The 258,398-nt window shown below is 44.4% G+C and overlaps 3 protein-coding genes and 1 non-coding gene across 9 annotated transcripts; 3 read left to right on the top strand and 1 right to left on the bottom strand.

The window, feature by feature from the left end:
- The first annotated feature begins 26,207 nt into the window (after nt 1-26,207).
- DDR2 (discoidin domain receptor tyrosine kinase 2) lies at nt 26,208-119,241 on the top strand. Of its 2 annotated transcripts, none has more exons than XM_004751417.3 (17): nt 26,208-26,300; nt 58,096-58,204; nt 84,374-84,476; nt 85,920-86,151; nt 86,460-86,607; nt 86,990-87,095; nt 90,924-91,107; nt 94,668-94,911; nt 97,998-98,060; nt 98,833-98,963; nt 101,470-101,680; nt 103,310-103,533; nt 104,762-104,889; nt 107,131-107,322; nt 107,595-107,829; nt 110,552-110,701; nt 112,665-119,241. In XM_004751417.3, the coding sequence occupies exons 2-17, from the start codon at nt 58,141-58,143 to the stop codon at nt 112,797-112,799; spliced, it is 2,550 nt and encodes an 849-aa protein (XP_004751474.1). In that variant the 5' UTR covers nt 26,208-26,300; nt 58,096-58,140; the 3' UTR covers nt 112,800-119,241. The 2 variants fall into 2 exon arrangements, with proteins under 2 accessions (XP_004751474.1, XP_004751473.1); XM_004751416.3 differs by lacking the exon at nt 26,208-26,300 and adding an exon at nt 48,123-48,435.
- A 3,717-nt stretch (nt 119,242-122,958) lies between these two features.
- HSD17B7 (hydroxysteroid 17-beta dehydrogenase 7) lies at nt 122,959-146,465 on the top strand. 4 transcript variants are annotated; one of them, XM_004751419.3, is made up of 10 exons: nt 122,959-123,089; nt 125,015-125,218; nt 128,447-128,539; nt 129,582-129,696; nt 134,044-134,253; nt 137,599-137,703; nt 138,892-138,948; nt 142,504-142,602; nt 145,250-145,385; nt 146,300-146,465. In XM_004751419.3, exons 1-9 carry the CDS (start codon nt 123,055-123,057, stop codon nt 145,340-145,342), a joined length of 1,011 nt encoding a protein of 336 aa, XP_004751476.1. In that variant the 5' UTR covers nt 122,959-123,054; the 3' UTR covers nt 145,343-145,385; nt 146,300-146,465. The 4 variants fall into 4 exon arrangements, 3 of the variants coding, with proteins under 3 accessions (XP_004751476.1, XP_004751477.1, XP_044937131.1); XM_004751420.3 differs by having other exon boundaries at nt 134,044-134,238; nt 145,250-146,465; XM_045081196.1 differs by having other exon boundaries at nt 145,250-146,465.
- LOC123392357 lies at nt 129,861-129,967 on the top strand. Its single transcript, XR_006607089.1, has one exon. It is a non-coding gene; the product is annotated as a U6 spliceosomal RNA (small nuclear RNA).
- Nucleotides 146,466-176,357: 29,892 nt separating the features above from the next.
- CCDC190 (coiled-coil domain containing 190) lies at nt 176,358-183,874 on the bottom strand. Of its 2 annotated transcripts, none has more exons than XM_045081195.1 (4): nt 183,656-183,874; nt 182,374-182,572; nt 177,878-178,001; nt 176,358-177,609 (listed from the first exon to the last, which is right to left on the bottom strand). In XM_045081195.1, the coding sequence occupies exons 2-4, from the start codon at nt 182,567-182,569 to the stop codon at nt 177,021-177,023; spliced, it is 909 nt and encodes a 302-aa protein (XP_044937130.1). In that variant the 5' UTR covers nt 182,570-182,572; nt 183,656-183,874; the 3' UTR covers nt 176,358-177,020. The 2 variants fall into 2 exon arrangements, with proteins under 2 accessions (XP_044937130.1, XP_004751479.2); XM_004751422.3 differs by having other exon boundaries at nt 182,374-182,615; nt 183,656-183,873.
- Between the last annotated feature and the right edge of the window lie 74,524 nt (nt 183,875-258,398).

Here is a 258,398-nt window from a genome sequence, read left to right as displayed (position 1 = left end):
CATGTCAAGTGTGAGCCCTTCCTGTCGCACAGGCAAGACTGGAGAACTGGAGGGAGATGGGGACCAGAGCCCTGTGACTTCTCATGTGTCTGTGTTAGCTCCCTGAGCTAGACACAGAGCTCATGGTAGAGCCCCTGTGGTGCTTAATGGCCCCGTGAAAGGGCCCATGGTACATGTTTATTGATCCATTCCAAAATAGCGGACTTCCCATGTAAGTAACAGAGATCTGCTGTGGAGCCTCGAGCAGGGCTGTAAGACGATACGAAGTTTGCTCCAGGAAGGCCTGGTTTTGCTGTGGTCTACGAGGAGGACTGTAAGGGGAAGGAGGCGGGCGTGAGGGAGCTCGTTCGGGGGCCAGCACAGGGGCAGCTGGGGCGTGAAGGCGTCTGAGCAGAGCCGTGCCGAGCGGAAGACAGAAGAGGGGGTTTTGACTGCACGAGAGCCTGGTGGCTTTGCTCGCCCCACGGCATTAGCTCTAGAGAAGTCTTCCTTGCTCTGGGAGGAGCAGGGACCGGCCTTGTGTGGCTTTGGAACAAAAGCGGACGACTGCATCCAAGGGAAGATAATGAGAAACACACAGGCCGGGAAGATCAGGAAAGCACCATCAATCTTTTCATTGCAAACTGTACTTTCCAAAGCGCTGGGCAAGGGTGCCGACGCCTCTGTGTGTGGACTTGGGCCCTTTACTAGGAAATTCAAGACGGAATCATCCCCCTTAATCAACCCAGAACAGACAACATCCCAGAATCTGAGAGGCTGGGAGGAGAGGGTGGGGTAGGTAGTGAGGAAGTCTTCTTCCTGGAGAAGACAGGAGAAAGCCCATGTGGTCCAGGGTGCGTGGACATTAAATTCCGGGGAAGCTGTATCCTCCCCCACCCCACCACAGTCTAATTTTATGGGTATTTTTTTCTTCTTCAAATATGAAATACTTTTGTAATTAAAGACAAGCCATCCAAACAAAGAAACTGCTTTCATTCAATAAAAACTCTAGTTTTTTGAGTTATTTGTTGTATGTATTAAGAACCCCTCCACCCCCGAATTATAAATCAATATGACGAGGTGTGTGAATGACCTTAAAAACCGTCCATACTATTGACTGTAGGAATTTCACTTTTGTGAGTTTACTCCAAGGAAGTACTCTGAAGGGGACAAACACTACCCACAACAACTTAGCGTTTAGGGAGGAGAAAGGAAAGACCTGAATGGCTCCTGGAGGGTGTGGTTAAGGACACAGATCATATGCCTGTAAAATGATGGTTTTGAGACTCTTTGATGACATAAAAAGGTATTTATGGTTTTATATTAAGTGAAATTCGAAATTATAAAGTTATGGGGCTTCTGGGTGGCTCAGTCGCTGAAACATCTGCCTTCGGCTCAGATCATGGTCTTGGGGTCCTGGGATCGAGCCCACCATCGGGCTCCTTGCTCAATGGGGAGTCAGCTTCTCCCTCTCCCTCTGCCCCTCCCCTGGCTCGTGCCGTCTCTCGCTCTCTCTCTCTGTCAAATAAATAAATAAAATCTTAAAAAAATAAGTTCTAAAGTTATATAGTTATATAGTGGTATTTAATATAAATATTAATTATTAAATTTAAAAAATTAAATTTAAAAAATATTAAATATTTTTTAGTTCCTTGGATATTATTTTTTATATTATATTTTGTTCCTTGGATTTTACATACTAAAAAATATTAAATATTTTTTAGTATGCAAAATCCAAAGAACAAAATCTCTGATGAAAAGTCATGAAATCAGAACATTGACGGGGTTTGATTTTTGGTGAGGAGACTGTGGGAGCCATTTTGGTTCTTCATCACGTTGGAAGTTCACAAATGGGCATGCGTGGCTTTTATATTAGAAAAGAAAAGACATTGTGTAATTTTTTTGTAAAAAAGAGAATACTGTTATAAAGGAGTATTTGTAGCTTTCAGAGAGAAAATATGAGAAATCTCAGTGAGCTTTTTCCTTCCTGGAACTCTGAAGGTCTCGCGTCTCCCCCAGTCAGATGTCCTCACACGTTGCTGGGGACGAAAAGCAGTGTGCCGTCTGAGCTCTGCTCCAGCGCACATGTAGTTCCCTGTCTTCTACATGGACAAAGGACCCAAACCCGTGGGTCTCGTATTGAACGCCTTTCAGAAGCAAATCCCAACCAATCTCTCCTCCTTCTCTTCCCCTCAGTTCCCTACGTGTATTTTCTCCTCAAGTCAGAGTCCTGTTCCCTGCCTCAGACTTGCTATTTCTTGTACGTGTCGCAGCTTCCTGTTTCAGAATGCCTGCTCTTCCTGGGGACAGCACGTTCAGGGAGCGAGGCCAGGGGATGGGTCGTGCTACGTGGTCTTGGCAGCCATGTCCCTCTCTGGTTCTCAAACGGCTCACCTCTGACATGCAGAAGGTGACAGATGGTGGCCAAGTGTCCTTGCAGCTTCAAAGCTGGGGGAGCCGTGTTCCTTCAGAGTCTTAGCTGGGCTTACTCCTCTGTCCCTTGCCCCACATGCACCTGCTGCCTTAAGTGTCCCTCCCTCCCCTCCTGTCCACCTGTCCGAGTCGGTGCTTCCTAGCTCCCGTTCCTTTTCCTTCATGATGTGTCCCTCAAGGTTCCAGTGACAATGACTGCATGTGTCCGTCCTTTGGCTACTCATGCATACCGCCTCTTGCCAAATTCATGGCTCATGCTGAGGATACAACAGATACTCCCATCTGAATAAGAATTCAACTCCACGGGGGAAAAAAAAAACCAAATTGCGTGAACTTTTGAGAGGAAGGTGCACACTTCCCTACACCCTTTGTTTCTGGTCCGGACAGAGCCCAGCCTGTGATCCCCACAGAATTCAGGGGAGAGGGGCAGTTAGACTTTTAACAGTATTCCCCCAAATCCTAAGAACAATCACACAAGGGCCCACAGCAAGTCTGTGTTTATTTTGAGTCAGAAGAATTATTTTCTTCTTTGGCCAGCATACAAATGTGAACTTCACAGCTCCGTTCTGCCAACCACGGGTTTGACCTCCTGTCCCCGTGTGGCCCCCACCATGACCACGGGCCCTCCCTTCCTTCGGATTTCTGTAAATGCCTTACTCCTCTCCTTTCTCTCCATACCCATACCCACTCACGCCGGGTAAAATGAAGAGGGGGGGCTGGGCAGACTGAGGTGTACCAAAACGCACAGGGCATCTTTGCCACGTTCCACTCACGAAGAAGGGGCTCAGAGTCATCCTCTGACTCAGCCTCATTAAGAGTAGCCAGAGCGGCTGGGCCGTCCCCAGCTCTTACTGTCTCTGCCCATAGAGCATTCTGTTTCCTTCTGTTTCTTATTAACAGCACAAGAGACTGTGAGCTGCTTAAGGGCAGAAATCTTGCCTTATTCATCTTTGCAGCTCTTTCTAGAGCCAAGTATGGTGCTAAACATAGGACAGGCCTTAGTATTAGTGGACTGAACGAATGAGCATAGGAAGGACAGACATACTCTAATGGCACAGGCCAGTGTGAACTATGGACAGCTGAATGGACCATGGGTCCTTGCTCTGACTTAGTGGTTCTGGAACCCTGGGCACGTCTTTTTAGTACCGTGGGATTAGCTCCCCACCGCTGTTGAAAAAGTAAGTGTGTGTGTGTGTGTGTGTGTGTGTGTGTGTGTGTGAAGCGGCAAATGATTAAAAAGTTTACCTTAAGGAGAGTGCACATAAAATCACCCAGCACAGGGTTGCAGTTGAAGAGGGGATTTATATAACACTGCTTTCCCTAAATATTCATAAAATTAAAAAAACCTGAAAATCACTGCATGAAAATCACCCATAATCCCAACATTTAAGAATGATATAAAATGAGAAGTAAAATTACCCTCCTGGCCATCTCTTTTAACTCTCCAGAGACAACTGCTTTCTTTAAGACCTAAGGGCTTGATGTTTATTCCTCCTGATGTGTTTCCAAAGTTGCACAGGCCTACGTATGTGCACACACACCCACATTTTCCAAAGGGAGCCAGTCACGTCTATCTGTCCATCAATTATCTACCTATCTACACACCTATCTACCATCTCTGAGTCGATTATTTTTTGAATGTTTACAGTATTATCCATCATGGCATATCCTGTAATGCACCCTAGTCCCACAGTTCCAGGGTTTTCTGATTACAGACAGCACCGCCTCTCACATACGCATTGGTAAGCTTTCGCACAGCTCTTACTTCAGCCACACCAAACGCCTCACCATCTACCATTGTCCCGACTCATAACCACCATGACAAGGAAGGACGGATATTGTTAGCCCATTTTACAGCTGGAGAAACAGAGGGTGTGAGGGAACAAGTGCTTTGCTGGAGACCCACAGCAGGACCGCGGCGGAGCTGGGGTTTGCCAGTGCTTGCATTCTGGTGCCCAGCCCGCTTAGCGCGGTAGCCAAGTGCGATACGGAGCTTAAATAAGACACTGGACTGAGGGGCGCCCGCGGAGTGCATTCGGTTAAGCGTCTACCTCTTGGTTTTGGCTCAGTTTGTGATCTTGGGGTCATGGCATGGAGCCCCCCCACTGAGCCCTGTGTGGAGCCCCATGATGGGGTCTGTGCTCCGCAGGGCATCTGCTGGAGAGATTCTCTCTCTCTCCCTCTCCCACTTGTGCTTGCGTGCTCTCTCTCTCAAAAAAAAAAAAAAAAAGAGTGGATCATGAGCAGGCAGCTGTATTATTGTATTTAGAAAAACCCCAGAAGGATACAAAAAAGAAAAACAATTCTACAAAAAACTCAAGGCCAAACACATTTAAAAGCCGTTGTGTGGAAGATATGCACCAGGAACTAGGGAAGGGCAGCCCAAAGGTGAGTCATTTTGATCTAGCTGCCACCTCTTTCAAAGGCGGAGGCTGGCTCAGGCGGCGTGAGTGTGGCAGGAGAATTACCAAGGCCACCGCAACCGTCCCAACCGTGACACGGACTCCCCCAGGCCATCACAGGGCAGCGTCTGGTAGGGGCCTGTCGGCATCGGGTTAAGAGTGGCCTTAACTGACATCTTCCTCAATTATCTGCAGGAAATCATCAACTTTTGGTAAAATATGAAAAGAAATAAAAATAACAACAGGTGCCACTTGGGGCAGAGTCCCTGGAGACCAGGAGTTACTGCACAGGCATCGGAGAGGGCCTGGCCGGAAGGAGAGCAATTCGGCCTGGAAAGATGCGGACTAATGAAGAGAGCGCAGAAAGTCTGAGAGAAACAGGGCCAGGCCTGCGCTGAGACAGGGAGGCGCTTGCCTCCAGTGGAAACTGTACAGGGACACCCAAAGACCCAGTAATCAAGATCAATAAAACTCTTTCTGGGTGGCTCAGTCGGTTAAGTGACTGCCTTCAGCTCAGGTCATGATCCCAGGGTCCTGGGATCGAGCCCCATGTCGGGCTCTCTGCTCAGCAGGGAATCTGCTTTCCCCTTTCCCCCACCCTACCCCCTGCTTGAGAACTCTCTCTCAAATGCATAAATACAATCTTTTTTTAAAAGATGAATAAAACTCTAATGTAATATTAAAATAGTCAACTTGGCAAACTATACCCCATGGGCTGGTGGCCCATTTATAAAAAACAGTTTTGTTGGAAAGCCACTGGAAGTGAACCCAGGACAGCAAGGGGACTCCAGGCTGTTTCTGACCTGTGGAAACCCAGGTTGAACATGAGACTGTTAGTGACACATCAGACCTTACTTCGTCTGTGATTTATGGGGCAGATCCTTCCAATGAAGAAGAGTGAATGGATTTTAGTATTTTTATTACTTACCTAGGGTCACCTTCACAAATTCTCACAAACTGGCTGGCTCAAGACAAGAGAAACGCACTGTCTCACCGTTCTGGAGACTGGGAGGCCCAAATCACTATGTTGGCAGGGTCAGACTCCCTTGCAAGTTTCCAGGAAGCATCCTTCCTCACCTGTTCTCCCTCCAGGGGCTCCTGTGGTCATTCCAACCCCTGCTTCTCTTGTCCCGGAGCTTTCTTCCCTGTGTGTGTGTCTCTGGGTCTCTGTGTCCCTGAAGGCAGGGAGTCAGATGCTGTGGGAATATCTCCTGACAAAGCTAGAGGTCTGGCACTGGCGTCACGAGGCGGCAGCTCCCCACCTGTCTTTGTTTTACTCTCTTTCATCTCCGCCATCTAGAACAGCAAACACTCCAGTAGTTACTGACTGGATGCATGCTTCCAGGGGCCGTCCTGTGTTGTCTCATTCAGGGTCCAACCAGAGAAGCAGAACCGGCAGGAGATATAGGTCAAGAGGGTGATCGCGAGGACTTGGCATAGGCGACCACGGGGGCTGTGTCGGCAAGTCCCCAGCCCTCAGGGTCACTGGAGATGGCAACCTGGGGGTCTTGGGGATGGGCCAAAGCTGTTGTCCCCAGTGGAACTTCTGCAGGGGAGTCTCAGCTCGCTTTTGTGGCCTTCAATGGATGGAGTTGGTTCCGTCCAGATTATCCAGGATAGTCTCTTCTGTAGAGTCAACGGAGTATGGGTTGTAGTCCCACCTACAAAACCCGTTCCCAGGAACACCCGGATTAGGGTTTGAATGGCTGGGGACTAGCGCCTTGCCAAGCTGACAGATCAAAGACTACGGCCCCCATGATTAAAGAAACTGCCGCCCCGCTAGTGTCCTCCTGGGCATTGACCATGACGCTAATATCAGCCCCAACTCTTTTGATGATACTGACTGAACTCAGCTCTGCAGCCAACCCCGAGCTGCATCTGTCGGCTGATGATACTTGAGGGCTCAGGCCGTGTGGAAGGGCAAGTGTCTCCTCTTGGATTTGCCAGAAGCAAGTGGTTATGTTAGCTGAGGAGCTGGAACATTCATTTCATAGATTTGACTCTGGTACAAGTTCTGTGGGACCAGAGGCTGGGGTGATGCTTTTCCCCTTTGGCCCTGGTAAACATCCTATGCTTGTTACGCTGGTTGGTATGCTGGATTTGATGTTTTCTTCTCGAGCCAGGAGGTTCACAGTAAATTAGGGGTGTGGTCTGCTGGGGGAGAGTGGCTGTGGCCTGGCCTCTGCTTGCTGTCAGCACACACAAGCTCCAGGACATGTGAAGGCATCTTGTGGGGGCGGCCCCGAGAGACTGCGGCCGGTGGTCTGGCGGAAGGGGAGGTGCTGGGGCGCTGGACAGACAGCGCTGGACCGGGAATGAGTTTCTTCTACTGACTTCTCACCAGGGGAGTCCCGCCAGACCCCTGTCCCGCTCCTCCTTACTCAGGACGTAGTTTAGTCAGTGCCAGGCTAAGCAGGAGGCTTTTAGGACTGAGCGGCGTGCAGGACTGACGCTCTCCCTGACCCTTCAGGCTTCCTGTTGAGTCATTTCAAAGAGCAATAATGATCAGATCTTGGTTTGTTTTTTTTAACTCAAAAATAGCCCACATGCAACGCAATGTGAGTTTCGGGTGTGTAACACAGGGATTCGACGATTCTGCGTGTTCCGTCCTGCTCACGGCACGTGGGCCGCCATCGGTCGCATGCAGCAGTCTCCAGTGTCAGTGTGTTCCGAGGGCTGCGCCTTTCCTCCCTGTGGCTTACCCCGTCCCCAGCTGGAAGAACGGCCGTGTCTTTAGCGCTTCCTGAAGGTTGTCGTTTCCCAAGGAGGTGGGGGTCGCAGATGCAGAAGTAGGGGTTGTTGTAGGTCAGGGCCGGGGAGCCTCTGGTAGCCGAGGATTGATTATTAACGCCTTTCCTGCTGGGAGTCAAGCCTTTTTTTCTGACCCTCTTTTCCTCTCCTGTGAATCCCCTCTCTTGGATCTCAGGAGGTCCCCTGGTCTGGGTCTCCCCTCCTCAGAGACCTCTCTCCAGTGAGCCTCTCCAGCCTGACCTTTTCTCCAAGCTCTTGTCTTGACTCTCCAACTGCCTGATGGACACCTCCTCCTGGAGAGCCTCCAGGCTTTTCAAAAGCATAGCGTCTGGTAAGAATTTAATGTTTCCATTATATTCTTCCTTCCCTTTCTTATCTCTGGTAATTTTATCACAATCTTTCCTTCCTTCCTTCCTTCCTTTACTGCATTTAGGTTAAAAACTTAGTCATTTTTAGTCATCTTTGATCTACCTTTCTTTTTTTATTTTATTTTATTTTTTTTTAAGATTTTTTTTTATTCATTTATTTGACAGACAGAAATCACAAGTAGGCAGAGAGGCAGGCAGAGAGAGAGAGAGGAGGAAGCAGGCTCCCTGCTGAGCAGAGAGCCCTATGTGGGGCTTGATCCCAGAACCCTGGGATCATGACCTGAGCCGAAGGCAGAGGCTTCAGCCCACTGAGCCCCCCAGGCGCCCCTGATCTACCTTTCTGATCATACCTGTTGGTCCCATGGCCCCGCCCTCTGTGTTCCCTTATATCTCTTCCCTCTGTTTATTTGCCACCCCCAATGCCCAGTCAGACTGTCTGGACCACTTTCCCCTACAGCCTCTCTACTGCAGCTTTCCCCCTGTGTTGGTCTATCCTTTCCGGAGTAACCAGAGCACATGATCTTGATAGTCCTTGTGAGGTCGCTTTGCTGCTTGGAAGCCTTCAGCGGATCCCTGCTGGGCTCTGCATCCAGATGCCGGGGTTCTACCCCGATTCTGCAAGTTAGGGGAAGGACTACCCACCCTGTGCTGTAGCTACGTCATCTGCAGAAGAGTCGGGCCCATCTCACTCGATTGTGATGCAGCTTCTGTGAGCACGCCGGTGCGTGCTTGTGGAAGTCCCTGACACTGTATTGGCATTCCATGCCGGTAGACCCTCTGGCCTCTTGTTTCGCCATGTTTCCTCTCTTGTACCTTGACTTTGCTTTTCTAACTCATTGTCTGTTATGTTCCTGAATCTTTGTTTGCCAAGTAGTCCACATAACTGGCCGGACCTCTATGGAATGTGCGATAGAGGATGTATTTGTCTCTCTTCAGTTCCCCTAAAAACTGTATGTGTGTGGGCGCGTGTGTGTGTGTGTGTCTGCACTAAACTATACACATGTATAGATACACACATATGCATAATATACTAAACTGTGTAAACACACACATAAACATATAGATTCACATACACTCTCTTATTGTTTCTTAACTGACTCAATGTTCCCATGATGCTTCCAAATTGAAAACACTTAGGCAAATCCCTACCTTTCACGTGATGGTGAAAGAGTAATTTTTCAGAACTATCCAGAGGACAGCTTCCCATCACCCTAATCATGAGTGAGATCTATTTTCCAGTGTACCAGTCTTTCTGATAAGGGTGCACTGTGCTGGCTGGTCTCCGGGAAGGGTACCCAGAAACACACTCAGGGACCCTCCATCCCTGTGGAAGAGATCCACGTAGAGACACTGAAAACCTCTGAGATGAGCTCATGTAGATGGTTTCTGTGATGAAAATAGCAGTGTGAGGCAGTGCCAGGGATGTCAGGTTCCCAGAGTATAATTAGGATTTTTCCCGACTCATTGCACACTGTAATTTCATCGTTATGTGCATCCTTTAATTATGGGCTCTAATTGTCCATTTTAGTTCTGTAATTAGATATAAAGATGTTAATTTTGTAGATATTATAATCAACTCTGATATACTTCCAGATTCTTTCCCTTACCCTACCTTTCAAAGAAAATTAATACATCATTAAAAAGTTTGTGCACGGAAGGAGCCTCTCAGAGGGCGCTTTTTGGGAACCGGTAGTCCCCGGTTCAGGAAGGCTATGGGAGCGCTATCCTTCCTACACTCCCCACAGACTGCATGACTTCATGTCCTAGAGATAGTACTGGGTCCGGAACACTGAAGACCTCCTTTGACTCATCTCGAAAAAATGTCTCTTGACTAGAAAATTTAAAGGAGACGCCAATGCTTTGTGAATCTTCAGAGAAGAAAGAACTAATGTTAGGGCAACTCTGACTTTTTGTCTCTCTCGTGACGTATTAAAGATGAAAATATGAGTCATTTTAGATTCATGGAGTTTGTATTTTTATTTATGTATGGGCAGCAGATTATCTATCTGTCTGTCTGTCTGTCTCTCATCTACCATTGTCAGGGAGAGAGAGAGGGAGAAGGGGGTTGCTTTACTTAAAAAAAAAAAAAAAAAAAAACCCACAAGCCTTAATTAAATTAGAATTCGTTTTACAGGTATTCTCAATAATTCAGATCTCTCTTCATTTTTTCCTCTATAACACTCAAAGGAAAAAAAAAAAGACAAACTCTGAGGTTTTAACCAAGGGACTATGCCGTGCCCATTTCATCTTATGTATTCTATATATGTCATAGAAATTCTGCAGATTTACCTTCTTTCTGCCCCCATTGATAAATCCAAGCAAAAGAGACAGTATAGTAGAAGGGGCCTCACTCAGTCTTCCTCTTCTGCATTATGCAAATACACTGTGTGATTCTGCTCATCTCAGACTTCACGGGCTGCCTTTATGCTTCTGTCTCTCAAATTTGTCTCCAGTTCCACCTCTCCCCTGAGCTCCAGATGCAGATAACAATCAGAACTCTTGATATTTCCTCTTGAGTGACTCATAGGTATTTTAAGCTTGGTGTGTCCCAGACTGAACTGACTTTTCCTCCAAAGCCTTTGCTCTTTTCTTCCCAAACTTGATCAATGGTGACATGTCCACTCGGCCAGCCAAGCCAGAATGCTCAGCCATCCTTGATGGTTCCTCTTTCCACCTGTGAGCCATCGGCAAGGCATGTTTTGCACTTCAGGGCACACCCCAGATCTGCCCAGCAACTACCCTCGCCAGGGCCATTGTCCTAGCTCAGGCTGCCATCATGAACTGCCTTGTGACTGCAACCCATATAGCTTCTTGCTGCCCTCCACCCCCCACCTTGGTTGTCCTTCCCCACCTTTCTCCCCAATGCCAACAAACACAAAGGCCATAAAAAAAGTATATTAGTTGATGTCACTCCCTTGTTTAAACTTTTTCACTGATTTCCATTATATAAAACTCAAACCTCTTACCATGGTGTATGTGTCAGCTTGGGCTGCTATAACAAATATGCCATAGACTACATGGCTTACACGACTGAATTTTACTTCCTCATACTTCTGAAAGCTAGAGGGTCCAAGATTGAGGTCCTGCAGGGTCTGGCTTCTGGAGAAAGCTGGCTTCCTGGCTGGTCTCCTTCTTGCAATGTCCCCATGTGGCACACGGGGAGAGCAAGTGAGCTCTCTGGTTTCTCTTCTTTTAAGAACACTAATCTTATAGGATCTGGCCCCCACCCTATGACCTCATTTAACCTTAATTACCTCTTTATAAACCCTGTCTCCGGATACAGTCACGATAGAGGTTAAGGCTTTAACCTATGAATTTTGTGGGGGGGGGGCAGGGGGCAGTGGAGCCCAATTCAGTCCATAGCACATAGTTGTGAAGCTCTGTGGGGTGTGGGGCTCTTCCCACTGGCTCTGGTCGTCTCCAGTCTGGCCATTTGGAGTTCTTTTTGGTTTGAACCAGTCAAACTCTTTCCTGCTTAGGACTTTCTCTCAGACTATTTTATTTGCTGGGAGCACCCAACAACTTTTCTCCTGGTGACTCATCCTTCTGGTCTGGGCTGTCACCTTCTCCCTGATTCTGCAGGCCCCCACCTGCAGAGACCATTCTCATTCTCAGTCGCTGTGTTCTGGCTGTTTCTGTCATGGGACTCAGCGTGCTCCAATAATTCAGAGACCCTTGATTCACCAATAGGGTATCCAGCATTTAACAGGGAACTTGGAACATGTTAGATGTTCAGTAATAGACCCTGAAGAATGAATGAAGGAGAAATAGGGATGTGTCTGATAGGAATTAACAATTCAGAGCAGGACTGACACACTTTCATATGAAATCGATGAATAAGATAAAGGGCGACGTTTATCTTTCGGTGAAAATGGACTCTCCCTTTGCTGTACTGTTTCATCAACAAATCTCCCCTTTCTCCTCCATTTTTTTTTTAATCATGGTAAAATCCATGTAAAATTTTGTGTAACCATTTTTAAGGATATCGTTTAGTTATATTAAATATAGAGTTGACCCTTGAGCAATACAAGGGCTAGGGACATTGACCCCTTGTGCAGTCAAAAATCTGTGTATAGCTTTTGATGCCCCAAAATCTTAACTACTAATAGCCTTCTGTTGACCAGAAGCCCTAACATATGGGTCAGTTAACGTATTTTGTACGTTATATGTATCACATACTATATGTTTACAATAAAGTCAGCTAGAGAAGAGGATTTGTTATTATTCTTAATAACAAATAATGAAGAGAAAATACATTTACAGTATTATGCCATCTTTATGGAAAACCATCCATATAAAAGTGGACCCATGCAGTTCAAACCCATGTTGTTCAAGGGTTAACTGTATTCATGATAGGCAGCTATTACCACCATCTTTCTCCATAGTTCTTTTCATCTTGGAAAGCTGAAACTCTACACCCATCAAGCAGGAGCTCTCCATTTCCCCCCTGCCCAGCCCTTGGCTGCCAACTTTGTACTTTCTGTCTCTGTCAGGAATGCTTTCTATGAATACTCATCTACTTGGCCTAAAGGCTCATGAAGCACTCCTTATCCCTTCTGTCTTGAACACAGAGTTCAGTCGGAAGTCTGAGTCTGAGTGGTGCAGTACACTGTATAAAACTTATTTTACCATTTGCTAATTACATTGTAATTGTTGATAAAGCTAATACCAACATTGGAGACCCTCGTAGAGCTTCCTTTCTAGAACTGCTTGCTCGGGGAAGAATAAAGGATGCAAACCATTTTCACAATTGGGAACCACGCGGCAACATGGCTTCACTCTGCATGCCTCTCCTGAGAGCTTCTCATGGTCCAGGGACATGGAAGTGCCTGGTACAGAGCTCACCGGATAGTGGGTGTGGGGCAGGTGGACAAGGACTAGAAGGAAGAGGCACTGTCGCTGGTACAGCTCCCACCACAGTTTGGGTGGGACCCCAGAGGCTTGCAGTCAGTTCTGTAGGGCAATGAATATGGGAAGGGGAAAGCTGGTAATCGTGTCACTTTCATGGTTCGCTGACTTGTTAGAATGTACTGACCAATGGGCAAAGGCCTGGAGAATAGGGAAAGTCTGGGGGCATTTAGGGAGCAGAAAGTCTGGGGGCATTTCTGATGCAGAAATTTCAAAGAGAATGTGCTTGGCCCAAAGGCTTGCACACAGTAGGCACTATGTGGGTAACAGGGGCATGGGTGGTGGGACTAGAGAATTCAAGAAAGAGGCAAGATGACAGAGGGCCTTGTGTTCTGTGCTGGGACCACGATGGGGTGGAAAGGTAGCCCTTGGGGTTTTATCTAAGCAGTACAGAGGGAGAAATAGGCAGGGGAAAGGCCACCATTTGGGCACTGATTGGAATGTGTGAGTATGATTAAGTGGAAAGTATGTGTTGGATAAAGTTGGGAAGTGTGTGTGGGGGGCACATGAGTTGGAATATGTATGTGTATGTTTGTGTGATTGAGTTGGAATGTAGGTGTGTGAGTGTGTATGTGTGGTATGTTGGAATGCTATATATTCTAGTGCATTGGAATGTGTGTGTGTGTGTGTGTGTGTGTGTGTGTGTACAAACTTCCCTAAGTGCAAGTGAGCAGAGTCAGGAATGCTTTCAAATACTCATTTATTCAGCCTGAAGGCATGTGAAGTACTCCCTATGCCTTACTCCTGATCACATGGTCCAACTCACAAGCAGAAATGGGCAGAAGAGCTCAGACCAGTACTTCCGTCCTGACTCATCCGAAGCTGCTTTCAGCCAAGTTCATTAATTGCTCCTTCCTCATTGCTCACACAGCATTTTCCTCTATAACAGTTATCACACCACTATTCTTAAGAGTTTATATAATAGTTTCCTTGCTAGCCTGTGAAATCCTTAAGGCTGGGAAAGTGTATCATTTATCTCTCTTGTCCCCAGAGCCTAACTTACTCAGAAATATAGTAGGTTCTCAGCTAATGTTTGTTGAATAAACTAACGGACAACTTATTTAGCCAAAATTGGCTGGTTACATAGAAAATCTCATTGTTGCCTCCTGTGTTTTGGAAACAACAGTAATAATGGTTACTAATTTTTAAGAACCTACTATGTGCTAAGTACAATACCAAGTATATTATGTGCAATGTTTTTTTAAAGTCCCTGGAGTTTCAAAAATACTAGGCGGTCAGTATCATCAACTGCCTTCTACAGATGACAGGGGGAGGCCCAGTAGGATTAAGTCACTTGCAAGGTCACAGCTGGAAAGCAGAGAGCTATGACTGGAACCAAAGCCTATGCCCTTGACTCATGTGTTCTCAATCCCGCCATTCCCCGTGGTGCCCTATCCCCAGCTCTCTCTTTCCTGCACAGTGGGAAAAGTCACTGCTTTCCTGTGAGAAATAAAAGGGTTTAATTTGGTCAAAAGGAAGCAGTGTTTCCTCTGTGCTTAAGGGGGCTTGGCCAATCACAGAAAGGGAACCAAAAACAATATTATCCCAGAGACACGGCCAGTTTGGGTGAGATCCAGTTCTGGATGCTATGAGCTGGTTCCCAGGAGTACAGGAAGAATGATAATCATTCAGTTGAGAGCCAAGCTCATGGTGGGTTGGGGATAGAGATTCCCCTTCCCTCAAATGTTTGCCTTTTTCTTTTCTTTCCCAAGGATCCAGGCAGGACGCTGTCTACCCGCTGGGGAGCCACTTCCCAATTCTACTGTTACTGGGGTGAAAACTTCTAATTTATTGTGGGTTTTCTTTGTCCAACTCTTTGTTGGTTACTGTGGTAGATTTAAACAAAATGACAAGGACTTTCTATCTCCAGATTTCCTTGCATATATAGTTGGTATTCTATTAATATTCTATTTGTTGATGGCTTCTCATTGTCTGGTAACTCTTTGCAAGGCTCCATTCATGGAAAAATTCCGGTTGCTCTTTGCAGGCTCTTCAGCTCTTTTCCCAGTGGGTTTCCTCATTGTCATGGGCAACCCAGTGAAATGGAGTGAGCACAGAGGAGCTTCCTACAGGGACAGGTGGGAATATCCCAGGGACGTCTTATAGCTCTTTCTTCCTTCCTGACTTTTCCATACTCTCCAGCTTGGATGATTCATCCACACAGTTCTTTCTATTTAACATCTTTGGGCTGAACAGCACCTCCCAGGCAGCCTTCCACCATGAGAACCAGGCAGAAGTGAACATGGGGGTTATGAATTTTGGGGAAGTCAATGATTTCAGCACTCCAAGAAGGTGTCCTTCTTCTGAAAACCACTTCGTGGATATTATCTTTATTCTCTCAGCTTTAGGCTTACATCTGTAGATATGCTGTTCCTCACCTCTCTCATTTCACATTATTTATACTTGTGTTCTGGGGCATGGGCAAAGGTTTTTTTTTTTTTTTTATCTTTTAAAAATATTTAGAAGGGAGATGATGAAGAGTTTGGTCAACCTGCAGGGATGGGGGAATGAATTTGGTTTGACCTGAAGTTAGTAAAGTCCACTCACTGGGGAAACACTCAGTTCTGTAGACAGATCTTTCCATGCAGAATAGCCCTTAAACACATGGTTCTGACGCCAAACCAACTGAGTTCATGAATCAACTCTGCTACCTACTAGTTGTTGACCTTGGCAGGTTAACTAGTTTCTCTGAGCCTTAGTTTACTCGGGCACAAATTGGTGATAAGAATCATTCATACCTCATGGAGTTGTTGTGGGCATTAAATGGAGCAGTATACATAGAACCCTAAAAATAGTACATGACACATAGTAAACACTCATTAAAAAGCTATTATTAATGTTTAGTGGCTAAAGGCCTGTCCTACTTGGTGTGTCAACCTCTCTCAAATAAACAAACCCTCTGTGATTTAGTATTAGGAACCTAGGCTTAGAGAACGTTAGGATGGGGAGGAACCTTAGAGATTGTCCAACCTGAACACCAAACAGGAATGGAGGGCCTGGGGTCACAGACTGAGTGACTGAGGCATGAGAAAAGAGTGTCCAGACTGCTGCCCAGAACACGTTCCCCACAAAGCTGTCTGCTTTCCCGGTGTGACCTCTCATCTCCTTGTAAATCCATCTCCCATCAAGCACTGGTACAATTTCTGCGAGAGTCTCTCAGATAACCATTGGTTATGTTCAAAGACCAGTGAAGTGAAGAAACTGTTGGTCTCCAACTTGGCTTTGGTGAGGGGAGCTCTGTGGAGTCTGAGAATCCTGCAGACCCTTGAGTAAAGGAGAGGTCCTGGGGTAATTTGACTTGGAATGAGAAATATACAAATTCTCAAAGACACAGATGAACATCCTATTTTTAATTCAAAGACTTGGGTAAACTGTTGTCATGATGCTCAGGTGTGCTCTTAACAAAAGCAACACTTCCTAGCTAGTTTCTTTCTTGCCAAAGGCTTCAGTTCATTGGCCTCAGACATCATTACAATGACATTGGGGAAAATGGACTCCTTTGGGAAAAAGTGTAAAAATAATACAACCCAGCCTTAAAGAAGGTTCCCTTTCTGGGGGAGAGAACTTGACTCATCCTATCAGCTTGAATACACCCCAATCTTCTTCTGTCAACACAAAATTTTATTAAAATTATAGAGTTAGACATTTCTGAGAAAACTCTAGTCCTGTCCTTGGTTCAGTCAGGGAGTTGCTGACTATTCTCTGAGAAGTCAGTCTGGCTTCTTTTGTGGGAGGAGTGTTGCATCCCTACAAATGTGAGCATTGGAATCTACTTCTGTAGATGAAGAAGATTGGGATTCTGTAGATTGGAATTCTACTTCTGTGATGGAGTATGGTAGAATGGAGAGAACATCACGCTGAAGCCAACAGGTCTGGCTAGAAACCAGACTTTAAGACTGAACTCTGCTTACCCATGTACTGGATGACCTTGAAGAAGTGTCTTAACCTTTCTGGATCAATTTTCTAGCTTTTTTAAAATAGATTACTGCCACACAGCAGTAGCATAGGCTGTTTATTGTGCACTGTGCTCAGCCTTGATGAAGGCAGAAGATTTCTAGGGGCCCAAGCTAAAATCACATCTATATGGTCTTTAATAACTGCAGTTTGGTTGATTGATTTATATAGTTTACAGTTGTTGATTGATTGAGAGTCTTTGTTGTTTCTCTTTATGCTGGTTCCTCAGGTCTTCTCCTCTCTGTGGTGACAGGGGTCACTTACCAGATCACTTTATCCTACTTTTATTTATCAAGTCATTGGAGCCCACCCAGATCCCAGGAGACCGTGTGTAGATGATGGGGGTGGTAGGAGTGTGAATGTTCCTGGCCCAGGGATGTTCACAGCTGAAGGAAGCCATGACTTGTGTGCAGAGCTCTGCTTCTCTGCGCTGAGTCATCCCATTAGCTGCTTCTTTTCAAGGGAGAAAAGTTAATTTTGGGTCCTCTCTGGAACATTCAGGGAACTCTTGCCATATTCAGAATAGCCTCGAGCTATAACCTCATGAGGTCCCTGATGTGTCTTTGTGTCTTCTTTGGATCAAACCCAAGGTGCTGCCCTGTATTTTATCCACAGTGAGGGTGGAGGGTGGGGAAGGTCAATGTTTATCTTGTGGGCCTCACTTAAGCTGGACACTGCTGCTTTGTTGGCTCAGGCTGAAGTATGCTTCTTCTCTTTTAATTGCTTAGGGACTCTCCCCAGGCAATTGGTCTGCCAATGATTTTGGCCCCTGCATCTCAGGCCCTCTGGGATCATAAGGAGAGCACTATTTACCCCTGCCTGCCCCAACGCTGCAGCACTCAGTTATGAGGGGCATGCGCGGTTGCAAGAACTATCAGACCAAACATCTAGCCCATGAACTGGAGTTATACATCTCACCTTAATGAGCAGGTGGACCTGTTAGAACATTTACAGCCCATGCCAAACAACTCCAGGGGCAAGAATCAGGCAGCGTGCTTGCTGGCTAGCCCAGGGTGGTGAAGCATAGTGGGTTTAAGCAAGTGCACTGGAGCCAGATTGTGTTTAAATTCCAACTTCGCTGTTGCTTGGATGTGTTAATTGGGGAAAATGTATCTCAGCTTTCTAATTTGTAAAATAGGTATATATTGAAGGTTTTGAGGATATTATGTTAAAGATTAGACAAACTAATACTTTAGATTGAAACACATATTTCAAAAAACATATTTCACACATTGCTGATATTTTAACTGTTTGGAATCTAGGACATAACAAAGAACACAGAATGCTCTAAAAATATGACTCAACTATATGCTGTCTGTAAGAAATTCACATCAAATGTAATGATATAGTCATGCTGAAAGGAAAAAAAAAATTATGTCATGCAAATACTGACCAAAAGGAAGCAGGAGTGGCTGCATTAATAGATATGAAAATCCTCAATAAAATTAGAAAATATAATTCAACAATGTTTAAAAACAATCATATGCTATGACCAAGTGGGATTTACTCCAGGTAGGCAAGTGTGGTTCAATGTGAAAAATCATATGGTCATATTAATTGATATAGAAATAGCAAAAACCCCTCATGATAAGACCTCTTAACAGTTTAGGAGTAGAAGGGACTAATGTCAACTTGATTCAAAGCATTTATAAAAAGTCTACAGCTAACAGTACACTCAACAGTGAAAGACCAAATAGTGAAAGATAATGCCATTTCTAATAACTCAAAAACACTAAAGTGTAAATTGAATAAAGCTTGCACAGAACTTGTATGCTAAAATTTATAAAGCATGAGGAAAGAAATCAAAAGAAGAGTTAAATAAATGGAGAGACATACTATGTTCATGAATTAAAAACTCAATATAGCCAAGATTCCAATTCTTCCCAAAGGACATACAGGTTTAACACAACTTCTATCAAAATTTTAACAGTTTTTAAAAGTCAAGGTAGACTAGATTATCCTAAAATTTAGATGAAAAGAGCAAGAAACAATAATAACTAGAATAATTTTGAAAAAGAAAAATGAAGTGGGAGAAATCAGTCTGTCTTATTTGAAGAGATATATATAACTATAGTAATCAAGACTGACTGGTACTGGCAGAAGAGTGGGCACATAATTCAAAGGAACACAACAGAGAATATAGAAATAAACCACAAAATAGGCCTCTGTGTAGCTTTATTTTGCAAAAAAGCTCTAGGCTCAGAGTCAGGAGGCCCATGTTTGGGTACCAGGACTAGTATTCACCCACAGCATGGCCTTTGGTGAATGACTTCTTCCAGTGGTAAGTCTTTGATTCTGAGTCTACATCACTTTACTTTTTTTGTTTCAGTTTCCTGTTCTATTTAATAGGGAGAATCTGCCCTCTCTTGCTTCCAGCTTTCTGTTTGACAAGAGATGACAAAATACTTCCCAATTTTTACTTGTATAAAGAACTCTATAAGCAAAAGAACTGCTACACTGACTGTTGTAAACAGTACATCTCAATGAGATCTCTACTATATGAAGCCAAATACCAAGCCATTTAATGTGTAATATGTCGATGTGATTTTTTTCCTTCCCACCTAACACCATCTGCTCTTCATTTGGACTTATTAAGGAGCACAAGGAACAGGGCTCACACTCGAGGAAGTGTGATTAGAGTTCTCTAAGGCCCAAAGTTCTGATTTGGTAATGTGAACCTCTGAGAGTGTCTGTGAATAAGAGATTTTATAGCAGTTATGAGAGCTTCAGAGGGGCACCTAGCTGACTCAGTCAGTTAAGCCTCTGACTCTTAATCTCAGCTCAGGCCTTGATCTCAGGGTCATGAGTTCAAGCCCTGCACTGGGCTCCATGATGGGTGTGGAGCCTACTTAAAAAAAAAGAAGAAGGAGAAGACAAGGAGGGGGAAGGAGAGAAAGAAAGGTGTTCAGGGATAGATGATATGTTTCCCAGTAAACTGCTTTTGCTTATGGGGACAGAACAGTCTTGAAATGATTCACCAAACCAACAATCAACCACCCAAAGAGGATTATATGTAAATTCGTGTTGTGTGGGTACTGGGAGGTTTGCAAGCCACGTATGTGGAATAAAGACACACAGATACACACACATACTCTCAAACACACAGACTAATAGCATCCATAGTACCAATGCTACCTTATGTGATTATTGCCATAAATATTCATGGTTAAAAGCAAGCAATAAAATTTAAGACACATATGATGTTAATAACAACCAAACTGAACTGGGCCACAGAACTTTTCCCTCTCAAACTAAATACATTGAGAATAGAATGAAGCAGAAATAGTTGGGTTCTTTCACATAATATATAATAACAGTGGGACAATGGGGGTCCACTGCCTTAAAATAATTTCTCCATGTATCTTGTCATGGTGTGGTCACTATGATACTCTTATCAACAATACATTTCTTTGTTTGAGTCACTAAAAAACAAATATGTTCTGAGGAGGGTCAACAGAATTATGTATAAACCACCTTCTTAGACTGGGAGGCAGTTTGCAGACCTGGGGGAAGGGTCTGACTCAAGGCTTATTCTTACTTGTATGACTTGTATGCTGAGGAAGCCGAAATGTGTGTATGATTTCTGCAGTCCTTTCCAGATTTTATATCTGAAGAGACAGGATGGTCTGTGGAGGAAGAGACCGTCTTCTCAAAATCAATACTGTGGAATTCTACAGGGGTCATTTTTCTTAGCCTTCAACCCTTGCAGCCATCCTATAAAAGAAGGCTTTAGTAATGCCCCCATTTAGGGAGGAAGATTTTGTTTCTATTTATTTGAGAGAAAGAGCAGTGAAAGGGAGAGAGTATGAGCTGGAGTGGAGGGAAAGGGGCAGAGGGAGAATCAGACTCTCTGGTGAGCAGGGAGCCTGATGTGGGACTTGATCCCAGGACTCTGGGATTATGACCTGAGCTGAAGGCAGACACTCAACTGACTGAGCCACCCAGGTGCCCCTATAACCCTTGTTTTTCAGATAAAGAAACTGAAGCAGAGAGATGCTATGACTTGCCCAGGGTCACATGGCTATAAAGTAGCACAGCTGGGTTTCATGTCCCTATAGTGTAGGGCACACATCACAGACATTCATTTCAGTCCCAGGAATTCTGGACAAGCAAAAAAGAAAGAGAGGCCAGGTATTCCTCATCCTCTTCGCCCCACAGAGCCGTAAGAGCGCCTAGAGCTTTGTACAGGTCCTCAGTAAACATCCATCACTCTTGTTGTTGATGATGACATGTTTGTGGGGTTGTGTTCATTTCAGCCTCCTGGGTTGCTGCGAGTGTAGCAAAGCTGACCATGTTCAGCTTCATTTTTTGTTGTTGTTGAAATTATCCACACAAAGTGAAGGTTCTGGTTAAGGGTACAGGGAGGCTCCTGGCAGGGTAGAAAGTGGGAATACCCAGAGCAAGAGGAAGACAATGAGATTGCCAGGCCTTGAGCTAGTCTGTCCTCTCTTCTGCCTGCCATTGTCTTCATTCCCTGACTGGTAAAGTGGTCCTGCTGGGTTCCTGTGAGACCGAGTTGTACCTCTCTCATGTCCCTCCAAGGCGCTCGCTGTGAATGTGGTAGAAGGAAGAGGAGACAAGTCATTACCTAGACCAGGAATACTGACAATGGTTTGCTTGATTCCTGTTTGACTAGTACACTTGTCTCAAGCCTAAGAACGAGTGTGGCCACCAAGGCCATAAAATGGCACCGCTGTTTGACTCGCTTTCCTTCCCGTCGGTACGTTGGCAGCTAATGACTCCCTAGCAATGTTGGCAGCTCATTTATTATTTCCCAATGTGACCATGATAGAATAGCATTGTTGCTTTGCTTTGAACTTCTACTTGAGTTTTGTTTTATTCATTTTATTTTAGTTTTTTAGTTACGCATATTGTTGAAAGGATATAATCTTTAGAGGTGTTTTCCCAGCTGTCTTAGGAAAAGAGCTCTGATGTTGGAGCCAGTAGACCTGGGTGTTCTAGTCTCAGTTTTAGTTTTAACTGACTGTCATCCTCTAATCATACTCTGACCTGTGTTCTCTTGTGACCCAGATTTCTGGTGTGGATAGAGGAAATGCCAGATGCACTGAGGCAGAGGACATGCTATCTGCGCCATTGGAAGGGTTGGGGAGAGGTTGAATTCTAAGACCTCGACCTTGTTAATTCTGGCCAAATTGCAGTTACACACCTTATCCCACAATAAATAATGAGTATTCGAGATACACATGCCAAGTATTTGTGGGATAGGAAGGTGGATCATTTTTGTGGGTACCCTTTAATATTTTGGTACAATCAGAGAAGCAAAACATGATGTAGGTAAGCATCTGGTGTTTTCACTCACAGCTTTTTGAAACTGCAACCCAATCTAGTAAAAGTTTCCAGGCTGACTCAGTGCAAAGGTGATTGTTTTGGAAAATTTGAATGAGATTGGTTTGGGCAACTTCAGTGTTACACAAGTAAAGGGATGGGGGCACTTGAAAGGATCTTTGCTTTGGACTCAAGCAATGGGAATATTTGAGCATGGGTCAAGAGGGAGCTAAGGGAGATGAACATATTTCTCCAGTGCAAGCACCAGCGCATGCAAATGGGCACAGTCTTTTGTTCTGTTCAGTGTGAGACTTCTTTTTAAGTCCTTCCCCCACTTTGCACAGATACCTTTACTGCCTAGCGTAAGTGGTGTGTTAATCATAGCTAACTGTGTATGTTGCTTCCTAGTCATCAGATAAATTACCCATGTTCTCTCGTTTAGTCTCACAGAAGCCATGTGCGGGAGATATCATTGTTATATTGTACTGATAAGGCAACTGAGGCACAGAGAGGTCAAGTGTCTCACTCAGGGTAAATGAGTGGGTCAGCTGAGATTTGAACTCAGGTAGGGCCAGTCTGTAGAGACTAAACTCATAAATACAGCGCTACACTAGCTCTATAAAATATACATGTTTATTGATTTTCAGCCCTGTTCGTTGAAAAGTGTTTATACACCACCCCTATTAAAAATCTGAGCTGTGTGTTATGAATCTGTCCGTAAGAAAGACTCTGCCATGACTCACAAAGGAGGGGCGTCTGGGGGGTGCGTCAGGAGACACGATCATCCGAAAGCTGTCCTGGGTTGAACTGAGCCATTGGGGCTGCCAGAACACTGGCTGGAGAAGGTCCAGGGAAGTGCAAAGCGGTGGAAGGTAACCCGAGAGTGCTCAGCTCCCAGCGTGTTCCTGGCACCCAGCACCTGTGGCTCTGCCGATTCTGGCTGAGAACCAGCCTGGTGGTGTGGGCTCTCCTCAGACTTTTGCCGGTGGATGGGTACCTTGGTGGCTTTGTGTCCACCCATGATGGAGACCCACACCCTCGGGTCCATTCACAGTGTTCTGCCAGAAAATTGCCTCCATTCTTGTTGAGTGACCCAAGTCTTTAAAATCAGTCCAGTTGACTGGGCTTTGTTCCAGTCATCAGTGCTGAATTTATGTGCTGTTCTGTGCATCTCTTTAGGCTGGTGTCAGGGCCGGACCGTGGGCTGGGACCATGGCTCTGGGGCCACTTGCAATGCAGTTAAGTGCTGCAAGGATAGTCAATGGAAAGATAACAGTACGTGGTCATTTCGCCAAGTCCATGACTTTGCGCATCTATTCACGTGGGCACCCACCACACATGGTGATGGCCAACATTTGCAGTGCCGTCCAAGTGCCCTGTTGGGGGGTGCAGTCACTAAACTCATTGTTGGGCACCTGGGAGGTTCAGTCAGTTATGCAACTGCCTTCTGCTCAGATCATGATCTCAGGGTCCTGGGACTGAGTCCCGCGTCGGGCTCCCTGCTCAGCCTGCTTCTCCCTCTGCCTCTGCTCCTCCCCTCAGCTCAGGGTGTCTCTCTCTTTCACAAAAATAAATAAATAAAATCTTTAAAAAAAAACAAAAAAACAAAATTCATTGTAAATTGAAGAAGTGTAGGCACAGAGAGTAAATAAATTATCCCAGGTCATCCAGTAAACAAGCGGAGGAAGGAGGATTGAAATCTCAGCCGCTAAGGCCCAGCATCTGTGCTCTCTGGCCACCAGGCTATCCCACCTCACTTCCACTTGGCTTTCTATGGGATAAAGTGATAAATAACAGAGGACCTTCCCTCAAAGACTGTCTCACTGACCTGGGTTTTTGGTGGTCTTTGAGTAGACTTTAAGTTGATGGACTTCTGGAAAAGATGTGAAGTGTCATTTATAAGTAAAGCTTCAGGTATGGCCTCAGGTTCATTTTCCAAAGAGTTTACTGACCATGAACACAGATGACGATGCTGAGCCATTAGGCAGTAAGGTCATTTAGACCCATCTCATCATTTGTGGTGTAATAATAGCGGCCCCTGCAGAGCGGACACGTCCTGTGAGCCGGGCACTTGTGAAAACCTTCACATGTTCTTCCTTGCTTGCTCCTGATTGCCCCTGGGGAGTGGACCCTGATTATCCCCACTTTGTGGAGGAGGAAACTGAGTTCCAGGAATGGTATATAACCTACCCAAGGTCCCACCATTAGTAACTGGTAAGGCTGGCTCAGGCTCCCTAGCAGTCTGATTCCAAAGCCCCATGTTCTTAATTAGCCACTGCTCCAGGGTAGAAAGATTTGCTGGGTTTGGGGTTAGGACACTCACAGTGGCCCTGCCAAAATGTCGACGTGCCCAATGCTGACCAAGTCACATCTTTTCTTTGGTTCTCATTCATTCATTCATTCATTCAACAACTACTTCCAGCTTACCTACTGGTATGTACCAGTGAGTAAGACAGACTTGGTCCACGCTGATGTAGAGCTTAGGGTGAAATGTTCAGTTTTCTTATCTGTAAAAGGTGAGAATTAAAATGTGTTAAAATAGTTCTCATCCCTTTGAAATCCCATGCCTCTTTTTATAAAACATTATTCCTTCCTTCGTGTTCTTTGAAATTTCTGAGTAAGTGAATTACCATGACTAAAAATAAGTTAAATCAATTATAATATTGAGTAATTTTTGTTTGAATCGCGCTGGTCCTCATCCCTACCCCGAGGGTGATTCTGATACACTGCCTACCCTCTACCCCTCGCCACCCCCCAAGCCTGGGCAGTCTTTCAGGGAAGAATCATGGGGATGGTATTTTCACTTTAACAACAAAGGGATCTACAGTTAATTTTTTAATTGCTTGGAAATGCCGAGGGTTGTGTCTTTTTTATTTGTTTTCATTCTTTTGCTAGGTTTTGGCCCTTGGGTGTGCGCAGCAAATGAAACTTCACTCATTCCTTTTACTGAAAACCCCCTTACCCCCACCAGGCATTGTTGTGAGTCATGAGTTGTCTCACCAACGGACATTTCCTCATCCTGTTTGTAGGAGGAACACGAAGGGACGTGCCCGTGCGTCTGACACGGGGACCCACAAGCTCCTCCTCATTTGGGGGCCTTGTGAGGGAGATGAACTTTTGGCTCTGCAAAGTGTCTGGGCAGTTTTTACTGAGATTTGCGTAGGAGGCCATACTTCACAGACCTCTTAGGAGCTCCATCTGGCTCAGAATGCCTCCCGAGGCTGGGCTTCTCCAGCACCCCTCCTCGCCCTTGACTATACACAAACCATGTGTTGTTCTCTTGTCATTTCATGGACGCGTAAGCTCCTGGGGACAGTGTCACCACACAGAGTAAATGAGCACCACATACTTGCTAGATGGACTGAGGAGTGGAGAGCAGGATTCTTTAAAAAGCTTTTTTATTTTGGTAAGAACACGTAACATGAGAACCACCCTCTTAAAAATTTTTAGTGTACAGTACGTTATTATGTACAGTACACAGTGCTGGACAGCAGATCATTAAAGAGTGTTCATCCTACTTAACTGAAGCATTATGCCTGTTGATTAGTAACTCCCCCTTCCCCTCCTTGCCTGGCTTCCAGCAACCACCATTCCAGGCTCTGATTTTACGGATTTGACTGTTTTAGATTCCTCCTGCAAATGGATTCATGCCGTACTTGTGTTTCTGCTTTGGGCTTATTTCATGTAGCATGATGTTATTTATAACGGGAAGAGTTCATTTACTTATGTTCTCAAAGGAGTGATAGGTATGAAAAAAATGCAGTTTAATTCAACAGCCATTGGTGTGGGCATGAGATTCAGCGCTGTCGTCTAGAGACGGAGACCCGTGTCTAGCAATGTGCAGGCAGGTGTTTAATGGGGGGGGGGGGCTCTGTGGGGCTCTGTAGCCTTGCTGATTTCCATAGCATGAAAAGCATCTCACCGTGGTTAATTTCCCACCGCCCACATGATGTCAGACTGGCTCGCAGAGTTCTCCAATGTGTAAGAGCTCTCCTGAGGCCCTACAGTCTCGTCCTGCCCCTACCACCACTGTTTTCAAAAAGTTGTCAGTTTAGACTCTGACATAGGTAAGAGGCAGGTGCAGCGTGATAAGGCAGAGGAGGGGCAGAATGTACCAGGTAGGTAGGAAAGCATCAGGAGGACAGAGATTCCATTTTGTGGTGGAGACATCCACGCGGAGAGCTGCAGGGGCAGGAAGGATGTGTGGAAAGGCCCACAGGTAGGTGGGGCTGGGGACCTTCAGGGCCCCTCCACTGGGATCAGGTCAAGGGGAAGTGCCTTGGAGGTCCCTCATGACCTAGGTTCACCTCACCGGGCTCACTTTTCTCCCATGTTGAGCGGCACAAACTTGTTCCTCCAGCCGGTCCAGCCCAGGCTTGGGAACACAGCCGTGCCTTGGCTCACACTGGTCTTCCCATCTGGAAAGCAGTTTCCCATCATCCCCATCTCCTGACTTTCCTCCTGCTCCTTTACCACTCTTCCAGATTACAGAAAACTCCAACCAGCAGGGAAAAGGCGTAGAAAGTGGCTTCCACCAAACTTAGGAATTTATGTTCTCCAACAGTCACCGGGAGAAGGTGAAAGGCAGACAACAGAGGCAGAAAAAAATATTTGCAGCCTTTGTAAGCACTGACGGGCTTTTACTAGAACGGGGAGGCAATGCAGGAAGAGAAAGACAGAAAGCAGGGGCGAGGAGGGAGCTCACAAGAGTGGGTGTCCCAGTGGCACGGATGAGAAGGTGCTCGTCTGTATGAGTTAGTCCCTAGCAGGTGAGACACCACAACACACCCACCCAAATGGCCAAAACGAATTAAGCCTGCACTGCCTAATGTCGTGGAGGATTTGGACACGTGGAAAGTAACGTATATTGCAGCTGAGAGTTGAATTTGCTACAATCATTTCAAAAACTTTTGGGCTGTGTTTACTAACATTGAACATATGCGTACCCTGTGACCCAGCAATGAGTGTTCTAGATATATAGCCAAAATCCACACACATAGCTCACCCGCAGGCAGGTACTGGAAGGTTGATAGAGAATATCAGTAGCAACGGCTCCCAGTGGGGAATACCCAGATGCTATCAAGAGTAGAAAGTAATGGGGCACCTAGGTGGCTCAGTGGGTTAAAGCCTCTGCCTTCGGCTCGGGTCATGATCTCAGGGTCCTGGGATCAAGCCTCGCATCAGGCTCTCTGCTCCGCGGGGAGCCTGCTTCCTCCTCTCTCTCTCTGCCTGCCTCTCTGCCTACTTGTGATCTCTGTCTGTCAAATAAATAAATAAAATCTTTAAAAACAAAAACAAAAACAGTAGAAAGTAAGTTATGATTCCACTCCCACGGCGGAATCCTATACAGCCACAAAAAAGAATGAAGTGTTGTTTGAACAACAGTGGAGATGAAACTCACAAACCTAATCTGAATGAAAGGGGCCAGACACGAGAGGATACAAATGGAATTATTCTGTTTTATAGAAAGTTCAAAACCAGGCAAAACTCTTTATGGAGTTAGAAGTCAGTCTCCTGGGAACTCGGGGGAAGAGTAAGGTGGGTGGTGTCTGGGAGGGTCAAGTTGGAAGACTTTGATGCTGTTTTATTTCTGGCCCTTTGCTACCTGCATAGGGTTTGTGTACCTCTCTGTATATCTTACATTTTCATTAACTGAAAAAAAAAGGAGCTGCTGAATGGAAGTGTTAGAAATAGAGGGCAAGTGTGTGTTTTTCTAGACTGCTTCTGTGTTTTCTCTTTTAGCATTTTCTATTTTTACAAATTTAATCTTTAGACAAAATATATTGAGAATGACTCTGTGCCAGGAACTATGTGAGATACCGAGGATAAAAAAGGGAACAAAATAGAAGAAAAAAAACCCAAACTGCTGCTCTCAGGGAGCTCCCATTCCCATGGGGCCAGGAAGGCAATTGAATAAACAAATCATAAAATGTGAGGTGGTGATGAGTGCTACGAACTAATATGGGGGATAAGGGGAGAGGGAGTCATGAGCTGCGGTGAGGATTTGGGCACCAATTAGGTATCGTTTCATATCCAGTAGATGAAGACACTGTGATAGGGCAGCATTTGAGCAGGGACCTGAATGTGGTGACAGAAGGAGCCCAACAGGAATGTGGGGAAAGAGCACTGTGGGCAGAGAGAACAGCAAGTGCAAAGGCCCTGTGGTGGGATCCCTGGCTTCCCCCATCAGAAAACTGGGTCCCAATTTTGTCTTCTCTCTTTCCTCTGGCCCCATATTCAAACCAGAACACTAATCCATTTGCTTCCCTACCTAAATATCTCTTAATTTTTCCACTTTTTCTCCATCTTCACTGTTGTTGCCTGTTTGGGGAATAGTTTCTTAACTCTGTCTTCCATTCTCCCACTTTTTTTTTTTTTTTTTTTGGTTTGAAAGTAGAAAGGGCTCCCCTTTATACTTATACTTACTCCCCTATATACTTGTACTTACTGCCCTTTATACTTAGATTAAATGCCCTACTTTCCTCTCTGGTGTCCTTTCTTGCTGCTCATGCCTTCCTGCCCACGCTCAAGTCATGCCAAAACGATAACCTTCCTCAGCTTCCCGTTGAGCCCTCTGGACTCTGAGCCTTTCCCTCTTGAGAATGCCTCTGCTTATAGCAATCCTTCCCCTCCTCACCTGCTCATTCCGAGTTTTGCCCATCAGACACATCTTAACTTAGATGTTATTGATGCTGGGACTTTTTCCTGCCCCTTAACCCTGGCCACGTGTCCATCCCACTGGTGTCTCCCCATCATGGCTGGCTTAGATCATTCTGTACCTGCCTTTATTTTCCTGAACTTCCCACTAAACTCCATGACACAGGAGGGAGGGAACTCTACTTTGTATCTCACTGCTTAGCATAGGTCCTGACCTTTAGACATTGTTCAATAAATGTTAAATGAATGAATGCATGTTGACGTAGATCCCTATGATACTAAACAAGTCTTGTAGTACTTTTATGGTAATCGATGAAACGGTTTTACAGTTAACACAATCTTTGTCAAGACACAAAAGCCAGACCTGCTGGGTTTAGATTCTTATTCCTGGTAATTCTGTGTTCCATAATTTCCCAAACACAGAAATATTATCCATCAACTTTTAACGTTACCTTATTTCACTCAGTCATACGTAAAACATCAATTCAGAGAACTTTGAATCTGTGAAAACATTCAAATGCAGAGACCCAAATGTGTTTCTCCGGCAGCAAAGCAATATGATTATTGTGACTTATTTCTAGAGCTGAAACTTAATTTCTAGAAAACAAAATCAGGGTTAGACTTTATTAGTCTTGTCGGGTTTGGGGCATTCTAGGTGGAGTTCTTTCCAATATATCACAGCTCCTTCATATGGAAATGAAAGCTTTTAACATGAAGAGAGAGTGGGAGGCACAAGAAGGATTGAGTAGCCCTTTTTATACCCACATCTCACCCACGTGAGAGGGGATGCTCTTGATTGCTCTTGGCATGAGGGTCAGAAGAGAGCTGAGCAAGGACTTCAGCTGGGCTTGGGGCACTGAGCCAGAGTCTCTCAAACTGACTTTTAAAAATTGTATCAACAGGATGATTTAGAGAATTATAAATGTTTAAGCATCAGATACATCTGTAGCTCCTGTCTGTTAAGCACTTGCTGTGTTCCAGGCCCTGTAATTGTTTCAAAAAGACCATCTTATTTAATTTTAATCCAGTCATATGGGATCAATACCATTTATTCCCATCCTGCAGATGAGGAAAGTAGGTCTAGAGAGACTGAGTGATTTGCCCTAGGTCACACAACAGATCGGTGGTAGTACTGAACTATGAACCCATTCCTTATTTTATTTTATTTTATTATTTATTTTAAATTCAGTATAGCTAACATACAGTGTCATATAAGTTTCAGTTGTGCAATGTAGTGATACGACCATTCTGTACATCACCCAGCTGCTCATCACAAGTGCCCACCTTCAACCCCATCACCTGTTTTCACCCATTCCCCCACCACCTCCCTTCTGGTGACCTTCAGTTTGTTCTCAATAGTTAAGAATCTGCTTCCTGGGGCACCTGCCATCTGGGTGGCTCAGTGGATTAAGCATCTGCCTTTGGCACAGGTCATGATCTCAGGGTCCTAGGATTGAGACCTGCGTTGGGCTCCCTGCTCAGCAAGGAGCCTGCTTCCCTCTCTCTTTCTGCCCGCTTCTCTGCCTAGTTGTGATCTCTCTCTCTCTCTCTCTCTGTCAGATAAATAAATAAAATCTTAAAAAAAAAAAAAAAAGAATCTGCTTCTTGGCTTGTTCCTCTTTCTCTTTTTCCCTTTGGTTGTTTTTTTCATTTGTTGCTTTGTTTCTTAAATTCCACATATGAGTGAAATCATGTGGTGTTTGTCTTTTTCTGACTGACTTATTGTACTTAGCATTACACACTCTAGCTCCATTCACGTCATTGCAAATGGCAGTATTTTATTCTTTTTATGGTTCAATAATATTCCGTTGTGTACACATCTCATCTTCATCCGTTCATCAGTGGATGGACACTTGTGCTGCTTCTCTATCTTGGCTGTTATAAAAAAAATGAAGTTATAAACATGAATTCATGTTTTTGTATTTTTGGGGTAAAAAATACAGTAGTATGATTACTAGATCATAGAGTTGTTCAAGTTTTAACTTTGTGAGGAGACTCCATACTGTTTTCCAGAGTGGCTGCATCAGTTTGCGTTCCCACCAGCAGTGTAAGAGGGTTCCCCTTTCCCCACATCCTCACCAACACCTGTTGTTTCTTGTGTTGTTGATTTTAGGCAACAGGGGTGAGATGGTATCTCATTATAGTTTTGATCTGCACTTCCTTGATGCTGAATGATGTTGAGTATCTTTTCATGTGTCCATTGGCCATCTAGGCATTTTCTTTAGAGAAATATCTGTTTATTTCTTCTGCCCATTTTCATTTATTTATTTATTTTAAATATTTTTATTTATTTATTTGAGAGAGAGAGAGAATGAGAGAACATGAGAGGGGAGAGGTCAGAAGAAGAAGCAAGCAGACTCCCCTCTGAGCAGGAACCCCCCCCCCCCTATGTGGGACTCTATCCCAGGACTCCAGGATCATGACTTGATCCAAAGGCAGTTGCTTAACCAACTGAGCCACCCAGGTGCCCACTTCTGCCCATTTTTAAATTGGACCATTTGGTTTTTGTTGTTGAGTTGTATTAGCTCTTTATATATTTTGGATACCAACCCTTTATCAGATATGTCATTTGCAGATATCTCCTCTAATGCCATAGGTCGCCTTTTAGTTTTGTTGATTGTTTCCTTTGCTGTGCAGAGGCTTTTTATCTTGTTGAAGTCCCAGTAGTCTATTTTTGCTTTTGTTTCCCTTTCCTCTGGAGACATATCTAGAAAAATATTGCTGTGGCCAATGTCAGAGACCTGACTGCCTGTGTCCTTTTCTAGGATTTTTATGATTTCAGGTCTCATGTTTAGGTCATCGACTTTGAGGGAGCTGTTTTTCTTTTGCATGGAGCTGCCTGGTTCCCCCAACACTATTTCTTAAAGAGACCCTTCCCCGTTTCCTGCTTTGTTGTAGATGAACGGACTGCATAATTGCCGGTTTATTTCTCTATTTTCTATTCCATTCCATTGATCTATGTGTCTATTTTTATGCCAGTGCCATACTCTTTTGATTACCACAGCTTTATAGTATAACTTGAAATCTGGAATTGTGATGCCTACAGTTTTACTTTTCTTTTTGAAGATTCCTTTGGCTATTTGGGGATCTTTTGTGGTTCCATACAAATTTTAGAATTGTTTGTTCTAGTTCTGTGAAAAATGCTGTTGGTATTTTGATAAGGATTGCATTAAATGTGTAGATTCCTTTTGGTGCTATAGACTTTTTTTTTTTCAAGATTTTATTTATTTATTTGATAGATAGAGCAACTGTGAGAGAGAGAACACAAGCAGGGGGAATGAGAGAGGAAGAAGCAGACTTTCCACCAAGCAGGGAGCCCCATGCAGGGCTCGATCCCGGGACGCTGGGATCTTGACCTGAGATGAAGGCAGATGCTTAACCACTGAGCCACCCAGGTGCCCTGGTGCTATAGACATTTTAACAATATTTGTTCTTCTGATCCATGAACATGGAATGACTTTCCATTTCTTTGTGTGGTCTTCAATTTCTTTCACCATTTCCTCTTTCTAATCATTAGGTTGCATGGCCTCCCATATTGAAAAATAAACCAACTAATTCTAGAGATAAATACATCTGATTTTAGGGTGTCTGTTGCTGTGGATTATTCATGGCCTAATCCACATGTTATGCTCCAGTACTGGTTAAAAGATAAGAGAGTTGTGATAGCAAATTCCCTGCAAATGTGGGCATCTGACCTACAGAAGACACTTTTTCACCACGTAGCTCCAAAATAAGCTTCACTAAGCAAGGGTTCATAACAGAAGATCCTTCAATTGTGGGCAGGGTGGGTAAGTGTAATCTTTGAACAAAAAGAGTCTCCGCTCTGGAGAAATTGTGATCCTGGAGAGAAGGAGGGAGCGAGTAGCTGGCCCTCCTTCCCTCTCTGGCCCCTGGGCTCCGCTCTGGCCAAGGGTGTGTTTGTTTGGCTGTGATTCTTTTCCTTCAGTTTCCCTCTCTAGGTGTCATGTTTCATGAGCTCCAGGCTCCCGCCTGTGTCAGCCTCAGCCTCTGGCTTTAATCGCTGCTCCTTGGCCAAAGCTGAGTGAGGGTTTGCAAACCGACACTGATTGGTTGCATATTTGCTGGGGGCGATTGCTGGACACGCACCTCACCCATCCCTGGCCCCCAGTAACACTGACAGCGACACCCTCCTGGTTGGAGCCCAAACCACTGCCTTATTAAGAGAGGCCCCTTTCCTCTCTGCTCCCCCCCACACCCTTGCTGCTGGTCCACGCTTCCTGTGGCAATCAGAGGTAGCCCTTGCACTTCACAGCTTTCTTCCCGGCCCTGCTCTCCACCCGCAGCCAGTTTCCTTGCACAGAAAGTACCAGAGGTTCCAGAATTCACCTATTCACTTCCCTACCTCTGGACCTTGAGTTCCCGTCCTCAGCAGGTCAGAATCTCCACTGCCTGCTGAGGTTTCCCTCGAACCAGTGCCCCCTTCCTTCTTTGGAGTCTCCTGTCCCCAGTCTGGCTGTGGGGTGGGGTGGGAGGACAGGTACATCTGATTCTGGTTATCATGTCAGGGGGAGAACATAAGGGAGAAGTAATGACCTGTTTATAAGCGACTCTCTTGGTTCCCTTGTTTGTTGAGTTCATAGGATTCGTGGATCAGGAATTTGGTGAGAGTGTATGTCTCTTACAAGAGATGGAATTACAGACAGGTTTTTTTAAAAAGGATTTTATTTATTTATTTATTTATCTGTTTAGTTAGAGGGTGAGAGCAGGGGGAGGGGAAAGGGAAGAGGGAGAATCCCAAGCAGACCCCGTGCCCTGCATGGAGCCCAACACGAGGCTTGATCTCAGGAATCTTGAGCCAAGATCAAGGGTTGTACGTTTAACCAGCTAAGCTACCCAGGTACTCCTTAAAGATGGTTTTTAAGAAGAATCAAGGACTGCCTCCCGGAGGGGCACAAAACAGCTCCCCGACTGGACCGAAAGTAGCGTCCTAGGTAGGGAAAGGGAAGAGGGAGAATCCCAAGCAGACCCCGTGCCCTGCATGGAGCCCAACACGAGGCTTGATCTCAGGAATCTTGAGCCAAGATCAAGGGTTGTACGTTTAACCAGCTAAGCTACCCAGGTACTCCTTAAAGATGGTTTTTAAGAAGAATCAAGGACTGCCTCCCGGAGGGGCACAAAACAGCTCCCCGACTGGACCAAAAGTAGCGTCCTAGGTAGGTCGTCAAATCCAGATCCGAAGAACCTCCTGGCAAGGAGAAATTGAGACTGCAGAATCTCACAAATGTGCTGAATGCAAAGAATCCCCCCAAAGTTTACGACTCAGACAGCATCAGGATGTATGCAGAGGAACGTGTTCTGGGGAGAGATGGGCTCTGACAATGTTGCATGCTAACCCAGACTGCCTCTTGTTGGAGTGAGGGAGAGGGGCTCTTTGTTTTGGGGATGTTTGTTTTTGCTGCCAAGGTCTTGTCATGTCATGAGTGTTTAATTTATATGAGCCCAAGCCAGGTACTATGGGGAGTCAAATATCTTTACTGCGAAATGAGACAAACTCCAATTCTTTAAACAGCGCCAGTTGTAATAGTAAGACTTGAGGCTAGACACTGTTCTACATATTAACTTGTTTCTCTTTCCTGATGCTCCTCTGGGACGGTATTGTGGTTAGCGTCCAGTTCTTAGATAAGGAAACTGAGGCACGAGTGCTCTGTGACTCACTTAAACTCACCCAGCTAGTAAAGGTCCGCGTTGAGATTTGAAGCCGTGCTGGGCTGCCTGCTCAGGATGTTGAAGGGGGAGATGGTAGCATCGATCAGGCTTGGGTTATCTGTTCCCAATCCCAAGAATCTCCACTTCCTAATAATAAAGACAACAACAGCCAGCTACAGAGACCCTCTCTGAGATTGAGAATAGAACCTACTAATTTGTTGGTGACCGATGTTTACAGTTTATCTTGTCTATGTGCACGAGAACTGTCACAGGGCACTATTCTGAATGAAAATTGGCCACTGTGGGTGTGGGGGGGTACTGAGAAGCAGGGGGGACAGCTGGGAGTCAGGGAGATGGGACAAATGGCAAAGCTCTGTGGGGTACTGTGGCCAGGGATCTGGTTCTCAGAAGCTGTCCAGCTAGACACTCTGCTTATCAGAAGGGATCAACCCCTGGCCATGAACATGCTTGTTCAAAACGTTGGGAGAGGCACGGTCTGAGACTCATACAAGATGCCTAACCCCCTGCTCCCTTAGGCCTGCCTGGTACAGAGAATATATTTAATCCACCCTTCCTTGTCCTTCACTCTAGTTGTGCCATGGGGTTTGTTTTCTGGGGGAGAGGGAGGAATAGCGCCTCCCAAGGTGGGTTGAGATCCAGCCCTATGATAGGGTCAAGCTGTCCTCTGCCTGCTTCTCTCCTGCCTCCTGCCGTGTGGACATGGCTCCTTCACAGCTGGGAGAAGGTCATGGCTATGAACGTTCTCACCTGCCGAAGCTGGGATCTGGGAAGCTCGTAGGTACTCTGACACTCACAACGCCTTTCCAGACTGTAAAGGAGCTCTGAGGGGTCGGTGAGAGGTTCCTCCCTGATTGTCCCTTTGCTAGTTTTGGAGGGCTTCTCTTACCATTTGAGGCCTTGAAGAACATGCTTCATCTCTAAAGGCCATCCTGAGGGTTTTCAGAGGAGAAGGAGGAGAGATTAGATTTCCCCAAGCCTGGAATTGCTCTGTTTGATTTATAGGGTGAGGAGTTTTCAATCTGTAATGCTTTTGGGGTTTTCTGTGCTGCAAGAATATCCCCTGGGGCTTTCCAGACCCTTATTTAACCCAGATTAACTGCCATAGGATGCGCTCAGGGCAGGCCGTGCTGCAGGAGGCCAGCATGGCCTGCTGACTTACATCACTGCGCCGTGACGCAGTGACACAAACATGGCGGGTGGGAAGGAGATTTCAAGAACCCATTAGAGGCATTTGGAGTTTTCAGTGCCTCCTCAAAAACTGTGCGCAGAACTGAATTGAAACCTGTCATGTTAGCATTATAATTCTAAACGCTGGCCTAGCTGGGCCAGAATGATTTAATAGTTGCCTTCATGAGATCTGTACTGGTTCCACTCACATTCTTTTATATCCCATTGTTCTGTTTCTGCGTTCGCTCTGGATGCTTCTCCCCCTTCCCCACTATTCCTCATTGGCTTTATCTCGCGCTGCACATTCAGATTTTTGTAAAAAAATGGACTGTAGTGGTTGCTGTAATTTGGGGTCGCTCCCTTCTATGAACATTGGCTTTAGAGCATGGAGAATGGTTTGCGGCTAGATGTGGTTATGTCGTCTGGTCCCTCCAGGCCGCCCAGCTGGTGGCTGGACCCTGTGGTGCCATTCTCTGTTCCTTGTTTGGTTTGTTCAGAGCATGAGCAAATAAAAGCAAAATGTAGAATTTTTCAATGTATTCAACGTAAGTTTGTTTTCATTTCCTTTCTGTAGGAATCGCTCATTATTTCTACAAATGCCCTCAGTTTTATCCAAGTGAAAACTCAGTGTTAGCTCCATAACACTATGGATAGAAGCTCAATTGCTGAGGCTCCCTGGGAACATTCTTAGGCATAAAATGCCAAGATTTTTGGATGTGCAAACAAATAGTTTAGATAATGCTCAGAAAGATCTCTGCATCTTTATTAGCTTCTTTTCTCACCTGCCCTGTTTTATGAGCTGGGATGTGGCTGAATTAGTTAGGGAAGCGATAGCCCACACATGCCCTGACTATAACCATAAGCATCTTTGAACAAATGTTGTTACTTCTGAGAGAGCTTCTTTAAACTACTGCGGACCATATAGAGGTGTGTGTCCCGCACTTTCACAGTGACTATGACTTTACCCAGAGACTCTTCACCATGTTTCTTGTTTCCAGGATTGCAGGATTCTGGCCTTGGGATTTGCTTTCCTGTTTTCAACCTTAGCTCACCCCATACTTGATGTTCAGCAGCAATATCCTGGCTTCCCCTGGCAACACTATATTCTGCCACTTCGGGTAAATGTGCTCCTGTCTTTTCAGCCCTGGACTTTATACGCAGGCTTGGGACCCTGTGAATGCTATGCCTCGGGCTTTGGTGGACTCCACGGCCATGACCTAGGTACTTTTGTATGTCATGACCCTTCTCAGGGAGCTCAGCCAAGGATCTCATGTAACATATTTGAACACCATATTGTAGATTCACACCCAGGGGACTGTTTTGTCCCTGGGAAGCCTGAGACTTCGGGACTCCAGGATTGCAGGAGTGGTGCTGATCTTTCGGGATTTTTATCACATGCTGTCAGCTTTGGGATCCTGGTGTCCGTGCAGACTGCTACACAACAGGAAGTACTTGAGTAGAGGGATGAGCATGCTTAGGTTGGGTCATTCTTTTACTAAATGGACAATAAATATATGTCTGTTAAAACGTACATTCAAACCAAAATTTTGGAAACCCTGGGGCTGTAGGACTCTGATATTGAGATTTGAGGCTATGACAAGCTGTTAGAGGAGATGGTTCTGAAGGGCTGTGGGCTATGAGATGTTGATCAGTCATTAGTCATCTGCAGGGCATTGGGGGGACATGCAGAGTCCAGACCCCCAAACAGCTTAGAGCTACTGAGACAGAAAAGGAAACCGTATACACTGTGTGATCCTAACCCGTGTTTTCTTTCCTATAGTCTCTCTTCTATGTGTGTTGTGGTGAAACCAAGTAAGACAAACACTGAGAGTATTGGCTTTCACTTCTGTGGTATTCAAGACCCTGATAAATAATTTAGGGTTTGGGGAGATCAGGACACAAGAAGTGGAACTGAAAAACAGAGGTAATTTACTAACGTATGTTTATAGATTCAAACACTTCAATAACTGGGATTTTATGACTGAGCCCAGTAGATCTAATTATTCTTTCTAACTGTTAAGTGGCCTTAAATAAGTTTACCACATTTTCTTGGAAAAGTGACCAATACTACTCTCCAGATCTCACTTCTGACTGAAGCTCAAGTTTACTTTAAACGATTTAGCTGTAGCAGAGCAAGGTCCTGATATGTCACTTTTGCCACAGAATCTGGGCCAGGTAGCCGATGATGGAAGGTGACAAGGACCAGCTGCGGTGTCTGCTTGTAGAGGCGGTGTGAGCATGCGAGGGTTCACATGTCTACAAATCAGATATTTCTTGGGCCATAAGTTATCATTATGTGTGAAGCTTCACATCTCCATTGGCGTGAAGAAGGAGTTCTTTCATGGTCCTCTGTGTTGGACTGGTGTCCGCTTACCCAGTTGTGGTCTCTAACGAACGGACACATTGATTATTAAAAATAGGAAGGGTTTTAGAAGTTAGCTGGCCCAGTCTTTTGCACAGAGAAGGACTCTTCCCTACAGTCTTCTAAATCAGATGATTATCCAGCCTCTACTTGAACACTTCCTGTAACAGGGGGCTCGTACCCCCACACAGAAACATACCCCAGTTTTGGATGCCTCTAATTCTTAGGATGTTCCCCACCCCCCTTATGTTCAGTTGAGATCTGCCCCTCTGGAACTTCCTTAAGTTAGGACTCTGAAGCTCTGTTGTGTGATCTGAATGTCTCTACTTCAGGAGAGTGTGTCAATCACGTATTTGAAGAACATCAACTTCTAGTGGAATCTTTTTTTTTTTTTCTTCGGACAGGTGAAACATTCCAAGGTCCTTCAATGAATTCTCTTGTTTTCTTTATAGGGAAGCCACGCCTCCCCTTTTCCCACTTGAACCTGTGGACTCTGGAGACTCAGCTCCCTTGTCACAGGGTTCACTACCCCCTGCCTGAGGAAAGTCTCATTCTTCTTATGGCTCTGGGGGTATAGTTTGGAGTTCTTCTTTCTCCTCTTTTCTGAGTTTCTTCCCAGCATGCTTGCCCCAGGCATCATTGGGCACAAAGTACTGAATCACATTCCTTGCTTTTGCTTTTTTGCCAACATGGTCACCCTTCCTTCCTTCCTTGTTGGATGACTTCTGCCATTTTCCTTTGAAAATTTTTAATGTCTCCCATCGGCCGGGACAAAGAGATACACTCTATTACGTTCTTTTCTTTCTCCTCCAACTAGAATACCAGATTGTATTTATAGCTCACGGAACCGGTGAGTTCAAAAAGGCCAAGAACAATATAAAGCCTTATATTCACTCTTGTTTTGTGTAGAAGTTGGGTGCCCAGCTGGACTCACAGGTGTCACTTTAAGTATAGCCCAGTCACTGAAAGTCCATTGCTACTGAAGTCTCTGGGTATGGGCTTTGTTGATGTGGTCTTAAAAGTGGCTGCTTCTGGTTACAGAATCATTTTTTTCTAGGTCTGTCTCCTCGGGCAGTAGGTGAAGGGGATCGACAAGTACAAACTTCAGTTCTAAGACAAGTCACAGGGATGAAAAGTGCAGCCCAGGGAATAGAATCAATGATGCTGTATTAACGTTGCTCAGTGACAGATGGTGACTGCGTTTATTGTGGTGAACACTGAGTAATGTACAGAATTGTCGAGTCATACATAACCTTGTACACCTAAAACTGATACACACTGTGTGTTAATTATAATTTAAAAAGTAGCTGCTTAGATTTTATCTCCAAACTATTTCAATCTTGTGCCTCTCACTCTCCTCTCAATAGCTACAGCTTTTTAAAAATGATTTATTTACTTGAGAGGGAGAACAAGTTGGGGGAGGGACAGAGGGAGCGAGAAAGGGGAAGCGGACTCCTTGCTGAGCAGGGAGCCCAACGCGGGACTCGATCCCAGGACCCTGAGATCATGACCTGAGCAAAACCAAGAGTCAGACGCTCAGTCAACTGAGCCATCCAGGTGCCCCAGCTTTGGCTCTTTTATTTTCCACTATAGACTGTGGTCACATGCACTTTGCAACCACTCACCACCCACCAGGAACAGAGTAGGAGAGAGGGAACGTCCTTTGTTTTACAGACTGAGAGACGGAATCTCAGGGAGAATACTGGTCTCTCCAAGGCTACACCGTTAGTTGAGGAGCCAGTTCGGGCACCATTTCTGTTGAACCACTCAGCTGGCTCACTCTCTTGGCTTTTGTAGAAAAAGAGGCTTAACCAGAGGCATTTCTGGTCTATGCTCTGTGTGTGTGTGTGTGTGTATGTGTGTGTGTGTGTGTGTGTGTGTGTGTGTACACACAGGCACACCTCACTTCATTGTTCTTTGCTTTTATCGCTCTTGGTAGATACATACTGTTTTTTAACAGATGGAAGGCTTGTGACACCCCTGCATCGAGCAAGTGTATTGATGCCATTTTCCCAACAGGTTTTGCTCACTTCATGTCTCTGGGCCACATTTTAGTAATTCTCACAGTATTTCAAACTTTCTCATTGTTACCATATTTGTCGTGGAGATCCGGGCTCAGTGATCGTGACCCCTGAAAGCTCAGATAGTGGTTAGCATTTCTTAGCAATAAGTTATTTCTAGTTAAGATCTGTACTTTTTTAGGGCACAGTGCAATCGCACACTTAACAGACTACAATACAATGTAAACAACTTCTATGCCCTTGGAAACCAGTGAATTCATTTGACTCACCTTATTGTGATGTTAGCTTTATTGTGGTGATCTCTAAGACCTACAATATCTCTAAGATATGCCTCTGTATAGCTTTCCCTCTTTCCCACACAGCACACTGTGTGGTATGTGATAAGCATCCATAAATGCTGGTTAAGGAAAGTTTGGAGCCTTTTATCCTTTTAAAAGTTGGGATTACATTTAAGGGAAAAGGCTCAGGGGGAACCATGAGGAATACAGTATACCTGAGGAAGTCTGGGCTTTGGAGACAGTCGGCAAAGTTTGGAAATTTAAAGCATGGTGCAGAGTGCCATGGTGTGTACCACAGATCTATAACTTAGTCCCTGATCTCAGTGAGTTTACAATCAGGTAATATAGCCAGCCCTATACAAATGGGATAAAAACTGTGACAAGACTGAATCATATGAAAAAAATGAACTTCCAGTCCAAGACAGAAGGTCATCAGCGTCAGCGAGGAGTTCAGGGAGGGGAAGGTAATGGAGAGCTCGCTGTCGTGTTCCTGCTCTTGGTGGAAGGGAGATGGTGGGGGAGGGCCAGGGGAGGCCAGAGGGAAAGGAGGAACAGGGAGGTGTGCTCTAGGACGGTCTTGTCCACTTAGTACCAGCCACAAGTGGCAAAAGGGCCACAGATCCGTAGTCCACTTAAGTTCCTGAGAGTAACTGAGAAGGAAAGGCAAGAAATGCTTATGGACACCGACTGTGCGTTTGGTCAACAAGTATGTCCTGAGAGCCTGCTCCATGACAGGAACTGTGTTTGGTGTTGGGGTTTCAACAGTGGCCAACAGAGAAAGGCTTCCCCTCATGGAGCCTAAATTCACATGCAGGCTGGGCCATGTGGTCCAAACCAGACACTCCAGTTCCTGGAGTGTCTGGTTTTCATAGTTCAATGGATTTTTTTTTAGCAGTTTCCACAAGCCCAGCCCCCAACCCCAGCCTTTTCTGAAGACTAACTTCCACTGGCCTGACTCTGTCCTCTGTGAGCACGTGGGGATCCCCATCAGATTGGTGATGCCCTTTCTGGCAGGAGCTGCGGGGCAGGCTCCAGGCGAAAGGACCTCCACCCTTCGCTGGACTTCAGACCTTCCACTTGCCTTTAAAGATGTCTGACTGACATGACTTGCCCATGGGTGTCTGCTTTCAAACACAAATTACTGGCAAATCTCCTTTCAACTTCCTTTTCTGGTGGAGGCACCACCTGTTGGGGTCAGGTGGTCTGGACTGGCATGGTGACGAAAGAGCATCTGTCTGCCCCTAGCCCCTACCTGTCCTGACAATATGTGTCCACTACTTTCCCTAATCACTAGGGGGCGCCTTGGAGCAGCAGAGTCAGCCAGCCAGAGAGAGGACAGGGAGAAGGAGCCAGGTTTGTGGGCTGAGGGTCTGCGTATGGCCCTGCTCGTTGCCTATGTGCAGGATTGCTCAGTGTGCAAGCCCTTCATCCTGACTTGGTCCATTCCAACACCAAATAACTATATGATAAGGCCTCTGAACCACCACAGGGCATTTTACAGAATATGAGCTTAGTAGGGCCCCTGTGTGGTGAGCTGAACAGCAGAGCTCTTGCTTCTAGATCCTCTAGGGTCTGCCAGATCCCCTTGTGGCTTTGGGGAAGTCCAGAGGGACAAAGAATCCGGCTCCAGGCCTCTCCACATTGCCCACCGGCTCCTTCCCAACTGATGAATGCTTGTTGTTCTGCTTTGTGGGCGCCTCCTGGGACCTGGGGGAGGCTCGCCTCATTTCTGTGGAGACCTTTGGCTGGACTTCTCTGCCTCTCCCAGAGGTGAGAGACCGCGGTTCCGACAGCCTCAGGCTTGGCACCAACTCCTCTCTGGTGGATCCAGGACCCAGGCTCCGATCTCACTACGGCTAGGGCCTCTTTGTCCCAGAGTGACCTCGCGGGCTCTCCCTCTGACTGGCCCTTCACAGCCCCTGCTATTGGTGATTTTCATTCCAGATACGAGCCAATGGATTCCTGAAAGGGATTCTGCGGGCTTCTCTCGCCATCTCTGCTCTGGCCTCGGTCTGGCGGCGCTCTCCTCTGTGGTCTGGACAGGGGATGATGATGGACGCAGGCTGCCCGTTGTTTTTGTTTTGTGATATTTAAAGCAACCAAAGCTCTCATTACTGTAATACAGTATGTGCCCGGGCTGGAGGGAGGAGCAGAATCCCTCCTGGACCAGGGGCCGGTTGTGTTAGGTTGTGCTGAGCCTGGGGATGTGTCTGGCATCATGCCTGAGAGAATTCAGTGTGTCAGGGCTGAGCGGGGCCTCCGAGCAGCTCCACTCTTCCTCAGGAACTCGGATCCTGAGGCGCATTTGCCGTCAGATAGTGACATTTCTCTGCGCCTGCCCCTCCTCACTTGTTCTGAGGCCTCCTTCCGAGGCCCTGCACCTAATTTCGTATTGGTAGTTTGAGTGTGAGGGGAATAGGCAGGTGTGAACCCTGAACTGTCCTGGTGTTGGGATGCCAGACCCAGCTCGGAGGTGCAGTACCTGAGAGGCTCCTGCTGGTCAGTGGGAAACAGCGAGCACCATGGCGGAGTCAGGTGGGAATTCCCTCAAGCCAGAGTCACACACTGGCAGTTTGATGGAAACCTTGCAGATAGAGCAGAGGTGGCCACACCTTTGTGCCTGATGAGAACGTCCTGTCGGACTGGTGGTAGGGCTGGTGGGGGAAAACATGGCGGGCACCGCTGCAGAACCATGGAACCATCCCGTAAGTGATGGGAGATCAAAGGCCATTGCGTTTGCTACCTGGGTGATCTCGGGCACATTATCTCTTCTCAGTCTTTCCATCAGTACCTTGAGGATAATAATAGTAATAACCTCAGAGAGCTACTACGGGGGCCGAGTGGGGAAGTTCAGGTAAAACGTAGCATGTTGCCTGGTATAGAATCTGTGCTCCATAAATGTCATCATGCTCTCAAAAGCCCTGACACTTTGCAAAATATATTTTCCCTGTAGGAGCTCATAGTCTTATTGAGGAGACAAGATGTTCACGCCATGTTTAAGCACAATTAGGGAGCGGTAGAAACCCCTCTATGGCATCTGCTAAGTTATGGGGTCTTGATATCATGGAGGTGAGTCAAGGGAAGAGACTCCTTTAGGCTTGGAAGGAGTGCTGAACAGGAGTAGGGACTAGAGGAGAAAGCCTGTGTACTCATCTTCTCAGCCATGAGCAGGCCAACAGGCACTCCTAGACATTCCGGGATACTGCGGACCCCGCCGGTCCCCCATTCATCCTGCCAGCACCTTCCCTGCCCATCTCCAGACTCTGCTCTGCACTGAGGATTGAAAGAAGCCCTTGACAAGGTCCCTCCCTTGGGGGAGGAACTCACTGCCTCACTTGTATAGACCTACTTGGTGAAAACGGACAGCTCAAAAGCCATGAGCTTTTGTCCAAGGGAGCTGGTGGGTGTGAGCCTTCTGCCGAAGGAGTGGGGTTGCTTGCTTTGAAGAAGAGCGTTATCTGACTACATGGAGAAGGCTCCAAGGCCAGGATGGGGGCAGGCCCTTGGTTCCACACTCAGCCCTGGTGATGTGGCGTCTTTGAGCCAGGCTGGGAAGTGCGGGGAGTGGACCTGCTGGACTGGGGAGGGGCTTTTTAGATGTCAGGGGTAAATGCAAGGCATTGGTGACTCAATAGGGAAGTACTGAAGGCAGATGGAGTCTGCAGATGTCTTGTACTCTTAAATCAACTTGTATTTTCTGCACCTTTTGCTTCAGAGGCTGCCAGCTAAAGTAGCAGAGGAGGGAGGGTCTAGTGAACCACGTGAAGGAAGCCTGAAATGGAAAGTGTGAGAAGCGGAACTCTTCTTGGTGTGCGCCAGGAGGGTTTTGGCAAGTACTGCAGAAGCTGCAGGCACCGAGGGCGTGACTTGTTGAAGGAAGGCCTGGGGACCAGCAAAGGAGCCCCAGACACTTGGTTCAAACCCAGCTGCTGAATGAGGCCTTCGGGCTCTGTGATTTGGGCCAAACTCCTGGCCCATGTTTGGCCAAGGTGGCGGGCCCATGAGCTTTGGTGTCTTTGTGTCCCTGGGCCCCCGGTTGTGTAACACCCCGGGTTTCACGTTGCCCCACCAGCCCGAGAGTCAGGGCAAGATGGGGGCTCACTCCCCCGCTATCTGTTTGTTTTTCCACACATTTCTGGGCCCCAGGGGTGTGCACCATTCTCCTAATCCCACCACAAAATAATAACTAAATGTTAAAAAGCACCTACCATCTCCCAGGCACTGTGCTGGGACCCCATTACAGGCCTCAGCCCGTCTCATGGTCACAGTGACATCATTTTCAACTCGTACCCATATCTCGTACTTCCTGATCTCCAGGAGATGCCTTTCAACCGAGAGCTGAATTGGCATTTGGTTGTTTAAACAGTCTGACCTGGGGGACCTAGCTGGCTCAGTTGGGAGAGCATGTGACTCTTGAGGTTAGGGTCATGAGTTCAAACCTCACCCTGGGTGTGGAGCCTACTTAAAAAAATAAAATAAATACATGGTCTGACCTGTATTATGGCTGAAGTTTTCACCACGAAATATGGTTGCGAGGGCCTAGTATGTGAAATCCTCCCTGCCCGGGTCCTTCGGAGGACGGTCTCAGGAAAGGAGAGGAGGCCCTGAGGGTGTGAAGGGAAAGACACTTGGATTACTTTGCTGAAAGGGGAGGTACCGGCTGGTGTCTGGGAGAGAGGATCCACGTCTCTCTATGGAGAGACTCTGGCTGAACAGAAAACAGGGTTCACTAGTGTCACACGAATCTCCTCCAGGGTTCCGCAGAGTCCCCTCTGGCTGGATGAGATGGGAGCTCCTCACGGCCCGGAGATGCTGCAGGGGCCAAGCGGCCCGAGAGCTCTGCCTTATTCAGGGGCCAGCACGACCAAGGACCCCAAGAGTGGGGCACAACCAGCACAAGTTCTCGGCCTTGAGGCTTTGCGTGGCCTGTTGGAAGCTGTTGAGACATGGGTGCGATCCCACACAGGGACAGACCAGCCTTCCCCCGAGCAGCGTCCACGTCACTGTCCCCATAGAGGTGGCCACCGCTCAGCCCTCCTCAGCCCCAGGCTGGTTCACGTTAAGCACGTGGGTCTGTTGTGACTTTCAAATGACTGCAGAGAAATGCCCAAGTCATTGCTCCAGAAGCAGCATCCCCCCGCCCCCCCCAGGCAAGGCACGGAGTCTGTGGTGTGGTGGTCGCCTGTTTTATTACCCTGAGATGACCCGTCAGTCACGCCGCAGTGTTCTCCGAGCACCCACCATGGAGCTGTCAGCCGATTCCAAAAATAAAGGCATGGAAGAGGGAAATGTGCTTCTTGCCTCTAACTTGCAAGTTTACTGAGGAGACAGCGCAGAGGCACAGTTAAAGTAAAACAAAACACAAATACACATGAGCGTTTTGGATCTGGGCGGTGTTCTCAGCACTTCCCCGCTGCTCCCAGATGCACCGTCGTGCCCTCCCCGGGAAAGGCATCTCATAGGTAGACCCTGTCTTTAAGGCCGCTCCTGGGATTCGGGAGGGATTGGCCTCTCCTCCTCCCCATCATTCATCACGTTACCCCTTTACTATGTGGCCTACATCTTCCTTCGGGGCATTTGAGGTGATGGGAAGATTGGCCATAAGGAAAAACGAGGCGACATTTAAAAACCAAAACTTACGTGTGTGGGAGGCCAGGCCTCACTCAAGGAGGTTTTTCCCTGTTCCTTCGTGCTGTGTAGTCACCTCACAACGTAAAGTAAGCCCTGCACCACTGTCACCATCCCTCGTGCTCCTGAGGGCACTGGGCTCAGCGAGGTCGTGCTTGCAGCAGAGGGTCCGGGGGCCTCCAAGTCACCAGTGAGCCCTCCTCGCTCACGGCGGGAGAGCAGTCTGCGCTCTTGGGGACCTCAGCAAGGACCGTGGGCCCCAACACCTGCAGGCTGTGGCTTCCCATGGGGCCTGGGTCCCCTCACGGCCTCGCAGCTGGGTTCCCCTGGCTATTCGGAGAGAGAGAGAGAGAGCCAAGTGGAGGTCTATCTCCTTCCGGGACCCAGCTCTGAAGTTCCATGACCATCAGGTTTCCTGCAATTCTTTCGTTAGGGGCAAGTCACTCCCTCGAGCCTGTTGGAGAGGAGGGAAGTGAGGTACCAGCCCTCGCTGGGAGAGGGAGACAAAAATCTGTGGATGCACTGGCAAACCACCGCAGAGATTTTCCAACTAACTTCACTCTGGTTCAAAGAAATCGGTTATCCCAGACAGGGCCCAAGGAAGGCGTGCATGCTCTGAGTCTGGGAAGGAAAAAGAAGAGGTAAGGCTGGGACAGGCAGGGCTGACTGGAGAGCAAAGCTGGAGAGAGAGTCTGGACGATCAGGGGCCGGGGCCCTGCCTCTGACCTGTGGTTGTCTGTGACCAGGCCTCCCTCCCTGCTTCTGGAGCAGCCCTACTTTCCTCACCTTTAACCAGGGGGGATCGAGACAGGTGAGTTCTCGGGTCTCCTGAGCTCCCACTGCTGTGGGTCCATCATTCGGGGACTAGTGTCTTTTTTTTTGTAACCTCCAACCCCCTTGGACCCTAGTCCCTCATGCCGACCTTCCTGTGCCCAGCGACACAGGCAGACAGCCCTCTGCTCCCCAGCGCGCGCACTGGGGGTGTGCAGAGCCCGGGACAGAGCGGGAGATGGGGGAAGGCATGGGGGCTGGGTGGGGAAATGCTCGGGGTCAGGCTGGTGGAAGTCAGGGTGGCAGGGACCTATCTAAACGAAGAACCAGGGATTGCCGGAGCTCAGTGAGGCCAGGTGAGCTGCCCAAGGGTACTGGGTCACAGGTCTTTCTGCGTCTGGAAAAGGCTTTGCCTTCACTATGTATTTCTTCTCCTTCTTCCTCCTGCTAATCGCGTGAAGGCATTAGATCGGATGTCCTGAGCGCTTCTGATCTAGACCGTGACACAGATGATGCCGCACAGTCAGGGTTCTTTGCTCTATTCTGTCCCTGGGGAGGGGGGAGTGTCTTCGATGGCAGGGACATCATTCAGCATCGTCTCCCCTCCAGAGAGCGACAGCTACCTGGCTTTCTCCTCACTTCAGGGACAGAGGTTGTCCTGTTGTTTCCAATTTATAAACCCGGGGAGTGAGGAGTAGGTGGGGAGCGACGTGTGCTTCTAACCAAGGCAGGGGGACCCGGGCTCGCTGTCTCGCCGCCTCTGGGCTGGGAGGGTCACCTCGGGTCCTGCATGTGACTGCTCACAGACGTGGCCATTCGGGGCCTCTGGCTGAGCACTGCTGGCTGCACTTTGAGAAGCACGAGCCTGGGCTTCCCAGGGGCAGGACGCGAGTGAGGAAGACTTCAGTAAATCTTTGGGACCCAGACAACCAGGGCTGGCTGGTGTGTCAGTGGACACGGGCGCACGCGTGTGTGTGTGTGTGTGTGTGTGTGTGTGTGTGTGTTTGGGGGCCCATCTCTTGCCAAAACCAGGCTCATTTCTGCATATTTGTTTGCTGAGTATTAAACACTCCGAAGATAACTCTTGCGATTTGTTGAATCTGAAATGAAAATGAGTCAGCACAGAGGAAAAACAAGCCCGAAGACCCCGAATGGCCCCTGAATGAAAATACACAGCCCTGAAGCGAGTGGGCTTCTCCCCCCTGCCCCCCTCCCCGCCCCCAGGTCGGAATCTTACACACACAGATGCCAGTACCAGGCACAGCTGTGTGCACCAGGCCCCCTGCGTCTGCTCTGGCCTGACCTGGGGACTTGATCTCTGTGCCCTTCCCACCCCTGCCTGTCCGAGCCCCTCCCTTTCCTGCGGGAAAGGCCTGTCCTTAGGTGGAGGGGCGCAGGCTGGAGGCTCTAGATAATTTTCTGGGAGGGCAGGCACTTCCTCTCAGACCTTATCACAGGCTCAGCAGGAAGATGTCCGCAGGAAATCTGTGACTTTTTATTCCTCCCGCCGGCCGCCGCTCCAAGGGGTGGTCATCTCACATTGCCTCTAGCTTTTGGATCTGGGAAGACACTGTCTGGGGAGAGGCCCGTCTGCCAAAGCACATGCTCCTCGCTTCCCACCCAGGCCCTGTTCCCGCAAACTCTGTTATGAACTGGATTGAAGTTGTACGGAATCATGTTTTGAATGTACCAGAGGGATTTGCCGTTCAAGGGAACCCAGCCTTGTGGAAAGTGGAGAGCTATTCTGTAACATGGAGCCTCAGCCAGCGATTTATGAGCTCAGTAAGTAGTCGGAACATTGCTGTGCGCTGAATGTTAGCTTCATCCTACGCGGTGGAAACTTGTTATTCAAAGGTATAACAGTGTGGTGCAAAGAATTATTCTGTAATGTGGATAACATTTCATGACTGATGAGCTTGGCAAGTTTAGGCACTTCTTAAAGTGGGGTGTACCTCTAGTGCTGCTTCAGAGAAAAAGATGGTTTGTGCTAATATTCAGACTTGGGGGAAGAAGGTAGCTTGACTGTCTGAAAGTTAGGGTCCCTCCAAAGGCGCTTGGAAGGAACAGAGGCACTCAAAGTTTCCATCCAGTTCAGGCAAGAGGTCCCAAGGGTTGCCTGCTCTCACTACCTTGCCACAGAGTGGAAATGATGGTGCTTCCCCCTCCCCCCAATATATGAAGTTACCTATGCTAGCTACATTTCTAAAATTATTTCTCTTTATGTCTCAATATGTGTCATATCTATCTATCACCTATCTATCATCTATCATGTGTATTGAATTCCATAGTAAAAGAAGGGACAAGCCATAGGGCTCATGTTTCAGAGCCCTGAAAGGCTGTTGCTTGATCTGTATGGAGTAAGAGACTTGACCTTACCACTCACCCTTCCTCACTCAGCAGCCCAAAGGCATTTCAGACCCCTCTCCTCTGTGCTCTCTCCTCGCATACCACCATGTTTGGACCCTAGAATAGAGCCTGTTACTAGGGATACAGTCTGACCTTTCAAGGTGGCTGGAGAAGAGGACTGTGTTTGTCCCTAGGTGTGTCTGACCCGGAGCTGTGGGTGAGCTGGGACTGACCAGCGGCAAGCCCTCCCTGGGAGCACAAACTCTCTGTGGGACAGGATCGTGTCAGGCAGAATGTGCTGAAGACTTGCTTTTTCACCACGATGTGACCCTGACTATGTTTCAGGAAGAGACTTTTGGAAATTCATGCAATTAGTGAGATAGCTTTTAAGAAGTTTGACCTTCTAGATTCTTGTGTGTTTTATTCTTGCTGATTTCTAGTCATGGCTGCTATACTTCCATTCACCTTCCACTTACTTCCGGGTTGTCCTGATGGCTTTTGCCCACAGCCTGTGCAGATTCAGGTGTGGGCAGACCTGACACGGAGAGCCAACGGTCTCCCATCAGGCCTGGGGAGTCCTGAGCCATGGCTCCCTCTGGAGGCAGTCTGGAGTGTTCATCCCGCTTGGCTAGGGGAGGGGGTTTTGACTGGGAGGAGGAAGTGGGTTCTTCATTAGAAGGGACACATTCTCTCTGAGCTACATATCCATTGATATCTTTTGGAAAATACTGGGCCATGAGCGGGTCAAGTGACTCAGGTCCTTACTTTCCTACTTTATAAAGGGAGATGGTAATCTTTCTCCACAGGGTTATTGTAAGGCTCAGTAATAATGATGCATTTATTAGCACCTACTGAAGTGCAAGAGTTCTAAAAACACCAAGTAAGGTATAAGCAGCAATTCTCAACAGGTTTTTTTTTTGCTTCTACTTTATTCATGTGCAAGATATACTGATCAAGAATTCTGCTCCTTGCTACAAATGATTGGTCAGACACAAGATGATTTCCCCACCTACCTCGGACCTCCAGGATATACATGGTTTGGTTGGAAAGCACCCTCCAAATTCTGATAGACTGCCCCCGGGAAATTGCTTTTTGTCAGAAAAAACAATATATAAGACATTAAAAAGGAGCATATTTTCCATGTTAAGAATCAAAACATGACCAAAAAGGCTAGAGTTTCCTTTTGATCACCATTCCCAGTCTCCTCTGCCAAGATATCCAGTCATTGAGAGACTTACTGTTATCAGTACTGTCTCCTGAGGGGCCTCACTCTGTCTCTAGTTACCTCTTATTTGAGCACTGGAGTGAGCACAAGAGTGAAGCTTGTTATTAGCATGGGGTTTATCCTTCTAGAGCTTCTGTGTATATATAAATGTGTATGAGTGTGTATGTGTGCGCTTACCCATAAAGATACACAGTGTGCTTTATGTAAATCTTGTAACCTGTTGGTTCATCCAAAAACATGTCGTGAACACGTAACCATGTAATTACTGCCTATATTCTTTAGGATTTTGATAGAATTCTGTCTCACGTTGAGGTCTTTAATCCATTTCGAGTTTATCTTTGTGTATGGTATAAGAGAATGGTTGAGTTTCATTCTTCTACACATAGCTGTCCAATTTTCCCAGCACCATTTATTAAAGAGACTGTCTTTTTTCCAGTGTACGTTCTTTCCTGCTTTGTCGAAGATGAGTTGACCATAGAGTTGAGGGTCCATATCTGGGCTCTCTACTGTGTTCCAATGGTCTATGTGTCTGTTTCTGTGCCAGTACCATGCTGTCTTGGTGATCAAAGCTTTGTAGTAAAGCTTGAAATCAGGCAATGTGATGCCCCCAGTTTTGTTTTTCTTTTCAACATTTCCTTAGCAATCTGGGGTCTCTTCTGGTTCCATACAAATGTTAGGATTGTTTGTTCCAGCTCTTTGAAAAATGCTGGTGAAATTTTGATTGGGATGACATTGAAAGTATAGATGGTATAGGCAGTATAGACATTTTAACAATGTTTATTCTTCCAATCCATGAGCATGGAATGGTCTTTCATCTTTTTGTGTCTTCTTCAATTTCTTTCAGAGTGTTCTGTAGTTCCTCGAGTACAGATCCTTTACCTCTTTGGTTAGGTTTATTCCCAGGTATCTTATGGTTCTTGATGCTATAGCAAATGAAATCAATTCTCTAATTTCCCTTTCTGTATTTTCATTGTTAGTGTGTTAAGAAGCAACTGATTTCTGTACATTGATTTTGTATCCTGCCACATTACTGAATTGCTATATGAGTTCTAGTAGTTTGGGGGTGGAGTCTTTTGGATTTTCCATATAAAGTATCATGTCATCTGATTTCTAGTCATGGCTGCTATACTTCCATTCACCTTCCACTTACTTCCGGGTTGTCCTGATGGCTTTTGCCCACAGCCTGTGCAGATTCAGGTGTGGGCAGACCTGACACGGAGAGCCAACGGTCTCCCATCAGGCCTGGGGAGTCCTGAGCCATGGCTCCCTCTGGAGGCAGTCTGGAGTGTTCATCCCGCTTGGCTAGGGGAGGGGGTTTTGACTGGGAGGAGGAAGTGGGTTTGTATAACTATGCCAAGATTCTCAACAAGATCCTAGCTAATAGGATCCAACAGTACATTAAAAAGAGTATCCACCATGACCAGGTTATTCATGGGATGCAAGGGTGGTTCAACATTCACTAACCATGAAATTATACAGATCATGCTTTTAGAGTCTCAGATAGTATTTCACAGTAGAAATATATCATAGTCTCTAGTATTCTCCTATTCATAGAAATTTCCCCAAGTTTTTGTTATTTAAAAAAAAATTGTGTCAACGTTGTCTTCACATCCTTGAGAACACATTTCTCTCTCTCTCTCTCTCTCTCTCTTTGATACTAGCCCTCCTGACAGGTGTGGAATGATACCTCATTGTGGTTTTTTATTTGTATTTCCCTGGTGATTAGTGATGTTATACTTTTTTTTCCTTTTGGTCATATAGCTGTTGGCCATTTGTCTTCTTTGCAGAGATGTCTACTCAAGTCCTTAACCCATTTTAAAATTTGGTTATTAATCCCTTACCAGATGTATGGTTTAAAAATATTTTCTTCCATTGTAAAGGTTGCCTTTCACTCCATTGAAGGTTTCCTTTGCTGCGCAGAAGCTTCTTAGTTTGGTGTACTCTTGCTTGCTTATTTTTGTTGTTGTTGCCTGTGCTTTTGGTGTCATATCTGTGAATCATTGCCAAGACCAATGTCATGAAGCTTTTCTTCCCATGTTTTCTCCCATGTTCAGAGCTTACCTTCAACTCTTCAATCCATTTTGAGTTGATCTTTGTGTGTGGTGTAAGATAATGGCCCAATTCCAGTCCTTTACATGTGGGTATCTGCTTTTCTTAATACCATTTTTTGAAGACACTATCCTTTCCCCAGTGTGTATTCATGGCACCCTTCTTGAAGATAAGTTGTCTACAGCCATTATGGAAACCAGTATGGAATTTCCTTTAAAAATTTAAAAATAGAACTACCGTATAATTCAGCAATCCTACTTCTGGCTATTTTTTCAGAAGAATTGAAATCATGATCTTGAAGAGGCATTAGCAATCCCACACTCATTGTGGTACTGTTCACAATAGCTAAGATGTGGAGACAATCTAGGTATCTACCCATACATGAGTGAATAAAAAATGTGGCATAAACACACAATGGAATATCATTCAACCTTTAAAAAGGACATTCTTTATTATGCAACAACACTGATAAACCTTTAGGACATTAGGCTAAATGAAATAAACCAGTCACAGAAGGACAAATACTGCATAATTCTACTATAGTAAGGATCTAAAATAGTCAAATTTGGGACACCTGGGTGGCTCAGTTGGTTGGGCGGCTGCCTTCGGCTTGGGTCATGATCCCGGTGTCCTGGGATTGGGTCCCGCATCGGGCTCCTTGCTCGACGGGGAGACTGCTTCTCTCTCTGTCTCTGCTTGCCACTCTGCATGTGCTTGCTATCACTCTCTCTCTCTCTGACAAATAAATAAATTAAAAAATATATTAAAAAATAAAATAGAATAGTCACATTTATCTAATGGAAGAGTGGAATGGTGGCTACCAGGGAAATGGGGAGCTACTAATCAATAGGCATAAAATTAAGATTAAACAAGATGAATAAATTCTAGAAATCTGATGTACAACTTCGTACCTACACTCAAAATAATATATTGAATACTAAAAGCTTTTAAGAATAGATCTCATGTTTAGTATTCTTACCACAATGAAATAAAGTAAAATTTAAAAAATATTGCAAAGCACTTCTTTGTGCATACCTCATTGTGCAGATACATAAGTCTTTCTCTAGGGTAACTAATAATAAGTGGAATATATGGATCATAGGATATTACTTTGTTACAAAATGTCAAATATCTATGTTAGCCTGTTGCTTGTCTCTTAAGCATATGATGCTTTTGGTCTCAAAGACCTGTAGCATTTTGATGGAGATTTTTGTCTTTCTTTTTTTGTTTTTGGATTTTGTTTTCTGTCTCATTTGTGCAGGCCTTCCTTACAAATGTTTCTAACAAATGTTCCTATACTTTCTTGAACTACTTTAAGAGTTCTACTTCTACATTATGGGCTTTCTCTTTTCTATATGAGTTATGGATATATTTTTACTTGTTTCTGAGTTAAAATGAACTGTTCCACTGATTTTAAATACCCCTTGTATAGTAGGTTCCCATTTACATGTGAGTCTTTTCTGGGTCCCTATTCTCTTTGTTGTTCTCTTTATGTATTTCTGTGCCAACCCCATACTCGGGGCTTTCCCAGCCACCTTATCTGAAGTAGCCCTCATTCACTCTCTACCACCTAACCCCACTGTATTTTCTTCATGGCACACACATCTCTTTAGAATTCTTATTTATTTACTTGTTTGCTTGTAGATTACATGCTCCATGAGGACAGCTCCAAACTGCCTTTTTTAGCATGTGGAGTAGCACCCATAGACATTTAGAGAATAGTTACTGGAGGAGGAATGAAAGAACACCTTCGACTAGGGATATTTGCAGTTTGAGCTTTATTTTCAAAACTTCAATAAATTGTCAAAGGAATTTGTACTATTGACCAAAAAAATGGATACAGAAGGGCCTTTCTACCTCCCTGAAGTTCTTCCATGTATGTTTGTGGGTTTTGTTCACATGTCATATGGTTTAAATATGGAACCCTTGGAAAAACTCACTCAAGGGGGCAGAAAAGGGTGATGTATGCTTATCGTAAACCTTGGGTGCACTTCTTTTTAGAGAATGGAATTTAGTATGGCTGGATGTAGTCACTGAATAACATGGTTCAAGGCAATCATTAATTCACGCTGCAAATATTTATCCAGCACCCTGGTGGGTGTTGAAAAAGCAATGGCGAGTAGAATAAACATGGAACTTATGGCAGGAGGGGGTGGAGAAGACCCTAATGAGACATGACAGCAATGAACACATAATTAGAGGCTAGGATCATTTCTATGCAGAAAAATAATAAGATTTTAGTGCATGTAACAAGAGGGCCAGAGAGGCCATGGAGGAAGTGACTATTGAACAGAGGTTTGATCCAGATGAAGAGAGCGTGAAGCGTTTTGGCAGAGGTCCTGCGGCATGTAGCTCTGGTGATGTTGGCAGAGGCCAGATCAAAGGAGAGTGCAGTATGATGACAAAGACAAAACAAACAACAGAACCTGTGTGGATATGGGAGTAATACAAACCCTGGGTTCACATGAGTTTTGGCACCTGTCAACTGTGTAACCAGTTTTAACCTCGTCCTCCTCAGTTACCTTGCTGATGAAAACTAACCTCATTGGGTCACCTGCATATTACATGAGAGTCTTCGGCACAGGTTAGAGATCTGTGGTGTGGTTAGAGCACTTTGTTCTTCTGTGTTTGTTAGCTGCCAACACCTCACTTTACAGCAAGCAAAGCAGAAATGATCACTTGCTTTGTAGATTCACAGCCTGAAACCAAGGAACAGTTTCCAAAAGGAAATTCAGTCTAATTTTTTTGAGCATCCCATGAGTTCTGCTTCATTCAGTTAAAAACCATTTTTGAGTCCCTGCTTTGTACAAAATAGAAAGTACTCTTTTGGAGATAGAAGAATGAGCTGTTTTGAAGGTAATGACTCCATGGATCACTTTGTAACTGTGTTATAGAGGACGTAATAGAGGCAAAATTGGTGTGTATTTTAGTGAAGGGAGTGAGGTGTAAGAGACAGTCCTCGTAGAAGGAAATCCTGGGGAAGGTTCTAAAGGGGAGGAAACTTATGGCCCACAACTCCTGAGAAAGGTGCCATAAGAGAGAATTATAGGACTCCTCTACAAAGGGAGAAGGTGGTTAGCTAAGGCAGGGTTTGCACGGCCAAATGGTTGCATGTAAGGAGCTTGGGTCCTTGTGGAAGGACATCATGGATCATGGCATGGGCAGTGCTGGTTTACAGCCATGACCAATGTCTCCAAGATCTGCCCATGTGTTTCTTTCTTTGGGCATATTAGTCTGGGGACTCATTTATGGAAACACAGTGTTCCTGCTGCTGACAGTGATGCAGCACAACAAGACACATATTTTAGCCCATCCAAATCATGCCATGAAACCATGCTTATCATCCTTCTGAGGTCTGTGGATCACCCACCCCTTATCTTCACCATTAGCCGACTTTGATCTTGTGTGTTTGATTAGTTTTTGTTCAATCCTTTTTGGGCATCTGAACATCTGCCTTTTTTTTTTTTTTACCACTTTTTTTGAGGAGAGCAGGTCTGAGTTCTGCCTAGAAAACATCATAGAAAGCTTCTGTTTCACCGAAAGGCGTCTTGGCTCCATTAGCAGATTATTTACTCTATTCCCATTACAGCCCATTATAATCCTACTCAGCCTTCAAGACCCTGATCAGATCAGATTTCTCCATGAAATCAACCCAGTTGAATGGAATTTTGTCTCCCTTTATAATTATGCATTATTTATAATAGTAGATCCAATGTTTGGTTGATGATTAGTGTTACCTGGTGGAAACTTTTGAATAAAATTTTTATTCTAGAACAGTTTTATACTTACAGAATCAATACAAAGATAGTGCCGAGAATTCCTGTCTACCCAATACCAAGTTTCTCCTATTATTAACATCTTACATTAGTACAGTACCTTTGCTACAGTGAAAGAGCCAATGTTGATATACTATTATTAACTTTTTTTTTTAAAGATTTTATTCATTCACTTGACAGACAGAAATCACAAGTAGGCAGAGAGAGCGAGGAGGAAGCAGGCTCCCCGCTGAGCAGAGAGCCCGACGCGGGGCTCGATCCCAGGACCCTGGGACCATGACCCGAGCTGAAGGCAGAGGCTTTAACCCACTGAGCCACCCAGGCGCCCCTTAACTTTTTTTTTTTTTTGTCAGAGAGAGTGAGCACAGGCAGACAGAGGGGCAGGCAGTGGGAGAGGGAGAAGCAGGCTTCTTGCTGAGCAAGGAGCCCAATGTGGGACTCGATCCCAGGATGCTGGGATCATGACCTGAGCCAAAGGCAGCCACTTAACCACTGAGCCACTCAGGTGTCCCTATTATTAACTATTATTAACTAAAATCTATACTTCATTCACATGTCCTTAGTTTTCCCCTGATGTCCTTTATCTGTTCAATGATCATCACCCAAGATGCCCTTACATGTGGTTGTTATGTCTCCTTAGGCTCCCTTAGCTGGGGCAGTTTCTTGGGACTTTCTTGTCTCTTGTGATCTTGACAGGTTGGGGGATGACTCAATAGGAATTCTGTAGAGTGTCCCTAAATTGGGATGGGTCTGATGTTTTTCTCATGATTATACAGAGGTAATGAGTTTTTAGCAGGAAGACCATGGAGGCTAAGTGCCATTCTCATCATATCATATCATATCATATCATATCAAGGAGATGTAGTATCAATATGACTTATCAAAGGTGAGATTAACCTCAATCACCTGGCTTGAGGTAGTGTTCATCAAGTTTCTCTACTGAAAAATTCACTGAAAAGGCCACTGTGTGCCATTCACCCTAAGGGGTGAGGTTATTTGCCGCCTCTTTAAGAGCAGAGTGTCTGCATAAATCATTTAGAATTCTTTTGAATGGGAAATTTTTCTTTTCTCCCCCATTTGTTTATTCAATCACTTATTTATATCAACATGGACTTGCAGATATTTATCTTATTATACCTTGAGTTATAGTCCAATGGTACTTGGTTTATTTTGTCACATTATTTCAGCTTTGGCCACTGGGAACTCTTTCAAGTGTTTCCTGTGTCCCTTTGGTACATCCCAATCATTTTTGGGGTATATACTTTCTCAATTTCTGTCACTAAAAGATTCTGTATGTGTTATGACCCAGGGGTCAGATCAGCCACTTCTCCAGGGAGCTTTGATTCCATTTACTGGAAAATAGTATTCAAAACCAAGGTGGCGGCACCAGACTTATTTGTTGCTATTGTGGTATCTGGCTTCTAGCCCCTCTAGAGACACATGTGTATATACTAACCTGTAATTATGCTATATCTTTAAATGCTCCATATGTAACTGTATGTATCTCTATTAAGCCGAACTTGAGTTCAAACTAATGTCTCAACTCTAAGCCCTTACCACATAGGTCATTTGGGGAAATTTAAAGATAGAGAATCCCAGGCACCTCCCACTCCAGAGCCAGTATATCAGGATAAATACTTACCTTAGATCTTTTGAAAGGCAAACACATTAACATCACTGACTATTTTTCTTGGTTTAATATTGGAATGAGTATCAAAGTTATGAAAACTTCATGAATTTAAGTTTTAGTTTATCACCATTCACAATTTGGATAAGTATGTATCTTAGCAAAACTTTGTTACCTGCCTATAATTTTTATAATTTTAATTCCATGATCTAATAAGAGTTTGGAAATTCTTACATTATGTGATCATTGAATGTCCCACCTGATTCTCAGGCTATGATTTGAAGTCCCAGATACAGAAATAAAGACTCTAAGAACAACAAATATAATCATGCAAATTGTATTCATCAATGTTGATAGTATTTATCTCACTCATTTCCTCTCCTTTCTCTTGTTTTCTCACCTTTTTTGGTGGGCTCCAGGCTCCAGTTCCAGCACCATCTTCTGAGCTGACCCCCGTTCCCAGGATGCCCTTGGTGCTGCTCCTGCTGCTGCCCCTCTTGAGTTCTGTGAAAGCTCAGGTTAATCCAGGTAAGACAGCCATTGCTCAGCCACATGCTAGAAGACCAGCTGGATATTCAAGTCAATCAGTGTTCATCTTGGGAAAGGCCCTGCCAAGGGTATCCACAGGGATTTTTTTTCCCCTCCCCTTTCTTTCATCTCTTTTCTTTTCTTTTCTTTTCTTTTCTTTCTTTCTTTATTTCTTTCTTTCTTTCTTCTTCTCTCTCTCTTTCCTTCCTTTCTTTCTTTCTTTCTTTCTCTCTTTCCTCCCCCTTTCCTTTCCTTCTTTTTCCTTCCTTCCTTCCTCTCTCTCCCTCCCTTCCTTCCCTTTCCTTCCTTCCCTCGTGTCTTTCTTTTCTTTTCCTTCCTTCCTTCCCTTTTTTCCTTCCTTCCTCCGTCCCTCCCTTCCTCCTTTACTCCCTTCCTTCCTTTTACTTTCAAGATGAAACATGTCCAAAGCAGAATCAGAAACCAAAGTCCTGTATCTGTATAACATCTTAACTATTGTGAAAGGGCTCCTGATATCAAGTAGAGTGGAGTGAATGGGAATTAAAAAAAAAAAAAAAAAAAAAGGAAATGGAAGAAGTAGCCATTTGCTTCTGCATCTTCTAGGAAATAGAAGGAGAGAACTTCATAGGTGCCTTCTAGAACCTCTGTAGGTTGGGTTTCCAGTTATTTTTCGCTGGTTCAGGCCTGTGTTTTATTGGATGTCATGTTGTGCTTTTGGGACCCTGGTCTTGCAGGATCTTGGCAGTCTCTCCTAGCCAGTGTGGCCATACTCAAAAATAGATGTGTGAAGAGAAATCTTTTTGTTTTCCCCAATTTTTAAAAATTAGATGTCTATTTTAACTTTACATTGATGTAAGTGATTTTATCACTTGTCTATTACACAACAGTGCCTCTTAACAACCTGTGTAGTGCTGGTGATTTAGTCTGGGCTTGGTTGAACTATTGTTCTGATCTCTGGGTTCATGCACATATCTGGGAATCGGCTGGTTATTGGTTCATCTAGGATGCCCTTGGCTCCGACGACTGGGCACATTGGCAGTGCTCTTCTCCAGCAGACTAGCGTGGGTATGTTTTCATGGAAATTGCACAGGAACAAGAGCGGAAGCAGAAACATGTGGCATTTTTCAGGATTTCATTGGCGTGGCCACGCCCAGAGTCAGAGTGGGCAGGCGTAAAGAGTTACCTGGGGAAGATCTGGGTATAGGGAAGGGGGACGGACTGCTGTCCATTTTTCATGTACACACAAATGTAAATATAGGAAAATACCCATAGTGTAAGTGCTCAGTGGGATGAATTTTACAAATGGAATACATCCATCAGCAGGATCCAGGTTAAGAAACAGAATTTCACCAGACTTCAGAGGCTCTGCTCCTTTCTAGCCACTTCTCCCCACCCTCACCCCAAGCTAATTGTTATCCTGCTTTCTAACAATATAGGTTAATTTTGTCTGTTTTTTTACTTTGTGTAAGTGGAAGCAGATGATGCCTAAATGTGCTTTTGTGTCTGTCGTCTTTCATTCAGTGTGGTGTTGGTGATGGTCTTCTGTAGGGTTGCTTAGAATTGGCAGCTGTGGTGTTGGTGATGGTCTTCTGTAGGGTTGCATGGAGTCGGCAGCTGTTTGTTTTCATTATATAACATTACTTTGTGTGACTATTTTATTTATCCAGTCTTCTGTGGTTGGGAATTGGGATCGTTTCCAGTTTGCATTCATTATGAGTAAATCTGCCATAATCATTCTCGTAAAGGTCTTTGGTTGAAGTATGTGCGCAGCCTTTTGGGGGTAGACCCCTAGAAGTGGAATTGCTGGGTTATATGTCACATGCAATATGCTTTTCTACATACTGCCAAAGAGTTTTCCATAGGGCTTTCACCCATTTGCCCCTCCACAGTCGTGTTGGAGAGTTCCACTCACTGCGTGCTATATTTGGATTTTTTAGAACGTTTTATTTTGTCCTTTTCCTATAACATGAGGGTACATTGTGAACATTCTCATCCTCTTCCCCTCACAAGAATTCCCTCTTCATGGGATATTCTTCATACCTGAAAAGGAAGATCAAAGATTTATTGGTTTAATAAACGTACTCTCTTACTACTTTCTTGTAATGATCTTTCTTGGTACATCTGAACTCAGATCTGAACTCGGCCTTACCATTCTTTCATTTTTCACCTCTGTGTTCCTTTGTGCCCTGTTGAAGTGTGGTTGCCTACTGCTCCATGTAACAAGCCCAATGTCACCTGCCTGATTGGCTCTCCAAGGAAGAGTCGCTATATGTGCGCATAATGGTAGAAAGTTTTGGTGCCAGACACATTCACAGAGACTGGAATGACATGAGGGCATTTCCATGGATACACCTAAACAGATAGCCATCTGTTTGGAGAACACTGCTGTAGCCCTCTGACAGGAAATGAGCTGTTTGAAGACAGCAAACAGTTATCTTTAGAGCATTTTCTTCCTATGCCTGCTTTCAACTATTTCTGTTGCTCTTTCTACCACAGAAAAAAGAAATAAAGTTCTTGACTTGCAAAGCTCTTTATAGAAATATAACATGTTTGAGTTGATGAACTAATCCTTCTCTTGTCCATGCCTTCTATTTTATCAAGGTAAGCTGGAGACAAGCAGTGGGAAAATGTAATCCATGTTAAAGGCTATGGTCACAAGGTTTGAGGTTCATGGAGTCCTAGGGCATGCACACTGATGAACACAGGGTAGGTAGGTATATAATAATACGTGTGCTTATGGATTTTTGGATGACTTTCTAGAAGTCCTTATTGATGTCTCTTCAAAGATGGAAATTCTTGGCCAGCTAAGTTTTCTCCATAGGTTGGTCAATGGTGTAAGTAGATGGCAACTTGGACTTAAGTCAGGAGAACTGGGTCATAAACAGATCTGCTATAGAGCCAATTGTTAAAATATTGACACATATTTTAATATATTATTTTATATAAAATATTGGCTGGCAAATAGTAACTGGATTAAGCATCAGACTTAACCAATAATATAATTAATCTCAAACAAGTTCATTCATTTAAGCCCACTTTGGAGACTTCATCATGACTGCTGGCATCACCGTGGAGGCTGAGGAGTGGTGCTAGGGTGATAATGGGTAGTAGGTTGTGACATGATGGCAGGGGGCTGTCAGCCTCCTGCTGTACAGCACCAGAGCTCTGACAATGGCAGCAAAGTAGGTGATGGGGCAGGTGGCCATGGTGGCATTTCTGGTAGTGGCAGTGTTGAAGGTACCATTGTAGGCAGTAGAGGCTGGGTCCCCATGGGAAATGCTGAGCTATAGGCCTACAACCCGGTTCTAAAGTGTGGGCAGTGTGCTGAGCCATCTTCTAGTTCTAACAGTGCAGCAGGAACCAGGTCCCAGTGACTTTTGATTCCATTGGGAAGCCACTGAAAAAGTCTGAGGCAGTTTCCTCTGTCAAAATCCTGGCTCAGGTGTATCAGTTAGCTGTGGCATCTCAACAATGACAAACAATCATACCAACACTTTCTGAAAAGCATTTCTACAAATCAACAGATGACTTGGATGTTATTAGGACATTCTGGTGAATGATTTGCAGCTCACTTAGAAAATACTATTTAATGCACTTAATAAGCTATTTTGAGGAAAAACCTGGTTAGGATCCTGGCTTGGTCTTAAATCAGCTATATGACACATAGCATACCATTGTACTTCTCTTCCCACTTCCTTAATCCTTTCACCTGTAATGAGATAAAGTTGGATTAGAGGATCTGTGAGAGCCTTTCTGTCAGAAACTTACCATGCTTTTATTGTGTGGGAGCTTTAGTGCCTGTATTGGAAGATGTGGATGGGCTTTGGGCTTGGAAGCAGGTGCTCTGATCTTGCATGGCTGTCCTTTGTAAGAAAATCCACTTGTCCCCAACTTCCTGGCACCTCTCAGACTCAGGGATTTAAAATCTGAACTTCAAGACAACCTTGCCTTGGAGGTGAAGCACAAAGAAGATAGCTGATAAAAATTTATTAAAATATAAACCGTAATATTTATATTAATAATATTTATATTATTAATATTATAATTATATTAATTATAATATAATATATTATGTTTATATTAAAACCCTCATGACAGGTTGGGTACAGAAAACCTGCCCCAGTCTACCCTGCAGGAGTTTCATAGTACTAGAAGCCTTTTGCAGGGCTTTTATTCTCTGGAGGTGGGTCCAAGAAGAAGTCTTTCAAGAAGAGGGAATAGCGTACACAGTGGCTGGAAGGCAAGGAGAGGTACACATGGGCTGCCTAGTGGAGGGTACTGAGTGAGGGACCCAAAGGGCAGCTTTTCTATCCTCTTGCAGGTCCTTGGGTCAAGTTTCCCCTCCTTCCCAGCTTGGGCTGGGCTACAGGACTTAAGTGGAAAGCTTGGGAGTACCTCCAAGAGATAGGGAAGTTTTGGCCCTTCGCAATGAAGCATAATACTCTGGGCTGGAGTGGTTGTTTGATCAGCCACCAAGGTCAGACTCCTCCAGGCTTCTCCTTCTCCTTCGATGATCAGAATCTTGTGGATTTCTAGGTAGGAGGGTGGGTAGAAGTGACCTGATTGCCTTGGACACAGAGCCTGTGGGTCTGAGGTCCTAAAGACCCACCCTACCAACCAGATAATTGCTATATGTGAAGAGCACAGGGGTGATTGGTCCCAACCTCTGACTTGGCCTGTGACAACTGCTTTTACTTGGAAAAGGGAGAAACAGCTCTTTTCCCTAACAGGCCACCCTGCCACTAGGGCTCCATGGTGTGGAGCCAGGGCAGGGCAGAGCTGGGGCTTCCTGTTTCCATTCCACACTTTCCCCTCATAGGAAGCAGGCAACTTACTAGCAGTTCAGAGCCCTGGGGTAGGAGAATCCTCCTTCGGTGTCTAGAATGTTCTACTTTCAGGGGAGGGGCAAAGACTTTAGCGGGTTGGGATTTTGGGAGCAGGAATTCTTCTCCTATAGATTCCATATTTGTTTTAGGTTCATCACTGTGGTTTTATTATTTCCAGCATCCCTCCTACCTTGCAGTGAGTTCTTCAGGTCCAGGCAACTAGCATCCTAGGCTATTTGTATTGCAATAGACCATAATAATATCCAAGTCCCTCTTCCTCATTTTATAGGTAAAGGAAGCTGTGTCAAAGGGGGTGAGTGGTTTGTCCATGAGCACACATCTAGCTAATTGTAAAGCAGGAACCCATGACTCCCGTCTCCTGGCCCCAAGTTCGTTCCACTAAAACCACCCAGCCCCATGAGGGAACCAGTAAGGAAAGGACCTTTCATGGTTTCCTTTTTGTGATTGCCAGTGTGTGTTCATGGGGGTGAGAGGTTACTGGCGTTGGAGGCACCACCTGAAGTGGAAGAATGGAAGAAGACTAACAGGATCATACAGGGGTCCTTCTGGGAGTCTTGGTCTCATTCACATGCCCGACAAGCAAGGCTGGAGCTAGAAGCCCTTCAGGACTAACTCAGCTTCAAAAAGAAACTGAAGCACTAGAAATGCACTGGCTCCCTTCTGCACAGGTTCTCCCCTTCTCCTCACCCCCTTGTCTCCCACCAAAGCTGATACATGTTAAGTTATGTACACACATTTCCAAATTGGAGAATCATTTTTGCTTCCTTGGGTTCTCATCATTCATGTCCCCAGAGACATGTGAGAGGGTTTGTGGGGCCTCATCTAATGAGACTGTAGTACTAGTTTCAGGTTTCTGAAACCAGACCTGAGGTACTAGTGCTGTGCCTGTGTGTGGGGGTGTGTGTATATGTGTGTGTGTGTGTGTGTGTGTGTGTGAAAGAGAGAGAGAGAGAGAGAGAGATTGGTTGCTTGCTTTATTCTGCTTGAGCAGAGCCCTAGAGGGAGATAAAAAGGCTAGGAAGAGACCTCCCTGCTTGCATTTCTCTTAAGCAAGCAATGCCTGATGCTGCCCAGATTGGCTCTTTCTTGCTTGTGTGTTTGTCTGTCAAGTCTAGCTTAAGGGTGGCCTTTGATATCCTTCCTGCCAGTAAAAGGATCTTTCTCTGGGGACAACAGAGACTCATCTGCCCCTCAAATATCCTTGGTTGTGCCAAATAGGAAAAAGAGAACACAGAGTCCAAAGGAGAGTACCAACTAATATCCAGTGAGCACTTACTGTAGTCCTGGTGCCATTCTAAGTGGGTGTCAGCAAATTTAATCTTCATAATAATTTATGGGATATAATCTTAGGTAGTATTATTGTTCCAGTTTTAGAAAGAAGAAAGTGAGGCCCAGACACGTTAGGTAACTCATTCAAGATTACAGAGCTAGCTAAGGGGCAGAGCGAGGATATAGCCCAAGCGTACTCTTGACCTCTGTGCTTTACTGCCTCCTGGAGTGTCAGACTTCACAGAATGTTCATACGCTACCCAACTAGGTCAGGTCTCCAGTGTCCTGTTGGTTGAAATACTGAAGGTGTGAGCACGAGCTGGACATGAAGGCATTTGTGAGGCTAGGTGAAAAGAGGAAAGGAGAACATTTGAGCTTAAGGAAAGGCACAGAGCACAAATAGAAAAGTAAGAATATGGAGATGTTTGTCATCGAGTGCTCATGAGGGCAAAAGTGAGGTTAGGGTGGTACCCAGAGCAGCAACCACATAATTGTGGGATCCTCAATATGTGACAGGTGCTTTCTGATTACAGGCTTTGTCTTTACCCTGTGATAACAAAATGCTATGCCATGTCCGTCCTCCCAGGATGCAGGTTCTTTCCACTACCCGCCCCCAACAGTTAGATTCCTTATTTTACTTTTTAATAAATTTATATCCCCTTCACCGATTTCTCCCACCCTCTACCCCATGCCTCAGGCAACCACCAATCTGTTCTCTATATCCGTGAGCTTGTTTTTTTTTTTGTTTATTTGTTCTTTGTTTTTTTAGATTCTGCATATAAGAGATCATAGAGTATTTGTCTCTCTCTGTCTGACTTATTTCACTTTGTGTAATGCCTTTTGGTTTTATTCATGTTGTCACAAATGGCAGAATTTCCTTCTTTCTCATGACTATGATTCTGTTGTGTGATATATCATAATTGCTTCATCCATTCACCCATTGATAGACACTTTGGTTGTTTCTGTATCTCTTATAAATAATGCCACAGTAAACATGGGGGTGCATACTCACTAGTTCAAAAAGATTTTTGAATTAGTGTTTTCACTGTCTTCAGATTGTCCAAAAGTAGAATTTCTGGGTCACATGGTACTCCTTTTTTATTTTTTTTAAGATTTTATTTATTTATTTGAGAGAAAGAGTGCATGCATGAGAAAGCAAGCAGGAGGCAGTGCAGGGTTACATGAGGAGAGAGCAGAGGGAGAGGGAGAAGCAGGTGCCCCTCTGAGGGGGGAGCCTGACCTGGGGCTTGATCCTAGGACCCTGGGATCATGACATGAGCTGAAGGAAGATACTTAACCAACTGAGCACCAGGAGTTCCCATGGTAGTTCTTTTTTTTTTTTTTTTAAAGATTTTATTTATTTATTTGACAGAGAGAAATTACAAGTACACTGAGAGGCAGGCAGAGAGAGAGAGAGAGAAGGAAGCAGGCTCCCTGCTGAGCAGAGAGCCCGATGCGGGGCTTGATCCCAGGACCCTGAGATCATGACCTGAGCCGAAGGCAGCGGCTTAACCCACTGAGCCACCCAGGCGCCCCCTTTTTTTTTTTTTTAAGATTTTATTTACTTATTTGAGAGAGCATGAGGAAGCATGGGGAACAACAGAGGGAGAGGGAGAAATAGATTTCCCAGTGAGCAGGAAGCTGGATGCAGCACTCAGTCCCAGGACCCCGAGATCATAACCTGAGCTGAAGGCAGATGCTTAACAGACTGAACTACCCTGGTGTCCCCATAGCAGTTCTATTCTTAATGTTTTGAGGGAACTCCACATTTGGTTCCTTTGTTGTAAACTAACTGACCATGTATATGTGGATCTATTTCTAAGCTCTTTATTCCATTGATCTATATGTCTTTTATGCCAATACTGTTTTAATTACTATGGCTTTGTAATGTATCTTGCAGATGAGGAGCATGATGCCTTCAGCTTTGTTCTTTTTTTCTCAAGGTCACTTTGACTATTCAGAGCCTTTTGTGGTTTCATACAAGTCTTAGGATTATTTGTTCTATCTCTTTGAAAAACAAAGGGGATTTGGGATTTTGATAGGGATTGCATTGAATCTGTAGATTTCTTGGAGTAATATGGACATTTCAACAATATTGATTCTTTCATCCAAAAGCATGGAATATATTTCTATTTATTTGTATCTTCTTTGATTTCTTTTATTAATGTCTTATAGTTTTTGGTATACAGGTCTCTCACCTGCTTGTTTAAATGGTTTCTAGGTATTTTATTTTTTTTTTTAATTTTTTATTTTTTATAAACATATATTTTTATCCCCAGGGGTACAGGTCTGTGAATCACCAGGTTTACACACTTCACAGCACTCACCAAAGCACATACCCTCCCCAATGTCCATAATCCCACCCCCTTCTCCTAAACCCCCTCCCCCCAGCAACCCTCAGTTTGTTTTGTGAGATTATTATTTTTATATAATTATAAAGGAATTATTTTCTTTATTTCTCTTTCTGATACTTCATTTTTAGTGTATAGAAATGCAATGGATTTTTTATGTATTGATTTTATATCCTGTAACCAGAAAGAAGATTCCTGTTGCTATCATGTTTTTTTAAAGGCTTTATTTACTTATTTGAAAGAGAGAGAGCATGAGCACAGGGAAGGACAGAGAGCGAAGATCTCAAGCCGACTCTGCATTGAGCATGGAGCCCAACAAGCCCAACATGGGCTTGATCTCACAACTCTGAGATCATGCATGACCTGAGCTGAAACCAAGAGTTAGATGTTTAACCAACTGAGCCACCCAGGTGCTCCTTGCTATGGTATTTCAACAAATCTGAGACCAAGATGTTCTAAGACATAGATGGGCAGTAAGCCCTCCTGAGTCCTCTGTCTAGATTGTTCCCCAGATTGGTGGCTCCTCTTGACCCTGAGGTTTCATGACAGATAGTGTGCAGAGTGAGTGCTGACACAGAGTGTTATGCTGATGTGGTTGATGAATAGACCATGGCAATGGAAATCAGGAGACCTAGAGTCTGGGTCCAGCTCTGTCACTATCTAGTTTTGTGACTTCAGGTGAAACTCTGTATCTCACTTTGCTCACTTATAAAACAGGCAGAATTAACTCTACTCTCTACACTTCACATGGCTACTCTAGGGGGCCCAAATGAGATAAGTGAAGTTAATGGGCTCTGGAAAGTTATATGCAAATATTGAGGGTTGTGATTTGTTACTTTTGGAAGAAAAGGAAAATAAAATAAACCAAATACCATAAAACAATGGCTTCTATTTAGCAGATGCTGGGGGAGGAAAGAGAAAAAGAGTTCATTAGTGACCATTATGGTCCATTGTGGTTTCCAAGAAAGACTCAAGTTACCTTTGGGAATTGGGGATTCTAACAACCCTGAATTCTGGCCATCAAACTCCAAGGGAACACAGGGCCCTGTACCCAGCCGAGCTTATCCATGGCAGTGTATTTTTCTGGGGGAGAATAGTGCGATTGTTGACTTAGCTTTTGGTCCTAGCCAGCAGGCCTCTGAAGAGCATGGATGTGGCAAGATAGGCCTCCCAGCAATTTTTGTGGTTTGGATGCATACACAGTAAAGTAAAGTAAAAGTTAAGACATTCAAAACAGTGAGGTTGGGGCGCCTGGGTGGCTCAGTCATTAAGTTTCTGCCTTTGGCTCAGGTCATGATCCCAGGTTCCTGGGATCCATTTCCACATCAGGCCCCCTGCTCAGCAGGAAGCCTGCTTCTCCCTCTCCCTCTCCCCCTGCTTGTGTTCCTCCTCTCATTGTCTCTCTCTCTCTCTGTCAAATAAATAAAATCTTAAAACAAAATAAAACAAAACAAACAACAACAAAAACCAACGAGGTTTTGGGGGGCTTAAGGAGGTGGTGATGAGTTGTTTAAAAATATGCAATTCCCCCCCACCCCCACCCCTGCGTGTCACAGATGTTATGACTTTGGTCTTCGTTTTATTTGGGATGGCAATGATCTCTTACGTATTCACAAGCAACACCAATCCTTGGCTTATGCAGGCAATCAACAGAAACTTGAGGAGTAAGGAGAAGGCGGGAAGGAAGTAAGTCAAGGGTACCCCAGGCTTATCTCTATTTTTCTGCAAAAAAAAAAAAAAGTCCAAATTATGCCATTTGAGACTTGATTTCACAAAGATATGAGGAACCTGAGAAGGAGTTCATTGGAAGATCATCTCTTTGAAGGATAGGGATGCTAAGTACAGAGAGAGTGAGCCAGAGGTAGGATGAGAGACCAAAGCTCTAGCTATAGCTGCTAGGGGTCAGCCTCCTGGTAGTAGAGGTCCAGCCTCTGGTATCAGGGGTCCAGCCTTCTGGTATCTGAGGGCCGGGGGAGCTACAGCCTATGCAGAGAGAGAGCAGCCCCTATGCCTTTCCCCAAATGCTAACAGTCTCCCTGCTTTGGCCTAGCAGCAGAGCATTTTAGTGCTTGTAAATGGAGGGAAACGTGCTTTAATTTACACAAATATGTGTAAGGCTCTTACTTTTGGCATTATGGGAGAGGAATTCAGTCTTTTGGGTGCCATAGCCTTTATTCAAGATATCAGGCCAAGCAATGAATTATATTTTCTATGGATAAAGCCTGGTTAATGTAAGAAATGATTCATCCTGGCATTGGAGAAGCCCTGGCTATCGGGGTAGGGCAGATCTACCTTGGGAAAGCGGTCATTTAAATTCATTTGGCATTCAGTAGGTTAGACCAATATTTAGGACTTTGTTGGGGCTTTTCTTATTGAGAAACTTGCTCACTAGTGATAGATAGCTATGCTTTTGGCATATGTGCTCAGGAAGAAAAATGCTGTTAGCTGGTGAGATCCCTGGTCTTGTTCAAGGGCTCTGGGATTTTGCTCCCTGGGAACATTCCGCCTGTGCAAAGCCCAGAGCCAGCCCTCTATCCCTGCTCCAAACTGAGGACTGGCTAAATGTGGCTGCAGGAGTTACAGGGCCTCTCGGATTCGCCCTTCTCTGAAGTCCTAGTCCCCTGTGCTCACAATCTCTTTGGAAAAACAGCTGCTTTTATATTCTGCTCATTTTTAACTTTTTTAACCTCAGGCAGCCAGCAGGTGCTTTCAAATAGATGCTTTATGAATTTTATCTATGTCTTCCAGATATGCTCAGGGGGAGCACTGGCTACTGCAAGCTACTCCATCCCACCTGGAAACAGAACAAAAAAGTTCCGTTGCCATTGTGATTCATGTTAACTCATTATCTTGTGCTCTTTGCGTTGGCTCCTGGGAAGTTCAGAGCCAAGTTTGAGAGGCCCATCACCAGCAAAGGTCTAGATCCACATGTAATATATTTCTGATATTCACCTTGGCTCTCTGGCTTATCTTATTGTCGCTATCCTCTTTCCCATTAGCATACCTTTGTTCGTTGGTTTGTTTGTTTATTATCTTACACAATTTCGGAAGCCAATTCCAATCTTTGTTTTAGAATGAGTCAGAGTCAAAATACCTAAAAAATACATCACATCCAACCTTTGTTATTACTGGTCTAAGCTTTACTCTAAACCATACAAAGTACTTGATATATGTTAACTCCTATTTCCTGACAGCATTCCTATAAACAAATATTATTATTACCATTAAGCTGAGAGGTTGAAAGTGAAGTAATCCTCCTAAGACCATAAAACCTCGAAATTGCTTAAGAAGAGTGAATGTAATGTTTAAAACAAATAATCCCCTCTCTTCCTCTTTCTGGATGTCGTTCCTGGAGCCCGATTCTATTTCATGAAGCCCTTTGTATTCATTGTGTTAAATCTCTGTAACAACCGTCTTGGTCATATTATTAATGATGAGGAGATTCGGGTTCAGAGAGGTTTAGTAACTTGTCTTGGAGTCCCATGATCTGGAAGCAGTGGACTCCAGTTTTCAGCTTCCAGACCATGTCCTGGTTTTCTTCTCAATTCCTGGCCTTCATGGCAACCCTGCTGTCCCTTCAACTCACCTCCTCGTGGGAGAGAGGGACATACGATTTCACTGTGAAGCCTTCACTGACTTTGTGAGCCTGGATGAAGAATATTTCTCGGCAGACTCTCACTTTATTACCCTGGAGTCCCATACAGCCTGGGGACCCCTCTTCTGCAATAACTGTTTCTGGGAAGTATTTTGGGCTTCTAGGAAAGCTGCAATTTGAAAGGACTAATCCTAAGGGGAATTTCAACTTCAGCAAAAAGGGTGTTGGCAAAATAGCCCCCTGTATCTTGAAGAACCCAGATAATCTTCCTTGAGTCCTAGCAGCATCCCATTGTGCAGATTTACCTGAATAGTGAGCCAGTCTGCAGTAGCCTCCAGTGTGGAGCTTGTGGCGAGCAGTGACCCAAGCAACAGCTTCTTTAATGGGGGACCATCTTGTCCTTTCTGGAATTGGAAGAATTCTATCAAGGTAGCCAAGGGTTGAAGAAAGAGGAACCAGGGATCAGGAGACCTGAATGTCAGTCCTCATTACACTCTTAGCAGTACATCCTTGAGTAAGTCAGTTCACTTTGGTGGGTAGGGGGCTCAGAGTTTCTCATATTTAACATGGAGCCATTGGAAGGGTTGGTTCCTGAAATTCCTTCCTGGGTTTAAAGTTTATGATTGCAGATGTTTTTTTAGACCATAGATTGCCTTGGGTCCCCTGGTTGACCCCAGTAACCCTGCTCCCAGTCAGTCTCATCTTCCCAGTGTCCAGTGAGGCCCAGGTGTCAGCTCACCATGCCCCAGGCCTCACATGTGCTCTGTGTGTGTGTGTGTGTGTGTGTGTGTTCCTGGAAGCGGCATATAGGACACTCATTGATGGGTAAGCCCGTGGTCTGGAGCTAGCAGTGAGATGGTAAACATCACGGAACAAGCAGCCCTTTCAGGCTTTCCACCTTGGCAGCATGGTGTGAAAATAATTCTTGGGAAGCTGGGGCCAGTGGCAGCTGCATCTCCTCAGCCTGCCTGCCAGGCACTACCAGCACTCAGGACAGATCGAGCTCTGCCTGGGCATGTGGGCAGCCGGCGCTGGTAGTTTTCCACTCTGGGAAACTGGAAAGTGAATTGGCTTCTCTGGCCAGGAGATTGGCGGGTAGTGGAAGCATCAAGAACCACCAAGACAACTCAGCAGGCAAAATCAGGACACATTTCTGTGCTGCTGGATCTCTTGCTTCTCTTACTGTTCTCTGCCTTTTCATGCTCCCCTGTCTTTCATAATGTGGAGTACAGAGACAGATGGAGGGGCTCTGACAAAAAATGAAGTGGGCTTGGGGAAAGGCAAGGGGGACTGACATTTAGGACTTGGCATTCTGTGTCTTTGCTATTGGCTGGGATCCCTTCCACAGAAGGAGTTTACCAAAAATAGGCATACTCAATAGGAAAACCACAGTGGTACTGCTGAGAAGTGCCACGTTGGTTGCTCTGGGCCAAGGCTTATCCCGGTTCCAAAGACCCACTAGGATGCGAAAGGCCATCCAAGATCAGCTTGTCTATTTTCCTATGCCCTTTCTCTGAGGCCCCTGGGGATACTGATTCACCAAGAAACTTTGCCTAATGGCTGCTTTTCTAGCTCTTATCTCTGAATTCTCTATCCTTATCCTTATATTCTTTGGTCCCAACATCTAGACCTCCAGGCCCACTGCCATTGCCTAAAGAAGGTTTATGATACCAGTGGCTTAGAGCCTTGTTCTGGCATTGAGCTGGGGATCCTCATCAAGGCATATGGTGGGATTCCCACCTCTTTTCCTCATCTTCTGTGCTTCTTGTCACCAACACTTGGGATCCCTCCTTAATACAGCTTGTTGGACAGTTATCCAGTGTCCATTGACTAATATCCTTGCCAGAGCTGCTCTTCCTCTCATGCAAATGGCCACAAAGCCCTTGAAACAGCATCCTTACTGCTTGCTGTTGTTTGGAGATGGTTGAGAAAGAATCATGTCGGGAGACATGAACCAGTCACAGCAGCTGTCCTCTAGAGTTCAACCCATGTGAATTCTCCTTCGTTCAGTCTTGCATCCACCCACCCACCCACCCATCCACCCATCCACCAATCCATCCACCCGCCCACCCATCCACCCATCCATCCACCCATCCATCCACCCATCCACCCATCCACCCAACCACCCATCCACCCACCCGCCCATCCATCCACCCGCCCACCCACCCACCCATCCATCCACCCATCCATCTACCCACCCATCCACCCATCCACCCACCCATCCACCCATCCACCCACCCATCCACCCATCCATCCGCCCACCCACCCATCCATCCACCCATCCACCCATCCATCCACCCACCCATCCACCCATCCATCCACCCACCCACCCACCCACCCACCCATCCATCCATCCAACCATCTCTCCATCCCTCTACATTTTTGCTTACCTATTTATTTGCCAAATATGTATTGAGCATCTAATGGGCACCATGTGCTGGCAGTTGCTAAGGAGGAAAAGGAAGAGTCTGACCTGGCTACTATTCTCAAAATTGCTTACAGCTTCAATAAGAAGGTAAACAGTCACTAGGGAACTAGAAAATACCTGGTGAGGATTACCTCAAAGAACACACTGACCGTCTCTGTTAAACCCTGTCATATTTTAGTGTTTCTCCATAGTTCTGTCATACCGTCTGAAATAGTACCTACTGATAAAAGCTGTGGTCAATAGACAATTTGACAATAAGCAGGAACTTATTTGTTCAGTAAATTCATGAACACTAAATAAATTTACACTAAATACATACATTCATTAAATTAATATGTGAACGAAAAGATGGGTTGCCATAGATATGTAATGACCCCCAAAACCAAGGAAGTCTTATATGTCTACTGGCTAGTTAAAGATCACTGTTCAAGGCTACCTTCTGATCTCCCAGGTCTCTGTTTTTAAGCCCCATAATTATGAATAACAGAAAACTCCTCCTTTATTGCTTTTTTTTTTAAGCAGATATTTACCAAGCCCTCAGTTAATGCCAGACACCCTGCTAGAAATTAGGGAAACAAGAGAGAGAAAGAAAGACAGGCTCCCTGGCCATATGCCACTTAACTGTTTAGTGGAGAGAACCAAACTAACCAAATAACTATTTGTATTACAAGTGTGAGGAACACTAAGAAGGGAACCAGTGCGTTTTAAGAGTATGTACTTTCCCCAAGGGCTCAGAGGAATTCCCTGAGAGCTGGAGGATGAGAGGGAGTCAGCAGATAAGGGAGGGGAGGGGAAGCACATTCCAGATAAAGAAACAGGACACACAGAGAGACCTTGAGGTCGGAAGGTACTTCGGGCATTTATGAAGTAGGGATGAGACCAGTGTGCTGGGATCTAGAGAGTGGAGATGTGGGGAGAGCCCAGGGTGAGGCTGGGGAGGTAGGCAGAGGTCCGATCCTGCAGACCTCATGGGCCACACGGTCCCAGAAAGTCCCTAAGGCTGTTGGAAGGTTCTTATCAGAATAAGGTTTTAGGAAGCTCTCATGGGCTGCCATGTGGACACGGGCTGGCGGAGGAGGCAGGAAGAAGAGCTAGATGGCATGAGAGAGGTTCAGCTGCGAGAAGACAAACAGGAGGACTCCCGAAATTTGCAGGAAGTAGGATTGTGGGATCTGCTAATAGACCTGATGACAGACTCCCAAAGGACAGGTTTACTTCTCACTCCTTGGCTGCCTCCTCCCAGGAATAAATGTGTTGTCTGTCCTTCCTGTCCTGGTCCCCAGGTGTGCTGTGTCTCGGGGAGACCTGCCAGTTTTTGTCCTGGCGTTGCCACTGCTGTCTACCCGTGCTTGGGTGAGGGAAGGCCTGGAGGGGATAAGAAGTCGGACACGCCGACAGAGTTAAAATTGTGGTGGGTTTTTTTTTTTTTTCCCATGTGGAGAACTAAAGTCTCCTTTTGTACCCCAGTCCTTCTAGTTATGAAAGTGGGGCCGCGTCTGAGTCCTTGGAGGGCTGGTGACCACATAGTTGGTTAGGCTCCCCCTCAGAGTGATTCTGTTAGGCTGGGGTGGGGAATGAGGCTTTGCATTTATAGCAAATTCCCAGGTGGGGGTGGGGCTGCTGGTCCCCGAGCAACTTGGAGGCTAGGCCCGAACACAGTCATAGATAAGGGAGCAAAGAGCCTTGGGACAGGGGTGAGGGACAGAGGGGGAGGGCAGGGGAAGTGGTACACCTCTGACACCGAACAGGTGGGATCTCTGTCCCTCTTTCTCTTCCTTTCTTTGTTAACTATGGAAAGTACCTACATAGTTACAGTCAGAACACAAAATAGACAGGATTCCTGAACCCAGGAAGCATCGACACATGTTTCGTAATGATGGCTCAGCTACAAGCAGCTCTGTTAAAACTCCCTGGTTGCTGTTCCCGGGATAAGCAGTACTTGGTGGAGAAGTTATTTGCAACAATATCATGACTCACCCCACGCGACCCTCTTTCCCCATTTCTGGTTTACTTTAGATGTTCCGAGAAACAGAAGTTCTTACTACACTTGTGGCCCAGGGACTGGAGATGCATGAGAGTCAGGAGTGAGAGGCCAGTGGGACTGTGAATGTGGATGTCTCTGGACTTCGGAGTGACCCCAGAAAGTCACCATGTGTCCAGGCTGGAAGGGACTTAGGAGCAGTGATTCCTTAGCCTGAATGCACAGCAGGATCACCTGGGAAATTTTTTAGATCTGCAGGTTCCTGGGCAGTTTCAGATGTCCCGAAGTCTCTAAGACGGGGTTCTTACCGGATGTTCTACAACCTTCCCAAGCAAGTCTAGAGCGAGTGGTTGGTCCATGGACCGGCTTTTGGGAACCCCTGCCTTGGAAAACATCTGATGCAGCCCTTGCTTTTCACATGAAAAAACTGAGGCCCAGAAAAGATGTGAACTTTGCTCAGATCCTGGAGTGGATTTGAAATCTTCTTTATTTTCAGAGGTTGTATAACCGAGAGGACGGTCTTTAGAGTCAGATTCTAAAAGTGACTTAGTATCTACTCAATGAATGGACTTGGGCAGGTTTTTAAAAAGATTTATTTATTTATTTTGGGGGGGGAGCATGAGCAGGAGGAGCAAGGAAGAGGGAGAGAGAATTCCAAGCAGACTCTACGCTCAGCACAGACCCTACATGGGGCTTGATCGCATGACCCTGGGATCACGACCTGAGCCGAAACTAAAAGTTGGTCTCTTAACCAACTGTGCCACGCAGGCACCCCCTTGGGCTATTGTTTAAACTCTTACCCATAGCTGGGTAATTGGTGAGAAATATGAAGTAATAAGTGAGAAAATACCACACTGTTTGACACTTGACGAATGCTTTTATTTTATCTTATTTTATTTAAATTCAGTTAATTAACATATAAGGTATTATTGGTTTCAGAGGTAGAGGCCAGTGATTCATCAGTCTTACATAACACCCAGTGCTCATTACATCGTGTGTCCTCCTAGATGCCCATCCCCCCAGTTACCCCCTCCCCCTTTCCCCCACGAATGCTTTTAAATGGATGCTATTATTACTGTACTTCATCAAATGTAAGACACTCCTGACTGTACCATGCCTCACTGTTTTGTGTAGCTCTAAGAAAAAAACCCCAGACAGTTGAGCTCTGACTCACCCTTTGCTTGTAAGATGCATTCCGATTTCGGATATGTTAACGTGAAAAATAACAGGAAATGCAGTCTTTCACTTCTCTTTCCTCAACCTGCACAGATTATTCCCATCACTAAATTAAATACTTTGATGCGGGAAAGAGAAGCATACTTAGTGTGTTTGCGGAACAGCAAGGAAGCTAGAGTGGCTAGACAGCAGTGATGGGTGTGCTGGATGGGGGTCCAGGACAGCTGAAGACCAACTGTGCAGATTCCTGGAGACCACACATGGCATTTTAAATATCATTTTGAGTGAAGTGGGAAATTCCTGGAGGGTGATGAGCAGAAGAGTTACATGGTCTGACTTACATTTTCACAGATACATTAGGCAAGGTGGAGAAAAGGAAGTCTGGCAGGGTGGGGAGATTGTTGTTCTTTTCCTGTTGATAAGAGGTAGTGGTTTGACCTAGAGTGGTAGCAGCGTAAGTGGGAAGTAAATGGGCTATGGGAACTTTTTAGGGTGGCTAACAGGATTTCTCATCAGCTGATGGGGTGGATAGGGAGTATGAAAAGAGTCAAGGGTGGCCTCAAGATTTTTGGCTCAAGTAATTGGCAGAATGGAGTTGTTTGAGATGGAATAGTCTGGGGGGGGGGTAAGGTTTGCAGGGAGACATATTTTACTCAATTTTATCCTTATTCCTAATCCATATTATCTCTTTTTTTCAATCAATATTATGAGCATCTTTTGTCTCCCCAGATGTGCAGTGAGAAATAAAGTTGAAGAAGATATTATCCCCCTTTTTCCCTCCAAGAAGTTTGCCATCTGAGGGGGACATCAGACTTTCACACAAATAATTATATGACAAAGTACTATGTACCTAAGGCTACAAAACAGATATTAAAAATGTTGGAAATTGGAGGAAGGAGAATTTAACCAAAATTGGTACTATTCTTTCCCAAAACCATTTGGTTTAGCTTTGTCCAAGTTTGTTACAGGGCAATGGGACAACGCTGGATAATAATTTAAGCTAGTCTATCCACTTCGGATGTGTGACCTCTGTGATGATCTGAAACAACCAAGAAGACCTTTTTCTTGTTTTCCTGTCCCTTTTCCATGAAGCATCCGCCCTCTAAGAGTCACTGGGCTCACTGTCTTCCTCCACTCAGGCCTCTGCTCAAAGTACCTCATCTGAGAGGCCTTCCTTATCTCTTTATAGGAAAGTGCACTTATTTCCTTTCCACACTTGTTTTTCTTCACAGCACTTACCATCTTCTCTCATCTTACATTTGCCTGTTGTCTGTTTCCCCACACTAGAATGCAAACTCTGACACAAGGCACTTGTTTTGTTTATGGCTATATCCCCCTAGTGGTCCAAAAAATCACTGAATGAATGAATGAATGAATAAATGAATGAATGAGAATAGGAACTCAAGGATTGCATGGACTCGAAACGTAATAAGCAAATATGCAGAATGTCATGCTGGGGATGGAGATAGGACTGGATTCATGAACAAAGCTTTGGTTTCAGAAAGGAGGGACAAACGCTCTTACTAATCTGCAAGACTCTGCCTCGGCCTGACGTGTTGGGAGGAAAGGCCTGCATCATGCTGCGGCTGTGGTAAAAGCAGAGCGGGAGATGGACCATGAGAGACTATGGACTCTGAAAAACAATCTGAGGGTTTTGAAGGGGCAGGGGATGGGAGGTTGGGTGAGCCTAGTGGTGGGTATTATGGAGGGCATGTATTGCATGGAGCACTGGGTGTGGTGCATAAACAATGAATTCTGGTATACTGAAAAGAAATTAAAAAAATAAAAATTTAAAAAAGCAGAGGGGGACTGTCTAGTACATTGGGACTCATTTTGGATTTGGACTGCTTAATAGGTGTGGGATTTTAACTGGTTTGTTTCCTCGTGTAAAAACTGAGAATAATAACACAGACCCTGTCTACCATGTAGGGTTATTGTAGGGGTCAACAGGTAGAAATAATGGGACACAACTTTGAAAACTGTGAAGAGCTGTATTTTAGGAGTCAAGACAGCAATTGGGGGCACCAGGACATGAATGATAGCCAAAGGAGCAGGGGTTTCCTGCCTTGGCTAGCCAAGCTCCCTCCCCAGAAAGTCCTTGAGGGAATTATACACATAGAGAACAATAACAAAGGGAAAGCAAAGGTCTAGTTTATTAGTAGCTGGCTTGTGTCCCAAATGCCAATGTAAGTGTTCTGGCAAACTGGACTGGGTCACGTGGCATGTGGGATAAAGGTGTCGAGAAACTTCTCCTTGCCATTAAGTCACTGATACTGAGAGGCACTAAGTACCAGGGTTAAAACACTTAGCATAGGCTTTGAATCAGGGTATGGCCTTCACGGCATGGAGGGGTGGACCACAAGAGAGGGCACACCCTGTGAGTGATTTCTGAAATGTTCATTGACCTCACTCACTGGTAATTTGGGCCTCACTGGTGTCCTGTATCAATATTTCCTCATTCTTACTCCTCCCTTCAATTTCACATTCCAGAGGGTTTAGAATTTGAGAATTTGATGCTTCATTCCTGAACAGCCCAGAATTACACTTGAGATTCCGGCATAATTATTATTTGTAGAACCTGTCACCTCAGATGGAGAAATTATACATCTGACCAGATTAGACAAAATGATACTAGATCCCACGTTCCTCCCTTGACTCAAATTTGACTTGGAAAATGCAGTGGTCAGGAACCCTAGAAGTTTCAGTGGGTAGATGGTCATGACTCTTGCCAAAGCAGCTGTATATGGTTTTGCTTCATCATACTGTTTCTGAAAGTATCAAATGACATCATGGATGTTGTACATTGTCAAAGGCTCTTTCTGCATCTGTTGAAATGATCAGACGGTTTTTATCCTTTCTCTTATTGATGCAATATAGCATGTTGATTGTATTGTGGGTATTAAACCACCCTTGCATCCTGGGAATAAATCCCATATGATTGTGGTGTGTGATTTTTAAAAGTATATTGTTGGATTACATTTGCTAATATTTTGTTGGGGATTTTGCATCTATGTTCATGAGAGAGTATATTCATGAGAAATATTGGTCTGTAGTTCTCTTTTTTTGTGGTGTCCTTATCCAGTTTTGGTGTCAGGATGATTCCTTCCTCTTGTGTTTTTTGAAGTGGTTTAAGAAGAATATGTATTAATTCTTCTTTAAATGTTTGGTGGAATTTTCCTGTGAAACTGTCTTTTGTACTCATTGGACTTCATTGCTGGTGATTGGTCTGTTCAAATTTTCTCTTTCTTCCTGCTTTACTTTTGGTAGTTTACATCTTTCTAGGAATTTATCCATTTCTTCTAAGTTGTTCTATTTTTTTTCTAAGTTCATTTTTTTGGCATATGGCTTTTTATAATCTGTTACATGTGTTTGTATTGAGGAAGTTCCTTTCTTTCTTTTTTTTTTTTTTAAAGAGCAAGCAAGCGAGAGACAACAGGGGAGTGGGAGCAGAGGGAGAGAGAGAGAGAAAGAGAGAGAGAGAATCTTTTTAAAAAAAAATTATTTATTTATTTGATAGAGAGAGAGAGAACACAAGTAAGCAAAAGGAAGGCAGAGAAAGAGGGGGACACAGGCTCCCTGCTGAGCAATGTGGGGCTCAATTCCAGGACCCTGAGATCATGACCTGAGCCAAAGGCAGTGGCTTAACCCACTGAGCCACCTAGACACCCCGAGAGAGAGAGAGAGACTTAAGAAAACTCCATACTTAGCGTGGAGTCTAACTCGGGGCTGGATCTCACAACCCTGAGCCCATGACCTGAGCCAAAATCAAGACTCAGATGCTTAATGACTGAGCCATCCAGGTACCCTGAGGAAGTTCCTTTCTATTTCTAGTTTGCTGACAGGGTTTATCAGGAAAGGATGTTTGATTTTATCAAATGCTTTTCTGTACCTATTGAAGTGATGCTACAGTTTCACTTTTTAGGTTTGTGATGAATTTCACTGAAAGATTTGTGAACGTCAAACCAGCCTTGCATTCCTAGAATAAACTCCACTTCGTCATGATGTATTATCCTTTCTATATATTTTTGATTCAATTTACTAAAAGTTTGTTTTTGCATCTATGTTGATAATGGTTATTAATCTATAGTTTTCTTATAATGTTTCTGTTTGGTTTTTATATAAGAGTAATGCTGATTTCATAGAATGAATGAGGAAATATCCTCTCTGATTTTCTGGAAGAGTTTGTTAGTGCTTGCTATTTTTTTTCTTTCTGAAATATTCGGTAGAATTCAAAAGTAAAATCATCTTGTGCTAGAGGGTTTTTTTGTAGGAAGGTTATTGACCATATATTTAATTTTTTTAGAACATACAGGGATATTCTGGTTATCTATTTCCTTATAAGTGAGATTTGGTAGTTTGTATTTTCTTTTTTTTTAAGATTTTATTTATTTATTTGACAGACAGAGATCACGAGTAGGCAGAGAGGCAGGCAGAGAGAGAGGAAGGGAAGCAGGCTCCCTGCTGAGTGGAGAGCCCTACTCGGGGCTTGATCCCAGGACCCTGGGATCATGACCTGAGCTGAAGGCAGAGGCCTTAACCCACTGAGCCACCCAGAGGCCCCGGTAGTTTGTATTTTCAAGAAATTTGACTATTTTATCTAAGTTGTTGAAATTGTTGGCATAAAACTGCTTACAGTTTTAACTGTATATTTTCAACATCTATAGTATCTGTTCCTCGGTAACTTCTCACATTCTTTATATTTGTAGTGTATTCTTTTTTCTTTCCCAATCAGTCTGGCTTGAAATTCTTTTTTGCTTTTTCTTTTTAAATCTTGTCAAAGAACCAACTTTTGGTTTTAAGGAACTTTTCTGTTTTCTATTTCATTGATTTCTACTAATATATCTATTATTTTCTTTTTGTAATTACTTTGTATTTTTTTGTTGTTGTTCTACTTTTTCTAGTTTCTAATGGTGAAAACTGAGGTCATAGTTTCAAGATCTTTCTTCCTTTCTAATGTAGGCTTTTACTCTGGTAATTTTCCCCATAAGTACTTCTCAAGTGGTATCCACAAATTTTGTTATGTTCTTTTTTCTTTATCTTATAGTACAGAATACTTTCTAGTTTCCCATTTGGTTTCTCATTTGACCCATGGCGTATTCAGAAGAGTTCTATTTAGTTTGCAAATATTTGGGGATTTTCCAGATACTTTTCCATTATTTATTTTTCTAAATAGTAATTACTTTGTGACAGAGAACATACTTTGTATGACTTGAATATTTAAAATTTATTGCAGCTTGTTTTATGATTCAGAATATGGTCTATCTTGGTAAATATTGCATATGCACTTTAAAAGAATGTTGTTGGGTAGAGTTCTATAAATGTCAGTTATATAAAACTAGTGGATAATGTTGTTCCAATCTTCAATATCCTGAACTGATTTTTCTGTTCACTTATTTTCCAATTATCGAGATGTAAATATTGAAATCTCCATATATAATTGTGGTTTTGTTCAATTTTCCCTGCAGTCTTTTTTTTTTTTCTTGCTTCATTTGTTGTAAAGTTCTGTTATGTGCATATTTAGGACTGTCATGTGTTCTTGATGAACTAACACCATTATCATTGTGAAATACCATCTTTATTTATTCTGTTAAAATCTGCTATGTCTGGTATTAATATATGACAACTCAAGCTTTTTTTTTAAATAAAGTTTTTATGGTATATCTTTTTCATCCTTTTACTTGTAATTTGTCTGTGGTTTTCTGCTTTCTTTTAATGAATTGTATTTTTTTATTCCATTTTATCTCTTGTTGATTTACTAGCTATAAATCTTTTTGAAAACATTATTTTAGGAGCACCTGGGTGGCTCACTTGGTTAAGCATCTGCATTTGGCTCAAGCCATAATCTGGGGATCCTGGGATTGAGCCCCACATCAGGCTTCATGCTCAGCAGGGAACCTGCTTCTCTCTTTCCATCTGCCTGCTGCTCTCCCTGCTTATGCACTCTCCCTCACTCAGTCAAATAAATAAAAATCTTAAAAAAAAAAGAAAATGCTATTTTCCACTTGCTTTTGGATTTGTCATATACATCTTTAATTAAATAAAGTCTATCTTTAAGTGATATTATATCCCTTCATATAGTATAAAAATCTTCCAACAAGATAACGTCCATTTTTCCCTTTTCAGCCCTATGCTATTGTTTACATGCATTTTATTTTTGTATATATTGTAAACCCCACAGTATATTGTTACTGTTTCTGTTTAAATAGTCAATTACCACGTAAAGAGATGTAAATAACATGAAAACCCATCTTATATGTTTACTATATAATTACTGTTTCCCGTGGGACATTTGCTGTCATTTTTATCTTTGGTCCTCTTTTCATAACATGTTCTTTTATTCTGGCTGCTTAAAAACTTTTCTCCTTATCACCTGTTTTAAGCAGTTGGATTATGATGTACTCTAGTGTAATTTTCTTCATGTTTCTCATGCTTCAGGTCACTGAACATCTTGGGTTTACACTTTCATCAAATTTGAAAAAAATTTCCACCATGTTTTATTTAAATACTTTGTTTTCCTTTCTCCTCTTCTTTAAGAGGTCCATTTACATGTGTATGAGGATATTTGAAATTGTTCCAGAACTTACTAACGTTCTGGTTTTTTGTTGCTTGATTGATTATTTGATTGATTTCTGTCATTGTTTCATTTTGGATAATTTCTATATCTGTCTTTAAGTTCACCAATCTTTTCTTTAATGTGTGATCTTCCTTTCATGTTATCCAGTGTCTTTTCTCACACAGTCAAGTTTCTTCTCTAGAAATTTGGTTTATATCCTTTCTATATCACCTATAGCTTTCCTTATTTTTGTTGTTGTTGTTATTATTTTTATTTAAGTATAATTAACATTCAGTGTTATATTAGTTTCAGGTGTGCAATATAATGATCAAATAGTTCGACATTTCTCAGTTTTCAAGATTAACTGTACTCTTGATTCTCTTTATCTGTTTCACCCATCTTCACCATGTACCTTCCCTCTGGCAACCACCACTTTGTTCTCTGTATTTAAGAGACTGGGTTTTTTTTGTTTCTTTCTCTCTTTCTCTGTTTTTGTTGTTTGTTCATTTGTTTTGTTTCTTAAACTCCACATGTGAGTGAAATTATATCGTATTTGCCTTTTCCCTGACTTATTTCTCTTAGCACTATACACTGTAGGTCCATCCATGTTGCTGCAAGTGGCAAGATCTTCTTATTTCACGACTGACCAATATTCCATGTGTGTGTGTGTGTGTGTGTGTACCACTTCTTCCTTATCCATTCTTCTGTCGTTGGGCACTTTGGCTGCTTTCATATCTTTTCTGTAAGTAATGCTGCAATAAACATACGTATGCATATATCTCTTCAAATTAGCATTTGTGTATTCTTTTGGTAAATACCTAGTAGTGGGTCATATGGTAATTCTTTTTTAAATTTTTTAAGGAACCTCCAAACTGTTTCCCACGGTGGCTGACCTTGTATTTTTGGACATGTACAATATAGTTATAACTGTTTGAATAGTCTTCTTCTTAAACTCTAACTTTTATATAAGTTCTGAATCAGTTTCAGTTGATTGATTTTTTTCTCATTAAAAGTTCTATTTTTCTGCTTCTATACATGCCTGCTATTTTTAAAATTGCATCGTACATATTTACACTAAAAATGATTCGTTATTTATCTGAAATTTAAGTTTAGCTAGGAATCCTGTATTTCCCTGGCAGCCCTAGATCCCTGTGGCCTCTCCAAACTCTTCTCTTTGTCTCCTTGATTTGGGGAATCCTCTAGACTGTGCCTGAGTTCTCACTTACTGTGCTGCAACCTGACTCTGTCACAGCAGCAAGCTGGTGCCACTGTAGGACTCATGTTCTTTGTCCCCAGTCTCTCAGGGATGTCGTTGTATTGAAACCCAGTCTTTTGTATACTTTGTCCATTTTTTTGGTTGTTTCACCCAGGAGAGCAAGTCTGGTTCCTGTTACTCTGTCTTGGCTGAAGGTAGAAGTCTCTCTCCAGAGGTTATTATTATTAGCCAGAGGCCAAAACATGGTGCTGATGAGGGCCAAAGCTGTGTGTTTAGTCCCTTCATAGGAGAGTTTGTTGGCTTCACACCATAATTTTGTGCTATCAGCTACCTAGGAAAAGAGAATGCTTTGGATCACAAGTGGTACCTAGTGACTGTGAAGATGATTCAGCACAGTTGGGAAACTGGTTAGAAGTGCACATCTTCTAATAGGGAAATGGGGGGGGGGGCACGAGCTTATTACCAAATAAAAGGATAAATCAGCACACTGAATTATGTTACATTACTTGTCAGATTTTGAACCAAAAGATAGGTGTGGCTGAAGGTCAGTGCTCAAGGGATTGGATGCTAATAAGTTTGGAGGCAGGGTCAGGGAGAAAAGCCTGAGAGAGTCAGGGTAATCAAACTGGGGTCATAGAAAGGCTGTGAAAAATCTAAGCCCCCTGTTTCCCTGTCCGGCAATCAATTATGTTATTCCTAAAAGGGGCAGGGGATCTTCAGAAATAAGAAGAAAAGTATTTCCTCTCTTTTTTTCTTTGGTTTCTCTTGGTCTAGCCATATGCCGCTATCCTCTGGGCATGTCAGGAGGCCACATTCCAGATGAGGACATCACAGCTTCCAGTCAGTGGTCAGAATCCACAGCTGCCAAATACGGAAGGTGAGGATGGATACCCCAAGAAAGCCTAAATCCTGAGTTGGGTACATTTTCTGACTCAAGGGACTCGGGAAGAAGGGTGGTATTTAATGGGACCTGGGAGGTGTGAGAGAAGAACATCAAGTGGGCCTGTCCTGTTCTGTATGTTTTCAGAAAGAGAATTCAGGGCTGGGTGCCATGTGCTGGTCTGGCAACCCCATCCCAGTCACAGGGCCTTGCATGGCACTACCCACAACAGATGGGTTCATTGATATGCAGTGGATTTGCTTTACTCACCTTCTCACTGTGAGCAACTGCAGGAAGCTGGTGACAGTGGTAGGTAGGGGAAGATGAAGATGAGATGGGACACTGGGAACTAGGAGACTCAGTCCTCCTCTCAGTGGGTGTCTGTGAAACATCACTCACAGTGCAAAACATGAAGGCTTTCAGCATATGATGAGGCCTCCAATAAATTCTTCCCTTCTCTTAAGGGAAGAATTGGCCCTTATAGAAGGGCCATCCTCATCCATAAAGATTATGGTGGGTTCCTAGTGGCCTAAGCAGGGGTCCTCTAAAGCAATGAACTCCCTTGTCAAAAACTAGTCTGCTTGTTAGGGCATAATCCTCCTCTTCCTGGAATCTAATTCTTTTGGTGTAAAGTGTTGATTTCTGTTAAAATGGAATTACCCATAAGAAAAGCAACCTCAATAAACCTTCCCCATAATTTCTTGGTATGTGAAAGAGGAGAGTGATGGTTGGTGGGGTTGGAAGAGAACAGTGATGAGTAGGTGACATCTGTGAGAAAAGGGACATTTTAGGGAAGAGGGAAAGTGGTAAGAGGCTCCCAAAATAAACCTTATACTGATTTCACAATTTTGTTCACTGGTAGCTCAGCTTGGAGGTAATAAAATGAAAGCAGATTATTTACTGCTCCCCTGACACACTCCTGCCCCTCACTCTCATCATGGGTTCCCATGGCTTTTTGCTGGGCTGCCGTGCCCATCCCGTTGGTTAAAATTCCACTGCATTACATAACCCACACTGGGGATCTTATGATCCCTCCCTCCTCCTTCCTATAACTTGATATCCAAGCAAGGAGTGGCCACCCTTGTTATGCTGGGACTGAAAGTGGAAGGGGGTGGTAAAATGACTCATGGGGGAGTATAGGGTAGAAAGGGTTTCATTTCCCTTGAGGTCTTTAAATCAGGATGAGAAATAAAGACTAAATCTGATCTGAAGGCCTCTAGGCCCTGATGGTAAGCGTCTTTCTCAGTTTCATAGTGCCCCAGGGCCAGGGGACTGACCACAGGTGGTAGCAGTCAGGCTTGAGGGGAGACCCGAAGAATCTTTTTAAAGTGGGGCTGCAGCCTTTTCTCTCCCCTCAGGACAGGGCAGCTGCTTGCTGTGGATTGGTAAACAACCCTGGTTTCATGGTTTCTCTTTGTCTTCCCTACCCTGTGTCTCAAGGCTGGACTCAGAAGAAGGGGATGGAGCCTGGTGCCCTGAGATTCCGGTGGAACCCGATGACCTGAAGGAGTTCCTACAGATTGACTTGCACACCCTGCACTTTATTACTCTGGTGGGGACCCAAGGGCGCCATGCCGGGGGCCATGGCATTGAATTTGCCCCCATGTACAAGATCAATTACAGTCGGGATGGCACTCGCTGGATCTCTTGGCGGAATCGGCATGGGAAACAGGTAGGAAGAAGAGACATCCAGACCCTGAGATGTCCAGGACCATATTTTGACTTAGGCTAGAAGAGGAAGTACACAGGCTGTCTTGTAGGTATGTGCACACACAGACCTGGCATGCCCTTGTCCATGTGGGACCAAGGATGAGGGAGGGCAAGGTGGGAGGACCAGGAGGAATATCAAGGTTGCTGAGAAAACTGAAAGGATACATTCTGCTCCTTCAGTTCAAAAGAGAGGGTCCCTGAAAGGGTTGATGAGGGAGAGTCAGCATAACCTGATAGCATTTTCCCCCCCTTTCTCTTCTCTTTCCTCAGGTGCTGGATGGGAATAGTAACCCCTATGACATTTTCCTAAAGGACTTGGAGCCACCCATCGTGGCTAGATTTGTCCGCTTCATTCCAGTCACTGACCACTCCATGAATGTGTGCATGCGGGTGGAGCTCTATGGCTGTGTCTGGCTAGGTAGGTTTCCAGAGAGAGAGAAAGCTTATAGATCTTATTAAAAACCCCAACCCCTGGAAAATAAAGGCAAACAAGTCAGAAAGGTATGGGATTAGTCATCTCTGGAGTGAAGTGATTCCTCTAGGCTCGAGCCAAGAAAGGACATTGTTCCTTCACCAGCGTCCGGTGCTCTATACATTAAATGATGCAATCTGAGTCATTTCAGTGACTGCCACTGAGGAGTGCTCCTTGGCAGTGCTCCCTTTGTGCCCAGATTGAGTTCTGTGCAGATGCATTGAACAAGATTTCACCCATGAAGTCTTGTGTAGCTCCCTGGGATAGTTGGTCTAAGCAGTGGGTGCCTTTCCTTCCTAAGGCACTGACACACCTGTTTCCTTGGCAGATGGCTTGGTGTCTTACAGTGCTCCAGCGGGACAGCAGTTCGTACTCCCTGGAGGCTCCATCATTTACCTCAATGATTCTGTCTATGATGGAGCTGTTGGGTACAGGTAAATTCTGGGAAACTTTGGTTATCAGAATGGAAAAGTGGCCACTAGAAGAGAATAGCATTTTATTATGGTTTTGGATTAATAATTAATCAACTGGTCAACCAGCTGGTGTTTATTTAGACTCTGTATTAGGCATTGTGAGATAATTTAGATGAAGTAAAATAGGGACTCTTTATTTGCAAGGAACTGAGGTCTTAGTTTGGGAAGACAGGGGAAACAACAAATTACACAAAGTGAGAACTGAAATTGTGGTATAGTTCTAAGAATGGATATATATATATATATATATATATATATATATATATATATATATATCCTTAAAACAGGACATATGGTCTGACACAAATAATGGCCTACTTATAGAGATGAAAGACCAGAAGAACTGAAGTTATAAGTATACTAAATTGGACAGGTCAAGAGGTTCAAGAAGACTGTACCCCATAAATGGAAATGCTTTGGAAGTCATGAAAAGGAGACTCGTAAGGCTTATGATAGACAAGGAGAGTTTCTAGGATGATATGATTTAGAGCAGAGGACGTGGGCAGAAAAGTGCAGAGGAAGGGGAACAAGGCTGAGGACAGAAATGGTCTGACTGCAGCAGAAGCTCGAGCTGGGAGCAGCGAAGACGGCCAGTGTAGTCCTGAAATGGGCCTAGGGAGGGCCATGGTGGAGGAGTCGGACACAGTAATAGGGTTGGGTGAGAGATGTTCCTCCTATATCACTTCACTCTGAGCCTTGCCACTCTTATTCTAGTCCACTTTGACACTTTTCTCTCTCTTAGCTTGGTCTTTGTCTGCAAAGATTGCGCCTGGAAGAGAGATTAAGTCCAGACTAGAGAATGGAGATTTCTAGTGGTAGTCTCTGGAAGGGGAGTGAGGGATTCCAGGACGTCCATTGTTTTAGGTGTGAAGAATAAACTCCTGTCCTCCATGCCTCCCCCAACCCCCCGCAGCGCCCCGGCAACTGCCATCCCCTCAGTGAAGACCTGACTCACCCAGTATTTGATTTCCAGCTACTTCCTTTCCATCTGCTTAGTCACTGTTGTTTTCTGTTCACTTAAACTGTATGGGCATCATTTCATTCAGCCACTCCCCAACTGACATTTACTCAAGGTATAGAGGACATTGAGATCAATTGAATCCATTTTAGATTCATAAATCTTTGCTAATCCACTCTTGCTACCTATAACGAATTTGGCCAGACTTGGTAGGGATTCAAAAATATAAGGAAGTCCTGGATCCTACCTTAAAGAAGCTCCCAGTTAGGAATGGGGACTAGGGCAGGAAAGTACAGCACTAGGAGTGAAAACACCTGGATTCATGGCATGAAAGTTATTTCCATTTGCTTAAGTTATAAAAATGTATAAGAAAAGCATTTTTTAAAGGTAAAGTGCTAAATACATGTAAATTTTATCTGATTTGGAAAACCAGCAAAGTTATGATGGAATAGCTGAAACTAAAGTGGGTCCCAAAGGATGGGTAGAACTTTCATAGGTAAAGAATCTTGAAATGGCATTTGAGGCAGAGTGCATAGCATAGGAACAAAAGAATCACACTTAAAGTTTGGGGAAATGTCGGCTAAAGATCAATCATTAAGTTAATCATCAGCGATACTTATATAGCAAAATAATAGATGAGAAGCATGACTGGGCAGATGATGTCGTATTTTGGAGGAACTTTAATGTCAGGGCCAGGAAGAGAGGAGGAGGGGGAGTTGTTTTTTCTTCATAAATATAACTATCACAGGACAAGTCATTGAAGATTTTTAAAGCTGGAGAAGGACAAGATTGGAACTGTGCTTTAAACAGATTAATCAAGCAGCTCACAAAGGTTAGATTTGAGTCAAAAGAGGAGGTGATGGGGGACATTTTCTAATTGTGAACTCTGTCCAATGAAAAGAATGAAGGACTAAGGCCAAAATGGTGACTTTGGGAATGGGAGGAGACATTCACATAGGGACCATTTGCAATCTGATTGGGTTTAAGTGTGAGACAGTTGGGTGAGGAAAAGAGGTAGATGAAACCTTGGGTGGGCATTTATTCATCAACAGTCATACTTTGGTACATATGGTCTCCTAGGCACTTTCACTGAGCCATTGGGTGTGAACGATTATAATGGGCAGAAATGGGAAACTTAGGTGAAAGATTTAGTTTAGAAAGGGGTGGTGATGGATCTAGTTTGGGATATAAATTTAAGGGAATAGCAGGACATTCAAATGGATAAATAAGGCACTGTTAACAGGGAAGGTAAAGAGGAACTGCAGAGATTTCAACACAGTCACTTTCCACTTGTTAACTGAGATAGTGAGGTTATCTCTATGGAGTGTGCCTGGGTGATGAGGTGTAAGCTACCTGATTCAGAATCTCGGGAATAGATAGTTTTAATAGTAAAAGTTACCTTTTTACAGAAGTAATACATGCTTGTTGTAGGAATTCTAACAATCTAAAGGATATGAAGTAAACCGGGAAAGTTTATTTCCTTACCCATCCCCATTTGATTTAATTTTGACTAAAAGAAATTAATTTTTCATTTGTGGTGCTTTTCTTAAGTTTCATGGGGATTTTTTATTATGGGGACAATGGGAAATATATTTATTGCAAGTAAACTTATGTTCTCCTAGCCTTCTGATCTGTAGAGAGAAGAAAAAGATGGCAAATCCTTGGAAGGGAGATCCAGGCTCTGGTCACTGTGGATAAGGCCAGTCAAATTTTATAATTTGCCCAACATTTTTCAATGAATAAATAAATTTAAAAGTGCATCTGTAAGGCTGGCATAATCACTCAATTTTTCTTTTGTGAATCCACAACTTATACATAAACTCAAGGGGCACATGTATTATTGCTTGAGGGTGAGTATCCCAATCTCTTCATTTGAGAGACTCCTGACTTAACCGTTTGAACTTGGCAATGCAGAGCATGAGGACAGTGAAGTCACAGTGGATGAGTTCTTGCTCTGTCTCTCCATAAAAAGAAGGCCAAATAGAAACAGAAAGCTAAAAATAATAGCCAAATTAACATAAATACACAATCATCCCACATACCAATCAAGCAGAGCCTTACAATCAGAAGTGGAAAGCATGCCAATCTAGAAAACAAGACTAAATCCAATGCCTTAAACCCTCATGTAATTCATGTGTTCTATTCTATGAATCTGTATCCTACCAATTTAATTAAAATTACATATAAATTAGTATTTAAGTTTGGCATTGATGACTTTTCCCCCCTTTAGTTTGACATCAAATTGGAATGTTGGATGTGGGGTAGAAGAGGGCATGGCTGGCTTCTGTGGAATTGATTCACTGAAAAATGACAACATACAGTCAAAGGAGAGTCAGAAAAATTTCCAACAAGCTCTGGGACTATTTATTGAGTGATGGTCAAGTGCTACTACCTACTGTCGTGTTCATTCTATGCATCTATCCATCCATTCGCTCATTTACTTGTTAATGGATTAATTAATCAAATGCATTTGATAATACTGAGTATGTATATAAAAACATTACATTCAGTCTACAAGAATAGGTAAGGATGCAATAGGTTATAGAAAGCTTTTCTTATAAAATGATAAAATATTGTTTAAAGCTTGGTTACTAAAGCAGTAAGCATTAAGTATTTTGTAAAATTCATTTATATGAAATTCTTTGTTCTCCATTGATGCAGGATAAATGCATTAATGCTATAAAATATACTGGATTTTTCATAATTCTTCAACCTTCAAGATAATCAACTCTTACAAAACCCAGGGTGAAGAAGCTGGGTATAAAAGCTCTTCCATGAATATGCAATTAATTCCTCTCTCCCTTTCCCTTCTCTTCCTTTGGCTTGAGCAGCATGACTGAAGGGTTGGGCCAGCTGACAGATGGGGTATCTGGCTTGGATGACTTCACTCAGACCCACGAATACCACGTGTGGCCGGGCTATGACTACGTGGGCTGGAGGAATGAAAGTGCTCCCAGTGGTTACATTGAGATCATGTTTGAATTTGACCGAATCAGGAATTTCACGACCATGAAGGTCAGTGGTGTTAGGTATGGTGGAACGTGTACAAAAAAGCCAAGATAATGGTGTAGTGAAAAGGCATGCTAGAAAGAACCTTGGGTGGTGTCAGCAGAACTGGATTCAAATTGTTATTTTGCCACTAATGAGCTACATGCATTTCCAAATCACTTCATCTCTGGGCTTCTTGCTTCATTTATTAATAAGGGGGTTAGACTGGGTCACTATTGCTCAATGTTTTCTGTTATTGTTCCAACATCAACGTCTACATACCATTAGGCACAGTGGGTCTAGTGTCTAGAGCCCACAATACTTTGAAGGCCTATGGAAATGTTTTAACTTCTTTTAATGTCAGGGGGAAAAAAAGAGATTTTAGGGTCAAACATAATTTTCATCTGTTTTAACGACACAATTTCAAAATACAATTTTAATTTTTTATGGAGGGAGGGGCTCACAAAAGCAAAAGTAAATAGAACCCATGGAAATCATTTTATGGCCCTGCCCAGTGCTCCTGAGGGACATGCTTTTATCAGTAAGGATGGCTCATTGCCACTCTAATTTTCAGTGGAAGAATTGAGTATTTTGTATCTTGTCCTTGAAATGACTTTCCACATCTACCCTGTTTCTTCTATTCCGTGGTCACTGAGATGTCATGACAGAAGGCTCCACACTCTTCTGTTTCCAGAGTTCTTTGTTTCCTATCTCTTGCAACAGCATATCTTCTGTCTGGTTGTCCTACCAGATTTCATGCTCCTCCAACCGGAACTCTAAGCTTGAGGAAAACTGGGGCTTAACAGTGGAAAGTCCTTTTGTCGAGTGTAAGGGAGACCCCTGAAGTTTTTGTGGTCCATGTATAACTCTTACTGGTTTATTGAGGAGCATGAGAGGACACCAGGATAAGGCCCAAGAGAGTGGGCATGTGAATTTGACCTCACACATGGACCCCTGTTCATCTGTTATTTCCCCTCTTCATAGACGGGTACAGAATATTAATGGCCAACAGATTGGTGATGCTGCCTCTGACTAAATCCTCTTGGGATGATTTGCCATTCAGTGGGGGGAAGACACCTTTTATTTGCAAATGGAGATATGTAGGATGAGATGAGGACCCAGAAGAAGCAAATCTTTGATATCATTAAAATTTGTTACTCTTGGCACAAACTTGGAGTCAAAGAGGAAATCCATGTCTGTTATATTACCCTCATATGTTAATGTGATAATATCTCCTAACTGGTTTAATAGCTATTAGTTAAATGAGCAAACGTTTAGGTTGAGAACAGAAGGATCAACACGAGCCCATCTGCCCTTATATTGTTCAAGGATGGCTTCTTAGCAGTTGTAAAAATGTAAGTGTGTGCAGTTGTGTGTCTAACACTTATCCTTCAGAGGGTTTTCTGGAGGGGGGAGGGGAATACACATAGTGCTAAATATCTAGCTCCAGGGAAAATTTATTTCTATCGCTGAATAGTGAGATACCCACATGCATCTAAGAACAAATGTATCAATTCACAAAAATATATCATTGGGGTAATTTTTAGTCTCACAAATAATAAAATGTATTTTAAACTCTCCACAAAGTTTTTTAATATTTAGTCAATAGACCTTGATCTCCCTGAGTCCCCTGTAGCTCTGTCTAATTAGTTTATCACAGGTCAGAATTATTCAAAAGCGTATTCTGCAGTAAGCAGGTACCAGAATCTTCTCTATCTTAGAGTCTGTCCTCTTGAGGCCAAACAAGTCTCTAGTGTATTTTAATTTTTCTGAGACAAATAAAATACAAAAAATGACTTACAGGTTGCTAACATCTTCTAGAAAGTAGTTATTGGTTTCTAGGCAAATTACTGTCATTTCCCGTGCCCCTTAAATACAGTCAAAATATTCTATTGAAGTATATTACTGTCCTTTTAAAATGTATCGTATTTATTAAATAAATGTGTTAAGTCCACAGGGGAATGAAATTCTATACCATTTATTTGCATTCCAGGAGAATTCCCAAAACATCTGTAGGAGAGATTATTACCTCCCCGACAGGCTACTTATCCAACATTTTGCAGATTGCAAAAAAATCTGAAAAATCTATTGAAGCTGTAGATGGTATTTTTTTAAGATTCTTTTTTCTTAGCTTTGCTCCATTGACTTGCGCTCAGTAAACTGGAACAGCTAATTCATCCCAAGGAAGATACTAACAGATGTTTTCATCGTTAAAACATTTACAGGAAAATCCAAATGGAGAAGTCAAGGCGACTTGTTCCATTTCTGTGTGGTGTGGTATTGGTGAGGGCAATGGACTAGGAGTCTAGGGTTCTAGACTCCACTCTGTTTTTGACTGGCCACAGGCAGGTCATACCTACCTGAGCACTAGCTCATTAAGAAATAGAGAGTCTGAGTAGGTGATTTTATTCTATTCTTTCAGAGTATCTCTGCTCATTTCTTCGATCATAACATTTCTACAATCTTTGCTGCTGTTTCTTTAGCTAAACATAAATTCTGAACGGTAGTCCTCTAGTTGCCCTCCAGAACACAGAGGAGGGTATCAAAGACAGTCGAAGGCTTACAATGCAGGCAGGGCCTAACCAAGACATTAAAATGCAAATAGCAAATATCTTCCCAGAATGGCAATGAGACATTTCCAGCCTATGAAGTCTTTTAATTCAGGGACTTGAGACCAGCACAGCTCCATTTTCCATGTACAACTGAGCCAGAGGAAATGTCAGTGAACAACCACGAGGGACCTGACCTAGTTACAAATATGCACATTCCATTTCTGAAGGATGTTGGGCACACCAAGGTGCTCCAGAGGAACTGTTGTGGGATCTTTGTTTCTTAGGACCCTTTTACAAGCCATACAGATATCCTGGTGAAAGTGTCAGGGCAGCGGGGAAGAGAATGCAAGCTACTTTCTGTAAGACCTTCTTTTCTCATCTCAGAAAATATCCCTGAGGAAGCTTCCATGTCCTCATCAGAATGGCATTACCTAAACTGAACTTCGTCAAGACAGATTATGAAGTCTTGCGTCTCTGGCTGAAAAATGCTAATACGCAGCCCTTGACATGAGATTTTTAAAGAGAGAGATGAAATCATTTTTGGAATGTGTACTATTTCAGGTGTCTCAGTTAAACCTGTTGGAAGGACTGGACTGGTTTAGAATGTGCCTGGGAAGAAGAAAGTTGGAGGGTGACCCCTTACCTCAGTTCAGAACAGTGTGTTTCTGAGTGAACAGCCAGTAAGTGCTAGGGAGGGTTAGAGACTTGGGAGTGTTAAGGGCAAGGAAGGCCCCTGAGAAGATGCTGGTCTGACCCTCACTTAACAGGTGAGGTGACAGGAAATGAGGTGGCCGGGGGCACACAGGTGCAGAGAGGTGACTGGGGAAGCCACACCGTTTTTAGGGGGCCAGACCAACGTCTCACAGCTGCTGTGAAGAGGATGGAAGGGCAAGTCCGAGAGACTGCAGAGCTAGTCACCAAGAGCGGAGCTCAGAGAAACGGGCAGATGGAGGATTTTACCAGATTAGGTTGCCCTGTGTCCCTGCACCACTTGTTGGTGTCAGCCTATCCCTCACATGCCTCCTTCTCTGCCAGGTCCACTGCAACAACATGTTTGCCAAAGGTGTGAAGATTTTTAAGGAGGTGCAGTGTTACTTCCGCTCAGAGGCCAACGAGTGGGAACCGAACGCTGTGTCCTTCCCCCTCGTCCTGGACGACGTCAACCCCAGTGCTCGCTTCGTCACGGTGCCCCTCCACCACCGCATGGCCAGCGCCATCAAGTGCCAATACCATTTTGCTGATACCTGGATGATGTTCAGTGAGATCACCTTCCAATCAGGTTGGGAGCTGGGGGGCCTCCTGCGCAGGTGGGAGTGGGGTGGCGTGGTGAAGGAGGCAGGTGCACCCTGGAGCTGCCCAGTTGGTGGGTGTCTGAAGAAGAGGGTTGCACAGTGGCTTCTCACTGGTGAATAGAGAAATCTGCATGACTAGAATATTTACTGGGCTCTCACATATTTATTTAAAAGGCATGTAAATTAAAGGATGAAAACATGAGAGCACAATGAGTTAAAACTGTATAAATTAAGCCAGTTAAGGGGAATCACACTATTAAAATGTTTAAATGAAAATTTCCAAATATACACAAAAGTAGAGAACAATGAGCCTTACCAACCACTCTCAGCTTTCCAACTACTGATGTTGTGACTGTCTTTCATTATTTCTCCATTTTCACTATAATATTTTAAACAAATTTGAGACATTATTTGAGTTTATTACTAAAAATTTGAGAATACATCAAAGAAAATAGCATCTTCTTCATAAGCATCATGCCTTGCAAGCATAAAGCAATATAAAATCTAACAACATTTATTAATAATTAATTCCTTAATATTATCTAATAGGCTGTTCATGTTCAAGTATCCCTGATTGTCTAATATCCAAAGAGTTGGCTTGATCAAATTCAGATCCAAATAAGACCCTCTTTGGGGATTTCCTTTATTATATTCCTAAGTGTCTCTTTTAATATAAGACAGTCCTTTAAAAAAAACCAATCTGTTCTGGTTTGGCTGATTGCTTTTTGTGATGTCATTTTCTAGAGCTTGTATCTTTTGTCATTCCTGTAGATGGGCAGTTATATCTACATGCTAACTTGATTCAAGTTCAATACTTATTTCTGTAAAGAATTTTCATAGATAATGCTGTATCCTTTTAAAAAATTTTTTAACATATTTAATTTAGCTGTGTCCTTTGAACATCATCATAGATAATGCTATTGAACCTCATCGTGGGGATGTAGTGTTATATCCTCTCACCTTTTGTGATGCTAAGATTGATTTCTGGGCTCAGGTTATCACCACAAACTGGTGACAACTGCTTGAGTTATTTATTTTATTAGGGCTTGCTAAATAGTGATTTTCTAGCTCTTGCATTCCTTCTGCATTTATCAGCTGAATTTCTTCTGACTAGTAGAACTGTTCCTCATGCACTTGCTTACTCTGAGATAGAGTTCACATCGGAAGGGCAGGATACATGATTAAATTTTTTCTCTTCATCGATTTTCAGAGTTGATGCCCTAGCAATCTTCAGTAATGTCTAAATAGGTTTTTCATGTGTTTGCTTTTCATACTTGTTTTGCTTTTTAGTATCATTATGGACTCATTGCTTAAAAAAAAAATTCTGTATGTTTAATCAGTTGCAATTATTAATTCTTTCTGGTGCTCATACTGTCTTACATTTGATCAGAACACACACCTTTAAGCTGGCTCTGTGTTCTTTGGATCTGATCCTATAAGCCTTTGATGAATATTTTATTTTCTGGAAGAACAAAATTACCCAAGTTCTTTTTGAACGTTTGTGTTCCAGAAATGAAGCCAACCATTTCCTTAAGAAGTCGTGGTTCCTTTTAGCAGAGAATGGTCCTTAGAGACCACAAATTGGGCAGTAAGGATTATACTGAGTGCTGGAAAGTTAAAAGGCATTTGGGGCATTGTCTATACCATTGCAGTGTAGATGGGGTACAAAACCCACACAATGATTTTTAGAAAGATGCTCAAAGTGATACCAACAATAAGTGACCAAGAAAGAGGTCAGTAGAGAGTGGCTTTTTAACAATCAAAAGAGTGAGCCTTGCACTGGACCTGGGCAAAAGTATAGGTGAAAAAAAAGGCAAAAGAGACTAGTATAAAGATAAAGCAGAAGACCCCATGTTTCTGATTTAACTTTTATTTTTTTAATTTTTATTTATGTATTTGTTTATTTATTTATGAGAGAGAGAGGAAGATAAGCAGAGGGTAGGGAACAAGCAGACTCCATGTTCAACTGACTAAGCCACCCAGGTGCTCCTGATTTAATTTCTGAAAGAAGAAAATTAAATATGGTTTGCTCATAACATGTCCTGACAAGGAAATAGAACATCTGTTTAGAAAAACATGTTTGCTGCCTCAGTGTCTTCTGTTATAAAGATTTAATTTAAGAATAAATGGATTGATTATTTTATATGGAGCATTTATTAAGATCAGAGATTTAGATGTTCAAAATCAGTGTCATTACATTGTCTTAACTAGAAGACCACAGATTCTCATCCAGTCTCAGGGATCCTATTCCCTTGGCAGAGTAATTAGTATACTTACCTCGTTATATCCAATTGCCACTATGGACTACAGTTCTTGACTCCTTGGATCTCTTGAGTTTTAAATCTGATGTCATGATAATGTTCATTTCCACTGGAGCCTGAGAACCCAACACAGAAAATTACACGTGGATGTAAGCTACCTCCCAATCTGCATAATTTAGTTCTAAGAAGAAGAAAAACTAGGACTTATGGAGAACATGCCCCTTAAAGGGAAATGCATATTCTAATTCTTGACCTCCTTGGTTACACAAATCAAAGGGTGAAATGAGTTGCCAACGTCAATATAGCAAATACATTTTGGGGGTCTAGTTTTAGAACATGTATCAATAATCTACCTATAAGGGTGAAGTCTTGGTTTATAAATTAAAGGGCTGGGTCAATGAGCATAGTGAAAACAACTTAATTTCCTTGAAGGAAAGAACCTCTTAGCACTATGTCTGTCCCATGCCTGCATACCCATCATGTTCTCTCCATTTTACAGGTCTGACTTCCTGTGTATGTTTTATGCTAATGTGTGGTCCCAGCCCATTGAACCACCATTTCTTAAACTTTCTTATACCATCCCACCTTGTACCATTTAAACAAATACTTTACAGAAGAAGAATTGCCCTTACTGTCTAGATGAAGGGTGATTTTTTTTTTTTATTTAGAATATTCTATGAGTTCATTTTTAAGAAAGGCTGATGGCAACCCACTAGATTGATTTCACAGTGTTCTGGGTCACAATCTATGACCAGAAAAGCAATACTTAGTTGTCTTCTCCCCAGCTCTGACTCATGCTTGTTTTACAACAGATGCTGCAATGTACAACAACTCTGGAGCCCTGCCCACCTCACCTGTGGCACCCACAACCTATGGTATGTGTGATATCTAGTTATAGAAGTTAAAATTGAAGGGACCTTCTACAGGATGAAAAAAAGTGGGGATTTTGCAAGGATCCGACTGTGTGGGAGGCTTTATACCATGTGGCTTTGCATAAAGGGTGGTTCTGGAAAGGTAGGCTTCAAAGTAAACGGCCCAAACTCACTCTCCTTACTGCCAGCTCATGTGATTCTTCAGCTAAAGCAGAGTCTGGAGTTGTTCCAATTGTTTCATGGAATTTAGGCAGCTTAGAATGGAAACAAGGAAAGGGACATTTTCTAGGTAAGACCCATAGTGGGGATCTCAATGAATGGATGGAAGCCCATTAAATGAAATGGTATTCTCTCTAATTGGAGATATATGCAGAAGTGTACCCTGTACTTCAGATGGTCACTGGCCATATGAGTCAGCAATCTGGGAAACACACAATATTAAGTGTCTCCAAAGGAGATTCCTCACCTATTTATCATGAGGTGTGATTGTGAGCCAGTAGACCTAGGCTGTGGAATAAAGGAGCAAAATTTGGGCATGAATGGAAAACCTCTCCATTATCCAGTCTGATACACGAGGAGAAGGAGGCATGTACAGTGGAGGAGCAAAGGCATACAAGAGTAGCAAGACCGAAACTAAGCAGAAGTATTAAGGTGGCATCTTGTGGAATTATCTTGGAAGGAAAATGTTCTACCTCTCTGTCTCTAGTCCAGTCTGTCATGCTTTCCTTGCCCCATGAGATGATGGTGTTCTCCCTCTTTCTCTTCCTGGTCACAGATCCAATGCTTAAAGTCGATGACAGCAACACACGGATCCTGATTGGCTGCTTGGTGGCCATCATCTTCATCCTCCTGGCCATCATTGTCATCATCCTCTGGAGGCAGTTCTGGCAGAAAATGCTGGAGAAGGTGAGGAAGTGCAGAACAGTCATGGTATAGGAAGCCGCTTCACCCTCGCCTAAGCTACTGTTACCCAAGGAGAAAAAGGCAAATATAAGACCTTGTAAATACTTAGAGTGTTAACTGAGGCCACCAAGAAGCATGGGAGTGGTGAAGCTTGGTGCTAAAGGGAGTCAGAATAGAATAAGCTAAGCCCATTTTCTCATGTTTAGAATGGGGATTTTGGAAGCTCCCTAGAAAACTCAGAAAACTATTCCTAATCCATTCAATCTCAACTCAAACATCTCGCTTGAAGGTTTTGATCCACTTTGGAGGATCAAAGTTCATCTTTGCACTTTGGAGGGGAGTGCATGCATCTGTATTTTTTGAAAAAATTAACAGATGAACAACTCATACATATCTGATAATGCTGTTCCTTCTCTTCTGTTACTATTTGCGTGGGTGTGTGTGTGTGTGTGTGCGCGCACACACACGCACAGAAAAACATTCAACCTCATCAATATCCAAGCCAACTTTTTCATAGTCCTATTTCTACTTCTTTATGTATTTGGAGTTATGATTATTCATCTTTCTGGGCCCCTCCTCAGATTTGCTTTGTCCAGTCTAACTTACCTGAGTAATATTTACACATTTGTCTAACATTTGACAACCTGCAAGGCCTTTTTTCACATGTATTATTTTACTTGGACCGTATTGAATAACAGTGAGCTGGGCCCAGTGGTTGTATTTAATGCTTTTTCTGTTGAGAAAATGTCACTTGTGCAAGGTCATACAACTGGTATCCTATTTTCTATGCTCATTCCAATTGTCAGTCTTGAAATTTGTAAACTTTTTTTCCTTCCAATATATATCTATTCCACCAAAGATAGAGTATGTATGACTTTTCTTGGCTTCTTAAGCTAGATATCAATTCTCTGGGCACTTCTGCTAAGTATCTGATGATCTTGGGGTCTGCTGATGGTTGAGTGTTTCTAGAGTTGACCATGGAGATCTGCACTGATCGATGAGTTCAAATGGATGTGGGACTGAGAGGTTTTAGAAACTCTGAACTGTGAGGCTGTTCAAAACCTTTCTTCTAGAATGCTGGAGCACACTGGGTATCTAAATTCAGGGTGAGGGACAACGAAGAGTGCTGGTGGTAGTAGAAGCTGGTGGACTGAAGGTTCATGGGATGGCTTGAAGCTGATGTGTGTCTTACTGAGTATCTTGTTATGACTCCATTTTAATTGGGAAAAGGGAATCTGTGTTATTTATTCTACGACTGTTTTTCTCTTCATTGGAGCCAGAATTTGCCATACTTCTCTGGGTCTTTCTTCAGAGTCTGATTAGAATATTTCCATGGGCTGGAAGAGGAGTGTTGGATTGGAGACCCTTCAAATAAAAGGGAGGGCAACAATTTTGCCTTGAAATACTTAACTTGGTCCTTCAAGAAATTCTTTCTACCCTGCATATCCTAGTAATAAAACTCCAGATGCTCTGGAATGGCACAAGATTTTTTCCCCAGGGACAGATGTGTGTGTGTGTGTGTGTGTGTGTGTGTGTAAAACCCTTAAGCGTATCTATATGTTTCAAGAAACATTACTCAGAATAGCTTTAGAGTAATCAATATTTGTAGGATCATTTTGGTAGTGTCCTTAACATTTTTCCTTTGCGAGAGTTAACCCATATTTATTGAGTACCTACAATGTGCTGGGTTCCATGCTCAGTATTGGGGGTATTACTGCAACAAAGGACTTTTCAGTCCAGAGAACAAAGTAGATATCTAGGTCTCTCCATTGAGCATTCGAAGTGTGTTTGTTGGAGTGGGATATTTTACACGTTCAAATCCAAGTAGTCACATGTATTCAGATTCTGGCATTTTCCTCTGGAAGGAGCAGGTATGTCACATTGGATAGGATGCCAGAACAATTTGTTATTTTATTCTTTTTCTTCCTTTATTAGGTATAATTCACCTCATTATTTCCAGGGATTTCCTTTCCCATTTTTATAGCCATTTTATTTTTGATTAGTAAAAATGCTGGATCGAGGGCATATTACCCTAACCTGCAGTGCCAGACTATTGATCCACCATGTAACAGTGAATTTGTTGAATGAATGAGCATTTTAATGTGTCTACACAAGATCAAACCAATTAAGGGATAAGTCTGCCAAAGCCTATTATTTAATAGAACGTTGCAAACTCTGCAAGATTGAGAAGATCTTTCATTGGTAACTGATAGGTTCTCATAGTGTCAGGTAAATAATGCTTATATTGCTTCAATAAAAGTTAATGAATATTGGCAACATGGAAGTTAGGGGCGTCAATTTCTGCCTTGAAGCAATCTATGAAGGATTATTCTAAGTTTCTATGACCCAGGCATTTGGGGAGCCAGACTACACCCCTGTCACTCGCGACACTTGCCGAGTTGAAGAGTAATAGAGAGGCATTCCACCCAAGTGGAAGGCCTGGGTCTCAGAAGAGGAGGAAACCCCATCCCCTTTGTGCCAATATGCCTTCCCCATCCTTCTCGTTCAGGCTTCCCGGAGGATGCTAGATGATGAAATGACAGTCAGCCTCTCCCTGCCCAGCGAGTCCAGCATGTTCAACAATAACCGCTCCTCGTCGCCAAGTGAGCAGGAGTCCAATTCCACTTATGATCGCATCTTTCCCCTTCGCCCTGACTACCAGGAGCCATCGCGGTTGATACGAAAACTCCCAGAGTTTGCTCCAGGGGAAGAAGAGTCAGGTGAGGATGACATCGTGGCAGAGAATGAGGGAGATGTCTTGACAGGCATTATGAAGGCGTGACACTTGACTCCTACTCAACCAAATCTGGTTTTTGTCACGAGCAGTCCACGTTTCCCTGAGAAGTCCACGCTCTCTTTCTAGATTGATCTGCTATTGCTCCTACCTCAATCTGAGTGCTAAGGTGTTTAATCACATAGTCGGTGTTTAAAGGGACTCTCAGGTCAGAAGAGAAAGAAAAGGGCTCCTGGGTGGCTCAGTGGGTTAAGCCGCTGCCTTCGGCTCAGGTCATGATCTCAGAGTCCTGGGATCGAGTCCCGCATCGGGCTCTCTGCTCGGCAGGGAGCCTGCTTCCCTCTCTCTCTCTCTCTGCCTGCCTCTCCATCTACTTGTGATTTCTCTCTGTCAAATAAATAAATAAAATCTTTAAAAAAAAAAAAAAAGAAGAAGAGAAAGAAAATAAATAAAGGGTGTCACTAAAGTGCTATGCCAGACTGGTCCAGCTAGTCTGGTATCCTCATTGTCCATAAGAAGAAGCTGAGGAGGCCCAGATAGGCCACTCACCCAATACCAAACATCATTAGTGGTAGATTCAGGACTAGCATTTCACCTGGAGAAAAGAAACTAATGAAGCTAAAGACATCCTAGAATTCCCAATTTTCTGGCCCTCAAGAGTTTATCTAATTTTTGTTTATTTCTCTTTGGTGGAAATTTATTTGACTAATACAAGATCTCTTACAACAGCAAATATTTCTTGCCTTTCTTCAGGAAAAGTACTGCTTTGGTAAAACAGGGACAACTGATTCACTTCCAGTGGTTTTATTTTTCTTTTTTTTTTTTTTTAACGTGCTGCAGAATGACATCAGAAGGGATTCTGGGGTCATCACTGAGGCTCAGAGCAGCTTTTCCATAAGGTCAGCAACTGACGAGTGATGCAAGTCAGTAAAAGAACTTGTGTTCAGGGGAGAGTCAGTTGGAGGAGCAGACAGGACAGAGTGGGAGCGCATAAGCTTTTCAAGGGGTCTTTCCAAAGGAAGCGAGGAAGCTCACATGTATTCATGGCTCAGTGGAAAGCAAACATTGAAGAAGCACACTGAACTCAGGGAGTTGTAGGAAGATAGCAAGATAGCAAGAATAAACTAATTTATTTTAGGCTGGACTAAAGTAATTTACCTGTTTTCTAAAGTCTTAAAACATCTCCCCCCTCATATTTTAATTTTTTGTAAGGAAAGGTGTGCTTTAAACTAGATGGTCAGAACGTTGTCTAATCTCTAAAGTAGGTTGTTAAACCAATGATAGTATCTTAAAGAAACATGTGATGAAGTCTTCCAACTTTAATACTACTGCCCTTATGTAACACGAACTGTCCTCTAGTTTCACCATGATCCCCTCAAATTAGTCAAGGAGGTGGTTAATGATCACACAGTTTGAGAAGAAGAGAGAAAATGATGTTCCACATTCTGAAGGCCACAAGAAAGAGTCTCTAGGGGAACCCTTCTCTGAGTGAGAATGGCGTGGAGTAGCATAGGCTGTCTTTGGGGCATGTCCTAGCCTTCCTCTCAGATTTTCTTCCTGGAAGGATCTCCAAAGATGGCCCTTGGAGTCAGACTCACTGCAGGTGTCTTCCCAGGCTGCAGTGGCATTGTGAAGCCTGCCCAGCCCAGCGGGCCGGAGGGAGCACCCCACTACGCAGAGGCTGACATCGTGAACCTGCAGGGGGTGACCGGAGGCAACACCTACTCAGTGCCTGCTGTCACCATGGACCTGCTTTCAGGGAAGGATGTGGCCGTGGAAGAGTTCCCCAGGAAACTCCTGACATTCAAGGAGAAGCTGGGAGAAGGCCAGTTCGGGGAGGTAAGTTGAATCTCCTCGTGGGGTCTTTAGTTCTTGGTATCCCAAAGATAGTAGTTGAATAAAAATGGCCAGGAGAGCAGGAAAGTACCCCTTCCAAAGTGGATTTGTACCAGAATGTCTCCTTCCCTCATCTGTCCTTGCCTTGTCCTCTAGAAGGCTGGAACTGGGTCCACCTCGCTCTTGTGAAAGAACTCACAAAGGTTCCTGGGTCTTCTGACTTCTGTATAGGAGTTTTTAAAGCCAGCAAGTCACTAGACTTCAGATATCATGAAAAACACTCAGTATTTTCAATTTTTTTTTTTTTACAATAAGTTACAGAGAGGGTGGGGACGAGTAAGATGTGATCATCTTTGATAAACTGTCCAAGAACATCCCGCTACTTGATAGCCACTTTGTTTTCCTCCTTTCCATGGGAGTTACGTGTAAAGTGGTCAAAAACAACCTCGCCCCTGACTTGAGTCCCAGACTCAGCCACGAGGGGATGAATTGCCAATTGAGATAAGGAGGAGCACTCTTCCTGGTCACCCTCTGAGCGATGCATGTCATAGTGACTTTGCACTCTTACGTCAGTCACGTGAACCTTCTGAGAATCCAAAGCCATGATTTAAGTGGCAACAGGAGCCCTTCAACGGTGCCATCTGAACTCCAGATGAAATAGAAGAACGTGTTCTCGGTTTTCAGTGTGGGTGGCACGCTTTGCCCTTGCATGGGTTTGGTGTTGGTGGAAGGGTTCATGGCATCTTTTCGTGATGTCATTCCGTTCCCGGGGTTGAAATCACATGCTCATTATTCTGTTACTCATACGTAGGGGTTACTTGTAGTCCTAACGCCACACTAAGGGACTACCTTAGAGAAGAAATTGCCATCTGTTTCATATGAACCACTAACTAAACTTCCTTGAATCAAAATGGGAGCATTTATGCTGAGCAACATTTTATAGTGGACTCTACTGGAATAAAACGCTATGTTGTAGATTTGTTCACATATTTAATGTTCCAATCAATGTATATATCTTTTATAAAGTAGTAACATGTCATACTAGCTGGGTTTTACCCCCTGTTTGTCTCGGCTATTTGAAGTAAAGGTATGCTATATGTATCTTAACAGTTTTTGATGATTTTGCTTGAGTTGTAAGAGTTAGTTTATCTCCCGAAAATGCCCAGCAAGAAGAGTACTGAGCCATCTTCAGGAGAAACGATGATGCTGAGACTAGATGACTTTTGTCTAGGTTCATCTCTGTGAAGTGGAGGGGATGGAAAAATTCAAAGACAAAGATTTTGCCCTAGATGTCAGTGCCAACCAGCCTGTCCTGGTGGCCGTGAAAATGCTCCGAGCAGATGCCAACAAGAATGCCAGGTCTGTGGTCCGCATTTTGAATTTTCCTTTATGTATTTCACCTTCAGGATCAGGAACAGTCCTGGAAACCTGTGAGCAACTTTTTTCTTTTGAGATGGGAAGGTCTGTGAGCTGCCTCACCTTTCGCTCTTGTGCTCTCATTTTCTGATGGGCCTGTAGTCCTCATCTGTCTTCGCTATCTCTGGCAAATGCAGATGTCCGCTTTCCATTGAATTAGCTACATGTTGACTTCCAAATTCCCTTTGTACAGAGCTGTACTTCCCAACACACACAACAGCCCAAATATGTGCTCCTTTGACCATGACACACAGACGTTCTCCTGAATGTCTTTACCGCCTTCTGGCTGACTTCGTTGTTCACACACAACTTTCTTGCTAAGTCTCCTCTGTTCTTCTTTATTTGCGTCTCTATCTACTTTCTTATTCCTTTTTTTTTCTCTTTTGCTCTTATGCTCCTTTTCCTCAATGCCCAGCAACCCCCAAAATGAAGCTACCTCTACTTGGCAAAGTATCCATGGACCTCAAAGCAAAAGGATCCTACAGTCTTTTAGCAGTGCCCCAAACTGGCTAATAGTCTCTTGGATCCTTTACTACGTAAATTGCAGTTTCCAGCCACACTCTGTTGTCTAACAGCCTTTCCATTCCAGTAATGGTGAGTTAATCCTCACCCAGAGAAGCATGCTGGTTGAAAGCTGGTTGTCTCTGTCTCAGAAAAGTTTGTACATTGGGGTAACTTATGTATTTCCCCATTTGTGTTGACTTGATTTGTCTCACTGATATTCAGAGTGAAAGAAAGCTTACTATCCCTCTTCCCCAAATTATTGGAAATTCCAAGAATGGTGGTAGTTTCCACTGTCTTGCAGAGGACAGGATGTGGAATGAAGAAGAAAGAAAGTTGAGAGAACAGAACTGGAATTTTAACTGTGAGAACCTCAATCTTAAAGACTTTAGTATGCATGAAAAATGACGTCCTCTGACTCCTTTAGAGAGTGGACACAGAATTGAAGAGAGTGGCAAGAAGAGAAAACATAGGATATAACAAAGCCTTTGCCCATTATTTTGGTTGGTGAAGTTTGGTGTCACTTCACCTATGCTTACTGCAATTTAGCTGTGAAGGATGACCTAGACTCTGGGCTCCCAAAACTGTGGAAATCCCTGATTTTGAGTAGAGGGGGGAATGAAAGAGGGGGCATATCACATCAGGAATGCATTGATTTCAAGGGTTTTATATTGATACAGTATGACTCCCAGTTCAGGGTTGCTAGAAAACTCACAGGAGATTACTAACTGATCTGCTCTGATAGTTTTAAGAATGTGGGCTAGTGGTCTTACTTACAAATATTGTTCTTGGGAAGGTGAGAGCCCATTTTTTTGACTGAAGGGAGTGGTCACTAGGTACTCAAATGGCTCCAGTCTTGGCCAAGTGAGTACTATTTTTGAAATGATACCATACTGCCACCGTGAGCTTTGAAAAGCTCTGCTTTGACCAGACTGCTCAGAGTGTGTTGTGATGGACTGCTGGTATGTCCTGTACTATGAACAGTCAGTATGAGAAAAATAAAGATGCATGAGATAAGGGGCCCCTGGGTGGCTCAGTGGACTAAAGCCTCTGCCTTCGGCTCAGGTCCTGATCCCAGGGTGCTGGGATAGAGCCCCGCATTGGGCTCTCTGCTCAGCAGGGAGCCTGCTTCCTACTTTCTCTCTGCCTGCCTCTGCCTACTTGTGATCTCTATCTGTCAAATAAATTTTTAAAATATCTTAAAAAAAAGGATGCACCAGATAAAACCAGAGGATGATTATTCACTTTATAAAAGATTTATTTGCTCTATTAGTAGAGAGGAGTCCATGGCTTTTAAAAAGGTAAATACCCCAGTACACTTAAGATAGCATATCCAGGGAAAAGTTTCATTTTGCAGACTTGTTTTTAGCAGCATATATTTGATTCAGCAAATGGTAATCACTTTCTATATGGTGGTCCTTTTGTTGGATTCTAGGGATGCATATGTGAGCAGGTCATGGTTCATGTTCTCAAAAAGATTGCAGTTGAATAAGGGTGCATCCTATTCCAGGGTATGTAGAATAAGATAGTTTCTAGGTACCAACTTCTCTGTCCTCTCAAAGGTTATCCAAAGGGAAACAAGCCTCGGGATAATGGGTAGGACTAGGCTTTGCTGTGTCTTCTTCCCCCTCTTTTCTCTAACCCTGGCAACCTCTGGGTTTACCTATGTCTGTGTCCTTTAAGGAATGATTTTCTTAAGGAGATAAAGATCATGTCCCGGCTCAAGGACCCAAACATTATCCGCCTCTTAGCCGTCTGCATCACCGATGACCCTCTATGCATGATCACTGAGTACATGGAAAATGGAGATCTCAATCAGTTTCTTTCCCGCCACGAGCCCCCCAGTTCTGCCTCCAGCAATGCACCCACTGTCAGGTAAATATGCCAAGTCTCCTAGCTCTACCCTGTGTTTGTGGCACTAAACTGGGCTTTGAAGACAGGGAGCCTCAAACATTCAAGTTTGTCAGTATTCTGGCCTGGTGGGGAATAATGGCACCACTGTCCTCTGGGGGAAAGCACAAAGATTCACTGAGAACAGAGAAGGGATGTTGAGGTCAAAACTCCAGTTCATTGGTACCACCTGTAGAACGTATGCCTCTCATGGCTTTCTCTTCCCATAGGCCACTTTCCTCTTTTTTATTCCTCAGTTATGCCAACCTAAAGTTTATGGCTACACAGATTGCCTCCGGCATGAAGTACCTTTCCTCCCTTAATTTTGTCCACCGAGATCTGGCCACACGAAACTGCTTAGTGGGTAAGAACTATACCATCAAGATAGCTGACTTTGGAATGAGCAGAAACCTGTACAGCGGTGATTACTACCGAATCCAGGGCCGGGCAGTGCTCCCCATCCGCTGGATGTCTTGGGAGAGTATCTTGCTGGTGAGTCCATCACTTTTTTTTTTTTTTTAAGATTTTATTAATTTATTTGAGAGAAAGAGCAGAACTAGAGAGAGGAAGCATGAGTTGGGGGGAGGGGAAGAAGGAGAGGGAGATGCAGACTCCCTGCTGAGCAGTGAGCCGGACACGGGGCTTGATCACAGGACCCTGAGGTCATGACCTCAGCCAAAGGCAGACGCCTAACCGACTGAGCCACCCAGGTGTCCTAGAGTTCCTCACATTTTTAAGCACTACCTCAGCAACTGACATGTAGGCTGGTGCACGTGGCACATAGAGACAAATGTGAGACAGTAGGAAGCAAAGAATAGACGTTGATACTTTCTGACTTGAGATGATTCACTTTGGTGAGTTAATTACTATTTCTTTTTTTAATTACTATTTCTTAACACTTGCCTATTTCTGCTGATAAAATGTAACATGCTTACTGTAGAAAATTTGGGGAAAAGATTAAAAACATACCTATCATCATAAGGGATTTAGTATCATTTTTTTCTCTCTCTATCTTTTTGACATACCAATTGGTCTTCATTAATTTATTAAAAAAACCTTATCACTTAAAGAAATATTATCCACAAAAAATATTTTTCTTCTGTATTAACTTCATAACTATATTTCTAATGAATTATTTAGACTGATGTCTATGTGTTTATTTTAATGAGTATTACTATTTATTTTTTATTTTAAGTTCATCATTCTTTCCTTTATAATTATTATTCAACTCTTGGTATTCTGGACCAAGAGTGCATGATTTTTTTCCAGATGTCTCTCTTGGAGGTATTTTTTCTGACCTTGCATATTTGAGACACTTTATTGTTGGTTTTATACCACTTAGCTGATTTGTGGAATTATTAGACTTTAAACATTTACTTCCTACAATGACGTGTACCTGTAATTTTGTCTTTTGTCATTTAACATGGCAGAGAAAAGCCCAAGAGCAATCTAGCTTTGTTCATTTATAGTTAATCTGTGTATTTCTTGTTCATATTCTTAAGGGATTCATTAATTAACAAAGTGAAAAAATATATATAGTTATCCCCTTTCTCTCAGTAAGATAACCATTATTAATATTTTGGCATATTTCCTTTGTGGGTTGTTTTCTATACATATGTTTGTGTGTGTGTGTATATGTCTATGTATGTGTGCATATGTACATACATGTATGTGTGTGTATATGTGTATATGTGTGTGTTTATGTGTGTATATACAGTAGTCTCCCCCTTATTTGTGGGGGATATGTTCCAGGACCCCCAGTGGACACCTGAAACTGAAGACTTTTTTCCCCATATATACATATCTATGATAAAGGTGTAATATATATATTTTAATGTTTTAATATAGAAATCAGGCGCAGCAAGGGATTAAAAACAGTAGCTAGTAATAAAATAGAACAATTATAACATAATGTCCAAAGTTACATAAATATGGTTTCTCTCTCCAAAATATTGTCGTGTACTCACCCTTCCTCTTGTGACACTGTAAGATGACTCAATGCCCACGTGACGAGATAAAGTGGGTGCATTGTGCAGATGTCGTGATGGGGGGTGAAGCTACTGCTGACCTTCTGATGGCACATCAGGAGGACACTGCTCTGCTTCTGGGTTGCTGTTGAATGTGGGGGACCGAAATCATGGAAAGGGGAACTGCAGATACGGAGGACTGCTGGGCACCAACAATTACGTTACAGAACTGGGGCAGCACTGTGCGCATATAATTCTATATCGTTAGTATTTCCTATGTCATTAAATTTCTTCAAAACACATGATTTTAGTGGCCGCATCATATCCCATTGGGTGGCCCTGCCCAGTAATTTATTAACGTCTCTGTAATTTGATACATAAGCGCATTCCAGTTTCCCACTATTACGCCTGATGCTGTGATATATCCCAGTTTACGTGAGTCCTCACAAGGATCTTTATCATCTGTGTATGTGAATCAGTACTTCACCCATTTCTAATGTCATCAGTGGGCATTGCTCCCTTTAGAGATATTCTATAGTGTTGGAAAAGCAGATCAACATGAGAGCCATAGGATCCTGTTCCAAATCTTAGTTTTTCCGTTACTCATGGCCTTGTTCTCCAGATTTTAGTAAACCTCCCTTGTCTCACTTTCCTGATCTGAAAAACTAAGGATAAGTAACATCATGGACTTGAGCATTGTATTTATGGAACAGGAAACGTGCACGATTTTACACGTGCTGATGGCACCTGACTCCCATTGCTGTCACGTGTGGGTCTCCCCTTCAAGATGGTGACTTTTACTGATCTGGGGAGCCAGAGCCCTGGATTCTTCAAGAGACTTCTCCCAGCCCTTAAACTAGGTTCCTCTGTCTCTAACATAAAAATGATCGATTTCCCATTCATCTATTGCCATTCCCACAGGCATTTTCCCACGGTCATTTTCCCACGGGCATTGAAGTTTGAGCTTCTGACACTCAGTGGGAGAGTCAGATAGCTTACGGCTGCACCTCTGGGGTCTCATCTGCAGGAGAAGCAGACCTAAGAGACCAGGAGGGCAAGAGAGCGGCCTCCGTAGCTTGATGTCAAAACAATTTGACTTTGTCCTTTTAGATTCTCCATGTACATCATGGCAGTTTCAGTGTTCTGTGACCCGGGTAGTGGACGGGGTACCCAGGTCCTATGGATCTTACCTGCTGTTGTCACGTACACGCCACTCCTGTGCCCTCTCCTTTTCCTTGTGTAAACAGGGCAAATTCACGACAGCGAGCGACGTGTGGGCCTTTGGGGTGACTCTGTGGGAGACGTTCACCTTTTGCCAGGAGCAGCCCTATTCCCAGCTGTCAGATGAGCAGGTCATCGAGAATACTGGAGAGTTCTTCCGGGACCAAGGGAGGCAGGTGAGAACTGCTGGGGTTGGCCAGGTATGGGTTTGGGTGCTCTGGAAGGTGAGAGGAAGAAAGCCCTGCCTTAGCAGGTTAGCCTAAGTTGGAAGGTAAGTCACCTGGGTGGCAGCCTTTGGTCACTAATGATCCAGATGATGCGAAAGACTGAGAATTACCCCTGCCCCTGCCCCACCAGCCATACACTCAACCTTATCCACACAGCAACCCATGATCATTGGACAACACAAGGGGTTAGTTACGCCAGGTTCTTTCCCAGCTCCAAGATAGCAGGAAATAAGATTCTCTTTCTCACGTTTGCTCTGTTTCTTGATCTAGACTGTGCAGTTTTCCCTCCTATAAGTTTAAAAGTGAATAAGGGATTTACTGGCAGGCGTTAACAATTCGGTTTGGACTAAATATTTAGCCACGTTTCTAGACGTATATGCCCAGAGACCATCAGGTGCCTGGACCGTGGCTTCTCAGAACTTGGGAAAAGCTAGATTTGCACGCTGACAAGGATACCATTTCCCGGCCAGGATACTCTACGATTTCTTTGGCTGGCTTGGTTTGTAAGATCCCTATGAGATGCAGGACCTAAGGCTAGCTGATGCAGTTGGAGCACTGAATCTCCCCAGAGTGACCTGGCCACAGCACCCTCAAGCACGGCAGCTCAATCTAATGGCCAGGGATGGGGAGAAGGCTCTTGTGCAAAATAAAATTTTGATTCTCTGAAGGCTTAAATACATCAAAGCAAGCAACAGATAAGGGAGTGACAAGCGGTAAGACAATATGCAGGTTGGAAATAAGAGGAAGAGATCCTGGAATTTCATTTTATCTTGACACTCTAGAGATTTTGGGAAGAGGGGATCCAAATGATCTTTGTTAGTTATAAAAATAATTGCTTTCTTACCATGACAAAGGGCAAATTTACTCCTGTGTGCAGAGATAAGTGAGTGGACTGAGGGATAAGATGGTTTTTTCGCTGGACAAATCTGTCATGACCCCAGGTTGACCTAGTTTTGTTTTAATTTCTAACAATCTCCAGTATTTTATGTTTCTTATTTAGTTTTGAATACTCAGCTTAAAAGGGCCCACTGTTTTATCTTCACTAAAGACTAGTAGTGAACCAAATATATTTTCACCGACCACCAAACGGTCAAATAGCAAAGTTAAGTATTTGATTGAGGCCTCCGTCAAAATCAAGTATTACCATTATATGCTGAGTAAACTTCTCACCTATAGGTGTAAGTTTAAATTGTCAATAAAAATTTATTAAACTGAATACATTAATTATGAAACATAATTTATCAAATTTATACTTGATTACCTTTTACAACATTTAATTACTTTAAGTTTTATTACTAACATTTCAGGATTCACATTTTGAACGTTTGACATTTTGAACGTTTGACAGGGACAGTCATTTCTCAATCCTATCAGCTGCGAGGTGGGCTCTGTGGTCAGCAGACTCCTCTCCACGGTCCGGTCTGGGGGAGGGGGTCACAGAGAACATGACAGTAGGAGCGACACAGGTACATCCCAGGACCTGGATACACTGCAGTGTCTGTGTCTGGCCGGGGTCCTCTTCCAGGGGAGGAGCTGAGACAACCAACACACTTGCCACCCCCACCCCACCATGACTGGCTCGGCCAAGATCAACCTCAACACGCGTGGGTCATAAGCAGAGGGTTTCATAGTCTAACCACATGCTTTCCAGCCTGAGTCCTCATTCTGCTTCAGGTTCATCTTTGGCATGATGGTCGGGACCTCAGAGTGGTCCATCAGGAGATCCTGGTCCAGACAATGAGGCACAAGGGAAGGGGACAGGGTCCCAGCTGGGAGTGGGAAAGACAGACATCACACCTGTTTCAGTGATCAAGCTCAAGCACTGGGGGAGGCAGATAACACCACCGTGCAGCTACACTTCCTTTTTGCCCTTCTTAACACTCTGGGGTTTTGTGGACTTTTGTTTTCCAAGACGTACCTCCCGCAGCCTGCCGTGTGCCCAGACTCTGTGTACAAGCTGATGCTCAGCTGCTGGAGAAGAGATACCAAGCACCGTCCGTCGTTCCAGGAAATCCACCTTCTGCTCCTTCAGCAAGGGGACGAATGATGCGCTCACTGCCTGGCCACATCCCGATGGCCCGGGTCCTTCTCGCGAGACCGGCCACTCGCTCACCCACGCCTAAGCCACTCCATCTGGACATTGAATGGGCTCGGGAGATGGAGGCTTGTTGGCTTCTCTCTCTCTGTCCCTGGGCTCCCTTCACTCCACTCCCTCACTCTCTACCCCTGACCCATATTTACTCTTTTTTTTTTTTTTTACATTAAAAAACTAAAAAAAGAAAAAAAAAAGCCTAGGGCAGATAAAATCTAGTAAAGAAATCTTACTTAATATACCAAAGTGTTGGATAGCGGGCTAGACAATTTAGATAATTTATAAAGGTTAAATATGCTATGTTTATAAATGTGCAGATGCTACAATGTTTTTCCCATGTCACCTTTTAAAACGTATTTTCAGAATGAAAAACTTGAAGAATACTAATGTCTTAGGAAACATGATGAGGCTTAGGGAAAACACTCGGTAAGAGTGGAGAATCGGATGGAATGGTTGGTATTCAGCAACTGGTCATGGATTTCTTGGTTTCCTAATTTGGCCCTCTGGACATGTCTACCCTCTGCGTTTCTCTCCCTGTCAAAGCAGATGATATGTGCTTGAAAAACCCCTGCTTCTCGGAGTGGGTGTTCTGTTTACTCATGGGCAGGGGTCAAGGGTAAGGTCTATGTGGTCTATTTGCGAAGACAATACAAAGGATGTGCATAAGAGAGAATGTCCGTCCAAGGCTGTATGAAGGGGAATTGTCACTTGCCAAAAAAGTACCTCATGCACAGAAGGATTCTTGAACAGAGAATGGACATGGGAAAAGAGGTCTGTGGGGGACAGGCAATAGGTATACTATTCACCTGTGATTTCTGCAGAAGGTCCTCTTCTCGTTCAGATGTTTCCAGGTGTGTGTTTCGCCGAAACCCTGGTTTTGAATCCATAAAGCCTGGTGTTTTGATGTCTGAATCACGGGCCCTTAGGTTCATCTTCTGTAAGTCTTCCAGCTCTTTTGGCAGATGTATCCCCTAGAGGACCCCTCTCTGAAGGCCACGTATTGTAGGGAATAGATCTGCGTGTTTGCAGAATGTTGACCAAAGAGGGCCGAGGAGGGAAAGTTACAAGCAGATGGACTTCCACTCCTTATTCGAGAAAGCCTAGTCCTCAGAACACACAGGGCAGTCGGGCCACCTCCAGAGGGCGGGGGACGGGGAGGGGGGAGTCCGTTGTCCCTGAAGAGCTTCAGATGTAGGCTTTCAAACACAAGGTCATATGAGATGGTATTTAATGTCTTTGTCTCCCTAAGAGTCCTTGATTTTAGAGAGACACGGGGTGAGCACAAGAGAGAAGTCATTCCCTGTTCCTGCTTCGGACACACTCGGGGTTGGTGTGGGCAGCAGAAGAGAATCGTGAAGGTCTGGGTTCAGAACTCGTGGAGACTGATACGTTGTCGAATGCGTCCCCTCAGAACAGATTGGGAGCTCTGTGCTCCACAACGGCTCAGACTTTAATGGGAAGCCAGAAAGGAGACCTCTCCGCTCCTGCTGAGGAGAAATCAGAAAAACTTACAGAATAAACTTCCCCAGCTCAGAAGAAGTAGTCTTGAGTTGTCCTTCCTTGGGTCTGCTGCTGGAGCCCTCACCTGGTCCCCCTTGTGCACAGTCGCTCAGGGACTTGACTGTTCTCCCTTGGTCAGCCTTCAGCAGCGCTCCAGGCTACCGCAGAAGTGAACTTCCCAAATCCGCAGATGCTCTTGTGACCCTGGCATATACCTGCGCCCTATCGCTGTCCTTTGACTCTGGGCGTCAGCCTCTCCCAGGACTAATTCTGTGGAGATTGTAGGTTTGGGAGTCAGGAGAGCGTTAGTTTGGAAATTGGTCCTACTCTGCCCCAGGCCAAGTGTGTCACCTTGGATAAGTCACTTCACCTTTCTGGACGCCCATTTCCCTCGCTGTAAAATGAGGACATTGGATTAGAGGGTCTTAAAGCCTCTCCCATCCTGAAATGTGCAGGGGTGGTTGGATAACTGGATGGACAGTTGATACGGATTCCCTTATCTGGTCCTCTCCTGCTCTGAGAATCATGGTCAGCGGAAGGAGTCGTGCAGGGAACTTACTATGTAACGGTCATGGCTGCCACGGGTACAGTGCTCTGAAGTGTCATCAGGTGTTTCCACAGACCCAGTCTCAGTTCATATGTGCGGGGCCAGACATGTCCTTATCCCCTCTGTTCTGACCAGGACAACTTCATGTATTAGAGACCTTTCTAAAGAAACAGAACCAATAGGATATCTATACCTAGATATACAGAATTTATTATAAGGGACTGGCCCACATGGTTATGGGGCTTCAGGGTCTCACCATCTGCCTCCTGCAAGCTGGAGACCCGGGAAAGGTTTTGAGAAACAGAGGGCAGGAGATGTTCTAGCTCAGCGGTCAGGCAGAGAGCATGAATTCCCCCTTCCTCCATCTTTTTTCATCTACTTCCCCCTGCTCTCAGAAGATTTGATGAGCCCCCCGCAACACACACACACATGCACGCACGCACACACGCACGCACTGGCACGTGCGGGAGAGGGCATTGTGTTTCACTCAGTGCACCCATTCAAATGCTAACATCGTCTGGGAACACCCTCACAGACCCATCCAGAAGTAGTGTTTCATCTGGGCACCCCCTGCCCCTGTCCCAGAGACACATAAACATAATCATCTCACTGCAGTAGAATCAAAGGGCCTTGAAATCAGGACTGGCAGCCTATTCTCCATCCTCCTGCTTCTGGGAGGGCTCCATGAACACGGTGCCCACGATGTCATGTGTGGCAAGAGAAGACAACATAATTTCCCCATCTTTGCCTCATCTCTCTGCTTCTTTCTTTTTCCCTTTCTGCCTCAACTCACCGCATTCCATCATCCCGTTAAAAAAAAAAAATCATATTGAAAATCAACTTAGTGTGTCTGGATTTTCCTGGCCTTGAGTCACAGAGTGATCTGTTTCAAGTGGCTGGCAAGGAAGTGTTGTCCCGTACAGTGACCCTCTCCTGGGAAGAGGATGCACATTTTCCGGCTTTGAGCCTCCTCTGTCACAGACACAGGTCTTGCGTCTAGCCTGGTCAGACCCACAGAGCCTCGCTGCACAGACCCAAGAGACCCAACAGAGGACACGGTGAAGGATTAGTACCTTGAATTTAGAAGTAGCTCCAACCTCGACGAGAAGAATGTAGCTGGGAAGCTTTAGAAAGGGACACAGAAAAAGGGACAGCCAACCACGGGGCCCTGCTACTGTGTAGTGAGTTGTCCTCTTCATGACACACGTGAAATAGTTTATGTCCAGATTGTGTTTGTGGAATGGCGGATTTAAATTTATACTTTTGCGGTGAATGGGCTGACCACTAGGTCCACATCTTGATGTGCCGTCTGGACACAGATGTGATTAGGCGAGATCTGGAGTGGGAAGGGGCACTGGGTAGAGAATGTGGTTTTTGTGCTGTGGAAAGGTCACTTGCAAGTGCAAGAGACAGTGTAACAATGAGCATTGTATGGACGTGGCGTCAAAAATGAAGCAGTGAAAGTGCACGTGGCTGAGTGGGGGAGGCGGGGGGAGGGTGACCCGAGAGGAGGCAACACAAAAAGAGGTAAGGGAGGGTACGGGACACAGGGCAGGGCAAGGCAGGGCAGGGAGGAGCAGGTGGCACAGGCAGGAGTCTGCGCTGAAGCAGGAGCGCGCATCTCTGGAGAGAGGGCAGAAAAGCAAGTGTCTTGAAATAAAGGGTAACTACAATAGAGAAAGGAATTCTGGATGATAGAGATTATGGAAGTATTTATTAAGAAATGAAAAGGCAGGTGCCGCGTATGGAAAGGAAGGGAGCTTTTCAGAGTCTTCAGGAAGAGCAAGTCCTAACAGAAACACGTAAGCAACCATCAGGGAAGGGTCTTCTAGGTTCGGAGGGGGTCCCAGGCTGAAGTTAGGCAAGACTACGTCTTGTTTGATATCTGTGCAAAGAGGTACGTGCCACGTTGGAACCATGTGTTTTTCTAGTCCCATCCAGACTTCCCACAAGAAAGCCATGATGTGGGGCTAAGCCATGTGTTTTGAGTAATGGGGAACAGAAGAAGGGGTGTGTCGGCAAGAGGGGGAGAGGAAGATGTTCCAAGGAAATATTCTAAAATGGAACAGCATCTGTTTTGCCCAAAACCGAAAAAAAAAAATGAAGAAACTTACAGTTAGGGCTTAGATTACTCCAACATATGGCTATTAATCTTTGATCCGAGCTTGAATTTATATACCTGCCATCTTGTTCTCTTCAGCAAGACCTCTGACTTCTGGCTGAGCATATGGTAGGTCTCTAAATATTTCTGGAAGTTGCAGATCCTGATCTATGCTGGGAAATCCTTCTGAATTGAAATTTAACATTTTTATAGAAACAGACGAATGTCTTTTCCACTTGGTAAGTGTCTTGGAATGCTGAATCAACATGGAAAGAGACCAGAATGGTTAACGGTGATCGGATTGCTGGCATTTTGAGTTCCCTGGCACAATTAGCTGTATTGCTTGGTGGCAGACAAGTGGTGGGTAATTATTTACTTGCCATATCTTCCTTTTTTTAATTTGTTATTTTGAAATACTTTTAAGACTCACAAGAAGTTGGGAAAATAGAGTAGTTTTATCCTAACACCAGGCTTTCCCCCATTGATAACATCTTCCATAACCATTGTCTATTTTCAAACCCAGAAGGTTCACATTTATAATGCTATTAGCCAGACTACAGACCTTATGCAGATTTCACTGTTCTTTTTTTTTTTTTTTTAAACATGTATTTATTTAGTTTCTGGACACTTCATCCCTTTCTGATTTGGAACCTGGCCTTGCTTGGATGCATCAGGAAAAACACTATCTGGATACGATTCTACAAAATTCTAAAGAGAATATAACAAATTGTCTGTAACTTTATCACCAAGCAATATCCTGCCTAGACTGCTTCCACATTTTCTGACTAGTTTGGCTATTTAGCAACTGGAACAATCCAGGAACAACTTAGAAGGATTTGGAAACACAGGGGCAGTGAGATCTGCATGGATCTTGCTGACAAGAGAATCAGATGGTTCTCTGCGGTTCCTATAAGTGAGTAGGGTTTGTAATGGTGTCAGGCAGGGGACTTAGGGTTAAAACCAGTATTTTGGTCAAGAGCTGGGTGGCACTTAGTTAATGGCATCAGGGCCGGCTTGTGGAAGGAATAGATACAATGGCATAGAGTCCTTTAGTGTGTGATGAGACACAAAGGTCAGAATGGTAGAGACGTTTCATTTGCCTGAATATCAGTTCTTAAGTGGAATAACAGCTATATTGGACCAAATTAAATGTAAACACAGAAATGACCTGAGGGTAGGGACTTGAAACAGCTGTGAGTTTTGTGATGGTATCTTTCACCTGCCCTATTTGTGGGTCACAGGACGGTTACTGGGTTCACACTGCTTTCTGCATGTCCTGTCAAGTTCCAAGCACGTAGTGAGCACTCAACAAATATTCATGGAGTGTTGTTTTTGGAATAAATAAAAGAAACTGAAACTTGTCACCCAGCATAACTGGGGTGAATTTAGGGAGAACTGCTTTGCTATAATGCAGAGAGTTTATTTTTCAATGAAGAAGGAGAGAAAAGTTGCCAGGCTCGTACCTGGTGCAGTACATACTCCATTCGTGTATTTTCTGAGGATGAAATAGATCTATGGAGATCTGTATCATTCTTTGGAGTTGTTAGATCTGTATCATTCTTTGGAGTCCTTAGGCAGCAGCAAGGCAGTTCTCTCAAGGCACCCCATCAAGAGCAGGGAGGGACTCTGGCCCCAAACACAGCCCATTTTGAAACAAGCTTTCTGGTTTCTTGAGCAAACACCTGTCAAGAACCCTTAAAGGGGAAGGATCAGAGTCCCAAGCCAGCTTAACCCACATCTCCAAAAGCATATGAGGGAGGAATTTGCAAAGAGACTCAAGGGAAAGCACAATGCAATGAGGCAATCACCTGTTTTCTTGAAAAGAGGCTTAGAAATGGTTGGAATTGGGTAGGATTCCTGCAAACACACCCAAGAGTTTGTAACCCAGCCTATTCATTTTATGTCCTTTACTACTCATGATATCCTGTTCTTCTACCCTGTTGTCTGCTATCTTTTTCTGAGGACTGAGTTTCTGAACCAGCATGGCTCACTCTTCCTGTGAGGAAGGAATCTCTGGGCCTTGTTTTGTAGGCTTTTGGAGGACAATGTGTCTTATCAAGGGGTAGAGCAAACCGATTGATCTCTGCTTGAAACTATCATAGTCATCCCAAAATAGAATACGTAAAAGTTCTCTGTATTAGAAAAAGAAACAAGATACCCATTGTATATTTTCTTTTCTTTATTTATTCTCTGTACGTCTGTCAGATGATAAATTGTAAATAACAATGATTAAAGAAATATGCTACTGATGGGTCCTTCTTTCTGTATCAACAGCACCAGTTCTGGGCTTGGTTATCTTACAGTCTTTCTGGACACCTGAAGGGGCCCCGGGACAGAGCCAGAGAAGTGTGCTGTGTGCGTGTTGGGCATGCCTGTTTGTGGGGGGACATCCGACAGAGGGTTACATACACAGCCCTCTCGCAATTGCTTGACTGTCTATTGGAGGAAAAGCATCTTGGTCTCTGGCACATCCAAACATACTAGAGATTGGGATTCTGGGTTGTCACATTAGTTCTGGAGAAGCCAGTCCAGAATTAATTGCAGATGCTTTATTGTTGTTGCTATGAAGTGGTCTTGTTTGACACATAGAAATCCCTTCTAAATCCACATGTCATCTGGCTCAAGACCACACAAGCATACAAAAAGCAACAAGAACTCTGAACAGCCAGAATACAGACTTGGTCTTCATAAAAGAAATTCAGATGAACCACCCTCTTCCCCAAAGAAAAAAGAACGTGTTTCTTACTTGGTCTCTGAAGAATATATTTATACTTTTATTTTTCTGAATGATTACATATTTTTTCAGCAACAGCTAGGAGAGATAAGAGAATGGATACAAATTCTCAGAGAATACTCAGAGGGCAAAAATAATTCACGAAGGCACACTCTGATCCGCAGAGTGTTTGGTTTGATTCTGGGGCTAAGGGCCAGGGATTCACATATCCATGCGATGGGAGTGGGGTTGGAAGCAAAGAAGAAAAAAGTAAACAGGAACAGCAGAGATACTCAGAGATACAATTATATTGTCAACACTGTTGTCAAGCTTTAAAGGAAGGTATGTGTGATATGTATTCGTACACCATATGGCATCTATAGGCTATGCATTTATCTGAGCATATAATTTGTTACTGATTTATTGCTACTTAGAATTTTATGTTCATTTTGTATTTGAAAAAGAAGTATACACACTTACCTTCCGGTCCTTGAGAGGCACCCAGTAACTCCTTATGTATAAGCAACATATCTTTCTCTTCCTATTGAGTGAAATGAGTAAAATTCCTCTGTCAGAGTAGGTTTGGGCCAGACTGAAGGACTAGTGATTTGAAGAGGAGAAGGATGAAAGATACCCACGAGAAAAGCTACGTGGCCCCTTGGCAGCTGTTCTTTTGCCCCTGTTTTTAAACCAGAGACAAGTCCATTCTGGAGAAGTTTCTAAAGATGCCGAGTAGAGCTCTGTCCCAGGTGTTAAAGCTACCTTTGCTCATCTCTGTCTACCTAAGGACTGTTTCAGGCACCAGCAAAGGAACCAGAGATGGGTTTCTGCATTTAGAGTAGAGGCAAACTTACTTTATAAGGTAATAAGTAGTCAAAGGTAGGAGTGCTCCATTTACGATTCTGTTCTAGAGGCCAAGGTTTACTGGGGATAAATGGAATGTCATGTACTAGGTTCTTCTGGTTTCCAGGAAAACAGCCCATGAACAGTATAAACTCAAGATGACTAGTTTGATTTGATGAAAGCCATACTTACTCACCTATCACTGAACTATATATTATAACCATTACTGAGGTGTCCTACATCTGATTAGATATTTTTAAAATATAAAATTTAATGCCAACTGTTTTAATAGATTTCTGTTCTCCTGGTTTCTCTGGCACCTCTAGTGGTTCACCCATCCTGGGAAGGTTACAGAAACTTGAAAGGTCCAACTGAATAGAAAGAGGGAAGCAAGGAACAAGGCTTTCTAACTTGGACTGGATGGATATCACACTAGTAGGAGATGGAAGCTCTGGTCGTCCTGTCTTCACTTAACTCACAGTGGGTCCTGTACTGGCTGGCATCCCCAAATTGTGGGGATGCTGAATCTCCAGAGCCTGGGCCCTCCCCCTTCTCTGGAGGAATGAGTTTTTCACAGGACAACCCCACAACTCTATTCCTTCTACATGCCACTTCTGAGCCCTAGGACATCTTAAAAGGAAACTTTGGGTCTAAACTTAAAGATTGGGGTTAATTTTATTCTAGGACTCCCAGAAAATATTGTTAAAATATGGTCTCTTTAGAATATTTGAAAATAGCAGAAGGGTAGGAGCTGAGTTCCACCCAGATAACAATATAGATGTTTGAATGATTTAGGAATCTAATATCCAAACAATTGGATTTATTTTTTGGATATAATTTTATTGGTATAAGATAAAGTATTACTAAACTAGTTGATATTGTTCCTGGACAGAGAACCAGTTTTGAACTCAGCTTCGGCTGCTTGCCCCTGGAAATCAACACTCGAGAGACAAGTGATGGTGGGAAAGCAAAGGAAGCTTTATTCAGGAAGCTGGCAACCTGGGAAGGCAGTGGAGTAGCTTCTCAAAGACCATCTTCCCCAATTGGGTCAAGGTGGAAAGTTTTAAAGAAGGCATGGGATAAGGGGTGGGGTGGCTGCATGGGGGAGAAGCAGGTGCCCAGGTGCTTAGTCGTCTGTTGACATGACCCTGACAGACATGCTGGCTGGTATCTGTGGTAGCTGTTTCTAAATGTAGTCAGACCTTATATTCTGGGAAAGTTTACTTCTTCACTCCTTAAGGCCAGTGGTCTGCAAACCTAAGGAAAGTAGGTTATTCTGTTGCAAACCAAGGGTGCAAGCAAGGAGTGCATAAACTTGAAGCAAGTTGGAGTGCCCTTACAGTATCAATTAACCAAGACCTCTATGATTTCAAAAGCCAGTATAAATTATATCAGTCTCACATTGCTCATGGATCATTGCTGTGCATAAATAATTGAAACTTTGAAAGAGGCCAGGAAGTAGATTAAAGCATGTTCCCCAGAGTTAGGCACATGAGGTGTGGAGTTACTTAGTGTGAACCTAGACTAGTGATGGTCACCTTGTTACCAATACAAGGTACATACAGAAACCTAGAGTAAGCCTCAGAAACTTTCATAGCAGTTTGGCAGAATATTCTTTTATGTGTTGTATCTAATAATAAATATTGAGGACTTGTATTTTGTATACTTCGCTTTTTATTTCATTTTTCTAAAATGCATTGTTACTGTATTTTCCAAAAGTACCCATCTGGGATGTCTTGGAAAAACAAAACGGGTCCTTTACCACCACTGAGTTGGAGGAACACTGAAGTAGGAGCTTACAGTATGCGGCTCACAATGTCCTATGAAGTTCTTAGATACTCTGATTCATACCACACTCCAAATTTTGAAAATTGGTATTTCATGCAAGATTCTACATAAAATTTTTAATGAAAGCAATGTTCATTTCTCCAAAGATGATTTTTTTAAGGAGAAAGAGCAGGTCTGGGATCAGAAGCTGGTCTGTAAAGGGGCACAGTGCCTGCAGCTACACTTCCTAAAAGAAGCGAAAAGCAAAGTAGATGATAATACCCAAACTTGAATTCCTAGACCCAAAACTTGCCGCTAAAATTAAGGCGTTCTTGCGCAACTATCCTGAGGCCTTCCTGCAACAGAGTGGCAGGCTGATAGCCCCTGCGTGTCACGACTCTGCACCCAAGTCCTTCCGGGGACCCCGCGGGTCTGAAGGAGCGTGGCCCGTCCTCCCGCACTCGGGCGCCGCCTAGGGACGAGAAGAGTCCGGATTGGCTCGGGCCCGACTCCGCCCCTCGGCCTACCTCACCCCACCCTCGGCCCCCCCCTCTCCGGGAGCGCACCGCGTGCGGCGATTGGAGGGCCCGGCGCGGAGTCGATGACGCAAGGAGGCGGGTCCGCCGGGCTCTGATTGGGCCGCGGCGGCGTGGGCGTGGCCGCGGCGGACGGCCGGATTGCTCCGCTCGGGCGGCGGTGGCGGTTCCCGGCGGCGCGGCGCGGCGGTGGGAGGGAGACCATGCGGAAGGTGGTGCTGGTCACCGGGGCCAGCAGGTGAGGCGACTTCGGCGGCCGCGGCGGCGGGTCGGGGGTCGCGGGGAGCAGGAAGAGCAGGGCCGGACCACCGCCGGCGCCCGTCCCCGGGAGGGCGCGTCCCCGGCCTTGCCCCGCGGGGCCTCGCGCGAGCCCCGGTCCCTGTGTCCCCGGGTCCCCGCCGCGCCCGATGCGGGCGTCCGGCGGCCCGAGCCGCTCAGTGGCCCGAGCCGCTCAGTGACCCGTGCTGGAATTAAACGTGACGGCGGAAAGGCAAGCGGGAGCGTCGCGGGGGTCCCGCTGGGATCCGGGACCAGGGCGCTTCCCACGCGGACCCCGCCTCCGCCGGCTGGTCCGTGTGGACCTCAGTGCCCCGCGCTTAGCGTCGCGGCCACGCTGTGCTCCGGGCGCCGTATCTGTGCAGGACTTTGCGCCCCGGACAAGTTTCAACACCCAGGAGCGGTGGGGCGGGCTGGGGGTGGGGGGCGGAGTTGTCCACCCAGGACGCAGCTAGACACCCAGACTCGCTCTTAAAAAGTCACCCTCTACCTGGCGAGACGTGGCAGGAGCGCAGACAGCCGTTCCCCCGTTCCTAGTTATTCCAGGGCTGCCCCTGTGGACCCTTGGCCTCTTCTGTCCCCTGCTCTGACTTCTCATCTGCACTTCTCTTTCGTTCTTGCTTTTTTTTTTTTTTTTTAAAGATTTTGTTTATTTATTTGACAGACAGAGATCACAAGTAGGCAGAGAGAGAGAGAGAGAGAGGAGGAAGCAGGCTCCCCGCTGAGCAGATGGCCCGATGTGGGGCTCGATCGCAGGACCCCGAGACCATGACCTGAGCCGAAAGCAGAGGCTTTAACCCAGGCGCCCCTCATCCGCACTTCTTGAAGAGTGGGGAGGATGACACCAACCAGGCCTCTCTTCTGCCTGTTGCAGTGGGCGGTTTTGAGGGATGAAGGCAGAAGACATGTCAAACGTCATCTAAAATCGCCCCCTTTCAGTGACCTAGTCACATCTGTCTTAGCCCAGCCAGTGTGGCAGGGGTATGTGAGTGCCCTCACTGGTCGACAAGGTACTTCCTAAGCTGGACTCTTGTCAACGAGTCACATATGGTGATATTATGCACTTGGATATTTATTGGAAAGACCTTCTATTATCCAGTGAGAAAGCATAAATGTAAATACTTTTGGTGCTGTGCTGGCAAGGCCCAGGCTTTGGTTGCACTCAGCCCTGCCTATCGGAGTGGTGTCCTCACTTACTGTGCAGTTTCGCAAGTAGTTTATCTGTCTTTGACTTGTGCCCTCATCCTCCTGCTCTTTCCTGGGGCCCATCTCATGTTTCCTCTTCTTACCTGCTGCTTAGTCATGTGAAGTTTGTTCTCTTCCTGCGGGTTATTCGATCATAGTGGTTGAGAGGGACTTGGCTCATGCTGTGTTACTGAAAGATCCATCCGTTCCTGATTGGGAAGTTTGCAAGCTCTGGATGGTGGCAGTGATGCCAATGGGTAGTAGAGCCCTTGTCCTTGAGGGACAGAGACAGCAAAGCAAAACAGGCACACGGGAAACGGCTAGAGCTAGAACTAGCTCTTCTCAGCTCTCGCTGGTGATATACTGACTCCCTTTCACCAGTGTCCTAGCCAGTACAGAATGCAAACCGCCGGATGAAAAGTCAGCTCCCATGTGCAGTGTGCTTAATTGTGTGTTCGAGCTTTTGCAAAATAGGAGAAAGGCAAACTGGGCAGCATCCTGAGCGAGTAACTGACTATTCAGGTTTGGGGTGGGGGGGCGGGTGTCCCCTTCTTCTTTGCAATTTTTGAGTCTTTTTTCCTCTGCTGGGGCTCCTCATGGGAGCTTATCTGGGTAGAGGCAGTTTTCTGAACCAGAGATCAATGCCTCCTATGTGGCACCATCTGAACGAACGCATGTTCGGTCTCCAAATTGTCCTGGCAGTGGCGTTGGCCTCGCACTCTGCAAGCGGCTGCTGGAGGAGGACGATGAGCTGCACGTGTGTCTGGCGTGCAGGAACGTGGGCAAGGCGGAGGCTGTCCGCGGGGCGCTGCTGGCCTCTCACCCCGCCGCCGAGGTCAGCGTCGTGCAGGTGGATGTCTGCAGCCTCCAGTCAGTCCTCCGGGCCACCGGGGAGCTCAAGCAAAGGTACGCTTCTGGGTGACAGGTTTTCTCGCGTGATTGCATGAGACGGCCGTGAACAGAATGAGAAGGAAGAAAACCTAAAAAGGCACAGGTGCAGTGTAAGACATTATGCTGGCGAGATCCGTACAGAGTGACCTGTGGTGTCTCAGGAGCACATTTTCAGGCTCAGTCATAATCGTGATTATTTCATGAGGATGAATTTGAGTACACCTTGATGTATGGCTAGTTGTGTGGACATTCTGGTAACTCCTTTCTCAATACAGTTTCTGCATCTCTCCTCCATGTAACAACTTCGTTAAGTTGGACAGGTGCCTAAGAATGTTATAGGACTTGATGTTGGTTGAGTTGGTCTGAGAACCCACATCTGCACCCTGTTTCTTCAGAGATTTCCATACCCACCCCCCAGGCCCATAAAGATTTGTTCACATCTACATGATAATTGGCATGTAATAGGCGGTTGAGAAATACTTGGTATAGGAAGGAATAGAGTCCTTGGATGTACAACTCCGTGGAAAGTGTACACAGAATTGCATATAGGTGCAGAATGCATTTTTTTTTCCTGGGAAAAGAGGGCATGCTTTATTTTTATTTATAAATTCTAGGAGGAATTTATGATCCCAAAAGGTGGGGAGCCCCATACTAGTCCATATTCAGCCTTAAAGATATGCAGAATAATTGATTTTTAAACTTTTAAAAAAAATATTTTGTTTATTTATTTGAGAGACAGAGAGAGCATGAGGGGGAGAGGGTCAGAGGGAGAAGCATATCCCTGCAGAGCAGGCAACCCAATGTGGGACTCAGTCCTGGGATTCCAGGATCATGACCCGAGCCGAAGGCAGTCGCCCAACCAACTGAGCCACCCAGGTACCCCTTCAAACATTTTTGTCATTGAGGTCCTTAAGAAAGGAGAGCTGCTTTATTTCCTTGGACAGTAAAAGGAAGTACAGTAGAAACACAGAAGGCCTTTTTGGTAAAGGCATTTGCTGAAGACTACGGCTCTGTGTTTTATGTTTGGGGGTTGCTAGCCTGTTTGCATTTCCCTGTTGCGAATGCACAAGTTACAGAGTGAAGGTAAAGCTGGTTTTCTTCATCCTGCTCTTCTAGTTTCAGCCTTAACCTCTTGTGAAATGTCCTTTCTCCTAGAATTTTCTGCCACAACATCTTTCTGAAAAACTGAGGAGGTTTTCTGGTTCCATATGCCCTGCTCTTCCATAACCTTGAGTTTTCAAGCCTTTGAAGCTGCAAAAGAAATGTCCTTACTGAGTTAGAGACCCTGGAGTCAGTACAGCAGTTTTGGGCTCAATCAGGCTTCGGGCATTCCTTTCCCCAAACCTTCTCGACCAGTTCTTTGCTTTGTAAGGATTTAGCTATATTTCCTCATTTAGCAGGAAAGAACCTTTCATCCTCAGTGAAGATAGCTCATTCCAGGCCTACAGACAAATGAAAAAATGTTCCACGTCCCTCGGCATCAGGGAGATACAAATGAAAATCTCAGTGAGAGCCCACCCCACAATGTCAGAATGGCTAAAATCAACAGTCAGGAAAAGACGGGTGTTGACGAGGATGAGGAGGAAAAAAATCTCCACTGTTGATGGGAATGCAAGTTGGTGCAGCCCCTCTGGAAAACAGTACAGAGGTTCCTCAAAGAGTTGACAATACGACCCAGGATAGCACTACTGGGTATTTACCCCAAAGATACCACTGCAGTGATCCAAAGGGGCACGTGCACCCCAGTTATCATCATGCACTGAAATAAAGTTCTCAGACAAGGATCTAAGGGAATGTGCAGGACTGCCGCTGGGAGAGAGAGCAGCCGCTGGCTTCTGTGCTTGGCTTTTGTTCTGTTTTTTATTAGAACAGCAAGGACAGATGTGGCACCCTCTGAACGAATGCATGTTCTGTCTCCGAAGTGTGGGAAAGGGGTGGAAAGGAGCAGCGGTCATCCTGAAGATGCACCTTTCCCTGCACGTAGGCACGCAGGGAGGCAGGCATGGGGAAGGAGCAGCAGGATGTTTGCGCTAGCTCTCTCTGGAGGCAGCAAGGGATTGAGGTTAATGGTATTTCATAGCTCATGACCTGTGTCCTGCCCCAGGAGATCATGGGATCCTGGTCATACCGGGCTGTTGAGTTCAGTAGCCCAAGACCAGGAACGGCCCTGATGGCTTCAGTTGCTTCCACAGTCACCCCTGAAGGCTGAGAATACATTTTCTAAGAATAATTCCACACAAATGTTTATAGCAGTGATGTCTGCAATAAGCGAACTTGGAAAGAGCCCAGATGTCCACAGACAGATGAATCGATAAAGAGGACGTGTGCATGTATAGATCTACACACACGCGCGTGCGCGCGCACACACACACACACACACACACACACACACAGGAATACTATTCAGCCATCAAAAAGAATGAAATCTTGCCATCTGCAATGGTATGGATGAAGCCAGAGGGTATTATGTGAGCAAAATACATCAGAGAAAGACAAATACCTTATGATCTCACTCATATGCGGAATTTAAGAAACAAAATAGTGTCATGGGGAAGGGAGGAAAACACAAAACAAGATGAAATCGGAGAGGGAGGCAAACTGGAAGAGACTCAACAGAAGGAACAATCTGAGGGTTGCTGGATGGGTGGAGGGATGGGGTGACTGGGTGATGGACATTAAGGAGGGCACGGGATGGACCATGCGGTGTTATATAAGACTGAGGAATCACTGACTTCTGCTTCTGCAACTAAGAATACACTACATGTTAATTAATTAAATTAAAAAAAGAAATAAAGAAGAGCCCTTTCCAGTACAACGACTTTCAAGATTTTTGGTTGTAACATTCATAGTATTAACTCTTCTCAGTTGCCTTCAAAGTTCCAAGATATTTGTCATCACAAACTTAGTAACTTTGTATTTAGTATATTAGGTCACTTAGCAGGGACTTGAGGCAGCAGGGCTGTGACGTGGGAGGGCGCACGGAGGTGCGGGGCCCCTGCTGGAAGGAGCTTTGATTTAACTTCAAAACCCATTGCAGTTCCCCAGATTCTGTTTGAAGCCACTGTCAAGGAAAGAGTACTCAAATATTTACTGTGGCTGGAGAAACCCCATTGAGAAAGAAGTGGTGTGACCCTCATGTGTCATGTGTCCCCTCCGGAAAGCATCGTCTGTCCTTCGTGGGTTTTCTTTGTTTCATTTGCTCTAGAGAAGATGAACAATCTTGTCTTGGTGTTTTCCTTGCAGGTTTCAGAGATTAGACTATGTCTATCTGAATGCTGGGATCATGCCCAACCCACAGCTAAACATCAAAGCACTTTTCTCCAGCCTCTTTTCAAGGTAATGTCCATTTTCTAGATGAACCGAGTGGAAGAAATCAGTGGTTTTGCCCTTGGTAGGTGAGGTGAAGGGACTGAGGGCCGGTGGAGAAGACACAGACAGGAAGTATTGCGTCCGTGTTGTGTTGGAGGGGAGGGGTGCCGCAGGTCCTGGGTCTCAGGTCGCTCTAGGTCTCCAGGACATCCCAAGTGGCCAGATGCCTCGGAAGGTCCATGTCTGATCTGCCGGGACGTGACCAGTAACAGGAACATTTCAGAGCTGGGCAGAGTTGTCAGTGAGATTGTTGGAGCAGTCGGCTTGTCCAGCTCTGCAGCAGGGGCGCTGGCCCACAGGTGGGGACAGTGCGCAGAACTGAAGTTCTCCCCTGGGAGGTTCTCAAGTAACACAGTAACACAATAACAGTGTTCTCACACAGTATTGTGTTCTCACACAGTAACACAGTGACTGCCAAGAATGTCTGCCCACAACCTACAGTGAGAAATAAATCTTATCTTCACCTTAGTATACATAGATATTTGCTCTCTTCCTACGGTGCTACTTTTGTTTTACTTTTCTTCCATTACACCCCCCCCCACACACACACACACACAGATCTTGACCGACTCAGTGGATCTCACGACAAATCACAAGTTTATGTGTTGTGTTTGGTGCTTTAAGAATTCCCAGTAAAAAAAAAAAAAAAAAAACAACCTGTGTGACCTGGGCAGCTAACCATCCATTTGCACAGAGTCTGGTGTGGCTATTACTTCCCCAGAGCAGTTCACCTGCAACCTGATGCCAAGAAAAGGTGAAACGAGTTTTAGCAGCAGGTTTTTTTGAGTCAGGGCCCAGTGGGTGCTGTGAGTTACAACGTAAGCACTTCCCTGAATTGGGGGAAAGGAAGAGTTTTATATCCGCACATGAACACAGTCTGAGAAATGGGTGTTTTTGTAGGAGCAAGGAAATGCAGTTTCGGGGCAGGGCAGGGCAGCAGGGAGTGTTTTCCAGTATCTTCAGTTAAAGATGCTTTTAAAAGGCATACAATTGTCTTCTCCTGTTTCAGAAAAGTGATTCATATATTCTCCACAGCTGAAGGACTGCTGACCCAGGAGGACAGAGTCACTGCCGACGGGCTCCAAGAGGTGTTCGAAACCAACGTCTTTGGCCACTTTATTCTGGTAAAAAGACTTTGGGCTCAAGATGCTCTCGTTATTACTATAATCCTAAAAGCTTGCGTGGCCACATCCCAGGCCTGTTTGTTAAGCCCATCGATCATGGCTCGCATAAAATCCTGGAGTATTGAAATAGGGTTGTTACGGCACTCTATGAAAACATGGCTTCCGTGCTCGCTTCGGCAGCACATATACTAAAATTGGAACGATACAGAGAAGATTAGCATGGCCCCTGCGCAAGGATGACACGCAAATTCGTGAAGCGTTCCATATTTTGGTATTTGACCAGAGTGCACTTTCAACCGAGGCTAAAGAAGAAATGTACAAACTGTATCCTAATGCCCGGAGGGCTCACCTTAAAACAGGAGGCAATTTCCCATACCTGTGCAGAAGTGCAGAGGTGAATCTTTATGTACAGATCCATTTGCTGCAATTCCACGGAACCAAATACGCAGCCATTGACCCGTCAATGGTCAGCGCCGAGGAACTGGAGGTGCAGAAAGGCAGCCTTAGCCTCAGTCAGGAGGAGCAGTAGCTGCGGCGTCACCTGTTGATGACGAGCGGTCCAGAGAGTTCTTGTACAATCAGCGGTGTGAGTGCCTGCTGGGCAGCCACCCCGTTCCGTGGTCAGGTTCGCCGGTGATCACTGTGTTTGGAAGTAGGACTGTTTGTCATCTTTGTGACAGGCGGCAGCTCTTCTGAGCCAGTGTAACTGTTTTGTTTTTTTTAGCTTTTGAATTTGAGGAAGTACTTTTGAAGACTCCCATTTTAAGAATTGTGAAAATTTTGCTACCAAAAGTCTTCTCACCACCATGTTCTTAAGGGAATGTTAATTTCTGAGGTTTGGGGTTTTGTGAGGTTATTTTTTTCTTTTTCCTTTTACTTTCTTTCCTCCTCTCTTTCTTTTTATGTTATTTGCTGTAAATGCTGCACATCCAGATTGTGTATTGGAAGGACATTGGTTATTTTTATGCTTTCTTGGTCATAACCATTATCACAAGTGCCAAGGCTCTCAGTCACCCTACCGTTTGCTCTCCTGCAAAATCAACTACTTCTAATTTCCGGTTAAGCAGATCATTTTCAGTTTTATCTGTTGTCTTTCTAGCCATTACAGTCATTTGGAATAAAAATTCAATTTCAAAAAAAAAAAAAAAAGAAAACATGGCTTCCCTAAAGCATTCGATTGATATATCATCTTTCTTTTGACATCAACTTAGAGAGCAGAGACAAAGTGAGAAAGAAACACACAGGGGCCTTCAGAAACAATGTACAGAAGTGAGGAAGTGTGCCGGTCCTGTTCGGAACGTTCTTCGAAACTGGGCTTGGTGCTAGATAGGATAGGGGGTGGGCAGGCCTCTATTAAGCAAGAATCCACAATTCGTCTCTTACTGTTTTGATCTCTGATTCTTCAGCATCTGTACCGTGTGTTATAGTTCTAGGCACACGTGTAAATGTGAGTGAGAGATGTGACACTTGTTCTCGCCTGTTCTGCACTCTTGCTCGGGCATAATCCCCAAGGACAGCTCTACTATCTAGAGGAAGTAGTGCCCAACTGTGTCGCTGGTGGCCTGTCATTCCCTGGTGTTGGGGGAACTCCGAGGCTGGGTGTGTCTGGTGCCTGCCTCTTTACCCCCATTCTTCTTCACCTTCAGCCTCATTCCCCTCGGTGCTGGAACTCTTCGAGCTCTCGCCTGTATTTACGGTAAATGAAGATGTAGGCAAATGTTGGGAAATTATGGACCCACGAAAAGAAATGAGATAAATGTTTTGCACTTACGTGGAACAGCCTCTTGTATTTTATTATGAAGAAGGAATAGCAGGGTGCTGTATGTGTAGCATGATCTCATTTGCGGAAACAGAAGATCTGTCTTCACGTAGTGTGTGTAAATGTACATAATATTTCTAGAATGTTATAGATGAAATGAGGAGCACTGGTTGACTTGATGAAGTAGGTTCCAGGATATCAGGGATGAGGGGGAGCTTTGCGTGTCGTTCTACAACCATTAGTGCTATTTATTTAGTGTGACATGGTGTCACTTTTTCAATGACAAAAGTTCATTAAAATGTAGAGTTAAAATGGGATTGAATTCTTGTCTGGTCTTTATACCTTTACACAGATCCATTATCTAATATTGCCTCTATCTTTTTATAATACTCATTCTTTGCCTTCTTTTTGAATTATTCATTGTTAATACTAGAAGATCATTATTACTAGTCTATTAATTTTGTGACAACCTAGTGTTTAAAAATTAAGTTGTTCAGAAAAAAAAAATTAAGTTGTTTAGAAGATCAGGTGTTTGAGTCATCTGGGTTGGGGGAATAGCAGAGGAGAGCCATGGCCATGGGCACAACGATCGCAGGTGTCCTGATGACATGGCCTATCCTTGTGTATCCTTGTAGAAGGAGGCATATCAGCAGGGATTTTGGAATGGATTTATCAAGTAAAATCATCAGAAGGCTTAGAATGCTTCCCACTGTCTTCATATTAGGTTTAAGAATCTTACCACTTCCTATGGAACACAAGCTTAGATTCTAGGTTCAGGTTTAAATGCATTGGATAAACAGATCATCCCTCCCCAATTTGGTTACGTGTAACATGACCAAACTTTGAGGGCTGTTATAAAGAGTAGAGGTGGTTTTGTGATGTTCTAAGCACAGTGTAGTATTATAGTCCAGGAACCAGGTAACTGCTTTAATCTCATGTGTATCAGTTATATCTTGATTGCATTTGACTGACTTGTTCACTGCAAATGTGGAGCACATCTGGGAACTTTCCTAGATTTTTCTTTAATACAGTTTTTGTTTTAGCATAGCTTTAGATTGACAGAATTTTGGCAAAGCTAGTACAGAGAGCTCTGTGTTCCCCCCCACCCCCATTCTCTCTACCACACTATTTATGGCAGTCGGAGAACCAACACTGATACTTATTAATGGAAGTCCGAACTTTATTCAGCTTTCTTCCGTTCTGCCTGATGTCCCCTTGTCAGTTCTATGACCCCTCCTGGGATACCGCAGTACACACAGTGGTGATCTCCTCCGGCTGCCCTTGGCTGGGACGGTTTCTCAGACTTCCCTTGTTTCTCATGATCTTGATGGTTTAGAGGATTCTGGCTGAGCTCTTTGTCCTCAGTTGGGATTTGTCCAAAATGCTTCTCAGGGTGAGACTTGAGTGTTCTGTTTGTGGGAGGAAGACCACGAGGTGATGTACCGTTCTGGTCACCTCACATTCCCGGTGTGAGCTGTCACTGTGACGTTCTCTTTGATCACCTGGTGAGGTAGTGTTTGTCAGGTTTTTCATCGTAGTCTCTCTTTTTGTTTTTCTCTCCCTTAACTTATTGTATTCTTTGGAAGAGATAGACTATGTGTAGCTCTCCCTGAAGGGGTTGTGTTTGATGCCCTGAAGGGTTGATTAGCTGCATAAATTATTTAGAATTTTCCTGCAAGAGAGATTGTCTGTTCTCCATCTACGGCTTTACCCCACCATTTCTTGGTCAAGTATACCTCAATACAGCAGCAAAAATCATGTATTTTATTCCTCTGGGTTTGTGGATGTGTATTTTCTACTTTGAGATGGAAATACTACTTTATTTTCTTGCCCAGAATATTTCAGTTTGCCATTGGGCCTCTTTGTGATGGATCCTGCATATCTCTGTTGATAGCCTCATTGGTGTGCTTTTCTGTTTTGAGCGTATCCTTTCTGGCACTAGAAGATGGTTCAGAGTCATTGGATATATTCCTGCTCCAGTCATAGAATCAACTATCTCCCTAAGGAGATCTGGTTCTGCTTTTTTTTTTTTCTTTTTTCTTTAAGATATATTTATTTTAGGGAGAGAGAGAGCTTGAACGGGGGAGGAAAAGAGGGAGAGAATCCTCAAGCAGACTCCCTGCCAAGCGTGGAACCTGACGTGGGGCTCCATCCCAGGACCTGAGGTCACAACCTGAGCCTAAATCAAGGGTCAGACACTTAACTGACTGAGCCACGCAGGCGCTCCAAGATCTGGCTCCTCTTACTAGACAATGATGTTAGAAACCAAGATCTGGTGCTTGCTGCTGATGCTAGAGCAGTGGCTTCCGGCCTGACAGAGCAGGGGGATACACGTGCATGGTAACCCACGGGCACCTGAGTACCTGTACGTATTTTTATATGTGACCATTTGTATCTTCATGAAGCTAAATGTCTGTTCATACTGTCTCTAACTGGTCTCTGCGGGGGTGGCTGTAGCCTCCCCTGTCGTGTGTCTGGAGTCGCCCCTCCAGCAGTGACACTCCCGGTCACAGTGGTGTCCCAGCTGTCCTGCTGTGCTCCTCCAGTAGACCTCAATCCGTTTGGTGGTTCCTTTTTATCTCACTCAGATTCGGGAACTGGAACCCCTCCTCTGTCACAGCGACCATCCTTCCCGGCTCATCTGGACGTCATCTCGCAATGCAAGGAGGTCTAATTTCCACCTTGAGGACATCCAGCACCGCCGAGGCCAGGAGCCCTACAGCTCCTCCAAGTACGCCATTGACCTGTTGAGTGTGGCGCTGAACCGGAACTTCAACCCGCGGGTGAGGCCCGGCTCGGTGAGACGGGGGCAGCCGGGCGGTGGTTTCCCAAGTACGGCTGATTTCCTGTAACAGGGCTGGCGTTCTGTAAAGTGTTGTCCTTTAGAAGATGTGGTGTCGTTTCTTGAGCAGCAAGATTTCTTCTTACTGTGCGGACAAGAGAAGACGTATAATCACAGTTGGTGTGCATAAAAGTTTTTGGGCAGAGATAATTAGCTCCTGACCTTTAGGTACATGGGGGTTCCTTCACCATTCTGTATCTCTTCAAGAGCTATAACTTATGGACAACACCACCGACAATGCCAGTACTTACTGTTAAGCACATACTATGTCTGAGGGGCTGTACCCCTTACGTGTGTGTCATTCAGTGCCTTTCCTGTTACGGTGAGTGTAGGTCTGAGTATTCCTATTTTCATGTGGAGACACCACACTTTGGAGAGGTTGGGTGGCTTACCCAGAGGTCACACAACTAGGTAATAGTGAGTTGAGCCCGCGACTGTCTGACCGTGGCTTGGAATCTTCCCCCTAAACCATACTGTGTCCCACTGTATGTCACAGACTGTCAGTCGTTACAAAGCCCTCTGGATAGTGGCGATCTTTGGTGAGATGCAGAGCTCTCTCTGAGGACTCCGGGTGTCGGGGGTCTGTCTTTGGAGAAGGCAGCCCTTGCAGGTCATGCCAGCTTCCTGTGGCCTCTGGTCTGGAGCCTGCTGTTCTCTGGATGTCTCTCTTGCTCAGGTCTGAGACCTTCACTGAAAATCTCCAGTCTTTCTTACCGCATATTCCTTTGTTGCTTTAACTCTGCTGTTTGAGTGTGGGACTGGAGAAATTTAATTCCACTAATATTTACCAAAGAGCTACCATGTTTAGGGCACTGGGCCAGGCTTAGGACTGAGGAGAAAGGAGAAAAAAAAAAGATGACCAAGAAGCTGTCTGCCCTTGCGGGAACTTCTCTGGTGATACGTCAGATGCAGAGCCTCCTGTGATGGTCCTGACTGGGTTTATCCTGGAGTGGACGTCTTACCAGATAGAACTCTCTCTCCTGGAACCCTGTCTCTTAGGGGAGAGGATGGCCTAAGAACAGAAGCTGAGAGCATCTCCTAGAACTGGATTTGAATCCTTGGACAGATTATTTCATCTCCCAATGCCTCAGTTTCCTCATCTGAAAAATAGGGATAAAAATAGTGCCTGCTTCACAGATTTGTTGGGAGGGTTGAAGAGGGAGATGGTGTGAAGCACTCACAGTAGCTCTCAGCGGCAGAATGTGTTGTGTGTGTGTGTGTGTGTGTGCATGCGCACGTGTTCGCACGCACATATGTGTGCGTATGTGAGTGAATGAGTGGGGGGAATGTCTGGACGTGGCACATGTTGGGTTGTGGGTGTGTGCTGTGGGTGTGCATGTGGTATGTGCATGTGTGTGGGTGTCTTGTGTGGACAGAAGGTGTGTGGTCTATGCTGTGCCTGTGTGTGTTTATGTTGGCTGTCGTTGTTGTTATGTTTATTATTACTATTATTGTTTTTATTTGAGTTCAGTGTGTTGGTCCAGTGGTCAGCCTCCTTCTGAGGTTCTTGAGATGTTTCAAAAGTTGTCACAACTGCTTGTTCTCTGGAAGTTTCCTTTTGGGGACAAGGTCAGAGTGGATTAGCATCTCTTCTCATAAAATGCTTTGGGATTTCACTTAGGTTTTTAATTGTCAGAAGCTTTGGGACTTCATCTTTTACAAAAAAAAAGATTTAGCTAATACTGCTGCTTCCTAAAATCTGTATGATTGGTTTTCAGCCCACGGCTTTTTCTCCTCGGCTTTTAGGAAGAGAGAACCACGTTCTCTTGAAGTGAAGGCTTGTGTCCCTGGAAATGCTGCCGGTGCATGCGGGCCACCTGCTAGAGTTTAATCAGCGCCCCTCGTCCACGTCTCATAGCAGCACTCAGGTTGCCTGTAACCGCTGAGCCTTGTGACGTGTGGGGGGACCGGGTTCTCAGATGAGGCTGCCTCCTTGTTTATTTCTTGTGTCGCTCAACATCAGGATGTCACAGGTGTCAGAGACCCTGGATTTCAGGTCACAGATGTCTTCACTTAGGATTGCAGAGTCCCTGACTTCCTAGCTGGCCCCAGAATAAGCAAGTCCCCGGAGCTGTCACTGGGGGAAAATGTGCTACTCTCTTGGGGAGAAGTTTTGGTCTCTGATGAGTCCAGGCTCTTAACTCTTTTCAGGGGACCTTTGGTAAATCAAGGGGACCCCCTGGGATTGGGTAATCTGTCAGGTTCTACGGCACCTCTGCAGCGCTAGATAAAAGAAGAGAAATGCTCCAGCTTCCGCTCAGGGCGCTCTCTGCCCACTGAACTGCTGTGTTGCACTGGGGCACAGTGAAAAAGAAAATTGAAAGTAATAAAAAGCAGAGTTAAAATGGTCAATGGCTACATAAGGTGAAAGGTAGTAAAAACTGAAGTAAGTCAACTAGTAGAACCAATCCCTGTGCTCCCAGGTCGAGTAAAGCCCACCCAGGCCCCTCCTGGCAGCACAGGCTCTGTGTTTACTGGGCTCTCTTTCAAGGGCAGATCTTTCTAGATTGGCAGGTCCTGGGCTAAGGTCCTGATGCAGAACTGCAGGTGTGGGGGAGGGGCTTCGTGGAACCACACGCAGCCCTTCATTCACCTCTCCTGGCAGGAGTGTGCGGTTTCTGTACCTGCAGGGGACCAGACACAAGCTTTAGGTTTAGCTGTCTGTTCCCTACCAGACCAGAAACTTCTGGAAGGCAGAGACTGTATCGTGGATGTCTTTTTTTTTTTTTTTTTTTTAAAGATTTTATGTATTTATTTGACAGAGAGAAATCACAAGTAGATGGAGAGGCAGGCAGAGAGAGAGAGGAGGAAGCAGGCCCCCCGCTGAGCAGAGAGCCCCATGCGGGACTCGATCCCAGGACCCTGAGATCATGACCTGAGCCGAAGGCAGCGGCTTAACCCACTGAGCCACCCAGGCGCCCGTGGATGTCTTTTTTTATCTGAAGTGCTTATCATGACCGATGAGCTGCTCTTCAATTAAGCCAATCCCCGGCAAACTCCGGTAACCAGATGCGCCTTTCCTCCTCCAGCCTGAAGCTGGGTTGCTCTTTATTCTGTGAGTTTCTGGAGAGCAGAGACCGCGTCTTACTCATCGTTGCATCCTGTGCGCCCTCCTCCCGAGTCCTCCAGACATGAATCCTCTGAAACGGTTTGCCCAGATTCAGGGGCAGCTCAGAGCATCAGTCTCCGTGTCCCAGCTTCCCGGCTCGTTTGCAGATCTCCCTTACTCGCAAGGCCCTGGACGGGCTGCGTCCGTAGTCGCTGAATCTGAATCTTACTCCGCTCCTCCCTGTGCTGCCAGGGTCTGTATTCCAGCGTGGTGTGCCCAGGGACAATGGTGACCAATTTGACCTGTGGAATCCTCCCTCCCTTTTTGTGGACTCTGCTGCTGCCCATCATATGGCTGGTAAGTGACAACACTTTGTCTACTTCAGCTCTTTGATGGGGACCAAACAGATGGGCTTAAGGGTTGGGAAATGACTTAAGAATTAGTTGAACCATCTATACTATGGAGTGTGATGCCTTGTCAGCAAGGATGAGTACCCAACTTTTATATCAACATGGACGGGACTGGGGGAGACGATGCTGAGTGAAATAAGTCAAGCAGAGAGAGTCAATTATCATGGTTTCACTTACTTGTGGAGCATAAGGAATAACACAGAGGACACGGGGAGATGGAGAGGAGAAGGGAGTTGGGGGAAATTGGAGGGGAGACGAACCATGAGGGACTGTGGACTCTGAGAAACAAACTGAGGATTTCGAAAGGGCGGGGGGTGGGAGGTTGGGTGAGCCAGGCGGTGGGTATCATGGAGGGCACGGATTGCATGGAGCACTGGGTGTGGTGCATAAACAGTGAATTCTGGAACACTGGAAAGAAATTTTTAAAAAAAGAAATTTTTAAAAATTAATTAATTAATTTTTTTAAAAAAAGAATTAGTTGAACCAGAAGGTGGCAGAGTTTCATTTCATTTGAGGTTTTTGACGCTCCTCAGTGTGTAAGCTCTGCTTCAAACAACCTCAGTCCTCGCTGCCTCACTGTCCGAATGTCTGCTTCTCTGCAGGGGCCTGTGTCTCTGATCACGCCCTGAAGCTCCCGAGAGTTCTAGGGTGACGTCACTTTGAGAAACCCGGGTTAAGTGATATTAAACTGGATTTCTCCGAGCTCTCAATGTGGTCAGATGTGTTAAAAGTCCCCAGGAAGGGGATGGTTGTGCATTGTGTGGCCACGGAACTGTGTTCTTGCGTGTTTATGTTGCATTTCTTGGAGGACCAGTATCCCTTCAGCACATCTTAGGAAATGCTGCTTGTAGGAAATGTTTCTCTCTTGCCCTGGGGAGCCCTGGGGGGAAAAATGCCCCTCCGTTCTGACAGGGGTAAGTAAAAGAGGAGAAGGAATTATGCCTTCACGTTAAAAAGTGGTTGGCTCAGAGTGGTGGAGATTAAGTGATACTTCTTTTTTAGACTTTTTTCTCTACTTTCAGTACTTAAAAAATGTCCTGTGATAAGAAATGCAGGTTATCTTTTTTAATATATAAATGAATAATGCTTCTGTTCTACCCTGCCACAGAATGACGCTTCTTTTCTTTTTCCTTAGATTCGCTTTTTTGCAAATGCTTTCACTTTGACGCCAGAGAATGGAACGGAAGCCCTGGTACGTTGGCTAGAGCTGCCGTCACTTGTACGGTTGCTTAGCGGATGTGAACTGAAGTTCACTGGGAGTGGAAGCTGACTCAACAGAGGAGACCAGCTCTGTAATAATCAAGGTCCTGTTCTGGACTACAGGGGACCAGGAGCCCAAGGACAGAGTATGAGGAGTGAAATTTAAAAGTAGTATGTATCATAGTGCTGGATACCATGTGGTATGGACAGCATTTCTGCCAAAGCTAGATGCACATCAGCTAAGCACAGAGCCCCTACTGCAGGCAAAGCAAGATGGTAGCCAGGCCAGCGGTTCCTATGGAGAAGGTGCATCTTGTAGGCCAAGAAGACAGGTGACACAGTCCAACTCCATTTCCTTATATGAAGATTTCTCTTTCCTCTGTTTATATATTAGAGAATCAAGCTGTTACTTTATTAGAAAGGCAGTGCATGTTCTTAAGTCCCACGTGGCAAACAGATTACATGGGTTTCCTCATCAGTGGCAGACATTACTAATTATGCAAACGATGTCTCTGATGATTCGTCAACCCAGGGCCCCAAAGTCACCTTCTGCTCATGGATCAGAATTGTCACATCAGAGGACACTTATTTGTCCTGTGTCACTCTAGTGCTTATAGGGAGTAGGCTCTTAAATCTTGGCTGAATTGAAATTAACCAAGGAAAACATTGAGGGAATGGGTTGGCACTCTTATTTTGGTAAACGTTACAGAAATAAATGTGTTTGTCATAGGAACACAAATGGATTGTCAAAGCAAGTACTTTTAAACGTTTTAATTAGTCCTTCATGTATTTGCCAAAGCATTAGAAATAGCACGTGTCCTTCAGAGATTATGGACTCGAACATCTCAGATACTGAAAACCAGGTGTGGCGGTCAAGTATGTATTGAGTACTGGTGGTGTGACGAGGAGTTATTAGAAGACAAGATCTCCAGTTACTAAGGAGCGTAGGGTCATGTTTCGGGGGGAAAATAAAAAGGAATGTAGAAGGTAGGCAAGAAAATAAGTCATTTTGTCATCAGGTGGTGAGTCGTCGGAGTGATCCGAAAGGAGGGCCACTGGAAGCCGAGCTGGTGGGAGCAGGCTTTGCTCACTAAGTAGGCCTTGATCTGGGCTCTCAAGGATGAACCGGATCTGGATGGGACAGCGTGACCCATGTCACAGTTTAAAAAATTTGTGACCCTGCTGTAAGCTCCTAAAATGTGGATGAATGCCTCCGACTGCCACTTAGTAATGGTTGTAGACCCTGGAAGATATGGCCCCATGAGGGTTTGGGCCTAGCGCACATGTGGTAGGAAGCCTCTGCGGCCCTGGTCCTCAGGCTCTTTCTGTGGACTCAGCTGGAGTGGCTGAAGGCACTGTGGTTCAGCATGTGGACTCTGGAGCTGGACTGGTTCTCTTCAAATCCCACTTCTCCAGCTTCCGGCTATGAAGTACTTGTTTAAGCCTGTTATTATCTGTAAAACAGGAATTATGGGAAAACATTAGAGGAGGCTTACCATAAAGGATTTTGTGTATTTCAGAATTTAAAATTTTAAAGAAAACAATGTAAATGAAAGCAGTATAGTGCTGGCATGTGACTCGACAGATGAGTGGAACAGAAGAGAAAGTTCAGGACAGGCCCGCAGCACACAGGGGTCTGGTGTAAGATAGTGGTGGCCTTCCGGATTAGTGGGGAGAGGGCTACTCAGCAAATGCTGCTGAAAAAGAGAAGAGGATCTTTCTTTAGATCACACACCCAAATAAAACTCTAGATAAATTAAAAGATTTACACATAAAAGTTAAAATATACAATGACTAGAAGGAAACATGGGGACATGTTTAAATAGTTTAAGAACGTGGGTGCTTAGCTACTCCCAGAACTGCAAGAAAAAATACTGAATATATTTTTTAAAGATTTTATTTATTTACTTATTTTTAAAGATTTTATTTATTTATTTGACACGGAGAGAGAGATCACAAGTAGGCAGAGAGGCAGGCAGAGAGAGAGGAGGAAGCAGGCTCCCCACTGAGCAGAGAGCCCGATGTGGGTCTTGATCCCAGGACCCTGGGATCATGACCTGAGCCCAAGGCAGAGGCTTTAACCCACTGAGCCACCCAGGCACCCCTTTAAGATTTTACTTATTAGAGAGAGAGAGAGCACGCATAAGCAGGGTAAGGGCGTAGGCAGAGAGGGAGGGAGAAGCAGTCTCCCCACTGAGCAGGGAGCCCGACCTAGGACTGTATCCCAGGACCCTGAGATCATGACTTGAGCCAAAAGCAGACTCTTAACTGACTGAGTCACCTATGTGGCCCTGAACATTTTGATTACATGAAGATAATAAAATTTTGCATGACCAGAATCCTCACTATATAAATACACTCCAAAGACTAACCATGATGTGGAAGAAGAGTAGCTGCCACTCGTATCCTAGGAAAGGGTTCGTTTTCATACGAGTTAAGGAGCTTCAGCTAATCGAGAAAAACAGTCTTTTGGAACAGTGGGCAAAGGGTATGAACAGAGAGTCTTTAAAAAAAGGCACTCAACCTCACTCATGCTAAGAGACATGGAAATCAAAACTGTAACGAAAGACTGTTTTTCAGCTGTTTAGCAGAGATGAGGAGGTTCGGCACACAGGGTTGTGGCAGGACCGTTGGGAGCGAGCATTCTCCTGCACTGCCTCGGGGAGGGTGGACTGATGTAGCCTGTGTCTGGGACCATTTAGCGATGTCATTCAAGGTGACACGTGCCCAGCCCCTTGACCCAGCAATTCCATCTTTGGTGTTTGTCTTACAGATGTAGTCAGATTCACATGAGGTGACAGATGGATGCATCATTTACTGCAGTGTGGTTTGTGAAAGCAAAGACTAGAAACAACTTGTATGTCCGTCATTGGAAATTGATTGCATAAATGGTGGTCCATCCACAAGATGCAATATACTGGGCTTCTTTAGCAATGAGTGAAACAGCCCTCTATTTGCTGACTCGAACCTATCTTGAAGGTCCTCTTGTTCAAGAGAAAAATGCAAAGTATGCAATAATGTGTATATTTTGCTGCCATTTGAGTAGGAGAAGAGGACATATATGTTTTTAAAGACACAGATTTTCTTCAGAAGAATATGTTAAGATACCAGCAAGAGTGCTTGCTTCCGGAGAGGACCGGTGGGTGGCTGGAACATCGGGGCGACAGGGAGACTCGCCTTTTTCCACGTACGTCCTCTGAACAGGGCGTGTTCAGGCTTACCTAATCAAATGAAAGATTATGTCAGTGACCTGTACTTACTGTGGCGTGGACCAAGCAGCAGCTCTGAAAAAGCTAGTCAGTGCTGTGCACTCTGATTTGGGGATTAAGGGGAGAGAGCTTAAACATGAGGGTTTTTCTGCTTTAAATAAGCGTTCAAAGGGTACTACGAAGCAGGTTACCCTGGTGGTTCACGAAGACGTCAGCGATAGCTGGTGCTGGTCAGGAGAATGTGTAGAGCTCGGTAAGGTGCTGGTTGGCGATCCCCACCAGCCTCACTCACCTGGGGCTGAAGAAGAAAAAATCATTGACATCCTCTTCCTTTCCAGGTATGGCTTTTCCACCAAAAGCCGGAGTCTCTCAACCCTCTGACCAAGTATCTGAGCGCCACCACTGGCTTTGGAAGCAATTACGTAACGACCCAGAAGGTAAGCGTGTTTGCACGATCGCGTGGAGGCGGTTCACTGCTCTGCCGCTGAACTGGTCCCCGGGTCCCGGCTGCCCTCTCTGGTCTCCCTCTCTGGTCGCTGCCATCACACCAGCCTGTTTTCATCCTGGTCTGCTCTGTCCTACCTCCGCGCCACGCGTGTCTTCTGTCCACCCGAACGGCTCTGACCCTTCTGCTTTCTACCCGCTGATTGCTTCCTGGGCCTCAGACGTCCGCTTGTATCCCGGCCTTCTGTGACCCGTCAGGCCGTCCGGAGCCTCCATCGTAGGCTTTCTTGACATCTCGTAACTCTTCTGTGTAGGATTCACTCAGTGTTGGACTCCTGTGTCCGAGTATAAGCTCTATGAGGGGGAGGATTTTACCCCTTCCCTTGTGCGTTGCCTCGCACACGGTGGGTGCACAAGAAGCGGGTTGCCAAGTGGATGACGTAGGAAGTGTCTTTCTGGGTGAAGTTCACATCCCTTTGAGTGTTCATTTCTGCTTGTGACGATTATTAGCTCCAATCGATTGGTATTTTCAAGAGACAAGGGATGAAGTATGGAAAAATGAATCCTTGGTGCTGTGGTTTTTAGACTCAGTATAGCCTTCTTAAAAGAAGCTAAATGTGGAGTTACATATAAGAAAATGAGAAAGTTTATTTGGAACTTATAAAGCTATATTTCTTGTATTTTTGTCATGAGTTAAGATTTATTTCAGCCTCCTGTTTTCCATTGCCTAGTTTATGTGGGAGACATTGCCATAAAATAAAATTAGATTGAGACAAATAAATTCTCTCAATGTCAGGTAATCAGCAGTGGTCTTGTCTGTGTCAGTAGCTTGAGGTCTAAGGGGAACAATTATCTTGCTTCCCATGGTGTCTCTTTACTAAAAAGGAACCTATGAACCTCCAGTGTTCTCCAGAATATGTTCTGTGAGATTCTGGTTCCTTGAGAAGATTGGCAAAGAGCTGTTTATTGGCCAAGTAAATTTGAGAAATGCTTCATATTTGACTCCCCATTTTCAGAGACTTCACAAAACACATTTGTTCACAGAAAGCTCTGAGAAGGTGCCGTAGTTCACGGTGTGAGCGTGCGTGCGTGTGTGCAGTCTCATCCTACCATTTTCAATTTTTTCTTCACTACATGATTTTTTTCCCTTCACATTTTTTGTAATACTGAATAACAACGCAGAGAACACACCTTGGGAACTCTGCTATAAATTAATAAGCTTCCTTTTAAAAGGGCCCTCAGAGTTTGTTGAACATACTGTCAATTAATCTCAAGAGACTGACTTGTTTATCATAGGGAGAAAATGCTTCATTCTATAAACTAAAATATTGCATTAGCATTTTATGGAAATGGGTTGAAGAAAGCGTTTTAAAAACTTTGATTCAGGGGCACCTGGGTGGCTCAGTGGGTTAAGCCTCTGCCTTCGGCTCAGGTCATGATCTCAGGGTCCTGGGATCGAGTCCCGCATCGGGCTCTCTGCTCAGCGGGGAGCCTGCTTCCTCCTCTCTCTCTGCCTGCCTCTCTGCCTACTTGTGATCTCTCTCTGTGTCAAATAAATAAATAAAATAAAAAAAAAACAAAAAACAAAAAAAACTTTGATTCATTTGGGCAAGTCACCTTTCTCTTCTGTTCTAAGGTGGGGTTGAACGAGATTTCTAATATCTCCTCTAGTCCCAGTATGGGAATATTCTGATGAGATTTATAATAAACCTAAGTGTCAGTTAAAAATGCTAAAAAAAATCTTAATTTTCAGCCTTTCAGCCTTGTGAAGAAGAGCTTTTTTTCTTTTTTTTTTTTTTTACGTTTAGGCTCTGTTGACCAGAAAAGAGATACTGCTTTTTTTATAGGGCTTGAGAGTTTGCATTTACATACAGTGTGTGAGTTAAAATTAGATTTTCTACATGAAACAGAAGGGTGTGAACTAGCAGCAGACTAAACTGGATGGGAGCTCAGGTTTCCTGAGGGTAAAAACAGTTTGAAGAGAGGTCGCCTCAGGCTGGTGGGACAGCTCCCCAAGTTGCCAGGCACCAGGGTCCTTCAGTCACCCCTCTTCCTCCCTGGCGTGTGAGCCTCATTCTGGTGCCTCAGGAGAGCAGGATGGAAGGAGAGGAAAGAAGAGGGTGCCCAGGCCTTCCAAGCGGACTCGCGGCAGGACCACCCACTTCCACGCAGATCTCACTGGCCAGAGCAGAGTGACTTCCCGTGGAGCCTGGCAACGTGGGCTTTAATCTGGAGGCGGGTGAACCTGGCTAACGCTTGGCTCTTTATGAAAGAAGGTGGCCATTAAGTGGACGGCAGTTCAATTTCAAAAAATCTTTTTTCCCTTTGGTCCTTACATCTCAGTGGGCTGGGGTCCCCTGTGCCTGGACACGCAGGTGTCGGGGGGAGAGCGAAGCCCGCAGTCTTCCAGGCTTGCCGTGTAAGGGCAGCCTGCAGAGCTTTGCCAAGGCGGGAATTTGGACTGAACACGTCCTCAGGATCTGAGGCAGGGACCCAGCCTGACCTACCAGGCCTGTTCGTTTTCTTTTCTTACTTTTTTTTTTTCGTTCTCTCATGTACGTTGAGTGCCTTTGTTTTACACAAATGCCATTTGTTTTATTTTTTGCTTTCTGTTCATCCCTATCTTTGCTTCTTTTCCAGATGGACCTAGATGAAGACACTGCTGAAAAATTTTACCAAAACTTACTGGAACTGGAAAAGCAAGTTAGGGTCACCATTCAAAAAAACAAATAATCAGAGCTGACGATGGCACCCCCTGAAACACCGCATACCTACCGTGAGCTCTGGGTTTCCGTTGAGTTGGGTGATGTGTCTGTGTGGCAATCGCTGAGCTGTTTCAGGATTATCTCTAAGGCTGTTTATGTGTGCACGTGTGTGTATACATGAGGAAAAGATTGATAAGTAAAATATGAGTTAGATGTTCTCCAAAATGGTGTCACATCAAACTTGTGCTCGAGTCACCCAACCAAGCAACCGACTAGAGCCCAAGCTCCGCTTGGTGGGATGAGGTGTGGTCTCGAGTGGTTGTGACAGAGGCACTCACCGGTCCGCCTTTTGGCCTTCCCGAGCAGGAGGAAGTACTGTCCACTCACTGAGAGGTCATCTGAGCTTTGTTTCTTTTCTTATGGACAGTTTTCTTACATCTTATACCTAATTTCTTCTTCCATGTGCTGCTTCTAGAAATCCTGAGATTGTGGGGCATCTGGGTGGTTCAGTCAGTTAGGCATCCGACTCTTGATTTCAGCTCAGGCCATGATCTCAGGGTGAGAGATTGAGCCCTGAGTTGGCCTCCATGCTCAGAGTGGGGTCTGCTTGGGATTCTCTCTCACCCTCTCTCCCTCCCGCACTCACATACACATGCTCGGTCTCTCTCACTTAGATAAATAAAATCTTTTAAAATCTGAGATTGTTAGAATCCTAACAGTCCTAATACGGATACCCATGTAGTTAATTGCAGGAACAAAAGTGTGTGTGTTTGGGCACTTGAATTATTTCTTCTCTTGGAAGTGTCTTTCATGGGTGTCGAGGTGGTCTGTGTTAATATTGGGCCTGACCTTTAACACCGTTGACAGATTTGTTCATTGCTAACCAACCTGTTTTTCATGATTATATTTTAATGTATGCAAACATGCAGCAAAAAATTATTTAATCAGATTTTTCAAAAAACTTTTTCTAATTGAATAATTGCAGGTGGGATATTTGCTGGTATCAACAATGGTTGCAAGTGGTTTGCATATGAAGACAAAAATGCTAAAATGTCCAGACGTTTTTACCCTACCTATAACCACTATCCCTGGAAGATAGTAAAGTGAGCAAAATTTTGAATGACTAATAAAAATGAAAATTTATGCAAAAATATAGTTTCTACACATTCTGAATATGAATTTTTGGTTACTGTTTCTCTTATTTTGTTCGTAAAGATATTTTTAATAAAGTTAAGCATCCTGTATGTGAACACGAGGGCTAACGCTTCTGCACACTCCCCACTGTCTCTAAGAAGGAAGAGTAGGGCTGGAGAGCCGAGAGCAGTGCTCTTGGGATCGCTGGGCTGTGCTCTTGCGATCGCTCACACTGCGATTGTGCGAGAAGTGCATACTTGTGAATCTCAGGTTCCTCCTCTGTGAAGTGAAGTGGTTCTCTTTGTGCTTCCTCCGCTCGGGGGTGTGGAGGAACATTAAAGGCAATAATATGTATAGTGCATAACGAGCATCTTTGAGGATGATGACGATACAGTTCTTCTCGGAGATGGAGAAGCCAAAATGTTGTGGTTCCGATGATGGGGTATAAGGCGCTTGGCGACACTGACCTAATCTGACTGAAAGTGGGTTCGGTTTTCTGAGTATAGGATCTGCACTGAGGAGGCAGCATCTGGACAAGCAAGAAGGCACCAGGGACAAGTGAGGGCACTGGGATGGGGAGGACACTGGATAAATCTGGGTCTCGTTATTAACTAACTTGATAACTTACGGCAAATTACTTCAATTTGTACCTTGATTTAGTTACAAAAATACTGTGACCAGTGCTCATCTTGAAGATCTGTAAGACTGTGTTCTAGTAGATATGTAGTCAGTACAAACTTAATTACTTCTGTTCTGTAGTAAGTGCACAAAAGGAGACTTGAAGAGGGAACTAAATCCTGGTATCGTGCCATTTGTGATGTGTCAGGTTGGTGCTCTGTGTATTTTCTGACCCATTTTATCAAATTTCCTTGAAATGGAGAACAAATCACAGTCGCCCATCCCTTTGCCCCTCCCAAAGTACGTACACCAAGTGGCATATGTCAACAGTTGGTTCTTGTCATTAAATCATCCCAAGTTCCAGTTTTTATACCTGAATTTGGCTACTAGGTTGAAGATTCGCCTACTAGGAGTTGGGCTCCAGGAGATGCCCGAGTTTTGTCTTATAAATGGCTAATCTGATTTCTTTGGGCTGCTGCACATATTCTTTTTTTTTTAAGATTTTATGTATTTATTGGACAGAGAGAGAGATCACAAGTAGGCAGAGAGGCAGGCAAAGAGAGAGGGGAAAGCGGCTCCCTACTGAGCAGAGAGCCCAATGTGGGACTTGATCCCAGGACTCCAGGATCGTGACCTGAGCCGAAGGCAGACCCTTAACCCACTGAGCCACCCAGGTGCCGCATGCTGCACGTATTCTTATTTCCATGATGGATTTAGTGTAAGTCATTCATTCTACAGATATGTTTCAGGCACTGGCTCTAAGCCCAGCACTCTTGGGTTTTGAGGATAGAGAGTGGACATGTTAAGATAGAATGGGACGTTTCAAAGTGCATTTATTAGGTGTTCCAGAAAGAAGGAATTGAGAAATGTGAAAAAGGCATGATTTGAAGAGATAAAACCGAGCATTTGTCGGTGTCGATGGCAGCCGTGATCATCAGGTTGAGGAAACATGACAAGTCTCAAACACAAGCTCAGATATGGGGAAACTGCAGAGAGCCCGAGAAGCTGACTTGCCAGTCAGAGGAAAGAGATCACTAATGGGAGTTCTTGAGACTAACTGCAGGTTTCTTCCTGTGTTACCTTTGAGAAGACAAGAAAAAAGTAAGTGTAGAGTGAAGTCGAACCCATCTGAGCCGTAACTTCAGAGTGAAGCTGAAATAAACTTTTGAGACAAAGTTCCAAGTTTATCTCTAACCCTCACTGACAGAGGTTACCTCTAACATTCCTTTTTTGAAAAAGATTCCTTGGGGGTGCCTGGGTGGCTTTGTGGGGTAAAACCTCTGCCTTCGGCTCAGGTCATGATCCCAGGATCCTGGGATGGAGCCCCACATCGGGCTGTCTGCTCAGCAGGGAGCCTGCTTCCTCCTCTCTCTCTACCTGCCTCTCTGCCTACTTGTGATCGTTAAATGAATAAATAAAATCTTAAAAAAAAAAAAAGAAGAAGAAGAAAACTGGAAGAGATATTTGAATAAGAAAATTGAAACCTGCAAGGGAGGAGTGAGATACAAAAGGAATAAGGACCAAAGATATTTGCAAATATGTAGATAAGCCTTAAACTCTGACTTTATAAAATAATAATAAAAACGGCTGGTTTCAGAAGGAGAAAAGGCAAAATGTCAGCAGGTAAGCTGGGGGAGTTGACTAAAGATATTCAAGACTCAGGGCGCCTGGGTGGCTCAGTCGGTTAGGCAGCTGCCTCTTGGTTTTGGCTCAGGTCATGATCTCAGGGTCCTGGGATCGAGCCCCGCATCAGGCTCCCTGCTCAGCGGGGGGCCCGCCTGAGATTCTCTCCCCATCGTCTCTGCCCCTTCCCCTACTCATGCACGCTCTTTCTCTGTCTCTCAAAGAATCAACAAATAAATCTTTAAAAAGGATATTCAAGATAACACTCAGAAGAAAAAGATTTTGGTGAACTTTTTTTTTTTAAGATTTTATTTATTTGAGAGAGAGAGTGAGCACAAACAAGGAGACGGAGAAACAGACCCCCCGCTGAGCAGGGAGCCTGACTCAGTTTTGATCCTAGGACTCTGATATCATGATGTGAGCCAAAGGCAGATGATTAACCATCTGAGCCAGGTGCCCCTTTGGTAAACTTTAGGCGTTAATATGTTTAAGGTACCTATTAGACTTTTTTTTTTTTTAAATTTATTTGTTTGACAGACAGATTACAAGTAGACAGGCAGGCAGAGAAAGAGAGAGAGAGGAGGAAGCAAGCTCCCCGCTGAGCAGGGAGCCCGACGCGGGACTCGATCCCAGGACCCTGGGACCATGACCTGAGCCGAAGGCAGAGGCTTTAACACACTGAGCCACCCAGGTGCCCCCCTATTAGACTTTTAACGGCAACCTTATGGTACACAAATAGGATATACAATTTCCAAATCAAAAGCGGTTTTAAAAAAAGGAATAAACAAGGTATCCAAAAAGAATGGAATAGGGGAGAAGGGGAAGATACTCAGAAAAAAGAATTAGCAAATTAGATCTTTAAAATATAAACAGGTCAAAATGAATATAATTGGGATAAACATTGAAGATATTAAAAGATATTAAAGATATTAAAAAATTAATTACCAGAGTGGGTTGAAAATTTTTTTTTTACAATGACAACTTCTAAAACATGAGAGTATATAAGGTTGAAAGTAGGAAGTTGAGAGAATGTATGCCCAGCAAATCTAATGAAAGCTAGTGACGCATTTGCATAGGGATACAAATACCAGAAAAATAAGACTTTGAAGTGAAAGCATTTTTAAGGACTAAGTGAGTTCTTGCCAAATGATGAGATAAAGCACCATGAAGGTATTGTAATTATAAAACTGTGTGTGCCTTTAATGCTTCAAATGTAAAAGGCAGAAGTTTACAGAATTACAGGAGAAGTTGGCAATTTCACAATTTTAATAACTTCCATAGACCTCACTTAATGGGTTTTTAATCATACAAAAATTTCAGTAGGCATATAGAAGGTAAGATCACAGTGAGCTTGTTCTGATGAATATGTATAAGGAACTCACCATTGCAGAGAACCTTATTATTTTCAAATCCACATGGGACAGTATAAGAACTAATCAAATATTAAGACCTCAAAGTAAGTCTCCACAAATATTCAAAAATGTATATTATACGGACCGTGTTCTGTAATCACAGTGCATTGATACGGTAACAAAAAAAGAATAAAGAAACCCGCTTTAGGGGCGCCTGGGTGGCTCAGTGGGTTAAGCCGCTGCCTTCAGCTCAGGTCATGATCTCGGGGTCCTGGGATCGAGTCCCGCATCGGGCTCTCTCTGCTCAGCAGGGAGCCTGCTTCCTCCTCTCTCTCTCTGCCTCTCTGCCCACTTGTGATTTCTCTCTGTCAAATAAATAAATAAAATCTTTAAAAAAAAAAAAAAAGAAAGAAACCCGCTTTAAAACTCATGGGTCAAGGAAGAATTCATATTGGAATTTAGAAAATATGTGATTAAACAATGAAAATTCTACATGCTGATGAATAAAACTCATCTAAGAATTACTAAGAGAGAGACTTATAGATGAATAGGTTATAAAAAGACTGAAAATTAATGACTTCATTCTTAAGAAGTTAGAGGGGAAATACACAAATTGTAAGAAAGCAGAAGGAAGGAAAAGATAAAAGCAGAAGATAATGAATTAACAATACAGTGAAGAAGAATAATTAAATGAGAGTTGATTCTTTGAAAAGAAAAATAGGGAAATTTCTGATGAGATGACTATATGAAAAGAGAATAGGTACTAATAAAAATGTAGGACCAGAAGGGGGACGTAACTACAGAAGTAGAGATTTTTTAAATGGGAGCAAACTAAGAAACTGTTCATACCTTTTTGGCAAAACGTTTATGAGAAAACAAATGTACTTTACCAAAATGGACACAAGCAGAAGCGGAAAACCTGAGTGACTTCCAACCATTGAAGAAATAGCATTAAGAACATGCTTTTCTTCTTTGCGGTTACAAGAGGACTGTCCAAAGATCCTTGTGATTATGGGACTGTCTGTATCTTGGTGGTGGTAGCAGATACACAAACCTGTAAGTGTGATAAATTGTATAGAACAAAATAAACACAACCTTACAAAGACGTACAAGAAAACTGAGGAAATCTGGAGAAGATTTATCACTGTTGCTGGCCTCCTGATGGTTACCTTGTGTTATAGTTTTGCAAAATGTTACCCATGGAGGAAGCTAGAGAAAAGGCACATGGAATCTTTCTGATTTCTTACTCCTGTGTGTGAATCTACAATAATTTCAGTAAAAATTTCAATGAAAAAATATGCATCATCCCCCCATGCCAGATAGGATTCCTGACAAATTCCTCCAAACATCAAAAAAACAAATCTTCTCAGTTGTATACAGACTCTTCCAGATCTTTGAAAAGGAGGGCCTATTATGAAGATCATCTTATGAAGCCAGCATCTTTACTAAAACCAGATAAACACAAGACCTTAAAGGAAAATTGTGAACTAAATTCACTTGACATAGATACAAAGATGTTGTAACTAAATGTAGCGATATGTTAATAAACAAAACTAAGCATGACCAAGCTGTGTTTATTCTAGGACTACAGGTCAGCACCAGAAGAGCCAATGATGTTATTCACCAGAGAGAGCTTGAGCGGAGGGAGGGGAAGATGGAGAGGGAGAGAATCGCCAAGCAGACTCCCCGCTGAACACAGAGCCCCCTGTGGGCTTGATCCCAGGATATTGAGATCATGACCTGAGCTAGATCATGACCTGAATCGAAACCAAGAGTTGGACACTTAACCCATTGAGCCACCCAGGCACCCCTGTAATTCATTATGTTAAAAGAATAAGAAGGAAAAGTAATATGCTTCTCTTGGTAGATCCAGAAATAGATTTAATAACACTCAACACTCATGCTATGATAAAAACATCTCAAGTAATCCATGATACAAGGGAAGTTCTGTAACTCGATACAGCTAGCAAATACCGTATTACCACAGTCAGTGAAGATTGAGAGCATTTTTTTAAAAGACAGTCACAAAGTGCGGATGTCTCCTATTCTTGTTTCTTTTGTTTCTTTTCAACAATGTACTAGAAGTTTGAACCAGAGGGTAAAACAAGACAAAGAAATACTGTGTAAGGATCAGAGAACAAGAAACAGAATAGCTATTATTTGCAGATGAGGGAAATGTGTAAAGGATCAACCAAAGAGAGATACAAGTTAATTAAAAAAAAAAAGTCAATTGCATTCCTGTACTTCAAAAAGAAATAGTTAAATGACCATTAACAAGAGAATAGATGGTTCTACAATAAAGTACTGTAGAGTAATTTAAAACTAATGACCTAGAGATATTTGTATCAATAGGGATAAATCTAAAAATATAGAATATTGAATAAAGGCAAACTTCAGAAAGATGTATGCAGTTTGGTTCCGCTCATAAGTTAGGAATACATTCATATGTATGAAAAGTAAACATTACATCAACTTAAGGATGCTGGTCACTCCTGAATGGGAGGCAAGAGAAAGCCGTGGATGAACAACCCGTGGGGTTCTGCCTTGGTTTCTGTAACATTTTATTTCCCAAGCTAGGTTGTGTGCACGTACATATAGTTCAGCTTAGATAGTGTGTTTTGTTGGTCTTCTCTCTTGTTCCTGTGGGGTTGTGCGGGGTAGAGAGGGTAATTGAAATTGTTAGTTGATGTGTTTGCTTATTTTGTATTTTACCTTCCCAGGGGGCTCCTTTCCAATCTCCTCATCTAGAATTTCATCACGCCTATCGGGTTTCCTCATCTCCCCCCCTTTTTTTTCTTTTTTACCACTCAACTACCATCTTTAGTATGCATTTAACTTGTCTTGTTTATTTCTTTTTAACACCATCAAAATGTAAGCTTCAAAAGGGGTCGAACATTGGGAGATTTTTTTATTCTTGTTCATTACTGCATCTCCAACACTAAATCAATGCCGGGCACATAGTAGCCTCTTGATAAATACTCGTTGCTTACATATATGTATGAACAATTGATTGAACAAAAGTTTATTTGAATAAAAATATCTTGCTCTTTGAAAGTTCTTTAGGATGAAAGTTTTATAGCCTTAATCAACCCTTTTATTGTAGCCATATTAAAAAGGAAGCAGCAGCTAGATGACAGTGCACACTCTGGTTTGGAATGGTGTTGGGAGTACCAGGCCAGAGTTAATTGGCTGAGGCTCTGTCTGCTGTTACTGTTCTCTTAGAAATCGCCTTGCGCTAATACAGATAATTACTTCTCAAGGAAAAGACTTAAAAAGTACTAAGAACAACCTGAATGTAGAATGAGTCTTATTCCTAGTAATGAAACTCCACAAAAAAAAAAAAAAAAAAAAAAAAAAATTCCATGTTTTTTATTTGGCACCTGAAAACCTGAGTTATTTCCATTATCTGATGTCACATGTTTTTATAGTTATGAAATAGAGACAAGGGTTGGTTGATGATGGAAAGTAACATACTGGATTAGAGTGAGCCCGTCTCACCATTCCTTGGGGTTATTGCTTGCTATCTAATTTGACTCCGGCTTCAAGGACAGGGATTCTGGGAGGTTTTATGGAGGATTTGCAGTGGGAAAGAAAAGTCCCAGAGACTCAAGAAACACATATTTTTGTTACTGTTTTTGTTGTTGTTAGTGATTCATAAACAGCTTTAATGTGGATAGGTGTCCTAGGTTCAGCTTTAGATAGAGGCGGTGCATAGATTTCTTTCTTCCTTTGGCCAGGAAGTACTTCTCTCCCATTCTTTTCTGTTTAACAACTGGAACGATGCTATATTTTCTATGTCTTTGGTTGCAAAATGATTTCCATTTGTAACTACCATTTACATTCTGTTGTTGAAAAGAAAGCATATTAGCAAGCACACGTTTTCTCACTTCTGAGATTTTTAGAAAGGAAAAATGATTTTTTTTATTTGTGGCCCATGAGTAAGAATATAAAGTATTTTAAAAAATAAATAAATAAAAAATAATACCAACAATCCTATCACACGCATTAGTTCTGAGCCAGGCTGCATGTATGAGGACTTGAAAAGGACAGACAGGAGAGATGGGGGGTAGGGATAGACAGGGTAGGAGGGAAGAAAAGGAAAAGAGACAGTAGTTGATTTCAAGGCTGTACTTCTTCCCCTCCCCTGCTTACTACTGGAGGTTAAGCTCATTCCAGAGAGATTTACAGAGAAGGGAATATTCTCTGTTATAAAGAGCTAAGGATAAGTCATTTTATTCTTAGCCATCTACGACAATTCAGGCACTTGAAGGGAATCAGAGCTAGATTTTATTTTATTTTTTTTAAAAGATTTAGTTTATTTTTTTGACAGAGAGAGAGAGATCACAAGTAGGCAGAGAGGCAGGCAGAGAGGGAGGAGGAAGCAGGCTCCCTGCTGAGCAGAGGGCCCGATGTGGGGCTCAATCCCAGGACCCTGAGACCATGACCTGAGCTGAAGGCAGAGGCTTAACCCACGGAGCCACCCAGGCGCCCCTCAGAGCTAGATTTTAAAGCTCCTAGTAGAAATGGCTGAGAAAAACAGCACATCACCAGCCAGAGACAGCTGGCAGATGAAGTCGTAAGGAACTGGATCAAACATTGTACAGGCATCGGGTTATCCTGACCAAGCTGTTCTTCTGAGTGTCCAGAAACTTATCTACAACAATGGAACAAAAATCAAGATGAAAACACTGGAGTTGTTGAAAGCACAACAGAGACCTGGACAAAAAGATAATATTATGACAACTATGCTTTACGTCATGCAACAATTTAATGGCATAAATAAATGACATTGCAATCATCCCAAGTTCTGTCCTGGCTCCTCTGCCACTTTCAAGTTGAAGTTGAAGCCAAGTCTCTGGAAATACAAGCAACTAGGTCTTTCTTACCTGGCGTGGGTGGGCATATGATGGGAGGGAGAAGCTGCTGACTGGGGTCCCAAACCCTGAGGCTTCCTGGAGCTCAGTTTTCTCTGGCTGTCATCCCCATAGTATTATGAGCATCGAACCTACAAGATCCAGACCCTTCCCTCCACTGTACAGGGTTGAGCTCTTCAGGGAACAGCCACACCCCCAAGTTCTACTCTTTCTTTCCTCACATGGCACCGAGTCCTGGACCTTTCATATCAAGTCTATGGGACTGGCCCCCGAATGGGACTATTCTGATTTCCAGGATTTTTAGAGCTGTCAAATACAAATCTCTTACCCCCAGAGGACTTGAATGGCAGAAAGGTAGGGGCTGAGTTCCACTCATCTCTGAATAGTCCAGTGATCCGAATTTCAAACAACCAAACAAATTGGTATCAGTGGTTTATTCAAATTAATTTTGGGACAACTTGCTAGTAACCAAAAGAAGTTGGAGTCTTCCTTACTTCATTCGTGGGCAGAATTCAGATGTGCCCCGTGATCTTTGCCTGGAGTTACTCTCATGTTTGTGTTGTCTTTGTGACACAGTTGACCTTAAGATAGGAAGATTATCCCAGATTTTTGAAATGGGCCCAGTGTAATCACATGAGCCTTTAAAAGCAGAAGAGAGATAGCAGAGCGCAGGTCAGAGAAGTTTGAAGCTGCAGTAGATGCTGTCTTCGTGGCCTTTCAAGAAACAAGTCACTATACTGTGGAAAGGCCATGTGACCAGAGAGGATGGGGGTCCTCTAGACGCTGACAAACAGCAAGGAAACAGGGAGCTCTCATCTACTGTGCAAAGACCTGGAATCCTGCCTGGCCAACACCTTAATTTACCCCAGTGAGACTCTGAGCAGCGGATCTAATCAGGCTGTGCTGGACTTACAACACACACAACCTAGAGAATACATTTGTATTGTTTTAAATCACGATGTTTGTGACAGCTTGTTATGGCATGCAGACAATTCCTTCCATCAAAATAAATTCCAGATGGATCAAAGAGGAACGAATATAATTACAAAAGAATTAAAACTTCTGTTCTATAAATTATAAATAAAGCCAAAACAAAATACAAACAACAAGCTGGGAAAAAATATCTGGAACACAGGTTAATTACCTAATACTTAAAGAATGCACATAAATCAGTGGTAAATTCTAAAGATGCTTAATCTCACCTGTAATCAAATGAATTCAAAACTACATGGATTATCACCTTTTACTGATCACATTAGCAAACATCAAAAAGTTTTGTTTGCATGTGAAAGAACAGGCGAACAGGCATTTTTAAAATAAAGATTGTGTTTATTTATTAGTGAGAGAGAGAGCGCGCGCGCGAGTGCCTGGGGTGGGGGTAGGGCGGGCAGAGGGAAAGGGACAAGCAGATTCCTCGCCAAGCAGGGAGCTGATGTGGGGCTGGATCCCAGAGGTTCTGGGAGCATGACCTGAGTTGAAGGTAGACACTTAACCAACTGAGCCACACAGGCGCCCCAGAACAAGCATTTTTATTTAATATTGCTTGTGATATAAATCGTTTACCCCTTTGAAAAGCAATTTGACAGTATCTGTCAAAGTTTAACATGAACATTTTTATTAGCAACTCTACTCTTCCAAATTTATCCTAAAGTACAACTCATAACTATGTACAAAGTTATCTATCCAGGGCTCCCATCACTGCGCTAAAACCATTAGTGCTGAATGTGCTTCAGAACTTAAAATTGCATGCAGTTTAGAAAGATAAGTCCTTGCATACAACACTATTTTTTGTTAACAACTCTAGTGGGAGTTGTGATAACAACCCGAAATCAAACCCAGTAATATGTCAGCAAAAAGATATATGAATTCACATTAAGTAGTATAAAGACTATAAATAGCTTCACATTCGTTCCGCTACAGTTTAGCTGCCAAATGACTGTGCCAAAAATTTGAAAAGACTTTCAGTTTTTAAAGCTGTTTGAGCTTTAGAATTTCAGACAAGGGATTTTAGACAAGAACATTTATTGCAGGGTTGTTTTTTTTTTTTTGGTCCTGCAACCACAAAAGAGTACAAAGGACTTAAACATCTTTATCCAGCCGCAGGAGTACTGGATAAGAACGACGTCATAGACATAAAAATGTTAGAAAAATATTTAAAGTCATAAATAAAAAATTTATTTATTAAAAAGAATTAAATAAAAAGAATGTAAGTAGGTACATGTGGGTTGAAGTTATTAAGTGAATAAAAACAAGATGCTGTGGAGTATGTCTGTTTTTGTTTCATTTGTGTCTCACACACACACACACACACACACACACACACACACACATACACAGAATCTCCAAGCACCTAAACAAAGCGAGGTTTTACCACAGTAACGGGTTGTTCTGGGAAGCTGAAATAGACAAGGGCTTTCCTCTGTATTTCTCTTGCTCTGAATTTGGAGTTTATATATTTTATTTTATTTTTAATTGTCAGCATGCGTTACTCAAAAAAAAAAAAAAAAATCTCTAGGACATTAAAATGGTTCGTTCAGATTGCGCAGCCTCCAGGCGTCCGACCTCCGCGTGGCCGCCTCCTCTGACGCGGGATATTTGGGAAGACGGCCCTGCAAAGCCCAGAAACAGGGACAGGGGATGTGGGGAAATGGACTGAAATGTTTTCTAGAGGTTCCGTGTCAGCTGCGCGCCGTGGAAGTGGATCACCTCTTCTACACCATGAAATTATATTTCGTGTTACGGTAGGTGCCACGGCACACAGTTCCTTACCGAAACCCAGATTACCTCCCGCTTCAGCCTGGCAACACAGAAACCCAGACAAATGGAGGCCGACTGCGATTAGGAGGGTCGTGGCCACGGAGGGAAGGCGGAGGAGATGCGCGACTGGAACGTGAACCCGAAAGTGCCCCTGGCGGGCTGGACGTGTCCATGCAGCACGGAGCGGGAGAACACGTGGAATAAGGAAGGATTCAACCTGTTACTCGTGGGAACGCGGGCGGTGGGACGCGCGGAGGCCGCGGGAGGCTCTGGGCACCCGGGTCCGACTCGGGCGCCCCGTGGCAGGAGGGGGCCCCCCCGCGGCGCGTCTGGGCCAGCAGGGGTCGCCCTCCCGCCGGGGGCGGCGCGGGGCGCGTGGGGCGCAGGTGCGGGAGGCGGGGAGGACCCCGGGCTGCGCAGTGGGCGGGGCCGCAGGGCCGTCGAGGTGGAAATGAACTCCGGGAAACCGCACCGTGGGGTCCCGCCGCTGCGCGCGCACTCGCTCTTCCCGCCCCGCCGATGAGGAGATCTGGGTCACGGGGCGAGCCGGTGAGCCCTCCCCGCGGGCCCCACCGGAGGCACCTGCGGGTTGCACCCCGGACGGCTGCCACCTGGACCCCAGCGCGCCCCCCCCCCGACGCCGCCCCGCTTGGGGGTTCAGGGAGCGCGCAGCCCAGTCGAGCCCGATGCAGCCGCTGCCCGAGCGCCGCCGCCGCGCGGATCCGAGCCGTGATCGGGTGTGACCGGCGAGCGGCCACCCTCTCTGACTGCGCTCGGAGCGCGAGCCCGTGGGCCTGACCCCCGAGGTCGGGTGACGGCTTCCGCTGGGGGCCGTGTGTGTGCGGCTTCTCTCCCAACTGGGTCTCATTATCAAGCGGGATAGGAGCTGGGGGAGCGTGTGCGGAGCGCTCGGTGGTACTCGTCCGTTCTTGTTCCATGGCTAACCCGCCGGAGGGAAGAACCCTTCACCTTTTCAGTAGGGACTGGGTCAAAGACAACCAGCCCGCCAGTGCCTCGTCCTGCTGGCTGTTCCCGGACGTTTCTCCTACTGGCCTTTCCAGCGCATGGGCCTGCGGAGAAGGGGATTTAGACACCAAACAATACATTCTGCAACTTTGGAAATCTGCGCTTTACCGTCTCCGCGGGCGCTAGATTTAAAGGGTTCCAGAGCCATCACACATCACTGATGGGATTTCCCTACACTCCGTATTCCCTGGAACATCTCGTTGTGCACAAGAGCGCCTGAGTCACGCCCGGTGAACCATCGACCTTCCCTCCTGTCCCACGTGCCCCCCAACTCCTGTCACATTGCCTTCCTCCCAGCAGCACCAGAACCGCCTGCTCTAAGTGTGTGATGCATGCTTGTGTTGTGATTTTAATGCTGTGGGGCAGGCACATCGTGGTCCTCGCTTTACCCATGAGGCAGAGTCCCCTGCCCAAGGTCCAGCGCTAGTAAGCCATAGAGTCAGGGGTCAAACCCAGCCGTCTAGTTCCAGATACTGTAGTCCTAACGAGGACACTGAGAAATAAATCTTTTCTCATGACAGCATAATATGTGCAGTTGATCCACGTGCGCACGCGCACGCGCGTGTCTGTGAATGAATGGGAAAGAAAGGCGTTGGCCTGGGGGCTTGCTACATAGTTGCTGAAGGGTTTTGTAGGAGCCTATGTAGCCAGAGCGACTCCATCTCCGTTAAACAGCCATTTTGTTGTTTATGCAGTAAAAAAACTGACACTGCCCCCTCGCCCCCCCCAGGGGAACTTACTAAGTCTGGGAAACCAGTAAAATATGGTCAACCAGTCCCTGATAACAGAACCCAAATAAAAGAACGGGTCAGGTCAGGTGGAGATAACAGAGCCCAGAAGACGAGTCAGGCCAGGTGGAGACATCCAATCAGTAAAGCACACATGCTATCTCCCCGACCACCAAAGAATGTAAACCCCGCCTTTTGGGTGCCAAACTAGTGTACCAGTTCTGACCAGAGTGATAGGCTAGTTCAAACAGCTACTGTAGGGTAAATTGTAATTCGATTGGTCACCTGTGTCTGACCTGTCATGACCATGCAACTTTCTCTGTGTGTTACAATCTCATTGGCCAGGCTCAACCACATGGCTTTTGCTCTATAAAAGTTAGTCTGTGAGGCTGGGGGTTGTTGCTCTCTCTGTAAGAGATGGCTCTGGCTGGTCGGTTTGATTCTCGGTGCTGGCGTGAAATAAAGCTTTGCTGGACCTTCACTTTGTGTCAGTCTCCTTTGATCACAGACCCCATCAGGTTTGTTTGACAGCATGTGTCAGAACACGTTTAAACATTTGTCACCGTGTGGGAGCGAGAAGCAGAAAATATATTTAACTAGTCATGGCTATTGTCATTTAAACACACAGTCCAGTTTGCACCCTCTGGGAGCCTGTATCCTTGGGCACGCACTCTTCCTGGTGTCTCCTTCCTGGTCCCTATTTTGTATTTCCTTCATTCTTCCTTCAATAATTCCAATGGGTTCAAAGAAAATAGAGTGTCACAAAGCCAAGTATACACTTAATTGCACTGAGCTCCTCTTCTGAACATCAGCTGTTTGCTCATACTGACAGAAATGAACTCGTTTTCCGTGCAGAAAACGTAGCTTGTTCCCTCCTGTCATTACACTTAGTTATGATACTAAACTTGCCCCTAAAGGACTCCAAAACTGCTTGAGAAAATAAAAAGCAGGTAACGTGATTCAGGAGGCTGCTCTCTTTACCCCTACGATTGATGGGTTTAACACCCTCGGTTATCTGTTCTCCGTTCTCAGTTCTGGGTTCTCAGTTGCACAATGAGTGCAAGAGGAGAACTTGCCTCAGGATAAACTCCATGAGAAATGGGACCAGAAGAGAACTCAATATCCCAAGGAGATGCTTATTAGAGTCTGGGCTCCTGCCTGCCTTTCCCTAACGGATTTCTCATTTGGCTTAACTCTCTCATTTGGCTCCTCAGTGGAGCCCAAATGGTCAAAGTCAGGCTTTAAACCTGAGAAAAATGCCCCTACCTGACACCGACCGGAAGTGAGGGTGTAAAAAGTCAGGCGGGGCGGAGGGGTGAGTCCCGGGGAGGAGTCAGGGCGGGGGAGTAGCAAGGGCCCGTACCAGGAAGGTGGGAACCTCAAGATTGATGGGAAGTCCTCAAGGGTCTTCCCTTCCAGAAAGGTCCCTGCAACAGGTTATTGCAAACGCATCTAGACGGAAGGTAGATTGTGGAACCTGCCGATCCTGGGCACCACCTGTTTTGGCCATCTTCTGAAAAGAACCGTGCTTCTCCCTCGTTAGGGAGGGGGACATAATCTTGTCTTTTCTAGTTGGAGCTGTCGATACCACACACCATGTCAGTGTTTTATCTACAACTTGGAGATTACACAAGATACAACTCAATGCTGGAATCTGCTTAATCCTCCACTAAACCCGAAAGCATTTTTTTCTGATCTTTTCTCAAAGTAACTCTGATATTCTAGATGTTTTCATTGGCGTGAAGTCCGCCCGTTCTGCTTAAGTTTTGTCTTTGAAGTATGAAATAGTGGTGGCAAAACACAAGGGGACACGGAATAGGATGAATAGGTAGAAACTGGAATTGCATATTATGAAAGGAAATTTTCTATCATGAGAAATGCTGCTGGGTGTGGAGGTTTTAATAGGATTCAGAGTCTCTGGGATGCTACAGAAATTGGATTGTTTTCAAGATGGAATAGGAAATTAGTCAGACTTGAAATGAATGAATGTGTCAGGGTCTTCCTTCTCTACAAAAATCAGTCAAACAAACCAACAAAAAAACTCTATTACTCCATTGCCCCAAGCCATGGGCTATTATGGTGTTTTGCTCTGCTCTGTAGCAAAACTCTGAAGATCTGTCTTGAGCATCTGTCTTCAATGATCCTCCTCTCTTCCTCTCTTAAATCCACTGCAATCGGACTTTTGCTCTCACCTGTGCACTAGAACAGCTCTAGGAATCACAACAAAGACCTTCACTGCTATTTGGAATATCTTCACCTTAATTGAGCCATCAGTAGCAGCTGACACTGTGGGTCCCTTCTACCTTATTGAAACGTGTTCTCACATAGCTTCCTGCTTGGCCTCCTAACTTTCCAGGCATTCCTTCTCAAGCTGCTTTCCCCCTTGACATCCAGATTACAGTGGTTGTGGTCTAAGTGTTGGGTTCTCTGGGGTCCAATCCTTGGTCCTTGTGGTTTGTGTACACCTCTAGATCCACTCTGCAGAGGGCTGGAGACACTGTCATTATCAATGATCAAGCACACTCCCCTGCCATCTTGACTTCTAGTTGGTTTTAGCCATTGGAAGGAGGAGGTAGATATGGCAAGATGGGAGCAAAGGTAGGTTGGAGTATTTCCTTCCTGGGTCCCTCCCTGCTGGGCCAAAGTTTGGAAGAAGGCTGCAGTGCTAGCCAGGGACTCGCTTAGAATTATAGCTGCAATGTTGGAGGCCACCGCACAGTTGGAGTCGTGGATCAAACCAGGTCCTGACTTGTGTCTCCTTTAAAGTCCAGACGCCTTGATTAGGGGTTAAGGATAGGAAAGTTGAGTAACCCTGATAAAGGGTCTGTGCTATGTGCCGTGTGCTCGCCTACATGACTTCCCATACACTCTCCCTATCGAAGGGAACAACTGTGGTCAGGGTCCTGAATTCTTTGTTGGTCCTTGTTGTTCCTGTACTTCCCATAACCCATTCCCTGGTTGATTGTAATTCTTGTATCAATAGTAGCTAATGGTATTAGCCATGATTACCTGGCATCATGAGCTTTGTTTGTAGTTAATGTAAAATTTGTTATAGGAACTTGCAGTTATCTGACTAGATACGGATGCATTACTCCTTCTCTTGTGGTCTGCCTTATAAATGCTTGTAAGATGTGGAGTAAAATCAGCACTGTTGGACATCCTCCTCAGGGCTCCTCCTGCCCCCATCTCTCTGCTTCTCGAGTTCTTTTCTTCATCCTCTTACCCTCACGTTACTGGTCGATTTGTTGCGCCGGTTGTGACACTGCAACCATGTCTCTCTCTCTCTCTCTCTCTAGATTCTGTTCTTTATTCTTGCCTTTTATTTAGGAAATTCTGAGGACTTTAGCTCTGTGCCAAGAGTGGGGGATGAAGGGCAAATGTGTATGTCTTATTATTAATCGCAGTATCACCTTACTATGTCCACAAATGAGCTGGTTTTCAAGATCCAGTTTTGTTTGTTGTGTGTCCTCGGTTCAAGAGCTGGGACATGTCCTCTGTGACCCCGACCATCCATCTCACCTCACCCGGACATCATCCTGCGGCACCTTGAAATCTCACTTCCGTCTTGGGGATCTCCCGCACAGCCAAGGCCACGAAGGAGCCTTACAGCTCTTCCACACATGCCGCTGACTGAGTGTGGCTTTCAACAAGGACTTGGGCCAAGAGGTGTAGCCTGTTTTGGTGATACAGAAATGGCAGGGAGAGTCTCTTTATTACTGTTGAATTCCTGATTATGAGACCGACCACCTGATAATCACCCTGGTTTCAGAAAGAACATTACAGACACTGGAGCAGAATTGCTTTGAGGACTGGGTAGAATCCAAGTGTGTCTAGTTGGCCCAAAGGAACTTTCTGGAGCAGTGAATAGTTCATGGGTCTCTGCTTACATGGAACTCATTTTTGGGCATTCCGAAGCTCTTGAGGGCATCTCATTTATCTAATGGTGACAAAGCAGGCTCTCTGTGATGGCACTGTTCTGGATTCTTCCTCTGTAATTAGCTCGTAAGCCGGCGAGGCCAGTTTTGACTATCTCGGACCAAGGTGCGGAGAGGACACCACTAACCTAAGGTCACACGTTGGGGTCTGATGCATAAATCAGCCACTGCACACGTTGGGATCTGATGCATAAATCAGCCACCGCACACGTTGGGGTCTGATGCATAAATCAGCCACCGCACACGTTGGGGTCTGATGCATAAATCAGCCACTGCACACGTTGGGGTCTGATGCATAAATCAGCCACTGCTCACCTTCCCTTGCAGTTCATGCCTTGTTTGAGTAACAGGCACACGGGGATTCCCAGATTAATTTTATTTCAGCCTTGCCCCGGTGGCAGAGCCTGCCTTACAGATGCGCGCAGGAACGAGAACAATTCATCCTTCCTGTGGGCAAGCGAGCTCTGAAGGAGCCGAATATCGCCCTCGCCCCGCAAGGACGACAAGAACCCTGGTTCGGATGCATCTTCTCTCTCTTCTCTCCCTTTATTTCCACAAGTCGACACACTTATATATGCTTACATGACCCATCAGCGAGCAGGGTACAGGAGGGAGCGAATCAGGCTGTGCACCTAAATGAACAACTTTGCTAGCAACCAATGCTGTTTACTTCCTCTTTAGGCGTTCCGCTTAGTCTCACGAGGCAATCCTAACCTGGCAACTAGCCAGGCGCCATCTTTTAATGGCGGAGGCCGTCCTGGCCAGGGGCCTGCCTCCGACAGCCGAACACACCTGCTCATTCCCTTTGCTTGGTCTCACCTAGGAGTCACCCCTCCTTCCACAGGGAGGGCTGCTGGAGGCGGCCAGAGGTCTGGAAACCTCTGAGCAATGTCATGGAGACTTTGGAAACTTTGGGTACACACGTGCGAGAGAAAAGAGTGGAAAAGGCCATAATGTATTCCTATGGAAATAGTTTTGACCTCTGAGGCTCTGTCAATGAGTTTCCCGAATCAACAGAGTCATTGTTCCATTCCTTCAAGAACCGTTGTTCTATCACCAACTATTCCTTCTCGGTGTTTTCCCTAGGTTCACCAGGGAAACTTTTGCTCCCAGAAAGTTCTGGATGAGGTCAGAACAGTGGGTGTAATTAAATTATAATGAGGGGCCCAACGAGGTTGGGACATCCCGCTTCGTTCTTTTTCATCCAATATTGACTGATCTGTTGGAGATCCTGAGTTTTAGTTCTGAGATTTCCTCACCTGGGGACTTCGTGTGTTAGTTCTAAAAATAAGAGAGAAACACAGCCCTCTCAGCTCTTCTGAGAGCTCCTTGAGATAGGGCTCATTACTCTTTTGGGGGGAAGTTCTGGGTCAATATTTATAAAATGCTTAGGACAGTATCCAGCATCCCATAACTACTGCGGTATTAGTGCTTATTAAAATAAGTAATAAATAAATAATGAGTGCCAAGGGCCATGATGTTGAGCAGGCTATCTACCTGATCTTCCCCAGAGGATATTATGGGCTGCTTACTTAACCACATAAGGAGCTCACTAGAACTTGCGCTGTAAGGGATAAAGGACTTCTTTCTGTCCTGCTGACCGGGGTAAGAAAGGCAGTAGGCCTCTTTTATTTGGGGCGTGAGCCAAACATGGGGTCCCTTCCCTACATTGGCATTTTCTAGTTCTCATTTAAATGAATAAAATTAAGATAAAAAAAATAAGATGAAAATCATTCATTATTGAAAATAATTATTGTAAGTTTACATATAATTAATAATGTAATTGTGTAGAATCCTATAACATATTAGTCTATAACAAGATTATCCTAATTGTTAAAAATTAAGATTAAGTTTTAACAGAAACTAAAATTAAGACTGCAAGTAATTAAGGAGTTCTTAAGAGAGATTATCCATAGTTAAAATAAATCACCAAAAGTTAAACCGGATAAAATTGCAAAACAGTTCTGCTGTAAGTAACAGTCATTGAAGATCAAGCAGTACCTTCATATGAAATAAAGTAAGTAGAAGCCAGCGTAAATTTTGTGCAGACCGAGATGCTCATCACAGGGGCAGAATTTTCTGGAGTGAAGGTGAAGAGGGAACAGAAGGCTGGCCGAGGACAAAGCAAAAGCTGACGCCCTCCAACCTTCCCCCACCGCCACTCCTGAGAGGACATCCCCTCTGGGACAGTCTTTAGGAATCTCCCAACCATCTTAATGTTAACACCTTGCTAATGGGGAAAAAACTTTACAAAGACAAGGTCTCAATGCCTCGGGTATCTCGAAGGTCCTCTTTAGCATCAGAAAGCTCTTTTAAAACCTCCCTTTTTCCTTACCCCCAACCAAGACTTCCCAGCACAAGGCTTGTCTGGAGCGGGAAGCTCCTACCTCAAGCTAGAGGCGCCCCCTATTCCTCTGGGTCCTAGTGATGAAGTTCCAGAACATAGGTGAGGTTCAGTGGGGTGAGGTCTGGAGCTGATGACCAAGAAAGAATTCTTGAGACGTCTTTGGTGCAAGATGGTGGTTTATTAAAGCACAAGGACAGGACCCGTGGGCAGAAAGAGCTGCTGCCCCGGGGCTGTGAGGGGTGGCTGTTCCTGTACCTTGGGGGGTGGGGGAAGGAAAAGGGAGGTTTCAATAGAACTTTCATATGCTAAAGAGGACCCAGAGACCTTGCCGTCGTCAAGGTCACTTTTCCCTCTAGCAAGGTGTTAACATTAAGATGGTTGGGAGATTCCTAAAGAATGTCCCACAGGGGACATTCCCCTCAGGAGTGGTGGGTGGGGGAGATTGGAGGGTGTCCCAATTTGCTTTGTCCTCGGCCAGCCTCTTCTGTTCCTCATCCCTAGGGCCTGTCTTACCCCGCAGTCTGCCCAGGGGACAGCGACACCCAACCTGACATTTGGGATTCTGCCTCCTTTCGAGTGGATGTTGCCGGAGCCTATCATACCGTGGGCGGTAAGAGCTACGTCTTAATCCTAAAAAGACATTCACTTTGGATCATAGAAGACGCATTTCAGTTCTAGGAAAGGAAGAAAGTAGATCTTTATGGAAATTGAAAGTTTCAAGAGTTTTCCAAGTCTATTGGTTTTTCACTTTGACTTTATCCTACCAATTCCAGTGGGTGCTGCCTGGCAGGGATCTTACTGCGCGGGGTTTCTATCTTGTGCGGCCCCCGGGGGATTTTCTGAGGCTGTGTTCCAGAGGCCTGCCAGCATCTTAGCAGTTCTGTCTTAGGAGCTAGGCCTGCTTGGCTCTGGGAAGACTATAAATGTGGGAATGGGGAAGGTCCACGGAGGAACTATTTCCCAGGTGTGTTCCATCGGGATGTGACTGCCGCCGGACGCTAGTTGGTAGTAAAAGCAAGTGAGCAGGACAGAGGATGGAGAGCGGAGAGGGGGGAAAGGGAGAGGGTAGGAGCAAGGGAAGAAGCCGGAAAGGGAGAAAAAGGAGAATTTCCGCAGGAATTTGTTTGTTTACTGTGGAACCTCCCAAGGTCTTTGTTATGCTAATAGAGTCACCGCGGTCCCTCCCTGGCCCCAGGACACAGGTGTATCCCAAATGCACTTAAACACAGATACTTTTTTGAGAGCATCTTGTGGCCAGAATGACCTGTGGCTACACCTTGGGACCTGTTGTCCATCCTTGAACAGAAACCAGAAGGTAGCTGGCTTCTCTGCATTTTTTATTGTTGTTGTAATTTTCTCCTTTCTGACAATGCTTAGAAAAAAAATTTGGAAAGAAATATGCTACTATGTTAACAGTGTTGCCTCTTCCTGGTGGCTGGGTATGTAACTTAATACCCTCCCAGCACCGCCCCCCCCACCGCAGTAAACATTTTTTTTTTTTGTATTTTGTAAAAATCTACAGTTAACATACATGATTCAACCACAAAATGATTAAATAAAAATGAGGCCTTTATGACCTGGGCTAAACCACCCAAATATGGCAAGTTGTTCGTGAGTGACTTACCTCTCTCTGCTTAGCTGTGCATTTTGTGAATTTCTTCCCAGTGACACGTTCTGGCAGTACAGATGGCGTTGGTAACCGCTAGGACCTCAGAAACCTTCTTAACACTGTCATCCAAAAGCAGCTGTATTACGGCCCATGAAAAAAGAACGTACTTGCCAAGGCTTTCCTGTGTCACGTGAGAACACAACGGTGCATCCAGCTTGAGTGTTGGTGTGTCTGTCCCCTGCCACAGGCTCCCTGGGAGCAGCCCCAGGCCCCCATCGGGCACAGGGTGAGTGCTATGCGAGTTTGAAATCATACACTGATTTTCTTTCTTTCTTACTTTTTAAAGATTTTTTTGTTGTTGTTGTTTATTTGAGACAGATCACAAGTAGGCAGAGAGAGGCAGGCAGAGAGAGAGAGGAGGAAGCAGGCTCCCCGCTGAGTAGAGAGGACCCTGGGATCATGACCTGAGCCGAAGGCAGAGGCTTAACCCACCAAGTCACCCAGGTGCCCCCATACACTGATTTTCTTATGAGGCTTTCTCTCCTTTTGGAAATTGCCGGGAATACTAATAAGCATCCTATTGGGAATGCTCACATTTTGCATTTTAGAGCACTGGGAGAGTAAGTCAAGAGCATGGGTATAATGGTCGTGCTTGTGGAAGCTGGGGCGGGGGTGGGGGATGGTAGATAGAAATCCTGGTCCCCAGCGACCCCCTCTCTCACACACACACTAAAGGGACCTTTATCCTGAAACTCCACTGAAATACAGAAACGGTGACAGGTGAAAACGAGGCTTTCTGTATTGAGTTTCGGATGGCGGCGTACAGGGCAGGTGTTCTAGCGGTGATGGGAAGGGAGATCAGTACGGAAAAGCTTCATGTGTCCCCTGGGACTTCAGCAGGAATAAAGGGATTTCAGCATAATCTAAGTGTGTAGCTAATGTGCTCTTTTCCTGATTTCTTATGATTTGAGCACCAGGAGACTATCAGCCCTTACTGGATTCTACCGTGATGTTTGGTTGTTTGCAGGTGACAGACATGAGAAAAAGTAGGTGTGTGCCACGCACACAGTATACACCCTCAGATAACCTTGTTTCTTCTGTTCTAAAATTTACATTTTCATATTTCAACTTCTTTGAAATTGTGATGCATCTTCTAGTCGACAGCATGTCAGTTTAATTGGCAGCATGTTTTTCTTTCTTACTAGAAAATAATGGTGCGTGTCATAAAATATGGTATCCCGGGTCAGATGAAATATGGTAATGAATATTCATGTGCCCATTTCCATATGTATAAATGTACACACTTGCGCATATGTTTGTCGTACTCGCATCAGTGTTTGAGCTTGTGTGAGAGGTGCAGATGAGCTGCTCTAGTGGGCATGAGGCTTAGCCCTTTGTTGTCTGTCTAACCCGGGTTTGGATGTGTCTGGTCTCCAGTTTTATTAGGAAAACTAGATGAAGAATAATTCTGTGCCAAACGATGTCTAGAACACATGTTGAATTACTGTGGTTGAGGATTCTGTTCAGATCCATGTCTTACCAACCCCTGTTCAAGTCCCAGGAGACTGGGGACTTGGATCTTGGGTTGACACAGGGCGTGCTAAGTTTTAAACTCCATAAAGCCTCAGGAAGGAGATTGATGTAATGGAACTTTGTTTCATTGAAATAATTTGCAAGGACACTGCTCATCGGTGCATCCTACTTCCTTCCTCTGGCTTCCTTTTCAGGTCATGCAGTCCCTGGAGGAATAACAAATAGAAGAATAAGGGACTTGTAAGGTTGTTCAGTGTCCACGAAGAGTGCCACAGCCTCCCTCGGCTTGGTAGGTTTGAGCCACACACATTCCTCCTCCTCCTCCTCCTCTTGTGCCTGTTCCAGGGAAAGCTGCAGAGTCTCCTGGTCCACTCACCAACATCACAGCACTATTGCAGGCCTTTGAAACAATGATATCAACCCCCCAGGAGTACCATTGACCCTTGAACAAACAATACGTGGTTAGGGGCATCGACCGACCCCCATCTTGCCCCGAGCTGTCGAAAATCTGTAACTTTGGACTCCCCCACAACGTGACTTCCAATACCTACGGCGGACAGAAAGCCCTACCCGTAACCGAAACATGCGATGAACACATATTTGGTATGTTCTGTGTATTATATACTGCATTCTTACAATAAAGTAAGCTAGAGAAAAGAAAATGTTAAGAATATCATAAGGAAGAGAAAATCCATTTATAGTATTTTTTTTTTTTTAAGAAAATCCCCTTGTCAGGGAACCCAGGCAGTTCAAACCTGTGCTGTTCAAGGATCAGCTGTAAGTTTTGTGAACACTGTTCAACTGAAAACTCTTAGTAGCAAAGCCCCTGCCTCTTCTACAGGCCTTCCTGGGCCTTTCTCTGCCTCTTCTCTCTCAGCTCCAGCCACACCCCTCCTCCTTCAGGACCCCCGAGCCCTGGGCTTCCTCTCGTCTAAGGACCTCCGCTCAGGCCCGTCTTCCTGCCAGAAGCTCACCTCACCCCTCCCCTTTCACCTTGCTGACGTCTCCTTTGCCCTCAGGTCTCTGCTTAACCGGTGGCCCTCTGGCACGCCTCCCTGTCTCTTCAGACGAGGTCAGACTCTCTGTTCTAGGCTTTCTCAGCCCTTGGAAGGTGGTAGCACTCATTATTGCGATTCAAAAATTAATTGAATAATTATTTTCTTATTGTTTGGCTCCCCTGATAAAGTAAAAATGCTCCAAGAGGGAGGGTTATATATGCGTGCTTTCTGCGTTCCCAACACCTGGGACAGGAACTTTATATCGAGTGGACAATAAATACACATGGAATGAATGCCAAATGAGGAGAGCTCTGATCAGCTGCAAGTGCTTTTCCCTTAAGAGGTGAACTACTTTTTTCCTTTTTTTTTTTTTTTTTTTTAAGAGGTGAACTACTTTTGAAGTCATCCTAAAGCTGTTCTGACTTTGAACACCACCAGCTCTAGCTGTTTGGAATAGACGCTGTGGGTTTGAAGGCACCGAAGATGGGGTCCAGCAAGAGGGAAGGTCGTCTTAGACTCAGAACTCAAAAATGTTCTATAATAAGAAAGAACTCACTGTTAGCCTGCAAAACCTGTGTGTTATTTTATTGTGGTCCTACTCATGGCTCACATCAGTTAGCGTCTTCATATTTTGCTCTTTTTGGCTCTCGTAAGGTATGCGGCGAGGTCATGGATTTGGAAGGGAAATTTTGGGAGGAGAGAGAGAGTGGTGTGTTTTCCGGACAAACAGTCCCCCATCTGATGTCTTTATTGGATTAGATTCATAGGCATCGACAAATGGCCTGGAAGTCGGCGGTGCACGCACTGACCATGCCTGGTGTCCTCTTCTTTTGTAAGGAAGGGATAGACCTAACATCATGGCGCTCAGGAGGGATCTTTGTTAGATGAATGAATTACTGAATTCTCAAGCAATAGGGCAAGGGGTGTTTCGTCCCCTGGACAGCAACCACCCCCTTGCATCTATTATTTTGGCTGGATGTTGGAATGCTTCCTAAATGTCAGTCCCCCTAGTTGTATTAACACTGGTAAGATCACAAGGAGGGAGAATGAGGGAGAGAGGTGGCTTCTTGGGAGAAAGAGAACGATTGGGCGGGAGCCACAGCATTGCTGTGATCTAAAATCCAGGCACGGGGCCAGGCTTTGTCTCCTTGATGTGTCCTGGGCCACGGACTCATGGCAGTATGTTACTCAATCTTTTCTTGTTGATGGTCTGATAGATGAGGGATTCTCTTCCCTCAAATTTTTCTCTCTTTCTTAAAATTTGCCAGAATAAACAATCCCCTCCACCCCTAATTTCCTACCAACAATTCCCATCAAGATGCCCTCTCACCCATAAGCATATTCAGTGAGTCCAGCTGAGCTCAGTCTCCCCCGGGCTTCAGATATTGGTCACCTGGGCTTTTCCCAGGGTGAGGTGAGGTCTGTACCCTTTGTGCTGCCCCAGTCCTGGGAAGTCGCACCATCTTTTTTTTTTTTTTTTTTAACTTAATTCTTTAAAAAAGATTTTATTTACCTGAGAGAGAGAATGAGAGAGAGCATGAGAGGGGAGAGGGTCAGAGGGAGAAGCATATCCCTGCCGAGCAGGGAGCCCAATGTGGGACTTGATCCCAGGACTCCAGGATTATGACCTGAGCTGAAGGCAGTCGCTTAACCAACTGAGCCGCCCAGGCACCCAGGTGGCACCACCTTTCGTGTATATGTCCAAGCCAGAAACTGGTGTCCATCTCAGTCCTGTCTCGCTTCCTCCCCGCACACCTACTCAGCCACCAGGTTCTCCTCTTTTCCTCCTAAACATTTTGCATCCTCTTCATCTCTACAACCTTGGCTCAGCCAGTTCTTTAACCTCTCTCATATGGACCATGCCTCCAGTTTTATCCCAGTTCTCGTCCTGTCCTGTGAACCTCTTCTTGCCACTGTGGCCAGAAAGGTGTATCTAAGCTGCTGATGGGCTACAGCATTTCTCTCCTTCAAAGTCGTGAAGTGGGGGGACTCAGGCAAAGCCCATACTCTTTAGCATGGGATGTAAGAAGATCTGTCCATTTTGTGTCTGTTAACTCAACATATGCATTAGTAGCATCCCCTCTTGTTCTCAGAAGCGCTCCAGGTTGGAGGGTAGTTTACCTAGTCACCCCAAACACAAAGCCGTTAATGACCTCCCCTCTACCTACTTCTCCAGCTCTGCCTCCAGCTCCTCACTGCCCGGGCTTCCTCCTCAGTCTGCAGCAGGATTATTACAGGTCAGGGAAGCGCAGGTAGATAGGACAGTGTCTAAAAGATGACTGCAACCATTTTCTCTGTGTTGATTTCTTGGGAATGGGAAGCCCTGCCCTGGAGCCCTTGGTTGACTTCTCATGTCTGCTTGTCAACTGCTGAGGCACATGCCCTTTCCTGAATGAGTTCCTGGAAGGTGGAATAGAATTACTGGGATTAGTTTTATTTGACCGTTTGGGGTAGAATAGATGTTAGAGAATAGACAGCCTTTAATTTAATTTTATTGATTTACTTTAGAGAGGGGTGGAGAGGAGCAGAGGGAGAGGGAGAGAGAAACTTAACCAGACTCCATGCTGAACATGGGGCTTGATCCCACGACCTGTGATCACAACCCAAGCTAAAACCAAGAAAGTTGGACGTTCAATCAACTGCATCCCCAGGCGCCCCTACAACGTCAACTTGAACTGAGTTCATCCTTGGCTCTGTTTCTTCCCCTCAATAGCAAACCCCTTGAGATGAGAGCCCGCGCTGGAGCCCTTTGCCCAGTGCTTGGCGTTGGCAATTTTTGCTGTTGTTGAACTTTTCGGATGAAAGTAAGCAGGGTGTGTGATGTGGGGCAAGGAGGGGCTTTGGAGGTAGACAGAAGTAGGCTTGATCCCAGCTCTGTATTTATTGCCTCTGTAGGATCCGTCTGGACTTCTGAATGCAGATTTCTCTTCTGTGAGATGAGGCACAGATTACCTCCCAGCCCATGTAACCTATTTAAAGTGGCTGAAAGAGCCACAAACATTACCTCACCTTTTACCATTTTTGTCAATTTGCCCTGAGAAAATTTTTGAATGAGGCTGTTGTCATGTGTGGGGAATGGGTGGTGGGGGGGGGGTGCATGTGGGAACCCTTAATAGGAAAATGAGGAAAATATTCTCTATGAAAAGTGTCTTCCTGCTATTGCCATCTGGAATTTGTAAGATCTTTGCTGACTATTTGACCTACATGAGGAAAAAAAAAAAAACCTTTTCCTACTCTAGTTTTTATTCCAAGACAGTGTTTCTAAGGTGTATGATTAGTGAATTATCATAGCTTCTGAAGATGATTCCTGTGCAAAAATGTCATGGTCACATCATTTAGGGGAATTCAGCATGACATAATTTCTCCCCAGACATTCGTCATAAACTTAGTGTATTAAACATTTAGAGAGTCCCCAGGAGAGAGATTAGTTTTCCTATTTAACCCGTGTTTCCCCAAACTTATTATTTTTTTATTATTATTAAATTCAATGTAGTTAACATATAGTGAGTTATTAGTTTCAGGGGTAGAATTTATGATTCATCAGTCTTATATCACATCCCGTGCCCGTTATATCACGTGCCTTCTTTAATGCCCATCCCCCAGTTACCCATCCCCCCAAACTTCTCCCCTCTGACAACAGCCTATGATTAAGAATCTCTTATGGTTTGCCTCCTTCTCTATTTCCATCTCTTTTTTTAAAGGTTTTATTTATTTATTTGACAGACAAAGATCACAAGTAGGCAGAGAGGCAGGCAGAGAGAGGGGGAAGCAGGCTCCCCGCTGAGCAGAGAGCCCGAGCTGGGGCTTGATCCCAGGACTCTGGGATCATGACCTGAGCTGAAGGCAGAGACTTTAACCCACTGAGCCACCCAGGTGTCCCTCTGTTTTCATCTTATTTTATTTTTTCTTCCCTTCCCCTATGTTGATCCGTTTTGTTTCTTAAATTCCACATAGAAGTGATATCATGTGGTTGGTATTTGTCTTTCTCTGACTAACTTATTTTGCTCAGCATAAATACCCTCTGGCTCCATCCGCATCACTGCAGATGGCAAGATTTCATTCTTTTTGACGGCTGAATGGTGTTCCATGTATATGTGACACCAGTAGCTACCTTCTGCCCAAGGACAGGGGCTCTGTGGGCAGCAAGGCTCAGCTCTGTCAGCTTTTCCACTTATGAGGGTCCCAGTTGGCTTAGTAAGGGACAGAGTTGGGACCATGAGATCCCATGTCTTCAAGTTGCCAGTAATTCCTAGGGGAGCCCTAGCTTGCTGGTCTCCTATCCGTAGCTTTTCACTCTCTTCCTATACATGTTAAATGCCTTCCTTTTTAACCCCAATTTTATGAATCTCCTTTTCCTTCAAGACCCAAGTTTTACCTACCTTTGCTTTCATTTCTCCTATAAATCTCAGGTGGGCCGCAGCCGCCTCTGAGACAGGATGTATAATCAGCACCCGGATTCCTCGTACGGGATGTTTCCCAGCACGACGCTGCTTCACATAGATCCGACTGAGAAACGCCAGCTCCGTGAGATGTAACCACAGGATGGAGGCTTTTCTCCGAGGAACTGCCACCAACTTGGCTTAATACTCTCTCAGTCTGAGCCCACAGCTTCTGGTCCCTTCTGTTTTACCAGTTTTATTTCTGGTAGATGGTCTTCAACTGCATCTGGTATTATTATGCAGGGTTCCTGTCCAGTTTAAAGCCCTTCTTCCCCACCCCAGTGAAGCTTGGGCTCCCGATCTCCCTCCTCCTGCCCTCCAGGTCCAAACATCTATGCAGGGCTGGGCTCAGGCTGGGGTCCCACGTCTCTGGCTTCTCGTTGTTCCACGGCAGCTCCTGCTGTGCTGCTGGGGTTGGTGGTGTAGGCTGTTGACTTCTGCTTGGTTGGGATGGAGGATCCTCTGTCCAAAGTTCTTGGCGTGCGGGCCAAGTCCTCCAGGTTCTCCTCCCTCTGCCTTGCCTTCACCCTCAGAGGGGCTGTTGTTCTGGAGTTACTGGAAGCACCTTACCCAATCACTGAGGGTTGTTGGAATCTTTGGGGTCCCTCGCAGCAGCCTGTACAACCTTGGGACTCTGGATGGGAAGCTGAGTGACTGACCACCTCAGAGTTTCCAGATCCCTCTGTCTCCAGGTGAAACACAGATTCCCTGACAGCTGGAGGGTTTCAGGTAATAAGGTGAAAGTCCTCTTTCCCTTCCCAGGGTAAATGGAGAAGACATTCTCCTTAATACATCTTTGCTCCTCATTCACATTGCGGTATGGAGACAGTCATTTTGCTTATCATGAACCTCAATTTTCTTTTCTGCAAAGTGGAGACTACTATCTCACCGATTTCCTACACTTTGGAGGCTTTTTGTCAAGATGTAATGCAGTGGTATATAGATTGGGGTCTTTTCATCTCCTTACCTGGCTTGTGACAACCAAAATTCTCTATGGACACTGCCCAGTGTCTTTTGGGGAGCACACTTATCCCCAGGTGAGAGCAGAGTAGGAATGAATGACGTTAAGCTGACTGGCTGCATTCCATCCTGGAGCTCTGAATGCCGTGTGAAGACCAGGGCTTCGAACTGTCCTTTAGAAAGTATTGAGTTAGGCCAGCCAAGTCCCCCACAGCAGCTTTCCGCTTGACTGTGTTGAGCTGTGCCAAGGAAAGTATCGCGTCTATTGTATCAAAGAAGGAAAATCTATTGGACTCAATGATGAGAATATGAAATCTGTGTGGCTAGTTTTGTAAACCCACAGTTTTGTGGCAAGGGGGGGCCATGTCATTGGAGATAGAGTGTATAAAATGTTGGAGTAGGGAGCACAGGCCGATCTGGGCCTGTCTGATGTATGAAGACACAAGCGTAATACGGACAAGGACCTGCTGAATGATTATTTCTCAAGTTCATAAGACTGGGGTGTATGTGGTGTGGGGGGGTTGGTGGCATGTGTGGAGCGCGGGTCCATGCTGAGGCCACGCTCCCTGCTGCCTTAGTGATGGTCGCAACCTCCAGGGGTGGCCCAGAGAAAAGGCCCCTGGAGAAGTGGGACAAATCATTTTGGAAACTCATCCTTGGTGTGTGATTGTAATGGAGACAGATGCAGTTTAAATGGCAGACAAGGAGGAAGGACATATAATAAAAGGCTGGGGCAGTCTGCAGCAGCTTCTCTATAGTGGGGGACCCTGTTCCTGTTAGCCCGGCGGTCATGGGCCAGGGCGAATAAATTGTCCATGAAACAGTTTGGTTGCCCCAGCCTGCCTTCCTCAGTTGCTTTGCTTCTTGGAGGGTTATGTTAGAGGAAATGATGAAATTGTTTGGAATGCCTGGGTGGCTTGGTGGGTTAAGACTCTGCCTTCGGCTCCGGTCATGATCTCAGGGTCCTGGGATCGAGTCCCACACTGGGCTCTCTGCTCAGCAGGGAGCCTGATTCCCCCTCTCTCTCTTCCTGCCTCTTTACCTACATGTGATCTCTCTATCAAAAAGATAAATAAATAGGATCTTTAAAATAAAAAGAAGAAATTGTTTATTTTTCTTTTATTAGGATCCAAAAAGTGTGATATGAGCAGGTGGAAAGCAGGAATGAGGAAACTAAAGTGGAGCCCCCTGGGAAGGAAGGAAAGGAGGGATGGAGGGAGGGGGGGAGGGATGAAGGAAACGGAAGAACGACTTTGGTGGGCGAGCAGGTTTTATGGAATCTATGAGGATACTTGTTTCCAACCACGTTCCTGTTCCCACTGTGTTGCAGGCGAACTGAGACAGAAGAGCTACGTCCTTTTGCCAGCAGGTGGCGCCATTAGAACCTCCTATAGTAAAAGGGGGCGGAACGTAAGCCGGACCCGTGGTATTTTCCTTTCAGGAAAAGTCTAGTCGTCAGTGTCAGTGTCGTTTCCTAGCTTCGCTGACATCAGCAACATGTGCGCACCCCTTAAAGAGTTTTCAGAAGATTCATCTCTCCCCTCATTTTTCGTATACTTGTATTGCTCATTCAGTGAAAGATTATATCCCCATAAAAGGAAAAAAAAAAAGAAAAACCTGAGGGTTTAAAACAGACAGACAATATATATATAATATTATATATATATAATATATATTGACATGTGTATTATATATCTTAATTACTGCAGTTACGTGAGGCACACATCTCTGTAGTGAGTACGATAGATGTTCTTGTGAGGTTATGCTAGATGGTTAGAGACGAAAGGAGCCTGCCCTGTTCTCACACTCCTGTCCTCCTCTGGGCTGGAAGGATTCCTTGTGGCCGAATATCTCCCCAATACTAAGCAGTCTCTCGGACTCGGGGGGAACCCTGTGTCGGAGGTAGTGGGCATTTCTGACCTTCACAAACAGCTCTAAGAAGGTAGGTGTTACTGACTCGTCTTTCAAATACCCTGCGCATTCCCTGGGATTCAGAGGACTCTGTCTGCCAGCGTTGGGGTCTGGCTGTAGGCTGGTATCCTTTGATCCGGCCTCGTCAATGTGTGCTTTTCCGCTCTCACCAGCTGGGCTGGAACCAGGGCCTTGGTCTAGGGTGTTGATGGAGACATCTTGATCTTGACACAGAACAGAGATGCCCTTGTTGGAGTCTTTGCCCTTTGGGGGGCTTTGACAATCTTTCTCATGGGCTCGTGGCTTCTCTGCTGTAGAGTGGGAAGCTCTGTAATTTTGAGATAGTGACTCTTCTTTGCTTTTCATGGAGTCCTTTAGGGCAGTGTGATGGAAAGGAGGCATCTGGGATTTGGTTTTATGTATTTCCTGGGTCGTGTTGGTGACCAGTGCTCTGGGGAAAGAGTAAAAAGAAGAAAAATCTCTGAAAACCAATAAAAAGGCCCATATTTTGAATTTCCCAGGTGTTAGACCATGTTCCCTTTCAGTGTGGTGTCAGCTGAGGTGATGGTGGTTGAGAAGGGGGTGGTGTCGATAGCGGGAAGTATTTCATTGCTTCAGGAGGAAAGGCAGCATTTTCTCAGGGAGAGGATGACATAGGGTGGTCAGTTGGGAAGAGGAATTCAATGGTGTCTCAAAGAGTTTAGTAAGCATTTTCTTACCTAACTTTATTAACCTGTGGAACTCGGTGCTTCTGTCCTCTTGTTGATGAGGGTGGAAGAACATCTTTTGGTTTCTTCTGAATTCCATTCCCCAAATAAGAGGAGAGCTTTTTCTTGATAATATCTGCTTTGAGTTAATGAATAAGTGTTATGGGTTGAATTCTGTCTTCCCCAAATGACATATGTTGAAGTCTTCACCCCATAGCATCTCAGAATGTGACCTTAATTGGAGATAGGGCCTTTACAGAGATAGGCAAGTTAGGAGGAGGTCGTTAGGGGGAGCCCTAATCCATGAGTAGTGTCCTTATTAAAAAAAAAACAGGAAATTTGGACACAGAGACACAGACAGAGGGGAGACAACGTGAAGGAAGGTAGGGAAAAGATAGCCATTGACACTCTGAGAGAGGCCTGAAGGTAGTTCTTCCCTCACAGCCTCAGAACAAATCAACGATCCACACACCTTGATCTTAGACTTGTAGCCTCCAGAACTGTAGGGCAAAAAATAAGCCACCTAGTTCGTGGTTCTCTCTTATGGAAGCCCCCAAAACTAATCTAGTCAGAGAAGGGAAAGGATGCTGGATCACCCATGGGTTTTCTGGGCAGAGAACCAACACGTGAACACACTCAGACCGCAGCAGGCTGATTTGGCATGCTCGATGGAGGCAGAAGGACTCATAGCAGTTCCTCAGGGTTGACCTAGACCATGTTAACAAGGATTTAGAAACACTGAGATCAGAGGTTTAAACTGGCTGGAGGCCCATGGAGGTTTTGTTTGAATGTTGTATTTGGCAAACATGGTGTTTTCAAGACAAAATAACTGGGTGTGAGCGATACACAGAGGTGGTGCCCTATTGTTTCCTTTACCTCAATTATGTTCCGTCCTACTGGTCTCAACCATGAGTTGCAACTGCCGGCTAGGATGAAGTGGGTTTTTCACTCTTTGAGTAAATGTTTCAGCATCTTGTAGTCATGGCTGCTGTTGAGGACCTACTTAGTTTTCAAGACACCTCATGAATGGGTCACTTGGGTGTGAAAGTCCTGCACTGGCTTGGGAGTGAGCTCCCCGGATCTGCACTGGGGTTAGCAGGCAGCAGGCAGAGGGAATATGACCAGATAGGGGGACTAGAAATCACATTCACCTCCTAGTATCATTTCATCTCGTCACTTCTTTGCGAGACAGTCAAGACAAAAGACCATCTTTGGTGAGCCCTTTTTCCTCCGTTAGTTCCTTGAGTCTGTGTGTGTGTGTGTGTGTATGTCTCATCCATGTAAGACCTTCAACTGTTTGCTATAAATTGAGAGATTCTAAGATACCTCTTCCAGATAGGCCAGTCTTCTGAAGTCTAGACTTGTTGAGTCAGCAGGCTCGGAAATGAACATAATTTTCCTCTGAAACGTGATCTTTCTCCCATGTTCCCTTGTGAAGGTGTGTGTACCTGTAGCCATCCAACTCTCCAACTCAACAAGGATGCTTGAATGCCTCCTCTGTACCGGGCAATACACTCTTGACTCTGGTTTTATTTCCCCCGGATATATCATTAATCACAAAGTTCTGACAATTCTACTTTCTAAATATCTTAAAATACTCATTTTTATTTCCTTGGCCAATTCCCTAGTTTAGGTCTGAACTTTAGGAATTTTCTTCAACATTGCCGCCAGAGTGAACATGCCATCTCCCTACTCCCAGACCCTATAGGGTGAAACCTAAACTCTTTTGCATGACCTACAAAACCCTTCATGATCAAGGCCCCGCCTCCCCCCCACTTTGCCTCCAATTGTGCCTCACCTTCTCCTCACCCCTTACCCTCCTCAGTACTGGGCTGTCTGAAGCAACTTATGCCCGTGCATGCACCTTTGTACATGCTGTTCCTTCTGCCAGGAGGGACCTCATTCCATGTGTCCTCATGACAAACTGCACTCCTCCCCCCTGCCCCCTGCATTCTCCTCTAAGATTCTGCCCACACAGTGCCTCTCCTGGAAGATCTTACCTGGGGCCCATAGGAATCTTCTTATATCCCTGCCCTCCTTTGTAAACAACTCTAATTTAGCAATGAGCATTTTCTATTATAATTTTTCAAAAGCACAGATACCTTCCAATTTAAACGTGAGCATCTAGAAGACACAGACCGTGTTTTCTCATGTTTATGTTCCTGCATCTATCGGAGTAGCTATAATGTCCCATAATAATCTGTCTCAGTATTACCTCAGTTAAAATGTGGGTTTTTGAGCTCAATTCCCAACCTGCTGATCCAAATCTCTACGGTGAGGACATCTCTAAGATGAGGACAGGGGTTATGCATTTCGGACAATCTACCAACTGGCATGTGGCTGAATCTCAGTTACAATTTCAGTAAATGAATCATGGGAAAATGTTGCCTAGTACAGTGCCTGATAAATACCAAGACACAATACATATTATTTCTTCCCCTTTTCCTTAATTTCCCCCCTTTCCCTTAATTTTACTGTCAAGAAATTCGAGGCTTAGAAAGAATATGACTATCCAAAGGACATAGAGGCCGAGGCCCCTGAATCAGTTTTTTGCCTCCTGGTCCAGACTCTTCCTGCGCCACCTGTCCCTCAGGCAGACACTACTCAGCCAGGACCACCACCTGTCTCAGCCTGGCCTTCTGCATACCTTCCCTGCCCCCTTCTGTGAAAGTAGATATATGGTCTTCTGTGTCTTTTTGAGAGTAGAAGTGGGATTCAACCAGATGGCTTTTAAGGTTCTTTTCCAGTCTGTGAGCTCTCATTCCCGTTTGTTTTAACCATTTATTATAGACAGGGAAATGGAAAGCAGAGAAGTTCAGCTACTTGCTCAGAGTCCTCTCTTAGGCCCAAAGCTGCAGGTTAGAAATAATTCCCAGGCCAGCTGTTTGGACATCACTCTTTGTTCTTATGTCCATGTATTAGCCGTGTAGACCTAAACAAGTCGACACTGAATCATGACACCTGGATTTCCTCTGGAGCTTGCTCTAGCATTTTCAGAACTTCTGAGTGCCAGCACCTGCTTTTAGTGAGAAGGGGCTATAGTTTTGCAGAACTCGGGTGGATCCTTTCTATGCTGAATTTTGAAGTCATATAAAAATCAAATTATTTTAATGATGGATGTCATTTCTGCAAAGCATACAATTACAGCAGTTTTAACAAAGCAGTAGGAAAGTTTTAGTCCTGAAACCATCTTTTCTTGATGGCTCGATCAATCGCTTAAGTGATAAGAGTAAACACTTATGTAAACTTACTTCGTGTTTAGGTCCTAAGTGCTTGCTGAATCCTCAACTAACTTCACGGGGTGGGGAATATCATTTCCATGTTACATTGGAAGAAAGTGAGGCACAGACAGGTCCAGTAAGCCCCCCAAGGCCTCACAGCTGGTAAACAGGAGTCAGGATTTCAACCCTGACCGTCTGGGTCTGGAGTCCGTGTTCTTAGCCGCCATGTTTTAATGGGGTCATTGAGTAGGGAGAGTTTTCTTTCCCAGTTTTTATTGAATGGTATAGACAGCACTGGAGGATCTGAGATTCCGGACACCACGTGTAGCCCTTGGCTGTGTGATGATCAGTAGCTACTAACTAGAAACTAGTTTTTGAGGTTAGTTCCATTATTCTTATTATCACTACTTTACTACTTATACCTGTTAACTGGATAGTCTTCTAAGTGATATATACATTTGGAAAGGGTTATTCTTTGGAGACAGGGGGTTCTAGGGAAGAGCATTGTGGTAAAGGCTATGAGCACATGGCTTATGGATAAAGAAGCCTCTTTGGGAAAACAACAGAAATATTGGCCCTTTGACTTACAGAGTCAAAGAAAACACAGTTCCGATATGCCACAATTACTTCTTCGAAATTTTCTCATCTAAGCAAACCCTGCAGGCTCTCGTATGGACACACATGAAAGTACAAGGAGGCTGAGCAGTTCGTATCAGAGTCGGTCTCATCGGTGAGCGCCGAAAACAGCCAAATGCCCCCTGCTCAGCCCCATCAGAGGGCCGCTCTCCACACAGAGGATATTGTTCTGTGGTCACTAAGCCCGGGGGTTTTGTTTACTTTTTTTTGACTTCCCCTTCATAACGTGACTTGCACACTGAACCATTGCTCAATCAATGGCTGTTGACCAGGTGCAGAGATGAAACCACACCAACCCAGACATAGTGAGAAGAAAGCAGAATGAAAAATAAAATACGAAGAAAACAAAGGACTTAGTAAGAGAGAGCTCACTTGAAACACTGAAGTGACTGGAAGCCAGAGAAGTATTAGCTGAAAAAGGCTTTCTGATGAGCTGCTCTCGGGGACTGTGCACTCCAGGGAGAGAGGGAGGCAGGAGGGCGGAGGCAGGAGGGCAGGCAGCCTAAAATCCAGGTCCGGGTTCAGTTCTTGTTTCCTTGGGATCCAGGTCTCTGAAAGAGCCCTTGTCCTGAGGAGGGGGTGTCACTCTGGCCTCAGTCAGGCAGTGGCCTGCCGCCCTGCCCTGCCTCTCCCCCATCCCCGAGGCCTTACCTTGTTGCAACCGCTGCAGTTCTTTCTGGAGCTGTCTCTGCTCCCAGGTCAGCAGCTTCATCTGGTACAGGCAGATGTACTCCAGTGTGTGCAGTCTTTGGCGGAGTCTGGCTTCAGCCCGCCTGGCATTCTTCCTCTCCAAATCGAAGTGCTTATACACAGGACCCGTGACCATGTGCCTCTCCATCCTCTTCATGGTCTAGAGACAATCATACAGGATTCTGACAGGCCCCACGACGAACCTGATAGAGCAAGGCAGGGATGGGGGGTGAGGGAGACACCCTGACCCCTGGCTTTTAATCAGGTTTCGAGGTTTGAATCCTGTGTGTTTCTGAAACGGCAGCTGCCCAGTCATACCATTGGGAACTTTTGCCCCATACTAATGAATTCCTAGAATGACACAGAAGATGGAAGGGAAAATTGTTCTCTGAGGCTCAGTGTCCTTGCCAATAAAATAGTGATGGATGATAGGCTCCCCACACAGCCCCAGTCAGATTGCCATGAAGACAGAGCATACAAACACCTCTTTGGGAAAAAAAAAAAAACAGAGAAACACTTTACATAAAGCATTATTCACCCAATAAGAGAGTCTCTTCCACTATTCTTCAAGAGCTTCCAAAAAGTCTGCTGAAGGGTCTGGAGAGGATGTGGGACGTAGGGCAGAGCCATTCTCTGGGACCCCTTTTGGTTCACTCATTCACATATGAATGGGTCCACGCAGCCTCTAGTCTACCAGGTGCCAGGTGCTATGCTAAGTGCTGAAGGTAGTGATGACTGAGTCATAGTTCCCGCTCCTAAGATGCTTTCAGATTTGTGACTGTGGAGTCTAATAATAACACACCAGATCTGAAGAGTAGGACTCTCCCAGTCACAGAACAGTGCAGGCATCCTAGACCAGAAGTCTGGGCAGCAGTGGAGAGAATACTTGGGTTGGATGTCCCCACCCATTTTCTCAGAGCTCTGGTCGTCTCTACCCTTCTCGTACCCTGATGACCAAGCCACACTGGCTTCCTCCTCCTGAGAACCCTATCACATGCATAGGCAGGGCACACCTTCCTCTTCTTTGAGTTCACCATACTTACTTCAGAGCTAAGATCACAATATATGCCCAGGATACAAATGGATTGCTCTAGATGGAACTTTGATGATAATAATTCAGGAAAAAGCTTAGTGTTGAAAGGGAGGATAAGGTCAAGACCAGAAAAGACATTTTAAGACAGCTTACTTTATAGTCTAAAGTTTAGACTAAACTTTAACTAAAGGACAGGTGAGTAGCCCTTACCTACAAAGCCGGAGTTCTCACCATGTGAATGCTGCTTGTATCTTTTGCTATGTCAGGCTGAGTCTGGGTTAATGAGCTTGTTTTTCTTCAGGAAATCTTGGAGTTTGGTCTTGGAGTGGGGGGCGGGGAGAGGCTGTGGGGAAGATTGTTGAATACACTTGAAACTCTCTCCTGTGCCACCTCCCCTGGGCAGGAATGCTAACTCCCTGGACGTGGGCACCAATCCCAGAGCTCTAAATAGCTCTGCGAGTTAAGGAAGCCTGCCAGCTTCCAGCTGTCCCCTAGTGGGGCCCGCAGTACTCCTTCTGGGCTGTGTCCATGGGAGCCGAGAATGAAAGCAAGAAGTGTTTTACTGTGTTCTCAGTCTCCTTCCCCACCTCATCCCCCTTCTCTTTTTCCACTTCATTTGTCATACCTTCCCTCCCCCCCATGCTCATTCCAACTTCTTGGAAATCAGATCAGGGCCCTAAAGAAGGCATTGTTTCTAGATTTTTGATTTTTGGGTTTTTTGGGGGGATCAGATGGTGTATATTTTGTGTAGGAAAGTAGTTAATTTTTTTTTTAAATCATTTTTGCACATCATACTGACTTTCCTTGGGCTTCTGTCCATATTGTGTACTTCAGAGCTTATTAAGGTTTTCTGTTGTGGCATCAGAATTAGGTAAAGTGAACTTTAAATCGACTTGTGTGATCACAGTTTGGACAGCTGCAATAGAAGACCAGCTGAACTATTGGTTATAGAACAGGCTACTAAGCAGGATTTGTACTGTTGCCTGGGGCTTCATGGGAAAACAAGAGCCACTCGGTGCCACAGTCTAAAGAACCGTCAGCATGAGGGCCTAGTAATCCCCCCAGAGCTTACTGAGTTCAGCTGAAAAGGCTCTACTACTCAGAGTCATCCAGTCATCCACCTGCAAACACGCTATTATAAGGAGATTACTGGGGAGAGCAAGAGGACAAGCCATTATTCATTCTCTCAGTAGGAGGTAATTCCTTTCCCAGCCCTCCCACCAGGTAATTCTCTCACTTCCAGTATTTAAGTGAACAGGGTGGGGTTCTAAGAACACCATCCAAGAGAAAGGAGTGCCTACAGAGGTGAGATGGGCAGCTCACTCCCCAGGGGGACTTGATGACCCCCAGAACCACCAAAGAGCTTCCATCCCAGCCTTTTGCTGCCACAGGGGTGATGATGGTGAGGGATTTCTTAGCAAAACTAGTTACTCCATGTCATCTTGAGAGAGAGCTGAGAAGGGAGGCTTGCAGAAAAAACCCAAGGCTGGAAGACAGGAATGAGCCATAGTGTGATGAGTGTGCAAGGGAATGGTGGCCAAACCCATCCTAGTCCCCCTTGGCCCTTTGAGAGGGCCAAAGAGAATCTCAGCACTTTCCTGGCTCGTGAAGGAGCAGAGGGCTTGTGTAAGGAAGCAGAAGCCATGGAAGACTCTAGGTCAAATAAGGTAATATATCACCAGAGTGGGCATAGAACCATAGGCAGGGCCAGGGGGAGAAGGGACTTAGAGATCTCATTGAAGGGGAACTTCCTCATGAAAATGATTATTTCCTTCCTTCCTCCTTCCTTCCTTCCTTCCTTCCTTCCTTTGTTTCTTTTTTTGAGAGGGAGAGAGGGGGTGGTGCACAAACACCAGTGCAGGGAGAGGCAGAGGGAGAAGCAGACTCCTTGCTGACCAGGGAGCCTGATGGCACTAGACTCAATCCCAGGACCCTGAGATCATGACCTGAGCCAAAGACAGACACTTAACTAGCTGGGCCACCCAGGTGGCCTAGAAACAACACATCTTAAGAGCAGAGGACAGCAGGAAAGCATGGAACATCACTGGACAAGGAAAGACGAGCAATGTTCACACAAGCACCAGTTACATAGGAAAAGCTCTGCCTCTTCTATTTCCCTTTGATCCCACAACCTCAGAGGGGTTAGATATTGAGAAGTCAGGGAGGGGAGGTGTACAAAACAAGACCACATTCCCCATTCCTCCCCAAAGGGTTGGAGAAGGAAGAATGATAAAGCAGTTTGTTCCCTCCCTCTCCAGGTCCCTTGGAGTCTAGTGAGGGAAGGGTTTAAATTGTATATGAGATTGGAATTTCAAAGTGGACTGGCCTTTTTATAACCAAAGTGGCTGGAAATGTGGAGAATCTGTCCATTAAGGGACACTAATCTACCCATAAGGGACAAGAAAAGAAAAGAAACAAAAATAGTGATTAGAAATGTAAAATTGTCATTCCCACACTGTGTCCTGCTATCACTACTAGGGAAAGGGGAAGTTTCTACAGATCAACGCAGTTATTAAAGCAGTTATGATTAAAATTAATTTTACAGAATAGATTTTATTTATTTGCACTCATGGACTTTCCTATCTCTCTTTTATCTGGAGGTAGCATCCTTGTGTAGTCAAATACATCTGAGATCAAGTAATTTTGTTATTTAATAGGACATATAACTTTATTTATTAATTTGTCAAAGCCATAGTTTCCTTATCTGTAAAAAGGGTTAATAGTATCTTTAGCACAGGACTTCTATAGAATAGAATGAAAGGATAAGTGAAGTGTTTGCGCATAGAAGATGCAAAATAAAAGTTAGTGCCTGGTTTCTAGCAAAGATGTTGTAACAGGAACTAGATTTACTTTTCTATATGAAACTTAAAATTTAAAAATTTAAAAATCAGACAAAATTTATGAAATTATTATTATTATTATTATTTTTGGTTACATCGGACATCAGGCAGAGAGGATGAAAGAACAGAAACATACCAGGTGATCCCTATTATTGTCACAGCTAGTACTGCCCAGGAAGAGGTTTCCCTGAATTACAGGGAGGGGCAGCCAGGCATGTATTCCTTGAATTGAGGAGACAGAGCTAGAATTCCAGAAAAGCAAGGCAGCTAGCATCAGCAGGGCAGAGTACCAGATCCAAGAAGCTCAATAAATCCCAAGCAAAAGAAACATGAATAAAATGACTCCAACGGATACAAAGTCTAACTGCTAGAAAAAAGGAATAAAGAAACAAAGATGACAATTGCCAATTTCAGAAATAAGAGAGGGACATCACTACAGATTCTACAGATATAAAGAGCTAATAAGAGAATATTGTAAACAAGTTTATATCAATAATTTGGCAAATTAGATGAAAAAGAAATTCTTTGAAAGACATAAAATGCCAAAGATCATTTAAAAAGAAATAGATCAACTAAATACCCTTATATAGATGAAAGAAACTGAATTTGTAGTTAAAACCTTCCCACAGGGACACCTGGGTGGCTCAGTGGGTTAAGCCTCTGCCTTCGGCTCCGGTCATGGTCTCAGGGTCCTGGGATCAAGCTCCAGATTGGGCTCTCTGCTCAGCGGGGAACCTGCTTCCCCCTGTCCCTCTGCCTGCCTCTCTGCCTACTTGTGATCTCTCTCTCTCTATCAAATAAATAAATAAGATCTAAAACAACAACAAAACCTTCCCACAAAGTAAACTGGGTGATTCTACCAAACATTTAAGGAAGAAATAATATCGATTTTACAGAAATTCTCCTAGAAAATTAAGAGGAGAAATTACTTTCCAATTTTTTTATGAGGCTAGTATAATCCCAATACCATAACCAGAAAAAGACATTACAAGAAATTGATACTATAAAACAACATTATTCATGATCATAAATACAAAGGTTTTTAAGCATGGTCTATCATATAAAATATATAGAATATGTAAAAAAGATAATTCATTGTGACCAAATGTGGTTATCCCAAGAATGCAAGGGTGATTTAACACTGAAAAATAAATCAATGTGGATCATAATATTAATGTGGATCATAATTAATGTACAATCACTTTGGAAAATAGTTTGGCAATTTCTCATAAAACTGAACATATACTTACATATGACCCAGAAATTCCAATCCTAGATATTCAACCAAGAGAAATGAAAGTATCAACAAAAAAACCCCAAAACATCAACACACACAATGGCATGAGAACATCTTACAGACATGATACTGGTAAACGAAGCCAAATACAAAAGAGAAACTGATTCTGTATATTTGAAATGTTAGGACACATGTAATTACTCTGTAGTGACAGAGATTAGATAAGTGGTTGCCCAGGTTGAGAGGTGTGGATGAAGACTGATTGCCAAAAGGAATGAGGAACTTTCTGGGGGAGACAGAGGTGGTGATTATATGTTGCGTACATCTGTCAAAGCCAACAACCTGTAGACGTCAACGGTGAATTTTAAAATATATAAATTATACCTCAGTAAAGTTGACTGGAAAAAAAACACCTAATTTCTTCTTGTCAAAAAGGTGCAGGAGACTTCGGCTTCCACCATAAAAGATTGACTTCTATGGGACTTGCCCTTCTCCCTTCAAAACCTGGAGAACTAGGCAAAATATAACTGTTATCAAATATTGGAAAATGGGCAATGCAGGTGTGCGATCCCCTTCAAATAAGATGCAAATAAGATGACCTCTGTCACTGCCCCACATTAGTACCTGGAAGCAGGTTTCAGGCTGCAGTGTATGAAGTGGCAACCAAAACAGAATCCAACTGTCTCTTTGAGTCGAGCATCCAGAGAATGGAGTTTGGACAGGCTGGGGTGGCTGGTTATGCAGAACAGAGTACCAGACAAAAGAGAAGTACCTGGTGTGGGGAAGCTGGTCCAGTGATCTACAGAGGGGTCCCTTTGAGTCTTTGGCTGTTCGACTCCTACAAGAATGAAATGCCCAACCAAACTGTGGATAAATAAATAAAATGGGGCATATTTATGTAATAAAAGACTACTTATCAATAGAAAAAAAAAAACCTACCAGTATATGAAACAACGTGGATTACTCTCAAAAGCATGCTAGGGGCACCTGGGTGGCTCAGTCTATTAAGCGTCTGCCTTCGGCCCAGGTCATGATCCCAGAGTCCTGGGATTGAGCCCCCATCAGGCTCCCTGCTCAGTGGGGAGCCTGCTTCTCCCTCTCCCTCTGCCTACCACTCTGCCTACGTGTGCTCTATTAAGTAAATAAAATCTTAAAAAAAAAAAAAAAAAGCATTGTGCTAAGTGAACAGTGCCCATACAAATGACTAAATCTGTGTCATTGCATGTATAGTGAATTTTAGAAAAGGTCAACAAAGTGATAGAAAGCAGATGGAGGCTGCTGGAGCCCAGGGGCAGGGGAGTGGGGGAGCAATGAAGGACTTGAAAGGACAAGAGAAAAGTTTTTGGAGGGTCCTGGAGATGTTCTAATCTTCATTGTGTTGGATTTACATAAATGTTCTCATTTGTCAGAACTCGTCAAACGATATACTCAAGGGTAACCCTCTCAGGTCCCCTCCCTCCTCGGGAGCTTTGTACTATCACTTTGCTCTCACTCAATAAAACCTTGCTTTGCTAACCACCCACCAAAAAACCCCAAACAAACAAACAAACAAAAAACCCCAAACTGTGCACCCAATATGGGTGAATTTTATTGGATGAACATTAAACCTCAATAAAGCTGATTTAAAAAAAAAAAAGGTATAAGAGACATCCCAAGATGGCAGAGGAGAAGGAGACCTGAGTTTCGTCTGGTCCCTGGAATGTAGCCAGGTAGCTCTAAATCATTTTGAACACCCGTAAACTCAACCGAGAGCTAAGAAAAGAATTCTGTAATTCTACAAAGAGAAAAGTGACCACTTCCTGCAAGAATGACAAGATGGAAAAAGTCACCTCAGAAAAGAGAACAGGCAGTACTGACTGCCAGGGACCGAATCAGTATGGATATAGATAAGAACTATAGTTCAGAATAACAATTATAAAGATACCTGGGCTCAAAAAAAGCATAGAAGACACTAGAAATCATCTTTTTCTGGAGAAATAAAAGAACTAAAATCTAATCAAGTTAGATTTTTAAAACACTATTAATGAGATACAATTAAGAAATGGGGGCTCTAACTGCTGGGATAAATGGGGCAGGCGAGAGAAGGGAAGCCAGGGCAAAAATGAACTGTTGGGACTTTATCAAGATAAAAAAGCTTCTGCACAGAAAAGGAAACAGTCAATAAAACCAAAGGACAACCGACAGGCTGGGAGAAGATGTTTGAAAATTTCTTATCAGGTAAAGGGCTAGTATCCAAAATCTATAAAGAACTTACCAACCTAACAGCCAAAGAATAAATAATCCAATCAAGAAATGGACAGAAGACCTGAACAGATAGTTCTCCAAAGAAGACAAACAAATGGCCAATGTGGCACATGAAAAAATTCTCAACATCACTCAGGATCAAGGAAATACAAATCAAAACCACAATGAGATACCACCTCACACCAGTCAGAATGGCTAAAATTAACAAGTCAGAAAATGAAAGATGTTGGTGAGGATGTGGAGAAAGGGGAACTCTCCTACACCGTTGTGGGAATGCAAGCTGGTGCAGCCACTCTGGAAAACAGTATGGAGGTTCCTCAAAAAGTTGAAAATAGAGCTACCCTATGACCCAGTAATCACACTACTAGGTATCTACCCCAAAGATACAAATGTAGTGATCTGAAGGGGTCCCTGTACATCAACATTTAAAGCAACAGTGTCCACAATAGCCAAACTATGGAAATGTCCATGGACAGATAAATCAATAAAGAAGATGTAGTACATATACATATATATGTATATGTACACACTCACACAATGGAATACTACTCAGCCATCAAAAAGAATGAAATCGTGTCATTTGCAATGACATGGGTGGAGAGAAAGATCATCAGAGAAAGGTAATTATCATATGATCTCACTCATGTGGAATTTAAGAAAATAAAACAGGATCATAGGGGAAGGGAGGTAAAAATAAGACAAAATCAGGGAGACAAACCATAAGAGACTAATTTTTAAAAAAAGATTTTATTTATTTGTGTGTGTGTGAGAGAGAGAGAGCACAAGCGCGGGGAGAGGGAGAAGCAGATTCCCTGCAGATCAGGGAGCCCAATGCAGGGCTCAGTCCCAAGAACCAAATGTGAAAAGCACCTTTGGGATAAGTGGGAAGTTTGAGTAGAAAATGAGTATTTGAAGATCTCAGGTTTTGTTAATTTTACTGGTTGGGATGATGGCAGGTGCTTTTGTTAATGAAGTCCTTATCCATTAGAGGTACATACTGAAGTGTTTGCAGATGAAAAGACATGAGCTAGTATTTCGTATGTTTTCTAAAATACTGTAGTAAAAGTGTAATAAAATCCTAAAACAAGTGCATCCGTGTCTCTGTGTGTGGGGAGAAATGACACAAAAGTGGCAAAATGTTGAAGCTGGGATGGGGGCACAAGAGTGTTTACTAGATGAGCCTTTCTATTTAGGAACATGTTCTAAATTCCCCATAGCAAGCAGTTAAAAATTTTTGTTTGAGGCAGCCAGATTGGGGGAAAGACATTATATTCAAAGGAGCGTTCAGTACATTTTTAGCTGGGTTTTTAAAAAGGAATAATGGAAACCAGAAAATAGGGGAATATCTTCAATATTCTCAAAGAAAGCAAATGTCAATATAAAATTCGATACACGGTAAAATAAAGACAACTTCAGACAAATAAACACAAAAGAGATTTTGTTCTGCCCTAAGTAAAATTCTAAAGGATGTACTTGAGGGAGAAAGAAATGTTCCTAGATGTAGGACCTAGATGTAGGAAGGAATGAAGTCTGAGAAAGTAGTAGATATGTGGGCCCATATCTAAATCAAGACAGGCTGCATAAAACTGAGATTTGGAAAATAAAGTATTTAGTGCACTGTAATAAAGCCCTGAGCTTTCAAAGAGGTAGGACGGCGAAGGGTTCTGAGGTTCTTTTATAGCCCAAGGAAAGGGTAAAGATTCCAATTAACATGATATACCCAGACATTAAGATGCATGTCATCATATCTGGGATAACGGTAAAAGGATTATAGAGGAGAGGATGGTTTACAAACCAGCACAGGAGAAGAATCAAAATGGAAAAAACAATGAATCTAAAAAGGGAGAGAGAAAGATGGAGAAAGCAGAAAGTACAAAATAAGATGGAAATGTAAGTACAAAACGATCAGAAATTGTATACATAAATGACTAACGGCTCTAATTAAAAGTCAAGAATTGTCAGATTGGATTTCTTTTTTTTTAAAGAGTGCTACTTGGCACTAAAAGGATTATAAATATAAATGCAAATGGAAATGAGGAAATCATGTGAAATTTCCCTATTAAATGGTGGTTACTGAGATGACCCAAATCTTGCAGGATTTTCCCCCAAACATAAATGATATTTATAAGGTGAAACTTGAAAGAAGAAGAAAACAGACATCCAGAATTACAGTGGGAAATGTTAATTCACCCCTCTCAGTCATTAATGGAATCCGTTAAGAATCAAGAAGGATGTGGGACATTTGAACAACACAGTGGCAGACTTAACCTTATGGACATGTAGAGAAGATCACCTTGCTTTTAAGAAAGGTTCCTGGAAGCTGCCAGAAGATACTTCTGCTTACAATTCATTGACTTAAACTTGAGCTGGCTTCAAGCAAGACTGGGCAATGTTGTTTGCTTTTTTGTTTTTCTTTTTCTGAATAGCTATGTGCCCACCTAAGTTTTGGGGGTTTCATTGCTTTGGAAGAAGAAGAAACTTATGTTAGAAGACAACCAGGAGTCTCTGCCACAGACACTATGACACAGAAACAAACAGCTAAGGGTTACTGAGTGTTCACCCCTCTTAATATGTGACAGGGTACAATCAAATAAGCACTAATTGGTACAAACCTTATTATAATTGCAAATGCAGAGTCTAAAATCACTGGCAGTGCTCTCCTATAAGGTGGTTTATCCAGATGGTCAGAATATGTTAATATAATTTTTTAGATTATATTTGAAACAAAGCATAAGCACATGCATGCATGCTTTCTTTGTTTTTTAAAGATTTTATTTGTTTGTCAGAGACAAGCAGGCAGAGCTTGCAGGCAGAGGGAGAAGGAGGCTCCCCGCTGACAAGGAGCCCCATGCGGGGCTCAATCCCAGGACCCTGGGATCATGACAGGAGTGGAAGGCAGACACTTAACCAACTGAGACCCCCAGGCATCCTGCGTACATGCTTTCTTGCAGAGAAGTTCATGATCCCCCCCATTGTGTGTGCGCACACCAGTTTGAAAACACGTGGCTCCGAGAATGAGGCTCACACACACACATTTTCAAGACACAGCCCTGGCCTTGTCTCTTACTCTCCCACATCTCCCTTGGGCTGTTTGCATTTCTGCAAAGACACCATGAATTCTTAAGGTGCTAGTTTTTAGCACAGACTGTTTCTTCTCTCGCTGGCCCCTTCTCCCTCTCTTGGCTCTTTGTCCCCCTTGGAGGAGTAGGAGCGTGCCAACAGGATAGGCAGGTGCCCTTATCTTTCCAGAGGGAGCTGAAAAAGTTTCTGTCCTCTCCTTCAGTGCATGTAAAACATATAATTCATTCAACATTATTACTACTACTACTATTGTTATTGTTAACCCTCCAACAGGAACCATTGTTACACCACAGTTTTCAAAAATGTCAGTATCCTTTTAATGATTTATTTGTTTCTTTCTCCCACTGGTGTGCATACTCCTTGAGAGAGGGTCTTGGAAAAATTCTTGGAATTCTTGGAAAAATTCTTCAGCATGCAGCATAGTGCCTGACTCATGAGAGTGTTCAGTACATGTTTGCTGAATTAAAACTTAATTAGGAAAAAATAACAAGTTAAATAATCTCCCCTGAAAACATATGTAACTCAGACTTTTAATTTTCTTATTAATTAATGACCAAGAGGACTTCGGTGCTTCTCTTATCAAATTGAAAAGGTGATTTTTAAGATAATGTCAAATGTCTTACTAATATTTTGAGCTGGGAAAACCATAGCCTATAAGGGTATATGTATGCTTACAGTGCTTATCCCATATTAGTTGTAAGTTGACCCATTTCCCCCTTTCATTCGATTTATAGCTGAACTGCTGTCTTTCTATTTTATATTAAAGCAAACATTTTGTGAACTTGTTGGGTTTCCAAAACCCAACAGCCTTTACCAGAGAGGAAGCGGTGTAGTGAGGTGCACAGGATGTGTTTCTTTTGTGGGGCTGGCATGGCTAAGGAACGTGGGCTGGCTAATCCCTCCTTATTTCTGGTAATGAGACTTCAGCCTTCACCACATAGTGGGAAAGTAACAGTCGTGGCCACCCTTATCAGGGAAAGCACACAGTGTTATTGAGCTAATACATTCCTAATCTCCCCATCTGTCTAATGGGGATTGAACACACGGTGTGTGGGTCTCCATAGTGACCGAGTCCCCATCATACCCACTCTGCCTACAAAACCAAACACCTGCCTCTCCTCTCTCGCTGAGTGCTCAAGAGGGACTGTGTTAGCTTTCCTGGGCTGTCATAACCAAGTGGGCAGTTTAGAACAACAGAAATATATTCTCACAGCTCAGGAGGCTGGAGGTCTGAAATCAAGCTGTTGACAGGACCATGTTCTGTCCTGAGCCCCTGGAGGAGGCATCTCCCAGCTTCTGGTAGCTTTAGACACTCATTGGCTGGTGGTGGTGGACCACCAAGCCTTGTGTCCATGCTGTCACGGCTCTCGACCCTCCGTGTTTGTTTTTGGGTCTCTTCTTGTCTTATAAGGACTCTGGTCACATTGGATGAGGGCCCACCTAATTCAGTCTGAGCTCATCTTAAACTGATTACATCTCCAAAGACCCCATCTGGAAGTAAGGTCACATTCATAGGGCCGCGGGGTAAGACTGACATCATTTTGGCAGCCATGGTTCAACCCATGATGGGGACTTTTTTAAAGAAGCCCCGTGGAGCCCTTTTGGGTCAACGTTACTCAATTTTTTATTTTAATTGTTATAAGTAGGTAATTTGTATATTTTTAAAAAATAAATCGCTGTAATTTTAATGTTTACTATATTCATTACTGGGAGTTACACTATTTTAATGAGCCAACATATATCCTGTTAGTCTATTTTAGAACTTCCAGTAACATGACATGTGTCTTGATCTACCATCTTCACCAGTTCTCTTGCCAGTTCTCTAATTTTTCCAGCTGCTTAGCCTTGTCGCCATCATTGATTCCTTCCTCCCCTTGACCATTACTGAACCCTCTGAACCTGTCTGCTGGAATATCCCTTGCTTCCAGTTCTTTCTTAACACGCACTGGCGTCAGGCTTTTGATTCCTTATGCCTAAACCATGATAACCAGCTTCTTTCTGATCTCCTGACCTTGGTCTCTCCTCACACCACCAGATTAGCATTCATGGGACCCCACTGTTTAAAACCTTTCTAGGATATGTCTTTGTTCGATAAATAAAAGAAATGCTTTAGCCTGGGAGAATCAGAAGCTTGACAGGGAAACAACCTACGGCGTCCAGGATGCACAATATTTACCGCAATGAGCCCAGTGATCTCCAAAACGCCCAATCATCGAAGAAATGTAAAATTTTGGCACTCGCTGCTTACAAGGGTAAAAAATAGAATCAGTATAACGTAAAAGGATATTGAATAAATATTGATATAAAAGATCTTTGTGTGTTAGAGAGGATGTGGAAAAAGGGGAACCCTCTTATACTGTTGGTGGGAATGCAAGTTGGTGCAGCCACTTTGGAGAACAGTGTGGAGACTCCTCAGGAAATTAAAAATAGAACTTCCCTATGACCCTGCAATTGCACTACTGGGTATTTACCCCAAAGAAACAGATGTAGTGAAAAGAAGGGCCATCTGTACCCCAACGTTTATAGCAGCAATGGCCACGGTTGCCAAACTGTGGAAAGAACCAAGATGCCCTTCAACGGATGAATGGATAAAGAAGATGTGGTCCATATACACTATGGAGTATGATGCCTCCATCAGAAAGGATGAATACCCAACTTTTGTATCAACGTGGACGGGGCTGGAAGAGATTATGCTGAGTGAAGTAAGTCAAGCAGAGTAAGTCAATTATTATATGGTTTCACTTATTTGTGGAGCATAACAAATAGCATGGAGGACAAGGGGAGATGGAGAGGAGAAGGGAGTTGAGGGAAATTGGAAGGGGAGGTGAACCATGAGAGACTATGGACTCTGAAAAACAATCTGCGGGTTTTGAAGGGGGTGGGGGGTGGAAGGTTGGGGGAACCAGGTGGTGGGTATTAGGGAGGGCACGGATTGCATGGAGCACTGGGTGTGGTGCAAAAACAATGAATACTGTTATGCTGAAAAGAAATAAAAAAATCTAATTTGAAATGTGAGAAACAAGCAAAAAAGATCTTTGTAATGACGTTTAATATTGGTAGGTATGACATTTAGATCTGCTTCCTACAGTGCATTTGGAAAATATGGAAAAGTGTAGGGAAGAGTGAAAAAATGACCTGTGGTCTTATCAGCCTATTAACATTTTGAAATGCTTCCGTCTAGTCTTAAAGGAGGAAAACTGTCGAATGAAATGATTTTCTATCCAAGCCACCAAACCTCCTACCCCTTTTATTATCTCTACCTCTTTAGTCTCAGACTATTTTAACTTAGCCTGTACATGCCTATTCCATGCTCGGTGTTTCCCATCATTTATTTTCTTATGTCTAGGGGCTGAGTTGAGGGGCTGAAGCTTCCTCCCCCTAAACCAATCTTCAGAGGAACTGGGATCTGGAAGATTTTCCAAACCATCTTGAGTCTTATTGCGCCACCTGCTGGAGAGCGAGAAAGGGAGATTACAAACCAGCAGCTCCTGTGAACCTTCCAGAAGAGAGTGGGAGGCAACATCATGAGAGAAGAGGGTCGTGGCCACTCTCCATCGAGACCCACAGTCCTCCCCAAGCATTCCGACCTTCCTTCTTGCTCCTTGGGAGGTGAGTTCAACTTTGAACTCAACTGCTGTGTGCAGAGAAGCTGATGTCCCTCTTCTTAGGATCCCATCTGACCCAGTCCCAGAAATGGACAAATTAAAGATTTCCTTGACGTCAAAGCCCCGTTCAACCTTCCCTCTAATAATAAGAGAAGCCTGGGAATGGCTTCAGGGATGCAAACAACTGAACTTGGAGGCTCGGGGCGGGGGTGGGGGGGTCGCAGTGGAAGCAACCAGGGCAGATTGCATACCGGAGTTCCCTTCCACGCAGAAGATGGACAGACGCACTTCAGGCTCTTTCCTGCCCGTTTCTCCCTCAGCTTCCATCTCTTCCTCATTCCCTCCATCTTTGCACTGGGGCAGCAGCTCACAGGCTGCAAACGCCTGCATCATTTATCGAAGAGGTTGCTATTTGAGAAGTTACAGTCCTTTCTTAAGATTTTGCACTTCTTGCCCGCCCGTCTGCTCACTTCCTTCTTAAAAATAATTTCTTTGAGAGAGAGAGAGAGAGCGAGAGCGTGAACACGAGTTGAGAATAGGAAAGGAGGAGGGAGAAAGAACTTGAAGCGGACTCCACACTCAGCGCAGAGCCTGGGGCGCCATCCCTCGACTGCGAGATCATGACTTGAGATGAAACCAAGAGCTGGACGCTTAGCCAGCTGGGCCACCCAGGGTCCCCACATCTCTTCACTTCATAAGGAGCCCAGAGTCAGGGATTTGCTTCTGCCCGCCTATTCCGGAATTCTGTCGCTGCCTCTGTCAAGAAGTTTCTCCCACATCAACTGCTATTCTTTCTGGGTTAATTCAACATAGGTGTATCCAGCAGTACCCTGGGCTCAGTGGCAGGAGAGCCATGGAGAAAGGTAAAAGTAATCTTTGCCTTAAGGAAGTGAACATCAAGTTGAGGGCAGTAGCAGGCAAAAAGATGAAGAGACTCCAGAATTAATTTTGTTCACCTCTTTAACATATTCTCCATACCAGGATCATGGAACAAAACAGGTCACATGTTTGGGAAAATTAACACCAGAGAGAAATGACTTGAACCAAATGCCATGTGAACACATGGAAATCAGCAGAAGCATCTGCGTAAATGTGGGGACCCTTTATAATTAAAACCCAGGAGTCAGATTTAACACAAGAAGGTCAGGGTTACTATTTTTGCAAGTAGAGCTGACAGACTTTATGTTTGTTTGTTGGCTTTTACAAGGAATATCTAGGTTGGTCTACAGGGTCACTGAAAGAGAATTAATTCTAAGGCACCAGCCATGTTAACATTTTAGGTGAATTAGGAAGGAAAGATGGGGGAGAGGTGCTTTGGCCTTAAAGCACCTGCTTTTTCTCCGAGCTCTACCTGCCCACCTATGTGCCCTGAACCATCTGTCGCTTCCTTTCTCCCTCCGTAGGACCAAGATGATCCTTTCCTGATTCTAAATTCAGCAAGATTTGCACCAAAGAGAATGCCTTGGAGATTCAATTGAGGTCTGAAGTGGCAGAATTTTCTTTTCTTCTCTTGTCTTTTTAAGATGTAATTTTTTTTTTTTTTTTTTTTTTTTTTAAGATACAGAAAGAGAGAGAGCGTGTGAGTGGGGGGAGGGGCCGAGGCAGAGGGAGAGAGAGAATCTCAAGCCGGTTGCCTGCTCAGCAGAGAGCCTGACACAGGGCTCCATCCCATGACCTGGGATCAGGACCTGGGCCGAAACCAAGAGGCAGTTGCTGAACCAGCTGAGCCACGCAGGTGCCCGGCGCGCCAGGCAGCAGAATTCTCAAGACGCAAGAAGAGTTTGGGGGAAGTTTGTTATTCTCTGAGGTGCAGGGTGTGAAGGTGGGGAGGGTTTGAAGCAAGACTCAAGGGCGTGGGCACAGTGGGTAAGAGAGAGCTTCTCCTTTGAAACACCCGAATCCTTAGGCCATGTGTGTGCGTGTGCGGTCAAGGGAGTCCTTACTCTCACTGATGAGGACGATGACGATGATGATGAGGATGAGGATGATGGAGATGATGGTGATGATGGAGATGATGGAGATGATGGTGATGATGGTGATGATATGCGGGTCCCTTTTCTGCTTTCAGACAGTTTTTGGAATCATCTTATATAGAGCTCTTTTTTTTTTTTTTTTTAAAGATTTTATTTATTTATTTGTCAGAGATAGAGGGGGAGAGAGCGAGTGAGCACAGGCAGACAGAGAGGCAGGCAGAGGCAGAGGGAGAAGCAGGCTCCCTGCTGAGCAAGGAGCCCGATATGGGACTCGATCCCAGGGCGCTGGGATCATGACCTGAGCCGAAGGCAGCTGCTTAACCACCTGAGCCACCCAGGCGTCCCTTTATACAGAGCCCTTAAAGGTGTTTTGGAATTAGGTTGCATGGGCTCCAGAAATTAACATAGGTAAGAAATTAGTTTACGGGGCGCCTGGGTGGCTCCGTGGGTTAAGCCGCTGCCTTCGGCTCAGGTCATGATCTCAGGGTCCTGGGATCGAGTCCCGCATCGGGCTCTCTGCTCAGCGGGGAGCCTGCTTCCTCCTCTCTCTCTGCCTGCCTCTCTGCCTGCTTGTGATCTCACCCTCTGTCAAATAAATAAATAAAATCTTAAAAAAAAAAGAAAAGAAATTAGTTTACGGCTGGAATTTCAGGTCGACGCCTCTAGTTAAAGCTCGTCCCGTGAAAACCCGTTGTGTCTGTGCCTTCCGAGTCTGACACAGGGTGGCGCTCCTAAACCACGCGCTGGGCACTCAGGCCTCCGCCAGGCGCTGGGAAAGCCCGGGGAAGTGAGGGCTGGGCCGGAGCGCCGGTTCCCGCCGGTTCCCGCCGGTTCCCGCCGGTTCCCACCAACGGGCGGCCCTCCCTTCACTTTTCTCCAATGTGGCACACTTGCTGGTCCTCGAGTCCTCCAGATCCTGTTTTGCTAAGTGGGGCTTTCATTTCCTAATGTGATTCATGCCGCAGCAATTTTTTTCATGACAGAAGTGGGGATCCATTAAAAGAATACTTTTTTTTAAAGGATAGAACGATGCCACATGATTTCATTTTCTCCTCTTTGATGTTAGAGTGAAAAACATGACTTTTCTGTATCAACCAAAGATTTACTTCTGCAGGGCCCTGACCAGAGGCCCACGCCAGCTCTTCATTCGGAACCTCGTAAACGGTTTCGAAGCTAAGTCCATAAAATAACAGAATGAAAGGACTTTTTAAAAAACCATAAAATGATGATCGTCATGATAAAATTTGCCTGGGCAAGAGGTTTGAGTTCTTTTAAGTTGCTAAGGACTTTCCTGCAGTCTTTTCACCCATTTTGGTCTTCATTTCCCTCTTGATGAAGTTTGTCCCCAGTTCCTAACTGGCCGATGCTGGTCCTCTCTGGGTAGAGGGGAGCAAACACCAGCAGAACTGTTCAGCCTCCTCGTCGTCAGCCCAGACAGAGCCCCTCTTGAGCCATGGTTCCCTCTTTTCTATTTTCTGGACATTGAATGAGCACTTGTTTCTCCGTCAGAGAAGAGCCTCCTTGGCTCCTTTAGCATTTGGCTTCTGCCCTGCGAGGCTTGCTTCACGCGTTTGCCCTTCTGACACCGGTCTTCCCAGTCCCAGGCCGTAGTGGATGCAGGCTGAGCTCTTTCCCTGTCCCGGCTCCTTATTTTATAGTAATATATATTAATAGAATGTGCTATTCTATTAATACTTAGTACATAAAATATTAACATACTTTAGAATATATATCATAATACTAATAATTAATAAAATATATAATATATAGACATATAAGTGATAAACATATATATCGAGAGAGAGGCGTCCGTATCTGTGTATGTATTGCATATATAAAATAGAGAACAGCCCATTCATCTGCTTTGGTTTGTTTTGTGCTGATCCCCTTATTCCTTACTTTTTTATTATTTTTTAGGAAATTTCACTCGTTTTAGACCTATGTCTGATTATGTATTTCATTTTTCTGGCCTTAAGTCTGCCTTCCTGAGAGCTCTGTTGGCCACACAGAATCACCTTTTTTGTGTGACTCCAGGCTGACAGTTCTTCTCCTACATCTCTCTCTCTCCATAGAGGACCAATATTTGTCTGTTTCTTCTTCTCCAGTTCTTTTGCCTTAAGCCCTCAAAGTTTCGTTGGTAGTAACACTTTCCCCTCATGCTTCTGAAAGTCAGACTTGTGAGCTACGAGAACACAGGAGACGGAATGTAAAGAAACAACTCATTCATATGAATGAACTTCTCAGCAACATGGCCAGCAGGTAGACGGCACCAATTGAGTGAAAGGCATTATTAGCAGTTGTCTGGCCAGTTTAATCCAAGACACTTCAAATTGTTACCTTTCTATACTGGATAGGGGTGGCCAAGCTGGGATTTGAACCCAGATCTTCCCCAGATCTCAGAGGTGGTCTTGACCTCTCTCCTGCTTCTAGCATGTTGTAGAGGTGGGCTAGATCAGGAGGACCTTCCAGGAAGAGGGGACAGTCTGTGCTAGTCATGGCAGCAAGAAGACATGTGGGGTTTTCATAAAAGCCCAGTTAGCCGTGGCCAGACAGAGCCAGTCATGGGAAGACGGGGCTGGGGACACTCAGGACTTCTTACGACCTTTGCCCTAATATTCTCTTTCAGACATCGGGAGGGAACCCTGACCCATCCTGGAGAAGGGAGGCACATTTAGGCACCATGCCACCAGAGCAGAGGGGGATAGAATTTGTTCCTGTGTGTCCCGTCCTCAATATAGCCGTCGGCCTTTCCAATACCACATATGGCCCTGTATGGGTTCAAGGAAAAAGGGCCATGGATGGAAGCACAGTGTTTTCTCTGCACACCCCAGCTGAGGGTCTCAGCAGCCCCCAGAGTGAGCTCTTCTCATCCAGGGCCTGGGCAGTCTGTGGATGTGACTATTCCCAGTGTAGGCGGCTTTCTGCTTGGATTACAGTCCTGGACGTTCTGGTATCTCTCATCTAGTCCTGCTTTACACCATGCTCTAAGTGCAGCCGTGTCCCTGAGAGGGTGATTTCGGTAATATGTGTGTGTCCATGCTCTGTAAGGAGCATGGACGAGAGAGGGTAATAGAGCAGGGGCAGGATGGCAAGAAGGGGCCTGCACGCCTTGCCCAGAACCTGCTTCAGCCACTAGTCTGTGTGCCTGTGTCCATGTCCCCACATTCTTCTCCTCTGTCGATCCCCATGGGAGCGGTGTCTCGTGTCCCAAGCAGATGCTTCCTAAGTGTGTGATTTCCAGCTCGAGACACGCAGGCTGGGAGAGGCCGCCGTTGATAACTAGATTCAGCTGCCTGTTACGGCTATAATGGGCTCTGAAGTCCAGATGGCCGCCCCTTGGGCCAGCCCGCATCTGGCTGGGAATGCTGTGAAGCACGTAGCAGCTCCGGGTGAGGGCCTGGCCCTCGGGAGGGTGTGAAGGAGGAAAGAACGCTCTCCCTCTGTCTGGGATCCTGCCCCCATCCCCACCTCTGACCCCAGTGCAGGAAGACCAAAGCCAAAACCAGACATCTGGTTCCCTGCCTCTGATTTCTGCTTCCCTGCCTGTGACGGCAGGGTACAGGGGCTTTCCTTAGGGAAAACTTGAAAAACTTCCAGTTAGACTGGGCCAACGAAAGCCCTCCAAGGCTGGCATCAGTCTCTTCGTAGGGTTGCCCTTTGGTTGCATGAACAACCTGAAAAATCAGATTTACTTCCCATTGACCACGGAGACCTTGAAAACGTCTGGAAGATCGCCAGCCACAGGGAGCCCGTAATAGGCAGGTGCCCTCTGCAGTCTGACACGACAAATCAATCTTCGGGGATGGATTTTGGGGAATGTTGCCCCTGTGCAGAGCCAGGGGGGTTTAGAGTCTGGACGTGCTTTCACCCTCAGATGGCATTCCCATGCCTCACTTGCCTCACTGTCCAGGAAAGGATCTGAGAGGCGGAAGGATAAAAGAACGTGCCCAAAGCTGCGTAGTTAGTTAGAAACGGAGCTAGGATCCAAATCCAGATTTCCTAGGGGAGAGCTTGGTGTTTTCTACCCAACGCACGCCTAGACTTCACCTTCCACACTCCAGCGACTGTGATGGATTTGTTTCTGGCAGAGTGAGGGCCGGCCGTGGTGGATGCACCCTGGCCCCTGAGAGAGAGAGTTAGGTAGTCCCAACCACGGATGATTCTGAAACACTATTCATTCCATAATGTGGGATGGAATGCCTACTGTGTGCAGTCCCCTGCTGCACTGGCAGTCGGGGCTTGGGAACGTGGTTCTCTGCAGTCACCTTGTCCTGGTGTAAGCCCCGTTTTGGTTTCAAACAGAATCGGTATCAAGGACATTTGTACTGTCAACATCCGTGTCTTCTTGCTGTTCAGTGTTTGCCTTTGTTCTGCTTCTAAGTTCTTGACCTGCTTATTCTGTCTGCTGATGCCTGTCTTCCCACCCGTGGCTTGATCTTCTATAATTTAGCCTAGAATTTGGATCCCTGGCTCGTATCAGTGGTTGGTGCCGTGTTCTTGCCTGGGCTCTGGTCCCGGTGTCCTTGCTCTGGTGTTGGCCGTTGTGACCCCACTCATCCCATCACCCTCTCTGCCCCTCGGACCATCCTCGCGGTTGCCATTTTGCTGCTACCCACGGCCAAGCGGGGCATCCCTTTCTTGAACTCGAGGCATAGAATCTATGGGCTGAGTTGCCTCTGACTGAAGCAAAGAACACAAGTGTCCTCGGGTGTAAGCAACCAAGGGTTACTCTCAGGCTGAGCTACCCGAAGTCAAAGTTAAATTACTGAGACGGCTTTTGATGCTAAAATGATACGGGATGAGTTGATAAAAGAAGAGTGAAATATTGGTAAGAAAGTGACTATTTCGTTCCAAAGACTTTTTTTTTTTAAAGATTTTATTTATTTATTTGACAGACAGAGATCACAAGTAGGCAGAGAGGCAGGCAGAGAGAGAGTGAGGAGGAAGCAGGCTCCCTGCTGAGCAGAGAGCCCAATGCGGGGGCTTGATCCCAGGACCCTGAGAACATGACCTGAGCCGAAGGAAGAGGCTTTAACCCACTGAGCCACCCAGGAGCCCCTCATACCAAAGACTTTTAAACGTTGTTCTGAAGTATTGCTTTTAAAACTGACGATTGTTTAATATTGATTTTATATGGTTTGATAAATATATGTATTTTTTTGTTTGTTTTTTATTTTGTTGTTTGTTTGTTTTGAGAGAGTGTGCTAGTGAGCTTGGGTGGGGGGTGCATGAGAAAGGGCAGAAGGAGAGGGAGAGAGAGAATCCCAAACAGGCTCCCCATTCAGCAGAGAGCCCGATGAGGGGCTTGATCTCAAAACCCTGAGATCATGACATGAGCTGAAACCAAGAGTCAGCCGCTTAACTGACTGAGCCACCCAGGTGCCCCAATATATTTTTATTTTTAAAAAAGGAATAGCAAATTCACGGTAACCTACCGCAGGGTTTGAGCACAGTGTCCCCCAGCTCCCCCCAACTCAGTGAGCAAGAATGTGTCCAGGAACATGGGCCCAGAGCCCAGGGCTCTCACCTGGCAGCGGCCAATCTGTTTGAGTTTTCCCATCAATTTTTTTTTTTAAGATTATTTATTTATTTATTTGACAGACAGAGATCACAAGTAGGCAGAGAGGTAGGCAGAGAGAGAGGGGGAAGCAGGCTCCCTGCTGAGCAGAAAGCCTGATGCAGGGCTCGATCCCAGGACCCTGAGATCATGACCTGAGCCGAAGGCAGAGGCTTTAACCACTGAGCCACCCAGGAGCCCCTCCCATCAATGTTTTGAGAGGCAAGTAACTCCTTGAAAATTTGTTCCTCAGAGTTGAAGTGGCTGCAAATGCCGGGCACAAAGGAATTCTGAGACTGTGTAGAGATTGGTTACTGACTCCTAACCCGGTGGTTTCCCCACTTCACTGCACTTTGGGATCCCCTGGGGAGCTTCTAAAAATCCCGATCACACCCTCTACCAGTGAAATTGAATCTCCTTAGGGATGAGGGGAGGCATCTCCAGAGGGCTTGTTAAAACACAGATTGCTGGGTCTCATCCTTGGAATTTCTAGTTCAGTGGGTTTGGATTTGCATTTCTGACAAGTTCTCAGATGATCCTGATGCTGATCTGGGGGCCACACTTTGAGGACCATTGGGTTCCTCTGTACATCAAAAGCAATGGCCCTTATCATTTGTAACACTGCTGATGAAGGAGTTCTGCCTTGAATAGGTGTTTATCCCTATACCTTTTGCGTGGTGAATATTTTTGCAAAACCAAAGCCGTTGAGTCCTACCTCCTACCCACTCTGTGTCTGTGAGGCAGTGACATATCTACCTGCCCCTTAAAGGAAAATCCTTACATTCAAACACTTAGAATCCAGCTTTTCTTTTGGGGGTGCATTTTCCCCTAGAGGCGAGAGATCTGTCCGGTCGCAGTGTCATGGGCTGCGTCTCCAACATCCGGTTTATTGCCCCTTAGACAACAGTGATGCATTTGTGCCGAGGAAAAGGCTCTTGTTTTCTAAAACTTGTTGTCTTGTTATGTTTTCAAGGAATCTTGATAGAGCTCTCTTTTAGGGGAGTCAATGGCTGGATTTTCACTCAGTGGGAGCTGTTTTGCTCTCTCAGTGCTTGTCGGGGGAGCGAGACATCCATAAGGTCTAACAGAAGCTTATCCACAACAATCCTGTCTTGATGCCCCAAGCATGCGGGGGAGGGGAGGGATTCCAGTTCAACCCGACCTTACTCCTTTCTTGTTTCTATTTTGGTATTTCTTGGAAACAGACTAGATCAGACTGATGCCATCCAACCTCCAGTCGTGGTTTGCTAGGGAGAGGAATGCTCCAGCCCCAAATGTACGGGGCGGGTCTGCGCTCTTCTTCAACAGGCCAGAACTGGGTTCTCCTGGGCAGCTGCCCTCTGTGGGTTCAAACCGGGAGGGTTTCTGGAAGCAGGCAGTGGCTGGGCGAGGCTAACCGTTTTGATCAATAGTGCCTCTCCTGGTTAGGGGTTTATAGAGATGAAGGAGGGGTTGCTGGGTCTCGGTCTTGTTACTTGTTGCTTGTGCTCTGTGGAGCACATCATTCTGTTGGTTAATGCCCTCTGACCTTATAAGTCAGGCCTCAGGAAAGCAGAGTGTGGGAAGCAGGTGGCTGAGGGAGATGGCTGCCTTCTCTGGCCCCTGCTCCCCACGGGATAGTCCTGGCTGGTTTGTTGGTATTTCTTGCTAGGAAGTCCTTCAGCTGGGAAGAAGGAAGGATCGGCCAGGGTCCCCAGCGTGAGGAGCTTCCTCCTGACAAAGTAGGCAGATGGGCCCCTCCACCCCCAGTGCAGATTTTCTCTGACGTTCCTGAAGGCTCTGAAGATTCGGCCTCCGTCCTGCATCCAAAATCACAGACAAGCAACGAAGTCCAGTTGTTCCAAAGAGGGGCAGGTGGCCTGACCTGACTCGGGACAGTCACAGAAAGTGGCACATTTTCCATTCACAAATAACTCCGGACCATCCCCCCCGACCCCAACACACACCTGGCGCCATGCTCAGTGGTGAAATTATACACATGCGGGTTCTCACAAGGCTCCTAGCTTTCTATTATTACCATGTTTATCTCTGCACTCAAAATAAATTTCCAGAGAATTCTGTGAAGCCAGTGGAGGAAAACCCCCACATGCCTCCCCGTGTTGTCATGGTCGGTGTCCTCACTCTCTGCCCACGTTTATCCCACACCACGTGTGTTTCAACCCTGGGCCACGCCCTGGAGATTAGGAGATGTGCAAGCCGCGTTTCCTGCTATTGAGGGACACGTGGTTCGACCCACAGGTGAAACTTAGAACCATATCCTCTTTTTTTTTTTTTTTAAAGATTTTATTTATTTATTTGACAGAGAGAAATTACAAGTACACTGAGAGGCAGGCAGAGAGAGAGAGAAGGAAGCAGGCTCCCTGCTGAGCAGAGAGCCCGATGTAGGACTCGATCCCAGGACCCTGAGATCATGACCTGAGCCGAAGGCAGCGGCTTAATCCACTGAGCCACCCAGGCGCCCCAGAACCACATCCTCTTTAGGATGATTAGGACTTTACCTGTTTTGTAGGTAGAATCTGGGAACTTCCTTTTTGGAGAGATAGCCACTGTCTGCCAGGAAGAGCAACTACTTAGGTCGAATGACCAACGTCTCTACTGTTGCTCTCGGCTACGGACACTTCTCACTCCTTCCGCCAACCCCTTTCTGCCCGACTCACACGGCAGACCTGTAGGAAATAGAAGGCTGGTCAAAAGGTACGGGAAAGGTAGATCATGCCAGTGGCCGCTTTATCTTATCAGAAACCTCCGCACCATTCTGTAAGACCATTCCAAGCATCCTGTGGAGTTATTTGTCTCTGGATGGCCGATTAATAGTACTTACCTCCTGGGTGAGTGGGAAGAAGTGAGAAGAGATGGTTTGGTTTGAGTTACAACTCTTTTGGAAAAGCCCAAGTTTCCTTAGAAACCTCTCCATGTGTCCCCGCCTCTTAGGGTTGGCTACATTTGCAGATGGGGGTGTCCCTTGTGGCAGCAGAAATCATCACCTACGAGGAAGCACCGGGAAGTCAGGTGAAATGAGACTTTACCCTACCCTGGTATTCATAGCCCTCACTTTCATCAGAATGTTCCTGAACGATATTTCTTCTCATTGTTTCCAGTTGTGTGGCAAATCAAGACCGTCTGTGGGTCACGGGTCTGCTTACCGTTATTATCGCCATAAAGGGACCCTGAAAGGATGGAGACCTGTAGGACCACTTCTTGGAATTTAATAATATGGTATGTAAAGCCCTGTGGTGTAACATGATTTCATACTGGCACAGTATCTATTATAAGTGATCACAGATAACACCAAGACCCCTGGCTTGTTGGGGTCACGGAGTCTCACCGTATTTCTGTAGAGGAAATGGGGTTTTTCTGAGAGGTGGTTGGTTTCCCATGGCCAGTCATCCTACAAAGTGTTGGGGCTCACTACATAATTTGCCCACCCAATGCAGAATGAAAATGGGGGTCCTGGGCAAGGATGGGAAATCAGCCTGCTCTTTCCATGGCCCACTGCCCTGAACCCTTGTGGACAGGCAGACGTCAAGGGACTGCAACCTCGGTGCAGGGACTTGGCAAGATTTCCCTGCCAGCCCCATGCCTGTCACTCCTGCTTGTCTGCCAACTGCTCTTTGGCTTTGCCCGCCCGGTGTGGAGGGACGGCTGCCCCCCTGGCATGGCCCAGACACCCGCCCCTACTCTTCTGTCCTACCTAGGTTCTGTCCCCCCAACCCATTCAGATGATGGGAGTAGTCACTTTGGGCAGAGGACAACAGCCATCATGGGGCAGGGGTGAGGAGAGGGAGCCCAAGCGTCTGCCCCACAGAGCTGGGGAGCTGACAGCACCCGCTTCACTGTCCCGTTGGACTTCGCTTACAGACATAAATTCAAAGTGAAAATTATTAAGAAATTCAAGATGGTCGCCACAGAGTCTTAAGCCCCAAGTGCAGAGCGCTTCTGCCTCGATCACATCTGGTGAAGGCAGCCCTGGTGGGGCTTCGTCTTGGGGAAGAAACAGGCAGGCTGGGCGTCCCCCTCTGTCTGGGCCGGAATGAGACAAGCTCATGTTCCTGGGCACCGGGCAGCTGGTCATGGCTCCCAGCGCATGGTTGGCCGACAAGGACAGGGACAGGCCGACATCGGCTCGGGGACTCTCAGGTGGGTTTCAGCTCAGGCGACAGTTGTCCCCGCTTGTCTGGCTCTCGCTTTCCTCTGTTACACCTGGTCAACCGCTGTCCCCAAGCGGAGACCACCCCTCCGGTGTAGCGTCGGGAGGTCCATAGTAGCACAGCGCTGCGTCACTGCCTGTGACCTGCGCCTCACTCCTCCCATCACGCGGGCATTTCATCATCTCACATCCTCACAAGGGGAAGGGGGACGCCAGGACAGTAACGTAGGGAGAGAGAGGCACGGCGGGGGGACCACATTCACAGAACGTCGCTTGTGGTATATTGTCAGAATTGTTCTATTTCATAATTAGTTATTGTTCATCTCCCACTGTGCCCAATTTATAAATTAAACTCAATCCCAAGGAGGCATGTATAGGACAGAACATAGCATATATGGGGTTTGGTATTATCCGCAGGTTCAGGCATTCACTGGGGGTCTCGGAATGGGTCCCCCATGGATAAGGGAGGGCATGGTAGCGAGCTGAGTCCAGGCTATGCTCCGGATGGTGCGGTGCAGAGGGAGCCGTGTCCGCTCCCTTGCTGTCAGAAGGCATGGAGTGGGCGGTTCAGAGAGGCCCCCGGCGAGGGGCAGCACGAAGCGTCTGATTTGGGCAGCAGCTCTTGCAGCAAACCCAGAGCGGAGACATTTTTTCCAGAATCGGGGGCAGCTTTGCTGCCTTCTACAGCCCCCGAGCACCGCATGAGCATCTTGGCTCTATGCACGAGCTGGGAGAGGAGTCGGGAATGATCTTCTTCCATTGACCACTAAGCGCACAAGGAGATTTGGGAATGCAACAGGGAAGGGGAGCTCTGGGGAGAGACTGGACCTCTTGTTAATCTGGGCCCATTAAGAATGATAGCTAACGCTTCTGGGTGCTCGTTATGTGCCAGATCCCGTCTGAAGAATGTTTTATGCCTTCATTGAGTTCGACGGGACAGGAATGTTGTTCTCTCCGTATTCCTGGTGGGCAAACTGAGAGAGACGTAGCTTTCCCAAAGGCCACGCAGTTGGCAGGTAAGTACTAGAATCAGAATCTGGCCCAGGCAATCAGGTCCAAAGCATGCACTCGTCACTGCTCTCCTGTAGTGGCCTCTCTTGGTGAGGCATAGGGCTAGGGGCGCTGTGTACACATTAGGGGTTTTATTGTGATGGGTGGGTTTGCGTTCCCATTGTTTCCTTCCAAGAAAGGACAACTCGACCTACTGATGATGCACTTTATAGTCACAGGTTCTAGTTTTCACCAATGTGATCTCATTGCGTCCTTCCACCGATTCATGAGACGCGTAACAAGTCTGCTATAAAGCATTGGCTCTGTCATGTTGTGCTCTGTGACGCTGTGCAAACTACTTCACTTCTCTGAGAGTCTATTTACTTCGTTTTCCCTCCGCCTTGCAGGTCAATAGGCTACTTCTATTTGCATTTTTGAAATGCACAAAAAATAAGTTTAGGAAACTCCATTCTTATCTTGGAGGACCCCTTAAACGTTGGGGTCCCAAATGGGGTGCATCGATCAGTTTCAAGCTATAGCAGCAATCTTTTACTCTTTCTAAAGAGTTTCCTTATCGCTCCTGCCTTACAGCCTGGGGGCACCATAGAGCTCCCACAGCCGCCACTGCCCGTCGTCCCGAAGATCCTGGATGGTGAGGGGTGAAGTCAGGGAGGGGAGGGCACTAGAGGGGAGCTTCCTCGTGCAGAAGCGCTGCACGATAGAAGACAGGAAATAATGGAATATGTTCTTAAGTATGGGTTTATTGACCATATCAAATGTAGTTCTGCTTTCTCCAAGCCCCAAATGCAGGCTGTTTTTCCTCTTCGTGCTTAATTACAAGTGTTTTTAATTAGATGAATTCCATTAATGGCCAATTAAGTTTCAATTTAGAGGTCACATACGAACACCGGCAGCCCCCTCACAGCTTGGGCTCTGTGCAAAGTGACCCAGGTCTGAGCTTCCATCTGCTTAATGTTGCTTTGCCCATTAAGGGAAGTTAATGCTTCCTAATTGTTTGCTTTGGGAGAGGAGCCAAGTTGTGCCCTTCCTCAACCGCCTGCAGTTTCCCAGCTGCGGTGGGAGTTGCTGGGCAGGGGAGGGAGGAGGAAAGGCAGGGAGAGGGGGGGTCCGGGGGGCTACCAAGAAAAGAAGGGGTCCCGGAGGAGTGACATCTCAGGAGTTCGGACAGTCTGAGAGCCGGCAGGAACCGTTCGTGATGATGTGTCATGAAGACAGTGATGCTTTGGGTTCCTCGTCCAGCACCTGAAGGAGCCTTTCTTCCCCCCTCCCCCCAAGCCCCATGGTTTGCCTCGTATTAGCACACATTTCAGGTCAGTCAAGAGGCCTGGGTCCTGTGGAGAGAGAGGGTGGTCCTGGGGTGAGGGGAGGGGGGTACGTGAGCAGCAGGAGGGGTCCCAGGTTGTGGTAGAAATGGCATGTGCTGATAGGCAGGAGTTTGGGTGAAAGCCAATGAAAATTCAGTCTCAGAATTCAGGGACTTCTTGCATACGTCAGGAAAGGGCAGGTATGCTTTTGGAGGTTGGGGACGAAGATCTTCTTGTGAAAACCTGCTTGTTTATAAATGATAAGCACAGTAGTCATTAATTTCCATGCTGTGATTTCAAGGATGCTCAAGTATTAGAATCCTAGAAAACTGACGTCGCAAGGTCTTGGAAGGGGTTACTTCAAGCTTCTCCATTGGAGAAATAGAGGTCCCCAAATGCAGGGTGATTTGCCTGGAGCTGGGAGCTGAGTAGTGGTAGGGAAGCTCAATCCCAGCTTCCCTTAAGTCCAGTATTTTCCCCTTGTCAAGCCTTGTTTCCACCCGCATCCTCGAACAATGCCTGTGATCCTTCCGTGGAGAGAAAGGAAAAGCTTGTCTTCCCCCTCCCTCCGGTCTCTTTCTCAGCATTGGGGGTTGATGTAATGACAATACCACTGTCCGCAGAAAGGCCCGGGGCCGATCTTGCCCTCCTCTGTTCCTGTACCTCCCGCAGCGAAGCTAAGTAGTGAACGACTTAAATACCCAGTAGCACACTGTTTAAAATTTACCTTAAATTGTAGATACCCAGTAGCTAGATCTATTGAGAATGGGCTTTGATGAGCAGAGGAAAAGACAGAGAGCGAGCGAGCGCAGGGGGCAGACGTACAGGCAGGAAGGCAGGTAGCTAAGAGGGACACCCAGCTTCCTTCCTTTGCCCTCATGAGAGTTTTCTGGTAGATCTGATTGTGGTTGCTGGAACAGACTTGCACTGTTTTTAATGGAATAGTTGATCATTGATGGAGATATGAGCATATGTAGGTAGTTAATTAAATTTAAATTTATGAGTCTTAAAAATAAGATTTCATTACCCTCTATTTATAGAGCATGCTGACTGCCTGTGATATAAATAGGTTATTGTAGGAATAAATTAAATGTTGAGTCACAGACTCTCGTGTTGTGACTGCAAACACATAAGCATCACTGCGATCAGATTTACAGATAACTTCATATGTCTTAGGTCACGAGAGGCTGTGTCTGTCTTTGATTACTTCTCATTGTGACTGTTGCTTCTTTCACATTAAGAGCAGGATGGTTCAGTTTTCAGGAGTCAAGTGCTTTGCTTATGACAGAACCAGAATTTTGTGGACCGATCATGTGCTTTGGAATAAGACACCTGCCTTTCAATCCTGGCTCTGCCGTTGACTTCCTAGATGCGTAACCATATTGAGTTTCTGGACTCAGTGCTTCAGCTTTTCACCTGTAAGATGAGAACAAAAACATCCAATAGGGTTGTTGTGAAGATCAAAGACAATCACGTGTGATATACACAGTGATTCACACACACAAAGCCATTGGTAAATGCTGTTTTCGTTACGTAACTCCTTTCTTCTTCCCACTGGTTTACAGAGGAAGACTGAGACTGGGGGCCACTGGATGGTTCCCCCAGTAGCTCCAAGCAAGAAGCCATGCACTGGAAGCCCTGGAGAGTCCCAGTGTCATGACGCCCCTCCATCCAGGCTGCTTACCCTTGCTTTTCTTCGCCACGGGCAAACCGAGCCCTCTGGATAAACTGCCACCCCCTCCATGAGACCAGCTTCAAGAATTCATGTGGAACCTGACATAAATGTCAGCCTTTGGGTTTCCTCAAAGGCATCTGGACAAATGATACCCAGGGATGAAGCCCAGCAAATGTTTTCTTCTCCTTTTCTTCGTCTCTTCCGTCTCTTTCTCTCCTTGTGGTTAACCCTGCAGATCCCACCTTTGTCCGGACCCAAATGTGGTCTTTCTACTTAGGAGACAGGACTAGGGAATGAGTCACAACAATGCAACCAGAGATCGGCCTTCTGTGCTGGATGAGGCTTTGGTTCTTTAGAGAAGGGACGTGGTGACTTCCTTTTTCAGATTCTGGGTTCACATGAGAATTTGGGAAGAAAGTTTTACATTCCTCAGGATTAGAACAGCTTCGGACTTGAGGACTTTCAGGACACTCCTTTGTTTGTTTTGTTTTATTTTTATTATTAATTAATTGATTGATTTTTTTATTTTTTTAAAAAGATTATTTACTCGTTTGACAGACAGAGATCACAAGTAGGCAGAGAGGCAGGCAGAGAGGGGGGGGGGAGCAGGCTCCCTGCTGAGCAGAGAGCCCAATTCGGGGCTTGATCCCAGGACCCTAAGATCATGACTTGAGCCGAAGGCAGAGGCTTTAACCCACTGAGCCACCAAGTGCCCCTGAGTGATTGAGTTTTAAAGGTTTTATTGTTTTAGAGAAACAGAAAGCCAGGTGGAGAGGTGGGGAAGGACAGAGCGAGAGGGAGAGAAAGAATCCCAAGCAGACTCCTGGACAATCATGGAGCCTGACTTGGGGCTCAATCCCACAACCCTGAGATCATGACCTGAGCTGAAACCAAGAGGCAGATGTTTAAATCACTGAGCCACCCAGGTGCCAAGGGCTCTCCTTTAATTAGTCCTGGGATATTCTTTCTGTGCAGACAGCATTCCCAGAGAGTCCCATAGTATATAGAGCTAAAATCTCATGGTCCAATATTAAATACAAAATAAGGAATCAAATCTATATCTATAGAACTAACTCTATAATGTATGATTGGTTCTACAAAGGTTGTAGCGGTGCCTCAAAAGATTGATGTAGATAAACCAGAATACTAACATGGATTATATCTGACCACTGGGCTTACTATTGACATTTTAATTTTCTTATGCTTTTCTCTGTCTTCCATATTTTCTACTGTAGAAGATGTATTTGTTGTCTAATTAAAAGATATTATGTAAAAGAAAAGGTAGAAAAGATATCTGGTACTTTCTGATTTAATAAAAAACAAAATATTTTAAGAATCTTTTCCAAAAATCTCCCTTATTCTTCCTGTGGAAAATAAAATTGGTATTACAGATGGTTTAAAGATTGAAACATAAAAATAACTCATGCTTTCCAAATGAAAGCATTGGTTGATATATTAATAATCCTGGAAAGAGCAAAGCCTTTAATCAAGAGAGAAAATCCAGAAGTCACAAAGGAAATGCAGGATAAATTTCACTACATAAAGATATTAAAAAAAAAATCCATTTGGCAGAAAGAAATGCTTCAAATAATGTCAAAAGTCAAACTACCAACCAAGAAGAAAATATTGGTAGCACATATGACAGTTAATTAAAATTCTTAATTTACAAGGAGACCATCTGAATCAGTAAGAAAAAAAAAATAGAGAGATGTTTCCTGCATTAGAAAAATCTGGAAATAGGATTTCTATTTTTGGTTGTGGTAGGCTGGGTACCTCAGACTCACTATCTTGCTTAGGGTAGAAAATATATCTGAAGGTAATAGGAAAACTTAGAAGATATTGAATAATTAAAGACAAGATCGAGGAGAATATGGAATTGTAGAGGAGTAAGATCGTAATTTCCCCTAGGGACAGCTGCCAATCTGGAAAGGACAGCTGAGTTCCTGATCAGACCATTTGACAGAGAATGCACTGAGAGGAGCCTGATTTCAGGTGTTTGAGTGGTTGGTGGTGGGGCGGGGGGCAGGTGGATAGTAATCCCAAAGACTATAGAATCAGATGACTATCTTCAGTGTCTTTGACACACTGGAGAAAGATTGAAAGGCTGAGAGTAACCAATTCAAAGCAAATTACGAAAGACAGAAGGTCTTCTTTTTTGGAGAAAACACAGAGACTAAAGTTCAGGAATTAATTATAAGGGGAGCAAAAGACCAGAGAAAATTGAGATTGAAGCTGAGTCCCTGATAGGCACCATGTCTTGAGATAACCAATCAACCTCTTGGTGGTGAGTTGATTGTAGGGGACTCCTCCCATTCTTCCCCTATCTCCATTGCAATGTTACTCTTTGCTGCCTGGACCTCCACTTGTCCTTCTTTCCCAGAGATGACCTGTTCTCCTGTATCTTGCAACATTTTCCTGTTTTGATATTTACTCTTGGCTCTCAGGGGAGGTGGTGAGGTAGATCAGAAATCTCTGAAGCTTGTCCAAGTCCTAGCTCTACCAATAATTGGTGGGATTGCGGACAAGTTACTTAATAATAGTAAAAGTAATTTATCTAAAGCCAAGTATAAACCAGACACTGGCCAGGCACATCTCGCTCACACAATTCTTCATTTGAAATCTGAAAAAATAGGGTTTGAAAGGAGTTAAACATGTGCCCAAAGTTATATAACGAGGGGTTGGCGGGGTTGGTATTCTAACCCAGATCTGCCTATACCCCAGACCTACTCCATATTGTTTAATTAAAACATCTGAGCTTCACAATCTCCAGTTGTAAAGTATGAATTATACCACCACCCTCATGGAACTTAAGGGAAGATGAACCGAGACGCATGGAAGTGTTTGTTACTTACAGGCACTAACAATAGCGGCGAGTATTTACTGAGTACGTATTATTGCCAGACACTGTGCCAAGAATGGTATCAGTTCATTGCAGCCTGTGAAATAGCAGTATGATTATAACCATCTTTATGGTTAAGGAAACCGAGGCACAGAAGGTCAAGTGGTGTTCCTGTGGCTTCATAGCTTCTGGGTGATGGTTGCAGATTCTGTTCTTACGCAGCTTGTTTCTTCAGCAAAGAGCTGGAGCTCCGTCATTACACCTTCCAGCCAATGTAACAGATTATTCTTTATTCACTAAATTGTGGGCTCGTTTGCTAGGGCTTCTGTAACAAAGGTCCGCAAAGCAAGTGCCTTAACCAACAGAAATGTACTGGGTCACAGTCTGGATGCTGGAAGTCTACGATCAGGATATGGTCAGCATTGATTCCTTCTGAAGGATGATTGCCATGGACTTGTCCCACCCTTCTGTGGGAGCAGAATTAGCTCCACGTCTCTCCCCAGCTTCTGGTGGTTCGCTGATAGTCTTTGGTGTTCCTTGGTTTGTGGAAACACCATCCTAATCTCTGCCTTTATCTTCATGTGGTGTGCTATCTGTGTGTGTCCTAATTTCCCCTTTATGTAAGTACGTTAGCCGTATTGGCTTAGGGACCCACCCAACTCCAGTATGACCTCCTCTTAACTAATTGCATCTGCAAAAAATTGTATTTCCAAATCTGGTCACCCTCAGATGTGCTGGGTGCTGCGACTCAGTCTATGAACTTTGTGGGGGACGCAACTCAGTCCTAGCAGGACTCATCAACAGAAGCATGTCGGGGCGATCTTTCATTGTCATTCTTTCATTGCCCATTTTGGCAGAGGCAGATTGTTCGGGCAGATGGTGGTGTGGTGACTGAAGTGCCTTCAGAGATGCAGGGGCTGCCTCGGCCTCTGGATGTTTCCTCAACCCCAAGACACCAGGTCGGCGGGTCGGGTGGGTGGAGTAACCCAGCTGATTGGGAGGCTGTGTACACACTGTACGCTCTGAGGGATAAATGTGATTGACGTGTTTTTAATCATTTCTGCTTTATTGCTGTTTGTTCTGGTCAACACCAGCGTCTAAATTAAGTTCGCCCTTTACATAATGTCTCATTATGTAAAGTCGGAGAAAGCTTTTGAGAGGGGGGGCTTCTGCCTTTTCACAGGGCCTGGTAATGTGGGAGCTGGACTGATCATCTGGAGACCCCAGACGTGGGCAGCTTCTTTGGGCTTCAGGTTCCTCATCCTATAACTTTCTGGGGTGTGTGGGTGCCCCCTTCATCTTCCTAACCCATCCTGCCCCGAGCTGCTGACCACATGTCACAATCCCTGCTCCCAGCTTGTTCCCTCTTCAATCGGTGTGGTCCAAGCAACATCTCATGCACGAGGACCACCTCCCCCAACTCTTTGGACCTCACACGTGGCAGGGCAGACACACCTTCATTTATGGCCGGCTGTCATCATCAGTCTGGCAACGGCTGTCTCTTGCTTTGTTTATTTCCTTTCAGATGAAGTCCCCATTCCCTCTGCCGCCCTCTGGAAACAATCACTCGGATGTGGCATTTGTTGTTTCGTGGAATTTTCCTGTGCTTACACATATTTAACTCACAAACAGTATTTTGCTTGAGACCGTCTTCACACCCACGGTAGAGGTTATTTTTGGCCCACTGATGGAAAGGGGGCTTTTTAGTCTCTACTAAATTCAGAAACTCGGGTGACCTCACTTCATTTTTCACAGGAGGGTGAAGTGATGTGCTCAGTGTCCTAGCCGATAAGGCCACGCGGGGACTGGGAGCCGGTTTTTCTGTCACCTTCCATCCGGGCTCTCTCTGCTGGGCCTGGGTCACCTAACGTCTTTGGACTTCTCAGTTCGAAGACGGGTTCCTCGAAATGCAGGAACTGAGCTTTGGGGAAGGCAAGGAGGGGGAGGAATGGGAGTCACAGGGTGTTCCCGGAAAGGCTGCATCAGCCTCCCCACTGATTTTGTTAAGTTTAACAAACGCAATTCAGACCTTAGGCCAGGAGCTATTAATACGGTGAGACACCTCTCTGTGTAAGCAGCCCAGAGTTCCAGCTGTGTTCTGAGGGGCTAACGCATGCCGAACCTTAGCCTCGAAGAAAGGAGTTACTTTAGGGAGACATTTAAGGTTCTCACTTCTGGCCAAATTTTCACCTGTATTTCCAAGAGGCTCCCAGTGACCTCTGCCTGAGCCCTTCTCAATGACGTCACTGAAGCAGCCCGCTTGGGCTCTCTAAACCTCCCGTAGACCAAGGTAAGGATCCGGGCTTGTTCTCTGTCTTTGGTTGGCCCAGCAGCCTCCCTGCCAACTCACAGAGTTCTAGGCGACCCATGAGGGCCAAAGCTACCGGGATGGATCCCTGGTCACTGTCCTGCTCTCTTACCGGGATATTGCTGCCACCCCAGCAAGACACCTACATGCCCTCTGTCTTACCTCAGAGGCCTCTGTTTCTTTCCTTTTTATCTTATTTGTGGGGCACTGTTTCCTTGGCCTCTGACTCAGGGTAAGATTCCATTTTAGCCGCCGCTGCCTTGTGCAGTGGGATCCTGGCGCACTGGATTTCCATCTCGAGGCCAGACCCCACGTTAGATCACATTCCTCAAAAGCTCGAGTCACCCTGCTTTTCCAAGGGCTGAGTCTCTCACCATGGATTTAGTGGGGACACAGAGATGTTATAGAGAGTATCTGCCTGGGCCCCATACAACAACGTGTCCCAAACATTCTGCTTCCATAGGACTTTGGCCCCAAATCCACATCTAGATGACACCTGCCTCATCCCGCGTTTAAAAAAAAATTCCTCCAGTCTCTGACCTATTTGGCTGAGGACCTCTGCCTGCTGAGAACAAGAGCAAGGCAGAATCCAGTCCAGCTGACCACAATATTCATCCCCCCAAACACGTCTCTTCTTAGCAGCAGGCAGTGGCTAATCCACTACTAGGACAGTACGTTTTTATTGGAATCTCAGATTCACTCTGGTATTCAATGTGTCGTGTTCCGTCCTTGTTAGAGTCTCCATCCTGTATTTACAGCTTTTAAGGACAACGATTCACTCAACAAATATTTATTGAAAGCCTACCGGGTGTACTCTTGACTAGGTGTGGAAAACTTTCGTGGGGTTCCTTATCTCTGTGGAACTTGCCTTCTGGGGGCGGGGAGGCAGTAAACAATAAACAAGTAGCAAGTGAATAAGGGAGGTAGCCAGGGATTGTGATCAATCCCACCCAGGAAAGAAATACTGGAATTCTTATGTACACACAGCATCCCCTGTGTGCCAGGCCCCATGCTAAGGGCTTTACCTGTGCTCACTCACGGAACCTTTACGAGTCCTGTGAGATTGGTGCTGTTACACCATTCCACCCGTGTAACAACCCTGAGAGGCAGGCAGAGCAGCTGTTTGTACTTGTATTTTGAAATCACATCAGAAAATCCCTAAGTTAAAGCCACTGAAATAGTAAGTGGGGCCAGGATTTGGATCCTGGTTTTGTGGTTCTAAATAACACGCTCTTAGGCCCTACTATGCTGATTCATGTGTCGAAGGGTCGATCAAAGACGACGATGAAGGGAGAGGACCACCCGGAGACTTGGGGGGAGAGGGCTCTGAGAGCATCCCTAGTGTGGGGCAGTTTGCGCATGTTCCCTGGTTACCGCGGTGGGTGCGCGCGTCCGTGTCTCCCGTGCGGCTGTTAGTTCCCGAGCAGCCAGGGATTGTGTCTGTTTTCTGTGCATCCCTCCACCTGTGGATCAGGACCGCCTCGCATGGTGAGAACGGAACTGAGAAGCTGTATGTTGGGGGAAGTCATCAAGGGGATGTGACCGCCAGTGGAAACTAGGAGTCGGACCCTGGCTCTCAGAGGCTCCTAACCCCTCCCCTGTCCTTGGAACATGCATTCCGCTCGTCTTTCCTGCTTCCTGAGGCCACCCCATGGGCACAGCCTCGCCATGGTGATGTGGTGTTGACCACAACCTGAGACCCAGCTCTGGCTTCTGTATAGACTTTTAAGATTTGGCGGGTGGGCGCAGAGATGTAGTAGTTTGCATCCGCCCAAGACAAGCCTCATACAGAAGTTCCCTTGCTTATTACACCTGCCACCTCCAGTCTGCAGTGGCCTGCCTCTTTCTTGGGTTTCTCCCCAAGTGGTTCAGGTTATACCTGTGAAGCTATAGCAGCACTGTCCAACAGAAACATAATGCAAGCCACATATCAAGCTTTTCTAAATTTTCTAGTAGCTACCTTACAAAAAGCCAGAAGAAACAATGAAAAAATTTATTTTAATAATACATTGTCATTTCAACACACAATCAATATAAAAATTATTGAGTTTGCATTCCTCTTCTCACACTAAGTATTTGAAATCTGCTGTGCGTTTTACATTCATAGCATATCTCAATTGAGATGAGCCACATTTGAGGTGCTCTGTAGTCCCCTGTGGTTAGTGGCTACTGCACTGGACCGTGCAAAGCAATATTAATGAAACCAGTGAGTGACTCCCAGGAAGACCAGACCAGATATCAACCATGCAAATTCCAAAACCAGTTTGGATCCCATGCCATGTCAATAACTCTCAATTTATCTCACCTGGGCAAAGGATCTCTGCGTCACTGGCCTTTAAAGTGAGGCCTCGTGGAAAGTATTTGTTTTAGACAGGTTGTCTACTAATTATGTAAGCTGGAGCAAGTTTCTTTATCTTCTAAACCTATTTTCCTTTTCTATAAAAGATGGACAGTCCCCCATGCCCCCAATTTCTTGCAGAGTTAAAATATATTTATATGCCTGGTATCACATAGGCACTCAATAAATGATAGCTCTCATTAAATAGTTTATTTTGTGATATCAGAAAGATTATTTATTCACTGGAAGAAAAGATCTGACAAATGAGATCTCTAGAAGATATTAGTCGCCCAACAAATATTCATGTGGTACCTGCCGTGTGCTCTACGCTGTTCTACGCACTTAGGACACATTAATGAACAAACAGACAAATGAGATGTACTGTCTCCTGAATAATCAGCATAAGGCCCTGCTAACAGTGACCCATAACTCTGTCTCCAGGCAGAACTTTTCCAGCACTGCAACATGAATCTTATATCAGAAGAGAAACAAGGCTAGAGGGGCAGCAAGAACAGGATGCTTCTGGTCAGTGTGTGGGCACCTGTAGGGGATACTAATCAAACTCTGGCATTACCCCATTCCCAGACTTCTAAAAGGAGTTCAGGACTGCATGGTGGTGTTGACAACTGTGTGTTCCCCATGGTGATTCTCCTTGGAATATCCTTATTATTTGAAAATATGTGATTTAAAATATCTTAACATGAGGCCAACGCAGACATATTTTGAGGCAAAATGCAAACTTCACATAATATTTTACACTAATACATAAGACTCTAAAGAAATTGTTAGGTTCTGGTGAACAATTTGGCTACATGTCAGAAAGATTATATGTATTGTGATTTATTTTAATATGGAATGCCTTCATGGGAAATTCTGGGAGGGAGCCCATTATTTATTTCATATTCCTTCTCCAACATATAGAAACTGTTTTAGATTCTGCCCTTGCCATGAGGTTGTTTTAATCCCTCTGTGCACAGAGATGGGTGGATGTTGCAGAGGGGAGAAAGGAGTGTTTTATCACTGGTTTACTCAAATCTGATGGCAAAGTCCAAGATAAGAGTCTTCAGGTGCTCTGATCTCTGCCTGTACTTATAGTTCAAGAGGCTAGGGACTATGTCCATTCAGTTCCATGTCTGTAGTCCCTGCTTCTCTTCTGCACAGAGTGAAATTATGTTAAAGCTTCTAGAAAAATCACAGATCGTGATGATGTTCAATAGAAACAAGGTCATCAGAGAGAAAAAAAAAATCTAAGGACTATTCAAACTACCTAGTGCTTGACGATGCCCATAGCAGTACGTGCTGTCGATTGAGTCCCTGCTCCCAGGAAGCCAGGGACCCTAGGACATGGGCTTCAGGGCAATGTATTGACAGCAGGAGGCCATTTTCTGTTCAAGTTTTTGGAGAAACATTCTTCTGTACTTGCCCTGAGAGTTTGCAATCTTGGCCAAATAAATGTTGAATTCAATAAAACAACTATTTTTTTTTTTAAATGTTTGTTCAGTTAAGGTTGAGTCAGCCCTGGAGACGGCTGGCATCCCTGCCAACCTGACCAGTGAGCGATAATGATGACTCACTTTTTATAATGGTTTATAAGTGACAAAAGTCTTGTCCATATATTATTTTCGGTGGTCTGCACAACAACCCTATTTGGCAGAGATGGAGACATGTCCACTGATACCCATCCCCCTTATTCTCCATGATAACATCATCTGCATTTTTTAGATGGCTTTCCAGAATAAATGCACCTCCAAGTCTCATCTCATTTATAATTTCATTTCTGTTGTCCAGAGAATACACTTTGTATGATTTTGATACTTTTAATTTTATTGAGACTTATTTTATGCTCTAACATATGGCCCATGGTCCATCCTGAATAATGTTCCATGCACATTTCAGAAGAATATAAACTCTGCTGTTATTAGATGAAATGCCCTAAAGATATGTTTTAGGTTTAGTTGGTTTATGTCACTGTTCAAGCCTTTTATTTCCTTGTTGATCTTAAGTCTATAGTTCTAGCCTTACTCTCAGTGAGTATTCACATCTCTGTTATTACTGAATTGCCTGTTTGTCCCTTCAATTCTGTCCATTTTTGCTGCATATATTTTGAAGCTCTGATGTTGCATATATGTTTATAATTAGTATATATCTTATTGAATTGAACCAAAATCTGTTGTCCTTCTTTGTCTCTGGTCACAATTTTTGTCTTAAATAAGTCTATTTTGTCTGGAAGTAGTGGCTACACTCCAGTCTCTCTTGGTTATTGTTAGCGTGGTATATCTTTTTCCAGCCTTTAATTTTCAACCCATTTGAGTTGTTGAATCTAAAGTGTGTTTTATAGACAACATATAGTTGAAATGCTTAAATAAAATTCTTTATGCCAATCTCCATGTCTTAACTGGAGTGTATGCTTCATGCAATTACTGGTAAATAAGACTTACTCAGCCATTATGTATTTGTTTTCTACTTGTCTTTTTTGTCTTCCTCTATCCCTTCATTATGGTCTTCTTTTTTGTTAAATAGATTCTTTTTCAAGTACTGTTTTTTAATTTCTTTCTTGTTCATTTTACTATTTTTTGAGTTAGTTTCTTAGTGATTATCCTTGGATTGCGATAAATATTTTAAGTTATAATCCATTTTACCAATTTAATTACAACAGTATATACTACACATAGCCCCATTCCCTTACTGCTCTTTTGTGCTATTATTATTATACAATTTATATTTTTATGTATTTGAAATACACTCTGTTGAAGACTTGGGCAGTGCACATGGAATTGTCCACATCTCAAGCAGAGATGGAGAAGAGAAATGGAGAGCAGTGAAGCAGGTGTCACAGGGAAGAAGGTCAAAATGAAATGCAAAAAACCTGCCAAAAAACAAAAACCGAACAAACAAAAAGTTGAGGAATGTAGAGAAAAGAGAAATTCATAGAGTTGTGGCTAAGACTAAACAGAGTAAGAAATGAATGAGGGGAAATTTTTAGACTATTTTTAAAATACTATCAGTATTTTTAATTTACTTTTATTATTATTTTTAAGATTTTATTTATTTATTTCACAGTCAGAGATCATGAGTAGACAGAGAGACAGGCAGAGAGAGAGAGGGAAACAGGCTCTGCACTGAGCAGAGATCCCGATGCAGGGCTCGATCCCATGACCTAAGGCAAAGGCTCAACTCACTTAGCCACCCAGGCACCCCACTATCAATATATATATATATATATATATATATATATTTTTTTTTTTTTTTAAAAGCAGTCTCTACACACAATATGGGGCTTGAACTCACAACCCCAAGATTAAGGGTCCTATGCTCTACTGACTGAGCCAGCCAGGTGCCCCCATCAGTATGTATGTGTGTGTATGTACTTGCCCTGAGAGTTTGCAATCTTGGCCAAATAAATGTTGAGTTCAATAAAACAACTATTTTTTTTTAAATGTTTGTTCAGTTAAGGTTGAGTCAGCCCTGGAGATAGCTGGCATCCCTTCCAACCTGAGCAGTGATGGTATATGTATATGTATATGTATATATATATGTATATGTATATGTATATCTATGTATATATATATACAACGTGTGTGTGTGTGTGTGTATTTTTTTTTAACCAGGGATGGAAATCTAATTTAATTTTAACTTTTTTCAATTTTGAATTCTCATTTCTGCATAGGGCCTTAATGCGTGCAAACTCATGTTGTATTATTGAGAATATTGTATAACATTGTCTGTTGAGAAAGTGTCAAACTCAAGGACTCTGTAGCCAGAGTTGCCATGTTCTAATCCTTGCTCTACCATTTCTAAGCTATGCTGTTTAGCTTGATTTACTTACTATATTTGTGTTTTGGTTTATATTCTTGTACATGGGAACAATAGTAGTGCCTCTAAATATGGCTTTGGGGACAAACAGACTCTATATATCTTGCCTTTTCTTCTGATTCTGTGGGTTGTTTTAAAGATTGGCCTTGACTCCTACCATGCAGGAAATTCATTCTCTGGAAAAAAGCAGGCAGAGGTTTTGCAGGGAGGAAAGAAGAGGCTTCATTTAGGCTTCATCGCTGTATGCTCTAACCTAACTTTGACCAAAAGAGTTTGCACTGGAAGATTAGGTCCTTCCCAGGTTAAGAACTAAGTTAGTACTTTATTTTATATCTTGTTATAACTCCTTGTATTCATCTGCCATCAGCGGCAAGCATGGCTGTGTGGGGGAGGGGCAGGCTGTGGTGCCATTCAGCCACTGAAACTCCAGCATGGCTGGATGGACATCAAAAGGCATCTGTGGGTTTTCCTGTCTGGCAGGCATTTTCTCCAGGACAAAATACCCCTCCCTCTGCCACATATACATCCCAAACATTGCTATTTTGAAAGTTTCCATAAAATATAGGGATGAAGAAATGGGATAGTTAACAATCTCATTAAAGTCTTGATGGTTTTTATGGGGAATATCCTGTAACCAGAATAGTTTTTTCAAAAGCCTGTTCTTTTAGGATTTTGGGGAAAGCTCATCATTTGATTAATGAGGGGGCTAGAAACACTGCTTTACTTGTTTTTGAAGTTCTGTGTAGACGGAGGTGTTTGGGAGGCTATGCAAAAGGCATCCATTCATCCTCTTGTCAAGCAAAGAAGACTTTTAGTCTTGTGCTCATCTTTGTATTGCTTTGAGTAAGCTGAAAACATTATCATTGGTTGACTACTTACTACCTGCCATACATTATGTGCGATACTGTCATGTTCCCCAACTCATAGATTTTCAGAACTAGAAATCGCCACAGAGAGCATCTAGCCCAGTTTACAGATGAGTAATTGGAGGTCCAGAGAAGTGAGGGTGTTGGGATGCAAGAGCACCAATGAACTATATCCCTCTTTTATGTCAAAGGTCTGCATCAGTTAAAATATAAAATAAGATGAAAGGGTAAGTGGGAGCCCAAATACTACCATACTACCTATATTGTTGATGTACCTTGTTACTGGGTGTGGCTTTTATCTGTGGACAAATTTTCTTGATACCGAACCCCAGTGTTTAAGTAGATCAACTTACTCAGCTACACTGAAGTGAGGGAGGGTGTCCTCCTCGGAGGAGTGGCCCCCCACAGGAATAGAGTAGAACACATTTCCTGTGGACAGCTAGCTTGTCAGAGGAGTGGAAGAGCAAAGGGCTGGGTAAACCAGCATTCACTCTCCATGGACAGGGGATGAGTGAGTGGGTGGAAAGGAAGCTGAGGAAGTTATGCTGCTTAGACGCCCTGTGCGTGGAAGGAAACATCAAGAACGTGTGTGGGGGGGTGAGGGGCAGGAGGAGAGGAAGGGAAGTGTCTTACTACTACCCACCCCTCTAACAGGAAGATTTTCCCAAAGTAGTAAAACTAGTTAAAGCAGAGCTGAGACCAAATGGAGGACTGTGGTTTACCACTGTACAGTTCTGTTCCTGCCAATAAAGAGCTGATTTTGAAAATGTCACATTGTCTCCATTATAGCCAACAAGCATCTCAGAGAGGCCAGAGCAGATGACATTCTGAAATCTCCTCACAACAACTTCGTGCGGTAAGTGTTGTCAATGTTCAGATAAAGAGATGTATGTTCGGAGGGGTTAAATAGCTTGCTGGTGATCACAACCGTGGGATGGGGTGACTTTGAGATGTGAATGCGGACTCACCCAACTCTACCGTCAGGCCTTTCCTTCTACACTACAAGCCCTCCCAATGGGGTTTATGACAGGTGCCAGGTGAATGGCATAGCAGTTCATTGGAAGGCAAGATTTCTCCTGAGTAGGAGACACCAAGTTCAAGCACTAGAAGTTGATAGAAGAGGTAAGGGAGCTCTGGGGAAATGGATTTCAGGAAGCAAAGCTGTGGAATTGGAAATCTGTACAGCGTTACTGGAGAGATATTAAATAAACCAATTATTCTGAAGCTGAGGATTGCCTACTGTGTTCTACCGAAGTATCAACTTTCTCAGTTTGATATATTCATATTGAAGACAGACATAGAGCTGGTCCTTGGACCTCAGCGGCCCAGGCCAAAGAGAAGTGTGAATCAGCCAAGACAGACAGTCAGGGAAGAGAGAAAATAGGGCCCCAGCCGTGAAGACGGTTACAGAACAACATACAACATATGCGAGAGGAAGGTCACAAGCCATACATCAAAGAGGAGAAAAATGAAATGCTAATGTTGGAGGGGCTGGACAGGTAGGGATCTCCAAAGACACACAGAGTGGTTGATAAGGACATAGGGCTGCAGAAGGCATGAATGAGCCTGAGAGCATTTTCTGTCTTTCCTGGACTGTCAGCTTTGACTAGTACCCCTTCATGTGGGGTCTGAGTCTAGCCCTAAAAGAGGCTTCCTCATGCTGAATCAAAAGACTCTTAGGTCTTTTGGATTTTCTTGACTCATCACGAATGAGGAAATTGGAGTGTGGATGGCTCAGTCATTCAGACTTTGCCTTCAGCTCAGGTCATGATCCCAGGATTCTGGGATCGGCCCGGCATCCGTCTCCCTGCTCAGCGGGAAGCCTGCCTCTCCCTCTCCCACTCCCCTTACTTGTCTTCTTTCTCTCACTGTCTCTCTGTCAAATGAATGAATAAAATTAAAAAAAAAAAAAAGAATGATGAAATCAAGCAACTGATAGCACATATTACTGGACAGATTTCTTTTTTTTTAGAAAAAGTGTCTCCTTCATAGAGAGAAAAGACTTCAGAGGCATTCTTGATGATAGAAGATTTGGAACCAAAATACCAACTAATGATCTTTAAAATCTCTCCCATTTAACATTAGGTACGTACTTCCTCCTTGTGTTTCTTATTCTTTTCTTGCCAGAGCCTGAAACTACTATTCCTTCTTAAGAATTCTGGTGAGCATTCTGTAAGTTATTATTAATATCATTATAGTTACATTGTTATAATAACATTGCTTATTATAATAATTAGTAATGCAATGTAATTGTTTTCTGAAATGCTGTGTTTTTTCTCTTAGTATTTCTGATCACCTATTACTTTTCCCTTATTTAGGTAGTTAAATATACACATTAAAACATACTATACTAGGGGTGCCTGGGTGGCTTAGTGGGTTAAAGCCTCTGCCTTCGGCTCAGGTCCTGATCCCAGGGTACTGGGATCGAGCCCTGAATCGGGCTCTCTGCTCAGCCGGGAGCTTGCTTCCGCCTCTCTCTCTGCATACTTGTGATCTCATCTGTCAAATAAATAAATAAATAAAATCTTTAAAACATACTATACTGGAAGTGGAGTAAAGGTTTGAATTTCAGAAGCCTGGGCTCTGGGAAGATGCAGCATACAGAAGATGCAAAAGGAGTCAGATCTCTTTCTCATGCCCCAAAATGACTTAAGGTTCACTGGAGTAGATGAGGCAGTGGACTGGACTGAAAGAGGTGCACATCACAGAGGAAGTTAGAAATAAATAGATATTCTGGGTTCTAGAATGAATTTAGAGATCCAGCTGCAGAGAGGACCCACCATTCCTTTCTTCTTGGATGGAGGACAGTGAGGCAGTGATACTCCAGAGCAGAAGAAGCTAAATGGAATGTCTAGCCTGATAGGCCTGGTGGGGGCTTAGGGGAATCTAAAAACTGCCATTGGTCATCATGATGTGGGAGCCAAAAAGCCAGAGAGGAGCATGAATTTGGTGTAGGACTATGGGCAGCCCTGCTGGATTTCCACAACTCATGGGACATGGGAACAGCAGCACATTGATCCCAGAGGGGGACACAGAATTCTCTGAGAAGATCCCAATCAAGGATGATCTTGGGTTGAGAATGAGGAGTGATTCAACAGTGACCTTCATGGAACCAAAGACTGGTTAGGAAAAAAAACCAGAAGACAGGAGCCTGTCCAGATGGGTGATAGCCCAGACTGGGGATGCTGGTCACCCAATTGATTGAGTCAAATTTTCTGCCTCTTATTAGATTAGGGATGCATCTGTAGATTTTAAATTGAGCTATAGAAAAATAACATTGTATTCAAACACTCTTCAGTATATAGATTACAATTCTGTGGTATGGTTAGTACCTTTAATTAGATTTTTTAGAATTTTCCCAAGATCCTTTAGTAACCTCTTCCCCTAATTAATGTTCTTAACTTTCCCTCAAGTCCAGGGTACACAGGACATCCATCATGTCTACAAGCATCTCCTTTCACAGTGCCGTGTTTTTCTTTCAATCCCATTTCACAGATGAGAGCTTGAGGCCCAGAGATTAAGTCATTTTCCTGAAGGCACACAACTGGCCATTAGAGGAAGGAGGACTTAAGTTGATCTGGTCGTGATGTCCCTGTTCTTTCTATACACCACACCATTTTTTTTTTTTTAAAGATGTGCCTGTCCAAGGTGGGTTAAGCAGAGTCTGAGAGTGACCAGGTACAGGGCACCAATCCAAAGTTGTTCCTGGGCCAGTTGCCAAATTCTCTTTGAAATAACCATGATTCACTCACAAGAAGGAAGGAAGCTGCTTACAAAGAATAAAAATGTGTCTTTTAGCAAGAGGCAGTTAAAGTCTGGTCTCTTTGGGTCAAAGCCCCTTTATGGCTCTTTGGTGCACGTACAATGACTCAAATTATGTCTAAAGGAAAGGCTATTTACTCTAGGCTGTATACTGACGGGATAAACCCAGGACACAGTCTCGCAAATTTGTAAACAGAATTCTTCAGGTTCGCGCTCGATGGCAGACTTCTTTATGTGTCTGTCGTGAGTGGGAACAGACCCCAGAGGGGCCCTGCACAAGGACCCCTCTTCTGGCTATGATAAAAGACAGTGACAACATGCCTGCTAAAACCCATCAAATTCTTTTTGGCTTGTTTATTTCGGCAGTTGTTGAAGGTCTAATGGAGGTGACCTTTAGCTTAGTTCATTTCATGGACTCTAAGGCCATGGACAGATTCAGCCCCTTTACTGCAAAAAGTATAGCCAATGGGCATGTAAGTCGCAGTGGGGAAGCCAGACTTTCTGAGCAAGTGAACTGGGAGGTTGAGGAAGAGAAGCCCTGATAATTCAGTAGGACCTACTTTAAGCACTGTATCACAGGTTGGTTGTGTGTATACATATACGAAACAATTAGAAAGTAAAACTACACAGAAATTTTGCTTCAGTTCCTAATTCAGAAAGATACTAACATTTCTGCTTAGCCCCCCTCACAATAGGAAGACTTACATCAGGGTTTACCGTATGGTTCTATCTGGTTCAAATCATTGTCTTGAGCAACCTCTTCCCTTGTTCGACGTTCTGACCTTCCCTCCAAGTCCAGGACACACAGGACATCCCTCACAGGGCTGCGCCTTCCCGCTCCCAGATGGAGATTTTCTTTCACACTAAATCAGTTCCTGTGAAAAGTCTTTGTCACTCGCCATGTGATGTTGTGATGCGTGTGCGGTCCTAGCGGTAGGTTCCCCAGGTGGGCCATGAGCCATCTTCCTGTGACGTCACTCTGACCTCCCTTCCCGTGTTGACCTTCCACTGGGAGGCTTCTCCTCATTCCCTCTGAAACGCCTGTTACAACAGCTCCCTCATGCACCAACGTCACCCTCTGGAAATAAGTCTTGGGTTTTTTCTTGTTCTCTTTGTGAACTGCTTCTACCTTCTGACTTCATTCTGGTGCGTGCGTGCGTGCGTGCGTGTATGTGTAGTTCTCCTCTACTAGTATGCCCTCAAGACATTCCAAACCATTTTTGACTAGATTTTGGTTAATGCTAATAACACTAGTAGTAATGAAACACTTTAGAGTTTATACAGCACTTCTTAATATGACCCCTGAGTCAACTTAAAGGCGTTTAGTAGTGAAAGTTCTGGGCTCCTTGATAGCAAGCAGGTGTTAGGTTTAAAATTCCTGTTCAAGGGAAATTGACTCAGCTAGCACTCAGTTCAAAGGTTGATTTTATAATTGTTCCCAAGTCATAAAAAAACAGAAACCAACCAACCCACAAGAAGCTACCTTCTTAGCAAACTTAAGTTTATAAAAATAGCTAACATTTATTGAGCAACAGTAATGAGGCAGCACCTTTGCTTAGCACTTTATAGGTGCCATCTAATTAAAATTTCCCCACAAACTCTTGGAAATAAGGCTTCTTGTCCCCTTCCCCATTTATCAGCTTGAGGGTATGATGGTCAATGATTTAATCAATCATGAAGGTGTAATGAAGTCCCCCAGAAAACCCAAGAGAGCTAGGTCAGAAAAGCTTCCAGGTTGGTGAACACGTGGGGATGAGAGGAGAGTGGGTGTCTAGGGAATGGGGGTGGGGAAGGAAGCTCAGTGCCCCTCCCCCCACACCTTGCCTTGTGCATCTCTTCTACCTGGCTGTTCCTGAGTTCTAGCCTCTTGTAATAAACCAGTGATCCAGTCAGTAACATGTTTCTCTGAGGCCTGTGAACCATTCTGGCAGATTCACTGAACCCCAGGAGGGGTCTTTGGAACCCAGCTGGCTGGTCAGAAGTCAGGGTAACAAGCTGGACTTTTGAGTGGCATTCTGATTTGGAGGAGGTCATGGGAGCCTCTGGTTTATAGCCGATGAGTCAAAGTACCAAATACAGCCTGGGATGTGACTGACTAAAGGGAGGGCAGTCTTATATGACTGAATCCTTAACCTGTGGAGTCTGTGTCTGCAGGTAGGCAGTGTCTGAATTGAGTTGAATTGTGGGACACCCAGCTGGTACAGCCTCATGACAGATGAAGTTTATATCGGAGCTCTGTGTGAGTTCTGGTGTCAAATCCTCAGCTTCTCACTTATAATGGATGGATCAGTTGTTTTCTTAAAACAGGACTGGTAGTTTATTTATAACCCCATGTTATCTGTCTGTCTGTTCCTGGGATGGCCATCTCTTGAATTACCCACCAGCTTAATTGACCCCACAGATGGTCTTTGGAGAGCAGCCTTTCTAACTTAAATTCCCATAAAGATGTGTTTTCATGATCCAAACGCTTATTGAAAATTCAACATCTGAAGTTTTGATCCATTTCCCATTTTAATTAGCAACTTTTTCTGCATAAGTTGTGGAGATTTTCAATATCAAACCTGTAGGTAGGGATTGATTGTTTTCTACCCAATAAAAAAACAGATTCATGACTTTCTGTTGTTCTCTCTAAACCCTGCCCATTCTCATCTCTGATTTGCATTTCTCTTTGGGTGCTTATGATTCTGCATATTTTGCATTATTTTCATCTGTTTCTCCTATTATAATGTCTCCTTGAGGATGGAAGCCATATCTTTTTCATTTTATACTCTCCTATGCCTAAAGAGGGCCCTTGCACAATATCTGTTTATTCATTGCTGTATCTCCAGAAACCTGGAAAGTCCCTGGCTGAAGTATTTTGTTAAATGATGAAGTTGATGGTGTTTATAGCTGGAACTTGAGTCATTTTGATGAAGAAGAAATCCATGTAAAAGACCAGACAGATAGTAGACACTTATGCACGCTGTCTGAATTAGAATCTGTGAGTTATTGAATATAATGAATTATTTAGAAAATGCAACATTAATAATTTATATTTAATCTAGGCTGAACACTTGGTGTCCTTTCTGCCTATTTTCCATTTTGGATGCCTGTTTGTCTGAAAGTTCCTAAGTCATGGAAGAAAGAATGTGAGACCTTTGTGTAATTATCCCCACCCCCACCTCAACCCACACACAGGAAGTTGTTTTCAGTGGGGAAGGCAAGGGGGAACAGAGGAAAGCCAAGGTTCTGTGTGGCATTTTCAGAATATAGGAGAGTTTCAGCTCTATGAGGACCACCTATGTCGTTTGTGGAGTCCAGTGTCAAATGAAAATTGAGGGCCCCTTGTAAGCAAATTATCAAGAATTTCAAGATGGTGACCCCAGAGCATTAACCCAGGCACAGGGCCCTCTGAAGATGGGTACTTGTGGCATGTCCATGCAGCCAGCCTCTGTGTGAGGTTTGCCACTCTGCTCCTACCAGCTTAGTTTCCGTTAGTCTGTGGAGGAAGTAATGACTGTGGAAGAAAGAAATTGCTTTTGGTCTTTCTGTAGGTTGTACCACTGAGGGTAAACCTGGGATTCTTCATACTGGAGCTGGTATTCGCTGAGGTAGAGTACTGGCTGTTGGGACAAGAGATGGGGCTGTTGACATTATGGGAGCCTTGGCAGGGGGCTCCTCAAGGCCCGTTAGCACTGCGTGATGGTGGTAGACACAGACTCTCACCTGAGAGCTTGGGAATGATCTTGCTAACAAGTGCTCTTAAAATTGGAGGCCAAATGTCTGTACAGAGGCCTGAATTCAGTACAATTTTCAATTTAACATGAGTTCCTTAGTTGAATGGCCACAGATGTGCCCGGGCAGTGTGAGCTACCATGAGAAACACACAGCAGTTAATGGCATTGCAGGGAGCCTAGCCAGAAGGTCTGCCCCACAACTCTGGCTTGGCCTTGGGCACCTGGGACCCTCTGGGCGCCCTTCTTAGAGACTCTGCTTCTCAAAGAGAGTCAAACCAGCTGATTCCCCTCAATTACTTTGCAATATCAAGAGTCAAAGTAGAAGGCGTGATTCTGGTGGTGTTATTCTATTGTGCACATAGCACTTTCATACATGATACTTGACTCTGTACCTATGGAAACCAGATCTGCTTTCAGTTCAGGCTCCTTCCACTTCCCCACACTGCCTCTGGCACGATGCCCTTATTGTAGATGACAGTGAGTTTCACACTGTCTCCAGCCCATGATTTTTTTTCTGACACTGGGTTTACTCTCTGAGATACCTCTGTCCCAAGTGTCTGGTTGGGGCAGAGACTCTGAAGAGGTGTCCATGTGTCTTCAGGCCCACACAGGATGCGACCTGGCCTCTGGAATGGAAAGGAGTCCTCTTTTCTCTGGAAGCAGATGCGAATCCCTGTGCCAGGGGACATCTCTGAGCACATTTGGACTCTGTTCTAACTCATGTTAAATCCTCTGCATGCCACCTAATCAAAGAAGGAAGTACATTCTTGCTCCTGTCACCAAAAAGGGGAAATAAAAAAAACAAGAAAACCAACTTTACAAGGCAACAAACTTGTGACATATCCACCACTGGCTCAGAAAGAGCCCAGTACCCATGACCAACAGGCGCTCGAGGCTATCAGTGCCAAGCTCAGGAGGGAGGCAGGAAGTTGGGCTTCACGCAAAACCCAGATGGTAAGGAGTTGTGGTTTGCCACAAGACTTCTGGCAGATTTCCTTTCTGCCCAGAGTCACACCGCGGGCCGCCGTGTTCAGCTGGTTTGTTGGCCAAAGGTGAATCCACTGATACATTTGTCACTGTTTGAATTTGATTAGCATCATGGAGAGAACATGGTCTTTGGTTCTAACACATTGTGTAAATTTGTAAAATGGAAACTCCTAATAATAATACTGTATTCAGAGACTGATATAAGGATTTTGGCAAGATACACGAAAATCTCTGGAACTCAGTGATTAGAAAAAAATTAGAGTTAAATTCTACACCATCATTGAAATATTTAAAAACCCATAAAGTCAAGAGCAGTTACACTTTGTCATGCTGGGGTGGTTCAGTCAGTTAAGTGTCTGCCTTTCGCTCAGGTCATGATCCTGGGGTCTTGGGACCGAGCCCTGCATCTGCTCCTTGCTCAGAGGGGAGCTTCCTTCCCCCTTTCCTCCCCCCACTTGTGCTCTCTCTTTCTCATTCTCTCTCTCTCAAATGAATAAATAATCTTCAGAGGAAAAAAAAAAAAAAGAGCATTTGCTCTTTAACTACAGAGGTGCTGCCGCAGGGACTGTATCAGTGCTGTGAAGTCTTGGGATTCCATAACTAGAATTTGATATTAGATTAAGAGAAAAGCCATGGAAGCAGGACACAGAATGAAATAGACTTGATATCAGTGATCACGTGCACCAAGGAGAAGGCTCTATTTATTTGTGCTCAGGAGCTCTCTTGAGCAAGAAAAAAAATTAGTTAAACTGGTGAGACATGACATCAAGACAAAGCAGGGGTGGTCCAAAGAAGGATTTCAGGTCAGGATTGAGGAAGAGGACAGATTGCTTGCACTGTCACTCAATACACGTTTATTGGGCCTTCATAAACATAGTATTACGTGAAAGGCATTTGAAGTTGCCTTCAAGTTATGGTCTAACAGGAGATGTGGGCATATCACAGGCACTAAAAAACAAAATGCCATAAAGAAGCAGAACAGGAGTTCAGATGGCACAGGGCTGAATAGCTTAGGGAGGGTTCACTAAGAAGGTAACATTTGAAATAATTCTTAAAGCAAGTCTTTCAGACTGTGGAATGTAAATTTATTACAAGAAACAAAGAGGAGCGAAATTGCACACGGTAAGTGTAAGTATTATTATCTGGAAGCTCTGTTTCCACGTATGTACTGGGTCAAAATGTACATTTCTTATTGAGGTTTGTAAAAAAAAAAAAAAAAAATATGTCTAAGTGGTTGCCTTAAGAGGGGAGTCGGATTCAGACATATTTCTCTATCCTTTGTACTGAGCTATTTTACGTTTGTCACCATCCTCTCCCTCTTTCCTTCCCAACACTGATTTGAACTGTAACACTCAGCTTTGCCTCTTTCCATAGGACTTTCTTGGCCTCTCCCCTTCACAAGCTCCCCCTGCCACGGTGTGGGTGGAGTGCTGCCTTCCCCCCCAGCCCCCTGTGCTCACACATTTCACAGAACCTACCATCAGATAGTCATTGTTTTCATTCACTGGTTTTTTTCATCCTAAGGAGCCTCCTGGGTCAGAGGCAGTGTCTTTTTCAGGGCTAGCCCTATGGATTTGCAACCTGGGTGGCCACACAGGGTTCCAGACTCAGAAGGAAGGAACCTGTGTATGTCAAGCACTGCTGTCACTATTTTGAAATTCTTAATAATTTTAAAGCAAAGGTCCCAATTTTAACAGTGTAACAATTGATGTGGCCAGTTCTGTTCTTCTTTATCCTAGCATAGAGGGTCTCAGTTTGATCAACAATGTACAGGAACCACAAATGAATGAATAAAGATGAATGAATGTGTGAATTAAGACCTATTATGTACTGAGAGCCTCTTTTTTTTAAAAAAAAAGATTTTATTTATTTATTTGACAGAGAGAGAGAGAGAGATCACAAGTAGGCAGAGAGGCAGGCAGAGAGAGAGGGGGAAGCAGGTTCCTTGCTGAGCAGAAAGCCCGATGTGAGGCTTGATCCCAGGACCCTGGGATCATGATCTGAACTGAAGGCAGAGGCTTAACCCACTGAACCACCCAGGTGCCCCTTAAGAGCCTCTTACATTAACCCTAGCACTCAGCTGGCGCTGGACATACATGTGATGTCATTAATGTGTCTGCAGAACTGGGGACAAGTGACTCTGGCAGAGGGAGCAGATGTCAGCAAAGATGGGAGATGGGAAGGTCCAGGGTGTGCATGGAAACTGAGGAACATGGCTTAGTTGAATTTCATAGAAGGGGAAGGCATTAGTGGAAGACATATCTGGAAAGTAAGACCAAATCATGGAGGAGAGCTGAGAAGTTGGCCTTTATTCTGATAATAATGGATGGTCGAAGAACATTTTTGGATACCCTGAAGGCATGAAGAAAAGCATTTGAGCTGCTCAATATATCTACTCAGCTCTCAAAGACTAAACGGAGAACCCACTTATCTTTTGGGAACGGAAATTTCGGAGGGCTCCATGAAGTCAGCGTCAGACTGCAATGCATGTGTTTCTCCAGAAGTGTGAAAACCAAATGTTACAAGTCAAACAGCTTTTCAAAATCAAGCATTTTAAATGCACTGAGAGAGACTGTTATTTCAAAGGATTTTTTGAAGCAACATCAATTTGATTTATAACCTTGGAAAGATATTTCTTAAGATGTGCTCTTCCATGATTAGGAAGTAGTTGATGAAGAACAAATTAGGTCATTTATAAAATACCAATGTTCAGCTTCATTAAGAAAAAAGGGAAAGATTGCAGCAGGCACACTCTTGTTGGGAGCTGTGGCAGAGCTTTTCCGGGGGAGGACGTGTGTCTGGTAGAGATCAGACGTGGTCTAGTCACTCAATGTGTGAGTCCAGCAAATCACTCCATGACAGAGCAAACTATATAGATATGTTGGGATGACTTCTGCAAGAAATTGTTGGAATTGGGTCTTTCAAGATCTTATTTAGACCCAACTCCTCCTTTTACCTGTGAAAAAGCTGAGGCACAGAGAGCCACGCTCCTGCCCAAGGCTCACAAAGCCAGTGAGTGGCCATATTGAACCCGGGCTCAACCAAGACTGATTAGGTTGAATTCTGAAGATTGTAGCTAATTTCCAGTTTTTGTGGGGTTAAATGAATTCCTTTTGGTGATTGATGTTGATCAGGAACTCATACATTGCCTTGGAAATAATAACCAAGGTGGTGTGTGTGTGTAACCATTCGAACCTTTAAGTCTACTCAAGGTGGTGTGTGTGTGTGTTTCCTCCTTCTTTCCTCTGCCATCCCGAATCCAAAATAGAACAAACAGGTTTTAGATATTCACACTGTGCCTAGCTAGCAATTTATAGCTATCCCTGTCTAAACACGTTGTATATCAAATATCTAAATAGAGATCAGAATCATTTTTCTTTTCTTGCTGCCAGTAGATAAGTAAATAGAAGGGAACAAAGAGCAGGAGAAAACATAGAAGTGAAAAAAAAATGTCATTTGCTTAAAGTAAACGAGCTTTTATTATGACCCTGCGAGATAAGGAAAAAGCATTTTCAGACAGTTGCTCTGGTGATAAATTGTGCAGAGGAGATTAGAGCTTAGAAGAGATAGGATTGGTGCGAGGTGCAGGGATTTTTTTTTGTTTTTTTATGGTGAATAGATTTCATTTCTAACCTTAACCTTGGTAGGTTGCGTGTGGCTCCTTCAGCAAATGTTACTTAGCAAATTCAAGCCAATAACCAGTTTTTGAGTGCTCGGACTGTGCCACGTCTTGTGCCAGGAATTGGGGGATATAGGAGTAAAAGAGGAATGTTTCTTAGGTTTAGGAGCTCATGGTCCTGGTGGAAAAGACAAAGCAGTGAATAAGTACTACAAAATGGTGTAGGTGCTGTGATAAACATGACCCCTGAGTATTAGAATTGCAGAGAAAGAGCATGATGCCGGCACTGGAGATCTGGGAAGGCTTCCTGGAGGAAGTGATGACAATGTGCTGTGGAAATAGAAATCTTTGAGGGAGGAAGGTGTTCCAGGTAGTGAAACAGCATGCTCAAAGGCATGGAGGTTTGGAGAACCCTGCTCATTCTGCATAGGTGGCCTGGAAAACTTGACGTGTTTTCCCTCCATCTTTCCCTGTGAGAAAACAAAGTGATTCCCCATCACTCTTCTGATTTCAAAAGATTTTAAAGGATTTAGTAGACTGTGTTAGAAGATGGCAGTCTTGAAAATACAGAGTCCTAGAAAAATACCAGACATGAAGTGATCTGGTCTAGAGAACGGCTGCAGCCCTCATTGTTTATGTGATCTCGGGCGAGCTGTTACTCTCTTCAGGCTTAGTTTCCTTATCTGTTAAATGGAGAGATAATAATGCCTGGCTACATCACAGGCTCCTTGTGCCAATCAATGTTAACAAACTGCAAAGTACTCTACGACACAGTAAATGTTACCAACACACACACATGCGTGGGTGGGCACACACACACATAATTATACAGTTAATTAAACAGTAAATAAACTATAACAGTTCTTAGGACCCAGATGTTTTTCTCGTGAGTTGAGATGTCCTCCACCTTGCGAGCCACATGGTCAGTCAGAACCACGAATCTGATCTGTCGTATTTCCCTATTTAAAACCGTTTTGATAACCCCTCTTTGTCTATTGCTGTTCAGACTTCTGAGTATGATATTCAAGACTCTCCAGACAGGTCCTGTTACTTAACAGTTCAATCTACAATGGATTTATTTTGTACTTGAGCAACACCAAGACACCGTGAGGCCTCGTTCTCCTCCATCCCTCCCTGCTCCTTGCTCTTCCCTTCTTGACCCCCTCCCCCTGTTAAAGTTCTGCCCCTCGTATATTTCATCTTCTGCCAGCACTAGGGACCACTTGGAAATACACAGACTATTGCTAAGCTCTGAGATCTGAAGCTCTTATCAATTACTAAGGAGTTTCTCTCCTATGTATTCCAGCTTGATCCGTGAAAGCCCAGATAACCAGATAACATACTGTGAGTCGCTAGTAAATATGGGTCTTAATGCAAAATCTGTATGCATCTCCCATCATCCCTTGCATAACACTCTCCTCCACATCACCAGTGATGAAAGTTTTTGGCATGTTTGAGGTTGATCTTCTAAAATATGATGTTAATTTTTGCATTTTAAAGACGTCATTTATCTAAATACTCCATGTCCAGTATGTGTATTTGAATGCAGTGCTCACACAGTCCACTAAAACCCCCCGCCATTTATAACAAATAGTATTTTCCGGACATCATCCATACTATACCGTCACATTTCTAGTAAAACTCATACATCTAAAGGAGCCCTTTTGGTTATTCTCCTGCACAGAGGAACAAAATGTGCATAAGATGTGGATTCAGTTCTTCACTTTATGGAAACAAAAATCCTTTCATCTTTTCACAGATTCCTTTTTCTCTCTACGGTTCACACCCTTTCTCTTATCTCTTCCCTAACTTACATCTTTTCAACTGCCTGGCAATAGAGGCTCTGTGGGGTCTGCTCTGGTTCTGCCAGAGCAAGTGGATGGACCTGTTTGCAAAGGCCCCTAAGAACTCCTGTGAACGTGGCAACCCATGCACAGCTTCATTTCCTCTCTGTTAGGAGAAGGACCTAAGAGAGAGAAGGTAGATTGACTCCACCCCCATGACTTTCAGGAGAGAATTGAAGACAAGACCCCAATCATACACAGAAAACCCAGTTTTTATAATTAATTTTGTTTTGTTTTAAAAAAAGATTTATTTACTTATTTTAGACAGAGGGAAGAGGGGAGGTGCAGTGGGAGAGGGAATCTTAGACAGACTCCGCATTGATGCAGAGCCCAGTGTGGGGCTGGAGCTCATCACCTGAGCCACAACCAAGAGTCAGCTGCTTAACCACCTTCACACCCAGGGACCCCAGGAACCCCCGGTTCTTATACTTGATTGTATTGAATCATTTCGGGGAGATTTTATGAATTCATATTTCCCACCTTATCCCTAGAGATTCTGATTTTTAGGCTGCCATGGTGAGTGTTTGCATAGTGGAAGGTGAAATACAGAAATAATTGCACATGCTAAGAAAAAAAAAATCCTGTTCTATTATCTGGAATATCTGGGGATATGAAAATCCTGCCATGATGAGGGTAGCAGCAGGGAATGCCGATGGAATTGATTCATCAGCATAAAGCCTTGGTGAAGCTCTTTTTTAAAGTCTTCAGCAGGAAGGAGTCTCCAAGCTTCCATAAAAACTTACTTGCCACAGACCCATTCACATGCTCTGCCAGTGTCAGCATCGTGTGTGTGTGTGTGTGTGTGTGTACATGCACATATCTGTACCTACTGTTCGCACTTTGAAAACACAATGCATCCCATGTTACTCCTCTTCTGAATGGGACAGCCATTGCCTGCATGAGTGTCCCCGTCTCAAGGATGTCTGGTTGAACAAATGCTGTGGGTGTGACTGGCATGTACCCTTTAAAGGGACCCTTCTTGGATCCTTTGCCCCCAGCTGAGCAGCAACCCCTGACCTCACCACATACAGAAAGAACCTTACCTTGAGCTTTGCTCCACCACATTTTTCTCCTTTCTGCCACTGCTTTGCCACTAGCTTTCGCCAGTCCTTCCTGTCCCCTGCCCTTCAGGAGCTTCTCAATGACTGGTCCCCTAATTTCAATCCCTGACTTACAAATTATCATATGACCCTCCCACCTACTGTAGTGAGTCTGCTACGTCTCCTGAACTCTTGCTGCTGCCTGGCTGCGCTTTGCTGTCATGAAGCTGGGGTAAGGGGACTAACCTTAAATATTTATGCGCTTTCTATGTTGCTAACTCATCTAAGCCAATTTGGTCACGGATAGTAGGCATTCATAATTGGAGAGGATTGAGATTAACTGTCCCAACAATCCTGCTGCTAGATTATAAGGAAAGCAAAAAAGTAGACCAAATTCTGCCTTAAATGTTTACATTTACCATGTTAAGTAGACATCTATGAGCAAGCAGGTGCAACAGTTCATAAAACCTATCCCATAAGCCCATTCAAGACTCAGCCTCTGTTCTTTCAGATGATCTGAACACACCAACAATATTCTGGAGCCAGGATTATAGCTGGCATCAGGAAACTAGAGTTTTCCAAACAAATGGCTCAACGTAGGACTGCCTGGGGCACACAGGTTACAGGCCTCACTAGGTTCTTATGTCTTACTTCATACAAGTGAAGGGAGTATCTCCACAATATTACAGACAATTCAGATGTTTTCAGCACCGATTTTCAGCAAGAGCAACTTATTACTAATATCTTTGAAGCCAGCTAAAATAGTCATGTTTTCACCAATTAAAGCCTGTTTCTAGAGTTCATTAACATCAGAGAAACTTCTGATATTAATGGGCAATAATGATTGGCTGAATTACTATTAGTAGTTTCCTATGAAGTTCAGCCTTTTGAAAGAAATATTACTCGCCACTATTATGCAAATAGCTAACCAAAGTGAGTGATTGCCCCTAAAGAACAACTTAAACTAATCCACTCTGGAAAACTTTTGATGAACTAAATTACAGCATCATATTACTCTGGGTCCAGAAGATAAGCAGTAAGCTGCACAGCAGAACTAACCTCAGGGTCAGGCTTCTAACAGAGCTAAGCTGCCCCTTCCTCAGATAAGTTTCTGTAGACAAGGAATCTTGGAACACTGAAAAAATAAAATAAAATTTAAAAAAATATTCTACACATCATCAGAAGAGTTGTTATATTTTCCTCGATCCCACTAACTGTAAAGATCATCATCTTAACCGATGTGAATGTATCTGGAAGAAAGGTCCATTAGTGCTTATTTATTCAATCCAACTTGGAGAAGTTAGTTTGGTGAAAATTAATTTAACCAATTGGTTTTTCTCTTATGCTCTTGTTGGGCTGGGCAAGGGAAGCAAGGAGATAAACCAGAAATAGGGATTGGGTCTCTGGGGTCATGTAGAGACCTGTCTGAGTATCCTATCTGAAGTGGTGAGGGTGAAAAAGGCAGAATGGTCATTGTGAGCCAAGTTCTTGAAAACCTGTAGAGAGAACCCAGAAGGCTACTTTGGTGAAGGGTTGTCAGGACAGTGTCCTCTGTAGAGACTGAGACTTTCCAATCAAAATGCTACACAGTGACATTTTGGTCATCAAGTTATCTTCAAAAGCAGACTTATAAAACTTGATTATTGGGACGCCTGGGTGGCTCAGTTGGTTAAGCAGCTGCCTTCAGCTCAGGTCATGATCCCAGAGTCCTGGGATCGAGTCCCACATCAGGCTCTCAGCGGGGAGCCTGCTTCTCCCTCTGCCTCTGCCTACCATTCTGCCTGCCTGTGCTTGCTCTCTCCCCCCCTCTCTCTGATAAATAAATAAAACCTTTAAAAAAAAAAACTTGATTATAATAGGATAGTCTGAATTTAGATGAAAATTCTATGTTTGGAATGTAATGGTGCCCTTGAATTTAAGTCTTATTGATTGATTGATTGATTGGTTGATAGAGACTCTGCTTTTAAGTAATCTCTATACCCAATAGGGGGTTTGAACTTACACCCTCAAGATCAAGAGTCTCATGCTCTACTGACAGAGCCAACAAGCCTCCCGCAAGTCACGTATTTTTTTTTTTTAAAGATTTCATTTATTTATTTGAGAGACAGAGATTACAAGTAGGCAAAGAGGCAGGAAGAGAGAGGAGGAAGCAGGCTCCCCGTGGAGCAGAGAGCCCAATGTGGGGCTTGATCCCAGGACCCTGGGATCATGACGTGAGCCGAAGGCAGAAGCTTTAAACCATTGAGCCGCCCAGGCGCCCTCAAGTCACGTATTTTAATAGGATTGATAGATTGCTTGTACTCAAATAGCTTAGAACCTGAAGGACAGTCACATTCAGTAAGAGCCTGGATTCTATCCATCTGCCTTATGAAGTGGAGGATCCAGTGATCATCTCTCTGGGCCAGACAAGAGGACTGGGCAAAGCCAGTATAATGAGTAAAGGAAGGCTGCCTCCTAGGCTGGTTAGCTCTACTTCAAATCTTGTGCTCTTCCACACAGCTGACGTATAGAGGCTGGGCAGTAGGGGAAGAATTGCTCAGGGAAGGTAGTTAAGAGCGCTTTTCAATGGGTTGGAGGAGAGACATGGCATCTGTGTTGGTAACAGTGAAGTTGAAGAGAGGAAGACAGATTTAGGACAGATTATTAAAGGCAGAATGGATAAAATTTTAATCATGGTTTGGATGTGAAGAGTAGATCATGACAAAACAGAGCAATTAATCTTGAATTCTAGATGTTTGGCTTGAACCCCCAACTTGGATAATGTCTCATTTTGTGAGCAAAAGGGAAAAGATTTTAGAAAAAAAAATGTTTTGGTCAGGGTGGGTAGGGGTTTAAAGAGGAAATGGGAGTTTTGTTGTGGCTTTGTTATGTTTTTAGATGCCTGTTAGACATATAAGTGAAAGAGTAAATCAGCAGAAAGATAATCATAGATCAGTGCAACATCCTTTTGACAATTCTAAGTCAAATTTGTTGCAAAGTGTAATCTTAAATAATTAAACACTGATGTGAGTATAGAAGGTTGGGGACAAGGCACTTACATTTCAGAGTGTTCTATTAAAAATTAGGATTTGGAAAAAAGAACAATAGTACAACCTTAGGGGAGCCTGGCTGGCTCAGTCAGTAGAGCATGCGACTCTTGATCTTGGTTGGGGTCATGAGTTTGAGTCCCACATTGGGGGTAGAGTTTATTTTTTAAAAAAATAAAAATTATGATTTGGGTCTTAGAGAAGTTGGTAAGCCATTCTTTCTGCCAGTAGTTTTATAACAGGGCAATTGCAGAGTTTTTATTTTAGGACAAAGTAGGAGGTTTTCATCTATCTTTTTAAAGGCTTTTTCTGAGTCTATCCTTACTTAGGAAACTTTATTCCAACTTCCAGGCACCCGGACAAAGGCTACTTGTATTGAAACTCATTTTGCCTGTGACTTAAGTGACACCCAATGGTCTAAACTGGAAGCCTAGCCACTCTTCATAACAGATTTTTTGTTTTGTTTTTTTGTTTTTTTACTTTAGCAAAGAAGTATATTCTAAATTCCAAACAATCTACTTAAATAACCTTTGGGAACACAGCCTGCTAGTTAAACCAGACTGTTTGTACCTCTCCACACAATTTTCAGTTAGGTAGTTTGGGGGAGGAGAATAGGCTGGGAGGACTCAGCTGTGTATCCAAACAGAATTTAAATTAGAATGTGAATCATATTTGGATAGTGGAGTAGAACGTGTGATAGCCCAGGTTCCCAGGAAGAGAGATCACACCTGAGCTGGAGAGTTTAGAAGTGAGAGGCTCCCGCAGTGCATGTCTGCAGACACATTGCTCCCAGCGTCCTCTGTGAAACTTGTAGCTCTTGAGACAGAGAGGCCATGGAGATGCTCAAAATGCCGTCTACAAATGGGACATATCTGGTGTGTCACAGAAAGAAAATGGAATTTAGCATTGGACAAGCCTGGATTTCAGTCATATGGCTATACTGGTCATACGGCTTTCACCTATGTAAGAAAATCACTTAACGGATAGTTAAGTTTTCTTACATATAAAATGAAGGTGATGATAATGTATCTCATGAGATCAGCTTGTTTAGTGATTCATGCATTCATTAATTCAGTGACTATTTCGGAGCATATACTATGTGCCAGACATGTGCTAGGTGCTCGGTGTACGATGGCGAGCGGCATAGACCTGCTGTCATGGCCTTCGATGGGGGCAGTTCCATAAGCAGATGCCATAAAGTGGAATTATTTCTGCTTTTGAGGGAACAGATATTTGAGTACGTTGGGGGACAGATTTCTAGAAAGGCCACCTTTCTCCAGTGAAGGAGAAAGCAATAGATGGAGGCAGAACATATCCCTGTTCTGTGTCCCTTCTATATCATCACTGATGACACGTTCTCTTGTCCTGACGTTTCCTTCTTCTCTGGATAGAATCATCTTAGGCAATCAGGCAATAAATCGCTGAGCAATACAGAGTCCATCTTTTCGAGCTGTTCCTTCTCCTTGAGAATCTGCCAAGGTAGTTTGTTGTCTTTTCGTCTTCTGTCTCCAGAGAATCCAGCCGACTCCCACTTTTAGCCATGACCTCCATACTGATGACCTATAAACTATGTAGCAGTGGTTCTCCACAGAGGACAATTTTGTCCAGCTGGGGGACAGTTTTAATTGTCAGAACCGGGGGACATGGCTACTGGTAGCTAGTGGGGAGAGGCCAGAGAGGCTAATACACATGCTACAATGGATAGGATGGCCCCCGCAGCACAGAACTCTCTAGCCCCGAATGTTGATCATGACAAATTGGAAGACCCTGTAGGTTCCCTGGCTGAAGCTCCAGTTCTTGTTTCACCTGTGTCTGAGGTGGGCTTTACGATATTATGGCACTTCACAGCAATGCCCAACCTACTCTTCTTGTTTTCATCAATGATCGTAATGGGGGTTGCACTTCTGCAGTGACCTGGTTGTCTGCTGGAATGGCCTGTCCTGAGAGATCCAGGTCATGTTGCTTTTATCCACAGTCCTCTTCCCAGAGTTCTCGAAATACCTAGAGGATTGATTATAATCTTGCCATACTTCTCTGAGCTTCCTGCCTCTTTCTCCTGTAGCTTGTCTGTTTCACTCTCCATCAGTCTAGACATGATGGTCTCTGAGTAAATTTATCTTAAAAAGGACATTCACATCAGACATTCTTGGGTTTATCACCCTTTATTAGAGATTTCTGAGGAATCATGGAGGGAGCATCCCAGTGGCACAAGGTGGCCTTTTCCTTTCCTTTATGTCTGCCATCTCTGCTCGAATGCTATCCTTGGTTTACTCTCCAAGAATGCCAGGTTCTTCTCTCTCGTTGAGAAAAACAAAACAACAACAACAACAAAAACCCCCAAAACCAACTTTCTCCTTTTTGAAGTTTGGCATCCACTGATCCTTGAAGACCTGGTGAGGGTTAAGGATTTTGAGGCTTATCAACAGATTTTTTCAAAGTACTGTAGTGATATCTTTGAGATAATTTTTAGTATATAAGATTGCCTTGTTTTAAAACATTTGATATTTTTTACATTAATTTAAAACTTTAATGTTTTTGAAATGTTTTCTATTTGTGCAATAGAAAGTGTATTAACTAGGAGGTAGATTCAGTAACATAAAACAGGGGTAAAATCAGAGTGGCTTAAAGATTAGTTCCTCCACTCTTTTTTTCTTTTTCTTTTCTTTTCTTTCTTTCTTTTTTTTTTCCTTTTCCCTTTTTTTTTTTTTTTTTTTGAGAGAGAGAGAGAGTGTTGGCACAAGCAGCAGACAGAGACAATCTTAAGCAGGTATCATGCCCAGCACAGAGCCCAATATGGGGCTCAGTCTAATGACCCTGAGACCATGACCTGGTCTAAATTCAAAGTCAGGCACTTAACTGACTGCACCAGCAGACACCCTGAGTTCCCTCACTCTGGAATATCTGAGCCAGGATCCATTCTGGGAATAATAGGGGCCCAGAGTTCCTTGTTCTTTGCTCTGCCATTCCAAGGCCGTGGTTCTGGTCTGCAGGGTCCGTGATGGCCCCCTATGCCATCATGAGATGAGAAGAGAAACCAGAGGGCGTGGCCCTGACTGTGAGCCACAACCTGGACGTTGCCCCACACTTCCACTTCCGTCCCATCGGGATGAAATTAGTCATATGACCACTCGCAGGACAAGGGGATTGGAGCATGTGAGCTATATTCTGACTGGTCATGTGTAGCTAAAGATCAAGAAGGTTCCCCCTGGAAGAAGACAAGAATAGATAAACTGGGACAATTGACAACGTCTGCCTCAGAGGGAACGTGGCTTCGGGAAAAAGTACCAGGCTGAAAACAGTGGAGATATTGTGTCTTTACCCCTTTTTCTGTTCCTTCTTCTTTCTGGATTACTTATAACAGTTCTCCCTCCCCATTCCTGCTGCAACCCTACTTCAGACCCTCCTTATGCTGGAACTCCATGCATGCAGCCAGTTCCTGTGAGGATCCCCAAAGCCATTGTGCTGGGTCTCTTCCTGCACTGCTCCCGGGGACAAACCTTTATCCTGGCAATAAAGGGCCTTGGCCATTCCCTTCCTCTTTTCCAGCCTGAACTCCCTTTGCTAACATGTTTCTCTGTCCCCCTCCCCCTCCTCCTCCTCCGCCGCCTTTTCCTTCTCCTTCCTCTTTTTCTTCTTCTTCTTATTTTTAAAATTTTTATTTAAAATTTATTTTATTAAATTTAAATTGTTTTTTTATTAGTTTTTAATTTTAATTTAATTTTTTCCAGTGTTCCCAAATTCATTGTTTATGCACCACCCCCAGCGCTCCACCCCCAGCCCTCCATAGTACCCACCACCAGGCTCACCCAGCCCCCCCATCCCCCTCCCCTCCCAAACCCCCAGTTTGTTTCTCAGAGGCCACAGTCTCTCATGCTTCGTCTCCTCCTCCAATTTTTAGTTTTTAAGTTAACATACAGTGTAATAGTAGTTTTAGGTATATGATGTAGTAATACAACACTTCCACGCATCCGCCAGTGCCCATCATGACGTGTGTACCTTCATCCCCATAACATGTTTCCCTCATCCCTCCATATTTGTCTTTCTCTGACTGACTCGTTTTGCATAGCCTCATACTAGCTAACACGTGTTTCTTGAATACACCATCCTGGAGCTTGTCTCCCCCACCCCCACTTTTCCCATCATTCCAGACCACAGTGACACATCCCTTTTCCAAGTTCGAAACTGAGTAGAGGGTGCACCACGCAATTTCACACTTGATAATCAATGCACGTGGGTGTATGTGGTGTGATGTGCAGGTGTGTCTGTGTCGGGGGTTCCTTTGGAGGGATATGGGGAGTGAGCAGACGTGAATACGGAGAAAAGTACAAAGGCCCAGAATGTGAGAGTTTTGCTAAGAATCACTTTACCTATAGACTGAGGGGGCCTTATCAAGCACTCCTGAGGGCACCAAGAATTCAGACTGGAAGAAGGCTATTTAGCAAAGACTAATCCGACAAGCTGCTCTTTGATCTCGGTGAACACTTGCTTAGCTTGAGGAGGTGAATCCTAATGACAGTAGAAGCCCACGGCCAATAGGGGGCTTGACTTATATAGTAGTAGCAACATTAATGAAATGTCAGTTGGTTTGTTTTCCTATTTAGAAATACTTAAGAAAATAAATTATGACATTCTAGAATTCCAGAAGGGAATATTTATTAGCAGGCAGACTATGATTCCTCAGCCGTCCCAGGGGTGGGGGAAAAACTAGAGAAAGAATATAATAGGATGTAAAAAGGGAGAGAAGAAAAAGACTAGCTTCCTTCCTTCCTTCTTCTTCTCGTCCCTCTCCTAACAGAGGTAGGCTATGACCCCAGCCTTTCCAATGCATGGAGGAGTCCCACTGCCAGTTAGTATTAGGTCACTGATCTGCCTCCAGCCGGCTCAATTTTTGCTTCCCGTGCTGCAGTTATCCAGCCTTTATTTCATATAATCATGTGAGCGGGTCTCTACTTGAATCTAATCTGTAATCATCCTGTGATTGAGAAACAAGTATGGTGGTGGGGTGGGCCTGTCTGTGAGCAGAGCTTTTCTTATGAGGGACTCGGGAGCCTTCATCAGGTAGACGTTAGAAAGAACCAAGTGTAAGGTCAGAGGGGAGGGGCGCCCACCTTGTGTTCAAGGCCAGAGGGCTGGGCTTGGAGAGGAGGAATGGTCCTGGGAGGTGCAGAGTGCCAAGCCAGCCAAGCCACATCTGAGCAACCACACCTGAGCCTTAGAGTAGATTGGATATAGGGGAAGTATGGAAAGGGAGCTATTTGCCTAAAATCCCTGTGGGGCATGGGGAGCCCAAGGCCTCCGGAGCATTGGTGCCCCGACTTGTAGCAGTAACTTAGTGTGCTGCAGTGACTTTAGCATGATGAGGGGTGGTTCAGCCAGAGCCATTCCAGCACTCACTGGCAGCCCCGGTGGGAGGAGGCGCAGTAGAGGGTCATGGCGACCAGCAGTCACACTTGACATCAGCACTGGCAACCACAGAAGGCATTGCTTCTGATGCTGAGCAGGAAGGGTAGAAAATCATGAAGACCAAAGTAATCAAGATAACTGATTCACGCAGCAAATAGAAGACATGCCTGTGGGCCATGATTTCTGCAAAAATAGGGTTGGGTGGGTCTGTACACATGTAGTTAACCCTCAGATTATCTGGGTGAGAGACTCTGAATGGATAACTCTGGCCTTGGGAGAGACTTAAAGCCTCCAGCCTATTTCCTTCCACAGAGGAGGAATCTAAGACCCATGACAAGTTAAGGAACATGTTCAAGTTCAGAGGGAGAAACTAGACTGAATTCAGATCTTTTGACTGTTGGAAGGAAAGTCTCTTTAGGACAATAGCTTCCTTGTCAGATTTTCGTTGACTCATGTATCATTTTCAGATAACAGGGGTACTAAAGAAATTCTGGTTTAAAAAAGAAAAATAATCTCCAATTTGTTCTGTGAGGTATCAGCTGTACCCGTGGTCCTACCAGGTCATTGGCTGCCTCTAGCCCGGGCCTTGAGTAATGCTCTTAGACTTTGACTTAATGGTTCTTTCCCTCAGGGATCCTCAGCCCAGCTCCTGTTCCCAATCCTCCCGACATGAGTAGGCTTGCATGGGTCTCTGGTGGACACAATTAGGCACAAACAGAAATTACTTTAATTATCTGAGCTCCAGTTGTGGCTGGAAGGCGTGGGCACTGAAGAAAGATGGTTCTGGAGGAGAAAGTCTGTCTTGTCATGAGTTCTGACAGGAGGACACTGAGAGCAACTACCCCTGCACTGGAGGGTGGAGAACCTCAGCCATTTCTTCTGCAAAGGAGCGTGGATGGATGGTGGCCATTTTCTCCGTCCTTCTGCTTTTTCTCTGAGCGTCATTAGTTGTTCCTTCTAACATCCCATCTAGTTACCTTCTAATTCCTTGCTTACTTCCGAATCTGCAACAAGCCTTTTCAATGGAATGCATCCTCTTTATCTTTTTAGAATGACCAAGAGACTTAGGGTCTTCACTTGTAAAAAGCTTAAGGTTGTTAAGATGATTTAAAAATCGCAAAACAAAAACCTATGCCCTTGAAAAGGTCAGGCTGGAGAGACCGAATTTATACCTGCCATCAAAAGTAGCCTTGGTACATGGGATGCCTCGGTAGCTCAGTCAGTGAAGCCGCTGCCTTTGGTTCAGGTCATGATCCCAGGGTCCTGGGATCGAGTCCTGCATCGGGCTCTCTGCTCAGTGGGGAGCCTGCTTCTCTCTCTGCCTCTGCCTGCCACTTTGCCTGCTTGTGCTCTCTCTCTCTCTCTCTGAGACACATAAATAAAATCTTTAAAAAAAGTATCTTTGGTACAAACTAACATCTGGTGGGCACCATCTTGGAATCCGTTTCTAAAATGCTACGCTGGGCTTCCATGCAGTCTCTTTAATTTTTACACCACCTGTGTGTGACTTGTCATGTTTAAATAGATACGGAAATCAAGAATCTGAGAAATTGAAGGGTTTACCCAAGGTTACACATAGTGAATACGTCGTGGACCTAGAATTGAACTTCAGTTATCCATGGAGATCTTCCAGCACCCTGGAGTTACGGACATGAGAGCTGCAGACCACCAGTGTGACTGGAGATAATGAGGATGTGCGTCCTGGAAGAGGAGGATTTTGCACTGAGCTTTGATAGTTGCAAAGGTGACTATGACTACATTTCTCCAAGCACCTTTTATGTGCCTACCGGCCACATCATGTATGCTGCCTCATTGAGTTCTCATGATCTTGTGGAATTAAAAATCTTAATTCTCATTGTGGCGATTAAGAAACTGAAGGTTAGAGAGAGGTAGTGGACAGGGAATGTCACACACCTCCTGGGGATCAGAGCATGGGTTCCAACCCAGTCTGGCCTCCAAGTGCATGGCTCTCACAGAGGTGGCCAAGAGGAAAGCCAGGAATTTCAGGTGAGGGAACTCTCAGGAGTGTGAACTCCTGAGAGGAGAGAGGTCTTATATAAAAGACAAAAAGAGAAATGGATTAGATGAGACACTAATTTCAAAAGGGAGAAAGAAAAAAAGAGGCTGAGGCACAGGGAGAGGAAGTAGCTGGGTGGTCGTAAAGTTCAAGTGGAGGTGGCAGGTTTGATAGTCTTGGCCTCGGGAATCTGCCAGGTCTCAGGCAGTGCTGTGACAAGGAAGGAAGGGGTGCTAATGGATACTTTTATTCTCCATATATGAGACAGGAAAAAAGACAGTGATTGGAAACTTGGAACTGCCTGGGAGAGCATTGCTAATCTCTCCTAATTCATGACCACAGTGATGTTCGCATTTTTTGGAAACTGGCGACATGCCCAGCTCTGATCTAGGTGCTTTACATGTATTTATAGCTTGGATATTCCCAATTAGTTTACAAACTATTATTATCTTCATCCCCATTTTACAGAGCAGGAACCTGGGGTTCAGAGAGGCTGAGTAACTCCCCGAAGGGTAAATAACTGAGCGGCGGGGCCAGGATTCCTACGAGGTTTGGGTGACTTCTCAGCCCTCAAGTTTTACCCTATACCATGCTTTTTCTTACCATTCTCGCTATCACTTGGTGACAAGGGCACAGACTTCCGGAGCATTCTCAGTTCAGCTCAGGGCACTGGGAAAGAAGATGCAGTGGTGATTAATAGTCTCCGGTCCCAGGCATTGGGCCGTCCTGTGCCTATAGCACTAGATCAGGTATTAATTCTCTGCTGGGCTTTAGAAATGAGCATCTGACTCTGGATTTCAGCTCAGGTCATGATCTCAGGGTCATGAGATCAAGTCCTACGTCGGACTGAGCATGGAGCCTGGTTGGGATTCTCTCTCTCTCTCTCTTTCCTTCCCTCTGCCCCTCCCCAAACCAGCCCCCCAAGAACTTGTTCTTTCTATCTTTCTCTCTCAAAAAAAAAAAAAAGAAGAAAGAAAGAGAATCAACTAGTTCCTATGAGCCAAATGTTGTTGCATAATGGCAGAGACTTTAAAATAGATCAAAGAATAAATCTCAAACTTTTCCACTCTCCTAACAGCAGGGGAAGTGAATGGAAACCCCAGAGAGTTGAAAGATAGTAGGTCAAGAGCAAGACATTTCTTTGAAGTTTAATGCTTATGTTAAAAATTTGTGTAAAGTTTCCATTCCCACAAAACACATCTGTGTTTTAAAATTAAAATGTATTTAAAACTGGAGTGAGACACCATGATAATCCAATAATTTGTGAACTCCCTAGCCCTTAATTCTGAAGTCCACAAAATCTACGTGATATGACAATTTTCAACGAGTTCTCCATGTGGCCATGGGAGCAGTCCCTTCCAATCCCATGCTTTCTCTGTCATCAAAGGGACATAGCAGGTCATAATCAATTGCAGCTTCATGCACAGGACAATTACACAAATGCACACACTAGGTTTGCAACCACATAGAGTTCTTAGAACGTTCACAGGATGCCTGAATGCCGGTATAGTTCAGTGGTTAAGGATGGGTCTTTGGACTTAATGAGCAAGGATTCAAATTCCAGCTTTAACAAGAATAGCTGCGGCACCTTGAGGTAATTGTTTAGTCACTTAAGTCTCAGACTCAGAAAGGTTAAACATCTAAATATTTGTTATAGTATTTAGAACACCACTAGGCATATTATAAATGCTCAATAAATGGTAGCTTTAATTGTGGTTAATAATTTTCACATTGCTAGATTTATTTTTGAATCCAAATTCTAAATTTTAAAAATAAATAGTTAAAAGTTTTGCAAATGATTGTTGTCTTTTAAAAGGAAAATAACCTTTTAGGTCCTAGGAGGCGGGGCCTTTGAGAGGTGATTGACTCATGAGGACATAGCCTTTACGAATGAGATTAATGAGATTAGTGCCTTTATCAAAGAAGCTCTAGAAGGATGCCTGGGTGGCTCAGTCATTTAAGCATCTACCTTCAGCGTAGGTCATGATCTCAGGGTCCAGGGACAGACAGGGTCTTGGATTGGGCTCCCTACTCATCGGGAGAACTCACTTGTTCTCTCTATATCAAATAAATAAATAAATAATTAAAAAAAAAAGAAACTCTAGAGAGAACTGCGACCCCTTCCACCAGTGAGAGCACAATAAGTCACCAGCTGTGAACCAGGAGGAGGGCCTGCACCACAATGTGACCATGCAGACACCTTGATCTTGGACTTCCCAGCTTCCAGAGCTATAAGTTATAATTTTACAAGTCAAATAGTCTGTAGTACTTTTTAAAAAAGATTTTATTTATTTATTTGAGAGAGAGAGATATCGAGAGGGAGAAGCAGGCATTAGGCAGAGCAGGGGGCCTGACATGGGGCTTGAACTCAGGACCCGGGATCATGACCTGAGCCAAAGACAGATGCTTACCTGACTGAACTCCCCAGGTGCCCCTGTAGGTTTTTTTTTAAAACAGCTTTCTGAGAAATTTATTTTCAAGACCCTCAGGAGTAGAGAAACCTAGGGCCGGTTCCGAATCAAAGAATAGCTGTTGAGTAGAGGAGCTCATGCATAATACAGACACAGATCTCCTGATTGAATTAATGCCGCTTGGTGAGAAAAATATATGAAAACTTACTGGACTTTCTCAACCACTGTGCAATCAGAAAAACTGCAATGGTTGTTTGATGAATTAAAAAAAAAAGTTTCCAGAAGGAAACATGGATTCTATGCCTGCAGCCCTGGATATGGGGGACAGAATTGGCTTTGTATTTCTAACTGCGTTTGCATGTTGAGCCACATGAAACTGTCAGTATTTGGTCATCTGTGACCTAACAAATGTCAATTTCATATGTTCAATTGAATAACTTCTTATGAAGACATGAATCACAAGAGGGTTTTTTGTTTGTTTGTTTGTTTTGTTTTGTTTTTATTCCAGAACACTAAAAGTAATATGTGCTTGCCAAACAAGTGCTCTGGGTAATGTATACAAGTGTTAAGGGAGAGAACAGATTGGGGGCATGGCTGGGGTGCACTAGACATGCTTATGAGGGGCATGTAGTTTAGATAGTGGAAAGAGGACAGTCAGTTCAGGCAGAGGAAAGACCATGCTATGATCCTTGGAGGGAGGAAGAGTGAGAGTGTTTCCATTTTCTTGTAACTCAAGAATATTTAGGGAAGTCAGTGATATTAGGGAGGGCGGGAACCATATACTGGAGAGACTAGGGTACTCAGTTAAGGAATTGGAACTTCTTCTATCAGCAATGAGGAGCCATGAAAGTTTTCTAAGAAGGCAGTTCCAGGAACAAAGCAATATTTTAGGAAAATTCTTTTAGGTCTAATATCAGCATGTACTGAAGGGCCTAGAGCTCTTCAGTAGGTAGACACACAGGGCAGGACAGGGCTTGGGAAAAAAGAACGGAGATGCAGAAGACCTCAGAGACAGTGCTAATTCTTAAGGTCTGAGAGGGCTTAGAGGTCTGAGTGGCAGAAATTGAGAAGCAACATTGTCTTTCCACGTAGACTGCTCTTCCTCTGCTGTAATTGCAGGAAGAATCCAGGGTAGATGAGAACCACCAAAAGGGACTTGGGGGAGAATGCTGGATGCAGTGGGACTTTGAATACGGTGGGATTTGGGTGGGTGCAGAATAAAGAGGCTGAACTTTTGGGTGGGAGGGTTAGCAGCAGCAAAGACACAGAGGCCCGGAGCTGACAAAAGGGACACTTAGTAATTCTGGGGCTGAAGGGGCACCCCTCCGTCCTACATTTCTCTCCCCAAGTCTCCCTCCTTCCTCACCCCTTTGGATTCTTTTCTCCTTGTCCTGATGAGGTGACCATGTCAGTTTCCTTATCCCTTTGACACAAGGAGAAATTAGCTGATAAAGCAACGGTCTGATGAGGCAAAGGGAGCTCTCCTTGACCCAAATTTGAGAGACATCATTATCAACTACAGCCAGCTCATGCCCTCAAGGGAGATGAATCAGACCCTGCGGGCTGCAGGTGGCTTCCTGCAGCTCTTCCTACAGTATGCAGATTTGATTCCACAGGTGGGACTCAAAGAAAATCACTAATCTCCCCGATTCTTTCACAGTCACACACCAGATATATATTCGGGGAAATGTCATAAATATTAATATTCAGGACGTGTTCTTGAATATTCAATGAGTGGCAAAAAGATCTGCATACGTTCGTCAGGGAGTCCTCTGGAAAGGAGTCCTCTGGAACGGAGTCCTCTGCTCTTCTCGAGCTGCTTGTCCACAGGGCCGCCCAAGAGGACTGGGCGGTGGCGGAGGACGAGATGAGACGAGCTTTGCGGCGTGGGCTCCGGGGCTGATGTCCCACCCGCGCTGGATCTGCATGCATATCATCCGAGCCCTCCCTGCTGCACGGAACTTGGATGTGGCTTTGTGTTTACTTTATTCACAGTACCTGAGCTCCGGTACTTACAGAGTTTGAAGGACAGGTGGCCTCTGGAGACGTACAGATTCTCCTGCGTAGCCTCCAAAGTCAGGGTGAAGGGAAAAACATAGCTTTACGAATTATTTGGATGCTGAGATTCAACGTAGTTTTATATCCTTGAAAACCTCAAGTCATGTCACGGAAGGGATGCCAGCTGGTATTTGAATTGTGGTTGACAAATAGGGAAAGTGGATTAATATATTTAAATGTTAAAATTACACTCTCACCTTAAACATGTTAACATTAGCATTTATGACATTAAAGAAAATTTCCTATATAATCCCACTACCCATACTCTTAAAGTGTATTTTACTCCCTGATTTCTTTCAATACTTACTTAAATTGTATAGAAACTTTTTGCATGAATACCATTAGAACGCACATATGATTTTGCATTCTATTTTTTCTTTGCTTGATATTATTTGAGTTGGAGATTTATCTTAGACCTAATCACATCTCTCCCATTAGCAATATATATTCCTCTCCCTAAAAGGAAGCTCTTCTAGGATATACATTTTTTTTTTTCTGGCTTCATTGAGGTAAAATTGATAAATGAAAGTTATATATATTTCAGGTTTGCACTGTGCTATTTTGATATATGTCCATTGTGAAATGACCCTCACAGTAAAGCTAATGAACACGTCCATAGGATAGACATGTCCTACATGATGCAAACAAGCATTTTCCCCAACATTTCTGCATCAGCTTCTCACTCATAGAAGAGCTGGGATCTTTTTCAAGGTTGATGCTGGTCTTGGTCTTGTACTTGTAAGAAGAAAATAAACTTCATGACAAGAAATACTAGATCACGTCATATGCAGATTGTTCCTTTTATTAGATGGTGATATTGAGACAGGAGACAGTGAGATTATGCATCTTGGATCAAATTATACATTTGCATCTTAACAGGAATATAAATCAACTGCTAGTCCCTCAGCTAAATCTACTTTTAAGGAGAATAGTATTTCACAAATAGACTATATATATTTTGCTCTTTTCAACTCTACCATCTCTGGATTAACAAAACACTGCTCAGATCTCACCTTCCTTCCTGAGGTTTTATGTTTCTTAGGATTCTGTCTGGGGACAAACTGCTGGGGGTTATTGTACACTCAGCATGGTATGGCTGGTCTAAGAGGTGCCCAGATTCTGGTGAGTAACTGAGCCCAGAGAGGAGGTTTCATAACCTTGCTCTCTGTAGTCAAGCAGATGAAAAGAATGGCCACAGGAAGGTATCCTGCAACCCAGAATGCTCTACATCAGGGTTACATAGGTCAACTCCGACTTGGTAAAATCCTGCAGTGTATTTAGCAATCACCCATCAAGTGCTTATTGCATGCTTAACTTTCTATCTTTGAAAAGCTCAGAGACCCATGAGGGAGAAAACCGTACAAATGAATAATTATAGGTCAACGCATTAAGTGTTGTACTAGAAATGTCCCTGGGAGTGAGATGACCTGGTGGGCATGTGACAGAGCCACAGTAGCAAAGGGAATGTACTAGGTAGAAATGACCCAGACTTGAGTGACCGGGAGGATGGTGTTGCCTAAACAGATGTGGAATGTGAAGATGTAAGAGGAGAAGCAGGACGTCCTTGGTAGTGGGAGCAGTGTCTGGCATGACGGAAGGGCATCTCCGTGAAAATGGTCACGCCACCATTAGATGGATTGCTGTGCAAGACATAGGTCTTGACTGAAATTATAGATGTGCCAACAATCAGCAGGTGGGGGATAGTTGATGCTCTAGAAAGAGGGGAGAGCCCGAGGGGGAGTATATACAGAGTAGTAAGTGGCTGAGAAGGAATGCTTGGGAGAAACAGAGGAATAGGTGCGGTCTGGCCTCTCGAGGAAAAGTCTGATCTCTCAATCCAGGAAAGAAGCTGGGACCATGTTGCTGGACTCCTTCAGTTAGGATGGTACTTGGTGTGCGTGCATGCATGTGTCCGTATGTATGTGTGAATTTTATTCAAGGTAGTGGAGGAGGCGCTGAATACAACTACATTGAATTTTGTAAGTAGTAATCACCATTTAAATTTCCCCAAACGATTGTATTTTCTATGTAATTTGTCCCTTCTAAATATTACCAGGGCAAGAACCTACTCCAGAGAAAATTGTTGATTTTCAAGAGGTAAAATGGATCATTTTATCCTCAATTTCTTGTCTTCAACCACATTGTTCCTGATTCCCACCCCCCACCACCGTGGATGTTTACCAACAACACCTGTGGTAGAAATAAACATGATACTGTGTTATCCCAAGGTTTTGATATCTACTTCTGCCTCTGCATGTGAATTCTTCACACTCATGAATTGTGTTAGAGGGTGACCTGGTCACAGTGAATGCCTTGTCCTCTACAGTGAGCTGGCATGCCATCTTACTTTGTCAGAGTCCCGTGAACACTCAGTCCCATGGCATTCGTTCATTCCCCAAGCATCTCTTGAATATCCACTCTGTGTGTACATACGTGTGTGTACACGTGTCTGTGCTATCCTCTCAAACTGACTTAGTAGAGCTGTGAGGATGGTCAGTAAGTGTCTGAGTTTATCAATTATTGTTATCATTATTGGTTATCATAGGTAGTACCATAATTCCATCTCAAGACTCTTTTCCTAACATTCCTTCTAATAGATAGGGTTAGCATCCTAATATAGGAATTGGAAAGATGACACTATGGACTATCTCCACCATCCCACACCACCACCATCACCACTATCAGTACCACCACCAACAACACAAGCTACCATTTGTTGAATACTCCTATGGGCCAAGCACTTTGCAGATACTTTGCCCACATTATCCTATTTATATTTCACTTGACATATAAAGAAACCAAGACCGAAAGTTTAAATAATTCATGAGAAGTCCTACCTATTATTTGTGGCATAATGGGGGTAATGAAATGACATGGGTGTCTTAATAAGGTCTACTGAGCAGTCGTGGAATGTGGAAGCAGACTGAGCTCAGGATGAAGTCATGAAATTTCAGAGTGAAAAAAAAAACATACGCGACAACAAATATTTGTGCAATGCTGAAGAGGGCGTGGTTCTAGAGAGGATATTGTGAGGATAAAGCTCTTGTCCTCCCTTTCTTGGAGACTGCTATTCTCTAACCCTATATGTCCTGTCCATATGGTGAGTGTTTGCAGATGGTGCTAAAACTCATTTCAGCTTCTAAAGGCTATTTTTCTGTGGATTGGCTTGCCTCAGGTCACACAGCTAGAGGATGACATTACAGTGAAATGTTTTCCCTTGACTTTTATTATCAAAATGTCCCACATATAGCTAGAGATGAAAAGACAGCGAAATGAATGCAACACAACAAAATGCCGTGAGGGAAAGAATGAGTAAATAAATGGTTTTCAACCGTCATTACTGTTTCCGGGCTAAAGCAGAAGCAAAGCAAAATTATAATAGGAACGCAATGAGCTGCACTTTATTTTTCAAGGGATATTGATTTCAAATGTTCCTGTTCCCAGTTCTTTGGGCAATTGCTGTTTTTGAGTGTCCCAATTGACCACCTTTGTCACCTGGCCACCAAAAGGCTTAAAGGAATCTCGAATGCTTCCATCAAGCACAGCGCTGCCCTCATGGTGACAAAGGGGCAATTTTAGCACTTGTTTTAACCTTTCTTCTGATTGAAGTAGGTGCTCGAAAGGCTGGGAGGACAAAAGTAATTGCTTTAGATTTTTCAGCACAGACTGTTACTACGTAGGGGAACGTTGACTGTGTTTATGGGATACAGAATGATCCCAAGCCCCTGGAATTGCTTAATTGACGGCTCTTCTCTGAAATCACCTACGAGGAATCTCTGCCATCACGGCATCTTAAATATTCCTTAAAGAGGTCGTGCTCATCAGGAGATCCCCTATGTTCACGCTTTCTCAGATGATTGTCCCTAGGGCACCTTTCCCTCTCCTCACGTATTTTTTATTATAGGCTTTGACTTTCTTATTTCTGGGAAAGAGATTGCATGGTCTAAATCTGGGGCAGTTTTACATGACTGGCATTATATTACTTAGTCTCTGGTGCCATTAGGTGCTCACTGTGTAACCCTCCTGGTGTGCTAAGTTGGATACTGGGTCTAATTGGATGAGAGAAAGAGAATATGTTGTGTATTTGCGACTACTGTGGGCTGGAAGTGACCTTGATAATTTTTTCCAACTCTTCTCAGGAGGCTCTGTGGGCTGCCTTCTCCCTCCTGTCTCCCTGGTTCCAGGCTGCACTTTCCATCTGTACCTCCAGAATCCTTTACCAGAACTTCAGT

Source organism: Mustela putorius, unplaced genomic scaffold, assembly GCF_011764305.1.
Source record: "Mustela putorius furo isolate JIRA1106 unplaced genomic scaffold, ASM1176430v1.1 tig00000508_pilon_pilon_pilon, whole genome shotgun sequence".
NCBI classification, from domain to species: domain Eukaryota; kingdom Metazoa; phylum Chordata; class Mammalia; order Carnivora; family Mustelidae; genus Mustela; species Mustela putorius.
The sequence above is the reverse complement of the archived record's forward strand: the minus strand, read 5'-3'. Positions and strand labels throughout refer to the sequence as shown.

Coding starts and splice junctions, on each gene's coding strand:
- DDR2 (XM_004751416.3), top strand. CDS start 48,256: ATGCTCCTCGCTTCCCACCCAGGCCCTGTTCCCGCAAACTCTGTTATG. Junction 98,061..98,832: donor TGTGGCACCCACAACCTATG/GTATGTGTGATA, acceptor TCCTGGTCACAG/ATCCAATGCTTAAAGTCGAT. Junction 107,830..110,551: donor CTTGGGAGAGTATCTTGCTG/GTGAGTCCATCA, acceptor TTGTGTAAACAG/GGCAAATTCACGACAGCGAG.
- HSD17B7 (XM_004751419.3), top strand. CDS start 123,055: ATGCGGAAGGTGGTGCTGGTCACCGGGGCCAGCAG. Junction 125,219..128,446: donor ACCGGGGAGCTCAAGCAAAG/GTACGCTTCTGG, acceptor TTTTCCTTGCAG/GTTTCAGAGATTAGACTATG. Junction 138,949..142,503: donor AGAATGGAACGGAAGCCCTG/GTACGTTGGCTA, acceptor CTTCCTTTCCAG/GTATGGCTTTTCCACCAAAA.
- CCDC190 (XM_045081195.1), bottom strand. CDS start 182,569: ATGAAGAGGATGGAGAGGCACATGGTCACGGGTCCTGTGTATAAGCAC. Junction 178,002..182,373: donor ACTGCAGCGGTTGCAACAAG/GTAAGGCCTCGG, acceptor AACTCAAAGCAG/ATATTATCAAGAAAAAGCTC. Junction 177,610..177,877: donor CCACAGGTTAATAAAGTTAG/GTAAGAAAATGC, acceptor CTCTTTCCCCAG/AGCACTGGTCACCAACACGA.